The following is a 246,497-nucleotide window of genomic DNA, read 5'->3' on the forward strand; positions in this document are numbered from 1 at the left end:
ACAATCATGCCACGGTCCAAATCACTGAGATCAAATTTTTTCCCCCATTCTGATGGTTGATATGAACATTAACTGAAGCTCCTGACCCGTATCTGATGATTTTATGCACTGCACTGCTGCCACATGATTGACTGATTAGGTAATCGCATGAATAAGGTGTACAAGTGTTCCTGATAAAGTGCTCGGTGAGTGTATATACATGCACGTCTATACAGTGTGTGTGTATGTATATACTGTATGTATGTGTATATATATATACTGTATATTTATGTGTGTATATATATATATATGTGTGTGTGTGTGTGTGTGTGTGTGTGTGTGTATATATATATATATATATATATATATATATATATATATATATATGTATATATACAGTTGTGCTCAAAAGTTTGCATACCCTGGCAGAAATTGTGAAATTTTGGCATTGATTTTGAAAATATGACTGATCATGCAAAAAAACTGTCTTTTATTTAAGGATAGTGATCATATGAAGTCATTTATTATCACATAGTTGTTTGGCTCCTTTTTAAATCATAATGGTAACAGAAATCACCCAAATGGCCCTGATCAAATGTTTACATACCCTTGAATGTTTGGCCTTGTTACAGACACACAAGGTGACACACACAGGTTTAAATGGCAATTAAAGGTTAATTTCCCACACCTGTGGTTTTTTAAATTGCAATTAGTGTCTGTGTATAAATAGTCAATGAGTTTGTTAGGCTCTCACATGGATGCACTGAGCAGGCTAGATACTGAGCCATGGGGAGCAGAAAAGAACTGTCAAAAGACCTGCGTAACAAAGTAATGGAACTTTATAAAGATGGAAAAGGATATAAAAAGATATCCAAAGCCTTGAAAAAAATGCCAGTCAGTACTGTTCAATCACTTATTAAGAAGTGGAAAATTCGGGGATCTCTTGATAGCAAGCCAACATCAGGTAGACCAAGAAAGATTTCAGCCACAACTGCCAGAAGAATTGTTCGGGATACAAAGAAAAACCCACAGGTAACCTCAGGAGAAATACAGGCTGCTCTGGAAAAAGACGGTGTGGTTGTTTCATGACAGCATGTACTTGAGCAGGCATGGACTCCAAAACCTGATCATTCATGTTATTCCAACATGATTTGAAAAATAACAACAAATGAAGGAATTATATCTGTACAAAGGCGTTAACATGGTCAATGTCACAAATTGTACAGACATTTGGACCAAACTATGTACCATAATACAATTTATTGACAGCAAATAAGAGTACAAAATGTTAAAATTTCAACATTTTCCTTATTACAATCACTTGAAAGACATAATTTAAGCGTAGCACTTTAAAAAAAAAGCCTTAAATACAACAAACAAATCAACTGAAAATATACATCTGAACCACCTGCTATGACTTTCTCACCTTTTTCACTTCTCATGAGTTTTCATCCCTGCACATTATTTACTCAAAATACACAAAAAAAATATTTGAAAGCAGGAAAATGGCTCTATCAAAAGACAAGTCTGTAGGTAGATAATGGAATTGATGCTAAAATGTTAATTGTCCAATCAAGCATAGTTATCAACTGATGCAGATAATCCCAAAGTGGCCAAATATCGGCTGATGAAAAATTTTCCGCATTCAATAAAAGGTAAACTCAATCGACAGCATTTGTGGCAAAATGTTAATTACCACAAAATAATTTTGATATGTAAAATGAATCACAGTAAATAATGGGAGTGAATGGGGCCAGTCCATAAACGTTAAAATACACATGGTTTTAAAAGTATAGCCACAAAACGTAAATAGACATGTTAACATGATTTTAGTGTGATAAAATCACTTACTAACCTTATCTGTGTAGTTAAATCCTATATTTGCCATGTCGATGTAACACTGTAAACTCAAGCGGTTTTCACACTAAAATCATGTTAACGCATATAATGTTCTGTAATCTGTATTTTAATGTTTACGGATTATCTCCATTCACTTCCATTGTAAGTGCCTAACTGAAACCACTATTTTTGCTTTTTTTTTTTGTAATTAAACGAAGGACGAGTCTAAATTAAATTTTTTGGGAATCAACATTGTGCTACAAATGCTGTCGATTGAGCTTAACTCTTACAGAACCCAAAACATTCCTGTAATCGGCCTGCCTTATCTCAGTATATCACTATACAAAACCTTCATAAATGAAATAATTCCAATATTTTTTCACACATCTTTTCTCTGATACGTTCATTGATCTTATGATGGTGCCTCTGCGCTTGTCTATGTCTCGCCAATGTTTCCGTCTCCTGCTGTAGTCGTTGCACAGTTTTCATGAGAAGGAGCATTTGGTGTCAGCTGGTCATCAGTTGATTCTTTTACTGGGTTGAAATCCAAAGATTCTGCCTGTTTCATAATGGCATTGAGTCGCGTAAGAGATTTTGTTCTCAGTTTTGGCCTGACTTCATCTTCAACCTCTCCTCCAGCTACTTTTACGTGAGCTGTATTGATTCCCTTCTTCATCATAGTTGTAGAGTTTAATGACACGGCTCTTTTTCTTTGGGTGTGGACTTAGTACTGACTCTGACTTTTGGTTCTGTTCTCCTTCAAGAGTCTGGAGTTGGTTCGAATCATCCTTCTCGCCATTTACATCGGCAACATTCTTGCTCTCCTGTTCAACAAAATCTTGGTTCACATGGCTTGCCACTATGTCGACAGTGTCTTCATCATCCTGGTTTTTGTGAAAGAACACTGTCTCAGATTGTAATGGTTGTGTATTTGTGGTGGGTTGTGAGTTGTCATTTCCACTGGTGTTCGCGTGATAGCTTTTCCTATACGGTATGTGTGCCCTTGTCATTCGAAGACACTTAATCACATAAGATCTACTAAACGCACCAAATGTGAAGGCCACTACAAATGTCACAATGACTGACGATGTTACAGCTGTGATAAAATGGCTGTCTGACACACCATCAACGTAAGGTTTTGTCTCTCTGGTTTTTCTCCGCTGTGCATTGTGAGTAGGATTTAAGCCCATTACATAGACTCTGTATGGCAAGATTGTTTTGCCTGTCTCTTCCAAACGAATGCAAAAATAAAGACCGTTATGGCTTGAGGTGATTCTTGATATCTTCAAACTGCCATTGCAGGTTTCCACTGGGTCCTTGTTTCCATAGTTGCAGCCCTCAAACAATCCGAAAGGCGTCTGCCACCATTGCGCCAGTCCTGCAGAGTAAAGAATAAAAACAAATCTTTGAGACGTCAATGGCACTTTCCATGAATAGGTTACAAATTAAGGTTCAAGGTTTATTATTTGTCACATACGTATTACATACATGTGATGTAATGTGGTGAAATGTTTTTCCTTAGTTCCTCGTCCCACATTGCAACAACAAACAGAACCAACAACAAACTGACATACACCCACATAATGATATAAAAAAAATAGAATAAAAATATATATATACAATAAAGAAATATAAGGTAAAAAAATGTAGTAGAAAATATGCAAAATGGGTTAGGTTAGGGTTGTACAAGTGTACACCGTATACAGAACTATACAATGTGCAAAACTTTTAGTTAACAAATTATAGTGTGTGATAAGAGTCTGTATCCGGGGTGGTGAAAGTCTTTGATATTTCTCCTGGCCCTTGTCCAGCATCGCTGGGTGTAGGTGTCTGTGATGCAGGAGAGAGAAGTCCTGTTGGCCTTCTCCGCTGTCCTCACCATTCTGGACAGCGGCTTTCGATCCTGGGCCGTGGTGCCTCCGAACCAGGCAGTGCTCCCTGTAAGAAGACTCTCAACAGCCCCAATGTAGAAAGCCCTCAGCACCCTATGGGAGACCTTGAACCTGGCCAGGCGTCATAGGTGGTAGAGACGCTGGCGCCCTTGTCACCAAGCTGTTTGTATGTGTTGTCCAGGAGAGGTCTTCTGTGAGGTGGCCCCGTTGATCATCAGGCGGCTGTAATTCTTCACCTGCTTCCTCCCGTAATCAATAAACATCTCCTTGGTCTTGGTGACATTCAGGGAGAGGTTGTTATTGCGACACCATGTGGAGAGGATATCCACTTCCTCTAAGTAGGCCTTCTCATCATTGTCAGTGATGAGGCCTACCACCACTGTGTCATCAGCAAACATCATCAACTAGTTGGAGCTGTGTTTGTCCGAGCAGACATTGGTGTAGAGGGAGTAAAGCAGGGGGCTGAGGACACAGCCTTGGAGGGCTCCAGTGCTGAGGGTGAAAGTGGAGGAGGTGTAGTTTTCCATCCTTCATCCTGTTATGCAGAACGGGCCACAAAACGGCGCCGTGATATGCCGAAGGGGGCAGCGATATGCAGAAAAGGACAGTTGGTTTGTAGTTACTGGCACACTTATATTTCCCATTAGTTAAAGAAAAAAAATGTGCTTACTAAATACTTTTGTAGTAACTTTGATAACACTCAAAACAATAATAATAATTGTAAAATGTAATATTAATAATTGTAATATTTTAAGTTGTATTAATACAATTTTGTTAATTACACAATTCAATATGATAAAATTTTATGAAATTTAAATGCATAAATCTTAAAAATAGTCTAAAAAAAAAAAGTTGATATAAATAAAAAAAAAAGTGTGATGGGGAAACATCATGCGTTAACTGGGTTGTGAACAACCCTGCGGTACACAGCTAAACTTACTTTTAATTTTTTTTAATAAAATAAGTTAATAATTAGAAACATTTTTGTTACAATTAAAGGAAAAGTTCGCTTAAAAATTAAATCATAATTTACTTACCCTCATGTCATTTCAAATCAATATGGCTTTTTTCTTATCCAAAAAATGTAAGGATTATCATGGTTCATCCTTTCATTGCATTGTTTTTTAAGCTAAATGTCAGAAGTTCTGGGTGAACATGCAAGCCACTGTGAACGAGTGTCTCATAGCACTCATAAACATGAAATGGACATCAAGATTTACACTGATAAATGACTTACATTTTGGGCTGTTTCTCACCAAAACCTATCATATGTCTTGAGAAGACTTGGAATATGATGCATGAGTTGTGTGGACCACTTTTATGACACTTGGGTGCCTTTTTAACATTTAAAAAAGTGACTCACTATCAACTGCCATTGTATTAAAGACGGAATATTCGGTACATTTATTATTTTTGTGTTTCGCATAAGAAAGTCATACATGTTTGGAATGACATGAGGGTTAGTAAATTATGACTTTTCCAATAAATGGTCACTTTTGGGTGAATTATTCCTTTAAATATCAATTTAACAGTTATCAAAATTACTACATTGTTCTACTTCAATTTGCACCCTATTCTTGGAAAGTACCAAGTATAATAAAAAATAAAAAAACAATTTCAATGGATAAAAAAAAGAAAGGTATTTATACTGCCTCTCCTTACCTTCATTTCCTTCATCCCTGCACTGTAGCTCCAGAGCATGTCCTGGATGAATGTGAACTGAATTTATAGGGTTGACTTGCAGTGGGTTTGTTTTACCACTCAGAAGCTCAGCCGACTGTTGAGAGTTTCCTTCATAAATATCACTGCGTGCTGCACTTTTGTGTGTGTAACTTCTGACACACACAAAGTTCCAGAGGAGAATCAAAGTCAGAGAATTGATTCCAAACTCCATAATATCTAAAGGAAATGTAATGCTCATTTATTAATAACTGTTCTTTGACCAAAGTAATGTGTATAATCTATTTAAAAACATTTACGAATGTCGTTGCATTAGACAGCACAATATTAAGCCATGTTGCAAACAAATAATGCTAGAGATTTTTTCAGAACTAACTTCACTTTTTTTTTTCATTTGTGCTATCTTTGCTTTAAATAATACCACTTGCTTTGATATTTTGTTATCGAATGGCATGATATTCATAAGTGTCCAAATACCATTTGGGGCCATTCTTCAAAAACAAAAGCTTAAGATAAGGGTCAAAACAGCAAACACTCTACAAAACAACTATAAAACAAGCAAATTTCTAGTTCAATTAATCCAGATATACAGTATGTTGTATGTTGATATTAAAAACAACCAGACAAATACTCACAGAAGTTTGTGTTGTTTTGTCTAAAATAGGAGTAAAGTGCAAACCTCACATGACAGCTCTTTTATTTCATCTCATGCTCTATGTTTAAAGATTAACATTTTTCTCATCAACAACAGACAGGATGTCATGTGAATGCAAATGCAAGTGAATTGTCTCTTACATGTGAGATGTCATGACAGTTAAGATATATATATATATATATATATACATATATATATATATTAGTGGAACTTTTTTCTGAGAAAAAAAGTGAGCTTCAAAATTGGCAGTTTTTAACGTGTGTGTAAGCTATTTCAGCTGTTTTATATTGTAATGTTTTGTACAAATGTTAAGGTAAAGTTAGAGCCTGTAATATTGTAAATATGACATTGTTACATACTGCAAGTGGGACCCTTTTCCTCTTTGTATCGTTTTATTTTGTTCTCTGACACCTTTTTTTTTTTTTTTTGCATTTGAATACACATTTCTCTTTGTATTGATTTTACTTCTATACATCAATTTAAAAATGTTTTAAAAAACTTGTATGGGTGTGGCAGATCACATGGCCCGCCCCTTTGTCCAAACATCAGCCAGCTATGAACTTTCTTCCTCCAGAGGACGATTGATGGCTCAAAAGGCCGAATTCTCCATTGAACTGCATCAGAGACTATTTAGCAGAGATGAGCCACTTCTATTTAAATTAATGTGAGAAATTGGAACGCCCAGCCAAGAAGCTCTAGCGCCCAACGGTCAACATATGTAGAAAGGAAGTCCCGCCTTACAGGTAAAAGAGCCAATCACCTTTAAGATACAGACATTGCCTGTCAATCCACTCAACAACGTGCATTAGCAATACAAGCCGTGAAAATTTAGTTTTTTAGCGTAATATGAGGTAAAGAAGCACAATTGATTATTCCAGTGTTAGCAAATTTTATTCCAACTTTATATTTCTCTGAATCCCAAAGAAATTTCCAAATGAGCAGAGTGTATCAATGAAATCAAAGATTGGATGGCCAGAAATGTCCTTCTACTCAATTCTGACAAAACAAAGGTACTAATTATTAGTCCAAAAACCTCTAAAAATAAGCAGCTAATATATAATTTGTCTCTCGATGGATGTACTGTTACATCGTCTTATACAGCAAAGAACGTAGGTGTTATATTTGATATCAGTCTGTCCTTTATATTTCCAATGTTTGTTGGAACACATACTCTCTGTTGCTGATGCCAAAAACTAATTCATGCATTCATGACCTCAGGACTAGATTATTGTAATACATTACTGGGAGGATGTCCAGCAAGTTCAGTAAATAAACTTCAATTGGTTCAAAATGCAGCAGCCAGAGTGCTGACTAGAACCAAGAAATATGGTCATATTAGCCCCATTTTATCGTCATTACATTGGCTACCTGTTAAATTACGTATTAATTTTAAAATTCTTAAAATTAATTACATACACAGCTTTGAATGGTCTTGCTCTGCAGTACTTAAGTGACCTTCTACCATGCTATATTCCATCACGTTCATAACGATCGCAACATTCTGGCCTGTTAATAGTTCCTAGAATATCAACATCCACAAAAGGAGGTAGATCCTTTTCCTATTTGGCTCTTAAACTACGGAATAGTCTCCCTAACACTGTTTGGGATGCAGACACACTCACTCAGTTTAAGTCTAGACTAAAGACTCATCTATTTAGCCAGGCATACACCTAATTTATCCTTCAACTCACAATTAGGCTGCTTTAATTAGGTCTGCCGGAACCAGAAACATTTCTCATAATCTATAACTCTGCAATAAATTGAATGGCATCTATGCTAATATTATTTTATTTGTTTCCCTGTCTCAACTTCGGGATTCATATCCCGAGGTTACCAGAGCCGGCCAGATCCAGCTCCATTCCTGCTTGGTGTTGGACTCCACTGCTACATGTCTCTGAGTGAGGATGCCTAAATGCAGCCGGTGCCAGCCAGACATCACTTCAGTCTTTTACTTCATATGCCACTGCCTGAACCTTGGACTTAGGATAGACCTCACTGAAATGATCTGCTGGTTGAACTGTGATGCACCTCACTGATCTCGGCCTGTGTCACCTTGGTCTAATGATGGACTACATTCTTAAAATGGAATACATACACTATCAGTTAATTGCCAACAAAAGCCTTCATTCACCAACTAACAAAGGACAATGCATCTATGTGAACTTCTGCAGCTAATCCATGATGGACTTCAAAGACACTATTTGTATGGAGATGGAATTGTTGCATATTAACATACAAATGGAAAGAGATTCACAACTAGAAAGTTGGTTCACAAATAAATTGAATGAGATCCACAAATAAATGTTAGAGGAGTTTCACAAAAATGAAATGAATTAACAAATAAAAAGAATGAAATTTACAAATAAATGCACACAAATCTACAAATAGGTAGACTCCACTCATCGTCTACTCAAGCCAATTAGATAATGGCCACATTACTTGGACCAATCGTAGCATATTCTATCTTCAACCTATCACACTTCATTTTACTATCAGGGCAGGACCAGAGTCACAGCGCTCTCATGAGCATGGACTCAAGTACATACAGATAAGCTCCAAGGCCGAAAAACTTTTAAAGAAATGGACGCCATCAAAGGAATACTGTGACTTAAGGTTTGCATGATTTTCTCTCAGTTATAAACGTGTTGTGTCTTGTTAAATGTCAACAGCTGAAAATTGCCCATTTGTAGAGTCCTAATCATTAGCTTTATAGCTAACCTGGCTGACTGTTTGAGTCTGCTTGTTTAAATTTAACTAAGTTTCTTGACTGAAATGTGTCGTCAAAACTTATACTCATGATGTTACATGGCAGATCCAAACAGACACACTACTAGACACTACAAAAGATCAGTAGTACAGATAGTGACTTTATAAAACATCAATTATATTAGATGATCTTAGGAGCACAAAACATAAATAAATACCCTATATTACACAGTATACAAGATCTGCTATGGCACTAATTTGGTTTCACATTATGTTAATGTATTTAATAAAAGCAGTTGTAAGGTAATATTTATTAGAATTATGCTTTTTAGCACTTCTGTGTACATGTTTTAGGAGGTACTATTACAGGGTCCTTTTATAAAACACAGCATCATGTTCTGACAGTGATAATTGACTCATTAGATATTGCCATCTTTTTCAGATGTTTCCCTTGTGTACTGCCCATCAACTTTAAGCACTTGACTCACCTGCTCCAGAACTAAGTGGTTCCAGCTCCGATACAGGACACCTTTTAAAATGTGTAATATGAGATTGTTTTATTTTTCTGTTATGTCAGATTTCTTTTAACTTACAATGTCATGTTGTGAAATGAAAGTGCAATACAAAATTTCATTGCCTTTGGGTTGACTTGCTTAAAAATGAAAATTCTGTCATTTATTCACCCTCATATTATTTTTTTTTAAACGTATACTATTTAGTTTCTTCTGTGGAATATGATAATACATTGTAAAATGTAGATGCTACTAATGAGGCTGAAATGAAAGCGGCGCTGTCAGTCCCTATCATTATTCCTGACATCTCCTTTAAAGCAAGTCTGTTGGCTAAAAGGAATGATTTTTTTGGTTACAAATTACAGGTTGTCATCTATGTAACTACAAAAGACAAATTAGAGTACATATTTACACACACAAACACTGGAATTGAACATTACAGCTGGAGTGCTGGCATTTTGCTCGAGTTTGTTGTACATGAACATCCTTATTGCCACGTCATGGTGTTGTATCTGTTGTCTGGGGCAGATACTCCTAGTCAGGGTAAGAGCATTCTGCACAAATTATTGGAAAAAAATAACAGTTACATATTAAAAACAAGTCCATTACTGCATAGAAAAGAACATGTTACACAAACAAGATTGGAGCTTTGTGATGTCTTACCACAAATAGCACAAATGTCCCACAACTGAGTCCATCTTTTTGTGATGTGGAGCAGAGAGCATCAGTTCTCCAGTATCCTCGCAACTCTTTTAATATTATTATTATTATTAATATTGTCGTCCTGTACCTCACAGCTCATATACTTCCTGAGAATATAAGTGAAACACACTTTGGTTTACAGGGTTAACATAATTATTTCTTGTGAGTAACATTGGACTGGTCTGCTATAACACTAAGTGCTAAAAATATAAATCCTTTGAAATATTATTGACATAATGTGAAACCAAATTATTGCCATAGCAGATCTTGTACACTGGGTAATATAGGGTATTTATTTGTGTTTTGTGCTCCTAAGATCATCTAATATGATTCATGTTTTATGAAGACACTATCTGTACTACTGATCTTTTGTAGTGTCTAGTAGTGTGTCTGTTTGGATCGGCCATGTAACATTAAGAGTAAAGGTTTTGACGACACATTTCAGTCAAGAAACTTAGTTAAAATTAAACTAGCAGACTCATACAGTCAGCCAGGTTAGCTATAAAGCTAATGATCAGAACACTCTACAAATGGGCAATTTTCAGCTGTTGACATTTAACATGTTTATAACCGAGAGAAAATGACACAAACCTTAAGTCACATTATTCCTCTGACAGAGAATGTTTCTTTAAAAGTTTGTGGCCTTGGAGCTTATCTGTATGTACTTGATTCCATGCTCATGAGAGCGCTGTGACTCTGGTCCCGCCCTGATAGTAAAACGAAGTGTGATTGGCTGAAGATAGAACATGCTACGATTGGTCCGAATAATGTGGCCATTCTCTGATTGGCTTGAGTAGACGATGGGTGGAGTCCACCTATTTGTAGATTTGTGTGCACATCTTGATGCGAGATTTGTTTCAAAATCGACAAATGCGTGTAGCGATTCACAAATGAGTTGTGTGAGTTAAAAAATATATTTGTAAATATTTTTTTTTTTATTTGCAAATCTCATTTTATTTACTTGTGCATTCACTTTATTTTTGTGAAACTCCTCTAACATATATTTGTAAATCTCATTCTTTTTATTTGTGAATTCATTTCATTTTTGTGAAACTCCTTACATTTATTTGTGGATCTCATTCAAATTTATTTGTGAACCAACTTTCTATTTGTGAATCTCTTTCCATTTGTATGTTAATATGCAACAGTTCCATCTCCATAATTTTTTGCCACTCTACCTGCTTATTCTATGAAGCTTTATTGTTTCTTTGCCATTAGGTGACAGCATTAAGATTAAAGTTTTTTTCCCCCAACCACTGTTTCTCAACTCCACTGACATTAGGGCGAGTTGCAGAAACGCACGCGTGCCAGCAGTCTGTGTGTGTTAATGATGGCCCCTCCCTAAGACCAAATAGAAAATGAGAAATGAGAACGAAACAGATGTAAACACACAGCCCTGTGGTATTTGCATTAGAGTCTCTATGGAGAACTGAACAGAAACATTCATCTGTGCATATGGAGCATTGAATTAATTCGTGGCATCTGGTTTTCAGCTGTGCGTTCATTTGAATAGATCGAACCAGCCGGGTAAACGACAACCGGAAGAGTGTTTCAGGTAAATGCAAAGAATTTTAGTTTATTTGCAACATTTAAAAACCATGTTTACTCATTGTTTTGAGAAATAGTTACTTTTTGCGAGTTTATGAGGTTGGACATTAAAATGCTGGATACACATACAAAGACAGCGAAAACACATCCCGTCTTTTTTTATTTTTTTACTTGTTTTGAAATGTGTTCTTGTGTAGAACGTGTCAAAAACATGTTTGGCGCGGCTAAAAAGTGAGTTACACTGTAACACTCTGTAAAAGAACGTTGAAGATATTGATACTTTGTAACATTATTTTGTTTCATCTGTACAGAACTGTGTTACATTCCAAACATTCAAGCCTGAATTTTAAAACGTATTCTTTTAACAAAAAGTTATATTTATCTGTATATAAACGACATGAACTGGTTTTATGGTTTCATGACTATTTTTACAACATGTGTATAAGTTACAGTGGCAAAGTATTTGGACACTTAAGCCTATACACTTAAAAAGTCTACATTAGTCAACAACCTGTCAAACCAAGTGGTATTTGGAACCTTTGTGGATGTTAAGCATGAACACATGTGGTTACTCTGCTAGATCACCGGGGAACTTTAGAGGAACTTGAACTTTAATCTAACCTAATGACTGAAGTGTGAATCAAGTGTCCAAATACGTTTTAGGGCCACAAACAGTATTTTAAGCATCCCAAATATAGATATTGACAGCAGAAGACACACCCTGTTTTAAAACACAATGCCATCTCTGACTCATTCCACTCCTAATCCATAATGGAGATCCACATATTGTGAAATATGTATTATATTGTGCTTGGCTGGCTCTGATACACAGGATATTATGTGGTGTTTGTGGTTCATTGGTATTGGTCTGAATGGCTGTTTGGTCTCTTAAGCAGATTACTCTGAGATCAGTATTGATTTTTTTTTCTGAATAACCGTCTTCTAACAGTGTGTGAAATGCTTTAATTGCTGTCCTCCATTTGTGAACTCCGGACAATTCTCGGTGGAACGTGATTAACACAAAGAACAGTATAGTAAACTAAAGATGTTTAGTCAGAGTTTCTGAATTCTACTCCTTTTTTGACAGTTCCGATTTGACAGTGTGATGCTGACTACTCATGAGATTTTAAAAAAATGATTATTATTTTTGCATGAATGTAAAACAGCTTTACATTTAAAGTTGAAGTGTGTAGGCCTAATTTCTGTGACACTAACGCACCAAACAAAATCGTAAATCGTTTTCAAACAGATTCCAGAAACTCCTGATTTTCCACAGGTTGTACAAACAGAGAGTCCCACCCCAAACTTGCACATTGTTTGAGCCGGTGTTGCTGTGTCAGGCTGGATGGGCCACTCAAACACATTTTTTAAAAGAGCTATGTTTTGATTAGGACTGGGTAAAAAGAAAGATCTTCCAATGCCTCGTGATCTTCATTTGAATGATGTCGATATAGATTCTTTAATCCCAAGATCGACGTTTTACTCTGTGGCAACCCTCTATAATGCAAGTAAATTAGTCTCATGTGCGATCAACTTAAAATAAACTTTCAGATTTCACTCACCTGTGATTAAGTAGTATAGTGGAGAAGAAGTTATTAGCACCGAGATCCTCTCACTGTGTGTTGAGTGTAAAAGTTTGGTTTAACTCGCTCAGTGTCCAAGATCGATGCAATCCATTTGTCATTGAATAAAGTCTCTTTTAATACCCTTTCTGTTCTTTACAGTCAGTTGTTTATAAAAATAAAATAAAAATAGATTCTAATCACACATGGATGCGCTAAAGAAATCATGCACGCCCTCTTGCATTATGTGCTCGCTTACCGATTTAGCACATGTTCTTCATATCAGAGTTAATACTTGTTTATAGTATAAATTATGCAAGTAAACAATTAAAAATGTACCAAAAAAAATATATGCAACATAATATTTGCAGTTTCAAGACATTTATTGATGGAATGGACTGAATTTAAAAAAATGTAAAAAGCTAAAATGTGACCAATATGATAAGCATCAAAGTCTTCCTAGCAAGTCAGTCCACTGTCGGTCATCTTTGGAATGCTCTCGGGATGCTATTTCCAATCATGCCAGTGCAGCTCCTATCTACTTGAATGGAGAAAGACCAAAATCTCAAAAACGGTTGGTCAAGATTACGATCAAAGGACAAATTTAATATCAGCAATACAATCAGACAATACTGGAATCATAAATTGTGCTGCTTTACCTCATATTATGCTAAAAAAAAAAAACTCAATTTTCCCAGCTTGTATAGCTCATGAACATTCTAAAGTTGATTGACAGGAGATGTCTGTATCTAAAAGATGATTGGCTCTTTAAACTGTAAGACAGGACTTCCTTTCTTCATCCGTTGGGTGCTCAGAGTTCCTTGGTTGAGCGTTCCAATTTCTCCCATTCATTTTAATAGTGACCCATCTCTGCTAAATAATTTCTGTAAGCATTGATAGCAAAGCATAGCATTATTAGCAATATGAATAGCTTTTGTATGTAAGCAAAATGGAAATTTGAAGAGAAATATGCCCATGCAAGGCGCTAGCCTGCCATTGGGAGTTGCTCCTAATGGCAGGCTAGCGCCTTGCATGGCAGCTCTGCCGTCATTGGTGTGTGAGTGTGTGTGAATGAGTCACAGTTTAAAGTGCTATGCAACCGCAAAGGTTAAAAAAGGCACTATATACATTTGTGCTCAAAAGTTTGCATACCCTGGCAGAAATTGTGAAAGTTTGGCCTTGATTTTGAAAATATGACTGATCATGTAAAAAAACTGTCTTTTATTTAAGGATAGTGATCATATGAAGCCATTTACTATCACATAGTTGTTTGGCTCCTTTTTAAATCATAATGATAACAGAAATCACCCAAATGGCCCTGATCAAAAGTTTAAATACCCTTGAATGTTTGGCCTTGTTACAGACACACACAGGTTTAAATGGCAATTAAAGGTTAATTTCCCACACCTGTGGCTTTTTAAATTGCAATTAGTGTCTGTGTATATATGTAGTCAATGAGTTTGTTAGCTCTCACGTGGATGCACTGAGCAGGCTAGATACTGAGCCATGGGGAGCAGAAAAGAACTGTCAAAAGACCTGCGTAACAAGGTAATGGAACTAAATAAAGATGGAAAAGGATATAAAAAGATATCCAAAGCCTTGAAAATGCCAGTCAGTACTGTTCAATCACTTATTAAGAAGTGGAAAATTCAGGGATCTCTTGATACCAAGCCAAGGTCAGGTAGACCAAGAAAGATTTCAGCCACAACTGCCAGAAGAATTGTTCGGGATACAAAGAAAAACCCACAGGTAACCTCAGGAGAAATACAGGCTGCTCTGGAAAAAGACGGTGTGGTTGTTTCAAGGAGCACTTCAGAATGGTTACTTGAGTAATTTGGCGCCTTTATGAATGAAGCAAGATGTTCAACGAGTAAAACACACACACACACACCAACAGACCTTGCAAATAGAAGGGACATTACAGGAAATAGTCCGTTACACCAACAATAGAGTAAACCAATCCCTCCGCACCAGTCAATAACCCTCAGAACGTTCTGCATTACATTTGTTCTCTGCTGTCTGTGTGTGTCTTATCAGGCTGCAGTATGTTCTCCTCACTGAAGCCCTATGAAGGACAGCAGTTTTCAGCCCTGAGGAAGCAGTGCCGGCAGAACAAAAGTCTGTTTGAAGACCCCCTCTTCCCTCCCGTGGACCAGTCGCTTTTCTACAAAGGGAACCGCATCGGAAAGGTCACATGGAAGAGACCAAAGGTAAGGAATTGTTGAGGCCATCCATTAAAATTAACAATTGCATATGTTTAGATGTAAATAGTGCAAGTTGCTGCAAGATTTTAATTCATTTTTGCTTTTATTGTACATTCTTAATCCAGCCTAGTTTTGGCAGAATGATGCTAATGTGTTCGGAGTTGTTTTAGCATGTTATTATGTGGTTGATTCCCAAAAATGAAAATTCTGTCATCATTTACTTACCTTCATGTTGGTCCAAACCCATATGACTTCCATTCTTCTATGGAACACAAAAGGAAATGTTGGGTGGAACGTTCAGTCTCTGTCCCATTCACTATTATTGTATGCATTGAAAGTGAATGATGACTGGGGCTTTTACAGAAGAAAGTAAGTCATGGGGGTTTGGACCAACTTGAAGGTGAGTAAATGATGACAGAATTTTGGGTGAATTGAGGTTAGGGATTTGTTCAGTTCACTAAGTATGAACAATAGTTTTAGTGATGCTTGCCTTCGCAAATACATTACTACTAGTAAAGAAGGAGTTTATCTGAAGACTTCAGTGTTCAATGTAACTATTAAAACAGTTTAATCTGTTGAAGGTGGACTTTATTGCTCCTTAGACTGAACACAGGATTCCATAAATAGCAACCTGGATGTTGGTATTGTTCTTATATGTGTTTAAAGAAGGGGTGTGGCTTTATTTTGGCCATAGATTAAGATTGTTTGTAAATGTATACCACATGTAATTTGTGGTGCTTTTAAACCGATGCCAAATAAAGTTGTTCAGATTCAAAACAATAATTCCTGCATACAGTCACCTGCTCTCAATGTTTTTGTTTGTAAATGCTTTAAAAATTTGTATTTAGTTTGGCTTAATATTATAGCAGTTATTGTTATGAAATGTGTATCAGAAGGGGCCTGGTTGGCTCAGCGAGTATTGAAGTATTTAAAAAAAACTGACTACCACTCCTGGAGTCGCGAGTTCGAATCCAGGGTGTGCTGAGTGACTCCAGCCAGGTCTCCTAAGCAACCAAATTGTCCTGGTTGTTAGGGAGGGTAGAGTCACATGGGGTAACCTCATCATGGTCGCTATAATGTGTGGTTCTCGCTCTCGGTGGGTCGCGTGGTGAGTTGTGCGTGGATGCAGTAACGTGCTCAACAAGCCACGCGATAAGATGCGTGGATTGACGGTCTAAGACGCAGAGGCAACTGAGATTCGTCCTCCGCCACCCGGATTGAGGCGAGTCACTACGCCACCACGAGGACTTAGAGCACATTGGGAATTGGGCATACCAAATTGAAGAAAAAAAAGAAATGTGCATCAGGAATGGTTTGTGTATAAACGTGATTTCCTGTAGCTGTCATAACTGGAGCCTTTTGTGTGATTCATAAATCTATTCCTTGCCATCTGAATAAAACGGAATCAGTTATTCCAGGATATCCGTAAACAAACCATGCCTTTTATAGACTTGTAGTATAGGGTTGATAACTAGCCAATCTGTTTTCATTGCAATATACAGTATTATATAAAAAAATAAGAAATGGAAAATAAAATTTTCCTTAATATTTAGACATATAAGAGGTAACCGTACTATAAAAACATTTTCAAATCTGTGTGTTCGTGACGTCACGAGACATTGCTCAGTTTTATTTACAAGCCCCACAACATGTCATCGCACCTTTGGTGCCGCCCACTGGTGTTCAGTTCGTATCGTAAACAGAGAGGGAGAGAGAAAGACCTAGTGTTACCAACTATACCTGAACAACAAAGGGGACCCATCTGGACTATTTTGAAGTTGTTGTTTTTTTGCATATAACATGCATTACACGGACATCTTTGACCATTGTCATGTTTATCGTGCCGCTTTTAAAAGACGCAGTGTCAAGTTGCAAATTAGAAATGGAGATACCATTCAGTTTCATTCAGCTGCTCTGTGTCTTGCTGTTCTTGTGCCCATCTGCGCTATTTTTAATTGTTGGTGTATGTAAACATGCACTAGCTGGACATCTTTGACTTTTTGGATGTGTTTCTGGAGATCTCTGCTTCAGTGCACCTATGTGTGTGCATCTTGTTCATCATGCTATGGGCTATGTATGTGCATATATCAGAGTGGACTGCTTGTGAACCAGCCATATTACAATTCAAGCTTTGCATAGGAACTGTTATTGAAGAATAGGGCAGTTAAAAACACTTGGACTTGACTGGAAAATCGTGAGTAAACAGTTTTATTCATAAATATTTTATATTTTGATGTATATTTATATATGACTGTTTGATAGTTATGGTGCTGATGTGCTTGAGTAAGCAGTTTAATACATTCGGATGCAATGTGTTGGATGGGCGTTGTGTGTAAACCCTGAAATTAAGTTTTATAATGTTGTGGAGAACTTGTTCATTCTCTTCCGATTGAGTTTCAAATATGGCTGAATTTGAGGGGTTTGCATGTGGTTAACCAATCAGAACAGTGGGCATTTACACTGAAGTTTAAAGGAGATGCTGAGGCCAAAATAGAGCGTTTCAGACAGTGTGCCAGAGACAGGGTGGAAAATTATCATTTATTACTAAACTATGAGTGTTCTGGTGCAAAAAAATTTCATGTCTCCCTTAATTTCATGTCTTTCTGGTTGTTGATACAGTGCAGTAGTAGTAAAAAGTTTGTACATAGCTGCTCATTCTTTTTTTACTATTTGTTTTTAATAGACTAGAACAGATTAATTGTAAATTAATAAACCCTATGAAATTTCACAAATGGATGTATGGGAATTTAGCAGTGACCAAAAATGTTAAGCAAATATACTGTCTTATATGTTAATGTATTTTAACTTGAACATTAAAAAAAAATATATATATATATATATATATATATATATATATATATATATATATATATATATATATATATATATATATACACTATATTGCCAAAAGTATTCGCTCACCCTTCCAAATAATTGAATTCAGGTGTTCCAATCACTTCCATGGCCACAGGTGTATAAAATGAAGCACCTAGGCATGCAGACTGCTTCTACAAACATTTGTGAAAGAATGGGCCGCTTTCAGGAGCACAGTGAATTCCAGCGTGGTACTGTGATAGGATGCCACCTGTGCAACAAGTCCAGTCGTGAAATTTCCTCGCTACTAAATATTCCACAGTCAACTGTCAGTGGTATTATAAGAAATTGGAAGCGATTGGGAATGACAGCAACTCAGCCACGAAGTGGTAGGCCACGTAAAATGACAGAGCGGGGTCAGCGGATGCTGAGGCGCATAGTGCGCAGAGGTCACCAACTTTCTGCAGAGTCAATCGCTACAGACCTCCAAAGTTCACGTGGTCTTCAGATTAGCTCAAGAACAGTGCGTAGACAGCTTCATGGAATGGGTTTCCATGGCCGAGCAGCTGCATCCAAGCCATACATCACCAAGTGCAATGCAAAGCGTCAGATGCAGTGGTGTAAAGCACGCCGCCACTGGACTCTAGAGCAGTGGAGACGCGTTCTCTGGAGTGACGAATCACGCTTCTCCATCTGGCAATCTGATGGACGAGTCTGGGTTTGGCGGTTGCCAGGAGAACGGTACTTGTCTGACTGCATTGTGCCAACTGTGAAGTTTGGTGGAGGGGGGATTATGGTGTGGGATTGTTTTTCAGGAGCTGGGCTTGGCCCCTTAGTTCCAGTGAAAGGAACTCTGAATGCTGCAGCATACCAAGAGATTTTGGACAATTCCATGCTCCCAACTTTGTGGGAACAGTTTGGGGATGGCCTTTCCTGTTCCAACATGACTGCGCACCAGTGCACAAAGCAAGGTCCATAAAGACATGGATGAGTGAGTTTGGTGTGGAAGAACTTGACTGGCCTGCACAGAGTCCTGACCTCAACCCAATAGAGCACCTTTGGGATGAATTAGAGCGAAGACTGCGAGCCAGGCCTTCTCGTCCAACATCAGTGTCTGACCTCACAAATGCGCTTCTGGAAGAATGGTCAAAAATTCCCATAAACACACTCCTAAACCTTGTGGAAAGCCTTCCCAGAAGAGTTGAAGCTGTTATAGCTGCAAATGGTGGGCCGACGTCATATTAAACCCTATGGATTAAGAATGGGATGTAACTTAAGTTCATATGCGTCTAAAGGCAGATGAGTGAATACTTTTGGCAATATAGTGTATATATATTAAATTAAAATTGCATTTTTAAAAAAAGTTTTGAAATGGTTTGTTTAGATTTATAAGAAATAATTAAGAAGTTTTATCAATCGTATTAAGCCAGCACCACACTAACAGACTCCAAACAACTCTGTTTTGGCCGAGGGTGTCATACATGCTTTCCGTTTTGCTGTGATCTCGCTCTCTTCAGTTGGAGGTATGACACACTTGCTGATACAAAATGCTGGAGGGGTGACGAACATACTAACTCTCCACAACTCTTTCTCTCTCTGTTTCCTGTCATGTAGAGCTCGACGGAATAGCAACATAAGTACCACTTGAGCATAAACAATTAGAGCAATAGAGCAATTTAGGGCGTTTTAAGACATGTAGCTTGCTTGATTTGTTCTGAAACAGGGGCTAAAATAGTTACAGTGTTGCATTTTCTTCATGGTTCGGTTCGCTTTCATAAGGTTATATTTTAAAATGGACCAAAACTGTAAAATTTCAGTTGTTGTCATTTTTATCTGTCATGATTAGTTGTTCTCTCTCTCTCTCTCGAGCGCACACGCTCACACACTTGCGCACACACATACTTGCACATACACACAGAAAGAGTGAAGCCACGTTGTCAAAAAGTTGCTGATGCCTTCCAACTATGTCTGTTCTGCCATTATCCAAAAGAGAGAAGCCATTGTGAAGATCGACCTATATCTAATATAGCCACCAAAAGTGAATTACAGTGACGACCTGACCTACAGATTTCTTCTCCATCCAGGTGGTCTCGGAGCGATTGTTTTGGTGTGGATCTGAGTGCGATTGCCATGTTCACCAAGGAAGAAACGCACCAGGTTCCAAAATAAATGCTCAAAATGAGCCTGGTGTGAAAACGCCCTTAGGATGTGATTCAAGGAGTAACTTTACCTTGTGAGCGTGTATGATTGTGTATTTATCCCCTCAAGGCTTGTTGTAAAATGTATATGTCCATATGCAGCTTTCAGTGAGTAAAGAAATTATGTTCAATAAAACAGACTGTTGTGGCTCATCAGTTTTTCAGTAGAATAATCTCATTGGTCACTTGACGAGATCACAAGAGCCCGCCTCGGCAACAGAACGATTTTTTTCAAGCAAGCCTGATGTGGGGGTTTTCTCTTTCGTTTTTGAAGCCATTAACTCAGCAGGGAGTCCAAACGGTTAAGTGATTAACGACCTTCCGCTGACAAACGGCAATACGCATTTCGTCTCCCTCTGCCTGGCCATCGATTATGTTAATGAAGCTCACCTGAAAATCACTGGTAAAATCGGCTAGTGTGGCGCCGGCTTTAGTGACCCTCCCATCTGCTTGCAATATCTGTGCAATAGCAGTTAGTCAGAGCTTATCCCATAAACATGAAAGAACTTTAAAGTCAGTCAATCAAAACTGAATCTAGTCCATTAAGACAATTTGCATCCCATTAACAAGTTAAAAATACACAAGGTTTGAAGTAATCTGTTGAATGGATTGTCATTGTTACATCAGCTTAAAGATTTGTCTTCTAGTAAGCTAATGGAGCAGTGAAATCCTAAACACTAGTAATAGTGAACACCACTAAAACATGCCACACAGAGCAGTATGTTTGCACTTAGGGAGCACTGCCATACGTTCGTGACACTCCCTTTATCAACGCCCATCGTGAATTATGGCACTCTGTTCAGGCATGTCAGAATAATGTAGTTAAACAAGTGCAATGCAGCAATTTTCCACCCACTGTAAAGGACTCCTGTGTTGTGAACTTCACAGTGTACGCTGTTTGTAGAAGCAGAAGTCTGTTTTGTTAGCTCACTCCTGTGGCATAACAGACATTTAGTCTCCATGTGCCTCATGGATGTCACATGAGGCGGCTCTTCCTCAATGAGTCAGTTGTTTTCTTCATTGTCTCACACTAGAATTACTGTATATAATGGTATTTTTCATAGTTTTGCTGGAAGACAAAGACAAAATCTGTTGAGTAAAGTTAAAGTCAAGGAGGGAGGAATATTAATTGGTTGTGTCTCATTGTTTTACTTGTTAAAGTCAGCAAGACTCAATGATAGAATGAATCAATGAATGATACATTGATAGATGAATGATTGATTCAAAAGTGGGCCTCCATCTGGCTCCATTATGGTACGGAGAACCCCCTATTTTACAGTCCATTCTATTTTAGATGGATTTTTTCCCTTGTTATATCCTTGAATATCCAGTTTTACTCTGAAATACATCACATTATGGAAGTAAAATGCGTTGAGAATGCCATTTTCATTTTGACTAAATGTGTCAAAATGGCAAAGAAGTTTCTCTGTTTGTTGCGTTTAGGGAAAAAAACTAACCTTTAAATATTGAAGTAGATCGTTGAACAATGTGCAGTTTCTGCATTACTCATTGTGGTCATACAGCTTGAATGTCACTTAACAGATTAACCAAGAACAGGTAGACATAGCAGATAATTACAGGCGTTCTGTTTGCTTATCCTTGAGGTCCTTGTGTAACTCGACTCTGTTGAATGTGTTCATGCTCTTTTGCCATTACACTGTGCTTCAGGTACAATCTCTTTGTCTCTCTCTCCCTACAGGAACTGTGTGAAGACCCTCACTTGTTTGTAAATGGAATTAGTGCCCATGACTTGCACCAGGGGCAGCTGGGTAACTGCTGGTTTGTGGCAGCGAGTTCCAGTCTCGCCTCCAGAGAAGCTCTATGGCAGAAAGTAAGTTCATGTTAGTCTGTCAGGTACAAAAATGTACCATAATTCTTCACCAAAATACAACAGTTATTGTTACAGTAAAATCAAAATAAATTAATATTGCATCTCTTTCCTTCAATGTAAGAAGCCACTAGAATCTTTGTCATTTATTCATTAATTCATTTTATTTTATACATTTTATAATACTGTGTTATTTCAGCTGAAACTATGTTTTCCGTGGTAAAATTTTGAAAGGGTTTATCAATGAGAGTGATCAGCAGCTTACCTCACCGTCTACCATCTTATCAATTATTGGTTAATGAATAGGTTATACAATATATCCACAAAAGTTAATATTCCCTTCAGTGAGAATAAGTACACTTAGGATATATTAGATAGAATATTTAAGCTGAGTTATAGGTCTACAAAAAAAATAAAATAAAAGGGGGCAAAGAATGGATTAAAAAAAATAATAAAAAAGAAAGAAATAGGTGAACAAAACCTCTTGGGGATCAATAAAGCATATGTATGTATGTATCCATAAAGGAACTGACTAAATATTTCCCAATAAACAGTCAGTTCCTGTGTTTCGGAGAAGCTGTGTTGTGGGAAATCAGTTCAATTTAAGTATAGACTGGCATGTGCACACCTTCAGACCAGCTGATAGCGAGACGACATCATTGTTAAGCTCATCAGGGTTAATTATCATTGTGTGGAAAATTTGATATCCTTTCAGAGAGGAGGACAAGTCTCCTATGATCTTTTAATATAGTTTAGTATAGATGGGATTTTTAATTTGACATGTTTGAAAAAGAGGCTGTGAGAGAGAAAAATGAGCACTTTTAAGGGAGTCGCTCTCCAGATGCAGGCAAGCGAACTATACACCGCAATCATAAAATTTGTAGCCATTTTTTTCTGTAAATGTAAGCAGTCTGGCACTACTGATCGGCATCCATCAACAGCACCCAGTTATGACTTCGGGGGCTGCTCAGAATTTTTCCGCTTAACTAGCTTTTCGATAGACACACTTTATGTTTCATGACTTTTTTTCATTTTCTGAATACTTGACTTGATACTGTTGTTAAAAACTTAATTTGATTTGTTTCTTTGTTCTTACTGTCTGTTAATTGTCTTTAATGATTGCTTGATCACTTGAAACAATGTTTACTCAAATTAGTTAGTATTTTGTGGTGTAGAAATTGATATTGGGAATCGACAAGTTGCTTTCATATGTTAGCAAAATGGACATTATAACTGAAATGTACTGAAAATTAATCGGAAGCTAATCAAATTTGAATTGAATCGAGTCGAGAGCTTGTGAATCAGATCAAAGTCCCCTTTCAAGGGAAGTCAGTCCACTCGGCGGCCATCTTTGGAGTGCTCCCGAGCAGGCTGGGCAGCTGTTTTCTATGTAAACAAGTGGCATATAAGTACAGCTCCTATCTACTTGAAGGGGGAGACCGAAAAATCTCCTAAACGGTTGGTCAAAATTACGATCAAAGAACATATTTAAAATTAGCAGTAAAATCTGACAACAATGGTATCATAAATTGAGCTTCTTCAGCTCAGGCTGGTTCAGCTAATGCACATGCACGTTCTCAAGTTGACTGACTGGCGATGTCTGTATGTAAAAGTTGATTGGCTCTTTTACTTGTAAGGCGGGACTTCCTTTTCTATGTCCATTGGCCATTCCAATTTCTCCCATTCATAATTAATACCAGTGGTCCGTCTTGGAGAAAATAGTCTTTGATCGGAATCAAATCGAAACAGGAAATCTGTATCAATACCCAGCCCTAACGTTCAACATTTTATTATTCAACACAAATTATTTATCTTTATTGAAGAGAGTGTAAAGTTTAAACGGCCATCTTGAATCTCATCAGGAGTGGACTTGTGCTTGCACATACAGAACGATGCATTTTATGTCCAATAACTGAGCTTTGTCCTACCTTCTCGTCCGATGTGCGACCCCACTATTTGATCTCATATTATGTACCGGTAATATTTGTGTTTGGCTTATTTTCATACCGTTAATGTTATCTTAGTTTTCGTTTTATAAGTGAAATACGGTATACCAAATCCTAACCAGAAAAACTTTTATTGTTGTCTTTGGTGATGCGATTACTCATGCATAAGCTCATAATTGCGCACAGAACGTGGTCTTACCTTATTAGACAGTGTTTGTTGGTAGTGGTACACTGTAATCATTGCAGTTAGAGCCATGGGATGTGCTTACTATACAAATGATGTGTTATTAGCATGTGCCTTATTTAGAGACAGAGAGAGAGAGAGAGAATGAAATTGCATTGGTCGACTAATTGGAGACTTGGGGTTTCACCTTGTACCATTTTCATGTGTCCTTAACCACTATCCACAATCACAGACACAAACCGGTCTCATGAGATGAGTTTTGTTTGTTTCCATGTTGTGCTTGAAGATTTCACAGGTGCTAATACATTGAAATAGGCACTTCCGTACACTAATGAGCTTACAGTTGTACGTCATCTGTACTTGCCGCTCCACGTAATTCTCATTAAGAAGCCTTGTGGGAAATCCTGCCTGTCGCTGTCACAGTACGCTGCTATGCTTGCTGTACTGCGCCCTATACAGCTACACACCACTGCTAAACTGAAACACTAGAGCTCAATCTCTCTCTCCGTTGTGTACATTCTGTCCCTCTGTACCTGACAAGTTGTTTCCTCCTGAGGTCTAATTAATGTCTTGTACCTCATCCCCCATTAGATGCACACACTACTGGCTCTCATCTGGCCACACACACTTTTTAAGATGTAGCTAGATTATTTGAGATGAGAAGATTATCCATCATTGAGGTAATTTGAGAATTATATTTAAATGCAACCTTAACAACAACATTTAAAGGAATAGTTCACCCTAAAATTCAAATTCTGTTTTCATTGACTCACCTTTTATATTGTTCCAAACAGGGATGGGACGATATGGTTATCTAACTATTCGGTTCGATACAGGATATGAGGTTCACAATTCGATATTATTTCGATTCGATAAGATAACACTTAAATGACAAAGTATGGCAGAAAATTGTGTTTACTTTTTGAAAAATGAAAATTTGAAAATGTTTAATTTAATAATTTGCTTGTCTTGATTATTATAATCACATTTTAACTTTTTTAAAATATAAAAACTCTACATTTCTATCAATTAATATTATTTCTTGAAATTGTGTATATGATAATGATATGAGCTGTCAATGTTTGAAATTAAGTAATAACATTAAGTTTACATTCATTTGTATAACAAGCGCTATAATTGTACTGTCACTTTAAAAGTTTAACATGCATCTCACAGACTTGCACAGGTGTTTCTGTTCATTCATTAAAGGTAGAGAAGTCTCGGTTTTTCAGCATATCTGTGCTATTTGTTGTTAAAATTCATATTTGTTTTTACTTTTTTTATCTAACTGTAAAGAACAGAAAGGATATTAAAAGACATTATTCAATGAAAGTGGACTGCGGGATCTCATCTTTGATTACACAGAAGATATAATCTGTTTTAATCTCAAGCACTTTTCAACAAAACAAGACGATTTTCCAGGTATTGCAGTACTTCTGAAAGCTAAAGTCATGCACTTTAAGCACTTCAAGGTCCTTGTGTGGACTCCATAAACAATGCAGTAAAAAAGTGCAGTAGGGGTAAAATCAAGCGATAGAGAGATTATGATTTTTGATGGGTCATTTCAAATTCTATATATCTTCCCATCCATAGTTCCAAACCCATTTTTCCACAAAATAAAAGTAAATGAGGACGATCACAAAAGTGATAAAACACGCCATAAAAGTATAATAAAAGTAGTCCGTACAACTTGTGAAGCCATACGCTTGTGAGGCACATCTTGAATTGTATCCATATTTGAATATAAGCGCATTGCATATTTATTAAGATTGTTGTCTATTCCGTTGTAATTTTTGGAGTTTCATTGTATGGAAAAGATCAGCATCAACATTTCATTTTGTGTTCCATGGAAGAAACATAATCATACGAGTTTGGAATGACATGAGGGTGAGTAAATGATGACAGAATTGTTGTTGTTTCTTTTAGTAAACTAGCCCATTGAAGAAGTGACACCCATTCATGGACTATAATCCCCAGCTGACTCAATTCACCGTATTATACACAGAACTTTCTGGTAGTTGTGAATGTGTAGTCTTTGCCTGAAGGCAGGGCATTCTGATTGACGACAATATTGATTATATCACATGTTTGTTAAAGCCAGACGTTGTCTCGAACTCTCGATTGACCTTCCACTGAGATGCCTTCACTGTGTCGACTCAATGTAAAACAAAAATCAACTAATCAACAATTTCTGTTTTAATTGACTCTTTAGAGTGTTTTCACATTGACTATAGAAATATTGCATAAGCAGCATAATGACATTGGATTAAATACAGTGGAGTCCAAAAGTCTTTGACCACTTGTGAAAATGCCTATATTTTTGCAAGTGAAAAATTTAAATTGAAAAATGTACATGAATTTCAGTGTAGTATTTGGTATGTTGCCCCTTTTGCTTTAATGACAGCATGCGCACAAGCTTGCATGGACTCCGAAGAGCATCTTGTGTGCTTCAATGGAAGTCTGTACTGTCTGTACAAAGGAGTTGACATGGTCAGTGTATTTGATTAGTAAGAATAGTTTGTTCATTTTACATCGTAACTTTTCTGTTTAAAATTTATCCAAATCCTAAAAGATTCCAGGTTTAAACAGGATTTTGAATACCTGATTTTCAATATTGTCTTAGACTTCTGGACTCCGCTATATGTACCAGACAAAATCATCCAAAAAATAGTTTGCATGCATCACAGCAGGACAATAAATGAAAACAGACATTATATTATATTATAATTCTGAAAACTACAATGTACTAGAGATAGATTTTAAATAATAAAGTTTACCCATCTTAGCTTTTTAATACATAGGGAACATTAATTGCATTGAAGGCTTTCACTGAGTGGTATAAGGATAGAGATTTGCACTGACATTACTGCTAGAAAGTCCAACCTGTCTGGAGTTTTAGGTTACAAAGTAAGGACCACTGTGGCATTTGTCGATTTGATTGTCACTCATTTTTCTTGAAGACCAGCGAGCAGGAGATCTTCTCTTTTTTGGCTCCCTCCTTGTAGGCGAAGAGAAAGTACATCACCTTCCGCACCTTGGCCAGCTCTGCTATCCTCTCTCCAAACTCTTGAATATCCGCCTCCAGGCATTTGATTGGTGAATCTTCTGGATCTCCAGCATTCCTCCAGAACTGGCCGATGGGTTCCAGCAGCTGTCTGGTCATCAGGTTGGTCAGGTCAGGCGTCCAGAGCTGTGAGATGCCTGTCACCGTGAAACGTCCCGTTCCATGCAGGGTCACGTTCCAGTGAGAGAACGTCAACTCCTGTTCGGTGAAGTCCAAGCGGTAGACGGCTTCATGAGGCAGGAGCAACCTCTCGCCGTCTTGCCTCTTCTGGCCCCTCTGCTGCAGCGACTGCACCCTCAAACGCATCATCTCAGTCAGTTGGAGGTCTTCGGTAAAGGTCAACTCCATTTCCGAACCCATGACTGAATCTTCTTACTTCCTTGAGGAAACAATAGATTTGTCTGGCTGCGACTTGTGTCTCTCTGCAGTTTCCAGCAACTGAATTAACTCTCTCAACCTTCAGTTACCGCTCCTCTTTCCAGCTCCCCCCCTCCATCACCTGCCTCACTGGCCCCACGGGGGGAAAAAGCCTCAATTAGTTGGGGACTTTATTGATTCTGCCGCACATGCTCTGAGCATCTGGATGAGTTTTGGGAGCAGGGGGAGGAGGAGACCAACAGGAAAGTTAGTATTAGAGTTGCAGCACTAGGCTACAGATGCATATTAGTGTAAAAAGTAGCAACTTAAGGATTTCCCTGTTGGCAACTTGGGTTTATTTAAGTATGCATGAGATCGACAATGCTGCTAAGTGTTTCTTTTGAGTAAAGGTGCATGTTTAATAGTTCTTGATGTGATAGAGGGCCAGGAACTTTCCACAAATCATAATGTTGCATTTCATATAATCCATTTTTTTTCTCTGTAGCATCTGTGTGAGAGGTACCATGTGTTTAAGATTTCCACATTGAAAATCTGCAATACTTTTATTTAAACCTGTAAATAAGCAGAAAGTTCAGGGGGTTTTAAACATTTAAATCAAAGTTACACCATACAGAGAAAAAACATCAAATCATACTTGTGGAGTCCATGCCAGTTCAGGTGCATGTTGTCATTAACCCTTAAATGCATGGGTGTTTCAGCAAACATGATTACACACCTCGAGTTTTTAGTGACCTGGCATGTATCTATAGCAAATGGATCTTCAAAATGCCCAGATAGCGACACATTTTCAAGACAATTAGAAAGTAATGGAATAGAACATATTCTGATATATTTTGATGTTGTTGTTGTTTTTGTTTTCTGAACAAATCAGGACAAATCTAGAACAGGATTCATTACTTTCATACTGAGACGCGACTGCAAATAAGCTACATATGTATTTTCTCAGGCAATTTTTGAGTCTAAATAAATGCACAACTTACATGATTTCAGTAGTTCACCCAAATGACAATAGCCAAATCAAACTGTTCATGTGTTACACTTGCTATAATTTACTTCCACTTTGCTGCTTCGTCAAATAGCAATGCCAAATATAAATCAAGTCAATGAAACATAAGCGCCACACGGATACGGATGTGTACACAGATATGGGATATTGATAATTCACCATTGTCACACAGAAAATCAATGTGATATAGTAGTCTTTGTTAATAATTAACAAAGAAATATATATCCTGTGTTAGTAAACTTATAGATATTAAATAATCATAAAAATATGATTAATGTAAGCGCAATAAAAATCAACACTATTACATATGTCTACATATATACTCTTTTGTTAATGAAACAGTTATAGAATTATTATTGTTCTTTTTTTGCACTATTTTTAAGTAAAAGGTTGACTAATACTAAAGAGGTGTGGGCATAACTATAAAAATGGTTAATGTACAGGGGGGTGGAGTGAGGTCCGGGTCATTAAAGACCTGCGGTATGCATTAAAGGGTTAAAGTAAAAGTGGGACATACCAATACAAGTAATTCTTAAAGTTGAAATTCATGTTCATTTTTCAATTCAACTTTTCACTTATGCTAGTAATATAGTGTAAGTTATATGTATATAAATACATTAAATTAGAATAGCATTTTCATGTCATGGACAATGTCAGTTCTGGTTGACACTGTTAGAAATGAGCTGTTTTGTCTGTTTATAGGTTATCCCAAATTGGAAAGATCAGGAATGGGACAAGGAGAAACCGGAAAACTATGCCGGAATCTTTCACTTTCGGTTTTGGCGTTTTGGAGAGTGGATAGATGTTGTTATTGATGACCGTTTGCCAACCGCCAACGGGCAGCTTATCTACTGCCACTCAAATGACAGTAATGAGTTCTGGAGTGCCCTGGTGGAAAAAGCCTATGCCAAGCAAGTACCATAACCAGTCTAAATATAATAAAAGATGTGGGAACACTGTATTGTCATGGTACATAAAAAACATAGTATTACAATGGTGTGTTTTGATAATTTTTTTGTTTGTATGAAACTTGTAAACTAAGCTAAACATTACTGTTTTATTTAATTGTGTTTTGAAGGAAACATATATTCACGCTTTCCTTCACTGAACAAAATTTGTTTGTCTGGCCCCTTGTTTCTCAGAATGTATGGCTGTTATGAGGCTTTGGATGGTGGCAACACAGCCGACGCTCTCGTGGATTTCACTGGAGGTGTAACAGAACCCATGGATTTGCTTGAAGGCAAGTTCAATCAGGAAGAGGAAGCTCGAAATCAGCTCTTTGAGCGGGTTCTAAAGGTCCACAACAGAGGAGGCCTGATCAGCTGCTCCATTCGAGTGAGTCTGAGTCAAGGACAGGCAGGCTAAATACATTTGTGGTCATGAGTGAACCTCACAGAAATTGACAAGGATATAACTATAAATGTGTGGAGAAATAAAAAGTAAAAAAAAATAATAATAATTTTTCTATATATGTTATGATTAAAATCCCCAGTCTATGTTTGGGTAAACCATAACAAAGGTAAAGAAGTCCTTTATTAATAAAGATCCTGGAGTCCCATCTCCTGCTCTCCATACACAGGAGAAAAAGTAGTTAAAATGAAATGGCACCCACCTCCCTACAAAAGCTCCCAATAGTAGCTAACAACTTTAAGCGATACAACAATAAAAATTAACACCTTTATACAAAGCTTCATAGCTATACAACAAGACACAAAGTAGCTCAGCATGTCTGAGACAAGAGAGTGGAGTCGGATAATGCTGTTTCCCAGCAACTTTTATCTCCACAGCTCACAGCCAGACCAATCTAGGCACCTCTTGTTAGTGGTCTCACCTGGTAGTCATTAGAGTGATAGAGCAAGCAGAGAAAAGGAGACAGAAGACAGGGAAAACACATGCACACACAAAAGACATTCCCACCCCAAAATACACAACCAAAACAAATGATATAAAATGCCCACTCGAATACATCTTAGTGCGTAACATTGTTTTTTATATATATATATATATATATATATATATATTGCATAAAGAAAATGAAGCCTATTTTTAGGACTATTAAGATTTTTCTTCCCCCCAATTCTCAATACTGTAATGTAAAAAATACGTTTTATTTACACTTTTAAGTAAATGCTGTAATTTCAAATCATAGTTGTTTATCATACTGAAATTAATTAATGTTTATTTAATTTTTTTAAAATTGTCTTTGTAAAAAAAATTACACTAATAAGAATTTGGAAGGATATATGTATAATGTTTAAGTCTAATGGCTATACTTTTAAAACTGTGTGTATTTGAATATGTATTGACTCACTGCAATCACTCGCTTTTCTTTAAATAAAAGAGGGACGAGTCGAAATTCTCAACATTATACCACAAATGCTGTCGACTGAGCTTAACTTGCATTGAGCCTGGAACATTTTTTTAAACACAATTTTGACACGTTGCATGCTGACTCAGTTGCATGTTTTCATACTGTTTGGCTTCTCTTTTCCGTAGGCAACTAATCAGGCAGACATGGAGGCCCGGTTGGACTGCGGTCTGGTCAAAGGTCACGCTTACGCTGTAACAGATGTACGGAAGGTGCGATTGGGCACCGGTCTGCTGGCGTTCTTCAAATCCGAGAAGCTGTCCATGATCCGCATGCGAAACCCGTGGGGTCAGAAAGAGTGGAATGGAGCTTGGAGCGACAGGTTTGTTGACATCTGGAAACTGTTAGTTACTGTACTTGAACATCTGTGACATGCATCATCAACTGTGCACTTCATCATTAAAGGAGACGTTACCCATTTTTAAACATTTCAGCTTTATGTTCCTACTGAAATATACACAACTACGGAGGCCTGAATTAATTACTGTGTTTGAACAGCAAGGATTATTTATTGCATTGTTTGTGGAACCAAGGAAACTCAGACATAAGCTGGAGTTATTCCCAGCAGCCTTTCCATTTTGTAAATAGAAGATACAAAACACTGTAAATACTCCAACTGATCATATAAACATTTTTCACAGTTTTTAAACCAAATCTGCACACAAATCTGTTAAGGGTGTGCTAAACAGTTAGGAAGAAAATTATTTAGGTTGATCTTTTCATTGTAAAGCACATCGTGAGGTGAGCTTTATTGTGTGTAGTCCTTGGCACACCCATGTAAAATATATATATATATATATATATATATATATATATATATATATATATATATATATATATATATATATATATATATATGCAATGAAAAAAACAAACAGGAAATGATTGACATGGAGTGGCTTTGTTTTAAACCACAAATTCTGCCATTTCAAAAGCTGTGTGTGTGTGTGTGTGTGTGTGTGTGTGTGTGCGCGTGTGCGCACATACTGCCCTCTTCTGGAAGAACTGCAAACAGACAAACTGAAAATCAGGCATTATGCAAAATAATTTCAAATGCATAAAATACAAGAAACAGAATTTAATTTAAGCACTTTAATTCTTTCTTAATGCATTTCTTTCTCTCTCCAATTCTCTTTTTCTGTCTCCATCTCTAGCTCAGAGGAGTGGAAGAGAGTCAGTAAGAGTGAGCGAGAGAGGTTGGGTGTGACCGTGGAGGATGATGGGGAGTTTTGGTGAGAGAATTTCTTTTTTTAAATTCAGCAAATCTGAATTGCAGTGGCCCCTAAAAGTATTTGGACACTTAAGCCACACTAAAAATGTCTGAATGGCATTGCATTACATAACAAAATATCAAAGCAAGTGTTATCTCCAAACAAATGATTTTGAAACTTCGCTTTTCTGACCTTTTTTTTTGTTGTTTTGTTTTTTGCAGTGAATTTATCTATTGTTTTGATAACTTCATCTTTTTAGTGAAATGATTTGCTTCTGCTATTTATCTTTAAGATAAATGCCAATTTTACTGTGTGAACAGCTTGTAACAGACAGCCCAAAGAATGCTCATCCTCTGTGCCTGAATTATTATTATTTTTTGATATACTGCTTATTGTTCCTGGAATGCTGTGAAAACAGTACATATACATCTTATTATTTATAACTTTTGTTTTTGCTCAGGATGGATTTTGAGGATTTCTGTAAGTACTACACAGATCTGATTTTGTGCCGCTTGATTAATACATCATACCTGAGCATCCACAAGACCTGGGAAGAGGCTGTGATGCGGAGCTCCTGGAGTCACCATGACGACCCTTTAAGGAACCGATCGGGAGGCTGCATCAACCACAAAGCTACCTTCCTCCAAAACCCACAGGTGTGGCCGGCGTTTGGGGTTTGTGTGTGTTTATGCATTGTGTAAATGTGTATTGGTGTATTGAAGAATGTGTCACTCTGTTTTTGCAGTATGTGTTTGACGTGAAGAAGGCAGAGGACGAAGTTTTGATTTGTCTACAACAGCAGGACGGAAGAGCTCAACCTAAAGAAGGCAAAGGAGAAAACTTGGCCATCGGCTTTGACATCCAAAGAGTATGAAACCACACACACACACACACACTGCATACACACCTGTATCATATTTCTGCACTTAAAACCATAGTTCACCCAAAAATGAAAATTTTGCCATCATTTACTCACCCTCATGTTGTTGCAAACTCGTATGACTATCCATCTTCTGTAGAACGCAAAAGGAAATAGTTTAATAAATGTCCTGTCGGTTGAATTCAGTACAATGTCAGTACACAGTGACTCACTTTAATGCTTTATAAAGCATCCAAAAGTTTCATAAAAATAGTCCATGCAACTTGTGGATCATATTCCAAGTCTTCTGAAGGCATATGATCACTTTGTATGATAAACAGACCATAATTTAAGTCGTTATTCACTCTCAAATCAAGTTAAGCATTGATGAAGTCCATAAACAGTGCTGAAATCCAGTATGATGGCTATGTTAATAACATCAACCAGTGAGGTTTGGAACGACATGAGGGCGAGTAAATGAAGCCAGAACTTACAATTTTGGGTGAACTATTTCTTTAACAGTGATGGGGGGGGTGGGGTTATAATAAGAAGTTCTGGCATAGAAGTACATACATAGTTGTTCTGACTGATACTGATAATTCTTTTTATTCATTAATTATAATACAATACAAAATACAAGATTACAATAATTAGAATCATCAGGAATGATTAAGTAAAATGGTCTGAATGTATTACACTAATTGTCATGAAAATAATGTCAGTAGAGTACTAAGTATGAATAACTACTCATGTCTGCGTCCAATATTGACAACTAAAAACATATGTCTTCTCTGATAGGTTGAGCTCAACAGAACGTACCGTATGCACGTCATTCAGAAGACGGTGGGCAGCTCCGTCTACATTAACTCTCGCAGCGTGTTTGTGCGGAAAGACCTGAAGGAGGGTCGTTATGTCATCATTCCCACAACCTTTGACCCCGGCCTACAGGGAGACTTCCTGTTACGGGTCTTCACAGATGTACTTTCAGACTGCAAGTAATACATCAGACAGATACTTGACATAATAGGCTTAGTTCGAATTGTGAATGGTGAGTCGTTCCAAAACCCATCTGACATTCATTCTTCTGCTGAACACAAACAGAGATTTTTAGAAGAATATCTCAGCTCTGGAGGTCCATACAATTCAAGTGAATGGTGAGAAAATCTTAAAAGCTTTAAAAAGCACATGAATGCAGCATAAAAGTAATCTATATGACTCCAGTTGTTAAATCCATGTCTTCTGAAGGGATATGATAAGTGTGGTGAGAAACAGGTCAATATTAAGTCCTTTTTTACTATAAATTCTCCTCCCTGCCCAATAGGTGGCGATATGCACGAAAAAAGCAAAAAAAAAAAAACTCCTAGAAGAGAAGAGCGCTTAGGAGGGTTGGTGAAAGTGGATGTTTATAGTTTAAAAAAAAAAGACTTAAATATTGATCTGTTTCTCACCAACACCTATCATATCACTTCTGAAGACATGGATTTAACCACTGGAGTCATATGGATTACTTTTATGCTTTCTTTATATGCATTTTGGAGCTTCACAGTTCTGGTCACCATTCACTTGCATTGTATGGACCTACAGTTCTTCTAAAAATCTTCATTTGTGTTCAGTAGAAGAAAGTCATACATATCTGGGATGGCATGAGGGTGAGTAAATGATGAGAGTTTTCATTTTTGGTTGAACTATTCCTTTAAATGTAGGGCTTTTTGCATGAAATATAATAAATATATTGATGGAGATACATTGTGTGCCAGGGAGCTGACTCTAGATGAACCGCCCCAGACATGTTGGACGGGGTGCTGTGGATATCCAAAACTGGTCACACAGGTGCACATCCACAGAGCCGATGGACTCAAGCCCCAGGACTCAGATGGATGTAAGTAGCATCCTTTTCTCTCTGTCTCACTATACAAACCTCTTAGAGAAGTCTTCTGCATAAGACCACCTACTAAATGCCTTAAATGTCAATTTGATATTAATGAAAAGTCTTGCAGAGTCAGCCTTTTGTCTATCACAATAAAGTCTGGTCCACTTTGCAGCTTATTCTGGTCAAGAACTGCCCACTTAGACAGGAAGAGACCACTGGACTGGCATGTAAAGCATCCAACCCCAGTTGGTTTTGTTTTACATTGCTTAGAAATGAATGACTGACCTTCTCGTTTCAGCGTCTGACCCTTATGTTATCATCAGCTGTGAAGGAGAGAAGGTTCGTTCTCCAGTGCACAAAGATACGCAGAGTCCAGACTTTGACTTGAAAGCTGTTTTCTACAGGAAGAAACCGAAAGAGCCGATCCGCATTCAGGTTGGGATTATTATGTTGTGGTTATTATGATTAATCGATTGTTTTTCTATAATCTCATAATATGCATGGTACTCTCACGTCATTATTTATTTGATCAATCAGATCTACAACAAGAACATTCTGAAGGACTCATTCATGGGTCAGGTGACCATGAGCGGCGACCTCTCTGACCTGCAGCAGCTTCACACCGTTCACCTGAGGGACAAAGGAAATCGTCAGAGCAACGACCTCCCGGGCTTCCTGTCGGTGAGCCTCGTCACCAGTGACGTCCTAACGAACATCTGACATCAATCGGGATTGGGCTGTCATGGTAACTGGAGCCATGATGATAACCATATTACAGTGATCACAGTGGTTTGTCAACCGTTCTTGCACCTTTTAGGCACTTGATCTGGTGTTTATACATCCTTTTATTCCTCATTTGGTCTGTCCTTTGAGAATGTTTCTGTCTGCCAAATCGGAAGCAAAATCGACTTGTTTTCAAGGTTTTTGCAATTTAAAGCTGGTATATTCTGGTATTGTTGCCTTTCTATTGTTTTGTCTTGGGAAATATACATTTAAAAATATCAGTATGTTATACAGTATGCATATATCAGAATATGAAATCACTTACAGTATATATCTAATACCACTATCCACTGTTAGTTCAGATACTGTATTTAGTTTGATTTCTGCGGTTGTACTTTAACCTTCAATTTGCCAAACAATCAGTCTTTTTCGTTTCATCTTTGTTTACACTAAATGTTTGTTTGTGGATGAATTTTTTAAATATATTTTTTCAAATATTTGCCATAATAGTTACATCATGTTATGTTGCTTTTACATTCCAGGGGCAAGCGTTAATATGAAAAATTTAAAGATAACGAAAGACATCAGGGTATATATCATGATTTTTGTCTGTTCCAAATTAAACAACTGCTTTCGTTTGGTTTTTTTTTTTTCTTCCAAGAATTCATGGCTGTGAATCAGGAACAAGGGTTCATGTTATACAATATTCTTAGGAACTTTGAGCCAAAACTGAAGATGTCTTACAGAGCCATATGGTTTTAGCATTACCTCTTTCAAACCCTTTCTGTTTACTTGTATATCATGTTTACTTAGAAAGATGTGTGAATATCAGTGCATTGGGCAGCCGCATGTGTGGTTATCAAAACATCAGTGTGATGATCAATAGTGACCACGAGGAGTCAAGAGATGAAGGAGCACATCACTGTAGGGTTTAGTATTTTACCTTTTAATGAATTAAAATGGTAATTCTACATTTTTCATGTAACAAAGATAAATAAATCATCATAATTCATTCATTAAACATAATGCTCAGGTACTAAATAATTATAAAATATTTAATAAGAGATTTAGTAAGTGTAAGTAAAAAGGCAAAGTCTCTTTTTAAAAAGAGGTAAAAAAACATAAGGAATTTTATGGTAGGGTAAAAGGTATTGTGTCAAATGTATCCTAATATGTATGTGGACAAACAAACATTTGTAATACATATGTGCCATTTTACAATCACTATGAATTGTTTTCATTTCTTTTCTTACATTTCAAGTTTTACTGTTGCTTTACATGTTACATGTTACATGTTTTGAGTGTTGTTTACAGATAGTGCCTTACCAGAGCAGATTGAAATAGCCTCATGAAAACTTCTGGCATGACTGTTTTATTGTCACTCAGGTTTATGCAATGGTGATGCACGATTTCACATCATTAAAAAAAGATTTCATCATTAATTGAGAGTTGGTGGTCAATTCTATGCCTATATTTCTGAAGACTACATATTAAATTACTGAAACACTGGTTTTGCGTTTTTCACATTCTTAGCCATGTGTTTCAGTTACAGAGTTTCCACGGTAATGACCAATCTGGATATGTCAGGGAATTTTTTAATTGTCATTTTCAGGCTGGGAAAAGTCATGGCAATTAATCAAATTATCGACAGTTATATTGAATATATTTTTTTATTTATGCTCAGCTCTAAAATGTTTAATCTGCTAAAAAAAAAAAAAAAAAAATGCTTTTTCGAGGACAGTCTATATAATATGATTTTTAGTAATCCTTATTCAGTAATCAAAAAGACTAGTCATGGAATTCAGGGAAGATTTTCATCAGTCAAAATGTGTGGGAAAGCTGGAGATATTTTGTACTTGTCATAGAATTTAACTTTGTGTTTAAATATATGTATTGATTGTTTGATATTTTAATATATTTAACTTTTTTTATATATAAATTATTCACTTATAATATACACTCAATAAAAATAGTTCTGGCCTATTTTTAACATTTACACATTTTTATTTAATGTAAGAACTGCACCAAATTGAATTGTGTATTGTTTAACTAAATTAAACTGATGTTATGTTATTTTATCAAAGATTACTCAATTCAGTTTCATGGAATTTTGTTATGAAATTGAAACGAATAAATCTTAAGAAAAATGTATATATCTATATACTGTATATTTACAGTACTGTGCAAATTTTAGGCACTTGTGAAAAAGGTTGCATAGTGAGGATGTCTTAAAAAATAAAGACATAAATAGTTTTCATTTATCACTTAATTTCATACAAAGTCCAGTAAACATAAAAAGCTAAATCAATATTCAGCGTGACCACCTTTGCCTTTAAAACAGACCCAATTCTCCTAGGTACACCTGGACACAGTTTTTCCTGGTTGTTGGCAGATAGGATGTTCCAAGCTTCTTGGAGAATTCACCACAGTTCTTCTATCTATTTAGGCTGTCTCAATTGCTTCTGTCTCTTTATGTAATTTCAGACTGACACGATGTTCAGTGGGGGGCTTTGTGGGGGCCATGATATCTGTTGCAGGGCTCCCTGTTCTTCTGTTCTAATCTTTTCTATTTGCAAATGTAATGTTTGGGAGTCTAACATTTATATTTCCTACTGACACACTAAAGCTGAAGATATAAATAACCATCTTAAGACAAATGTTTTTGTGAAACACCTTATGTGCCTAAAACTTTTGCACAGTACTGTGTATATATATATATATATATATCATTGTTCCCAAGTAATGAAAACAACAAAGCATGCACATCTCAGCAGAAACAATGTATTTTCATGTACAGTGCGAGTTTGGTGTTTATAAAGCAAAGCCTTTTAGTTGAAATCAACTTGCCACTTTCATGTTGCATGGCTGTAAAATTAAACACTCAAACAGAATGCCATGTAAGCAGTGACCTTTTCATCTGTAAAATACTGCCTGTTAATTTGCATTTGAGAGTTTAAGTGTTGGGTGTTTTTGCTTTTACTGTGTCTCTTACATGGCTTGTCTCTGCTTTTTATAAAATATGCCATATTAGTATGTTGTGTTGGTATACTCGAGTGTGTGTGTGTGTGTGTTCGTGCTATCCCGAGTTTTCCCCTGCTGAGCTCCCACATCCCTCCTGTCACTCTCTTAACGTCCTGTGGCCCGTCATAACCCCCTGCGTGAGGGATCAGTGACTGTTAATGAGAGGAGTGCCGTCACAACTAAGAGACCTGACAGAGCAGTAGAAGCAGGTGTCACACAGAGTGAAAACCACAGGGGCCTACCTCCTCATCAAGAGTCATTCTCCATCATCCGTCCTGCCCTGACTCACCTGTGTGGAAATGTGTGCTCTCAACTCACCTGAAACCAAGAGAAGAGCATCTTTCCTGCATTGTGGTTAGTTGCTGCTGTATGGTGCTGCTTTCTGTAGGCTTAAGATTAGAATATACTTCGAACCACTGATCTATGTTATCTATATTATTGTTATATTGATCTATATGAAAGATCAGTGCTTCCAGAATAATCTACACTGCCATTTCAAGATGGAATGCAGTATGCATGGAATATGATGGACTTTACTTTTAGTAATGAAACTGACCCTTTCTTTCATTCCTTCTGTTATAGTTGTTAATTTTATTATACTATAGGAGATTGCTGTGGTAGCCTAGACATCCTAACAAATATTGTCCCACTATCTTTGGGTGTTGTGACTTCATTTATACACATTAATACATTACATCATTTTAATATTTTTAGTTATTCATAATTCTATAGATTATTTATAACACCATGGTACTATATACTATAATACTGAATGATCACCATGTACAGTGGTATTTAAAATGCATTTGTCACAAAATTGTGCATCACTCTTATAACACTTTACATATAGTAAACCTACTTCAAGCCTATATACAAGTTTTAGATCAGACTTGGCACTTAGATTAGTTAAAACAAGGCACAGATCATGAGGTTTGCATGTTTTCTTGCTGTTCAGCATTTAATTCAGTTTTTGTCTTTTGAGTTTTTTGCCATCAAATGACAGTGACATCTTTTTGCCAGTACAAAGAAATATAGAACCTTTCATAAGCATCAAGTCTTTGAGGTTATATAGTCAAAAAATAGTAATTTTAAGAATTATGCATTTCAATTTCATAACAAAGTTCCATCGAATTTAACTGAGTAATCTTTAATAAATAACATAAAAAAAAAAAAAGGTTTTTAAGTTTTATTAATTTAATTTTGTTAAACATTACAACATTTAATTTGATGGAATTTTGTTATGAAATTTAAATGCATAAATCTTAAAAACAGGCTACTATATATATATATATATATATTAGAGTGAGGTTATAATCGGAAGGTATGATGAACTAGTTTTTAAATTAATGCATCTTTTCACTAAAATGTAGAATAATCTGTAACAATTGCTGATCAGTTATCATAGCAATATTCAGTGTATCTTTTCCCCCTCTACTTTTCAATGAGCCTTTAATCGCAGAAAGCAGGTGGCACTCCTATGGGCACGTCCCCTCAAAATCCTGTTCTTCCTTGACTACTTTTGCGTTTGTACTTTTATGAGTTCAAGAGTATACCAGCACGGTACAATTATTCAACTTGCTACTTTTTCACTGCATTTCTTTTCGAAATTATACATTTACGTCATTATACACACAAAGCCTTTATCTATGCTGGCATTTCTAAAGACCAAAACAATCATTGAATCTTAGGGGTGGGCTCTTTTGACTTGGGGCAGTAAGACCATAGAAACCAACTGTCTGTAACACCTTAGCAACAACACAGCAACCACCAGGCACTTATGTTTGCTTTAGGAAATGTAAAAATCTAGTTAATTAACTTAAACTTAACTGTTTAACTGTTAGTCTTATGATGATGTATTGCATTCAGTGTACTTTGCTGTAAATCTCTCCCAAATCTCTCCCATATTTATTTGTCCGTTTAACCGTTTTGTCCCTGCTCTCCTGTGCCCCCAGACAGTGCAGTCTATAATCCCAGACATCAGCTGGTTTAATTAGACAGTGAAATATTAATGGCAGTATGCATGCAGCTCTATTCGGCACATTTAGTGTACTCGTCCCTGCGCGTCCAGCCCTGATTAACCAGCTAGACTTACAAGAAGTACACAAGAGGTCTTGACACCATCAACACACAATCCATATATAACCGCTTCACTTCAGTCTTCCATTAGATGATGTGGACCACATTCACAGTTTTATTATTGGAAAGTTTATTATTTACAACTAAAAACAACTCGCTTTTAGCGCCCCTCTGTGGACATTTCATCTGGTAGCACTTCCCCGCTTTGACCACTGGGGGCAGAATTTGGGTAATCACAGACCACTACAGTAGAATGAGATTTTTTAACGTACTGTAGCTGAATTCACAGTGAGACCAGTCTGCTTTTGTCATCCATCTACAGTATGTTGTTGTAAATAAATCCTAAACATAAAGACTGCAATCATTTCTATGTATGAGTAAGGGTCAAAAGGTTTTGATGTAACATCGCACCCTGAATGGTTTAAAATATCTTTTAAAGATCTGTCCACTGTAGTGGATGTCAAATAGATCAGGTTTATCAGGGGGTCACAGGTCAGCCACTACCTAAGGGATGTTTTTGAATAGAGGAAATATGAGGCAGGTCAGTGGTGCCTGAATAATTTAGCATGAGAATGTTTACAGCCTTTTTTTATTTTATTTTATTTACGTTACTTTGCTGTTCTTGTCATTGTTAGGTTTTTCCTTTCACCAGGTTCTTTCAAACTTAATGACAGCAGTGACAATGTGTGTTTTCCTGCATTTTAATGGCAGAATTGCAGTGTTGTGTTTCCACTTGAGTAACAGCCATTACATGACCATGACTGCGATTAATGAGGAAACCAGACCTGGGAGTCTAGTACTAAATGGCTTAGTGTGTGTGTGTGTGTGTGTGTGTGTGTGTGTGTGTGTGTGTGTGTGTGTGTGTGTGTGTGTGTGTGTGTTTACATGACTGTCAGTGCTTGATAGTGTACATTCAATTTAAATTTTATGTGCATTAATGGCATGACAAAAACTGTACATGGGTAGTTGACATGAAATGTCAAGCAGTGTGACATGCTGCACTTCATGTAAACAATGTTTTTCTTATTCTTGTATACTGTACAGTAAGCTATTTACTATACATGCAGTTTCTATGAGCTCATATTCATTTAATTGGTCCACGTGGATTACGTGTACTTTAAAAAATTAATTTGATGTTGCAAAAAAGAATATTATGGACATAATATTTGGGAACTACCCATGTGTGCATGCATTTTTGTGTTACTTCTCTTTACTAATGTTTATATGTGGCTCTTTCTCAGGGTCTTGTGTGCTGACGTCTGATGTCCAGGAATAATTACAAACAGCACAGTCATGGTCATTCTACAGCAGGTAGATTTATCTTTTAAACACACAAGCATTTGCTAACAAAATTATTTGGGGCTGAATACATTGAAGTGACCAGTGTAGTGTCCATGCAATTCTTAAAGGAATGTTCTGGTTTCAAATTGATCTGTATCTTGGTTTTTGTTAATTTCAACATATACTAATGTTTTTTTTTTGTTTGTTTTTTTTTTACATTAAAAGTGGTAAATTCAATATGAACTATCAAATTGAACAAACAATGAACAACAGTATCTTTATAAATTAATATTAACCAAGATGTATGTATTTCGATTTCTTAAATTTTTACATTTAAGATGTATGCAGCTCAATTTCAGAACAAATATCCATCAAATATAATTGGGTAATCTTAAAAAAAAAAAAAAAAAAAAAAAAGTAAATTAATAAAACTGTAAAATGTAAGTTTTATTGATTGAATTTTTTAAAAAATCGAATCATTCAATTTGCTGGGAATCTGTTATGAAATTGAAATGCTAATGACTAATGTTAACGAATAGAACCTTACTGAAAGATTTTCCGCTGTTTGACTGCATGTTGTACTGTGAGTTTGTGTTGTTCTGTAACTGTATAAGTCAGTCAGTGCGTCTCTGGTTTGACATTGAGACACTCACACATACATGTAAACACTGCAGTCCAGAAATAAATCTGCTTTACTGGAGCGGAGAACTTAAATGCTGATAACTAATTATGTCTAATCTGATCAGGGTCTCTCCTCTGTTCCTGCATCTCCTTGCACACACAAACATTTTCTCTGCCCTTAATAATGTCAATTTTCTTCTTTCTTTTTCCGATTTGACTCGTTTATTTCCTGTCTATTTTATGCTCCTCTAATATTGCGAAAATATATTGTTTGAGTGCCTGTGCCCCCTTGAGCTGTGTCGGATGATAATCTTTAGTGCAAGTGTACCTCGAATGTTCTTGTGTTACTGTATTATGGTGTCATGATAAATCAGAATCTGATTACTGCTGTCAGATTGCTCACTCTAGTGAATATTTCTTAGGTTTATTGGCTGCTGGTAGGCACATTCCTGAAAGTACTGACCACAAAAAGCTTTTGAAAAATCCCACCTTTAGAAAAATAAGATGCAGTTCATTTAACACCCTTTACCCTCTATGTTGTCACACTATGTATGCCAGTGCGGTTTTATTGTGTTTATTGTTTACCCACCAGCTATTACAAAAAATATGATGATATTGGAATTAGTTTGGAGGATAGATCTCTTTCTCTCTCTTTCTCAAAAAAAAAAAAAAAAAATTCTTAATATAATAACAACAAGACTTAATATCTTATGTAATTTTGAAGGATGTTTAATTTTTTTTTTTTACTGGAAAACATTACATTTTAAAGCTTAAGTTTGTTGTGTTGTGGCTTCATTTATTTGTGTTGCGGCTTAATTTCATTGCGTTGTGGCTGTATTTCATTGCGTTGTGGCTTAAATTCATTGTGTTGTGGCTTAATTTCTTTGTGTTATGGCTTAAGTTCATTGTGTTGTGGCTTAAGTTCTTTGTGTTATGGCTTAAGTTCATTGCGTTGTGGCTTAAGTTCATTGTGTTGTGGCTTAATTTCTTTGTGTTATGGCTTAAGTTCATTGTGTTGTGGCTTAATTTCTTTGTGTTATGGCTTAAGTTCATTGCGTTGTGGCTCAATTTCATTGCGTTGTGGCTTAAGTTCGTTGTGTTATGGCTTAAATTCATTGTGTTGTGGCTTAAGTTCATTGTGTTGTGGCTTAATTTCTTTGTGTTATGGCTTAAGTTCATTGTGTTGTGGCTTAATTTCTTTGTGTTATGGCTTAAGTTCATTGCGTTGTGGCTCAATTTCATTGCGTTGTGGCTTAAGTTCGTTGTGTTATGGCTTAAATTCATTGCGTTGTGGCTTAAGTTCATTGCGTTGTGGCTTAAGTTCATTGTGTTGTGGCTAATTTCACTGTGTTGTGGCTTAAGTTCGTTGTGTTGTGGCTTAAGTTCATTGTGTTGTGGCTTAAATTCGTTGTGTTGTGGCTTAAGTTTGTTGTGTTGTGTCTTAATTTAATTGCGTTGTGGCTTAATTTCATTGTGTTGTGGCTTAAGTTCGTTGTGTTGTGGCTTAATTTCTTTGTGTTGTGGCTTAAGTTCATTGCGTTGTGGCTTAAGTTCATTGTGTTGTGGCTTAAATTCATTGTGTTGTGGCTTAAGTTCATTGTATTGTGGCTTAATTTCGTTGTATTGTGGCTTAAATTTGTTGTGTTGTGGCTTAAGTTTGTTGTGTTGTGTCTTAATTTAATTGCGTTGTGGCTTAATTTCATTGTGTTGTGGCTTAAGTTCGTTGTGTTGTGGCTTAATTTCTTTGTGTTGTGGCTTAAGTTCATTGCGTTGTGGCTTAAGTTCATTGTGTTGTGGCTTAAATTCATTGTGTTGTGGCTTAAGTTCATTGTGTTGTGGCTTAAATTCGTTGTGTTGTGGCTTAAGTTGGTTGTGTTGTGTCTTAATTTAATTGCGTTGTGGCTTAATTTCATTGTGTTGTGGCTTAAGTTCGTTGTGTTGTGGCTTAATTTCTTTGTGTTGTGGCTTAAGTTCATTGTGTTGTGGCTTAAGTTCATTGTGTTGTGGCTTAAATTCGTTGTGTTGTGGCTTAAATTTGTTGTGTTGTGTCTTAATTTAATTGCATTGTGGCTTAATTTCATTGTGTTGTGGCTTAAATTCATTGTATTGTGGCTTAATTTCGTTGTATTGTGGCTTAAATTCGTTGTGTTGTGGCTTAAGTTTGTTGTGTTGTGTCTTAATTTAATTGCGTTGTGGCTTAATTTCATTGTGTTGTGGCTTAAGTTCATTGTGTTGTGGCTTAATTTCTTTGTGTTGTGGCTTAAGTTCATTGCGTTGTGGCTTAAGTTCATTGTGTTGTGGCTTAAATTCATTGTGTTGTGGCTTAAGTTCATTGTGTTGTGGCTTAAATTCGTTGTGTTGTGGCTTAAGTTGGTTGTGTTGTGTCTTAATTTAATTGCTTTGTGGCTTAATTTCATTGTGTTGTGGCTTAAGTTCGTTGTGTTGTAGCTTAATTTCTTTGTGTTGTGGCTTAAGTTCATTGCGTTGTGGCTTAAGTTCATTGTGTTGTGGCTTAAATTCGTTGTGTTGTGGCTTAAGTTGGTTGTGTTGTGTCTTAATTTAATTGCGTTGTGGCTTAATTTCATTGTGTTGTGGCTTAAGTTCGTTGTGTTGTGGCTTAATTTCTTTGTGTTGTGGCTTAAGTTCATTGCGTTGTGGCTTAAGTTCATTGTGTTGTGGCTTAAATTCGTTGTGTTGTGGCTTAAGTTTGTTGTGTTGTGTCTTAATTTAATTGCGTTGTGGCTTAATTTCATTGTGTTGTGGCTTAAGTTCGTTGTGTTGTGGCTTAATTTCTTTGTGTTGTGGCTTAAGTTCATTGCGTTGTGGCTTAAGTTCATTGTGTTGTGGCTTAAATTCATTGTGTTGTGGCTTAAGTTCATTGTGTTGTGGCTTAAGTTCATTGTATTGTGGCTTAATTTCGTTGTATTGTGGCTTAAATTCGTTGTGTTGTGGCTTAAGTTGGTTGTGTTGTGTCTTAATTTAATTGCGTTGTGGCTTAATTTCATTGTGTTGTGGCTTAAATTCGTTGTGTTGTGGCTTAAGTTGGTTGTGTTGTGTCTTAATTTAATTGCGTTGTGGCTTAATTTCATTGTGTTGTGGCTTAAGTTCGTTGTGTTGTGGCTTAATTTCTTTGTGTTGTGGCTTAAGTTCATTGCGTTGTGGCTTAAGTTCATTGTGTTGTGGCTTAAATTCGTTGTGTTGTGGCTTAAGTTTGTTGTGTTGTGTCTTAATTTAATTGCGTTGTGGCTTAATTTCATTGTGTTGTGGCTTAAGTTCGTTGTGTTGTGGCTTAATTTCTTTGTGTTGTGGCTTAAGTTCATTGCGTTGTGGCTTAAGTTCATTGTGTTGTGGCTTAAATTCATTGTGTTGTGGCTTAAGTTCATTGTGTTGTGGCTTAAATTCATTGTATTGTGGCTTAATTTCGTTGTATTGTGGCTTAAATTCGTTGTGTTGTGGCTTAAGTTGGTTGTGTTGTGTCTTAATTTAATTGCGTTGTGGCTTAATTTCATTGTGTTGTGGCTTAAGTTTGTTGTGTTGTGGCTTAATTTCTTTGTGTTGTGGCTTAAGTTCATTGCGTTGTGGCTTAAGTTCATTGTGTTGTGGGTTAAATTCATTGTGTTGTGGCTTAAGTTCATTGTGTTGTGGCTTAAGTTCATTGTGTTGTGGCTTAATTTCTTTGTGTTGTGGCTTAAATTCGTTGTGTTGTGGCTTAAGTTTGTTGTGTTGTGTCTTAATTTAATTGCGTTGTGGCTTAATTTCATTGTGTTGTGGCTTAAGTTCATTGTGTTGTGGCTTAATTTCTTTGTGTTGTGGCTTAAGTTCATTGCGTTGTGGCTTAAGTTCATTGTGTTGTGGCTTAAATTCATTGTGTTGTGGCTTAAGTTCATTGTGTTGTGGCTTAAGTTCATTGTATTGTGGCTTAATTTCGTTGTATTGTGGCTTAATTTCGTTGTGTTGTGGATGAATTTATTTGTGTTGTGACTTAATTTAGTTTTGTTGTGACTTAATTTAGTTTTGTTGTGACTTAATTTAGTTTTGTTGTGGCTTAATTTTGTTGTGTTGTAGCTTACTTTCTTTGTGACTTATTTGCATTGTGGCTTAATTTTTTTTTTTTTTTTTTGTGTTGTGGCTGAATTTGTTTGTGATCTGGCTTAATTTCTTTGTGTTTTAAAATTTTGCTTGCTTTGAAAATTTTGTTGTGTTCTGCACCTCTGGGCCACTGTACAAATCACAACAACAACAGCTGTGTCTTGTTTAGAAGGCTGCGTCCTCCGGAGGTCACATTTGTCAGCCGCATATGTCATTGAGGCTGTCTCATTTCATAAAAGTGAGTAGGACACTTCGAATGCGACCTTCTTTCATGGGAATTCGAGGATGCATGAGGTGTATCCTTCGTGGGCACTCACAACCCATAATTCTTTGCTTCATCGGAAATGTCAAAAAAAAAAAAATAACAACGCCATTTGCCCGTAAATATGATGTTCAAACGCAAGTAATGTTAATTCCCAAGTTGATGTACTTCAGTAGATGGGTGCAGAGTATATAATATGCATAATTCTATTAATATATAATTAAAATAAAGTATTAGACTAAAAGTACACCTTTAAAATCATTATAACTCTCCTAAATTTACCTCATACACTCCCTTCCAAAGGGATTTTGTTGCCTTCTTAATGAAAGCGCTTGCACTTGTTAAAGAGTGGCGTGCTGTCATAGCAACCATGTTACATTCCATTTCCGTTTGTCCTACAAAGGCCGTCACAAGACTTGTTTAAAGGAGGACGCTCAGTATACTGCAGCCTTCAAAGGACGCGTCCTACCTAGCACACAGCCTTCGAAATGAGACACAGCTAACAAGTGGTAAGTAGACCAAGTAGACCATAATGTCAAACCAGTTGTTGCCAAGAAGGGGCGATCTCTTCCCTTCAACTCTATGGGGTTTGAACAGCAGTCATTAATATATTAAGAAACTGATGCTGCTGTGCTGTTAATTTGGTTTAATTGTTTGAATTTCCTTCTTGAAATTGTTTTCAATGTGCTACATGTGTTAAGAGCAGTTCATATATGTCTTACAGTTGAACAGTGTTTTGAAATACCATCCATGTATTTTGTCCTGCTCTATTACACTTATAGGAGTAACTGGAGAATTATAGTACTGTTTGTGAGGATAATGAATCTATATACTGTAACTAAGCACACATACACCACTCATGTTGTTACAGCGTCATTTGCGCTTCCTGAATAATTTACCTGCACTGCTGTCTCACAAACCTGCACAGGCATTAAATGTTCAGCATTACCTGTTTCCATGTTCCTGTCTCTTTTTTAAAAGACTGACAATGGAAGCATGTTTTAAATCATCTATAGCACAAAACTGGACATCAAAGAATTATTATTATATTAGGAGTTAGAGGTAAAAACAAAGTAGACAACAGTGCATTGGTATCTTTAGACCATCTCTCAGTAATAATAGCGGTATTTAAAAAGCAAGGTTTCCACTGATGCAGAGTTACTGGAACAAACTGCAAAATGGTGAATCTCACAAAACCTGTCATGAACACATAACATTCTCATTACTGTTATGCGATTTAAAAAATGATATTTAAAGTATAGGGTATTTATTCATCATGGTAGTATTTGTAAGTGCCTTGAACTTATGTGGGTTTAAGTTATTTAAAAAAAAAAAAAAAGCTTGAATTACAGTTTTTAATACTATACAGTAATACAGTATAAAACTAATGTTTCTGTAATGAGAATTGACGAAAATGAGAATGACAGAAACATTTAAAACAGTGCTACAGACCAAATGGTCACAGTATACATTATGGGGAGGTAAATATGCTTGAAATTATATTCCGAGTTCAATACAAGTTAAGACAAATTGACAAAATTTGTGGCATAATGTTGATGACCACAAAAAAAGAATTTCAAAATTATATAAAAAAACAAACAACGTGGTTACAGTAAGGCACTTACAATGGAAGGGAATAAGGCCAGTCCATAAACATTTAAATACAGTTTCAAAATGTAAACATAACATGATTTTAGTGTAATAAAATCAGGGATTTACCTGCATTACAGTGTTTACCAGATTGCAGTTTTTTCACCATTATGCTACAAATGCTGTTGATTGATCTTAACTTAAAATTAACCTGGAATATCCTTTAATTGTTTTGAAAAAGTGTCACATTGTAAAAAATCTTAATGGTCCTAAAAAAAGCAAAACATTTTCTTAATTTTTTCATTATGACACGGTCATGTTCTCGATAGGTTTCGTAATTAATTTCCCTGAATCATCTTGCTGTAACTACTCTGAAAGTCTGTTAGAAGTTTTCATAATGAAAGACAGAGCAGAGGAGTGAGCTAACAGCACAATTGTTGTCTTGGCATGAATTATTCACATACTCGTGGTTGCTAGGATTGTATCAGCGTCGACGGCCAGCAATGCTGCCTTCTCAGACGTGACAGCTGTGGTCAAATGGTGTTAGATTCTCCCTCTACATGGATTGATTTGCCTTTGGGGATATTTGGTTAATTAAAAAGCTCCATATTATCTGGGGATACACCAGCATGGACACTGCTACTGGAGAGATAGAAAAAGAGAGAGAATGTTTCAGAAGGAAAATATGGGGCTAAAGTAGGAAAAGACACCATGCAGACAACATATAAAAACAGAAACAGAGGGGGAAAAGAAAGATATATGGTCAGTTAGACTGTAAATTAAAACTAACCTCCTTAAGGACAAGAAAGTGCAAACAAAGGACAAGAACAACAATATAGGACTAATTAAAGAAAAAAATACAGAGAAATAGTTAGAGAATCAATACAAAAACTCATACAGGGTATCAGACATGTTTGCATGTAGATTTTAAGGACCAAAAGGCGACAGAGACATCTTCCAGGACTAATCCAAGAGCAAAAGATGCACTAGACAAACAAACCATCCTTGGGCCTCAGATTGGGTGTCCTCTAGTCTGTGTTTGTCTCTTTGAGGACGTCGTACAGACAGCCTGGACTTCTTTTTGTGTCTCCACTATTATTTTTATCCTATTGTTGGACGTAAAAGGAAGCTGGTTCTGTAACAACCTGGGTCTCTGCTGGGCTGAAGGTTGGTTAACTTGTGGATGTGTACGTTTACGGTGGTGTATCAGGCAGTGTTCTCAGTTTGGAGTTTTGCCACTTGTATGGATTAGAGTTTGAAGATACTCTTAAGGATGTACAAGCGTCGGGATTACGTTGAACTCTACGAGAAAGATCAGGAGAAATGGGCTTTATTACGAAATGTCAACGCTGTGTTTAAACACACCACTCTGCTACCGGTACGACATGCATGTGTGTGAATGTTGTGAGTGTGTGTGTGGAGTATTACCAGTTCCATACAAGCACAGTGCTTGTTTATACTTGTGTATTTGTTGGTGGTTTATTGGTTAAAGAAATATCCTGAAAATGAAAATTATGTCATAATTTTTTGCCCTCATATTCCAAACCTGTATGACTTCCTTTCTTCTGTAAAACACACACACAAAAAAAAAATGTTAGGCAGAATTATGTCTCACTCACTGTTCACTTACATTGCAAGGAAATTGAACGGTGTCTGAGGTTAACATTCTGCCATACATCTCCTTTTGTGTTCCATGGAAGAAAGTGATGACATGATGGTGAGTAAATGATAAGAGCATTTTTGTGTAAAGTATTCTTTCAAATGATTTAAGTGGTTACAGAAAAATAAAAATGTACATTGAATCTAAATAAGTAAAAATCACATGCCATTTTTATGGCTTGTTTGTTTTTGATTAAGCCATGCTTGTTTTCTTGGAATTGACCGGACAATCCTGTCCACTTGTGTAAAAATATAATTAAGCACTGATGATGTCACAGTGTAGAAAATGTAAATGTAGGCTTGACAGGTTTTTTGAGAATGGCCCTATTGGTAGTCATTCCAGAGAGCATTTTATTGGCAAAAAAAACCTGGATACGCCCATGAGTGCAAGATGACTCATCATCATATTTGGTGCTTTTTCTCAGTAAGAGAAAGACTGTAAATAATTTTTTGGTAAGAGAAAGGCTGTATATTTTAAGTGAGCAGACCTGCTTAGTATTTATTTTGTTTATGTTAGAAAAACTAGATGGCCTTAAAGCTAATAAACAGATGTGGTCTGTGGTCATTAAATGGTTTTGGACCATGTGATAATTAGACTGAGGTCATTTAAGAACACCGTGATGGTTGATAGTTGATGGTTGATGGTTTTAGGGCGACTATGTCTGGCTGGACCTAAAGACCGGCCGTGAATTTGAGGTCCCGATTGGAGCCGTGGTGAAGCTCTGTGATTCCGGTCAGATCCAGGTTTTGGATGATGAAGGAAATGTAAGTAAATGAATATGATCATTCTTGCCATTGTGTTAGACTAAAAGGCAGATCGTTGAATTATTGAATCTTCATGTTTTCAGGAACACTGGATCTCCCCCCAAAATGCCACCAACATCAAACCAATGCACCCCACCTCCATCCACGGGGTGGAAGACATGATTCGACTAGGCGATCTGAATGAGGCTGGAATTCTCCGAAACCTTCTCATCCGCTACAGAGAACATCTCATCTATGTAAGTTCTCCTCCTGGTGCCAAAGCTGTGATTTTGGAAGATCTGTTGATGTTTACATTGCAAAAGTGGCCATCTGACTTCTCATTATCCCATTTATTACAAGACCACTTGCCAAATAAATAGGAAAGATGCAGGTCTTGTAACAGGTGTGTACAAGTTAATATCTCGTAACCAACATTCAGACACAATATTGGCAGATATTTTTTATTTATTTATTTATTTATTTATTTTGCTTTGCCAATAAAAACAGTTTCAATTCTATTCTTAGAATTATAATTCTAACATGGATCAGAGGATATGTTTATTTAGCGGGGTTTAAAGTCATTACATTTGAAGAACAGGAAGAATTCATGCTTGCTTGATACTGGGCAGAGCACAGTCGGAGGTCCATAAGTTTTTCTCACCTGATACAATAGTTTGCCATTTATAAGAGCTTTAAAATATTTCATTGATCATTATGTTGGTGGTCACAAAGACTTTAGGCTACACAAGAGTGAAAAAGATTTGTTGCCCTGTTCCATGTACCTCATCATCACGTATGAGTGCTAAATCTACCCTGTTTGCTCTTCTTTTTTCCTCTTAATTGTTTTGTCTTTTAATAACTGCCCTTAATCATTCGCTTTGGTTATATTCTCTTGTCTCTGTCTATCTGTGTAAAGACTAACTGTGGGGGTCGGGTGAGTACTCGCATCAGTTTCATGCTCATGACTGCTCGCTGTTCATTTTCTCACTCTGAACGACTGTGTTTTCATTATGGTATTGCATTTCAACATGGCCATTAGGTGTGTGGTAACAGATGCTGATACATCTCACTGAAACATCACCCTCTGAAGAGCAAGAAGCCTGTGCATTCTGCTCTCACTGTCATCTTACTATGACCTTTACGTGTCTGTTGTCTGTTGACATGTCTGCATGTCTTTACATCAGGACTTGTCATGTTGATAAATAAGCTTGTATTTTGATTTTTTTTTTTTTTTTTACATTAAAGTCTTGTGTCAGCAGAAGACAACTCCTCGTAAATGATAACAAAAAATGGAATATTTTTGCCAATGTAATGTTTTGGAAAGTGTCCAAAATGAACACACAACATTTTTTTTACATGTTGTTTCTGAAAGTTCATGTACCCTGAAATCAACCCCATTCAGCCAAATTACTGACAAGTGTCATCCCCCATCAGACATTTTTGTTTATTCAAGCCTCATCACATTTCTCTCTAGTGCTACTGATAGCATGTTACACAAGCAACCTCTGAGACATGGGTTATGGTCCCATGTAAACCAGGAAATAATGGTGTTCACAGAAACAATGGTGAGTGTGATTCAGAGGTTGCATTTTCGTTGTGAAATTACATTTTTACTGCACTGACGGTTGGGTTTAGGGTTGGGGTTTGGGTGTAGACTAGAGTTAATAAAATATGACTTTCTGTTAACTGTACTATATCATTTACAACTACAAATACAACTGGCTTTTGGCACCACTCTGTGGACATTTCACCCGCAAACTGGAGCTCCCACTTGCACATACGTTCAATAGTAATTTCAGGCCACTTTGGGCAGTATATTTGAATTTTGGTAAGCACAGACTGATTTCAGAAGCTAAACTTTCAACCCACTAACACCAAATTCACAGTACAATTAGTCTGAAGGGTCCTTCAGTATGTTATGTTTTGCGTTGGTTACAAATAAGCTGCATATTAGACTTAAAAGTGCTGTAAGGGATTTTTTGGAACTCAAGGCATAAAATGTCCCTATTACCTTACAGATACTGGTCAAAAAGTTATACTGAGATGTCACACCTGTCTCCGCGACAGCCCTAGACTCTGCCGTGTGGTCTGCAGCGTGAAGCATTCACACGTTTCCATGGGTCTAATTCATTGGCTAATTCTAGCAGAAGTTAGCAAAAAACAGGACCTTTAAAATTGACAACAAAAACAACTGAAAATTGTCACAAAATTAATGTATGAACGACATGAGCCACAGTGATATTTCTTTAGCTTCATGACTGATAGAATTTAGAGATAGATCACCAAGAGGGTCCTCCAATCATGTTTACATCAGTTGGTCCATCCTGTTTAAACTCTCTCCAAACACACATTTAAAACACTTCAAACCATTGCAGCACAAGTTTTCTAGTCTGCTTAAATTATGTTTCTGTATCCTCTGTAGACGTATACCGGGTCAATCTTAGTGACTGTAAACCCCTATAAGCTGCTGCCCATCTATACGGCTGACCAGATTCGCCTCTACACCAACAAGAAGATCGGAGAGTTGCCTCCACATATCTTTGCTATCGCTGACAACTGCTACTTCAACATGCAACGCAACAACAAAGATCAGTGCTGTATCATAAGGTGCGGGGAAACTTCTAAAATTATGTATGCAAGACATTAAGTACGAGTGCCTCCATTAAAGCTTTATGAAATGTATTGTAGATGTCTTTCGAATTTGTCCATCCACTTTTTTGTGACTTGTGGCTTTGTGGTTATAGGTATGGGCTGGTTACCCTAAGGTTGTAGGTTCAAACCCTTCACAGGGCAATTCACGAGCTACCACCACGGTACACGGAACCATAGCTTGGGTCATGTCAAGTAAACCTTGTTCTCTGAGACTAGAGAGATTTGCTTTTGTTGCTACTAAAGTTAGGGTTAGTCGAAGGTATTTAAGATCATTTTGAAATATAAATTCGGAACAAGCATTGGAAACCTGATTAAAAATATGGTCCTGTACTTCGAAATAGAACAAATGCTTAGAGTTGAAGTTAAAATTAAAACGTCATTTAAATGTGACTGGGGAAGCGTCTGGGATGAATTCAAGCTAAGGGAGTGTTCACTCTCACTCCGAATGTGTCCTTGCACTAAAAAAGCTGGAATGCAGATGTCTTGAGATGTGTTTTTAACAGTTGAAGTTCATTTTATCTTGACACTGTGTTTTAAAAACGAGCCGCTCCTGCATGTTCCCATTTAGACTCGACCCCTATGTTGTCCCAAACGGATTGTCCCTCTGCTAAAATGTACTGCAAGAATATTTTAAGATTTGTCCATTTAAGTTAATCTTTCTGTATCTCCCCATCAGTGGCGAGTCTGGAGCAGGGAAAACAGAAAGCACCAAGTTGATTCTACAGTTCTTGGCTGCTATAAGTGGTCAGCACTCCTGGATTGAGCAACAGGTGTTGGAGGCAAACCCCATCTTAGAAGGTAAGAGATCTGGGGTCTACCTGGAGGGATTTGTGTTCTGGAAACAGCATCTCTGTCTGAAACATGCTGTTCTGAATCTGGTTTGAGGGGAATATATTTACAAGGATTTACTAACAAAAGCAGGTGCTTTACCCAACAGCCTTTGGGAATGCCAAGACCATCCGAAACGATAACTCCAGCCGGTTCGGGAAGTACATTGACATCCACTTCAACAAAAGAGGAGCTATAGAGGGGGCAAAGATTGAGCAGTACCTTCTGGAGAAATCCAGAGTGTGTCGACAGGTACAAACAAATGTGAAGATGAATTCTGCTTTGGCTGAAATGGACTAACTGTGTAGTTGCAGAACAAAGTAGTAGGTAGAACGGCAGTACAACGTTTTAAAAGAAACCACTCCTAAAATAAAGCAAATAATGTAACCAAGACAAGATGTCTAATTTTTCAAAAAAATATCTTATCAAACTGTGATTTTGTGTTATTTAAGTTGTATAACATGATAACCAAAATAAAATGTTACGGTAACTTTTTGAAAATACAGTAGGTGCCTAGTACGTTGGGTAGCCCAAAAACATCATTATGGCATACTTTTTTTAAAAACTTAATTAGACCAAACTGCAACGTTTGTGAAATGTTTTATTTAGGTTTATTTAAAAAAACATTCAATTTGCCTCTTTCCTGCACTATTTTAGGCCCGTGATGAGAGAAACTACCACATATTCTACTGTATGTTGAAGGGTATGACTCCAGACCAGAAGAAGAAGCTTGGCTTGGGTAAAGCCACAGACTACACCTATCTTACTATAGTGAGTTATGATCTTTGCTCTGATTTCGTAGCAGTGGAGTATACATGTCTATGTTTTACTTCAGAAAAACAATGGCAAATTTTTACAGCAGAAACTGAAGCCTGCAAAATGACTCCATATATGCAGTAGCTATGCCACTAACAAACATAAGCATTATGAGTATAAAATTAGCACCTTCATCCAGAGTCTATTGGAGTCTTTCTCACTGTCTAATCTCAGGGCAACTGCACTGTTTGTGATGGTCGTGATGATCAGAAAGAATACTCAAACATCCGTTCGGCCATGAAGGTCCTCATGTTCACAGACAAAGAGAACTTGGAGATCTCCAAGCTGCTAGCTGCTATTCTACACATGGGCAACCTGAACTATGAGGGTGAGTTTGCATGGACCGTCATGTCTACCCTGAATTCCACCTCTATGTTCAGATATTTTAGATAATTTTTTTTGTTATGTGCTATTGACTTGGGTAGCATTGAAAGTGTAAAAAGCTAATTTGGGAGTTAAAATAGTTATACATTTCTTTCACAGCTCGCACATATGATAATTTGGATGCCTGTGAGGTGGTGCGTTGCTCAGATTTGACCACTGCAGCTGTTTTATTAGAGGTATGGTGTTTAGCTGCTAAAAGCAAAGGACATAGCCAACATGACTGATGCCATGTTACTCTGAATGCATTTTTTTTTTTTTTTTTAAACATTATAACTTTCAGAACAATTTTCAGAATCAGATCTCTTAAAAAATTAAGAGATTGATTATGGTTATAGAAATGGTAATGAATGAGTTCATATAATTCTGTGTGGTATCAGATGTTTGATTATGCTAGCATGGTAGTATAGGTAATATACTGTCTCTGCAAGATCAGTGCAATATGTTGGAGCGCCCTCTTGTGACTAACATGGAAACACACAATTACAGAGATGACCTTACAGCCGAAGTGTGTGACTTTTTCGGTGTAAAAATACTTTCTCCTATCCCAGCTTAAAGGGATAGTTCATCCAGAAATGAAAATCATTTACTCACCCTCATGCCATCCCAGATGTGTATGACTTTCTTTCTTCTGCTGAACACAAACAAAGATTTTTAGAAAAATATCTTAGCTCTGTAGGTTCATACTATGCAACTTAATGGTGATCACACATTTGTAGCTCCAAAAATCACATAAAGGAAATGTAAGAGCAATCCATTTGACTCCAGTGGTTAAATCCATATCTTCAGAAGCGATACAATAGGTGTGGGTGAGAAACAAATCCAAATTTAAGTCCTTTTTTTACTCTAAATCTCCACTTTAACTTTCAGATGGGAAAGTGAAACTAAACAGGCACCACATGTGACTTTCAGATGTAAAAGTGAAAGTGGAGATTTAGAGTTAAAAAAGGACTTAAATTTGGATTTGTTTCTCACCCACACCTGTTGTATCGCTTCAGAAGATATGGATTTAACCACTGGAGTCTTTTTGGGCTACTTCTATGTTTGCTTTATATGATTTTTGGTGCTACAAAGGTTTGATCACCATTCACTTGCATTGTATGGACCTACCGAGCTGAGATATTCTTCTAAAAATCTTTGTTTGTGTTCTGCTGAAGAAAGAAAGTCAGACATATATGGGATGGCATGAGGGTGAGTAAATGATGAGAGAATTTAAATTTTGTGTGAACTATTCCTTAAATATGCAGAGAAAACTATAAGCCATTCATTGGTTAATTTTCTCCAAAACTGTAAAAACTGTGTCTCTGAGGAACTATGAACATTCCCTTGTTTGATTTGATTGACCCATCTAGACCCTACCCAACAACACTGACCTGACCAGTGGCATGAGTTGGGGGCAGGACTATCTGTTTGTTAGATCAATGAAAGATGGGGGACGTATTCAAAAAGCTGTTTTGAAAACAATGTTTATTTTTGCAATTCCGTATGGTGGCGCAGAAATTATACACTTCAGATTTAAAGTTTCGAAATGGCCCAAAAATTTATGAATATTAATTTATTATTATTAATTTCGCTTGATTTTTGTTTTACTTCAAGTGCTTGATTACTCGTGAAATGTAACTTTTCCACGAATATGTATACTTCAATTTGCATTTTGCAAATACAATAAATAAAATTCCTTTGAGTCTTTCAGATGCTTAATATATAATGCATTTCTCAGATATTTATTTTATGATATGATCTGACAGTTGACATTTAGCAATTTATAATTCTATATTTCTGCAAGAAATTTTGATGATGTTTTCTGCTTTTGTTAAGAAACACTGCATGTTCAAATGACCCTGTTGTGTGGTGGGAGTCATTTTTATCATATTTTCATAGGTGGACCTAAAGGATCTTATGAATTGCTTGACTAGCCGAACCATAATAACCCGGGGAGAGACTGTGTCCACCCCTCTCAGCATGGAGCAGGCCCTGGATGTCCGAGACGCCTTTGTTAAGGTAAAAACTGTCTCCCATATCATCTCTCCTTCTTGCTTAGTGTAATAATGACATCTGATTGGCTGTATGCCTGTGCTGTAGGCAATATATGGACGCTTGTTTGTGTGGATTGTTGAGAAAATCAACGCAGCCATTTATAAACCTCCATCCCTGGAGCTAAAAGCAGTGCGGAGGTCTATCGGACTGCTCGACATATTCGGCTTTGAGAACTTCACTGTTAACAGGTAGTAAATGTATCACTTGCATCACATCCATTTACTGTAAGCATATCACATACAGCACACTTCTTTATTGAGGAAATTGTTACCAACACTTTACATTACAGTATCCCTGTTACACATTAATAACTGTTAATTGTAACAATTATATAATTGAAACATGGACACCGTTCTTTAAATTTTGACATAAATACCATATTGTACATACTGTATGTTAAAGTCAACATGAAATAAAATTGATTTCCATAAATACTTTCTTAATACGTAGATAGTGTAGTAAAGGTTATGGCAAAATGATAGCAAATAAGGCATGTAACGTATATTTGTACTTAAATAACATAAAATCCAGCGTATGAGCAGTGTGATTTTGTGACTTTCATTAATAAAGTTATCTCCCCTTCAGCTTTGAACAGTTGTGTATCAACTTTGCCAATGAAAACCTACAGCAATTCTTCGTCCGACATGTTTTCAAACTGGAGCAAGAGGAATATAACCTTGAGAACATCAACTGGCAGCACATCGAGTTCACAGACAACCAGGACGCTTTGGATATGATTGCCATTAAACCCATGAATATCATCTCTCTAATTGACGAAGAGAGCAAGTTCCCAAAGGTCAGAGAGTGACTGATATGGCCTGTAAATTCACTGTGAAGTTATTCTTATTCACTCACAGTATCCTGTGCTCATGTTGACCATTTATTTTTCATGTTTCATTCTGTTATTTTCTTGCCTTTAGGGTACAGACACCACCATGCTGAACAAACTGAATTCTCAACACAAACTCAATACCAACTACATTCCCCCCAAAAACAGTTATGAAACACAGTTTGGCATTCAACACTTTGCTGGTGATGTCTACTACGAGACCAGAGGTTAGTATCATTCACACAATACATGATATTGAATTCAAAAATAATTCTAGTTACACTAGACAGTGGACACTATTTTAAGAGCGCTAAGCGCAGCGCTATGTGATAAGTCATATATGCAAAGTCAGTGGGCATGGCCATAAAGTCTAGATGCAAGTGGGTTTGCCGAAGTTGCTCACGCAAAGTGCTAATGGGCTGGGTCAAGTGCAATTTAATTCTGAGATTTTTCTCCGGTTATTGCAGCATCTGCGTCACAAGTCAAGTGTCCCTGTCAAGCACCAGCGATATAAACAAAGACAGCACATTCACAAGAAGTTGGTAGTGTAAATGGATTGTAGGCAATGAATTAGAAGAAGAGATATATGGACTTACATTCTTTTGCGCATTAACTGTGTCCTTGTTGCAGGGCCGGCCCACTGCATTTGAGACATAGGCGGTTGCCTAGGGCACAAAATGAAAGGTGGGCACTGTATGAGAGTATTTTGTTATTTATTTTTTTGTCAGATGTGCACCCTCTCATAAAGACTGTTGGCCCCTCTACCCCTGTATTAAGCGAAATGTGCCATTAACCATCCCTTCAGTAATGATAAATGGTTACGACCATACATCCTCTTTGTCCCGGATGTGTACTCTTTTTCGGACCTAAAAAGGCACCCATTCAGGATATCAAAAATAGCTAAAATGTCCGGGATTTGGCTTTGTCTTCATATTGATGCACACTCTACTCTTAGAACTGCCATGCACTCTGTGTATTTGATACTGCACATCAGTTTCTACGTGTTAACGTGTCCTTATGTGATTATTGTGGAGCGGCCACATCGACAGATTGCTCTGCAGCTAGAAAAATCAATAATGTTAGTACACTTTTAAAAATATGTTCCCCAACTCTGCAAGGAGCACTTTTCATTAAAATCTGATCTTTAAGGAAGCACCTGTGCACAGCAGGAGGACTGAAAAGTGTATAATAAAAATTATTTTTAATATGATCTTTTCTGTTTTTATTTGTTATATTTGTTATTTGTCATTTTATATTGTTACTATTCATTAAATGTATTAAATACATGTACCTGATGACTTTGCCACAAAGAAGTCCAGGCATGTCCAGTTTGAAACCACATATTCTTGATTTTCTTTTTTCTTTCTTTATTTTTTTGCACAGAAAGTGATAGCAAGAGATCTATCTAAAAGTGTATGACAGTGACACGCTTCTTTTATATGCATGAAAAATGTGGTCCATGGACATGGATGTAGGGTCCATGGAAATATAGAGAATGTAATTATTATTAGTAATTATGATCTACTGACACACAAATCACAGCAGTATTAACAGTGATTGTATTGGCCTTCAGGGTTAGGCTGTGGGTTTTTGCACCCACTAGACTGCTACTGGTCTTTTTTTTTTTTTTTTTATACTTTTATTGAAACACAAAAAAATTTAACCAAAAATATTTGTAAATTCAAATGACACTTCAAACTAAATGAAATATAATCAAAATAATGAAGTGGTCAAAAAATACAAAAATAAAATAAAAAATGTAACCACCAGGGCCTAACCCTAAGAGAAATCCTACTGGGATTTCCCTCCCAATCCACAAGGGGGCCCGCTATACCTGTCTAATTGAGCCATAACGGATGTCTAAGTCTTACTCCCAGGTTTTAGTATATATATATATAAAGACCTTGCCTTAGGGGCCCCCTGGTGGCCTGGGGGCCCTGAGTTGTCACTTATACAGTAGCTTGAAATGGCTCTGATTACCACCTTCCCAAATCCAAACATTTTACCCTCTCCAACTTCTTCCACCTTTTTTGCAGTGACTTAAAAATCACTCTGAAACAACAGGTGGAAAAATATCAGTCTAAATTAGATAATAAATACAATTGTAATTAAAGATGCAGGGTAGTGCTGTGCTAAGCACAGTCACGAAAATAGAGCCCAGTATATTTAAAGCGACGAGGTGTGGGTTTTGATGTCAACTTGCCATGGCAAGCATGAGGGTGTGGAACAAACCATTAACCCAAAGTATTAAACTTCAGCGCGTAAAGCACCATTTGTGTGCTATGGACATGAATGATACTTCAAATGTAGTCAATTGTTAATGTGCTTAATAATGCGTTAGTTCACATTTGTAAATGATTTTGTGTTTGTTTGGTTCTCTACAGGATTTCTAGAGAAGAACCGTGACACTCTTCACGGTGACATCATTCAGCTTGTACACTCCTCTAAGAACAAGTTCATCAAGCAGATATTTCAGGCGGATGTTGCTATGGTAATGTCTCCAGCTCATACTGTTCTTTACAATGGTTCACAGCCTCAATCACAAGTGTCCTAACCTTACTTTAAACCTACTGCAGTGGTACCATTGTACAGTGATGGAATCAGATGGAAATGCAATGGTACTTTACAATTACCATATTCATATACATGTACATTGTCATATGTACATGGTACTCCAAGGCAGTGTTATTATAGTTAACAGAAACTAAAACTAAAACTAACTAAAATCATTTTCGTTAAGTAAAATAAAATAAAAATAATAACTGACATTATTGGAAAAAAAACTAAAACTAAACAAATACCTTTTCATTCGAATTCATTTTAGCTTTAGTTTTTGATATAACTAGGGTGAATATGGGCAAAGTGGGGCACTTTTGTAAATTTTAATTTTCTTGAAACTTTGAATTATGATCCAAATGCCACATAACCTAGCCTTTTACCTTTGAAGAAAGCTTAGGATGTCTTCTACCTTAGTCAAAAGCAAAAATGAAGAAATATTTAATACTGAGAAGTAGAACCTTTGAAGACCCTCTTCTGAGCAAATCACAGATTTTTTTTTAAGCAGTACTGGTAAAGTGGGACAGAGGAAAAAATATTCTCAAGAAAATATCTACAAAGTATTTGGAATTCATTTTTACATTTCAAAAAGCTTTTGAAAAACAAAGCTGTTGTGTTATCCGGGCCAAAGAGGAAAAGGGTCATCCAAGCTGTTATCAGCATCAGGTCCAAAAACCAGTGTCTGTATGGGCCAGGGGTGTGTCAGTGCCCATGGCATGGGCAACTTGCACATCTGTGAGAACACCATGAATGCAGACAGATATGTACAAATTTTGGAGCAACATATACTGCCATCCAGCACCGTATTTTCCAGGGACGTCCCTGCATTTTCCAGCAGGACAATTTCAAACCACATACTGGCCATATTACAAGTGCATGGCTGTGAAGCAGAGAGTGTGGTGCTAGATTGGCTTGCCTGCAGTCCTGACCATCTCGAATTGAGAATGTGTGGCGCATTATGAAGCACACCATACGGCAACGAAGACCCCAGACAATTATGCAGCTGAAGACCTGCATAATGGATGAATGGGGGAAAATTCCACTTTCTAAACTTAACAAACCTGTGTCTTCAGTGCCTAAATGCTTAATAATTGTTATTAGAAGAAATGGTGATATTTCACAGTGATAAACACTCGACTGTCCCAACTTTTTTGGAGCGAGTTGCAATCATCTGATTTGAAATTACTGTACATTTTCAAAAAAGCAATAAAATTCACAAGGAAAAACATCATATTATGTGTAGTTGTAGTGTTTTCAATATAGAAAAGGGTGAATATAATTTACAAATCATCCCTTTTTGTTTTTATTAGCATTTTTCATACTGTCCCAACTTTTTCAGAATTGGGGTTGTATAATCGAGCTTGAAATCATGACTGCCAAGGAGACTGCTGATGTCGAGATTTACTGTAAAAAAAGGACTTAAATATTTATCAGTTTCTCACCCACACCTATCATATCGCTTCTAAAGACACAGATTAAACCACTGTAGTCTTATGGATTACTTTTATGCTGTCTTTATGTGCTTTACGGAGCTTAAAATTCTGGCCCCAGTTGACTTGCACTGTGTGGACCAACAGAGTTGAAATGTAGTTGTTAAAATCTTCGTTTTGTGTTCAGCAGAAGAAAGAAAGTCATATACATCTGGGATGGCCAGAGGGTGAGTAAACGATGAGAGAAACTTCATTTTTGGATGAACTATCCTTTCAATGTTTACTGCCCAAAGATTAGTTTAGTAATGATTTATAATAATTTAAGGAAATACATATGGATACAATGGGGATCAAGCTTAAATGTCCTACGTCACTTTACCCGTATTCACCCTATATTATACATTTTGTAACATTTACAATCCACATTAACCATGAACATACCACTAGATAGAGGTAACACAAGAATGCCCTGAGAAATGATATGATGTTAGACTTGTTAAATTACACCAGTGAAAGCTCAGCTTCGGCAGCCATAAAAAATATTAAAACTAAAATAAAAACGAATTAAACTGAAATAGAGAAAATGAAAAGTAAACTAACAGACAAACTGTGAAAACTAATGAAAAGTAAACTAAATTGTAATGACAAATTGAATATAAAATAGAAATAAAAACTAAATTAAAAATCCAAAACTATAATAACCCTGCTCCAAGGTACAAACACCAGAGTGCTATCTTGGTGGTTTCCAGAGAAACATGCTATTACCATGGTACTTTGTCCAATAACCGTGGAAACACCATGGTACTATTTGAAAGCGTAATTTTTTAAACTAATGTCTGTGAATTTTCAAAATGTATTTTTTTTCTCCCCTTTTTCTCCCCAATTTGGCATGCCCAATTCCCAATGCGCTCTAAGTCCTCGTGGTGGCGTAGTAACTCGCCTCAATCCAGGTGGCGGAGGACGAATCTCAGTTGCCTCCGCGTCTGAGACCATCGGTCCACGCGTCTTATCACGTGGCTTGTTGAGCGCATTACTGCAGAGACCGCGTGGAGGTCCACGCTATTCTCCGCGGAATCTCCCCGCACAACTCACCACGCGCCCCAATGAGAGAAAGAACCACACATTATAGCGATCACGAGGAGGTTACCACATGTGACTCTACGCTCTACGTATGTGACTCTACGCTTAGGAGACCTGGCTGGAGTCACTCAGCACAACCTGGATTCAAACTCGTGACTCCAGGGGTGATAGTCAGCGTCAATACTCATTGAGCTACCCAGGCCCCAAAATGTATTTTTAATATTAAGGATCGACTAGTTACAACACAAATTTTCCCTCTTTATTTCTCTGTTTATGAAATGTGGTAGTTTTTATGTGGCTATGTGCCCGGTGGCAGTCTTTATAAACCAGGTTCACTGCATAAGGTAAAACTGTCAGAAGACCATCAGTTCTGTCATTCGGCACATGTATTGTCCTTTGTGTGTCTGTATGCGTCCACGTTAAAAAAGTCAATATCATCATTAACAAACTCCTGTGTCTGTTTGATGTTTTTAATCAAATAATTCAAATCTATGGAAGACCATTTCTGCCACATAAAAAAGTCATGCTTTGGTAGGTCATAATTTTTGAGATACAAATTCATAATATTAAGATAAAAAGACAAATTATGAGATACAAAGTCAATTTTGAAACACTAGGGGGCAGAGCCACTAAGAATGAATTGCGACCGGTAAAAGCGCCGTTTGCGCTGGTTAAGCACACGCAGAGGTGGGTAGAGTAGCCAAAAACTGTAAAGTAAAAGTACAATTACTTGAAAAAAATTATTACTCCAAGTAGAAGTAAATGTAATGATGTTCATCATTACTTGAGGAAGAGTAAAAAAGTATCCAATTAAAAGAATACTCAAGTAGCGAGTAACTAGTTACTTTCATATGTAACATAATGGACGTTTAATCTCCAATTTCCATTACATACCGGTAATACACATTTAACATGTATTACAGAATAATAATAATTATTATTGTTATTATTATTGGAAATTCTTTCATCATTCACCATCATGTTGTTCCAAACCTGAATGACTTTCTTCAATGCAACACAATTAAGGAGACGTCAGACAGAATGTTCCTTAGTCACCATTTACTTTCACAGCATGACTTTTCCTCCATATTTTATAAGGGAATGAAGATTGAGACTGTCAGTCCCAAACATTTTGTCTAACATCTTTTGGGTTCCACAAAATACAGAAAGTCACATGGGTTTGGAACAAATTGAGGGCGGGGAAATGATGACAAAACATTAATTTATGGCTGAACTATCACTTTAAGGACGCTTGTCAGATTTGGACGAATCTGTCAATTAGAAGAGAAGTTTGGAAACCAGTTTCTAGTAATTATTACTGTGAAAAAGGTGAACAATATTCCACAGGCCCAATCATATATAATGCTGAATGAAAAGAAGCAAGATCATGCCTTTATTAATGGCTACCTTTGCAATTTCAAAGCGTTTTAAAGTCCTGAATGGATTCTTAGTTCAGTTATGATATTTTCAGTGTAGAAAGAGTTTAGATCATTAATTCTGTATGGTAAGGGTAAACTGCACCTTATCTCTGTATTTGGAAGCGTGCTAGGCTTATTTAGGTTCAGAGCTTGTTATCTGTTGTCCATGAGAAAAACACGCCACATCTGTGTGTACACGTTAAGATGCGCTCGAATAGTTACGCATGCACGCGATAGCAAAGGCATAGCAAAAGGCATTTACACTTAATGCGGATGTTTACATGGATTTATACAGTAGGCACTGAGATATTTCAGCACTGATATAAAAATGTATACTTAGAAACTGATGTCATAAGAGCCCATAGTTACAGAATCACCTTGAAAATGACCATCACCACAACACAGACAAGCTCACATTATCACAATCGCCAAAATTCACAGCAATGAGTTTTCTTAAGTTGGAGCTACAATTCTAATCTTGAAATATCTGCTTGTCTTGGTGTAAAATGAAGGCATGCGTGACGAAAGTGTTTGTTTGGCGTGCTTGTGGCTGCAGCCATGAACTCGACTCGAGTGACTTCGCACATCTGTAAAGTTCCGCTCTCGTAAAAGTCCCATTCAAAAACCTCTCAATCCTAGTAATGTAACGAAAGGAACGTTGCCCATTGTAACAAAGTAAAAGTAAAAAAAGAATCATTAGAAATTTACTTAAGTGTAAAAAGTACCCACTATTAAACCTACTCTTAAAAGTACATTTTCTCCAAAAATGTACTCAAATAAATGTGGCGCATTACTACCCACTTCTGAGCGTCCTATTCACTAAATAAATTATGCAGATCTGGCAACGGTGCAAACACGCCTACAATATCGCTGCAATTCTGATCTTGTGGACCGATTCAATATAGCAGAGGATGAGGCATACCACCGTATTTGACACACCCTGCTGGGACTGTAAAGCATCACTTTGATAAAGACACCTGGATCATCTTTTAAACATGCAGAATGTGCGCTTGACGACACCGTGCATCTGGATATATGCCAGGATATAACACTTCTCCATCATTTGATGATTATTTGATTAATTACTGCTGATATGATAGGTTAAAAATGTTCACAAACATCTCTATTAAATAAAATTAATTTTACCGCCTACTTTCATTTGCCAGTAATAGCGCAATCTAAATTTCGCCAGGCATTTTTTGTTAATGAAGCACAATCTAAAATGAGCCTAATTTACATAGAAAGGAAGTGTGTTTGCATGGAAAGGAATGACAATGATTTAATTTAAGTGGATCAATGAAGCAGAGCGGGAACTACAAGCCTGCTTCGATTGTACGGATTGGAGTGTTTTTGAGGCTGCAGCCACAGACCTGGACGAGCTCAAAGATACTGTTACATCATATATTAGTTTCTGTGAGGATATGTGCATTCCTACTAGGACTTATTTGAAGTTCAACAACGACAAACTGTGGTTTACAGCAGAGCTCAGGCAGCTTCGTCAAGCCAAAGAGGATGCTTACAGGGGTGGGGATAAAGTCTTGTACAATCAGGCCAGGAACACACTGAACAAGGAAATCAGAGTGGCTTAAAGAAGATACTCTGAGAAGCTGAAAAACAAGTTTTCAGCTAACGACCCTGCATCAGTGTGGAGTGGCATGAAACAACTCACAAATTACAGGACTCCTACCCCCAACCCTGTGGTGGACCAACAACTGGCTGATGACCTGAATGTGTTCTACTGCAGATTTGAAAGGCCCAATCTCACACCCCACACACACTCTGACCTTCACTTCACACAAACACCAACACCTCCTGCAACCCCCCTCCTCCCCCCTCCTGCTACTCAACCTGCACTTGTGAGCCGGGTCTTTCGGAAACAAAAGACAAGGAAAGCTTCAGGCCTAGATGGCGTCTCACCAGCGTGTCTTCGATCCTGTGCTAACCAGCTGGCCCCCATCTTCACAAAGATCTTCAATAGATCACTGGAGCAGTGTGAAGTCCCATGCTGCTTCAAACGCTCAATCATTATTCCTGTCCCAAAGAAACCAAAAATCACAGGACTTAATGACTACAGACCTGTCGCCCTGACATCTATGGTCATGAAATCATTTGAGAGACTGGTGTTGGCCCACCTGAAGAACATCACTGGACCCTTTCTAGATCCCCTCCAATTTGCTTATTAAGCAAACAGGTCTGTGGATGATGCAGTCAACATGGGATTGCATCATATTGTGCAACATCTGGACAGACCAGGGACATATGCAAGGATCCTTTTTGTGGACTTCAGTTCAGCTTTCAACACCATCATCCCAGCTATACTCCAGAATAAATTACACCAACTCTCTGTTCCCATGTCTATCTGTCAGTGGATTACCAGTTTTCTTATGGACAGGCAGCAGCTTGTGAGACAGGGGAAACTCACTTCCAGCACCTGTACAATCAGCACTGGTGTCCCCCAGGGATGTGTGCTCTCCCCACTGTTCTTCTCCCTCTACACCAATGACTGCATCGCCAAGGACCCCTCTGTCAAGCTCCTGAAGTTTGCAGAAGACACCACTGTCATCGGCCTCATCCGAGATGACGATGAGTCTGCATACAGAAGGGAGGTTGAACAGCTGGCTGTCTGGTGCAGTCAAAACAACCTTGAGCTGAACACGCTCAAAACGGTGGAGATGATTGTGGACTTTAGGAGGAACACCCCAACACTGACCCCCCTCACCATGGTAAACAGCACTGTGGCAGCAGTGGAGTCATTCAGGTTCCTGGGCACTACCATCTCACAGGACCTAAGGTGGGAGACACACATTGACTCCATTGTGAAAAAGGCCCAGCAGAGGTTGTACTTCCTTCGCCAGCTGAGGAAATTCAACCTGCCACAGGCGCTGCTGATACAGTTCTACTCAGCGGTCACTGAGTCTGTCCTCTGCACTTCAAAAACTGTCTGGTTTAGTTCAGCTACGAAATCAGACATCAGAAAACTACAAAGCACAATTCGGACTGCTGAGAGGATTATGCATATATATATATATATATATATATATATATATATATGGTGGAAATACACTTCTATACAAATCTGTGTAGGTTTTACAGTAACTAATGATAGTTTATGCTGTGAACATAAGATATGCTGGAGCAGCTTTTAGTGTTTTTGCGAACTTTGACCACCTTTTCGTGCATTTGGTTTAAAAAAGCTGGGAAAAAAGTGGAAAACGGTTTAATCCAGGGTTTTTGCAGAAAGCACCCTTCTAAAATGTCATGTAAACAAGAGCACATGGATGAAGAAAAAGCAATTGAACACACCCAGGTTTCTCCCGGAAAACGTGGTTTATGTGGCCATGTAATTGCATTAACGGGGTTCTTACAGGGTTTTGAGAAGTGCACATGTGTGTAAACAGACGGGATAACTGTCATAGGATGCAGCCATACATCATAAGTCAATACAGTGGAAATAATTCAGCATTTCTGGGAGTTCAGTGGGAAAAGGGGAAAGCACAAACACTATAAACTATACCAATTTACACACACCAATTTAAAATATCTACTACTGTCCCTCACTCCTGCGCATACACTCAAGTATGTTGGGCGAATTCTGGAGTTTGACGTAACTCTTTGCACAATTCCACTGCAGGTCGCGATGGCAAGTTATGGACAAAAACTCAGCAACAACTCTGGAATATCTAGAAATGAAGCACAGCAACCGAGAATAAAGTAGTGAAGTCTTCCTCGGATGCCATATTTGTTACAGTGTATTTACAATGTTCACTGATATTCTTTGAAAATTTAGATTTTTGAGTCAATAGTAGAGCCTTAAACATCATTCACTTGTGGGGGCCTGGAGTCGCGAGTTCGAATCCAGGGCGTGCTAAGTGACTCTAGCCAGGCTTCCCTTATGCAACCAAATTGGCCTGGTTGCTAGGGAGGGTAGAGTCACATGGGGTAAACTCCTCGTAGTCGCTATAATGTGGTTCTCGCTCTCGGTGGGGTGCGTGGCGAGTTGTACATGGATGCCGCGGAGAATAGCATGAAGCCTCCACAAGCTTGTCTCCGCAGTAACGCGCTCAACGAGCCACGTCGTAAGATGCGTGGATTGATGGTCTCAGATGCGGAGGCAACTGAGATTCGTCCTCCATCACCCGGATTGAGGCGAGTCACTAAGCCACCACGAGGACTTAGAGCGCATTGGGAATTGGGCATTCCAAATTGGGGAGAAAAATAAAAAAAATAAAAATCATCATTCACTTGTTCATGGCACAGCTTAGTTTAAACTTTAACCCTTTCCACCTTTTTTGTTCTCTTAAGTAGACCAAAATAAATAATATGGCCTGCATCTGTCTAGATAATATATCTGTCAAACAGCACTTCCTGAGGTGAGTTCATTTCCTCAGGAACTCTGGGCAGAGAAAAGAGAGAGTGATTTCAATGAGAAAATAGACAAAGTGACAGAAAAGTAGTTATACCAGTTTTAAATATGTTCTTGGGAAGAAATGTTTCATTACAAAATCAAAAGAAAATAAATAAATTAAATTTGGCCTTAAGCCTGTTTTTAGCACTATTCACAATTTTGCATTGTGACATTATATAAATGAAAATTAAGCTAATTTCCCCTCCAAATTTTCTTTTTCTTTACATAATGTATTTCTGTAATGAAAACATCCTGTTTAGTTACAATATATTATTTTTTAATTTAAAAAGTATAAATGAAAGACAATAAAACAGTCACTACCATAATGCGAAGTTCTTACAATGGTAATTTAACAAATGTACTTATAATATACAGTATACTGTAATTTGTTTGCCATTACATTACCGTTACAATGCAAAGGCTTCTTTTTTTCTTCCAACACATATTTATTATTATTATTATTATTATTTATTTTGATTGTTTTTGACAGTTTTTGTGAGATTTACCCTAAAAAGAATTTTGACCTTCTGCTCAGCACTATTCCTGAACATCTTTTAAAAGTGCTCATTAACACACAAAGTGTGTTTGTGTGTGTGTGTGTTTCTGGATACACAGGGGGCGGAGACCAGAAAGCGTTCCCCAACTCTAAGCAGTCAGTTCAAACGCTCTTTGGAGCTGTTGATGCGCACACTGAGTGTGTGTCAGCCGTTCTTCCTTCGCTGCATCAAACCCAATGAGTACAAGAAGCCCATGGTGAGTTAAACCAGTGTCATTCTGTACAACAGGAACGGTAAGCCATAACTCGACTCAGTGTTAATGGAGAATGATATCTGGTTCATGCCAATGGGCCACTCATATTTTAACATACAAATAAGGTTTTTAGCTTTAGATTTATTCTTTCCTAAAATGTTGTTTAAGGAGAATGTCTTCTCATTATATTTCCAATAAGACTTATTGATTGCTTTTGTCCTGTTTTAACATTCTTTAACTGTTTGGTAACATACTGTACATTTTATTATCAAATCAGAAGTTTATGTCCATTGAATTGTAGGGAACAATTAACAGTAAGGTTCTATTTGTTAACATTAGTTAATATGTTACATATCATGAACTTACAATGAACAATCATTATTTACATGTATTAATCTAAATGTTAATTAATAAAAATACAGTTGTTCATTATTAGTTTATGTTAGTTTATAATGCATATATATATATATATATATATATATACACAAACAGTATATACATAAGTACATTGTATCAGATGGTTAAGTACATAGCAGTTAAGGCCACCTAATGTAAAGTGGGTCTATATACACTACCGGTCAAAAGTTTTGAAACACTTGACTGAAATGTTTCTCATGATCTTAAAAATCTTTTGATCTGAAGGCGTATGCTTAAATGTTTGAAATTAGTTTTGTAGACAAAAATATAATTGTGCCACCATATTAATTTATTTCATTATAAAACTACAATTTTATAAAAATAAAAAAAAGTTTTTGAAATGAATGACTTGGACCAAATAATAAAGAAAAGCAGCCAATAAGTGCCCAACATAGATGGGAACTCCTTCAATACTGTTTAAAAAGCATCCCAGGGTGATACCTCAAGAAGTTGGTTGAGAAAATGTCAAAATTCAAATTCTAGGCAAAGGGTGACTACTTTGAAGATGCTAAAATATAACACAGTTTTGATTTATTTTGGATTTTGTTTAGTCACAACATAATTCCCATAGTTCCATTTATGTTATTCCATAGTTTTGATGACTTCACTATTATTCTAAAATGTGAAAAAATAATTATAATAAAGAATGAGTAAGTGTTTCAAAACTTGACCGGTAGTGTATGCATATATAAAGTTGTGCTCAAAAGTTTGCATACCCTTGGAGAATTGGTAATATATGTACCATTTTTAAAGAAAACATGAGTGAGCAGGCAAAACACATTTCTTTTATTTCTTATGGGATTCATATTCAGCTGTAGGTTATAACAGAATGGCACAATCATAAAAATAAAAAAAACATAGCAACAAAGAAAAAAATGAAATGACCCCTGTTCAAAAGTCTTCATACCCTTAGTTCTTAATACTGTGTATTGCCCCCTTTAGCATCAATGACAGCGTGCAGTCTTTTGTAATAGTTGTCTATGAGGCCCCAAATTCTTGCAGGTGGTATAGCTGCCCATTCGTCTTGGCAAAATGCCTCCTAGTCATGCAAAGTCTGCGATGGCCTGTGATGGCCAGAACCTTCACCTTTTTCTGCTGTAACCACTGGAGGGTCAACTTGGCCTTGTGCTTAGGGTCATTGCCGTGCTGGAAAGTCCAAGAGTGTCCCATGCGCAGCTTTCGTGCAGAAGAATGCTAATTGTCTACCAGTATTTTCTGATAACATGCTGCATTCATCTTGCCATCAATTTTCACAAGATTCCCCGTGCCTTTAGAGCTCACACACCCCCAAAACATCAGTGAGCCACCACCATGCTTCACAGTGGGGATGGTATTCTTTTCACTATAGGCCTTGTTGACCCCTCTCCAAACATAGCGCTTATGGTTGTGACCATAAAGCTCTATTTTGGTCTCATCACCCCAAATTACAAGTGTGCCAGAAGCTTTGAGGTGTGTCAAGGTGTTGTCGGGCATATTGTAACCAGGCTTTTTTGTGGCATTGGCGCAGTAAAGGCTTCTTTCTGGCAACTTGACCATGCAGCTAATTTTTGTTCAAGTATCGTTGTATTGTGCTCCTTGAAACAACCATACTGTCTTTTTCCAGGTTACCTGTGGGTTTTTGTTTGTATCCCAAACAATTCTTCTGGCAGTTGTGGCTGAAATCTTTCTTGGTCTACCTGATCTTGGCTTGGTATCAAGAGATCCCCAAATTTTCCATTTCTTAAGAGATTGAACAGTACTGACTGGCATTTTCAAGGCTTTGGATATCTTTTTATATCCTTTTCCATCTTTCTAAAGTTCCATTACCTTGTTTTGCAGGTCTTTTGACAGTTATTTTCTGCTCCCCATGGCTCAGTATATAGCCTGCTCAGTGCATCCACGTGAGAGCTAACAAACTCATTGACTATTTATACACAGACACTAACTACAATTTAAAAAGCCACAGGTGTGGGAAATTAACCTTTAATTGCCATTTAAACCTGTGTGTGTGTCACCTTGTGTGTCTGTAACAAGGCCAAACAGGGTATGTAAACTTTTGATCAGGACCATTTGGGTGATTTCTGTTATCATTATGATTTAAAAAGGAGTCAAACAACAATTTGATAATAAATGGCTTCATATGATCACTACCCTTAAATAAAAGACAGTTTGTTTTTTTTGCATGATCAGTCATATTTTCAAAATCAATGCCAAAATTTCACAATTTCTGCCAGGGTATGCAAACTTTTGAGCACAACTGTATATACCGATCAGCCACAACATTAAAACCACATGCCTAATATTGTGTAGGTCCCCCTCGTGCCACCAAAACAGCACCAACCCGCATCTCAGAATAGCATTTTGAGATGATATTCTTCTCACCACAATTGTACAGAGCGGTTATCTGAGTTACCATAGACTTTGTCAGTTCGAACCAGTCTGGCCTTTCTCTATTGACCTCTCTCATCAACAAGACATTTCCATCCACAGAACTGCCGATCACTGAATGTTTTTTGTTTTTGGCACCATTCGGAGTAAATTCTAGAGACTTTTGTGTTGAAAATCTCAGGAGATCAACAGTTATTGAAATACTCAAACCAGCCCATCTGGCACCAACAATCATCCATGCGATTATCTAATCAGCCAATCATGTGGTAGCAATGCAGTGCATAAAATCATGCAGATACGGATCAGGAGCTTCAGTTAATGTTCACATCAACCATCAGAATGGGGAAAAAATGTGATCTCAGTTATTTGGACCATCGCATGATTGTTGGGGGGAGGGGGGGCGCACAAGACGTAAATAATATGCGTGTAAACATGATGTTAGTGTGATAAAATCACTTACAAACCTTTTCTGTGGAAAGTTAAAGCCAATTTTATAACTTTGTTGCCATGATGATGTAATGTCAACAAACCCTAAAATTACTGTAAAAATGACAACTTAAACAACTTTACAGCTCAAATAATGAGTTTTAACAGAAAAATTAATGTAAGTGTATTTATAAAATTATAAGCTTCACATTCCTGTCTTTAAACCCTTTTTTTTTTTTTTAAGAAAAGGAGGGACAAGCCGAAATTAATTTTTGTGGTAATCAATTATGCCACAAATGCTGTTGATTGAGCTTAACTTGTATTGAACCCGGAACATTCCTTTAATGAATGTTTGTATAACATGCTAATACATTGTAAGTGGCTTCTACTAAGAGGTTTGTATCTCATCATACTTCCATGTTTCGACAGCTTTTTGATCATGAACTCTGTGTGAGACAGCTCCGATATTCTGGAATGATGGAAACCATCCGGATTCGCCGGGCCGGATACCCCATTCGCTACACTTTCATCGAGTTTGTGGACAGATACCGCGTTTTAATGCCTGGAGTAAAACCTGCTTACAAACAGGTGAGAGACAATTTACCATCTCTGCAAATTCTCATAATTATATAGGAATATATCCCTAGGAACTTAACCTTGGCTTTATGAAGTACACTGAATGTAAATATGTCTTCCTTGTGTATTTAATAAGTTGTCCACATGTATTCTGGGTGCTTTTATTTCCTTAGGAGGACCTGAGAGGAACCTGTCAACGTATTGCTGAAGCTGTACTGGGCCGTGATGATGATTGGCAGATGGGAAAGACAAAGATCTTCCTGAAGGTACAGCACCTCATGTCCACCTTCAAAGAGCAATAGGGCTGGTACCCTCGCATAGGACTACCAATGAAAGTACTCTGCAGAGATTTTTCCTTTTTATTTATCACAAGAAAGGAACAAAATACCATTATTGAGCCAGTACATCAAAATCCGCATTCAAAACCATGTTCTTGTCCTCCCCTGAGTCACTACCGTAAGCCGTAGTGGACCATTAAATGTTTGATAACAGAAGGAGGTGTCACCACAAGAGACCATTCGCGATATGTTCTTCACAATCAATACAAGAAGAGGATTTGTGAGTTGATTCACATGTGAATCTGTGTTTAGATCATGAAAATATCAGCTCGTTGTTTCTGTTAAAACTGTCAGGGTATTTTATGCACTGCAATATTAATTGACTGAAATATTTGAGGTTTGTTTTTCTATGACTGGGAAAAACTGCCCTCAGCTAGAGGTAAAAGGTCAAGAATGAGTTTGTCCATTTCTAAACTGCCATTGTGAATTTTCCAGGCATTGGTCATTATCATACCTCCCAGTTCTCTAGAACAGGAAATCCCACACAGCAGGAAGGAATAGAGGGCAGTGTCAATACACACTGACGGGATGTAACAACACCAGTGGAGGATTGGGAGAGATACACATCAATTATATGAGGCTTTTTAATAACCTGAATGATGGAACATCACAAGAGTTGTGCTTAAAGGAATAGTTCACCCAAAAATTAAAATTCTCTCATCAGATGTGCATGACTTACTTTCTTCTGCTGAACTCAAACGAAGATTTTTAGAAGAACATCTCAGCTGTGTAGGTCCATACAGTGCAAGTGAATGGTGACCAAATCTTTGAAGCTCCAAAAAGCACATAAAGGCAGCAAAAAGGTTATCCGTACTACTCCAGTGGTTTAATCCATGTCTTTTGAAGTGATCCAAACAGTTTTGGGTGAGAACAAACCAAAATATAACTTCTTCACTATAAATTTTGACATAAGCAGTCTCTAGGCATGATTATGATTTCAAGCTACATTTCCTAGCACTTGACGCATGCGCAGCGTGCTAGATGGCACTAGGAAGTGTAATCGAACCTTTAAATCGTGATCGACAAGGAGACTTATAGTGAAAAAGGAGTTACATTTTGGCCTGTTCTCACCCAAAACCGATTGGATGGCTTTAGAAGACATGGATTAAACCACCTGAGTCTTATGGATTACTTTTATGCTGCCTTTATGTGCTTTATGGAGCTTCAAAATTTTGGTCACAATTTACTTGCATTGTATGGACCTACAGAGCTGAGATATTCTTCTAAAAATCTTCATTTGTGTTCTGGAGAAGAAAGAAAGGCATATTCATCTGGGATAGCATGAGGGTGAGTAAATGATGAGAGAAATTTGTATTATTATGTGAACTATTCCTTTAAGGCTGCTTGAGTTTATAATTCATCAAGATTAACACCTGTTTCTACCTTTGGCAGGATCATCATGACATGTTGCTGGAAATTGAGAGAGATAAGGCCATAACTGACAAGGTCATTCTCATTCAGAAAGTCGTGCGAGGTTTCAAGGACAGGTAAGAATGACTGCCGTGTTGTAGTTTGTATATTTTATAGGGAAGCAGGGTCCAAAATTAGCACTCGCCAAGTGCCAAAAGCGAGTATAAAATGGCTTTGAAGAGTAAATAAAGCTCCAACTGGCCGGTAACTTTCTTGACTTGTAATTGAATTGTAAGAACCATCAATGACCATCACTGAAGTAAGTGTTTAGTAGACATCCAAACCGTCTACTAAAGAAAACATGTCAGTGACTGTCGTGACTTGTGCCTCTCCTAAAATTTACCATCAGAAGTTTATCTAGAATGTTGAAAGTGTTTTGTGAAATATTTCTCACATTAAGCCACCAAAGCAAAAATATGATGAACAAATTGCAAAATGGTTTAACACCTTCTCGTGCAGTTTCACAGAGAATCTGAGATGAGCTCAGGAGTGTATGACACAAATATTCAGGGAAAAAACAGCTATAGTGTATATTTCCATTGTAATTGGAGCAAAATTGATATATTTTAATATATAAGCAGTTTCATGTCCGGAAAGAAATAATGGTAACACTTTACAAGATGGTTGTATTTGTTAACAGAAGTTCACGCTACAGTTAACATGAACTAACAATGAACCTTACTTTTACAGCATTTATTTATCTTGATTAATATTAACTTCTGCATATACTAATACATTTTTTGATTACATTAAAATTGCTATATCTTAACATAAGTTAATGCAATTTGAACTAACATGAACAAACAATGAACAACAGTATATTTATAAATTGACATTAACCAAGATTAATAAATGCTTTTATTAAATAATAAATAAAGTCATTGTTCATTGTTGGTTCATGATACCGAATGCATTTATGTTAACAAATAGAACCTTATTGTAAAGCGTAACCGAAATATGGCCTTTCTGTCTCATAATGTCACCACTTCACACAAACAAACATTTTAATCTCCCCCACAGATCCAAATTCCTGAAGATGAAGAAATCAGCTATGTTGATTCAGAAAACATGGAGAGGCTATTACTGTCGGAAGAATTATGGAGCGGTTGGTTTCACTCATTTTCACAGCAATTCCACACTTCTTACCTACAAATATTCTAACATTCTCGTCTTCTGTCTCATAGATGCGAGCTGGCTTTTCACGTCTCCAGGCCTTGTATAAATCTCGTAAACTCTACCAGACGTACCATGTTGCACGGCAGAGAATCACCCTTTTCCAGGGCTGCTGCAGAGGGTATCTGGTACGGCGGGCGTTCAGGCATCGTCTTTGGGCCGTCATCACCATCCAGGCTTACACAAGAGGCATGATTGCCCGCCGACTCTACAAGAGACTCAAAGGAGAGGTGAGATGAACTGCTTCCTACAAATACTTATAAAAATAATTACTCAAGTAGAAGTAAAATTACTAATGTTAATAATTACTTGAGTAAGAGTAAGGAACTATTCAATTAAAAGAATACTCAAGTAGCGTGTTACTATTTACTTCCAATCTTATTATTTTTATTAACACCTTGTGTGAATGGATCACGTGCCTGTGTCATCCTTTATACCCTCTTTTACTGTGATAGTTCAAAGAGGAAAATTCTGTTCACATTTATTCACCCTCATGTCTAAAACCCATATGACTTTAACACAATGAACACAATTAAGATGTTAGAATGTTAGCCTTAGTCACCACTGACTCTCATTGCATCTTTTTGTCTCATTTTTTTAAAGTGTTCTGCCTAACATTAACATCTTGTTTTTGGTTCCAGAGAAGACAGAAAGTCGCAGGTTTGGAACAATGAGAGTGAACTATTTATGGGTGAACTATCGCTTTTCAAACTTGATTCTCTCAAGTCTCTCAAGTTGTCCTTAAGATTAACGCACTGCACCTGTCAAACACGTAAGCTTTATAACGCGCATCGCTGTATGCACGTGCTGCATTAATCAAGCACACGATCAGCAGAGCAAAGGGCATTTGCACATAACACTGACGTTTACATGGATAATGCCTTTGCAGGGAACGTGCCTTTTGCATCTCGCTGAATGTGTTGTTTGCGTCTGCCTTTGCCTCACACTATCGTCTAACTATCGTCCAAACAGCAAAAGTTTTTTTTTTTTTTTTTGTCATTAAAATTTCACTTGAGTAAGAGATATTAAGTACCCACTATTAATTCATGACATGGGCTCAGGAATACTTCTGTAAACATTTGTCAGTCAGCACTTTTCGCTGCTGCATCCACAGATGAAAGTTAAAGCTTTACTATGCCAAGCAGAAGCCACACATCAACACTGTCCAGAAGCGCTGCTGACTTCTCTGGGCTCAGCCCCATCTGTGATGGAAAGTTTTTTTTAAAAACAGCTATCATGTTCTCTCGGTCAAAGAGGAAAAGGACCATCCAAGCTGTTATCAGCATCAGGTCCAAAAGCCAGTGCATGTGTAACTTGCACATCTGTGAGGGCACCATTAATGCAGAAAGATGTGTACAAATTTTTGAGTAACATATACTGCCATCCAGACGCCATCTTTTCCAGCACCGTCCCTGCATTTTCCAACAGGACAATGCCAAACCACATAATGCCCATGTTCTAGATTGGCCTGCCTCCAATTGACCTGTCTCCAATTGAGAATGTGTGGCGCATTATGAAGTGCAAAATACGACCCCGTAGAATTGCTGATGTACAATTGGTGATGTTACATATTGGTAAACACTCGACTGTCCCACTCGACTTTTTGTTGCATGTTGCAATCATCTGATTTGAAATAAAAAAAACAAATACAGTAAAAAAACTAAAGTAAAACATCATATAATGTGTTATTGTAGTGCTTTCAGTATTGCACTGGGTGAAAACTATTTGCAAATCACTCCTTTTTGTTTTATTATCATTTTCCATAGTGTCCCAACTTTTTCTGAATTGGGGTTGTACTTCATTAATTTTAACGAATTATGCCTATTTAGTACTACATTTATATGCCTATATTCCTATAGTACCGACGGCGTTTGGAGGCGGAGAAGATGCGTCTGGCTGAGGAACAGAAGTTGAGGAACCAGATGTGTGCCAAGAAGGCCAAAGAGGAAGCAGAGAGGAAACATCAGGAAAGACTGGCACAGCTGGCACGAGAGGATGCAGAACGAGAGAAGAAAGAGCGAGAAGAGACGCGGAAGAAAAAAGAAATGTTAGACCAGATGGAGAGAGCTCGTCACGAGCCGGTCAACGACTCTGATATGGTGGACAAGATGTTTGGCTTCCTGGGAACCACAAACTCATTTCCTGGTCAGGAGGGCCAAGCACCAGCTGGATTTGAGGTTAGGATGTAGGTTTAGGGGATTAGAGTGTATCCTTGTGATATTAAAAGAATGTTCTGGATTCATTTATGAACTAAACTCCAATGTATAATTGTGCATCCTTAGGACCTGGAGCGAACTCATCGTGAGATCGAGGAGGAAGATCTGGATGAAGCTCTTCCTCTTCCAGAGGAAGATGAGGAAGACTTATCAGAGTACAAATTTGCCAAATTCTCGGCCACGTATTTCCAGGGCACGACCACGCACACTTATGTACGGCGCCCACTCAAACAGCCTTTATTGTTTCATGAAGATGAAGGGGATCAGCTGGTATGGACCTTTGACCTCTGACACTCAAAACATGCTTTAGATTTTAGCGAACTGAATTGTGTTCCAAAAACATAGTGAGCTGTCCATATAGGTAGCATTTTAAGACATCATAGGAGCTCTCCCAATGCAAAACTGTACCAAAAAATAGACAGCAAAATTGTCATGCCATATTTGCTTTAAATGGTTGTCCTGCAGGCAGCTCTGGCCGTGTGGATCACGATTCTCAGGTTCATGGGTGACCTTCCAGAACCTAAATACCACACCGCTATCAGTGACGGCAGCGAGAAGATCCCTGTCATGACCAAGATCTACGAGACACTCGGCAAGAAGACCTACAAGAGAGAACTGCAGGCTCTGCAGGGAGAGGGAGAGGTATGAGTGAGAGAGAAAAAGTAAAAGAGATTGAGGAATACACATACAGTGAGACAAATGTGGCAGGGTCAAAAACGTAACGCCCATTTATTTTATTCAGAAAGACATAAAAAAGCAATTCACAAAAACTGATGCTCGAATACATCTTTAATATAATGAACATGTTTTCAATTTTTCCCCTTTTTCACCCAATTTGGAATGCCCAATTCCAAGTGCGCTTTTAAGGCCTTGTGGTCGCGTAGTGATCTCAATTTGGGTGAAACCCAGTTGCCTCCACATCTGAGACCATCAACCCGCGCATCTTATCACGTGGCTTGTTGAGCGCGTTGCCACTTCACGCCATCCACCACGGCATCCGCGCTCAACCACCACACGCCCCATCGAGAACGAACCACATTATAGTGACCACAAGGAGGTTACCCCATGTGACTCTACCCTCCCTAGCAACCGGGCCAATTTGGTTGCTTAGGAGACCTGGCTGGAGTCACTCCCTGGGATTTGAACTAGTGAACTAACGAACTCCAGGGGTGGTACCCAGTGTCTTTTACCACTGAGCTACCCAGGACACCCCCCCCCCCAAACTTTTTTTTTTTGATGTTGTCATTTAGATTTTTACAATTTAAAAAATGTTGTCCATCAAATCAAAGTCAGGTGGTGCAACCAAAATGTTTTATGTTGTCATGTAGCAAAAAATCCATAAAACAGAAAAGACCCCTTTAGACACAAACTTAATTGTGTCTGAAGTTTAAAAAAATTATATATATATATATATATATATATATATATATATATATATATATATATATATATATATATATATATATATACGGAAGAGGAAAAATTCATACATTTTTGAATACAACTACAAAAAAATATTTTAATAATAATTTAATATTTTATTTATCTATCTATCTATATATATATATATATAATAGGAAATGATTATTAAAATAATTTTTTGTAGTTGAAAAATTTATGAGACCAGCAAAGACACAAAGATTACATTTCTACGAACTTGACACTTGTGTTTTAAGCTACATTTTTAAAAGATTTGTAATTTTTATCATCTCAGACAATCTTATTTGTCAGCAACCTGGCTGCATTAAGGCAAAGTAACCAGAGCTGCAGGCCTAGTTGTCTTCCCGATTTAAAAGGTTTCTCCAATTTGTCGCTTCTTCCAGAACACTCACATTGACAGTCATAAGAAAAGCAGTGTGCGTCACAAACTGGTGTCCCTTACCCTTAAGAAGAAGTCCAAGATTACAGAGGAGGTGAGTGATGCTGTTACCATAGTGATGATATCACAGCACTCTTCCATATCTTTCGGGGAGCTCTTTTGTTCTCTTTTGGCCTCTTTTTAACTTCTTGAAGAAATAAATTGCACAGATCTGACTGACTGTCAGTGAAGAAACATTGCAAATATTATTTTACTCTCAGCCAATGAGGTCCTTAGGAGTCACTGGACTCTGTCCTGGTTTGAAGAGTCATTTCCTTTCACTCTAGGTGACCAAGCGTCTGAACGCTGGTGAATACACCGTACATGGAAACAGCATGCTGGAGGATCGACCCACATCCAACCTGGAGAAGCTACACTTCATCATCGGCAATGGCATCCTTCGGCCAGGCCTTAGGTCAGACTTGAGACACCAAAGAGATCTCGTAGAGAACTTGTTTTGGCTCTCTTATAGATACAGAATATTGATTGATTTATTTGGCATTCCCAAACAAACAATGCTTAACATTCTTCTTCCTCTTGTCTCCATCAGAGATGAGATCTACTGTCAGATCTGTAAGCAGCTGAACCAGAATCCCTCTAAAAGCAGTCACGCTCGTGGCTGGATCCTCATGTCTCTGTGTGTGGGCTGCTTCGCACCCTCTGAGAAGTTTGTCAAAGTGAGAAATCCAAACTTCTTCTGACCACGTCATGATATGACTCTATCAGTGATTGGTTCATCTTTAATATTTTAACCACATGCTAACGCTATTGTAAAGCCTAATTTATATAATGGTAGAAGGGTCAATGATGTGACACTCTTTTTTTCCAGATCTATTAAATTATTCAAAAATACATTACAAAAAATGCAATTCAAACATAACAATTACTTGAATACACCTCTTCTACAATGAGCATATTTTACATATCTGAGTTTAAAGTAATATTGATATTTTATTCTGGGCCTTAAAGTAAAAAATGGTGTGTGGTGTAACCATCCAGAGACAGTAAAATAAAAAGTCAAAGTCTCATTAAAGGCTGAAATTCTTGAAAAAATAAATGTTGGCATTAGTAGTGCAGAAAAATCTTTGGACCCACTTTATATTAGGTGGCCTTAACTACTATGTACTTAACCATTTGATACAATGTACTTATTATTTACATACATATTGTTGCATTGTAATTACATTTAAAGTACTTGCATTTAATTACATTTGTAGTTACACTGTTAACTTTACCCCTAACCCGACCCTAACCCCAAAACCTAACTCTAACCCTTAATCCTAACCCTAACCCTACCCTTACTCCTAAACCTACCCGTACCTCAACCTCAGTAGCAGCAAATGTGGGAATTTTGCAGAACAACATGTAGTTACACAGTAAATGCATAGTCTTGTATGTATTTAATGTTAATACATAGTAGTTAAGGCCACCCAATATAAAGTGTGACCTAATCTTTTATTAATATTTCTTCAAAAGAAATTAGCAGTGAAACAATAGCGGTTTAAAATAATATTAATATTTAAAAACACTTTTGTCCACCAATTCAAAGTCATGTGGTATAACCAACATGTACAGAAAGTAGCCATTTTGTTGTTCATGTTGAACCCCCCACCCAGACCCTCAAGACTGAGCGTGATATTTAAAAAAAAAAATAAATAAAAAAAAAAAATTATATATATATATATATTGAAATTGTTTTGAAAAGGCACAATTTGTTTAGGTCATGTAGTGTAACCCTGAGAACATTTCTTGATATTTTTGACTCAAACATTCATAATATTTATAAGAAATAACTATTACCTTGGAAAAAATGTGTTTGATAACTTTTTGGAAATTAATGATTAAGTTGTTTGTACTGTCGTGTTTTCAAGGTGTAAGGAAAGAATTTTAAAGAAATAGTCCATCCTAATATGTAAATTATCTCATCATTTACTCACCCTCATGCCTTCCCAGATGTGTATGACTTTCTTTCTTCAGCAGAACACAAACAAAAATTTTTAGAACAATATCACAGCTCTGTAGGTGCAAATAATGCAAGTGAATGGTGACCAAAACTCTGAAGCTCAAAAAAGCCTGTAAAGGCAGCATGAAAGTAATCAATTCGACTCCATTCAACTGTTGTTTAAATCCATGTCTTGAAAAGTGATATGATAGATGTGGGTGAGAAACAGATCAATATTTACTGTAAGTCCTTGTTTACCATAAATCTCCACTTTCACTTTCACTTCCACATTCTTTTTCCTTTGTTTTTGGTGATTCATGTTCTCCATGCATATCGCCACCTACTGGGCAGGGAATTTATTTTCTGAAATGGTTTTGCGTTCTCTCACAGTAAGTTTTGCGTTTCCTCGCAATTATATTGGGCAATAGCTTTATGAAAATTAACCATGGTTTTACTACAGCAACTATAATTGAACTATGGTACTTGCAGTAAAACCATAGAAACCACAACATTTACCATGGTTTTTCTAGAGTAACCATAGTACAACTATAAAATAGTATTTATTGTAAAACGACAACCATAAAATTTACTTTGCTATTACTCAATAAATAATGAACATGTCACAAAAAACATCATATTTATCAATGGAATTCATGCAATTTTTGCATTTTTAAAAATCAACAATGTGACCAAATTAATGATAATTAACAGCATTAGCTGAAAGAGAATTTCTTTCATATGCAAGTGTGGCGCTCCTGTTCTACCCGCTCCATACGGGACTCGAACCAGTGTGTCCGGCATGGGAGGCGGGTGCGCTAACAAGGAGGCTAAAGGCTACAGTCTCTAGCGTCAGTCGCTAGTGCACCTCTTGAGGTTAGGAGAGTGAGGTTTATACACATTGCACAGCTATCTATCAGCTGGCCACCATTACACTCACCCTTCTAAACCTCACTCCCATCCGGGTCACGGCACCATTGTGACACTCCTGTTCTACCTGCTCCGTACGGGATTCGAACCTGCATCTCTGGCATGGGAGGCAGGTGCTCTAAAGGCTACAGCCTCTAGCGTCAGTCGCTAGTGCACCTCTTGAGGTTAGGAGAGTGAGGTTTATACACATTGCACAGCTATCTATCAGCTGGCCACCATTACACTCACCCCTCTAAACCTCACTCCCATCCGGGTCACGGCACCATTGTGACACTCCTGTTCTACCTGCTCCGTACGGGACTCGAACCTGCATCTCTGGCATGGGAGGCAGGTGCTCTAAAGGCTACAGCCTCTAGCATTAGTCACTAGTGCACCTCTTGAGATCAGGAGAGTGAGGTTTATACACATTGCACAACTATCTATCAGCTGGTCACCATTACACAAGCAAAATTACTGAACTCTACGGAGTCAAATCGAATCTGAAAATCTTTATCAATACCCGGCCCAAATGGCCCAATACTGACTGCCCAATACTGATTGCTAAAAAATAATCAGTATTAATGATAATGTTAAATGATTTTTAGTCTGTGAAACACATATTTAATTTTGTGTCGATGGGGTACTTCAGCCTTACTGATCTTGCTGTGGGGGTACATATGTCAAAAATGGTTGGGAAACACTGTACTGCACCATTTCGGAGAGATGGGCTTCAAAGATATCCATTTTTAACATTAAGGTAGTAAGTTAGCTAGCTACAATCTCCTCATCTGGCACATGTGATTGTAAATAAAGAACGTCACGTCCAAACCACACCCATGATTAGTTTTAACCAGTCATCAACTCTCTTCGACTAGCCTAGTTCTCTTAGGTCAAGAATTTCAGGGATGTATGTGAACAGGAGAAATATCACTAAACAAGCATGTTCACAGAACAAAAACGTCAGTGCATTTCATCATAATATTTAGGCAAACTTAAAGAAACCTGTTCGCCCAAATATAAAGTATAAGTATAAATTAGCCTTACGTTTAACATATCTTGTCTTCTTCCTGTAGTATCTGCGTAATTTCATCAGTGAAGGTCCTCCTGGTTATGCACCATACTGTGAGGAGAGACTCAGGAGAACGTTTGTCAATGGAACAAGGACACAACCACCCTCCTGGCTAGAGCTTCAGGTATATAGTTTTCTCCACATTACATGTACATAACAGCTTTTGTATTTGAATAGTTTAAGAGGATGATAGCATAGATGCTACAACTGTTATCTACTAGGTTAAGAAGGTCAGCCTTTTAATGGAGAGTAACACTAGCAAAAATACTTTTTGGTACTTTTTTGTAAGTGTGATGACACATGGACTCAACATTATGGGCTTTATTTTCATGACCGCACTTAGCGCAGCACTACCCGCAACGACCATGCACTACATCTTGTCCTATTTTCGTGAGAGCATTAATTCTACACGCAATTTTTGTGCCAGCGCAAAGCGCAAGTGGTTGTTGGTGGGAGTGTTTGTGCTATCTGTGGGTGTATGCGCACAAACTTTGGGTGTATTGTATGCAAATGAAGTGGCGCAAAGCGCAATTTGCTGTTTTTCTGAGAAATAGGTCATTGCACAAAGACGTTTCGGACCACGTCTGGTTTCAATGTAAAATCTAAATTCAGTTTCTATGTTTGCAGTTTGGAGATTTCACCAGCAGGTGGTAATAAAGTTCATGTCCACACTCTGGAAATATAGTGAAACATCAAATTAGGTCCCTGCCAATCACTGTTGTAGCCGTTTTATGAAACAAAAATGTATGAGGTTTGTGTTAAACTGTCTAGAGGTATATACTGTGTATATACTGGTATTTTTCCACCTGTTGTCTTAAAGTGATTTTTAAGTCACTGTAAAAGGGGCCAGTGGAAGAAGTTGGTGAGAGTAAAATATCTGGATTTGGTATGATTTATATATATATATATATATATATATATATATATATATATATATATATATATATATATATATATATATATCGTTTGAAGCGTAATTTGAATTTAGAAATATTTTTGGTTTTGTGTTTCAATTTAAAAAAATGAAATTTTTCAAAATCAAAATTGATCGGTAGAAGTAAAGTGTGTGCAAAATTCAGTAGCCTAACCTGGAAGGCAGATACAATCACTGTTAATATTAGCCATGATTTGTGTGTCATTAGATGAAAATGATCAATACTTACATTCTCTGTAATTTAATGGAGCATACATCAAAACCTGGCAAAAAAACAAATTTTCCATGCATATTAAAGGAGCGTGTCACTGTCATAGAAATATGCCTGACACTTCAACAAGGACGCAGTTAATTAACAAAAGAATGTAACTCCATATTCTTCCATGTTCAATACTCTTCCATGTCTAAGTCCATGTTCTTCTAATTCATTATATATGACCAATTTACACTACCAGCTTCTTATGAATGTGCTGTCTTTGTTTATATTGCTGGTGCTTGAGGGAATGGACTATATAACAGGACCCAGATAGTGCAATAACCGGAGAACAACCTCCGAATTAAATTGCACTTGACCCTGCCCATTAGCGCTTTGCGTGCACAATATCGCCAAACCCACTTGTGCCTAGACTTAGCGTATGCTCGCACGAAAATACTAAAACTTAATGGCTAAGCCTGTTGACTTTGCGCATATGATTGATCGCATAGCGCTTAGCGCTAGCGCTCTTAAAACAGGGCCCTAAAGGGCATTTGAATATTGCAGAAATTGTGGCACCTGTGTTTATTAGAGCATTTTATAGCGGATGTGCTCATCACATGTGAATTTTATTCATGAGGCCACGAAATCGAAGAAGCCGATAATGTTACCCGTGACGTTTATGGATGGCACCACAAAGACCCTGTTGACGGACTCTGCAACCACAGCCATGGAGCTCTGCAACGCACTGGCTGACAAAATTAGTCTTCAGGATCGATTCGGCTTCTCCCTCTATATCGCTCTCTTTGACAAGGTATGCATGATGTTCATCCTGTCTGATACCTTGTGCTCCACTTCCTAGATCTCACACACACTCACAAATGAGAGATCTTTTCCATGTTGAAAAAAAGGCTGGTCTTAGCTTGTTTAAGCTGGTCTTGCAGCCTGGCCAGCTGAAAAGTGCTGAAAAACCAGCCAAATAACTAGACTGGGAGACCAGCTGAGACCAGCTTAGGCTGGTTTTTGTTCATTATTGAGTTCTTCTGAAACATATCATTGATAGATGGCATGTTATCAGTCATGCATTAATAAAACATTTATGACTGTGTTTTTGACAGGTGTCATCGCTGGGCAGTGGTAATGATCATGTTATGGACGCCGTTTCTCAGTGTGAGCAATACGCTAAAGAACAGGGTGCACAGGAACGCAATGCCCCTTGGAGGCTGTTCTTCAGAAAGGAGATTTTCACGCCTTGGCACGATCCTTCTGAAGATGGTGTAGCGACAAACCTCATCTACCAACAGATTGTGCGCGGCGTAAAGTTCGGAGAGTACCGTTGTGATAGGGTAAGATATGTGACCTCAAAATACTGTTCAATCAATATGGGGTCTTTCAATGGATGATTCTTGAACTTTTATTTGTGGTCCACTCCAATTATAATTATTATTATTTTAATTTAAGATTTCAATTAATTTAACATTTAAATGTAATAATTTAAGAATTAAAAACAAATCAGAATCTGTACACCTAATCAAATTATAAGAAGCATGAGGCTTAAAGTCCAAGAAACTTGTATCAAAAAAGCTTTAATTTTTAGTTTTAATCTACTTTGCTTGGAATCAATGCAGCATCAATGCACCCGATAACTAATTACTATGTATGATTTGGTGCTGAAAATATTCTCGTATGTTTAAGTATTAGCCATTGAAAAACCAACGTTGATTGACCACTAATCTCAATATTGGTAGGACTGGTTTCATTTTTACTATCTTTATATTTGACAAACAAGAAAAGTTTTATAGGTTAACATTTAATGTGTTTTGAATCAATCCTAAATTCTGAGGAGGGAATATTCGTCTTTTTCTACATCTTTCCCTTTTGTTTTTATCCTTGCTTTTCTACTCCTTTATTTCTTTTTCCCTTTTTTCCACTTTTGATTATCTTTTCCTCTCTTCTATGCATTCTTTTCTGTCTTTCTATGTCTTTCCATTCTGATTTTTCTATTCCGGGAGGAGGAAGATCTGGCTGAGCTGGCGTCGCAGCAATACTATGTGGATTATGGCTCCGAGATCCTTGTAGAGCGACTGTTGAGTCTCATTCCATCATATATCCCAGACAGAGAGATCAGCTCGGCCAAATCTGTGGAGAGATGGGCGCAATTCATTATGGCTGCTCACAAAAAGGTAACAAAAATTGCTATCAGAACATATCGTATGTGACAATAAATGTTTAACACTAGTACGCTACATTGCAACTGCTATTCCGGAAGTGGTGTAATCTCTGGTTATATTTCACCCCAAAATTAAAATAAAACAAATGGGAAAATTATATTTTACTCAATGAAAATCAAGCCTATTTTTAGGAACATTAAATTGTTTGGGCATATCCATGTATTCCATACATACAGAAAATACCATACATACTACTTTCTTTCAAAATAATAGGCTGTGTACCTTTTCAAACACCCATTGTGTCTATATTTCACTGTCACTGTAAAACCAAAGAGGCTTGTGATCTTATCTGTAGTTGTGTAGTTCTAGAGAGACATCATGTTTTCTTTGTAGGGCATCTACACTCAGAAGCGAGTGGACCCTCAGAAAGTGAAGCAGGAAGTTGTGGATTTCGCTCGTTACAAGTGGCCTTTGTTATTCTCAAGATTCTACGAGGCCTTTAAATTTTCAGGTATATTTCGAAACATTAATGGTTCATTGACGTGACTCTCATTTGTTTCGTCTGGATCTAGTTATTCAAAAATACATAAAAAAAATAAAAATAAAAATGCAATTCACGCATAAGAATTCTTGAATACACCTCTACTATGATGAATTTGCTTTTAATTTCTGAGATCAAAGTCATTTCTGGGGCTTAAAGTAAAAAATGTCTTAGTGGTGTGACCGTCCAGAGACAGTAAAAATTATGTTTTGAAATATTATTCATATTTGAAACTTTTTTCCCCCCATCAAATCAAACTCATAATCAAAGTGTGGTGGGCATTTGTTGTCATGTGACAAGAAAACCATAAAACAGAGAGGACCCTCATGACTGAGTATCATGATCAATATTGCCTTTGTGTCAGTTGTGTCAGTCACATGTATTCAAGGTGCTAGGAAAGTATTTTAATATCTTTAACTTGATGGTTACACCACTTTACATTTTTAAAGTCATTTAATTTTAATGTAGATAATGCTATATATGTTTTTAAAAAATGTTTGATACCAACATGGATACAAATATTACATTTCTACTAGAGGTCGGCCGATAGCTAACGATATCTAAAGTGGTGAAAAAGACCGATAACCGATTAATCAGTTTATAGAAAAAAAAAACATCTTAGCCTTTCCTTACTATGACAGGCACAGACATAGAGGCTACAGGAGTCCAAAATGAATAAAATCCCAGATACAGTTTATTGTTCAACCAGAATTACAATAATAACCAGAAAATATGAAGATTTGAAGCACAATGCAGGACTATGAACATGCCCGAAATACACCTACTTAATTTGGGACACTTATTTTGAAACAACGAAGACTTGACTTGGTTACAATGCTCTATATTATATACCAAATTAAGCTTTTATAGCCTAAATATTAACCAGATTAAGGATGTTGCATTATATATATATATATATATTTCACCAGAGGAGTTTATTTATTATTATTAATAAGATATGGAGTTACAGACCCGATGTATGTGCTGATGCCACACGTTTCTATATAGTTGCATTTTTCTTTTCATGCCCTCGCTTTAATTTAGAACACTTGATTTATCTAATCAGAATAACCAAATTTGCATGGAAATGTGAACAAAAGTATGGATAAATATTGTCTGACAGTGATTGTTTTTATTTAACCTCTAGAAGCCACAGAGGAACAAGGAGGAATAAAAAAAAAAACTATTGACAGATTTTTGCCCTTTAACCGATAGTTCCAAAAAGCAACTCAGTTTAATTAGTAAACACGAAATATCAGTCTACCTCTAATTTCTACAAACTTGTCAAAAGATTTCGCATTTTTATAATCTCTGACTGCCATATATGTCTATGACCCTTACGTCAACTTAAAACACTACTTTTCAAAAGTTCTGTGGTTTGGTGTGTTATATTTCTTCCTTCCTGTTTTCAGGTCCCAGTCTACCCAAAAATGATGTGATAGTTGCTGTAAACTGGACAGGTGTCTACTTTGTGGATGAACAAGAGCAGGTTCTGCTAGAACTTTCTTTCCCGGAGATCACTACAGTTTCCAGCAGCAGGTTAGACTATACTTTTAGCATTGTTTAAAGATCTTTTGATTTTTTACATGATTTTTGAGCTTTAATGATGTTAGTTTGGACATTTACATTCAGTTTCTCTCTCTCTCTCATTCTCTTTGTCTATGAATTTTCTCTTTCTGTCAGAGGGGGGAAGCTTCAGGCTCAGAGCTTCACTTTGGCCACCATCAAAGCCGATGAGTACACTTTTACTTCCAGTAACGCAGAGGACATACGTGACCTGGTGGTGACCTTTCTAGAGGGTCTCAGGAAGAGATCAAAGTTCGTTGTGGCCTTACAAGACAACCCCAGTCCAGGTTAGAGAAACAGGTTTTGCAAGAAGTAAATATCATTTAAATAAACCTTTTTTGGTAAAAATAATTTCCGGTAATCATTATTTTTGTCTTCTTTTCCAATGCTGATGAATGCTAAGCAAATGATTGTTGCCATGTGCAACATGAATTTGCTTGAAGAAATTATGTTTAACCATACAGTATAGTTAACATTTGACTTACTCCATGTAACTGATTTATCCTGTTTAGCTGGCGATGATTCAACATTCATGAGCTTCCTGAAAGGTGACCTTATTTTCTTGGACCAGGACACAGGCGAGCATGTCATGACCTCTGGCTGGGCACATGGCACCAATGACAGAACCAAACAGAGAGGAGATTTCCCAGCCGATTGCGTCTATGTGCTGCCCACCGTCATTAGACCCCCGCCGGATATCGTGGTACTGATATTTTCTTTTCTTTAGAGATGCTGCTGATTGACATCTAATATTTATCATTTCATTCTGTTATGATTCATTACTCTTAGTCAGTCTCTCTCTGATTGTCTTGCTTTCTCTTTCTCTTTTGCACTCTCTCGGGCTTCTCGGCTCAGGCTTTGGTTACCATGACACCAGACCAACGTCAAGAGTCTATCCGGATTTCCCACATGCCCCTGACAGAGAATGAGGAGCGGATAAAGCCGTATACTCTTGAAGAATTCTCATATGACTACTTTAGGTGAATGAATGCTGTCTCTCATGAAGAAATGCCTGGGTCATATTTCAAAATCATGTTTGAAGAAATTATATTTGCTTAAAGGGATAGTTCACCCAAAAATGAAAATTCTCTACACATCATTTACTCACCCTCATACCATTCCAGATGTGTATGACTTTCTGACTTCTGCAGAACACAAATCAGCTCTGTAGGTCCATATAATGCAAGTGAATGGTAGCCAGAACTTTGAAGCTCCAAAAAGGACATAAAGCCAGCAGAAAGGTAACCCACAAGACTCCAGTGGTTAAATCCATATCTTCTGAAGCTATACGATAAGTTTGGGTGAGAAACAGATCAATATTTAAGTCCTTTTGTCTGTAAATCTCCGTCTTTGACTAGATCCAACCAGTAGGTGGCGATATGCATGACAAATGCAATCACCAAAAAAACAAAAGAAGACGAATGTGGAAGTGAAAGTAAAAGTGGAGATTTATAGTTAAAAAAAAAAAAAAAAGATTTAAATATTGATCTGTTTCTCACCCACACCTGTCGGTCAACCACTGGAGTCGTATGGATTACTTTTATGCTGACTTTATGATTTTTGGGGATTCAAATTTCTGGCCACCATTAACTTGCATTGTATGGACCTACAGAGCTGAGATGTTGTTCTAAAACTCTTCATTTGTGTTGTGCAGAAGAAAGAAAGTCGTACACATCTGAGATGGCATGAGGGTGAGTAAATGATGTGTAGAGAATTTTCATTTTTGGGTGAACTATCCCTTTTCAGAAAATGAAACCTAAAATGTTAAAGATTTTTTGGATTACAATATTGCTTTACATTATTAGTGAAATTATGCCAACGCACATCGATGCCCATTCGACCATGATATTTGAATAATTAACTATTTAATATTATATTATATCTTGACAGGCTTCATGGTATCAATATTCCAAATAAACTGTAAATAATCCACTATAAACTTTTAATCAGTTTTGGCATCTTCACCATGAGGGTGTACAATGTGCAAAAAGTTGAGCAAAAAAGACAAATGGACTAAAGCAAGCCCTCATTGACCTTTGACCCCATCCTCTCATCCAGGCCTCCTCCCAAACACACCCTCAGTAGAGTGATGATCACAAAGAACCGAGGGAAGGACAAGCTCTGGTGCTGCACTCGAGAACCAATCAAACAGGCTCTGTTGAAGAAGTGTGTGGCCCATGAGGAGCTTTCACAGGAGGCATGCATGGCCTTCATTGATATCCTTTAAGACCGATGGGTGGATAGTTGAATGGAGTGTAGAAAGTGCATACAAATTCAAAGTGTCTTTTGTTAATGAGTAACATGATTTCTACATTTTATTTTAGTCTTTCCTAACATTTAACATTAACCCTTGTGTTGTGTTTGTTTGTGCTAACACCTTTTGTGTTTCCGGTCAAAAATGTCCGGCTCACTAAAGTTGTTTATTAATCTCTCACATTGCATATGTAATCACCAGATATTGCATTACATCATTTTGTCAACTTCTTTTCTAGAAATTATGGCAGGTTTTGTACTTCTTTTTGGAACTTATTTAAAAAAAGTATATACTGTATATTTTTTATTGATAGAAGGGCTTGTTGAACTGAGCTTACACCAGGCCAGTCAGGGGTACTCTGTGAAAAATAAATAAATAAATAATTATGTAATAATATATTAACCACTTTCTTGATCTACACAAAATAGGTGTCATTCAGAAGTTTTGAATCTTGACTTTTCACCCATATACATAGCTAATCCATCCAATTCTTAAAAATGCTTTTTAATTTGCTGACAAAATAGAGCTGTTCTGTAATCATAATTTGCTAATTTATAATCACAACATTCATATTCAGAACTGATCGAAACATAAAAAATATGAGATAGCCATGTGTTCTATATCTTTGGAAGGGTCTCAATTAGTGGAATACAATGAGAAAATGTATTTCACTCTGAGACCAAATTAGTGTATGAAATCCCCACAGATACACATAAATATAATAAACATATGCCATGGGATTGCAATCCAATCGGATGAAACAAACCAATTTTTTTAGAGAAAAAGAGTTTCACTTATATGTTAGGAAATTCATGGCTATTATTCTATTATTCACTTCTATGTGCAAGTAAACATCCTTGATTCTCCTGCACCTCTGATGAAATATATGGGCGATTATCCGTCTAAGCGTACGCGTTCTGTGAACGAGCTCACGGATCAGATCTTTGAGTGCGCATTGAAGGCAGAGCCTCTTAAAGACGAGATCTTCTGCCAGATACTCAAACAGCTGACTGAAAACCATGTCAAGTGAGTCAAGACTCCATTACTGGCCTAAACATATGTAGCCAGACACAGTCATGTCTTCCAATATTTTTTGTGGTTGTCAAAAATAGTTAAATTGAAAACATACACAAAACTAAAAACATTGTATACGTGAGTTAGTTTGCCTGTGTGTATGCAGGTACAGTGAAGAGAAAGGCTGGGAGTTGCTCTGGCTTTGTACTGGTCTTTTCCCACCCAGTAACGTCCTCTTACCTCATGTCCAGAGATTCCTACAGTCCAAGAAACATCATCCACTGGCTCCTGACTGCATGCAGAGAGTGCACAAAGCTTTACGGTATTGATACTCCCTTTAACACTCATAAATGCGCTTGTACACATATACAGGGGTGATTTTAGGGTCAGTGGATATTCAGGGTTTGACCCAGACCTCTGTGGATATGTATGGGGCTATCTTTTGATGAAATATTGGAATGTAATATAAAAGCATAAAAGTTTAAATGTTACATCTGTGAGGTGTCATTTATATAAAGTTTATCTTTAAATTAGGACTGTCAATCAATTACATTTTTTTATCAAATTTACCTGATTAATTAATCATTTAATCAAATTAATCTCATAGCAGTATTTGCTGAGAAAGGCCCCCAAATAAATAAAATAATATTTTAATTAAATTAATCATAAATATAATATAAAGTAATTCATATAATTAAAATAATAGGCTATTACATTATTGTAGCAGACAGTTAAAGCATTGATTAAGCCATGTACAGTTACATGGACATTCATATGGGCTAATTAAAAAATGTCCTCTTGATATCGTGTCCCATTTCTCTCTTTTTGTCTGTCTGCCACATTATGAGCTCTCAGCCGATAGAATCTGGAATTGGGATGTTGTTTTTTGTGCTATTAAACACGCGTCATCTGTGTTATGAATCTCACAGTATGAATGACTCATCATGGATGCTTGTTTGTGTGCCAGGAATGGTTCACGGAAGTACCCGCCTCACCTGGTTGAAGTTGAGGCCATTCAACACAAGACCACACAGATCTTTCACAAAGTGTACTTCCCTGATGACACAGATGAGGTGGGACACACTTTCATATGTTTATGACTAATCAAACATATTGGGATCTTGTTTTTCAGATGGTAATATGATTCAGAGGTGTTGCTGATATACTGGGCTTCAAAAACATATAAATAAACTACTTAAAGGTGCACTCAGTAATTTTTTCGTCATTAAAATAGTTTTACTCTAAAATAAATTAATTGTAATTTTGAAACATATGTATAAAATCATGACCACTCACATGAGATGAAGACTCTAGTCATGTCAGAAACCTTATAAAAGCTGTTTAAATCTACATGGAGATGGTCCCCTCATGGGGGCTGCCATGTTGAGATCACATGACCTGCCAAATACTACTCGCTTAATCTCAGTAACCATTTTGTTTTTGGACGCTTTCACTCTTGGATTAAATTAATCATGGCTGATTGTGAATAGTGAATTTCTACAAAGGCATTGATAACTGAAAACTATTGATTTTGAATGATGCTGCATCCACACCACTAGGTGTCACTGCAAGTCCAAAATGAAACAAACAATAATGTGGAGGCAAGCTTTCCACTCTGATTACAAGAATAGACGAAGTTGAAAAGCGAGTTGCGTTTCTGGAGTCGGATGGAAAAGAGCTACAGCCTAATCCGCCTGCCACCAAGGCTGATATAGAACAGGTGTGGGAAAAAATAGAGGATATGGAAAATCAGAGCAGATGTAATAATGTTCGTTTCGTTGGAATCCCAGAGGTAAAGGAAGTTCAAGTTATGATCAAGTTTTTGGATGGACTCATTCCAAATTTGATCAACACAGCGGGCCACCGGCTCGAAATAGAACGTGCGCACAGAGCTCAGGGTCAGCTTCTCAAAACAGGTGACAGACCCTGATCCATCCTAGCAAGATTCTTGCGGTCGGCAGACAGAGTGGCAAGGAATAAAGGCAAGTTGTGCTGGGAGGACTGCAACATTATGGTTTTTCCGGACTTTGCCAGTGCTACACAAGCGAAACGGGACAGATTCAAAGAGTGTAAGAAATTTCTGCACGAGGAAAAGGTGAGCTTCACATTTCTTTACACTGCTAAGCTGAGAATTGATGGCAAGGATGGATGCAAGACTTTCACATGCCCACAAAAATCTGTGGATTTCATTAAATCAATGGTGTGAGTGGGTAACTTTGCCTGCACTTAATTAATAATATAGGCTACACATTGCATATTTTGCTGATGCGGTCTTTGAGGTTCTGTTATTCTGTTGGCTGCCCACTGACTCTTGCCTTTTATTTCTCCCTTTATTGACTTATTGTTGAGTTTATTTGCTCATGTTTTGGGTTTTATGTTATTATTTAGTGGGGCCGATTTTATTGATGGCATGGTTTACATAATTTTTTAAAAAATAAATAAAGAAAAAAAAAAAACAAGAAAAAAAAACACCAGATTTCAGCAATCTGGTAGCATTAGTGTCACGGAAAATCTTGTGAGCGTGCATGGACCGTCGGATTTCCAGGGGATGGATGCCGGTTTGGCTGTTGTGCGCAGGGTCATTTTGACCCATTAATGAAAAGGTTCTTGTGTGATATGGATAGGTGGGCTTCACTACATTTGTCAATGGCAGGGAAGGCCAATGTTGTAAAAATGAACTGTATCCCCAAATTCAATTATCTACTACAGCCTCTTCCTCTAGAAGTTCCTCTTTCTTATTTTAAACAATTTGATTTTGATAGAATATCTAAGTGTTTTTTTTTTTTTGGAATGGTAAACGTCCTCAGCTGCATTTCAGTAAGTTACTTAGACCAATTGACACAGGAGGTTTAGGCCTCCCCAAAATTTTGTTTTATTACTATGCTTTTAATCTTAGACAACTGGCCCATTGATCTCTTCCACTAGAGAGAGCCCCTGCCTGGTACAACACTGAACAAGCGGTCCTTGCCCCAGTCTCACCACTGCAAAGTCTTTCTATTAAATTGCATAGAGAAGTAAAAATGCATCCTATTATTTCACACTTATGTACATTCAGTATGGACAAAGTTTCTCGTATGTTCAATTTTGATACTCACCTAAATGTTTCCTCAAGTGTATGGCTGAACCCCAAATTACTGTATGTATTAATAAGTCCCCCTTTTGCTGGAAAGAAACGATGGAGACCTTAATGAAAATGGAGCTTTGAGATCATTTGAAAATATAAAACAATTTGAGATTTCTAGGTTTCAATTTTTCAGGTATTTACAGCTGTGCCATTTACTTTGTACTACTGTATTTTTGGTGGTAGTACACAGCCCCCTAAAGCTGTAGACACTTTGTACGGTGCTCAAAGCCTTTGTAAAGGGTCATGAAGTGTCAGTGTATTATTCCTTGTTGATTCATAGTCTTGATGACTGAGCCTTAACAGCTGTTAAGAGGTTATGGGAAAGAGATTTAAAATTGCTATTAGAGGATGGGGAGTGGGAAATTATAAAAAGAAAAGAAAAAAGGTACGCCTTATTCAGTTTAAGATTTTGCATAGTTTCTACTGGACTCTCTCTAGATTGTTTAGGCTTGGTTTAAAAGACACACCTACCTACTGGCGATGTCAGCTGGAGGATGGAGACTCTGTGGTTCTGCGCTCAGATTCAAGAATTCTGGGTAAGAGTCCAGAACTTTATCTGTGAAGTTTAGATACTCAGATTTCTTTCTGCCCTAGACTATGTATATTGGGTAATGGGGCGGTTATTACAGTAAGTGTCAAATATACAAAAGGCTGGGTCCAAACTAGTGGATGGAAGTCAAAAGGCGCTCCCTCATTTCAAGAATGGTTCACCAAACTGGGCAGGGTGGCAGCATTTGAAAAGATGTCATATAAACAGCTTGGCAGATTAGACACATATGGTAAGAAACGGGACAAGTACTTGACCTTTCTGGATGGCTCTCAGTTAGGACCATGTGGAGAGAAACATGATTCTGGTCGAAATTGTGAATTGTATCTTTTGTGGAATTTTTCATTTCTCCTTATCTCTCTTTATTTGTTGATTGTTATTTGTGTGTGTGTGTGTGTGTGTGTGTTTATATGTGTGTGGCTCTGGCTTTGACCACAAGGATGTCTGTTGATTGTTAGGGTGGGGTTGGAGATTGGGAGGGAGATAGGGAATTACTGGGGGTTCAAAGGGGATAATGATTGATTCTGTATGTATTGTTCTTTGTTCTGTGTTTGTGTAACCGGTTACATTTGTATAAGAATCAATAAAAAGTGTTAATCATAAAAAAAATGTTACTGAGTGCACCTTTAATTATACAAATGGCTTCCATCTATTATCATGGAAAAGTCAATGTAAATTCTTTGAAATGAGAGATAATGACTGTCGACCTATACTCAAAGAAATATTATCGGTTCACTGCATAAAAATAATTTAGATTTTTTCTCAATTTGTAAAAACAAATGAAAACAAAATGAGTGTTTACAGTAATATATTTACAATGGACTTCTATGGAACAAGACGCTGCATCAAAAAAAAACTTAAAATAAACACCTCTCGAAAGTATTGCAACAAGACTTTGAGGCCGTTCACAAGGAACACATTGTTGCATCCGTCCTTGCTATTTTTCTGTTGTTTTCCTATGTAAACATGCACTAGATGGACATCTTTGGCCGTTGTGCTGTGTCTTACTGTTTTTTCACCATCTTGTGCCGGAGCTCTACGTTTTTATAGATGCGTCAAGTGAAAAAACTTCAGCTGTTAAAAATGCTTCTCGAGACACCTGCACTCTACTCTATTTGTAGCACTGCGTCTGGCGTTCTTTTTTTTCTTTTTTTTTGCACAAGGACATGTTTGGTGTAAACGGCCCCCTATACATCATGTGTGTTTACATGAGACTAGTGTGATCAATAATTTACTAATTTTGTAAGTTTGTATGTTTTTTTTAAGTCTGTAAAGTGTGCTAAGTTAGATCAACTCTTTCTCTTGTCAAGATCATGTAATGCCAATAAACACAATGTGTTTACTTTGCGAGATTATAGTCTGTGGTAACTGAGAGCTTAATTTGTAATAAAGATGAAATATTCCTTAAAATGCATATGGAACTGTTTGTTGCCTTTGACCCAGTGTGTATTGTGATCTGATGAGTATTTAAGCCAAAAGACACACTGTAAATGTTAACGCTGTCTGTTTAAGGCATTTGAGGTGGAGTCCAGCACAAAGGCCAAAGACTTCTGTCTCAACATCTCCAGTAGACTGCTGCTCAAATCACCCGAGGGCTTTAGTCTGTTTGTCAAGATCTCTGATAAGGTAAAGTTAGACAGCACTGTCTATCACATAATGAGCCATGGCTAAGAACATTTAGTACATACACCAGAGATTACTGTTATAGATAAGCCATGTTAAGGTCTATAATGTTGTGCTATGCCAGCTAGACCAGCTCCAAAACAGTATAAACCAGCATAAACCAGCTTAGATATGCTGGTCTAAATTGGCCTTTTCAATAAGGGGCATAACACAATTTTTCTATTTCATTTTTGTATCGTTTTGTTTTTCTGGATTTGTGTGTTGTAGGTGATCAGTGTACCAGAGGGCGATTTCTTCTTTGATTTTGTCCGCCATCTGACAGACTGGATAAAGAAAGCCCGACCTGCTAAAGATGGTACACCTGTGGTGTCTACAAATACAGCACATTCCTTTTTGTTTTTTTTTTCATATTCACTGCTCACTGCTCAAACCTACAATGTCAATTCATCAAGGCTATTAATTATTAGAGTTAGACCGATATATCGGTTTTACTGAATAACCAGTGCCGATAGTTGCTTTTTGGAACTATCGGTTATCTGCAAAAATATATGCCGATATTTGCAGATTTTTTTTTAATTATTATTATTCCGCCGTGGTCCTCTGTGGCCGGCGCTGGATAATTCTACAGTTAGAACGGCTTGGTTCTGCAATATAACAGTGGAATCTAGAGGTGAAATAAAAACAATCACTGACACCTTATGGGGATTTGCTGTTTCTAATTTTTTAATCATTGACCAAATTCATCCATACTGTATTTTTATCCTCCTCACTTCAATGCATATGATATTATTTTTGCATATTTTGTTATTATAAAGAAAAGTGCGATTATATTGGAACGTGCTCTGTCAGCACATACATCGTGTCTAAAACTTCATATCTTGGGAATAAAATTATTAAACATAATCTGCTGAAACATATATATATATATATATATATATACAGGTGCATCTCAATAAATTAGAATGTCATGCAAAAGTTCATTTATTTCAGTAATTCAACTCAAATTGTGAAACTCGTGTATTAAATAAATTCAGTGCACACAGACTGAAGTAGTTTAAGTCTTTGGTTCTTTTAATTGTGATGATTTTGGCTCACATTTAACAAAAACCCACCAATTCACTATCTCAAAAAATTAGAATACATCATAAAAAAAACATTTTTAGTGAATTGTTGGCCTTCTGGAAAGTATGTTCATTTACTGTATATGTACTCAATACTTGGTAGGGGCTCCTTTTGCTTTAATTACTGCCTCAATTCGGCGTGGCATGGAGGTGATCAGTTTGTGGCACTGCTGAGGTGGTATGGAAGCCCAGGTTTCTTTGACAGTGGCCTTCAGCTCATCTGCATTTTTTGGTCTCTTGTTTCTCATTTTCCTCTTGACAATACCCCATAGATTCTCTATGGGGTTCAGGTCTGGTGAGTTTGCTGGCCAGTCAAGCACACCAACACCATGGTCATTTAACCAACTTTTGGTGCTTTTGGCAGTGTGGGCAGGTGCCAAATCCTGCTGGAAAATGAAATCAGCATCTTTAAAAAGCTGGTCAGCAGAAGGAAGCCTGAAGTGCTCCAAAATTTCTTGGTAAATGGGTGCAGTGACTTTGGTTTTCAAAAAACACAATGGACCAACACCAGCAGATGACATTGCACCCCAAATCATCACAGACTGTGGAAACTTAACACTGGACTTCAAGCAACTTGGGCTATGAGCTTCTCCACCCTTCCTCCAGACTCTAGGACCTTGGTTTCCAAATGAAATACAAAACTTGCTCTCATCTGAAAAGAGGACTTTGGACCACTGGGCAACAGTCCAGTTCTTCTTCTCCTTAGCCCAGGTAAGACACCTCTGACATTGTCTGTGGTTCAGGAGTGGCTTAACAAGAGGAATACGACAACTGTAGCCAAATTCCTTGACATGTCGGTGTGTGCTGGCTCTTGATGCCTTGACCCCAGCCTCAGTCCATTCCTTGTGAAGTTCACCCAAATTCTTGAATCGATTTTGCTTGACAATCCTGAGGCTGCGGTTCTCTCGGCTGGTTGTGCATCTTTTTCTTCCACACTTTTTCCTTCCACTCAACTTTCTGTTAACATGCTTGGATACAGCACTCTGTGAACAGCCAGCTTCTTTGGCAATGAATGTTTGTGGCTTACCCTCCTTGTGAAGGGTGTCATTGATTGTCTTCTGGACAACTGTCAGATCAGCAGTCTTCCCCATGATTGTGTAGCCTAGTGAACCAAACTGAGAGACCATTTTGAAGGCTCAGGAAATCTTTGCAGGTGTTTTGAGTTGATTAGCTGATTGGCATGTCACCATATTCTAATTTTTTGAGATAGTGAATTGGTGGGTTTTTGTTAAATGTGAGCCAAAATCATCACAATTAAAAGAACCAAAGACTTAAACTACTTCAGTCTGTGTGCATTGAATTTATTTAATACACGAGTTTCACAATTTGAGTTGAATTACTGAAATAAATGAACTTTTCCACGACATTCTAATTTATTGAAATGCACCTGTATATATATTCAGAAACATTAGATAGATAGATAGATAGATAGATAGATAGATAGATGCACCCCTTCATCTGGTGAACGATTCTATAAAACGATTATCGGCCTTTTCCACCACTTTAGTTATCGGTATCGATCAAGTCTACTATTGGCTGACCTCTATTAATTTTTCAATAATTAGAGAAGAAACTTTGTAAATTAATGACTCTTTTTCTGATGTTCAGGTATAGTGCCTTCATTGACTTACCAGGTGTTTTTTATGAAGAAGTTGTGGACGACCACAGTTCCAGGAAAAGATTCCTTCGCAGATTCGATTTTCCATTATTATCAGGTGAGCTGGTCGTGAGGCCATTTAAATACCATAGAATAAAACCCTGGACAATATGTGGTCTTTCAAAAAAGAAGTCATTTGGAAGACATCCAGTCTCATTTTATAAGTTATCATGGCAGCTTACAGTATCTTTATAACCACCTGCTGTGTGTAGGAGCTTCCTAAGTATCTCCGTGGATACCACAAGTGCTCCAGAGAAGAGGTTTTCCAACTCGGTGCCCTAATCTACCGTGTGAAATTTGAAGATGACAAATCCCATTTTCCCAGCATTCCTAAGATGCTGAAGGAGCTCATTCCACTGGACCTGACACGCCAGCTCTCGCCTGACGACTGGAAACGGGTTGGTTTTACAGTTCCAATGTTCTCAGCTGTTGGTTTTTTGTGCCATTGAAAGTCTTGTTTTTTTACCGTATTTGCTTCTCCTTATTGGTCCCCCCTCGTTTTGCAGTCGATTGTGGCGTACTTCAACAGACAAGCTGGTAAATCAAGGGAGGAAGCCAAATTAATGTTTCTGAAGATCATTTTCAAATGGCCCACGTTTGGTTCTGCCTTCTTCGAAGTGAAGGTAATGGCCTAATTATATTGACTCGTGTTACAGATACACTCATTATTTGGTAAATGTGCATGTGTATCATTCACAATTGCAAATGTTTTTAATTGAACAGTGTTCTTTAAATGGTCGGTGTAATTGTCAGTCTTTTGCTATGAGTGGACTGAAGGTTCTTTTAATGTTTATGTCATTCTTATTAATGCAGCAAACTACTGAGCCTCACTTCCCTGAGATTCTGCTCATAGCCATCAACAAATATGGAGTCAGTCTGATTGACCCCAAGAACAAGGTGTGTGTTTGTTTCAATGACTATATATAATTACAGTAACATTATTATATGCATTTCTCCTTCATATCCCAGTCAGTTGTGTTTTTTTCTCTGTTTTCAATCTACAGGATATTTTAACTACACATCCCTTCACTAAGATTTCTAATTGGAGCAGTGGTAACACATACTTTCACATCACTATTGGGAACCTGGTTCAGGGCAGCAAACTACTGTGTGAGACGTCACTGGTGAGAGAAACACTCTACTGTCCCAAACTACACACAAAACAAGTTACTTTTATTTCACACTATATAGCACAACAGTACACGCCCACTTTATTCAGACGTCTGGTTTCCAGAAGATTTTTCCCATTCATTTTTTCCATAGGCTTTTCATAAAAATCCTCCATAAGAGTTCTAAGCCATGAACTAAAGCAACCAGCTCCGAAGGGAATCACATCATTACAAACTTTCATTTGAAGCAAAGATTATTTTTAAATTCAGACAAAAAAGACTTCATTGAGGGCATAAACTGCCATCTTATGAAGCATTGCAAGTGACGTAATCAAATTAAAAACAATGGAAGAATATAAAATTAGTGATTTAAAGTTGTTGATTATAAGTATAGAAACAATTGCAAAATATTCACTTAAGTAGTTTCAGAATGCAGGGAGACTGACTCGTGTCATAATTGCGTCATTCACAATGCATCATGCAAGTGGACAGTTGCTGCAGCACTTGTTTGGTTCGCTTTGTTGGATGCTATTCTCTGATTGGTGCAGCTTTTCTCTTTAGGATCCTGGGTAGTGTAGTTTGTCACCAGGATTTCTGATATTAAACATGTATCAGACTTTTAAATAATTAAAATAACGTGGACCATTGGCTTCAACGAAAGCATATACCATCGATTAAAAACCTCGGAGCTCATGATAGGTCTGTCTTTGAAAGGTTTATAAGTTATTGTTAAAAATTAATTAGCCAGTGGATAAAATAAATGGGATTTTTACTTCCGGAACCCAACTGTCACAGCCTGCTATGCTGTGCTATGCTATACTACACAATGTTACACTTTGCAAAGCTACACTACGATGTTACACTATGCTATCGCTGCCTTCAAGTGCACCTGGTAAGCTCTTACCTCTGAATCGGGCATTCGTTACTATGACATGTCACATTCAAGTGGGAAACAAAATAAAGAAACCAAACTTAAATGCACAATCATTGACGGCAAAAGCTCTTTTTCTGTTCTACTTGTAAATAAATGTAAGTGAATAAACCTGCATCACTTATACACAACATATATGATTTATTAATGTATGGTATTTAACAAATTATTAATTAATTTCCTTAAAACAAACCACAAGTCATTAGTTGACAGTCATATATAACAAATTAATATTTTTGAAATAAAGTAAAGAAGTTGAGACTATTTTGCAAAATCATTTCTTTCCAGCATCTTTCATGTTATCACGCCCTTTCCAAAGTCCCAACTCAGAAACTGGGGTATCATCAAGAATTCCGACTCCCCCACTCGTAAATACGACTGGGCCATTCATGTGCTCGTACTTACGATATTTCTGACTCCACTTGAAGGGCACATATTTAATGCTATGCTATGTTACACTATGATATGCTATGCTACGCAGTTACGCTATGCTATTCTATGTTAACATATGGTATGCAAGGTTATGCTATATTGCTATGCTACACTGTTATGCTATGCTATGCTTATGGCTTTAGTTCAAAGACATTATAAAAGCCAATTATTTAATTTAGCAAACAACATGTTTTAGTTATAATACCATGGGTACTATTTCTCTCACAGTAAAAATGGGTCTTAATACATGAAAATATGTAGCTGCCTTTATATTTTAGGAAGTCGGTCCTTGGCATCACAACGTTTGAAAAGTCCTGGACTATACTGTACCATACTGTACTCTACTCTTCCTTGTATACCATTCAAGAAATACAAGGCTAGATGAAATAAAGTAGTTTCTTCCTTATTTGTTTAAAATGAATGGTTTAGTGAAAGAAAATTTGATTGTAGCAGTTGCTTCCCTTGTTTACTCACAACAGGGCTACAAAATGGACGACCTATTGACCTCCTACATTAGCCAGATGTTGACCACCATGAGTAAGCAGCGGAATTCTCGCGGCCACAGTAAGTGAACGTTTGACTGGCGCGAGGCGGTGGAGCTGGTGTGCCTGCTGCGGCCCATTGGTCGGCCCTGCAGCTGGGGGCGGGCCTTCACGTCCCAACTGTGAAGAATGAGCCGCAGCCCCTCCGCCAGCTCTCAGGGCTCCGTGTATCCCAACGAAGACTCTTCATCCACCTCCAGTGAGGATGACTACCTCTGACAGGTCTGTGCAAGCATTCTGCTTCACTCCATAAATGGCCTTTGCCCCTGCCTCTTCCGATTTTTGTAAATGGCGTGTGCAAAATCTGATTTTGGAAACTGTGTATCAGCATTTATGTGTCTTTTGTAGGATAATATACTTCATAATTTGTATTAAACTCTATGTGTTAATGCACAATTTAGGTACCATTTACATTTACAAATGTTTTTATTTTTTATTTCACCAAGTCTAATATGAATTGGAATGGCTTGGCTGTGTACAGTGATCCCAAAATGTATTTAGACACTGAAGTCACACTTATTAAAATGTGAAAATGATTGCATGAAATTACAAAATATCGAACCAAGTGGCTTTAATTTCTAAGCAAGACACAAGCACACCTTTCAATCAAAACATTTCAGATGAAAAGTTTTTTAAATCATGAACAACAGAGAACAGTTGCTTAAAAGTCACCGCAAAAATGGCTCATAAAAGTGAAGTCAGTTCTGAGAAAAGCTCTAGCAGCATTTGTTTGCTTTGATATTTTAATGCAATGATAATCAGATATTTGACTCGAGTGTCCTAATACTTTTGGTGCCCACTATACTGTATATGCACCTGTAACATGTACATTATGCATTTACCAGCATTACGGAATGTCATTTATCATTTTTGTGGTCTTCCTCATGTTGACAGTCATAAACATACAGTATTTGGATTATTTATGTGGTAAACACTGTAATTATACTGCAAAGAATACATGCATGAGGTTTTGGCTGTTTTTCACCAAGTCATTTTAATGGCAACAAAAATAGTGCTTTTTGAAGTTAAAATGTTACTATGTTAAATTTGTGAATTGTGCAACTTAAATTCATTTTGATTGTGTTAACCTTTTTAAATAGTGTTGTTACACTACAAGCCTTAAGCCTTACATTTTTGGAAGATAAGTAACTTTGTTTTTACAGGCTAGAGTGAAGCACATACTGACCTTTTTTAAAAAATTTACAAGTTTGCACAATCTACTCTCATCTGTAGATATGCCTTCATAACCTCGTTTCCATCTGAGCGATGGTGAAAGCGTTGAGTCTGAGTCAGAGTTTAAATTCATTTTATGCTGGAGAGAGAAGCACATGAAATGTATTTCAAGAGTGAAACAAGAGAAACATAATATACATGGCCTTATTTTAAAATTGCATCTACATACGGGTGGTCGGTTATAGATATGTTTATGCTGTCAATGTTCACTAGAGTTATTCAACTTATAAAGCCTGATATATAAAATAATAGTCATAATTTTTTTTTTAATGGAGCTGTTTTTGAACCTATAAATATAATTGTGATATTTATATATTTACTTATTTTTATTTTTAGTTATTTTCTTCAGATTTTATACTTTAAGGTCATTGTCCTCCTGAGACCCAGCAGTTCATTTTTGTATAGGACCTTTATTTACATTTCTCTTAGCTTATACTTGCCACAGTAGTAAATCTTGGTGTACTTTAAGAGGACTATAAAATTATAGAAATATAGACCTTCTACATTACAAATCAGCTTATCAAATACTAAATTATATGTTTTATGCCTCAAACACTATATTGTCATTTAAACAAGTGAAATTGTAAACTGTTTTTTTGCTGGGTCTCAAGAGTTTGTAGCTAACCCTACCTAACCCTAATAGCTAATAATATAAATCAATGAGACCTTTAAAATGATAGAGCAGGGTGCATATATAAAAATACATATAAGTATCAATTCTGACTTTAAATGTCTTATACATTTATTTATTTATTTATTTATTTATTTGTGGTGGGCATGAACGGAATGTTATGATTATACCTCAAAAACCTGTTGTAACATATTTGATACATGCATTTGATGATGATTTTTTAAATAAAATAATGTACAAAATTGTAAGCAAGCACAAGTTGCTTTAATTCAGCAAATAGTACATTTAAAATATAGCTGCAAGCGGCAATCATCTGGGTCCAAGCACTTATGGCCAGAACATGAACAAATGATTTAGGGGCACTGATGGATTCAGAAGAAACAGATGTTTTTATTCTAGCCCTTGTGGTTCTGGAGTCTTTAGCAACAATGCAAATTAGCTCATTATAGCACCACCTTGTTTAGTTTACTTTAGTATACAGCCTAATTTTGGTGACCTGCAAATCCACTGCAAATTTCATAACGATTGGCCATTCGCAAATCAAGTTATTAGCTGCTGAAATTTGATTGGCTGCTGGCGGCCATGTTTGTTGATTTGTCGAATTGTTTTTGTATGAATTAATTAGCTTATATCTTTGAAACGTTTTCACAAATCAAAAATCTGAAAGCAGTTTTTTGTCATGATGGTCCCTAGATGATACGTGTATAATTTTGAAAAAATTGGACAAATGGCCTAGGAGTTCATAAAAATAGGTGTTCCAAAAATTAAAAATGGCGGAACATTTTTATCGATGGAAATAAAATCGGAGATATACAGGTGCATCTCAATAAATTAGAATGTCGTGGAAAAGTTCATTTATTTCAGTAATTCAACTCAAATTGTGAAACTCGTGTATTAAATAAATTCAATGCACACAGACTGAAGTAGTTTAAGTCTTTGGTTCTTTTAATTGTGATGATTTTGGCTCACATTTAACAAAAACCCACCAATTCACTATCTCAACAAATTAGAATATGGTGACATGCCAATCAGCTAACTCATCTCAAAACACCTGCAAAGGTTTCCTGAGCCTTCAAAATGGTCTCTCAGTTTGGTTCACTAGGCTACACAATCATGGGGAAGACTGCTGATCTGACAGTTGTCCAGAAGACAATCATTGACACCCTTCACAAGGAGGGTAAGCCACAAACATTCATTGCCAAAGAAGCTGGCTGTTCACAGAGTGCTGTATCCAAGCATGTTAACAGAAAGTTGAGTGGAAGGAAAAAGTGTGGAAGAAAAAGATGCACAACCAACCGAGAGAACCGCAGCCTTATGAGGATTGTCAAGCAAAATCGATTCAAGAATTTTGTGAACTTCACAAGGAATGGACTGAGGCTGGGGTCAAGGCATCAAGAGCCACCACACACAGACGTATCAAGGAATTTGGCTACAGTTGTCGTATTCCTCTTGTTAAGCCACTACTGAACCACAGACAATGTCAGAGGCGTCTTACCTGGGCTAAGGAGAAGAACTGGACTGTTGCCCAGTGGTCCAAAGTCCTCTTTTCAGATGAGAGCAAGTTTTGTATTTCATTTGGAAACCAAGGTCCTAGAGTCTGGAGGAAGGGTGGAGAAGCTCATAGCCCAAGTTGCTTGAAGTCCAGTGTTAAGTTTCCACAGTCTGTGATGATTTGGGGTGCAATGTCATCTGCTGGTGTTGGTCCATTGTGTTTTTTGAAAACCAAAGTCACTGCACCCGTTTACCAAGAAATTTTGGAGCACTTCATGCTTCCTTCTGCTGACCAGCTTTTTAAAGATGCTGATTTCATTTTCCAGCAGGATTTGGCACCTGCCCACACTGCCAAAAGCACCAAAAGTTGGTTAAATGACCATGGTGTTGGTGTGCTTGACTGGCCAGCAAACTCACCAGACCTGAACCCCATAGAGAATCTATGGGGTATTGTCAAGAGGAAAATGAGAAACAAGAGACCAAAAAATGCAGATGAGCTGAAGGCCACTGTCAAAGAAACCTGGGCTTCCATACCACCTCAGCAGTGCCACAAACTGATCACCTCCATGCCACGCCGAATTGAGGCAGTAATTAAAGCAAAAGGAGCCCCTACCAAGTATTGAGTACATATACAGTAAATGAACACACTTTCCAGAAGGCCAACAATTCACTAAAAATGTTTTTTTTTATTGGTCTTATGATGTATTCTAATTTTTTGAGATAGTGAATTGGTGGGTTTTTGTTAAATGTGAGCCAAAATCATCACAATTAAAAGAACCAAAGACTTAAACTACTTCAGTCTGTGTGCACTGAATTTATTTAATACACGAGTTTCACAATTTGAGTTGAATTACTGAAATAAATGAACTTTTCCACGACATTCTAATTTACTGAGATGCACCTGTATGTTTTGTTCGCCTTGACTCAAGAAATCAGTAGGAAAAATAATTTTGATTCTAGCCCTAACAATTCGGAAGTTATTAGCAAAAATGAAAATTAGCTCATTATAGCGCCACCTTGAGGCTGATTCTCACCAAATTTGGTATACAGTTTGGTGACCTGTAAGTGCACCGTAAATTTAATAATGATCGGCCATTTGTAACGCAAGTTATTAGCTTCTGAAATTTGATTTGATTGGCCATTTTTGTTCACTTGCCTAATAGTTTTTGTAAGGGTATGTTAGCACGTGACCCAAAGATGATCCATGCCAAATTTCAACTTTTTCACTCATACGATTACAGAGTTTTAAGTATTTTTTAGCTGTAGCGCCCCCTAGTGGCGAAAATGGATGAAACTTTGCATGTATCCTCAAAATGATTTGGTATGAACATATACCAGGTTTCGTAAAGTTTGGACTTTGTGTTGAGAAGATATGGCCCATTGAGTACATTTGGGGCATGCCCAAATAATTAATTAATATCTTCGAAACAATTTAACAAATCAAAAATCCAAAGAAAAAAAAAGAACTTTTTGTCAGGACAGTCCCTAGATCATACGTGCAAATTTTAGAGTAAATTGGACACACGGCCTTGGACTAGTTCACGAAAGTAGGTTTTACGAAAAGTTTTTAACCGGAAATAAAATAGGAGATATATGTTTTGTTCATTTTAACTTGACCAAAATGTAAAAGTGCTTATTATAGTGCCACCTAGTGTCGGATGGGTGTGTGTGTGTATGCGCCTGAGTAGAAGGGGGTATTTGGGACCATCCTGCCAACTTTGGTGTCTCTAGGACTTATGGTTTTGGCTGCCCATATGCTTTTAGGGCAGAAAAAGAATAATAAGAAGAAGAAGAAAATCAGTACAGACACAATAGGGTTCCAGCATCTTCAGTGCTTGGATCCCTAAATATCAGTAACAATGCACACTGTACTGTTGCTTTATCAAAATAAAATAAAACTTTGCAGCAAAAAGACATGACCATCGTAATACGAAGTCGGACATTTTGGAAATGATATTACAGGGTCTTCTACTTCCAGAAGAGCACGGACCAATAGGTTTTTCAGATTTGATCATGTTGATGATGTCAAGGCTTTAGAAAATGACGTATCAAATATGATATATGCACAGCATCATAGGGTTACTAACTTTATTTATGGCCTTTATTTGGACCACAAATGTCCTTTAACACTAAATTTGGCTAACATATAGTGACATCCTAACTAACCTGAACTACAGAAAATATCTGTTGTTGTTTTTTTGTGTGGCAATTAATTTATGATCAGATAAAAAGTGCTATATAGCAGATAAAACTATTGCCATTTTGCCACTCCTTTATGTAAATGCACCATGTTAGTAATAAATCAAATTTTATATCTGATGTTCTAGTAAGAATGTACAGTGTTTGTCATTTATTTTCATAATTCACATGGATTATGACATGGGTTCAACAATACAGTTTAAGAATTAAGAGACTTTAAATTGGGTACTATGGTGCTGACATTCTCAGGAATAGCAAAAACTTTTATAAAATTTGGTGATACTTAGTCTGCTGTTTTCTATTATTATTATGTCCTAACTGCAGATGTAGAGTAACACAAAAGAGATCAAACTTTATTTACAAACATATAAGTTACATAAAACAGATTCAGTAAGTAGAACTCATACTATGCATTGCATTTTATACAGGCAGCGATGTTTCTTCACCATTCCATGTATGCAGTCCAGTGCTTCACTGTTTTAACATGCAAATGCTGTATGATTAGGAGCTCACGCATGAAAGAGCATCAGCAAACATTTGAGCTGCTGTTTTACCCTGGCATTATGAAAAATGCTTTATGTTCATATTTATTATTCACTTGCAAATAAATAACAAAAAACATGTTTGATCAGAAGTCGATTCATTTAGAGAACAAGCATGTCCTTGCAGAAATTACCTGTGATTACAGTCAACAATTCTGTCATCAGATATTCATATCTAAACCTTTCAAATCCAGATTGTCTGTTTGGCTTATGTCTTCCTGATTGTGAGTAAACTTTTACATATAATCACATCATGCAATGAATCGGACATCTTAAATGTTCAGAGAAAGTCTGAAATCTTTATAGATGCAGTAGTTCCTTTTGCCATATTTAATACTTTGCTATTTGCATCGGGGCCTTAAACAGGCATATTCAGCTGTTCCTTTGTTTCACATAATAACAGAAGTACTCTAAAGCAACAAACAGAATGATGGATTCATCGTCATATGCCACTAATTTGGAGAATAACTGGTAAAATACATTAGTTGATTTTTTAACAAAAACAGTACTACAATGGTTTTTTGGACATTTACCATGTAATGTTTTGAAATACCTTATAATACCATGGTATATTAATATAGTAATCATTCAGTACGATATAGTAGTATATATCAAAGCACTATGGTGTCAGGACTATAACATCATAGACATTTAGGGGCATATTTCTCATTTATGTTCAAATGAATCCATGTACTGTATATCAGTACAGCTGTCGCACATGTATGTCCAGGTTTGACCCACTGAGGTTTTACTATTGTCATGGCTAGACTAAAAAAGAAAAGAAAAAATCTTTTATTATTAATAATTTTTACAGTTCTTTTGCAGTTATGCTATGTGGATTGACGCTCTGGTCCACATCTGCAGCAGTTTAAAGCTCATATGCAAATGGACGGGTGATGGCCATGCGGTCAGCAGTCTTCATTCCTTTCTGCTGCTGTTTTCCCAAAGATCTCTGTCTCAAATGGGCGGCTCTTCTGAAATGGTGGGCAGGTTTGGTGTGACGGGCGAGCTCTGAGCTTCTTCTCGAACGGTGACACTCGAGATGGACCAGACATCACTGAGCTCTGCCGTATGGAGGCATGTGGAAGGAGAAATATATGGGCTCAGTCTCAGAACAGTAATGAGAGTGATGAGGAGGGGGTCAGATGGGCACAGGGAAGCCATGCACAGGGGGGACATGCAGGGAGAGGTCGGGGTCCAGGGCCAGTGAGGGCCCATCAAAGAACAGTGGGTTCCAACGGATGCCTTGCACCTCAGACGATTCTAACGCACAGAGACACATTCAAAGTGCTGCTTTGGATGTGCAAGCAAAGGACAAAGTTCACGACAAAACTAAAAAAATATATATTTTCTTTTTTTTTTGTAAAGTATTTTTCCCGCTTTTCTGCTTGCAAAACTACCCCAGCATCAGATAACTATATCTATAGTTTTTCAATACTTGTCATCTCATTTTTTGCAAATGTATGGCTCTGTTTGTAAAATTATGCACATGGTAGTGCTGATGGTACATTTTTGTAAGGAATTTCATGTATCCATACATCCACTAAAAATCACCTTTTATCCAACAGTTGGTGTTAAGTCATAGCAAAAAATTATCCAGAAAAGTTACAATAGTTCTAAGAAAAGCTTTAGTATCATAGCAAATTAGCAAATACATTTTAGTATGCTTAGATATCTTTTGTGATTTTCTTATACTTGAATACTTGTTGGGGTCACTGTAACTAAAATACAACTACAGCAAACAAGAAACAGGACATGCAGTATAGCAAAAAACATGTTCGGAGTGGAATACCAGCATACTGCTCACTGCATACTGTGCAGTATACACTATATACTGCCGACTTTTCTTAAAAAAAAAAAAAAAACAGTTAAAAAATATATAAAAAATATTTTTTATATAATTATTTCATATTTTTGCACTTTTTAATATTTTTTTGTATTTATAAATACACTTTACATTTTGTATTTTTCAATATAGTTTTATTGTTTGTATTTTTTTTTTTTTAAAAGACTACTTTAAAAAACAATTAAATCACTATGCATTATGCAATAGTGCATGTTTAAATGCGAAAGGCGTCCAATTAACTATTAAAATCTATTTTGCATTTTAAATCTAGTTTTATACATAATGTAGAAAATGCAAGAGTAGTATGTTAGTATGCTATTCCGAACACAGCCACGGAGCCGGACAGCACATGCAGGATGATATGAGATTTAGGCCCAAGAAGCATTAGCTTACCTGTCCTGAACTTGCTGTATGGTCCGTTCTCATTCACCTGTCTACTACCAGACCAGAAAGGCAAACCTCTCTCACGCCACCTGCAGAAGGAAACATGACAGGTAATTTTATCCCATGATGCAGCTGAGATTGACAGTGTATTGTAGAACAGGGTACATATGTTTGCAGAAATAGGTGTGTAAAACACATTAAATTATCCTTTAATTATCCTGTTGATAACTGTACACCTGCACAACAAATTCTAGCATTGCTATTTTGTTTCTTTAAACGTCATATTCCGAGCATCGGACGACAGAAAAATATATGGTCGGAAGTCTGAGATATCAAGGAGGAATATCGGTAGATTCTCATAACGTGTCTATGACGAAGAGGAGGGCGGGGCCGGGCCATGAGGACACACGGCCAGCCAGCCCTGAATTGGGCTAATCAGCCGAAAGGGGGATAAAGACGAGCCGGAGGCACCAGTTCGAGAGAGAGAGAGAGAGAGACACGGGGCTGTGCTGCATGTGTGGCTGTTCGTTTATGTTTTATATTGTTTTAAGTTCATTTATGTCATTCAATTTTACAATGACTTTTCAGCCGGTTCCCGCCTCCTCCTTGCCCGTCCTTATACTGTTACAGTGGTGTCGAAACTCGGGAGGCAGGAGGGATGTCCTTGCCACTGCCGTCCGCCAAAGGAGCAGCCGCGGCTGTCTGCCTGGGGACGGAGGGATCGCTGCCGGCCGCCGACAGCCAGATGAATTGCTGTTATCCACCGAAAAAGGGGAGGAGCGGTTCCGCGGTTCTGCCGTCCGCCAGAGGGAGGAGGAGCAGTTGAGGACCAGATGACAGTGTGTCCGGGAACCGGCAGGCAAGTTTTTCTCTTTCCCTCTGTCGCTCCGCCTCGCTCTTTCCTTCTCCCCTTTCCCTCCCCTCGTCTCTCCCAGGGCTCCAGAAAGGCAGGGAAGACCTGCTGGCAGGCACGGAAGGGCACGGAAGGGCAACGCACCCCCTCCAGGAAGGGAGTGCGTCATGCCTGGCCTGAGTCGGGCGATGGAGGAGTGTGACGAGGTGGAGGGCGGGGCTGGGCCGTGAGGACACACCGCCAGCTCTGAATTGGGCTAATCAGCCGAAATTCATTTATATGAATGATTAACGGAAAATGTAATCTTAGGTGCTAAGATTTATACTTGTACTAAGTTTAATGCTTTATATAAGATTTCAACTTTAAAAACAGAAATATTCCACATAGTCTCTTAATTCATAGAATTTACATGAATAATATTTGCATAATAATTCCATGCATCACAAATACAAAACACATATTTAAAATTAATGCTGTTTATAATTGTTTTAGATGGAGTATAGAATGACACACTAAAGGATATGTCAACTATTTAAAAGTATTTTACATAAATAATCATGCTGAATCTCATCTGATTTTGAATGGAACGCAATATAAACTCTGCAGGAAGGTGGTGCTGGTTAGTTGAAACAGAACTCACCAGTGGAATATGAAAACAGCAGTGATGAGGAAAGCAGACACAATATCTGTCAGGATCCACATCAAATTGTACTCTTCTGGAGTCTATGGATTTGTGATTAAGAGAGAAGAGTGTGACTGCTAATCACAGACCTCAATATCTGTGACTTTTATATCTGTGACTTTCACAGTTACTGTAGTAGGTGGATTAGAATAAATTAAAGGGATAGTTCACCCAAAAATGAAAAGTCTCTCATCACTTACTCACCCCAAGTAATCACTTACTCACTGCAGAACACAAATTATGATTTTTAAAAGAATATCTCAGCTCTGTAGGTCCATACAATGTAAGCGAATGGGTGCCAAAATTTTGATGCTCCAAAAAGCACATAAAGGCAGCATAAAAGTAATCCATATGACTCCAGTGTTTAAATCCAGATTTTCAGAAGTGATATGATAGGTGTGTGTGAGAAACTGATCAATATTTAAGTCCTTTTTTGGTTGAAATTCTTTTCTCTGCCCAGTAGGGGAGGATATGCATGAAGAATGTGAATCACCAAAAACACAAGTAGAAGAATGTGAAAGCGATCTGTTTCTCACCCACACCTATCATATCGCTTCTAAATATATTGATTTAACCACTAGAGTCTTATGGATTACTTTTATGCTGATTTACAGTATGTGACTTTTGGAGGTTCAAAATTTTGGCAGCCATTCACTTGCACTGTATGGACCTACAGAGCTGAATTATTCTTCTAAAAATCTTCTTTTGTTTTCTGCAGAAGAAAGAACATCATACACATCTGGGATGGCATAAGGGTGAGTAAATGATTTCTTTCATTTTTGGGTGAACTATTCCTTTAAAGCAACTGTGGGACAATAGAACTCACCATGAGGAACAGGGGATGCTGTAGTTTCTTCAGGACATGTAGAGCGTTCGTAGTAACTGAATGAGTGCCAGCGCACCAGGCCAGTGAGTACAGCCATGGCTGACTGATCACATACAAGTTTGTGCTGATGTTAACTGAGGCATACTTTCTGAAATAAGAACCACACACATTCAGGAGACAGAGGGTCATGTGGGGTTCAGGACGGTGGGTTGTCACAGCAACTGTAAGAAGTTTTAGAATCTGAAGAAATTAGAGAACTCTCTCTGCAGTGCGACAGAGAGTTCAATAAAAGACGTCAAAGTCAGTGAGAACGAGTGTGCTTCCCAGAACATTTGTGTTTCTAAGGTAGAAATGTGGCTTTATTTTACAGTATCAACTTAAAAACAAAATATGTATCGAGAAATGCTGTGAGAACAAGCAAGTTGTGTCATTTTGAAAAGGAGGAAATACTGCAATTGCTCCATAAGAAAGAAGCTCAAGAAAGAATAGCTCAACCAAAAATGAAAATTCTCTCATCATTTACTCACACTCAAGCCATCCCAGATGTGCATTACTTTCTTTCTTCTGCAGAACACAAATTAAGATTTTTAGAAGAATATCTCAGCTCTGTTGGGCCATAATAATAATAATAATAATAAAGTAATAAAAATACATTTCATTTATTAAGCACCTTTCCCACAGCTCAAGGTCGCTTTATGCAAGTGAATGATGACCAAAACTTTGAAGCTCCAAAAAATACATAAAGGCAGCATAAAAGTAATCCATACGACTCCAGTGTTAAAATCCATGTCTTCAGAAGTGATATAATAGGTGTGGGTGAAAAACAGATCAATATTTAAGTGCTTTTTTATCAATCTCCACTTTCGACCAGCCCTCCTTAATGGGCTCCATTTGTTCATGTGAGGACAAGTAGGTATAGCTGCAACCCAGAGATCTTCAAATGGGGCAAAATCTCAGAAAGAGGGCGGGGTAACTCCAGAAGGGGGTGGGGTTACTCACACGGTTAGAGTTAGGGAAAGGGTTAGGTTAGGCCACTCACTGTGCTGTTGTGCAAATGTGATTTTTTTTCCTTTCCTTTACTCCTTCTATATATTTTTTTTCTTTCTCCTGCCTGCCCACTAGTTGGTTGGCGATATGCACGATAAATGTGAATTGCATATTTTGCGATATGGATTAATTTTATGCTGCCTTTATGTGCTTTTTTGGAGCTTCAAAGTTTTGGCCACAATTCACTTGCATTTTATGGACTTACAGAGCTGAGAAACTCTTCTAAAATTCTCTGTTTCTGTTCTGCAGAAGAAAGAAAGTCATACACATCTGGGATAGCATGAGGGTGAGTAAATGATGAGAGAATTTAAATTTTTTGGAGAACTATTCCTTTAAGGACAAAAATAAATCAAAACTTACCATATTTGCTTATTATATACAATTCATCAGAGCACATTATTCTAAAAGAAAAAAAGTTTGTTTTCATAATATTTTATCACAATTTCATATCTCTCTATGCCTTTGAAACAACTTTTCTGTCGACAAAAGAAAAAAGTTTCTATTGATGTAACCAAGACCACGTGGGCGGAGCAAAACAATATTAATAATCCACAATCTAATCACATCCTGATAGATAAAGTATAGTCCCGCCCTACATTATTTCCTGCTAAATATTGTGTTTTACTTGGTAATTTGATGCTGTTTTTGCACAGATGCCAGACTTATCTTTCATTTTGTTTCGAATAGTCATATTTCTTGGTTTGGTTCCAAGGTCCAAATAAAAAGCATCTTTCATTTTTTAAGTATTTCATTTACTGGATTATGCAAATAGGCATTACCACATGGTAATTCATAAGATTTTGGTTACACTGCCCACTCCTAATGCCAACATACTGTATATGATATTACTGAATATGGATTTGCATGATATCAGACACATGAAAAATGTTTTGACCAGAGTCAACGATTACAGTGTGATAAATCAGAGCCAGCAAATGCTGTTTCAGCACAGTGTCATTTAACAGTCTGATGTATTATGTATGATGTACCTGATCTGCTCCTGTGATATGTAACTGTAATGGAGGTTGAGTCGGACGATATGTTCCTCCTGTAGCTCCTCTATGGGGGCGTGATCTCCAGATGTCTGCTGTAGCTCTGGGTCAAGCTCCTGTACCACACTCCTTTGGTCCGCCGGCAGCCACAAGACCTATGAGAGAGAGAACAATTCAGAAACACAATGTAACACATCACTATTCTTATAATAAATTGCATTTTCATTATAGAGTATAAAGGGAATCAATTACATTTGTGGTACTTTAATGGTGATTTTTGGAGTCATTCATTTTGGGTGAACTATTCCTTTAGCTTTATTTTATTTTAAAGCTAACAGCAATTCTGCAGTCATGATATATGGTCCATAGTATGAAATATTACCTGGCTAGAGTTAATACAGGACTCGTTGTGTAGGACCTCAAGGGTGCGAGTGATCCACGAGTCCCTGTACGGATGACCTCGGGGTGGACGTCTCAGGTCAAAGATCACCAGATTTCCATGTTGGGCAGCCAGGTTGAGAAACTCCTTCAGGGTGAGTACTGTCTGGTTCTGGACTTGAACCCTCTCATCTACATCAAGAGAGGAGACTGTCCCAAAAGGATCCCTCTGAGAGGAGAGACAAAACTGAAAAATTATTTGACTGTGTGAGCAATTAGAGATTTTATTTGCCTTTGATTTCATGACTGCAAATGTACAAGTAAGAACTGTTTAAAGGGGCCACGACATGCATATTTTTATTATTTTAATATGTTCTTTGAGGTTCACTTACAGATGCGGCCTTTGAAAATGCGCGTTTTTTCATGCGCCATCATGCAATCCATCATGTGAAATCACTCGACATACCGAAAAATATATCAGACATACTTCTGAAAATATCCACCAGGTGGTGCATGAAAGCCTTGAGGAACAGCTCGTGCCCCTTTGTCTAGTTAGTTACAGGTCGCCTGCTGAGTCTTTTGTGGGTGCGTCATACAGTATCTCACAGGGGCGTAGATTCTGGGGAACTGGACTGCAAATGTGACTGAAAGTGAGGCTGATTCTTACATGTGCGTTTCCAAAGTGTGGGCTGCTATACGCGTTTATTGCAGGGAGGCCACGAGTTCCTTGAAAAATTGTATTAGGTTATTTTAAAAGATTATGGGCTGGTTTGAGTATTTCTGTAACTGCTGATCTCCTGGGATTTTCATGAGCAGCAGTCTCTAGAATTTACTCCGAATGGTGCCAAAAACAGAGTAGGGCTGTCAAATTCAAATTCCGAATATTCGTTGAATTTAAGAAAAAAATGCACATTCAAATGTTAAAACTGTGCATTTGAATTTTGGATTTGTGCCAAGCACTGACGATGACTTCAGATCGATCGCATTCTTGTGCTAAAAAAGGCTAGACACAGCGCAACAAATACAGTTTAACAGAAAGCAGGTGTCTCAAGATGCTTTTTAAATTTCGTTTTAATTAGACATAGCATCTAAAAAAAACAGCGCTCCTGCACGAGACGCCGAATAATCAAAAACAAAGTGAAACTCTAAACTCTAGAGTTCGTCTTACGCATGTTTACATAGAAAAACAAATTGCTGGTTACAAAAGTGTACGGTGTGAACAGCCCCTTACAGTTGGTGGAGGTACTTGGCCATTGCATCTTGCTCACTTATAACCATTTCCAAGCAATGAGTTTTTCGCTTTAATAAACGCTTTCTTTTCTTAAAGTCAAGTTTCTTAAAACTTTAAGCTAGATTCTGCTGATTGCAGTAGACTGCTGATGTTTGCGTGTCATGCCGTAGTTGCACTCATGGGTGAAATTTTACCTGAGCTTTGATGATTAAAGTCCACCATACAAAGAGTGCAAATAAACGTCCTGTCCCACGCTCACCTGTGCATGAAAGATCATTTATTTATGTTCCTTAATGTTGTGTCAAATGTTTATTTTACTTTATATTGTATAGTGGATATTGTTAGTATTATTTTTATTACCATTACTTGGCGGTTCTTTACCACTGTTTTAAGAGAAAGAGAGTCTTCCCTTTCTTATACCACATATGCTGTTTGAGATTTAAATAAACCATTTGTGGTAGGGAATAAAAATATGGCATACGATATTATTTACATGTACAGTAGGCTATATGACAGCACATAGCGGATAGAGCCAAGTCTGAATTTCACACATACACTGTGGCCTAAAACCTCAGAGCTTAATGTGTAACAGCCAAGTTAACTGGTTTTATTCCAGCAAAAAAGGCGGTTTATTTAAAAATTAAACATTACAGGCAGTAATACTGAATACTAGTAAATTTATATGGTACCCTATTCCATTGTTAATGTAAGCTAAGGTATATGTATAAGAAACTTTCCTTGTAGGAATTAGACTATCCTAATGGAGGAAGGGACAATTCACACCTACATCAGACATCCTACACCCCCAAACCCCCGTAATATAATAAAATTTAGCGTGTACCTTTCAAGTTGTTATGGCTTTCAGTATAAATGTTGATTTTTAAGCTATACGAAAATATATGCATAATGTTCTCTGATCAATTTCTTCATAACATTTAGGCCAACTTTGAAAAAATATAGCACTTCCCTCCCCCAATTTCTAGCTGAAAAGGAGAGATGTGTTAGACCTGAAACAAAAGAATCATGAATGGGGCAGTTTGAAGGCAATGTTCTTTTTAAGAATTTGAGCTTTAAGTAATCCATTTGTGCATATTTATGCATCAATATAATCAGAATGTGAATACCAAATAAAATTTATTTTAGTAACTGAATCATTAGTGGTTTATCGGCATGTATACAGTATACACACTCAATAAAAATGGCTTGTCCTTGTTTGACGTCCTTTGTTGCTGCCTGCTACACTACGGTTGCGAGAGAGATTCACAGATCCCCGGCCAAGCACAAGTTGTGCATGGGCTTCGGCACGAGATAGGACCAGTGAAAAATGAGTATAGCCTAACGAAATAGTATATATCAAAATGAAACGTGTGACAGTTTCATACATTTATGCTTCTAGTCAGTGATATGAAATCAACAATAGTTTATTGCCATTGCTGATCAATATTGCTTGCTGTTCATTTTTTTGAAACTGGCTAAGGTGGTCCCATGTGAGAAATTAACTCACTGACTAAACCATTAGCAATTGGTGTTGGTTCAAATGAAACACGACTGCCCTCTACTGATCATGTCTCTCCTGTACTGCCTAATGTCACGTCACACCGTGTGATGTCACAGGATCTGTTTCCCTTTGATGCGCATTCACAAAGGCCACATCTGTATAATATTAGTAAAGTTTTTTGCACAAAAAACAGTCATATATTTGCAAAACATGATTATTTTCTACCATCATTCTGACCCTCTGTCAGAAACGCTCGGTTTTGGTGCTACTTCTCCTTTAAGACTTGACAGTAAACGCCCACTGTTCTGACTGGCTCTCTGCTCTTGACTGACCTGCTCTCTCCTTACCATCTCACTGCTCACCACTACTAGGCGGGGCTACAGAAGTGATAAGGTAAAGTAGGCATTGATATGTTGTTGCGGAGGCAGTCAGATGTAAATGTCTACCACAGTGTGACATCACAATGTGGAGGAAGTAGAGAACGATTCGTTTTGGCAGCTTGGTTTCAAAATGCGCTTTTTGCAGTGAGGGTGAAGTTTTGAGTTCTGAAACTTACAGTATGTTTTTATAGTACAATGACCATTTATATGTTAAAAAAAATCAAGGAAAAATGGATTCCTCATGTAATGACCCCTTTAAAGAAGTGACACCGTGCTCTACTGCCCTACACAATGGTACAACAAAAACTGTAACAGAGTGTATTTCCGTACTTCACAGCCTTCTTTTTGTTTGTCAAATTAAATATGTCATGTAGTCTGACTACGGTTATTGCAAAGCACAATTCTGAAGAACTGTCACCAAGTACCTCAAAGATGGTACATGTATTCCACCTTTTGACTACAATTACAATCCACATAACACTAATAAACTTGGCTAAGGTCCAGCCCTTGTTGCAGTCGCATGTCTTTTAGGGTTGGCTGGAACAGTGACGCATGGTACCTCCTTGCAAAACCTAATTCCAGTACGAATCCTTTAATCCCAATTGATTCCACCCCGGGATTTAAGATGGATTTCTGAGGTTAATTCCTCAATTGGCCAAGAACCAGAGCATATTTGGATGTTTACTGCATAAGTTTTATAAAAACACAATGTTTTTTTTTTAATCTGTTTTGGCCAAAAAATCCTCAAAGGACTTGCTTCTGGGTGAATTCTCAGAAAACACTCAATCGATTTGGTGCCTTCTCTGATATAATGGATTCTTTTAAGTACAATTACTATGAAAGAACAACGTGTTCGGCCAACTAAATACTGGAAAATGCTGGAAAATAACAAAATTTCACAAATATTCAGCAAACATATTATCCCTCTTTTAAATGAAAAATAGAAATTAGTAATTACAGTATCAGAGTCACTTCTCTTAAATGTAACAGCTAAAAACATCAGCATAAAATAAAACATATGGCAAAACGAAAAATCAACCTTTTGTCATTATTTTTAACACAAACATGTTCGGAATAGCATACTACTCTACAGTTTCTGTGGATTAAAGTATGTGTACGATGCACAATATGCAAATGTTCCATATGCATGGAATACATAGATGGCCTACTAGTACATTTACCAAAATAAAAGCATACTGCCAGAGACAGTTTAGCAGAGACGGACCACTGCTATTAAAATGAATGGGAGAAATTGGAATGGCCAATGGATGTAGAAAAGGAAGTACTGCCTTACAGGTAAAAGAGCCAATGACCTTTTAGATACAGTCTATCAGTCAACTCAAAACCGTGCATACGCATTAGCTTAACCAGCCTGAAAATTAGCATTTTTTAGCGTGATCTGAGCTGAAGCAGCACAATTTATGATACCATTGTTGTCAGATTTTACTGCTTATTTGAAATATGTTCTTTGATCATAATCTTGACCAACTATTTTGAAGATTTCGGTCTTTCCACATACAAGTAGATAGGAGCTGCACTTTCCCGCTTATTTACATAGAAAACAGCTGCCCAGCCTGCCCGGAGGCGTTCCAAAGATGGCCGCTGAGTGGACTGACTAGCCTTGAAAGGGACTTTGATACTGCATGGAATACTGTATCCCACAATGCAATGCACTTGACTTTTCCAGTGTGATGAATGAACCGAAGTCGAACAGCTCTTTCATGAAATGGGATTGTCAAAAGTTATGTGATGCTACACAACACCGGAATTATGGATTTGCCCTATTCACTTCCGTTGTAGATGCCTCACTGAAACACATATTTTTGCTTTTTTTAAAGAAAAGGATTCAAAATAAATTTTTGTGGTAATCAACATTATGCCACAAACGCTGACTGAGCTTAATCTGTATCGAACCCAGAGTATTCCTTTAAGTAGCCAGTATACTATGCAGTATTCATGAAGCACTACACGCTAGTATTCACTATTGGTTCATGAACCCATTATTACCCAGAGGAACCAGGATCCAGCATTGAGCATCTCCAGCTCTGCCCAGGTAAACATGGCTGCTGAGTCATCTGTTCTGTTTGGAAACACTTCATGCACGTTGGTTGTCCTCCTTAGTGTGCTGTCATGCATCAGGAATGGGACACCGTCATAACTGTAAAGAGGAAATACTCTGTGAATATTTCGGCACACTCAAAAACAATGGCAACTACTGTATTGCTGCATGCTTTGAAAAATAAATTACCTCTGTTTTGTGTGGGTCTATTTTTTACACATTTTCAACTTCTCAAAATATGAAAAAAATGGTGCTTTGTATTTATTCAAAACAAAACAAACAAAAATAAACAACAAACAAAATAAAGGCATTTTAACGTTTATATATGAGGAAGACCCTTGGACTATACTTTTTCTATATTGAAAAATAACAACTCAAAGAACCTGTAGACCTGAAACAGTAAACTTACAGACATGGACCAAACAAACTGCTTGGGTAACCCGTATTCACCTGTTGTGAACTAGTGAACTAAATCTAAATGTTAAGTTGGCCAAACGTGTAAATAAAGAGTCCCCTGATTCTGCCAGCTTAATCTCTTTTCTATCCATACATGACACAGATCTATATTTGTCAGTGGGTTCAAAGGTTGTTTTATTACTAATAATCCAAGGGTAAATAGGCTTCATTCATAAAACATGAGCAGAACAAATTTGATTCAGTGTGAACGCCCCCACGTCTTCCTCAGACAGATTGACAACTCAACAGAAAAATGGGTAATACTTTACAATAATCAGAATCAGAATCAAAATCAGAATGAGCTTTATTGCCAAGTATGCTTACACATACATGGAATTTGTATTGGTGACAGAAGCTTCCAGTGCACAAGCAAAACAACAACAAGACAGAGATAATAATAAAAATAAAAAGTGAATAGAAAATATAAATGTAACATTCTGTAACATCTGTAACAATGTTGCTTGCACTGCCAATGACAAAGACGATGACGATGGAGTAAAGAACCCAAGTGCAAATTTATTCCAACGTGTAATCCAAAAACCCTAACTACAAACATGAATGAAACATAAACATGAACTTGACTTAGACGTAAACTTGGCTTGACATAAACTAGACTTGACATGAACTTGAACTAACAACCAAAGTTACATCAACAAACAATACCTGACAATGAACCATGGAAAACATGAGGGTTAAATACATGACATGGGAGAACACATGACAAAGATAACCAATAAACACTAAGAACTCAAAACAAGATAACAAGACAATAAACCAATGAAAACAAGACACATGAACATGGAAGGAAACATGAAATCACATGACAAGGGAACCACATGACATGAAACAGGAACTAGATTTTCAAAATAAAAGACACGAAAAATATGAACCAACAAAATATATATGACATATCCCCCCCACTAAGGGGCGGCTCCCGATGCCCCAACACATGAACAAAACACATTAAATATAGCATAAACCCAAAGTTCTGTAGGGAGCTGGGGGGGGTGGTGGTCTTGAAACGTGGCTAAGCAACACATGGCATGGCCTGACAGAGTCAATGGAAAGTGGGGCCCTGAGAGGCTCGAGGGGCGGAGCCGTGGAAGGCGGGACCATGAGAGACTTGAGGGGGCAAAACCAGGGAACTTGGTGCCCGGAGAGTAGCCGAAGACTCGAAGGACCATGGTGGAGCCGGAGGTTCGGAGAACCAAGGTAGCGCCCAAGGCTCGGAGGACCGAGGTGGAGCTGGGGGATCGGTGGACAGAGGTGGAGCCGGTGGGACTGAGGACCAAGGCGGAGCCGTAGGGAAGGAGGTCCCCGGTGAGGCCACAGGCTCGGATTTACGAAGCGTAGTTGTGGGATTGGAGAGCTCAGGCGGAGCCAGGTGACTGACTGACCAAGGCGGAGCTGGAGGGACGAGGGAACCCAGAGAAGCCGATTGGCCGAAGGACCACGGTGGAGCCGAAGGGACATAGAGCCAAGGTTTAACTGAGGGATCGGAGAACCAAGGCGGAGTCCAGGGCTCAGAGGGTCTAGGCGAATTCGGAGGGTCGGAAGTTCCCCTTGTCTGATCCTGAGGAAGCATCCATAGTGTGGGTACAAGGGCGAGAACCATCTCCAGGTCCAATAGCTCAGATGTGGCTATGACGTGGCGTGGAACAGACTCAGGCGTGGCTGTGACGTGGCATGGAGCAGGCTCAGGCGTGGCTGTGACATGACATGGAGCAGGCTCAGGCATGGATTTGACATGACATGGAGCAGGCTGAGGTGTTGCTGTGACATGGCATGAAGCAGGCTGAGGTGTTGCTGTGACATGGCATGGAGCAGACTCAGGATCCGGGGCAAAAGATGGCGCTAGCTCAGCGTCCATGAGGAGGAACTCTGGCTTGGCAGCCATGTGTGGAAATCTGGCTTGGTGGCCATGACATGGAACTCTGGCTTGGTGGCCATGTCGTGGATCTTTGGCTTGGCGGCCATGTCGTGGATCTCTGGCCTGGCGGCCGTGACGTGGATCTCTGGCTTGGTGGCCATGACGTGGATCTCTGGCTTGGTGGCCATGATGTGGAACTCTGGCTTGGTGACCATGTCATGGAACTCTGGCTTGGCGGCCATGACGTGGATCTCTGGCTTGGCAGCCATGATGTGGAACTCTGGCCTGGGATCCGCCTCCCCCACAGTGAACGTAGAACCAATAATCTGTAGGGCGAGGTCAATATACTGAGCCAGGCTGTGGGTACTCTGACCGCCTGGTATCAGCAAAGAGATAGATTCAGTTAATCCAAAACGGAAAATGTCTTTGAGGGCAACCTCATTTAAGTCCATCTGGCATGCCAGAGTGCAAAAGTCCTCTACGTAATCTTCCAGGGGACGATTCCCCTGACATAGGCATAGGAGTTGGCTTGCTGGGTTCATATTTGTCGGTCAGGTATTCTGTAACGTTCTGTAACGTCTGTAACGATGTTGCTGGCACTGGCAATGACAAAGACGATGACGATGGAGTAAAGAACCCAAGTGCAAATTTATTCCAACATGTAATCCAAAAACCCTAACTACAAACACGAATGAAACATAAACATGAACTTGACTTAAACATAAACTTGGCTTGACGTAAACTAGACTTGACATGAACTTGAACTCACAACCAAAGTTACATCAACAAACAATACATGACAATGGACCATGGAAAACATGAGGGTTAAATACATGACATGGGAGAACACATGTACAAAGATAACCAATAAACACTAAGAACTCTAAACAAGATAACAAGACAATAAACCAATGAAAACAAGACACATGAACATGGAGGGAAACATGAAATCACATGACAAGGGAACCACATGGCATGAAACAGGAACTAGATTTTCAAAATAAAAGACATGAAAAACATGAACCAACAAAATACATATGACAATAAGTATATATAGAAATACACAATAAGATATAAATATAGGAGGGCTGTCCTTTGTAGTCTTCTGATGTCCAATTTCATACCTGAACCAAACCAGACAGTTATTGAAGTGCAGAGGACAGACTCAATGACTGCTGAGTAGAACTGTATCAGCAGCGCCTGTGGCAGGTTGAACTTCCTCAGCTGGCAAAGGTAGTACAACCTCTGCTGGGTCTTTTTCAAAATGGAGTCAATGTGGGTCTCCTACTTCAGGTCATGTGAGATGGTAGAGCCCAGGAACCTGAATGACTCCACTGCTGCCACAGTGCTGTTCAGGATGGTGAGGGGGGTCAATGTTGGGGTGTTCCTCCTGAAGTCCACTATCATCTCCACTGTTTTGAGTGTGTTCAGCTCAGGTTGTTTTGACTGCACCAGTGAGCCAGCCGTTAAACTTCACTTCTGTATGCAGACTCTTCGTCATCTTGGGAGAGGCCGATGACAGTAGTGTCATCTGCAAACTTCAGGAGCTTGACAGAGGGGTCCTTGGCAGTGCAGATGTTGGTACACAGGGAGAAGAGTAGTGGAGAGAGCACACATCCCTGGGGGGCACCAGTGCTGATTGTACATGTGCTGGAGGTGAATTTCCCCATTTGCACTAGCTGCTGCCTGTCTGTCAGAAAGTTGGTGATCCACTTACAGATAGACGTGGGAACAGAGAGTTGATGTAATTTAGTCCGGAGAATAGCTGGGATGATGGTGATGAAAGCCGAACTGAAGTCCACAAAAAGGATCCTTGCATATGTGCCTGGTCTGTCCAGATGTTGCAGGATATGATGCAATCCCATGTTGACTGCATCATCCACAGATCTGTTTGCTTGATAAGCAAATAGAAGGGGATCTAGAAAGGGTCCAGTGATGTCCTTCAGGTGGGCCAACACCAGTCTCTAAAATGACTTCATGACCTCAGACGTCAGAGCGACAGGTCTGTAGTCATTAAGTCCTGTGATTTTGGGTTTCTTTGGGACAGGAATGATGGTGGAGCGTTTGAAGCAACAGGGAACTTCACACTGCTCCAGTGATCTGTTGAAGATCTGTGTGAAGATGGGGACCAGCTGGTCAGCACTATAAGGTTAGTTAAAAACATTAGTTAACATGAACTAACAATGAACAATACTTCATTTATTAATCTTGGTTCATGTTAATTAAAACATATACATACATTTAAAAATGTAATACATAATAAAAATTTTAAAAGTTGTATTTGTTAACATTAGTTAATGCACTATAAACTAACATGAACTAAAAATGAATTCTTGTATTTTTTTATTAACTAACATTAACAAAGATTAATATTAATGCTGTAAAAAATATATATAGTTAATTATTGTTAGTTCATGATACCTAATGCATTAAGACAAGCAATGCTAACGAATGGAACCTTATTGTAAAGTGTTACCAAAAAATGGATATGAAAATAAAATATATATTGATTTCTAGAGTTACTTTTTGTAATGACTTTTCAATGAATTACTCAGTCTGCCACAAAAATGTTATTTATTTGAAATATCTTTATTTACAGGCTTATTTCAGCAAATATTGATTAATGTAATTTATTGTGATTTATTTGATTAGTAAATCAACATATCATTTATTTAAAGGAATGTTCCGGGTTCAACAGAAGTTAAGCTCAATCGACATAATTTGTCAAAATGCTGATTAAATATACACCTTCCCTCATCCATACTCCCTAGGAAGCTTCCCAGGGCTCGTGCAGTAAAGACGAGAGCACTAACAGTATTAGTGTACCGCTAATCACCTTAACTGAGCGCAGTGACTCATCCAGGAGCATTTGGTGTCTTTTCTCTATTTATAGAGACCTGTTGGCTCAAGTAGACCATTGTCCAGATGACAGACCTTGTGAATGAGCTGCCCATTGACTATTTGTTGATGTCTTTGTAGCGGTAGATCACAGAAATATGCTCAAGTCTGCGACACGTGCTGGGCAACTGGGATTGTGCTATGATTTCTCGATACTGAAGAGGTAGTCGCAAAAGGATTATGTACCATCAGCAACAGATCTATTCTAAATACTAGCGAGCTGCCTGATGTCTACTACCTACATGGGCAGCTGCCTTCCGAGGTAGCATCATTACCGAAAAAGTGAAACACTCTGTCAGAAACTCATCATGCCTAAAAATGTTGTCTATGTAGGAAGCACACTTTGTTTTGGAACAGAACGACAGAGTAGGTCATATATTTTCCGCAGCATGACAGGGCACAGCAGGTTTTAGATAGTATGTCCACTTTTATAACAGATGTGACCAGAAAGTTCTTCCAGAAAGCAAACCTCACAGGAATTTGTGCATTTAGTAGTAATATACACTATATGTTAGAAACAATGCAAACCAGCATATGTTTCAGTGCTTTATAAATGAATTAACACAAAATAAAATTAGTGGCATTGGGTGAAGATACTCACCTGATTGTGACATCAGTCTCTAATCCCTCTCCACCCGATTCTATAGCCTTCTCAAAGGATAGCTGGGTATTCTCGGGTGCAAGCTGTTTGAAAAGAAACAACACAATTCAAATTAATTCAAAATGTATGTAATTTTAATGGTAAAAGAATGTAAAAATGCTACAGTAAAAAAAAAACATTATTTGGTTAACAGGTAGTTACCTTAAAATATACTGTAAAAAAATATAATACATTTAACAAGACAATACATGCAATTGTTTTAGATGTAAAAAAGTATTATTTTACCATATATAGTAATTAATGGTAAAAATATATATTGTGTTTAACAAGAGAATACATGTACTATTGTTAAAATTACGGTGATAAAACAATTATCGGGCATTCCCAGAAGTCCCTGCCTGACCCATCATAATTCATTGTACTTTATGGGAATAGTTATATCAGTTATGTACATTAGGGTGTTCTGTTTTATATTTTATGTCCTTTAGTAAATGTTTATTGCATTATTTTAGTGTCACTTGTGTTACCCTGATAGTGTTTTGTGTTTGTGTGAGTGACACTGTGCACTTTTCTCTGTATTCATTATTGCTCCTGGAAGGGCCACTCTTGATGAAATTTAAGTCAACATAAGGCCTTTTGTATTTACAGTTATTAACAATACATTTTAAAGTGAAAACAGATTATATAGTTCCAGTAGGTTAGTACTGTATATCAAGTTTATATCATTTAATAATATAAACGGTAGTGAACCGTAAAATGTACAGGCATCAAAATTACATCCGGTAAAGCCTGAAACATGATCACCGTATTTTTTCACGATAAATTTCTGCCAACCAAAGCAGCCGTTATTTTACCGTAAATTTAACAGATTTTTTTTTTACAGTGTAGAATTCAATTTCCACTAGTTAAAATGCTAATTCTTGAGATCAGCAATGGAATTTCTACTAATGAAAATGCTAATTTTTCATATCTGGAAAGTGGTTTTCAATATTAATTTCAGATAGCTGGAAATGGATTTCAGATATCAATAAACTGAAGAGTAATTAAGGATATCTTAAAAGGCCTTCTTACTACATTCAAATTATAGATATCTGAAATTAACATTGCCACTAGTAAAATGAGCATTTTTACAAGTTGTAATACAATTGTTGATATCAGAAATGGACACTGTCACTAGTAACATTTTACTATTGATATCTATTATCTTTCTATTGACATCTATTTATTTATGACAAAAATTATTTTTACTAGTAAGAAGTACAGGGCTGAAATGTACATTTGAAATTCCAACAAGTATGAAATTAATTATAGATATCTGTAATTGTGTTTTGAACAGAAGGATGGATCATTGTGAAATTCTACTAGTAAAAATTCAGTTACAGATATCAACAATTACGTTTTTACTATAGCTTAAATTCCATTTTTGATATCAAGAATGGGTGTTTTATGAGTAATGATGTGATTCTGAAATCAAGAATTAACTTTTTTTTAATAGTACAAACCTAACTACTGATATAAGAAATTAGCATTTTTACTAGTAAAAATGTAATTATAGATATCTATAATTCATATAATAAATGATAAATAGCTAATTATGAAAAATTTGGTAACACTTTACAACAAAGTTCCATTTGTTAACATTAGTTAACATGAACTTACAATGAACATTAATTTTACAGCATTTAAAACAAAGATGTATTTGTTAACATTAGTTAATGCACTATGAACTAACATGAACTAACAATGAACAATTGCATTTTTATTAACTAACGTTAACAAAGATGAATAAATGCTGTATAAAATATACTGTTTATTCATGATACCTAATGCATTAACTAATGTTAACAAATGGAACCTTAAATTCAAGTTATTTCAGAATGAAACGACATCTATTTTGGTTCTGACATTGAAAGAGATGTTGATTTCATGATGGATTGAAAAACCTAAGCAAAATCCCTAATGTATTTATTTAAAATTACACAGAAACAGGATCTTAATATGACACACCATGGGCGCTCCTCTGTGTCCAATGAGGATAGGTGCTGGCCCCAATGTGCCCTTCTCTTTGATGCAGGGAGAATACATGCCCAAAGGCACCAAATACAGCGCGAAGAGAACAGCCAAATACAGGCTCAGGAGAGCCACCTGCCTCACTGAAACACAAGATATTTTTTGAATGAACATTTACAACTACTGTCGTTTTGATTAATTGCATTTACATTACGTTATATTTTCTGAAGAGCTTGTGAGCAATTTGAGCACTAACAACAGTGAAGCCTGCCATAGCAAACACCACCAATAAGCAAACTCATGAATGAAAGGTTAAGACAAATCCAACAGTTATTAAAACACAATGCCTTTTATAGCTTCAAGACGTAGGAACGTTAGATGTATTCTTTGATATATAACAATATTAACTGAAATAAAACATATCAGCTACGATTGAAGCTGAGCTTACACAACAACTGCTTGCAAAAACTGAATTTTTGATCTGACTGAAATTAGGTCAACATATTCCCCTTATAAATCCATTAAGCCACCCAGTTAAACATTTTGTTATAGGCTATTAAAGAAAAAAACAGCACCAATACTGCTACAATAATTGCGCAACTCCAATAAAAAGCGTAATTAGAGAAAGATAATCCTGTGGCAACGAGGCCCAATTTACTGTAGAATCCACATGACGTATGTCACCTCTACACTGGCACGGCTCATCTCAACATTAGAGACAGAGAGAGTGATGATGTCTTTGTGAATGTTAGAACAAAGGGTCAGTCTGTGGAAGAATCGAACATCACTCTGGTGTGAGCTGAGCCTTTGTCCCACGTTTGTCTCGCTGCCTCGTTAAGAGATAGCCCTTGTTAAGAGCGCTCATAAGAGTCTCAAACATGACTCAGCGAGATCATCAGCAAAAGGCAGGGAGGAGAAAGAATAAGAGTAGGACGGGGATGAACTAGGCTTTCCAAGGACAAACTGTGCATCACCGACGCTGTAGTCTTAGTGCTATAGCTGTTTTTCAAAAGTGCAGATGCAATTTTTCTGGCCACAAACCACCTTTTCTTTGGTGGAAATGCATGGGGAAGGATAACGCATTGGCTCCAACGCCAGCACCATGCCAGTGAAAAAAAGACTCGATAGGGTTGACAATGTGTTAATACGATCACACACCTCTCTTGTTCATGCGAAAGAAATGTAAGGCTATTGGCCAAGAAAGAAGTGCCATTAGTGAAACTCCGCCCACATGCAGAAAGGGCGCTGTGACCTGCAAAACAAACATGGAAACACATAAATGCAGTTCAGGAATGTCTTGTAAAATTTATGTCAATTGTCTTTAGCAATGTTTAGAATGTTTTCCACAAATATAACAGATGAAGTTACCCACCTGAAAAGAAATAAGCAGCGTGGTCCATTCTTGGCTCCATAAGTCTGTCAGCATAGCTGTGGCACAGATGGAGAAGATCAGAGTTACCAGGATACCAATCTGTGTAACAAAAAACAAAGCATTTTTGTATTAAATAATCACAAAAAACTAACTATCACTGCACAGCTTGGCTAAAGTCCACCATTTGTGTTAAAAACATTGTACCTGAGAAAAATTGCTCTGTTTGTTTGAGCAGTTAGACTAACCCGATATAGCTACTTTGGCTCAACCAATGGCTTAGGGTTGAGGCGGGACTACCTGTTTTGTCCAACCAATGGCAGAGGGGGTGTTCAGGAAAGCTGTTTGAAAACAGTCCCTATTTTTCCAACTCCTTTTGGTGATGCTAGTGACGCAGAATTTGCTCACTTCACCTTTAAAGCCCTATTCAGATGGGATTAGTTTTTCGGACAAATGTCAGTAAAGTAATAATTACTGCTGACATCTATAAAATTTACCATCAATTCGCACGGGATAAGCGATGTCTGTAAAAATCACAGAGATGGGTGTGTCTACAACATTAACATAATGCTTTAATGCGTAACTGACCTATTAGAAAATTATACTGTGCTGATTAATTATGCAGGAAGTATTAAACATGAGCACATACTGTACCTGTGATTATTAGAAGAAATTGATTGGAATATCTGACTAAATACAACAGAATTGGTGACGTTAGCAAGCATGCAATCACTCTTGAATTGAAAATATGGACAATCCCTTCACATTATGTAAATTTATGTTCCAAAACACGGGGCTCAACACAATTTCCCACACTCACTCTGCTCAAATCATAATTAAAAACTGCTAGTTTCTCTTTTATATGGGTAAATAAACACTCGACAGCATAAAATGCTTGAGAAAAACATGTATCAGTCCAAACGCAACAGCCAGCGTTATCTGAAGTTGTGAAGCGCTTCTTACATTTTCTGCCATCTTCTCTTGACCAACATCCACTTCAGACACTCAATATTTAATGGGCTCAAGGGCTGGAAAGTGCAGATTTACAGGATTTTTAACAACATGTCAATTTGCACGGGATTAATATTACCTGGGGTTATTTTTACAGGCCATTTTATAGTAGGTAAAACACTCTGTAATTTTTACCGGCATGGACCGCACACTCCGTAAAAGGTCCTGAAAAATTACTGACATGACCGATTCGCACGGGATTAAAATTACTGAGAAGTAATTTTCTGGTAATTACATTACCCCACATCCCCATATAAAACTAATCAAATTAGTATCAAACTAGTCAACAGACTTGTGTTTTCTTTACTGGTATCTTCAATAAATTGATTATGTAGAATGAAATATTTAACCAAGTTTAACACTATTTGTGAATTATTTGAAGCAGTTTTTCTCATTACAGATATCACCATGAATTGAAATTTAAATAATTAGAAATTAAGCATTCACAAGTTCACAGCAGTTACAGAGCAAATGATGAAGCACTGTTGTTCTGTTCACCTTGTGGCTCCAGTGAAGGTACAGCCTCTGTCCTTCAGAGAGAAGGCACACTGCTAGAACCTGAAAAAAGTCAAAGCCAAGTAATTAATTGTTGCTAATTATACAAAATTAAATGGAAATGCTTTGTTGCTGTTCACCATTCTTACCAGCAGGAGGGCGATATAGGTAAAGAGGGCAGCAGCAACCACCAGCAATACCACTGACCAAGGGAACCAGAACCCAAAGTTCCCAAAATTAAACCTGTGGAAATAAAGAACAGATTTTAAGTAAGAAAGGATTTTGTTCTGATCTATCTGTCTGTCTGTCTGTCTGTCTGTCTGTCTGTCTATCTGTCTGTCCGTCCATCCATCCATTTGTCTTTCTAGCTATCTGTGTCCATCCATCCATCCATTTGTCTGTCTGTCTATCTATCTGTGTCCATCCATCCATTTGTCTCTCTGTCTGTTTATCTATGTGTCCATCCATCTATCCATCTATCCATCCATCTATCCATCTATCTATCCATCCATCCGTCCAACTGTCTATTCATCCATCCATCAATCTATTTGTCTGTCTGTCTATCTATCCGTCTGTCCATCCATCCATCCATCTGTCAATCTATTTGTCTGTCTGTCTGTCCGTCCGTCCATCCATCTATTTGTCTGTCTGTATATCTGTCTTTGTCCACCCACCCACCCATCTATCCATCCATCCATCCATCCATCCATTTGTCTGTCTGTCTGTTTATCTATGTCCATCCATCCAGCCATCCATCTACCCGTCTGTCCGTCTATCTGTCCATCCATCCATCAATCTATTTGTCTGTCGTTCTGTCTATCTATTCATCTGTCCATCTGTCCATCCGTACATCTATCTTTCTATCTAGCTATCTATCTATCATCTGTCTGTCTGTCTGTCTATCTATCTGTCCATTCATCCATTCATCCGTCCGTCCGTCCATCTATCTATTTGTCTGTCCATCTGTCCATCCATCCATCCATCAATCTATTTGTCTGTCTGTCTCTCTGTCTATCTATTCATCTGTCTATCCGTCCATCCATCTGTCTGTCTGTCCATCTGTCTGTCCGCCGTCCGTCCGTCCATTCATCCATTCATCTAGTTGTCTCTCTTTTTGTCTGTCTGTCCATCCATCCATGCATCCATCTGTCTGTTTGTCCATCCATACATCCATCCATTCATCCGTCAGTCTATTTGTCTGTCTGTCTGTCTGTCTATGTATTCATCTGTCTATCCATCCATCCATCAGTCCATCCGTCCGTCCATCCATCCATCCATCCATCCAATCCTGTCTGTCTGTCTATTAGGAGTGTAACGGTTCTCGGTAAAAAAACGAACCATATGGTTCGCCACCCATGGTTCGGGAAGCATTGGCACCGCGGTCGGTTCACCTCAAGTTTAATGACACTCATTAATGATCTGGAGAACAAGTTCTGGTCAAGAAAACAAAGCTTCAAACAGACAGGCACAGTTAAAACTCCGCTAATGCACATGAATGGATCTGTAGATGGATATGCTCCACCTGTGTTTCACGTGGGTCAACTTGATGACATCACATTTTATTTAAAATGCACATGCAAGTTCTTCTTGTTTCCTCGTGCAGCTGTGATCTATTTGCAAGCATCAATAATGCGCTTTGATTAATGGCATCAAGATGCCGTTATAGTAATACATTGATACATTATTAATCTTTTATGCCGACATCACCCAGGGAAAGAGCCGCAGGTGAGCCGAAACTGCACACACTTCCTTTCAATTTTAAGCAGATCCTCCGTGCTAATTCAGACAGGCATGAAACAATAAGTAAAGCGCTCGGGGTGTTCATGTGGGATTTCCACATATATGAATAAAATACTCGAGCAGCATTATCACAACATCCCTTCTCATATGCCTTTTAATAGCAAGGTTATTCCTTTTATAGCGATGTACAGCTTCTGAATATTGAATATATGTTGAGATTAATTTTAAGTGCAATTTATGTTGATGCATGTAGCATATTAGTGCAGGTATTAAGTTAAAATGTTGATTTAGTAATTAGAGAAACAAATTTTTTTTTTTTTTTTTTAGTAAAGGACCCTGACTAAAGTTAACCATGGTTTTACTATAGTAATATTGTAGTAACCATGACTGCTGTCACCATGGTTTTCTGAACAGAAATCATGGTTTTGATACAATTAACCATGGTTTTACTACAGTAATACTGTAATTTCTATATAGTAACCATGATTATACTATATATTTTAACCATGACAGTAACCATGTTTATATTGTGGTTACTATGATTTAACTACAAATGCCATGGTTAAACTACAGTTACTGTTGTAAAACAATGATTGTTATTTAAGGGCAAACCTGCTGAAGTGTTTACCAAATAGATTATTCTTTGGATTTGGCAGTAATATTTTTTTTTTTTATGAACAAAGCAAATACCGAACCATACCGAAACCGTGACCCTAAAACTGTTTATCCATCCATCCATCCATCCATCCGCCAATCTATTTGTCGATCCATCCGTCCGTCCATCCATCCATCCATCCATCTAGTTCAGAGACACTTACCAGTCAAAGTCATTGTAGTCGTTCTGCGCCTCACTCCAGAAATAGAGGAATATCAGCGTCAGAAAAAATGTTATGATGAGGAGCACGAAGCTACCACATTCCAACTGCAAAACAAGACACACAGAACACACAGAGAGCCATTATTACCATTGAAAAAAACACATGCACTTCAGCACAGTTTGTCAGCACAGGGGCTGATGTGTGAAAATTAAACAGGAGGATGAAACAGAGGAGCCATATCAGGCTAATTCAAACTTTGCCATTCAAATAATATCTTTAGAATCACATTGGACAGCTGCCTCAGCTGTGCACCATTCGAACAGTGAGTCATCCAGCTGATTTTGAATGACTTGATGAATGACGTTTACTGAGTCATGTTGTAAACTTCTGAATTTTTATTTTTTTTTAAAAACCAGCCCATCAGCACACGAAGAGTGTATAATAAATGCTGAGCTCAGTGTGTTAAAGAAGACTAATCAGTGAATACAGTAGAAAAGAGCACTTATTAGCACTTTCTATAGAGTCTGAGCAGCCTGGGTGCTTTACAGTCATATGCAGATATTCTGGCTAAGAGGAGAATATCTAAGGGGGCTTTCACACTGGGAATGTTTGCTGCGGTCCGATTCCGAGTGCGATTGTTCCCGGTGCCCCCCGAAGCTTTGGTCTGGTTTCACACTCACTTGATTCTATCGAACCCCTGGTCCATTTGCGTTCATCTTACGTCATCACAAACACGCATGGAGAACACAATGGGACTCATCATACTTTTTGTTTTTTTGTTATTTTGGTGCCATTATGCACAGCAAAGTGACAACTACGTATATGTGCGCTTCATGGTGTAACTCATCAGATGTCCAGGGGAAGGCGGCTTGCTGCTGCTCACAAACTGCGTTTTTTTTTAGGAGACAGCTGATTGCAAGGAATTCATTTGCATCTTTGTTTACATTGCACACTTCGCTCGTGTCCAAGGTGAAGTTATCGCCACTGTCATCTCCTATTATACCCTATATTTATAACCTATAATAGTATTTATATATAGTATTTATAAGGTGTATCGATAGATAGATAGATAGATGTCGGCATCGACTAAAACGCATGCGCAGGTTACTTTACTTCCTGAATGAGTGCGCACCCGCGTCCGATTTGCTTTCACATTCACGCGAATCGCGCTACAGTTCCATTGCAACCGAACTCAGACCACTTCCTACAGGTAGTCTCGGGTTCGGTACCGCGGTGCACTCCCCGGTCCGCATGACAGCTTTCACATTACCAATTTTTCATGCGAACTGTGCTCTGTTTCGAACTAAACTGCCAGTGTGAAAGCACCCTAAAAGATCTTAAAGAAAGGTTTCACAGGCCCCTATATGGAAATATTTTTAAATGTAGTGTGCTGATTATAGCAGTATGCACTGGCTTAATTATCTTTACTTATCTTGACAACTGTACATGTAATGGCCCAGTTTTGGTGCTGCTTCTCCTTTATGACCTGACAGTAAACGCCCACTGTTGTGATTGGCTCTCTATTCTTGACTGACCTGCTCTCTCCTCACCATCTCACTGCTCACCGTTACTGGGCGGGGCAACAGAAGTAATAAGGTAAAGTAGGTGTTGATGTGTTGTTGTGGAGGTGATCAGATGCAAATGTCTTCCACAGTGTGACATCACAATATGGAGGAAGTAGAGAACAGGTCGTTTTGGCAGCTTGGTTTCCAAAAATGCTCTTTTTGTGGTGAGGAGGAAGTTTTGAGTTCTGAAACTTACAGTATGTTTTTATAGTGCAATGAACTCTTAAGTCAAAAGAAAATTGTATTCCTCATTTCATTAAAGTCTTGGCTACAAAAAAGCTATTGAACATTTTCTCTATTCTTTCAAGTAAAAAAAGATTATTAGATCATCAGTTCATTGAACACACGATAACCTTTTGTGGCATCTTGTCACAACTGCAGGGCATGTTGTCACTAATATGGAGTAAGTTGTCACACTGGAACCTGCCATTAAACCAGGGGCATAGGTTTTATGTGAACATTGATGGAGGACACATTCCCAATCACAGCCACCAAAACAAAATCAATATAACAATTCATATAACAACAAAAATGTGAAGTATGTGTCCTCACCCGACTACAGCAGCATTCTCCCGGCTGGGCTTTGGCGCGCTGGTAGCGTCTCCACTGGCAGCCGTAGAGGCCGGCCAGACAGGAGACGAATGGCTGGTGCTCATACCGCTGCAGCAGCTGTCGCCGCACCACCTTTAACTTCCCCAGCTTCAGTCTGGACAGGCTCACTGGAGAGCGGCCCATAAATCAGCCCTACCTTTCATGGAGCAGCCTGGAGCAGACGAGATGAGGAGGAAAATGAGACGATCAACAGAGGGGGAGAACTGCAAGAGAGAGACAAAAAATTGTTAAGCCAGGAGCATACTGTATGATTTTTACAATGCTTTAAGATTGCTGCTAGATATACTATATGATATGATCCCAGTGAGATCTTGGGTACAAGCCAAGGCACACTGTACGGCATGATGTCAGACTGTACAGTACACATCAAGACGAATTTGGTCACAAACGTTCCAACTGACAACATATGTCAAGCAGCAGACTTTAAGAAAAGTCTCCATATTTGCACTTCATTTTACATCATTGCTGTCTAGGATAAAGGATTGAGATATTAAGGAGACCTCCTTGTGTAATTTGTAATTTTTTTGAGTCAGAAAACAACATTAAAGCATAGGTATTTTGCTCAATTTAGACAAAAATGATCAATCATATTTAGTGTTGTCACGATACAAAAAAATTCAGTAGTTGGTACCAATACCGGTAAAATTGTAAGATTTTCGATACCAATTTTGATACATAGAAAAAATAGGTAATTTGCTACTGAACACACTTCTTAAAATTTCAATGAAAATACTCAACAATACCAAGTTTCCTTTGAGTGTTTCTCAATGAAGTAAACATTGCTTCAAGTTTAAGTACAACCCTGTTAAATTACAAAATTCAATTTAATTTTATCCCAAATTCCACGTTTTCCCTTTTTTCTAAATGCCATGTTTTAAAGTTTCATTCTATTTCATCACTCAAAATTGTGTCTAATGACATTATTCCAAACTTTGATCAAAAGAAAATAAACAATTACTTTTCAACAAAACAATGTTTTTAAAAAGAAGTGCTTTAGTAAAGATCCTCAAAACACAACATTGCTCTTATTTTTGTAAAATAAAATTCTGCAAAACAGAACATCACATTATAAATGTAAACACTGACGAAAACTGTTCAGTACAACAGCACTCTTGCATGTGAGATATAGGTTCAAGATAATAATAATAATAATAACATACATTTTACTAAACACTAGTAATATATTTCTGTTGCAATTTCTTAAATTTCACTTGTCAAGCTTTTATTTTGACTCATACTTTTATTTTGACGTGAAGGCGTTTCTGGTTCTGTGTTTTTGACGGAAGTTTCATACTTCCAGATAAGATGTTGGTTATGTAGCCCATTGAAATTATTACAGCGCAAAATTCTGCGATTTAATTATATAAATATATATATATATATATATATATATATATATATATATATATATATATATGCTCATAAAATGTGGTGGTTTCAGCATATGAGCAGCTTTTTCACACATTTACTTTGCAGCGTGCAACACATGCAGACTGTATATTTATTTAATTAAATATCCAGTAGCGTTTTAATAATCACACTACGACATATAACAGTTTTAATATGGTTAATTGTCAATTTCTGTGTAAAAGGAGAATCAGAACACTCAAATGAGTGTGTGAGCATTTGAAAGTGTGTCAGACAGACAAGTGCGCTGGGACCGAATTGAGTGGGTGCTCAGTACTACCGGTATTGCAGTAACACATCTCGTTACATCTTTTTTATTTTAATATCGACTTGGGTACTGAAGTACCAGTACTTTTGACATCACTAGACATAATAATAATTAGTTGGGGAATTCCTTCAGTCACAGACAGATCACTTCTTCAGTTCTGTTTACACTGACAGAATGAGGTCTGCTAATAAATGATCCTTCTGTAGACTTTCATAAACAGCAGTCGTGACTCAAATAAGCTACACTCTCTAGAGGCCTCTCATGGGCCTCTGCACTTCCAGCACAATTGTTCAAATGCTCACACACACTTCTCATAGCATACAAACACATATACCAGTGATGCACGGTATTTACATACATAAATACATTTAGATCTTTATTTACATAAAGACGCAGTGAAGCACTAAATGCAGCCAAACATAGAAAAACATTGTTTTATGATACTGATAATTCTTAATTAATTTTAATAAACATTGTGCAGATGTAGCAGGTATTTAAAATAAAGTTAGGCAGAAATTGCTCATAATTCTCGCTTCACGCTAATAGGTTTGACTGAAATACATCTAGCCTGATCTCATGAAGATTAAGTGTCAGTGGTAACATTTTTGCTTGATTTTACATGGTTTATTACATGTATTGCGAAAGTTCCGGGGTGAAATGTCCACTGCGTGGCACTAAAAGAGAGTTCAATGTTCTCCCAAACATACAAGGTTTTTATGGTTAATGCTCTATCAAGTTTTAAATCAACAAAACCCTCCCCCCTACCCTAAACCTTTAACCTAAACCTAACCGAAGTGCCCTTCAAGGGCACATAAATGCCGTTTGGAAACGGTCATAATGCCTTATTCCGTAACCACAAACTACTGTTATTGTTCCATCCGGCCCAGCGCTGAGAAAAGTAACATGTATGGCGTGACAACATCGCTTCACTTCAGCAGCATAGTAAGGACATTTTCACTGATGAAGTTTAATAGGCACTGAATTGGCAAAATATAATTTAAAGTGAATAATATAATGTTACATGCTCTTTCCTTTTTCCGTTTTTTTGGGGGGTTTTTTGGCATGTGACCGTGGTGATGTGATGGCTTCCAGAGCATGCGCACAGACTGTAGTGGGATTTTTGGGCTTTCCTTCTGGAATTGGATTAAATTTAATGAAATATTTATAGTATGTCCACTGGTGAAACTGATTTAAACAGTCATTTTAATTGGCAATAATGAGAACAAGTCTGCTCATAAAGCTTAATAGGATGGAACATGCTAAAGTTGCGTTTGAGCAATCAGAGGATCTCTTTTAATAAATTTTTAGAGTAATGGATCATTAATAAATGTTTAATTAGGCATATACAGTTCTCACTTTAGATTAGGTCATGCAAAAGGCTTAGTTAGCAATTAGTTAATGCTTTGTTACGACCTATATATTAAGTAATAATTGCTTTAAAAGTGTTACTAAAACAGAAACAAATACATTGTTTAAATGTAAATCCAATTAATTACATATATAATTTCTTATTTAATATATGAATTCATGCCTTGTTCATGTTAAAAAAAAAACATGATCAAACTGCCTATAAAAGAACTTATTAAACAATAATAAATCATTTGCTAAAGTGAATATAAACAAATAAAACTATTTGTATGTAGCTTATTAATGTAGGAACAATAGTTTATAAATGATCAATTGACTATAAACTAATGCGTTACAAATACTTTATACCATGTAGTTATTATAAAGTGTTACCGTACTATTTTTGTAAGGGATCTTATGTTATTATGCCTGTTAAAGGGATAGTCCACCAAAAAATGAAAATTCTCTCACCATTTGCTCACCCTCATGTGTATGACCATCTATCTTCTGTGGAACTTAAAAGGAGATGTTAGGCAGAATGTTAGCCTCAGTCACCATTCAATTTCATTGTATGGAAACAAGTGCAATGACTGAGGCTATCCCTTACATTTTGCCTAACATCGGGAAGGGGACACCACTCGAAAGGCTGTTCCAAACAAAAGTAAGAAAGTTAACTATTTCACAAAGGGCTCTTTGCTCCCTTCAGAGTGCCTACATCAAGAGCTCTGTCTTTCGTAGAGAGCAGGGCATAGAGATGATCACTTTCGATTGAAATTCGCCCTTTATGTAATAATTTTCCAGAGATTGCAGGGACGGATTTGTATCTCGGGTACCATTCCTTGTAGTAAAAAGATGTACAAATGTCTACAGTATGACAAAAACGTCCTAAGATTTGAATGCTGATCAACAAAGAATTCAGCTTTCGGGATTCGGGCTTGGTGGGGGGGGGGGAGAGACACATTTGTCACTCATAGAAAACAGTTTTCAGTTAAATCACCACTTTAATGAAAAGTTTCAATGAGCAACATTAGATATTCAATACATCAACAACTTGTATTACTTCAAAGAAAATGCAAATGTTTAAGTTTGCAAGGCATAAAAAATAGGACCCGATGAAATATTTTTTTTTCCTAATTCTGCTTTGTTTTCCCAAATTCTGTTTGGAAATTCTGGAAATTTTATTTCCAGATGACTGAAGTGCTAGGTGCCAAAGGAACCTTCCGCTGGAGGGTGTCCGTCGACAGCGAAGAGAGGGCTGTTCAAGACGAGATGATTGACGTTGTCAAGATAAGACGATGTCGGTCTTTAAAGAAGAAAATTCTGAAGAAATGGTGTTCGCACACCTGCTTATATAGGCCAACCGTGCCTAAATGGGCAGGGCTCAAACAACATTGCCAATCATAAGACTGGAGATATTATACAAGGGCTTCAATTAGGTTGTCGGAGAAGGAATTCCCTAAAAGCGTTTACCGCAATGTCTTGTTCCCTTCATCTCAGGGAGCAGAGGTTTCATGTGTTATCTGAGACGTTTTCCATTTTATTTTTTTCATGTTTAAAAGATTAATTATTTTTTAATCAAAAATATGACCAATCAAATTAATTCATAAAGAGTTCATCAAATGAAATTATTATTACCATCGTTTCTTCATGTCTGGAGTTTATCAGTCTCTGAATGATCAGGATTGAAGCGAGCAGGTAGCATTGGGTCTGGATAATATCTCTCCTGATTTTACTCTAATCCGCTGACTTAATGTCTTCTAACCGGTTTAGCTGCTCTCTGTGTGACATCAAGTCGACATTGTCCTGGTCATTCTGTCTGGACCTCAGCAAGGGGTCAGACATTATTTCCTAAGAACAAACCTTATGCCGCCTTTTCACTGCTTATGACAAAATGACAGACCCAAAGTCATTCATTTACAATGGAGAGTCAAACAAGGGCTGCCTAGAGTTCCAACCATTTATGTAATCGTAATTTTCAGATCCAGTTTGAGCTTCGGTTGCATTGGAATAATTCAACTTGTACGACAAGACAGTATGCAACTGTCCAACCACAGATTCACATTACTATACCTACATTTTTACAAAATGATTTTTACATGGCTTGTTGTACTGTAGGCATCGCAGCAGTTTCCTGGTGAAATAAACACTATAGACGCTACAACAACAATTACTTGTATTCCCTTTCACACAAATCACAAGTATAATGGCAGATTTTCAGGTCATAAACACTTACTTTTCGCCCTGTTCCTTGCACAATGCTATCTTATGACATCAATGACATCAAAACACTTTTACTATAGAGCATGACTTTTAAGGTGATACATTTTAATGTTTGCATTACACAACCAATTGCATTTGCAAGCTTGTTCGTGCATGATCAAATTGCACGATAACTGATTGAGCATTGCACTTGTGATGCAAAGGACCAGGGTACAAGTCCAGTAGAGTACAGAATTTGATACGTGAGCTGTAATTGACAGAAACCTGAACCTAACTTCCCCTTATGCGTTCCATGGAAGAAAGAAAATGAGGGTGAGTTAGGGTGAGTAAATAACTGCCAATAGCCTAATCTTTTCTAAGTTAGTCAGAACAACATCTCGACTTCGTTTTCATTGATGAACACTTTTAAGAAGGTGGAGCAGCAGTATGTAAACTAATGAGCACAACTGCTTACTTCAGGTGAAAGACAAATCTATGGTGAAATCACACAGCCAGACAGAACTGTCTACACACTCCGACAGCTCTTTTGTTCAGCAGGGATGTTGTGGTTACAGAGGGCAGTGTACAAAACACTTGTGGCCAGCTGCCAGCTGTCTGTAGCATAAAGAGGCTTTCAGGTTTAATGATCAGGGGGAGAGACATCTTTGAGATCTTTGGCACAAGTTGTAGTTTGATTTAGATGACAGATCTAATGACAATACCTGCACACAAACCCCTCCCTGTCTGTCTGTTGTCATTGTGATGTCCTTAACAGCAGTGGATTTTGAGTGAAGGTGTCCCATCAGCATGTGTAGACGAGATGGACAGTATTACATTACCGGTTTTACTGCTTCACTTCACATCCTTAATGCATCTACAATATTTTACCTGTCCAAAACAGGCAACACTGATTTATCAAACGGCAAAGAGGCCAGCTAACTTTTTGAAATGTATTTTAAAGGGGTCATTCTGTTTCGACATTTGAAATTTATAAGGGATAGTTCACCCAAAAATGAAAATTTGCCGATCACTTATTCAACCTTGTATTGTTTCAAACCTGTATGACTTTCTTCTGTGGAACACACAAAGGTGATGCTAGGCAATTTGTTAGTCTCTGTCACCATTCACTTTCAATGTATGGAAAAAAATTACAATGAAAATGAATGGTAACTGAGGCTAACATTCTGCTTCTTTTGTGTTCCACAGAAGCAAGTACATACAATATCACCGTTCCAAATATTCTTGCAGTCGGCATAACAATGGGATTATTCTTTCTTATTCTTTCTTTCTTTATCACTTTATTACCACAAGTTATAAAAGATCCTTAGTTGTTTACTTTTTCCATGTTGTCAGGCATCATTTCCTGAATGGTGAAATATGATGTAATAGATATCTGCTCTGCAGATGAGACAGGAAATGAGTTTCTGTATTATGGGTCACACAATCATAAACTAAGAAATCAAACTAAATATAAACCAAAGATATCACACGGCAACTAAACTCAAAACTATTTTCAACCGGAAGAATATGACGCAACATTGTAAAAACACCACTGAATGCCACTGAACTATCATTTGAAAGACAGATATTGCCACACCCACTAATTAAATCAAACAGCAGCCTGTGAGTGGCAGATCTTTAAAAGCACACTTACAGGCTGCAGCAACAATGAAACATGACTAACGGAGCATGCTATATTTTTATATTATTTTTAATAAATAATTTTCTAATAGTATTTTATATATTTTTAAATAATATTTATAGTTATATATTAAGTTTTATTCTATTTTAGAACTTTATATAATGTTTATTCTATAGCTTTAATATTTATATGTATAATACAGTATGTATAATAAATATTTATTTTAATATTATTTTATAATAAATTATAATCAAATTTTTTATATTTTTATTTCATTATATTTATTATAATAAAATATTATATTTTTATATTTTATAATATTATTATATTTTAAATACATATTTATATGCTTTTTATGCAATATATTAATATATTTGTATTGTGTCTATTCTATCTTAATAGGAAATATAATTTTCATTTTATATTTTTGATATGTATATTTACAGTATATGCTCTGTGCTACATATTATTATATTTTAATTGTGTCTATTCTATCTTATAATTTTCTATAATATTTATTCTATATATATTAATATATATTTATATGATTTTTAAACTACATAATAATATATTTTATTGTGTCTATTCTATCTTATAATTTTTTATAATATTTATTTAGAATTTTTATTGTATATTTATATGCATTTTTTTATGCTATATACTGCTATAAACTGTATAAATGAACCTTGACACTGAGGAGACTGATAACAAGTTTGTTATCTCAACTCTATGCATGTTTTACATGGGTGCAGTTTCACTGTAACCACTTACTAGAATTGAACAAGACTTATAGATTTTCTCAGGGTCAAACAGTGTTTAGGTTGGCCGCTCCCATCTCATCATGCGATCCAGACTACAGGTGCGAAGTAATGATCATTCATTTCTCACTTTAGGCTAATTTCCTCCTTGCAAACAGCTTTAGAGACTTTTACAACATCTGAAAGTGTAATAGGTAGTTTTTAGGTTAAAATTTAGATAAATGGAAAGTGTATGTCTAAGGTCCTCTAGGTCACCATTAGTTTTTCATAATTTTTAATCAGGTTCTTGCTTTCACAATGTGGTGGTCTCTCATTAATATGAAGTTATAAAAGCTGCATGCATAGTTATTATAAAAGAATTAGCATAGGCTAATGCTTTTTAAAAATGTTAGTTGGAGCATATCATGTCAAATCGTTGGACATGTCAACTTCCCAAAAGTATATCATGACAACTACCCATATATAACATGCTGATCTGAAATACAATTATTTCGACAAGAGCATGCTACTCCTGAATGAAAGTAAATACTCCAATATTCATGCTCTTTGATTTAAGAAATGTGTTATTATGCCTTTGTAAACCACAGCAGTAAACATTTGCCTTCCTCATCTAGCATGCAAAGTAACTTCAGCTGAAATGGCACAGTAAAAATTGCATAATGTAATAAAATACAATACAGCTGATATCACGACTCAAACTGTCTGCAGTCAGACAATATGTGGGCGAATAGTAAAACGACTGAAAGTCTAAAAAGCCCCATATCCACTAGTGAAGTCAAAAAATTACATATTAATGAGAATCTCAAAGCAAATGGATGGTAATGGAATTTGTATAGGAAATGGTACAGTTTTTTAGTGTATGAAGCCATAAGTCTTTAATATCTTAATATGACCAACGGAGATTAGATTGTGGCTTCTAATTAAACAGTAAACAGAGTAAAAGCGTTCTCATGCGTCGTCTCAACAGGGCGTAAAACACACAACCCAGCGGAGAGAACCAGTCTGCACTGCACGCTTGGCGAGGGATGGCTCTTTGTTTAGACATAAATAAACAATGCACACACAAATAATGATCGCCGTAGTAACAGCAGGACTGTTGTGTATTCACTCTCCTGAATCACCCTATACACACTCTTTCTCTCATTCTCTGAATATTTCAATAGAGCATTTTTTGGTAAGACTATTGGAGTTTTTTAGAATAGGTTATACAGTTTATGTAATGTACTTTAAACTAGATTTTTATATTTATGAGCAATTTGTGTTTAACAACTCACCACCACAATGCTAGGATGCAGTTGTTATGGTGTTCAGGGTAGTTGCTAGTAGATGTTTGCTAGGGTGTTCTGGAAGGTTGCTAGTAGATGGTTGTTAGGGTGTTCTGTGTGGTTGCTATGGCATTGGTAGATGGTTGCTAGAGTGTTCTGGGTGGTTGATAGATTGTCAGGTTGAACAAAAGTGCCAGGACGTTGCTATGCGGTTGCTAGGGTGTTTTGGATGGTTGCTAAAGTGTTGGTACATGGTTACTGGGGTGTTTTGGGTGTTTTGGGTGTTTGCCCAGGCAGTGGAAGATGATCTCTAGGGTGTTCTGCGTGGTTGTTAGGGCATTGGTAAATGGATGCTAGGGTGTTCTGGGTGGTTGCTAGGTTGTCAGGTTGAGCAAAAGTCACGTGGTTCCCAGGGCATTGCTATGCGGTTGCCAGTGTGTTCTGGGTGGTTTTTGGGCATTGTTAGATTGCTAGGGTGGTTTGGATGGTTGTTGGAGCATTAGGTAGATGGTTGCTAATGTGTTCTGGATGGTTGATAGGTTGTCAGGTTGAGCAAAAGTTATTTTGTTGCCAGGACATTGCTATGCGGTTGCTAGGATGTTCTGGGTGGTTGCTAGGGCATTGGTAGATGGTTGCTAAGGTGTTCTTGATGGTTGGTAGATGGTCAGATTGAGTAAATTCATGTGGATGCCAGGGCATTGCTATACGGTTGCTAGGGTTTTCTGGGTGGTAGATAGGTCATCAGGTTGAGCAAAAGTTGTTTGGAAGCCATGGCATTGATATGCAGTTGCTAAGGTGTTAGTAGATTGTTGCTAGGGTGTTCTGGGTGGTTGCTAGGGCATTGGTAAATGGATGCTAGGGTGTTCTGGGTGGTTGCTAGGTTGTCAGTTTGAGCAAAAGTCGAGTGATTGCCAAGGCATTGCTATGCGGTTGCTAGGGTGTTTTGGATGGTTGCTAGGGCATAGGTATATGGTTGCTAGGGTGTTCTGGGTCGTTGCTAGGGCACTGGTAGATGGTTGCTAGGGTGTTCAGGGGGGTTGCTTGAGCTTCGGAAGATGATTGCTAGGGTGTACTGTTGGTTGCTAGGGTACAAGTCACTTTAATATTCTGGTCTCTAGATGTGGCTTGGGTCCCTCCAATGTCAGTCTATGGGATTTTTTCACCCAATTTATCATCCTGCAAAAATAGTATGTGTAATGATCGCTTAGAAAATTAATAGCACATCAACAAGCCATATGTTTTGAGGGATCATTCATGTCTTTAGACAAACGGTGTGGGAGTTACAGGCCAACGTTTTACACTTAGGAAAAGTATGAGCAATAGCAAAAGTGATGCTTGCCTTAGCAAACACCAAAAATAAAATAAAAAACACCATACTGTTAACACTATTAACCTGATCTCTCTCTCTCTCTCTCACACACACACACACACACACACACACACACACCAGCATTTAACTGTATCTGTACAAAGCAGGAAGTGACCTGTGCTACCTAAAACAGACAATCCTCTTACCAGCTGAACATCAAAACTCTTGAGCTAAACTTCTAACCAAAACAACAAAAACATTCATGCAAATTGACAAGATATTATGTTTTGTCTGCCCAGAGTATTCAGTTAAAAGAATTTCACCCCAAAATGGGTATTTACGCACCATTATGTTGTTGTTTTTTTCCATAGAACTATTTTTCTTTTGTGGAAAACACAAAAGTAGATTTTAGGTATAATGCTGGCTTCAGTCACCATTCACTTTCATTGTAAAGGACAAAAGATGCAATGAAAGTCAATTGTGACTGAGGCTAACATTTGCCTAAAATCTATTTTGTATTCCATGGAGGAATGAAAGTCATACGTGTTTGGAATGACATGAAGGTGAATGAATGATGACAGAATTTTCCTTCTTGGGGAACTATGCATTGAACTGAACTGTACTTGCATTCATTGCCTTACAAATATTATGCAATTTAAAAAAAAAAAAAAACATTCTGCCCTTACAAAAAGTACTGTGACTGTAGGTGCTGTGATAGTATCAACTCATGATATGATACCTTGATATGTACTACTATACCATGTTACTGATACTCCAGTGTACTTCAAAGAATACTATGGCACTACCATGGTAAGTACAGTGCTGATTTCTTCTATTTTTGTGTATTTTTCATACTAAATAGTTTTAGATCTTCAAACGAGAAATTACATAAAACAAATGCAACCTGAGTAAACACAAAATATGGTTTTCAAATATATATATACATATATTTTTTATTGAAGCAAAGAAGTTATCCAACACCTATATCACTCATGTGAAAAACGAACTGCCCCCTTAAACTTAATAGCTGGTTGTGCCACCTTTAACAGCAACAATTGGAACCAAACGTTTCCGATAACTGGTGATGAGGCTTTCACAATGCTGTGGTGGAATTTTGGCCCACTCTTCTTTGCAGAACTGCTTTAGTTCAGCCACATTGGAGGGTTTTCCAGCATGAACTGCCCATTTAAGGTCCTGCCACAGCATCTCAACCAGGTTCAAGTCAGGACTTTGACTAGGCCACTCCAAAACTTACATTTTGCTCCTTTTGAGCCATTCAGAGGTGGACTTACTCCTCTGCTTGGATCATTGTCTTGCTGCATAATCCAGTTGCGCTTGAGCTTCAACTCATGGACTGATGACCGGACGTTCTCCTTTAGGATTTTCTGGTAAAGAGCAGAATTCATGCTCCCTTAATTACTGCAAGTCGTCCTGGCCCTGAAGCAGCAAAGCATCCCCACCACATCACATGACCACTACCATGCTTGACCGTAGGTATGATGTTCTTTTTGTGGAATTCTGTGTTTGATTTACGGCAGATGTAACGGGACCCCTGTCTTCCAAACAGTTCCACTTTTGAATCATCAATCCACAGAACATTCTCCCAAAAGGTCTGAGGATCATCAAGGTATGTTTGGCAAAATTCAATGGTTTTCGTCTCGCCACTCTTCCATGGTTGCCATTTTTGGCCAGTGTCTTTCTGATGGTGGAGTCATGAACAGTGACCTTTGAGACGAGAGCAGCCTGCAGTTCCTTGAATGTTGTCCTTGGCTTTTTTGTGACTTCCTGGATGAGTCGTCGCTGTGCTCTTGGAGGAATTTTGGAAGGTCGGCCACTTCTGGGAAGGTTCACTACTGTGTGTGGTTTTCTCCATTTGGAGATAATGGCTCTCACTGTGGTTCTCTGGAGTCCCAGAGCCTTTGAAATAGCTTTGTAACCCTTCCCAGACTGATGTATTTCAATCACCTTTTTCCTCATCATTTCTGGAATTTCTTTTGACCTTGACATAGTGTGCTACTGGGTGAGACCTTTTAGCCAACTTCATGCTGCTGAAAAAGTTCAAGTTAGGTGTTGATTTGATTGATCAGGGCTGGCAATAATCAGGCCTGGGGTGTGTCTAGTCCAGCTGAACCCCATTATGAATGCAGTTTCATAGATTTGGGGATTTAGTAACTAAGGGGCAAATACTTTTCCACACAGGCTCAGTTTGTATTGGATAACTTTTTTGCTTAAATAACATTATCATTTAAAAACTGTATTTTTTGTTTACTCAGACTGCCTTTGTTTTATGTTAGATTTAGATTTTATTTATTTATTATTATTATTTATTTAATATGAGAAACAAAAGAAATCAGGATGGGGGCAAATACTTTTTAACAACACTGTGTCCAAAAATGCATGGTAGTACTTGTTGGTACAATTTTATTACTGTGGCACAACATGTAATGTTCACTCACTGGTTTGAAATTTCATTTTTTTTCAGATTCCACTGCAGGTACGAAGCTAAACGGACACACAAACACACACACACACACACACACACACACACACACACACACACACACACACTATTGTTTTCACTGGATTTCCAGAAAACTCTGATCTATTCAATGCCACAGTCATTCACTGCTATGACAATAACAGCATCGACGTGAGTCAAGCAAAGGGCACTAGCAGTTGGAAAAATAAATAACATTTATTATTTTATTTTATTTTATTTTAAGTCAAACCTGAATTCGATGAATAGTTTAATCTCTAACGTGAATGTTTAAAAAGCATCGCCAGAAGTACGAATTTATATACAAATGAAAATGACACGTCAATGTTTTTACTCACCGATTATTCTTTCGTTGGAATGTTCCGGTTATTATAAATCAGCCGCAGTATCGGAAGAGCCGAACAGTTCTTGGTCGTTCAGCTGTGCAGTCTGTGTGCGCGTGTGAACAGCAGGTGCCGTAGACCTGTTGCTTTCTCAACATCTCAATACTCCTTAATGCTCACTCCTCCCACTAAGACTGACTCTCTCTCTCTGTCTCTGTCTCTCTCTCTCTCTCTCTCTCTCTCTCTCTCTCTCTCTCGTAATTTGCACATTCTCTATAAATTGTGCTACAAGATTTAGATTAAACGTTTCTTTCATGTTATACATATTTTTATTTTCAATTTTTAAAATATATATTTAATATTTACATTCAGATTCAGCTTTTAAAATTATAGTTACATTTAAGATTTTCATTTAAATTAGATTTTTTTTTTTTTCAATTTCAATTACAATTTAACCATTTCAATGTATATTTAATACTTTTATTACAATTTTATATTTAATAATAAAATGTAGATTTATTTATTTATTTATGTATTTACCTTTACATTAGGACTGTCCATAAATTTTGGATTCGACACTTGATTTCAGATTTTCAGAAATGATTACATCGCTTCCAGACTAATTTATGTTTAGATTTAACATTTATAAATACTGTATAAATATACTGTATAGATAGATAGATAGATAGATAGATAGATAGATAGATAAAATATACATTCAGATTTAACATTTAAATTTAGATTTTAGATTGTTATTACATAAGTATGTTACATAAGTTTTTATGTAATATTTATATTTAGGTCTTTTATTTTTACATTTACATCAGGCATGTTTGATTCCATGATTCTGATTCCAGGTTTCCAACAGTGGATTCCAAAATTATTTTCTCGATTCTCAAGAAAAAACAGAAGGGAAATCATACAAGGATATAAAGCGTACTTCACACTTTTTATAATTAATTGTATGAATGACCAATGATCATGCCACACCCCTGAGCCGAATCCAAGCTTGAGTCGATTCCCAATGCTTCGGAATCAAGGAATCTATTTTTTTTTTTTTTTAAATCAACTCCCAGCCCTAATTTACATTCAGACTTAACATTTATATTTGATCATTTTTTAAATCTTTACTAATCCATAAAAGTATAAAAAATGAGCTATTTGAGAACTGCACTATATTTATATACAGTAACTGCAGCACTGTGCTTGCATAAACTGTATGACTACATAAATAAATATAACTGCACTATAATCTAGGTCAGTTTAACCATATCTGAGCAACTTTTGTTGCTTTGGCTGTACTGTATCAGTGTAATTTATTGTGCAGAGTGAGTGAAGCTATCACAGTAACAGATGGTGACTGTATTGTTTACAACCGCTGGATACATATGACACTGATCATACGCTTCTAAACTCTTGTCACTCGCTTAAATATTTCATTAGACGGTCAAGCTGGCAGTCAATTTAGCTTTTAGTTCAGACCTTTGTTTTAGTGTCTCTGATGTTGTTTTAAATTTTATTGATTTAATTATTGTTTATTACATTTATTTCCCTGAAAAGTAATCCATATTACCATTTATAATTGAAATTGATCAGCCATTCATAAGTGAAATTATTGGCCCCATCAGCAATTTTAGGGCATTATAATAACAATTAGATGACAACCATGAGGACAATCTGAAAGAAAAGTTTCAACAGCTGAACTGCTTAGACAACTAAACACAAGAAAACATTTATACTGCAGCATTTCAGTAACTCTGGCTCAGTCGAATATAGAAAAGGGTCATGCTGGCACTTAGACTGCACATACGTATTTATTCCATTATCCAGTGGGTCTAAGAGAGCTAATCTTACAGTATTTGTCAGGCAATACAGACTGCACTCTGGACTGGACTGGTGAGTCATAAAACCATGTGTATGCACCTTTAGTTCTGGAAATAGTTGGTTGAACTCCTTGACTCTATCTCTCTTTGTCTCAGATCAGATCCAGAGGCTTGAATTCATAATGTGATTCTGACATAGCTGAGCTCTGACGCAGAAGTTTCATTTGAAATGGGACAGAGTCTCATATTTGCCCTCTAATCTGCATGGAAGACTGCACTGCGCTTAACAATTCCTCATGAAAGGGTTCTCCTAGTCTCTTTTCTGTCTATTTTCATCTGTCATGACATAGAGTAACTCACTATCAGCTGTATGAAGAAAATAGGTCCACACACTTCTAAATTGCTTTAATTAAAGACCTTAATATCATCACCCTAAAGACTGTAATGTACTGTTCATACTATATATGGTAGTGCTTTATATGTAGAAATCAAATTTGGCTTATTTCTTTAGCACAATGATATAATGATGCTCATCATAATCACTTCTGTTTCCATTAAAGTAAACAATATCACACAAGCAGAGTGCTGATGCCCTGAATATCAGCACGGCTCTGCAGTCGAATCAATATAAAAGCATGATTTTGTGTGTGATATTGCCTTAATACCGTACAACAACAGTTCTATAAACAAGAAGTTATTTTCAAGAATATGGCCAGCCTTTTTGTCTAATTTTGCTCTGTCTATAAAAATAGTAAAAAAAAAAAGCCAAAGCAGGGTCAAACGTTGCGTGTCGCCGCAGACTGATCTCACAGTGAATTCAGAAACAGCAGGTTGACTTTTCTTGACCTAAACTTGCCCTGTTCATATCAAAATTTGAAGCATTACCCGCAGTGGCTGAAGCAGAAAGTGTTTTTTAACATAAGGGCACATGTGAGCTCCAGTTTCTGGGTGAAATGTCCACAGAGGGGCGTCAGAAGTGAGTTGTAAAGCCAGTTGTTTTAAGCTGTAAAGGAAGTAATAGAGTGAAGAGGAATGCATATTTTATTAACTCTACTCCCAAACCCAAACCCTAAACTTAATCGTCAGTGGAGTAAAATTGTATTCTTAGAGGGAAAATGCAACCTCAGAATCGCTCTCGTCACTGATTATTTAAATGCGATTACTACCTGGTTTTAACGCGGGACAAGAATCCAGGTCTCTGATGCAGCTGACGCAACACGCTACCAGTCGCACCACAGGAGAAGAGAAAGACAGTTGAACCGATGCAGAAATGTCTGATGGGAGATGGCACTTGTCAGTAACTCAACATAATGGGGCCAACGTCTCAGTCCTGGAACATTCGGAAACAACATTCCAAATTCCTGTGTGATGTTGGACACAGAGAGTGAACAATGCACAGCCTGTCTGGAATGTCGCAAACAACGACAACGAAGGAAGAAGGAAGTAAACTATAGCCGGATAAACTTCAATAAAGGTACCTGGGAGACCATAGCAAATATTGTTTTTGCATTCCCATCTGCTACAAAAAACAAAACAAAAAAATAAAATCAGAAAACAGTGTCTCATAATTTTCCTCACGAGCAACTTCAATCCTTCGCTGTCATAGGTCATGAAGAGCTAACAAAACTTATTGAAACATCAAAAGCCACAACATATATGTTAGATCCAATACCAACTAATCTCTTAAAAGAGGTATTCCCTGTAATCTCAGAACCTCTTCTTAATATTATTAACTCCTCGCTATCCTTAGGACATGTCCCAAGAAACTTTAAAATGGCAGTTATCAAACTGCTTATTAAGAAGCCACAGCTTGATCCTGGAGAATTGGCTAATTATAGATTATAGGCAAATCTCCCATTTATATCAAAAATACTAGAAAAGGTAGTGTCCTCGCAACTATGTTCATTTCTACAGAGAAATAGTTTATATAATTTCAGTCAGGATTAAGGCCCCACCACAGTACAGAGACTGCACTTATCAAAGTTATAAATTACTTGCTCCTATCATCTGATCACGGCTGCATTTCTCTACTAGTGATCTTAGTGCTGCCTTCGACACTATATATCACAACTTTCTCTTAAATAGACTTGAGAATTACGTTGGCATTTGTGGACTTGCATTAGAATGGTTTAGGTCCTATTTAGCAGACTGCTACCTCTTTGTGTAAACGAGGAATTGTCAAATCAAACAAAAGTTAAGTACGGAGTGCCACAGGGATCAGTTTTAGGGTCTCTGCTTTTCTCCTTATATATGCTTTCCCTGGGAGATATTATCAGGAATTGTGGAATAAGTTTCCACTGTTATGCCGACAATACCCAACTTTATATTTCTTCGAAACCAAATTAGCAGAGTGTATAAATGAAATCAAAGACTGGATGGCCAGAAATTTCCTTCTACTCAAATCCGACAAAACAGAGGTACTAATTATTGGACCAAAAACCTCCAAAAACAAGCCGATAAAATTAAATTTGATTCTTGATGGATGTACTGTTACATCATCTTCTACAGAGAAGAACTTTATATATGATACTGGTTATATTTGATACCAGTCTGTCCTTTGAAAATCAAATTTTCAATGTTTGTAGAACAGCATTCTTCCACCTCAGAAATATTGGTAAGTTAAAACACATGCTCTCTGTTGCTGAAGCCGAAAAACTAATAGATGCGTTCATGCACCTCAAGACTAGATTATTATAATGCATTACAGGGAGGATGTCCAGCAAGTTCAGTAAATAAACTTCAATTGGTTCAAAATGCATCAGCCAGAGTATTGACTAGAACCAATATATATGATCATATTAACCCTATTTTATCGTTGTTACATTGGCTGCCTGTTCAATTTTGTAATAATTTTAACATTTCGTTAACTACGTGCAAAGCTTTGAATGGTCTAGCTCTGCAGTACTTATAGCTGAAGTCAGAAGTTTACATACACTTAAGTTGAAATCATTAAAACTCATTTTTTAACCACTCCACAGATTTAATATTAGCAAACTATAGTTTTGGCAAGTCGTTTAGGACATCTACTTTGTGCATGACACAAATAATTTTTCCAACAATTGTTTACAGACAGATTTTTTCACTTTTAATTGACTATATCACTATTCCAGTGGGTCAGAAATTTACATACACTAAGTTAACTGTGCCTTTAAGCAGCTTGGAAAAATCCAGAAAATGGTGTCAAGCCTTTAGACAATTAGCTTCTGATAGGAGGTGTACTGAATTGAAGGTGTACCTGTGGATGTATTTTAAGGCCTACCTTCAAACTCCTCTTTGCTTGACATCATGGGAAAATCAAAAGAAATCAGTCAAGACCTCAGAAAAACAACTGTGGTCCTCCAAAACGTCTGAAGGTACCACGTTCATCTGTACAAACAATAGTACGCAAGTATAAACACCATAGGACCACGCAGCCATCATACCGCTCAGGATGGAGATGCATTCCGTCTCCTAGAGATGAACGTACTTTGGTGTGAAAAGTGCAAATCAATCCCAGAACAACAGCAATGGACCCTGTGCAGATGCCGGAGGAAACAGGTAGACAAGTATCTATATCCACAGTAAAACAAGTCCTATATCAACATAACCTGAAAGGCTGCTCAGCAAGGAAGAAGCCAATGCTCCAAAACAACCATAAAAAAATATCTGGTCTGATGAAACAAAAATTTTACTTTTTGGCCATAATGACCATCCTTATTTTTGGAGGAAAAAGAGTGAGGCTTGCAAGACGAAGAACACCATCCCAATCATGAAGCATGGGGGTGGCAGTATCATGTTGTGGGGGTGCTTTGCTGCAGGAGGGACTGGTGCACTTCACAAAATAGATGGCATCATGAGGAAGGAAAATTATGTGGATATATTGAAGCAACATCTCAAGACATCAGCCAGGAAGTAAAAGCTTGGTCGCAAATGGGTTTTCCAAATGGACAATGACCCCAAGCATACCTCCAAAGCTGTGGTAAAATGGCTTAAGGACAACAAAGTCAAGGTATTGGAGTGAATATCACAAAGCCCTGACCTCAGTCTGATAGAAAATTTGTGGGCAGAACTGAAAAAGCATGTGCACGCAAGGAGGCCTACAAACCTGACTCAGTTACACCAGTTCTGTCTGGATGAATGGGCCAAAATTCCAGCAACGTATTGTGAGAAGCTTGTGGAAGGCTACCCAAAATATTTGACCCAAGTTAAACAATTTAAAGGCAATGCTACCAAATACTAACAAATTGTATGTAAACTTCTGACCCACTGGGAATGTGATGAAAGAAATAAAAGCTGAAATAAATAATTCTCTCTACTATTATTCTGACATTTCACATTCTTAAAATAAAGTACTGATCCTAACTGACCTAAGACAGGGAATGTTTTCTACAATTAAATGTCAGGAATTGTGATAAACTGGGTTTAAATGTATTTTGCTAAGTTGTATGTAAACTTCTGAATTTAACTGTAAGTGACCTACCACGCTATATTCCATCACGTTCATTACGATCGCAAAATTCTGGCCTGTTAATAGTTCCTAGAATACCAAAATCCACAAAAGGAGGTAGATCCTTTTTCTATTTGGCTCCTAAACTATGTTTCCCTAATACTGTTCAGGATGCAGACACACTCACTCAGTTTAAGTCTAGACTAAAGACTCAAATATTTAGACAGCCATACACCTAATTTATCCTTCAATTCACAATTAGGCTGCTTTAGTTAGGTCTGCTGGAACCAGAAACATTTATCATGATATATAACTCTGCAAAAAAAATTTATGGCATCTATGCTAATATAATTTAATTTGTTTCCCTGTCTCAACCTCAGGATTCCTATCCCGAGGTCACCAGAACCGGCCAGATCCAGCTCCGTTCCTGCTTGGTGTTGGACTCCACTGCTACGTGTCTCTGACTGATGACGACTAAATGCAGCCAGTGCCAGCTATTCATCACTTCAGTCTATTACGACGGAGACATCACTTCAGTCTATTACGATGGACTTCAGAGGATGACTGATGCCAACTCCAACCATAAGACATGGGATACTTCATATGCCACTGCCTGAACCATGGACTTAGGATAGACCTCACCGAAATGACCGACCGGTTCAACTGCGATGCACCTCACTCATCTCCAGGATTGGGGAGTAACGGAATACATGTAACGGGATTACGTATTTAAACTACAAAATATAAGTAACTGTATTCCACTACAGTTACAATTTAAATCATTGTTAATTAGAATTCAGTTACATTCAAAAAGTATTTTGATTACTGAAGAGATTACTTTAAATATTACATGAAACAAATTACAATAAAATGCAGTCCTTTCAGATGGAAAAAATTTACACATATAAATGATGCGATCCAAAGTGCATTTGAACAGCGGTGAAACACTTTCTTATGATGCGTTACATTCATGCGAGCAGACAGAGTAAGTTTGAAGTAAGTTTGGAGCAGAAGAAATAGAAATAAACCTTGTGTAAATTGTCAGCTTTACACTAAGCTAAAATGCTATTTCTAGCCATTTTACATGCACATGTACCAGGCACAATTTTTGTATTGTTTTCCAGTAAAAATATCTAAAAATCCTTAAAACAAGATCAATTTGATTGATCTTGTTTTAGAAACAACACTGCATAAGATATTTAGGTTTTTCAGAGAATGTATTTTTAACATGTGTATTTTGTCTTACTGTACTGGCAGAGTTTTTAACAGTCAAAACAAGTGAAAAAAATCTACCAGTGCTGAAGAAGTAATCCAAAGTATTTAGAATACATTACTGACCTTGAGTAATCTAACAGAATATGTTACAAATTACATTTTACAGCATGTATTCTGTAATCTGTAGTGGAATACATTTCAAAAGTAACCCTCCCAACCTTGCTCATCTCTGCCTGCATCACCTTGTGATGGACTACACTCTTGAAATGGAATGCATAGTCTATCAATTAATTGCCTTCATCAGCCAACTAACAAAGGACAATTGCATCTATGTGAACTTCTGCAGTTAATCCAGGATGAACTTCAAAGACATTAGTCATTAATTTTACAGTTCTTACAAAATCATTGTTTTAAACACTGACCCTTAACACTTACTTAGTTTACTAATTTTAAACCATGACTTGCACTGCACACAAATAACTAATATTGGCATTATATTCATGCTGTTTATGTAGAGGGGAACTGGCCCCCAAAGTGAGTCTGGTTTCTCCCAAGGTTATTTTTCTCCATTAACCAACATCTTATGGAGTTTTGTGTTCATTGCCACAGTCGCCTTCGGCTTGCTCACTGGGGTTATAAATACAATTATTATTTATTTATTTTTATACACAATTTACAATCATATTTAATCAAACTACACAATGATGAGTCTAAGACTTTATAGATATTACAGTTTCATTTTCTGTTAAAGCATGATTTTCTGTAAAGCTGCTTTGAAACGATGTGTGTTGTGAGAAGCGCTACACAAATAAAAATGACTTGACAGTGTTGATTACTTTTTTAAATTAATGCCAGCATAATATAAAACAAAGAATAAAGTTTTTAAATTGACATTAAATAATTTATAAATATATATATATATATATATATATATATATATATATATATATATATAAATTACTGTTTCAAAACACTTCAGCACTTCAAATTACACACATCATCTTTAAAAAAAATAAAAATAATAAATTTAAAGCTCCATTTATTATTGAAAGTGAACCATCACTAAGGGTTTACTAGATTGCGCAAGGTCATTTAATTGCATAGTAACCTAGTGGCTAAGGAATTGAGTTAGAAAAGCTCCACAGTCCCATATAGTGCTGCCTGGAAACAGGAGAGTTACATTAAATAATGATGCCATGTTACCATTTTGAACTGGATAGTGGCTCTTAACCGTAGGTGGTTCCAGTAGGGCTGTTCTTGCAAATAAAGCCCTGGAAGGCATTTGCGAATGAAACCATCTGCAAAATGACATGTAACTGCACTCCTTAAATCCCTTCAGGTCAGTGTATGTACGCAGCACAGAGAAAGCACCCTCAGTGCTGGTTAGTGAATTTGATAGCTATTCATAGATAGATAGATAGATAGATAGATGTGTTCAGAGATGAATAGCTCTTCACATCACCGTTAGCTCAAAGGCTCTATACTGTCCCCCTTAAGAATGGAGTAACCTTGAGAAGTAATAAGCAGAGAGCACAGGCTGTACACTAGCATTTTCCTTCTTATGACAACCCTCCTACACACAGTTCAGGGGGCTCGTTAGGATATAGGTCTCTAATGCAAAGAATAAAGTTAGATGCATGATTGCTATGTTAATATTAACAGTTATTATAGCAATTGCAATAATGTAAATACACAGTAACATAAGCAAAATAAAGTAACGTGTGACCAGCAACATAGCATACTCAACACTGATAAACATTACTAAATAATTTAAAACAAGTGTATACTAATTGTTCTTTATCGCAGTTGTTCATATTGCTATTGCCATTAATTATACTAGCATGTCATTTACAGCTTTGTTTTTATAAAGCTGTTCTTATTGCTATTGATAACATTTACAATAACATGTAATATGTGTGACATGGACATTGTCTGTAAAGTGTTACCAAGCATTGCATATTCAACATAAAGATTGCATATGCAAACATTGCTCATTGCAAGCTAATAAACAATAACAGCATAGTCATTCATGCATAATTTTGTTTTTTATCACTTCATAATTATACAGTTGGATTTATTGCAATGAATAACAAGAACATAACAAAACAAGGACAATGTAATGTACAGTAAAGTGTTACCAAACAATGCATATGCAACACTCCCATTCGTTTTATCCAGCAGTTATGAAATAAAATGTAAAGGCTCACTTGTCTTTGCGCTGTCTGATGTTGCAGTTATTCAGTGTGCATGGAATCTCTGCAATGAGTTCATCGGCGCATGCACACAGTATGCTCAGCATCAGCACCACAACTGATGATGCACAAATGATGCATGAAAACACATGCACAGACAAGGTCTCACATTACCGCAGTGTCGCGAGTGCTCATCGCCGTCTTTGATCGCATGTTGCGTAGTGCTGCTGATGCAGGGACAGCGCGTGAGCTCCACGGTCTCAATCACTGTTATGTAATTCAACTCTCATAGCGCAGAGCGACGCGGAGAAGTACTTTCTGGCAAGAAAAAGCAAGATGTCTTAATCATTAAATATACTGTATGTTGTCCCCCTAAAACAGTTCGACTGGCAGTAAAAAGTTTTATTACATCACTACAGTGTCTGATGCATTTGAAAAAAATAAACAATAAAATAAATACTACAAATATTAAATAGTCTTAACACAACACAACATAGCATAACATAACATGTAACATTTTGCAACAAGGTTGTATTTGTTAATATATTAGTTACAAAAGTTAACATGAACTAAAAGTGAACAACACTTTTCAACACTTCATTAATCTTGGTTAATGTTAATTTTAACACATGGCCTACTATTTTAATTATTAAAAGTTGTATGCATTAGTTGAATGAGTATGCATTATTTGAGTACGTTTAATGCATTATGAACTAACATGAAGAAACAATGAACAATTGTATTTTTATAAATGAACAATAACCAAGATTAATAAGTGATTTTAAATGTTGTTCATAGTTCATGATACCTAATGCATTTATTAATGTTAACAAATAGAACCTTATTGTAAAGTGATAATATAATATAATATAACAAAATACTATAATATAATAGATAACACCTTACAATAAGGTTGTATTTAAGCATTTATTAATCGTGGTTAAAGTTAATATAAACATACTGTATACTAACATACTATATTTGTATACTTGTACTATATTTTTAAATTAAAAGTTAACAATGCATTATGAACTAACATGAACAAACAGTGAGCAATTTTATATATAAATATATATATATATACACACACACACACACACACAGTATATCAACATTAACCAAGATTAATAAATGCTAAAAATATTTGTAATTGTTAGTTGATAATACCCAATGTATTTACTAACAATAACAAATATAATCTTATTGTAAAGTCATATAATATAATCAGAACTAACTCAGAACTAACTTTTGCTTGAAAAGTGTAATTGTGCTATTTTTCTTTAAAAAAAAATGATGCTTGGGTGATTTTGCTATTTTTAAGAGTGGCTTACGTGCCCAAATACTTTATTGAGGGCCACAGTACATTATTTTAATGTAAAACATAATGTTATTGTTTGGTGAAAAGGAGGTCCTCTTTAAGATACACCAGGACATAAACTATGTGATTTTAGTAATATTTTCAAAAATGTACTGTATATCCACTACACTGGACCCATGCCAATTGCTGGCTTTTAGGGAGGTTAAATGATTATTCCTTGAATGTTATGTCATGAATTATTTAAAACTTTAAATTAATTTGTGTTTATTCCTGATCATAAATGAGAGAACTTGCTGTCAAGGATAGCTTAATATTATTTCATAAACCCAGGCTTGTGCTAAGCTCAAAGCTCAACATCCCAGATGTTTCATGTTTTGAGCCTCTCTCGTTAGTTAAATGCAAAAAGCAAGCATGCATTAACTTTGGTTAATTTCATCCATTAAACTAGAGTGTTGTCTTTCTCTTCTTTGAAATTAATTCGACACATTTCAGGGAATATGCATAAAAGTGTAGCCTAAATGAGATTTGCCAAATCACACTGTTACGTTAAACAGTTACACAACCTAAATGTTCAGTTTTGCTATGAATTTGATTGGGCTATAAGATGTTTTTGTGTTACGTAAATAAAATCATCCTCTTAGACTATAAGCATCACAATGTAACAGATCAGATTAGTGTTTAAAATGACGAGTTAAACCTTTCTGTACTGAAATTATTTTTACTCCTATTTAGGTTAGTTATTATTATTAATTTATTTTTTTCAAAACTCCTAAGTATTATAATTTGACATTTATCTCATTCTGCACCATTTGTACTACAGATATGAAGAATATCACAAATTGTGCGACTTGTTGAAAAGATTTTCACATGGTATACTATGAAAGGGGAACATATGGATTTGACCTGTGCCTGTAAGTAACTGCCTAGCAACCACAGGGCAACACCCTGGCAACCATCTCAAACATCACAGCATTATGGCAAGTTTGCACAAATAAGTACCACTAAAATAAATTTCAGAAAATGTAAAAACTTATTGTTGGAGGCAACTCTGACCCCAGCCTAGCTGGGATATGTGAAAAAAAGAAGAATTTCACTGTATATGTGCAAATGTATAATGTGTGATAAATAAAGAAAATTAAAATTATTTGAAAATTAAAATTAATTAAAAAAAAAAAACTTTGATTAAAATCTTAACCTTTAATGAAACTTATACTGCATTGATCTTTTTTATTATTATTTAAAAAACTACATATTTTTACAAAGTTTTTTTTACAAATGTATTACTCTATTACTACCTGCCATTTAGCAAATACGTTTTATTAAAGTTTATTGCAAAGTGTACAATTCTTACAGAGAATTTAATATTTCATGGCCTAATGTTACTTTTAGCATCTAGATGTTGAACTGAGTTATTACAATCACACACAATGAACAGTAGTTCAATGTAAAAAAAAATGTACTGCATCTATTTTAATATACTGGAATCTTGCCACTATAATATGTCTAACATTGGCAGATTTCCAGCTTATTAAATGCCAACTCAGCAGGACCTCTGGTACCTTAGAAATTATTGTAGCCTACCAACAGGAAGCAGAGAGAGAATCGTCAGGGGGCGTTACATACCATTTCGCAGTCCCAAAAAGGAGCTTTAAAGTCTAAGAATCAGATTATTGTTTTTAAAAAAACAATACATTTTTACATTTTAAAGGGCGCAGGGTTTCCCACTTTGATCACGTAAAAGGTGATGTTTTTGGTGTGCATTTATATCTCAAATCCTACAAACATGCACAAGCCAGCTAATCTGTCACAAAGGTGCCAGCAGTGGAAAAAACACAGTGTTCAAACAGCTTTTTGCAGTTCACAGTCATAGTGACTACATGTTTTATTACAGTGAGTGGGGTCACTGCTGTTGCTTTAAGCATGTCTGTATGTTTTCACTAACCATTGACTGAAATCAGTGGGGAATGAATTGAAGGAATAGTACAGTCAATAATTAAAATTCATCATTTACTCACCCTCATGTCATTCCAAACATGTATGACTTTATTTTTTCCATGAAACACAAAACAAGAAATTTTGAAGAATGTTGACGCTATTTTTCCAAACAGTAAAAGCATACAGTGACTAGTGGCTGTTAAGCTTCAAAAAGGACAATTAAAAGAAAAAGCACAATCATATTTGGTAATGAGTCACGCGAGAAGTGACAGCCTTCAGTGTCGTTGATAAGAAACCTGGCGTGATGCGTTTTGATGCACAAAGTTTGAATAAATGCAAGTGCAAATGAGATTTGAGAGCTACAGCGCCGGGAAAGATTTTCAGCGAAGAACAACTTAAAATTCAGTCTGCTCCTCACACAAATCTATCGAATGGCTTTAGAAGACTTGGAATATAGCACAAAAGTTGTCTTGAGTTTTTTTGTCCTTTTGAAGCTTGGCAGCCCGTGTACTTTTATTGCATGTAAAAAAGTAGCGCAAGTTATAGCTACGAGTTAAAAGATACAGTATTTTAACCTTATCTTTTGAGTTAAAGGAATGTTCTGGGTTCTAAACAAGTTAAGATCAATCGACAGCATTTGCAGCACATTGTTGATTACCACCACAACAACAAAAACACATTCGACTCATCCTGTTTATTTAAAAAAAAAAAAAAAAAAGAAAAAAAAAGAAGCAAATATTGTGGTTACAGCAAGGCACTTACAATAGAAGTGAATGGGGCCCGTCCATACACATTAAAATTAGGGCTGTCGATTTAACGCGTTAATTAAGTGCGATTCATTAAATAAAAAATAATGCATAAAATAAAAAAAATAAAAAAAACGCAATTAATCATGTCCCCCGACACATACGCAAATCCTGTAATAACAGTATGGATTATCCTACCAATTCAAGCTTGACATACATCTGTTTTTACGAGCCACATCAACATGTGGCAGTGCGCCTCAACAAACCTCACAAGCATTGCAGCCACAGAATGACGACCGCTCACCGAGGAAGCACAACGTGTGGGCGAAGCACGACAGAATACAGGAATCTTGAGACGTGTTTTTCAAAGTTTCCACTATCTGCCACAATAATGCAATTTATTTCATACTGAATTTAAATCTGTATTATATATTCAAATAGGCCAACATAATTTGATCGGCATGTCATGTAATTAATTCTATTAAAAATGTAAATCGATTGACAGCCCTAATTAAAATGTACACTTTTAAAAGTATTGCGACAAAGACATTTAATGTGTTAACATGATTTAAGGTTAGTAAGTGATTTTATCACACTAAAATCATGTTTTCACATCTTGTGGCTATGCTTTTTAAACAGTGCGTATTTTAACGTTTATGGACTGGCCCCATTTACTTCCATTATAAGTGCCTTAGTGAAACCACGATTTTTGCTTTTTTATTTTATTTTTACATTTTTGGGATTTTCTCCCCAATTTGGAATGCCCAATTCCCAATGTGCTCGTGTTGCCGTAGTGACTTGCCTCAATCTGGGTGGCGGAGGACGAATCTCATTTGCTTCCGAGACTGTCAATCCGCACATCTTATCACGTGGCTTGTTGAGCGCGTTACCGTGGAGGCTCACGCTATTCTCCGCGGCATCCACGCACAACTCGCCATGCGCCCCGCCGAGAGCGAGAACCACATTATAGCGACCACGAGGAGGTTAACCCAACGTGACTCTACCCACCCTTGCAACAAGGCCAATTGGTTGCTTAGGAAGCCTGACTGGAGACACTCAGCACGCCCTGGATTCAAACTTGCAACTCCAGGTGTTGTAGTCAGCGTCTTTACTTGCTGAGCTACCCAGTCCCCCTGTTTTTTTAAATAAACAAGGGACAAGTTGAAATGATATTTTGTGCTTATCAACATTATCCCACAAATGATGTCGATTGAGCTTACCTTGTATTGAACCTGGAACATTTTAAAGTTTTTTTTAAACAGTGAACAGAGTACAAATACATACATTATCTCAAGTTGAAACCGTGGCATTGGGTCACAAGTAAAGAGTAACACACATTCATGATAAAAGATGATCTTGACACTGTGACGAATTCTGAAGTTTATTTGTACTGTTTCAATGAAGAATTTCGATTCACAAAAGGCCTTATAAACAGTTTATGGCTCGCATAGACAGATTAAGATTGCTTACTGGAAAGATTTTTTTCTCAAGGAATCCCATTAGACAAATTGAAAATAAATAAATAAATAAAGACAAATTGCATCTCTGTGGATTGTGCCATTCTCATAACATAGTACTATTCGTGTCACAGTTTAAGGCCAAAGGGTACATTAACGTAGCAGAAAAAAAGAACTTTGTTTAAACGCTTCTTCAATTTCATTCATGTTAATATTTTTGACAACACAAATCATTGTACTGCCAAGAATCCGGTGAAGTTCATCACGGTAGATTTATGGGACAGGATGGACCTCAGAGTTTGTTTTTATTATCTGCACTATTTTTCACCTTTTCATGCATAGGCATCCTTTATAGTACCTTTATCAAAAGTATCATCAATAGTTTTTTTACAGATCCTTATTTTTCCAATTTCAAAAAAGTGTACTCTTCCATACCCGATTTATTCTCCATTTTGTGGCTTTTTGTTCAGTGACCCAACATATTCACACACAATACATTATTAAAAAGTTGTAAAATTAAAAAAACCTAAACAAAATCCACTTTCAATAGCAGACATGAAAACACAACGTTTTCACCATTCAACAGGCATTAAACACAAGCAAACGAAAAGAAAAAAAAAGGACAGAAAGACCTAGAAAGAGTCAGCGATTGGATGGTCCACTTTCGCCAGTGAAACAGAGGTGTAAAAACCCCATAGTCCTGTGGGCCTGACGCACTGGGACCCATCAGTACTTAAATTCCAGTGATGTCATCATTCAGAGGCTCTTTGGTGACCTCTGTGACCGCAGACACCCCTCGGACCCTAACAGTAGAACTAGGTGGTGAGGGTTGGGTGAACCCTCGTCCACAAGAGACGGATGATGGGGCGCTCTGGGGGGTGGAACAGAGGAGAGGTGGGGCTGGGGTCCACCCAGGAGGCTAGCGGTTGTTCTTTGCTGCCTCTTTAGCCGCTATGATCAGTGGCGTGAGGCTGGACAAAGGCTTGGCCACTTTTAGAAACTGGTGCTGCAGAGAGAGGATAGAAGATACGGTCAGTTCATTAGTAGTGTTTCTTAGGGGCCGTTTACACGACAACATTTTCAACTAAAAACGGAAAACTTTTTATGTGTTTTGGCTGTTTGTTTACATGACAATGGCGTTTTGGGGCCTGAAAACGCAAACATTTGAAAACAGGTTTCAAAGTGCAAGTTTTTGAAAACGATGGCGTTATCGTCTCCGTGTGCACGCGTATTACATGTTCAGTCTATAGGCATGAACTTCGAGAACTTCGTCCTTACTTCCAGGGCGAACAGACCAACATGAGATCACCAGACCTTAAAAAGGTGGCGTGCTTTATAGTCCAGGGTCACTTGTAGTAATAAAGCAAACTCATCGTCCGTCCAGACAAAATTGCTCGATGCTTTCGCCATCTTCATTGTTTGTATTCACCGCTCTGTGGATGAATGCTTATGTGTGCAGGTGCGTAGTGTTTCTTTACAAAGTGACATCGCCAACTACTGGCCTGGCATGAATAATACAGCATTTTTAGTCGTTTTCGCGGATCCGTATGAACAGGGATCGTTTTGACAATGTCGTCAGTACGTGAAACTTTTCAAAAACGCAAAGGGAAAAACTTTTCTGTTTTTAGTACATCGTTGTCATGTAAACGTACCCTTAGACAAGCATTACTATTAATTTTGCCAAAACACATTCTACACAAGTACTTGAATGTAGACGCTTCTAGACAACGCAAGCTCGATTTTGTGTGTTGTTGCGTTCCGAAACGTATCAGACTGCAATTCATAACACAACGCAAGGTTGCGTTGCATTCTCAACATTGCCACAAGGGGTGCTATAGCGAGAGTATTGTGAACCGTCTGCTTCTTCGGTGAGTTTTCTCTTTCAAGACAACTACTGTCATGACAGAGGAACGGTTTGAAAAGAATACTGCTGAGCAAGTAAGCTAAAGTCAATATATTTATAGAAACTTACCAGAATAACAGCAAATCCAGTTCAATGGCACAGACTTTTGAAGGTAACTCTATTGCCCCCTTGAGTACTGTGGTTTGTTACTGCCACAGTAACGCAAGAATGCACGTTATGCATGTTCAACTGGACCGCGTGTTAGCAATGGGTTGACGAGGCGCTCATCTCTGCATACACGTATTTGCGTGAAGCATGTTTCTGGCCTTAGAGTTAGGGATCAAACCCTAAGTACTGAACTTAAGTGTGCAACTCGTCACATGATTTGCTTCTGCTCGCTAGTAGAAGGTATTTATAATTTAGGGGGAAAGACAATTTCATTCTATATATTTTATATACATTTGCTTATGGTTAATTTTGTCAAGTTTTAGGAGTACACTATATACTGTATGTGAACTCAAAGCTAACCGACATGGACTAAAAGCCACAAAACTCCAATTCTGATTTCATGTTGACTTTAAGGAAACACATTTTTATATTCACAAGGGCTTGAGACATTTCTAAATCTAAAACCTGTCACCTACTTTACAGCAGAGTTTTCCATGTTTTATAAATGTTTTTTAGGGTCAGCTGAGGATTTGTACGTTTAGTGTGAACCAGAGAGACTGAGCTGTAAATTCAAGTTCTTACAGTATGAAATCCTTTCTATTTCTGCAGATTTGCAGCAGCGTTTCAAGCTGTTTACACAAGTTTCTCCATCCCCCGTCTCTTAATGCACACTCGAGTCATATAATATGTTACACAACCTCAATATTGACGCTCACATACTTTCAGCTCTTGGGGCTTTTCTAGAAAGTTCTGGCAAAACTCATTCCAAACCAACAGATTGAACTTTTCAAAATCAGATAGGTGGCTTGATACAAGAGAGAGAGAGATTGATAGGAGAAACATATGCTATTATGGCAGAACAGAGCTGAAGTTGAATGACTTTGTGATTTATAATATGTGAGAATATAAACTACATCTCATAAGGTTACTTTTTCAGTTCTCTAACATTCATTTAGTGGGTAAACATTTCAAGAAAAATGCTGTTATGAAACACCTAGTAAGCTGCCTAGCCTACCTAGACAGCCTTTTTGGACATCATAAGCGCCATTTGGACATTCAAACGCATCTTGGATGCCCAGAAATGTACCTCTATTTATACATAATATGACAATACCAAAAGTAAAGTTTGTTCTGAACCAGAATCTAAAACGATATTAAGATATCGTTAATACTTCCAGAGTTATAGACACTTCAACTTTGAAAAAAACAAATTCCCCCCCAAAAAAGTGTTTTTTTCCAATTTTTGGACTCACACCATTGGCATATAATGCAATTAAAAATAAAATAATGACACGGGCACCTTATTAAGTTTATTTTTTTACCTGTAGTTTTGCTCCAAAATCATAGGTGAAAATTGTCATTTTAACTAATAATGGATTACTCTGTAAATACTGTGCCATGACATATAATGTACTGGCTGTCATCATCATATAGGTTTCTATTTCTTTAGAAAAGAAAATTTTAGATTTTAAATTTTAAGAAAGTTGGAAAAGTTTATGATTGATTTAAACTTTCTACTGTAGCACTACAACAATAAAGGTCAAGCATTATACACTGATACAGTAACACAACATTTTCTAATTTTGAAGTACTCTAAATTGAAGTACCCTAAACCCTAATATGTACAGGAGGAAAACACTGAACATGCATACACACTCGACATGAACACACACCTGTAAAAGCTCTTTGGCTGAGCCTCTCTTCTCCACATCCATCTCCAGACAGCGATTTAAGAAGTCTCGGAACACAGAGGAAAGTTTCTCAGGATTCTGCAGCTCTGGCGTTCCATTGGTGGCGATGAGATACAGAGCCTGAACAACAGCACGGGTTAAAGGTCACACAAATATCAAAATACCTGCGGCACTAGTTAAATTAAAGCAAATAACTCCAACAGGATTTTTGAAATTGTCTTGTTGATACAACTATCTTTATCAGGGTTAAATCTACCATAGTACCGCCACAGCACTATTTGACAGTGGGGGGCATTCAGCTCAAACATCGCTAATCTCACCCTCAGAGGGTTTTCGTTGAGGTACGGTGGCTCGCCCTCTACCATCTCAATAGCCATGATGCCCAGGGACCAGATGTCCACTTTGGGCCCATAGGCTTTGCGTGTCACCACCTCGGGCGCCATCCAGTAGGGCGTTCCCACCATGGTGCTCCGCTTGCTCTGTTCAGGAGTGATCTGAGCGCAGAAGCCGAAATCAGCTGAGACACAGAAAAAAAGATAGTTGCTTGGACCAAATCTTGGTGTAATACTTTCACTTAATGTAATGCAAAGAAGATTGCAGGAATTGTTTAGACTAGACAGCTGTATTGGACAAAATATGGATTATTGCTCTATCTACTGGTGAAAAGGAAACATCCCAATATAAGTTGGATACCCCTCACTGCAGAGAAGCCTTTCCACAGATTAATGGTTCTTTTTAAATATTATCAAAGCTAAGGATAAAAATAAAAAATAAAAATAAAAATATTTATATATTATATATATATATATATATATATATATATATATATACACACACACACACACACATACACACTGGCGGCCAAAAGTTTGGAATATTGTACAGATTTTGCTGTTTTGGAAGGAAATTGGTACTTTAATTGCAGGCCTTATGGGAAGAATTGCAAAGAAAAAGCCACTTTTGAAACAGAAAAACAAAAAGAAAAGGTTAGAGTGGGCAAAGAAACACAGACATTGGACAACAGATAATTGGAAAAGAGTGTTCTGGATCTTAACCCCATTGAGCTTTTGTGGGATCAGCTAGACTGTAAGGTGCGTGAGAAGTGCCCGACAAGACAGACACATCTATGGCAAGTGCTACAGGAAGTGTGGGGTGAAATGTCACCCGAGTATCTGGACAAACTGACAGCTAGAATGCCAAGGATCTGCAAAGCTGTCATTGTTGCACGTGGAGGATTTTTTGATGAGAACTCTGAAGTATTTTTTTTTCAAATTGTAATAGTAATTTTTCACATTATTAATGTCCTGACTATACAATGTGATCAGTTGAATGCCACTTTGGTGAATAAAAGCACCAATTACTTTCCATAAGAGCAAAATCTGCACATTAATCAAAACATTTGGCTGCCAGTGTAATTACGTGTATGACCTTATTTATTGAACAGTACTTTAACTGGTCAACTCCAGAATCGAGCCTTTAAAATTTTCGCAATAACTTTTGTGTTAACCAGGCCAAGATTTAGGCCCATTTCTGGCAAGTATGCCACCATTACACAGACAATCTGAAACTCGGAACAACTCAAGGTAGGTTTCTTTTTTGTGTGCATTGAACACATTTTTGTGACTATGCCTAAATGTTTTTTGAACCTTGGAAAAATACTTTGAAGCCACTGTAATCAAAGCTGACAATCTTATATGAGTTAATGTTGTTACGGATGTGACTGGATTAATTACATTTTTTTTTTTTAAATACACTAACAACACAATTTACAACCAACAATCACTTAAATACACCTCTAATCTACACTGATGAACTGTCAACTGATTAAATTTTTTTTAATCGAATTAAATAAATGATGTGCTGATTAATCAAATTAAGTGCATGCCAATATTTACAGAGAAAGGCCAAAATAAAGGTATTTTAGAATAAATACAATTATTATAAATATAATACATAGCCCAAATAAATATTATAATTCAGATAATTCAAATGAATTACACAATATTGTGGTAAGAGACAAGTAAAGCATTTAGACAATACAAAGAGTGGCTTTAAAACTGAAAATAATAATAATAATAATTAGTGTTATTTCAATTTCATTGAACAACCCTATAGACCTTATTCACACTAGCACCATCTTTGATCTTTAACAAGAATGACAAAGACGCTGTGAAGTATAGACGTACAGTCTTTTCAATGGGCTGTACTGCAGTTGAAAATGTTTTTGGATCGTTCTCCGGACAAAACATTGAGAAAATATCTGTCCAACAACATTCAGTGTACAAAGAACTCCAGACAACATGAGTTGTGGAAATCAGATGTGATCTAGGAGCTTTAAACAGCTTTATACCATTTGTGCCACTGAAGAGACTGTAAGTCTCTCTCACAGCCTCCTTGTCATTCCCATTAAAAATCAAAGATGGTGCTAGCATGAATAAGGCCTATTTTTGGCCTACTTCCCTCTGCTCTTTATTTTGTATTGTTGGTCTATGTAGGCTACTCATGCATCAGAAGGACGCTTTTGGAGCGTATCACAACATTTATAGCACCTCAACCCCAAAGCGCTGTGTTTTTAGGATGCTGTGTCAAGTTTAACGTAGTCTGAAGCTTCTAAAAACCTGTCTCGAGATCCCTGCATTTTGTTGTGCATGTTGCCTGTATAGCTGGAGTGCTGACTGCCCCCTACTGCATCAAGGTGGTACATCAAGCTTGAATTGCTCCGATGGTAGGAAAAAGTTCTTATTACAGAATTTACGTATACACTATTCTTTTTACGCATTATTTGTCACATAAATAATCGCACTAAATTAACCCGTTAAAATGTACCGCCCTGATAATAATATTATAAAAACTTTTGTCCACCAAATCAAAGTCAGGTGGTGTAACCAACATGCAGGTAGCCATTCTGTTGTCATGTGACAAAAAAAATAAAAATAAAATAAAAAATCTTGGTATTCCTGGCTGAATTAAAAAAAATAAATAAATAATAATAATAATATTATAATTACGTTTTTATTACGTTTTGTACACACATGTATTCAAGGAGCAAGGAAAATATTAATAAAAATATTTTAATACCTTTTACTTGACTTGAAGTCATAATGTTTTATTTTATTTTTTTATTTTTTTTATGAAAATGCTCTAAATGTTTTTCAAAAATATATGAAATCAACATGGACATAAAGATTACATTTCGATTTTTAAAAGATTTTTAGCTTTAAAAGACCGTATCTGTCAATGACCTAAACACTTTAATATCTTTTGAAGGAAAGAACATTCTAGATTAGGAGGTGCACTTACTCAGTTTGACAGAACCGTCCATGCCCAAGAGAATATTATCACTCTTGATATCTCTGTGAATAACCTGATTTGAGTGCAGAAACTCCAGGGCCTGTAGACACTGTTAGGATAAGAGAAGGAGTCTTAAAACATACAATGACGTGAAAAAAAAAAACAACAAAAAAACAGGCTTATTTCGGTCAAGAAATGAATGTGAACGTGTTCCAAAATGACGCACCTTGATTCTGTTCCAAAACCTAGTGAGCTGCCTATCTAGACTGCATTTAAAAGGAATCATACAATAGCCACACTCCTGATGTGAAAGCTGAAGTGTGCATTTTCATGGCGAAATCCAGGTTAAAATATAAAAATAGGTAAAGCAACTGAAAACGTATACGTTTAAAATCCATCTTTCCAAAAAGTATCAATAAAAATAGTTCAGTCTAACTAAAAATGTACTATTTTATCCAATATTTGTGAATTTTTATGCTTAATCAAGTACCGAAAGTTAACGCAACATGCAAAATGCTAACATCAGAATAGTTTGCGATGCACGTGAGGAGCACTGTTTGTGTGGCAAACAGTTCCATACTCACTTCTCGACAGACGGCGGCTATCTGCGCTTCATCCATACACGTTTCCGTGACCACGTCTGTTAGGGAGCCTCCCGCGAGATACTCCATCACCACCCACAGCTCGTCCCCCACCAGGTAACTATGGAAACCAGAAAGCACCGTCAACACATGCTACATTGTGACAACAGGATAATTGGAGGCCCTTTGGTTCCATTAGTGCAGAGACACAGTTAGTTGCCATGGATATGGAGAAACACATCACTCAAAACTTTGACTCTGCACTACATCGTGAGGGTGATGGTAGCATAACTACAAAAGACCTGGACTCCTAACACAAAGGATGCTGGTTTAATCCCATGATGAATGTTGAATTGAAAGTCAATGTTGAAGTTGAGAATAGAAAGGTGTATTTGTGATGTGTTATGAATTAAGGTCTGACACATTCTGAAATGCAACAAAACACCAAATCGTGCTTACGTAGCAAGAAGCATCTGCCTTTACGTACTTGCGTAGAGTCTCGGCCTTTGCCAAATGCTTTCACACTGACACCCCAGCGAAAAATCATGAACTCACCTGTCCAGGTAATTGACGATGTTGGGGTTCTTGTTTTCCCTCATGACTAAGATTTCATTAATGATCAACTCTTTCTTGGGCTGCTGCTGAAGATTCATTTGTTTGATGGCCACCTGAGAAAGAATATCATAAAAGAGCTTTTAGACACTATTGAAGATAAATCAGACAGTCTCTGGGTCCATTAGTCCTCTTTCAAACCATATCTCCATATCTCAACATAAGCTGAGGTTTGCTTTGAGATCATCCGAGCCTCAGTGTGCAGGTATTTGCAGATTACATTGCAGCCTCAGCTCGGTGGAATGTTTCAGGCAATCAACATACGATGAAGTATCCCCGCGGCATCCCCTGATTCATTGTTATCGATCTGTGAGAATGTCAAAGACTTCGTCTGAGGCATGTTTTTTTTGGGGGGGGGGGGGTTCTCCCCTTTTCTCTCCAATATGGCATGCCCAATTCCCAATGCACTCTAGGTCCTCGTGGTGGCGTAATGACTCAATCCGGGTGAATCTAAGTTGCCTCCGCATCTGAGACTGTCAATCCGCACATCTTATCACGTGGCTTGTTGAGCGCATTACCGGAGACCACGCGCGTGTGGAGACTTCACGCTATTTTCCGTGGCATCCACGCACAACTCCCCACGCGCCCCACCGAGAGCGAGAATCACATTATAGCGACCACGAGGAGGTTAACTCAACTTGACTCTACCCACCCTAGCATCCGGGCCAATTGGTTGCTTAGGAAGCCTGACTGGAGTCACTCAGCACACCCTGGATTTGAACTTGCTACTCCAGGTATGGTAGTCAGTGTCTTTATTTGCTGAGCTACCCAGGCCCCCTCGTCTGAGGCATGTTAATAATAATAATAATAGGTGCACGCTAATAACCGTAAAAGCATCTGGACACTGAAAGAGCTGTCAATATCTCCAAACCCACCTGCTAATGCAGTTTATGGGTACATCAGATTATACGTCATGAATAGAGTTCTTTAATTACAAACGAACATGACTCTGGAAAGTGACATTTTTGCAATACGTATGAGAACATGCACTGCAAAAAATGGCTGTTAGAAAGTAATGAATTTAGAAGTTTATGCATAAAACAAGTGAAAAAAATCTGCCAACTTAACAAGACAAAATAGACTAACTATATTTTACACTTATCAGGAAAAATAATCTTGTTTTAAGGATGTTCAGATATTTTTAAATCCATCAAAATTTTGAAAAACAGAAGTTACTTTAAGCATGAACTTGAAAATACTAAGTAAATTCTACATTTATCCTCAATACAAACATGTTAAAAATTTATATAAATATTACTTATGATTCTCTGTTATCTTTACATTGTCATCATGTATCAATCCTAAAGTGGAAAACCTTATTATTTTTATATTTATTTGCTAATTTGAGTAAATTTAACAGGTCAATAAAATAAGTGAATTTTACTTAATTTATTCAGATTTTACTTAAACTTAAGCTGGTGTTTCCAGCATTCACCAGGCTTGAATAATTAATGAGCTTGCATGCTTTCACTGTTTGCGTGTTGATTTACACTGTTTTTATTGTTGATTTTGTTGTTCCGTTTGGTAACTCGTTTCGTTAAGTCTAAAGTTAAAATTACCCATTCAAGATCAAAATAATTATCTGTTGATTGTTAACATCATCATGTTTTGTGCACCAAGTGTTTAGGTCTACTTGAAAATATGGTCTGTTAAATTTTTTTTTTTTTTTTTTTTTTTAAGTAAACTCCACTTCAAATTATGGCCATACCATAATTTGAAAGATTTTAAGAAATGTTTTACTTGTTTTACTTGTCAGTCAGATGGACTCTTCAAATCTAAATGAAGAGAGAATTAGCGGACCACACTTTATGGCGATATTCAAAATTCTTGCTTTGTGAAACTAGAGTCACTGTGAAAACAAGTCACCTCTTGTCCTGTGGCGATGTCTATGGCTGTGTAGACTGTTCCAGATGCTCTGAATCAGGGAAGAGAAAGTTTTTTCTGAGTTGAGTTTAAAGATTTTGAGAAGAACAATATGTTTATGACATAAAACGAGACTCACCCTTGGCCGATCTTCTCAAAACGTGTGTATTTCTTCTTGGGGTCACCCACGCTGACTATACTTCCTGTGGAATGAATATCACATGTTATTTTCAGAGACAAAAGACTAGCAAATCTGTAAAGTTAAAAGACACAGGTGAGGAAATAACAGAATTGACAAAAAGACAGAACAAAGGATTAAAGATGTAACATTTCAGGTTTGTGATAGGGCTGCACGACGAATAAAAAAAAAAAGAAGTGATATGGCCTTGTGCGACAGCATTTCTCCAGGTCTGAAACAAGATGGCCTTGGAAGAATCACTTGTGGAAGTGAAGAAATGAAAACAGAAATATGCAGGGCAGATCGGGGCTAGTTGTCCCATTTTTTTTTTTACTATTCCAGTGAATATTTCTCAGGGTAGGTTTATTTTTGAAATATACATACATTTCAGCCTTGGCTAAGAAAAAAGCTAGGTGTGCTGAGTGACACCAGCCAGGTCTCCTAAGCAACCAAATTGGCCCGGTTGCAAGGGAGGGTAGAGTCACATGGGGTAACCTCCATAGTGGTTCTCACTCTCAATGGGGCACGTGGTAAGTCGTGCGTGGATCGGGGAGAGTAGCATGAGCCTCCAAATGCTGGGAGTCTTCGCGGTGTCATGCACGATGAGCCACGTTATAAGATGCGCGGATTGACGGTCTCAGAGCGGAGGCAACTGAGACTTGTCTTCCGCCACCCGAATTAAGGTGAGTAACCATGCCACCACGAGGACCTACTAAGTAGTGGGAATTGGGCATTCCAAACTGGGAGAAAAGGGGATAAAAAAAAAAAAAAAACTATTTTACATTCTCACCGATATTACCCAAGAAAAAGATACAGTTCACTGGACACACGTTAAACTTTTGTGACAACTTGCCCCAAAGCAGTATTTGAATCAAAATACAAAACCTCTGACAGGCAAATCACATATACGCAACTGGACTTTTGATGCCAAATCTTATTGTACCCGAGATATAGCCCTTGCGACAACTAGCACCGTTCTCCCCTTTCTACAGTAAATACTGTATCAAAAATCACTAAACCTTTCTATCATCTCAGTGACTCAAACAGCTGGTCAGTCATCAGCTGAGATCAGACTACCTTCAAACACATGCTGTGGAGTCTTAAAGCAGTAGTTCATCCAAAAATGATATCTCTGTCATCATTTATTCACCCTCATGTTGTTCCAAACCCATGTGGTTTGGAGCGACATGAGGGTGAATCAGCATTTTTGGTGAACTATCCCTTTTAAAGACATACCATGGTTCATTTCCAGTCAAACAAATAAACCAACCACAGAGAAAAAGACACAGGGGGGAGGAAAAGGTTTCCAGACCTTTGAAAAAACAGATTTACAAGCAGTGAGGTAACGGATTATTGGAAAAGACACAAAGGAAGAAGGCCGAGGGCTGATCACAGTTTTACAATGTTGGAGTCTTAAATTCAGTCCACATAAGGGAAAAACAAGTTTAGTTTGATGGGGTAACCCGGCAACCGTTGATGAGTGGATGTTTTAAATGGAGGAAGACAAATCTGGCCAAGAGGGGCCCTGCCTGAATTGACAGAAAGGGGCAGGAAAGAGACACACTGGATGGCTGATTACTTGAAGCAGCATCCCATTCTTACCAGTTGAGGGCGATCTTAGCACGTCTGTAGCATGGGGTTTTTAATAAGATACAGGTTCATAGAAAGTCATGGTTCTCTAGGGCCGTTCATAAACAAAATTGCTAAATGTAATAATGTTTGGCAATTACATGCCAAACAATAATACTTTTCAAATAATAATAACAAGAAAAAAAAAAAGACATATACAAAGACTCAATCAGCTAGAAATGCAATCAAGAAATAATATTATCACATCAAACATATTTTATAAACTGTAGAAACGTCAATAGGGTGGAACCTCAATAGGGGTTTATTTTGCTATAATGACCAGCTGACTGTATATTACTGTATCTACAGTGCATTCAGAAAGTATTCAGACCCCTTCATTTTTTTCACATTTTGTTAAGTTGCAGCCTTATGCTAAAATGCTTTAAATTAGTTGATTATTTCACATCAGTCTACACTCCATACCCCATAATGACAAAGCAAAAACCAGATTTTTGATAACTTTGCAAATTTATTAAAAGAAAAACTGAAATATCACATTGACATAAGTATTCAGACCATTTGCTATGACACTTGAAATTTAGCTCAGGTGCATCCCATTTCTCTGGATCATCTTTGAGCTGTTTCTACACTTTGATTGGAGTCCACCTGTGGCAAATTCAATTGATTGAACATGATTTGGAAAGGCACGAACCTGTCTATATAAGGTCTCACAGCTGAAAATGCATATCAGAGCAAAAACCAAGCCATGAGGTCAAAGGAACTGCCTGCAGAGCTCAGAGACAGGACTGTGTCGAGGCACAGATCTGGGGAAGGCTACAAAACATTTTGGCTGCATTGAAGGTTCCCAAGAGCACAGTGGACTCCATAATTATTAAATGGAAGAAGTTTGGAACAACCAGGACTCTTCTTAGAGCTGGCCGCCCAGCCAAACTGAGCAATCGGGGGAGAAGGACCTTGGTAAGAGAGGTGACCAAGAACTCGATGGTCACTCTGGTTGAGCTCCAGAGATCATGTGTGGAGATGGGAGAAACTTGTAGAAGGACAACCATCACTGCAACACTCCACCAATCTGGGCTTTATGGCAGAGTGGCCAGACTGAAGCCTCTCCTCAGCACAAGACACATGAAAGCTTGGAATTAGCATACAATTACCTAAAGGACTCTCAGAATGTGAGAAACAAGATTCTCTAGTCTGATGAAATGAAGATTGAACTGTTTGGCCTCAATTCCAAGCGTCATATCTGGAGGAAACCAGGCACCACTCATCACTTGCGCAATACCATCCCAACGGTGAAGCATGGTGGTGGTAACATCATGCTGTGGGGGTGTTTTTCAGCAGCAGGGACTGGGGGACTGGTCAGGTTTGAAGGAAAGCTGAACGCAGCAAAATACAGTGATATCCTTAATGAAAACCTGGTCCAGAGAGTTTAGGACCTCAGACTGGGTTGAAGGTTCACCTTCCAACAAGACAATGACCAAAATCACACAGACAAAACAACACAAGAGTGGCTAAAGGACAACTCTGTGAATGTCCTTGAGTGGCCCAGCCAGAGCCCAGACTTGAACCCAATCGAACATCTCTGGAGAGACCTGAAAATGGCTGTCACCAATGGTTCCCATCCACCCTGACAGAGCTTGAGAGGATCTGCTGAGAAGAATGGCTAAATCCAGGTGTGCAGTGCTTGTCACATCATACCCAAAAAGACAAAGGTGCTTCAACTAAATATTGAGTTAAGGGTCTGAATACTTATGTCAATGTGATATTTCAGTTTTTTCTTTAAGCATTTTAGCATAAGGCTGCAACATAACAAAATGTGACAAAAATGAAGGGGTCTGAATACTTTCTGAATGCACTGAAGCTTATTACATGGCTGCTTACCAAATAAATAAAGGAGATGAAATAATGATTTGACATGAAAATATTAGTGATATGAGACATGAAACTAATACTGGGACAACTGTCGATTATACAGCTCAGCGCTTAATCTTTACAAATATTTGACAGTAGATTGCCATGATACCAGTCACCATTTACTTTCATTGCATTTTTTTCCCCACACAATGAAAGTGAATGGTGACTGAAGCTGTCACTCCACTTAAAGCGACAGTTCACCCAAAAATGAAAATACTCGAATAATTTACTCACCCTCATGCCATCCCAGATGTGTTTGAATTTCTTTCTTCTGCTTAACACAAATGAAAATTTTTAGCAAAATATCTCAGCTCTGTAAGTGAATGGTGACCAACACTTAAATACTGATCTGTTCTCCCCCACATTAATCATATCACTTCTGAAGATATATGGATATAACCACTGGAGTCTTTTGGATTACTTTTATGCTGCCTTTATGTGTATTTTGGAGCTTCAAAAGTTTGGTACCCATTCACTTGCATTGTATGGACCAACAAACATGAGATTTTCTTCTAAAAATCATTATGTTCTGCAGAAGAAAGAAAGTCAAACATATCTGGGATGGCATGAGGGTGAGTAAATGATGAGAGAATTTAAGTTTTTGGGTAAACTTTCTTAATGTGTCTGCACTTACGCAGTTTCTCAAGTATCTCCTCGTCGGTCATCTTCTTCTTGCGTGTCTTGTCAGTGCTGTTTGGAGTGGATGGGGTGGCAGTGGTGGCGTTGGAAGTGGTCGAGGGTGTCGGTGTTGGGCTGCCACCATCAGTGGCCGTGTTGGTGATGGGTGATGTGGCGGCATCTTTGGTAGAGGGCGGCGGAGGAAGTGGTTCGATCACAGAACGCGTGTAAATCTGTAGGGTGGAGATGTATCGTATTAGCAGCAGATATGGGAACAAAAATACAGTACTTAGTGTAATAAATTAGAATAAAAAAGGTACATAAAACGGTACAGTAAGGAGCCGTTCACATTGAATGGTTTTTCCATCCGCCTGCGCTGTTTTTTCCATGTTTTTCAATGTAAACGTGCTAGACAGACGTCTTTTTGGTGTGCCTTAGTTGTGCAAAGAGACTATGGTTGGCAGAGCGACATTTCATGAAGTTTTGCTAAAGTTACCTGGGTCTTTGGACAGTTTGTAAATTTTACGAACTCTGCCGTCCCACAAAGAAACCACTACCATATAGGGTCCTTCGACACTGAATGCGTTTTGTGTCGGTCTGCCCTGATTTTCCGTAGTTTTTCAATGTATACATGCACTACACTAGACAGACTGTTATACCACATTTCGCTGTAATTTCAGCATCTCGTGCAAGAGCAACATGGTTTTTATATGCTGTATCAGGTAAATAAAAGAACATTTTAAAAATACATCTAGCTTTTTAGTGCATGGATAAGTCGGTGTGAACGAAGGGTCCTTTGATACTGAACATGTTTTTCCGAGTGTCTGTGCTTTCTTAGGTGTGTGTGTGTGTGTGTGTGTACACCCAAATTTCATGACATCATTTATCACCTGTGGTTTATAGACTGACCTAATGAGAGTGAAACCCCTCCAAATCAAGAACTGACAGCCTCACAAAATTTCACTTCACTGTTGATTGAGCATCTTTAATCATCTGGGCACCTAAAAGCCCTACAGCCCTGATCCAATGAACTCTTGACTGATCAAGGGAAGGCAATGAGACTTCAGTTTGCTACTGTTGCCCCCTGTTGCTCCTCACACACACACACACACAGGCTCCAGTCCTCAGTGTGGGGGTAAAAAAAAACCTTGAGTCATCAACCAACTGCTCTGAACCCATGCATAATTATTCAGTAAATACAGGTTAGCTTGGAGGCGTCTATCAAGTCAAAGAAATTATTACTCCAGACTCCAGACTGTTACTTGGCAAGAGAAGAGAACAAAAAACAATTTAAATTATTGGCACATTTCATCTTATTTTTCAAATTTAGGTTATCCTCCTTAACTACTCTTGGTTAATTCATGTTACTTCCTCAACAAATCTGTTTAACAATGTGGGAATGCAACCAGCATACACTATATTGCCAAAAGTATTCGCTCACCCATCCAAATAATTGAATTCAGGTGTTCCAATCACTTCCATGGCCACAGGTGTATAAAATGAAGCACCTAGGCATGCAGACTGCTTCTACAAACATTTGTGAAAGAATGGGCCGCTCTCAGGAGCTCAGTGAATTCCAGCGTGGTACTGTGATAGGATGCCACCTGTGCAACAAGTCCAGTCGTGAAATTTCCTCGCTACTAAATATTCCACAGTCAACTGTCAGTGGTATTATAACAAAGTGGAAGCGATTGGGAATGACAGCAACTCAGCCACGAAGTGGTAGGCCACGTAAAATGACAGAGCGGGGTCGGTGGATGCTGAGGCGCATAGTGCGCAGAGGTCGCCAACTTTCTGCAGAGTCAATCGCTACAGACCTCCAAAGTTCATGTGGCCTTCAGATTAGCTCAAGAACAGTGCGTAGAGAGCTTCATGGAATGGGTTTCCATGGCCGAGCAGCTGCATCCAATCCATACATCACCAAGTGCAATGCAAAGTGTCGGATGCAGTGGTGTAAAGCACGCTGCCACTGGACACTAGAGCAGTGGAGACGCGTTCTCTGGAGTGACGAATCACGCTTCTCCATCTGGCAATCTGATGGACGAGTCTGGGTTTGGCGGTTGCCAGGAGAACGGTACTTGTCTGACTGCATTGTGCCAACTGTGAAGTTTGGTGGAGGGGGGATTATGGTGTGGGGTTGTTTTCCAGGAGCTGGGCTTGGCCCATTAGTTCCAGTGAAAGGAACTCTGAATGCTTCAGCATACCAAGAGATTTTGGACAATTCCATGCTCCCAACTTTGTGGGAACAGTTTGGCGATGGCCCCTTCCTGTTCCAACATGACCGCGCACCAGTGCACAAAGCAAGGTCCATAAAGACATGGATGAGCGAGTTTGGTGTGGAAGAACTTGACTGGCCTGCACAGAGTCCTGACCTCAACCCGATAGAGCACCTTTGGGATGAATTAGAGTGAAGACTGCGAGCCAGGCCTTCTCGTCCAACATCAGTGTCTGACCTCACAAATGCGCTTCTGGAAGAATGGTCAAAAATTCCCATAAACACACTCCTAAACCTTGTGGAAAGCCTTCCCAGAAGAGTTGAAGCTGTTATAGCTGCAAAGGGTGGGCCGACGTCATATTAAACCCTATGGATTAAGAATGGGATGTCACTTAAGTCCATATGCGTCTAAAGGCAGATGAGCGAATACTTTTGGCAATATAGTGTATATTGATATTAAACAATATTTTCCATAACGTGAGACCAGCATTTCCAATTCCTCTAAGAGCTTACAAGCTACATCCAACAAACTCAGCACAATCCTTCAGACTGTAATAACTTAGTGTGCCATCACTTTGCTAATTGAGTGGACTTAAGCACTGTGCACACCGAATGCATTTTATCTGTCTGCACAGTACAAATGTGCTAGAGGGACATCTTTGACCTCACTGTTTTTTTTGCGTCTCGCGCTGGAGCGCCATGTTGTTTAGATGTTGTGTAAAGTAAAACAATCTACTTTTAAAATGCATCTCGAGACACCTGTGTTCTGTTGCGCTGCGTCTAGCTTTTTTTTTTTTTAGCACGATAATGTTGTTTGGTAATTGAAATTGAAATCCAAAGACTTTCAAATTTTCAAATGCAATTTCAATTGCAGTTGTCAATTGCAGACTGCTTGTTTTACTTTTAATTGACTATATCACAATTCTATTGGGTCAGAAGTTTACATACAGTACATCAAGTTAACTGTGCCTTTAAGCAGCTTGGAAAATTCAAGAAAATTATGTCAAGCCTTTAGGCAATTAGCTTCCGATAGGCTAATTGGAGTCAACTGGAGGTGTACCTGTGGTTGTATTTTAAGGCCTACCTTCAAACTCAGTGCCTCTTTGCTTGACTTTATGGAAAAATCAAAAGAAATCAGCCAAGACCTCAGAAAAAAAACTATGGACCTCCACAAGTCTGGTTTATCCTTGGGAGCAATTTCCAAATGCCTGAAGGTGCCACGTTCATCTGTGCAAACAATTGTACGCAAGTATAAACACCATGGGACCACGCAGCCATCATACCACTCAGGAAGGAGACACATTCTGTCTCCTAAAGATGAATGTAGTTTGGTGCGAAAAGTGCAAATCAATCCCAGAACAACAACAGAGGACCTTGTGAAGATGCTGGACGAAACAGGCAGACAAGTATCTATATCCACAGTAAAGCGAGTCCTATATCGACTATAACCTGAAAGGCTGCTCAGCAAGGAAGAAGCCACTGCTCCAAAACCGCCATAAAAAAGCCAGACTACAGTTTGCAAGTGCACATGGAGAGAAAGATCTTATTTTCTGGAGAAATGTCCTCAGGTCTGAAGAAACAAAAATGTAACTTTTTGGCCATAATGAACATAGTTTTATAGGAATTGTGAAAAATTTAATTTAAATGTATTTGGCTAATTTCACTTTATTCATCTTTTTTTTTTTTTTTTTTTACTTTATGCATTGTTCATTTCTCATTGTTCACAAATGCCTAAAATGCTTCAGCAATATGAATCTAAAAAAAAAATGTTCATACCAGTTAAGCACAATATACATTTCTAACTGAAACTGAGATACACACACAAAAAAAAAAAAAAAAAAAAAAGAGACTCACAGATTTGGTGTGCTCAGGGCGGGGAGCGATCATAGGTGGGGGCGTGGCTTCATCCTCATCATCATCCTCAGTGACGGTTGCCACAGCAGGGGTCTCGCAAACGGTCTTGGAGTTCTGTGGAGTGTGAAACAAGCCAAGCAGGAAATGAGGCTGACCAACTGACATCACAACATGGTTGCAAAACAAACCCAATGTTAACATGCCAACTACGACTGAGCTCAACAACCCGTGACAGGTCTCCAACATAAACAGTCCATCAGATAAAAGTTTAGTTTAGTTTCTTGCTTGGCGCATCAAATTTCTCTCATACTGAGCTACTGATACTGTACGACACAGCAGGAGAATTGGACAGAAAAAGATGCTGATTCACAGTGCAGAGAGAGAGAGAGAGAGAGAAGAGAGAGAGAGAGAGAGATGAACCCATTGGCACTGCCAGGAGTGTCTGGCATGAGTTCTGTCCTTCTGTTGAGTGGGCATCTGTTTCGTGACTCTGTTACCTTGCTAGTCACTGCATCCCTTCTGTTTTTAAAGGGGTAGGCCACCCAAAAATTTAAATTCTATCATCATTTATTCACTATAGTTTTTATTTATCAATTAACATCATACAACACCAATTCTCCTCGTTAGGTTGGCAGATGGGATGTTCCAAGCTTCTTGGAGAATTCGCCACAATCTATTCAGGCTGTCTCAATTGCTTCTGTCTCTATATGTAATCTCAGACTGACCCAGTGATGTTGTGGGGGCCTTACCATCTGTTAAAGGGCTCCTTGTTCCTCTTCTATTCAATTATTTTTGCAAAGGAAATGTTGAAATGTAAAATTTATATTTCCTACTGATACACTATAAGCTGAATATATAAAATAACAATTTGATGGCATCCATTTAAATATAATGCGCCTAGGACTTTTGCACAGTACTGTATATGTATGTATATATATATATATCCACCAAATTTCATAGTGGGTGTGAGACACTGTGGCTTGAAGTCCTCTCCAGGTCTCCGTCTAACCATTAGACGACCAGGTGGAGGATTGAATTTTTGTGCCAGGAGTGGCATAAAGTCACCCAACAGCAATGTGAAAGACTGTTAGAGAGCATGCCAATACGCATGAAAGCTGTGATTGAAAATCAGGATTATTCCACTAAATACTGATTTCTAAACTCTTCTTAAGTTAAAGCATTAGTATTGTGCTGTTTAAAAATGAATATGAATGGGGGCCTGGGTAGCTCAGCAAGTAAAGACGCTGACTACCACACCTGTGAGTCACAAGTTCGAATCCAGGGTGTTCTGAGTGACTCCAGTCAGGCTTCCTAAGCAACCAATTTGCCCGGTTGCTAGGGTGGGTAGAGTCACGTTGGGTTAACCTTCTCGTGGTCGCTATAATGTGGTTCTTATTCTCGGTGGGGTGCGTGGGGAGTTGTGCATGGATGCCGCGGAGAATAGCGTGAAGTCTCCACATGCGCTACGTCTCCGCGGTAACGTGCTCAACAAGCCACGTGATAAGATGTGCAGATTGACGGTCTCATACGCGGAGGCAACTGAGATTCGTCGTCCGCCACCCGGATTGAGGCGAGTCACTACGCCACCATGAGGACTTAGAGTGCATTGGGAATTGGGCATTCCAAATTGGGGAGAAAAGGGGAGAACATTATTTTTTAATATGAACTTGTTTTCTGAAAACAGCATCTTTTTTGTTATTTTGACCAGTTGTCATTTTCTGCAAATAAATGCTCTAAAAGACAATATTTTTATTTGGAATTTGGGAGAAATGTTGTCAGTACTTTATAGGATAAAACAAAAATGTTAACTTTACACATACCTATAAATAGTAAATCCAGAGAAACTGATTATTTTGCAGTGGTCTCGCATTTTGCTTTACTGCAGGAGGGACTGGTGCACTTCACAAAATAGATGGCATCATGAGTAAGGAAAATTATGTGGATGTATTGAAGCAACATCTCAAGACATCAGCCAGGAAGTTGAAGCTCGGTTGAAAATGGGTCTTCCAAATGGACAATAACCCCAAGCATACCTCCAAAGTTGTGGCAAAATGGCTTAAGGACAACAAAGTCAAGGTATTGGAGTGGCCGTGCAAAGCCCTGACCTCAGTTTGATAGAAAATTTGTGGGCAGAACTGAAAAAGCGTGTGCAAGCAAGGAGGACTACAAACCTGACTCAGTTACACCAGTTCTGTCTGGAGGAATGGGACAAAATTCCATCAACTTATTTTGAGAAGCTTGTGGAAGGCTACCCAAAATGTTTGACCCAAGTTAAACAATTTAAAGGCAATGCTACCAAATACTAACAAAGTGTATGTAAACATCTGACCCACTGGGAATGTGATGAAAGAAATAAAAGCTTAAATAAATATTTATTTCTACTATTATTCTGACATTTCACATTCTTAAAATAAAGTAGTGATCCTAACTGACCTAAGACAGAGAATGTTTTCTAAGATTAAATGTCAGGAATTGTGAAATGCATTTGGCTAAGGTGTATGTAAACTTCTGACTTCAACTGTATATATATATATATATATATATATATGTACACACATACACATACATATATGTATATATATATATATATATATATATATATATATATATATATACATACATACATACATACACACATACATATATATATATACACACACATACACATACATATATATATATACACACATACATACAGTTCTTTGCAAAAGTCTTAGGCACATAAGATATTTCACAAAAGATGGTTATTTATATCTGCTACTTTAGTGTGTCAATAGGAAATATAAATTTTATACTCCCAAACATTCCCTTTTCAAACAGAATTGAATAGAAGAACAGGGAGCCCTGCAACAGATGGCATGGCCCTCACAGAGCCACCCAATGAACATCAAGTCAGTCTGGGATTACACCAAAAGACAGAAGTAATTGAGACAACCTAAATAAATAAAAGAGCTGTGGTGAATTCTCCAAGAAGCTTGGAACATCCTATATGCCAACAACCAAGAAAAACTGTGTTCAGGTGTAAGTAGGAGAATTGATGCTGTTTTGAAGGCTAAGGCTGTCACACCAAATATTGATTTAGCTCTTTTTCTGTTTACTGGACTTTGTATGACGTTAATTGATTAGTGAAAACTATTTATGTCATTGTTTCTTTAAGAAATCCTCACTTTTAAAGTTTTTCACAAGTGCCTAAAACTTTTGCACAGTACTGTATATATATATATATATATATATATATATATATATATATATATATATATATATATATATATATATATATACACACATACACGTACACTGTATATATAAAACCTTAATCTGGTGAATATATGGGCAATAAAAAGAAATGTATTCGGTAAATACTTAAATATAGAGCATTGTAACAGAGCCAAGTCTCCATCATTTCAAAATAAGAGTCCCTTTGTGGGTTTCGGACTTGTTTACAGTTAAATGTCCTATATCTTCATTTTTACAAATCTTAATTTTTTCTGGTTATTAACAATAAACTGCATCTGAGATTTTATTCATTTTGGACTCTTGTAGCCTCTATGTCTGTTTGTGTCAAATTCAGGAAAGACTAACATATTTTTTTACATTCAACAAATTGATTTTAAAAACTATCAGTCCATTAATCGGTTATCTGTCTTTTCCACCACCTTAGTTATCGTATTGGCAAAATCCACCTATCGGTCGACCTCTACTTAAAAGTATCAAAAAAGTAGTCCATACTAGACTTATACTATATTCCAGGTTCTCTGAAACCATACGACAGCTTTGAATAAGAAAAAATTTAAGTTGTTATTCACTGAGAATCCTGACATCTGCATCCCTTATGAAAATGGAAAACTTTGGTACTTATTTATTTAATTAAAATGACCATTACATTCATTAAAAAAATTTACCTTTCTGTGTTCCACAGAAGAGAGGAAATCATAGTGGTTTGTAATGACATGAGGATGAGTTAATGATGACAGAATTGTCCTTTTTCTGTGAACTTTTCCTTTAACCCTCCCTCCCCTTAATTTCCCACTTCTGCTCTCAGTCCCCCCTGGCAAACTTCCTCCTGTCCACTGTCAATCTGGCATGTTTTTGTGAGCTGAGAGGACATTTGTCCACATTTCCATAGATTATATCATCATTTACTCACCCTCATGTTGTTCTAAACCTATATGTCTTTCATTCCTCTGTGGAGCATAAAAGGAAACATCTGTATGGTCATTTAAACCAATTCAGTTGGCTGAATTAATTAAAAAGGCAGTAGACTGTGACTCACTATATAACATGCTAAAGCACATAAAAGTGTCATAAAACACCATAAATTACATTCTGTTCATCACACAAAGCCATTTTATGCCTTCAGAAGGCTTGGAATATGTCGCACAAGTCTCATGGACTGCTTTTATGACACTTTTGCATGCTCTATTATGTGTTAAAAGTGTTAAAATGTACTCTCATTTAAATTAATTCAGCCAACAGGACTGGATTAAATTATCTACTTTTGTGTTCTGAAAAGGAGTACTGGTTTGGAGCAACATGAAAGCAGGTAAATGATGACAAAATTGTAATCTTTGGCTGAACTATCCCTTTAAAGTAAAACAGTTTCTCAATACGCCAAAGATAAAAGCAGAAAACACAGTCAAATGTCACATACAGTGACTCACCACTGCATTGGAAGAGCTGTAGTTATCTGCACCTTTATCTGAAATAAAAAGACAGACATGAACAATGCGGTGAAGAAATGCCCGAGTCACATTCCATCCCAAAATAAAAAGAATAAATACGAATAAACAAGAAATTAAAAAGTCTATTGTCTGAGAATTGTTGCATTGTGCATTGTATTATTTTTGTCTCATCAGTAGCCTACGTTACAAAAGCACTGCACAAAAAATCTCCTTACTGTGATGGGAATCAAACTCATTGACATATTATAATTGCAATGTAAACTTGCTAAGTAATTGTACATATTCATCTTAATAAACTTAATGAATTTAATGCATGTTTGTTTTAATTTTAAAAAATTGTGTCCAAAATTCAGAATAAAATATGTGTGTGTGTGTGTGTTTATCACACCTGTAAAGCTCATGTATTTCTGGCTGTTGACCGTTTCTTTAGAGTCGTAGAATTTAAGCACATCAAGCACCGCCTGCGGATTTTTCTTCTGCTCCAGTTTGGTGATGTTTGACGTCTGTAGTAACCGTCCCCACTGCTCAGGCATTCCCTACAAACAAGAGGAACAAAAACAGCTCACTTCAATGTGAAGTTTGTCATTTTTGTTCAAATACTAAGCCATTTGTAGGTTGATTCCCCACAAAAGTATGAACACTGTGGAGCTATCAAAACATTGCTCTGTTTGTCTGAGCATCCCAACCATAGCCATAGCAAAACTGGCTCAGCCAATGGTGTGTTTGTTTGTCCGTCCAATGGAAGATAAGGGGCGTGTTCGGGAAACCGGTTTCAAAACAATCATTATTTTTGCAATTCCATTTGGTGACACTAGTAGCAGAAATGTCTCTTCAATAAATGAAGGTTGCTTCAGCCCATGAATATAACAGTTAACAGTCTGGTTTCACACTTCATAGTCTCAGACTGCATGCCTATGGACTGCCCTTGGTCACACAAAAATGGTAAAACTGGTGAAGCATGGCTGCAGCATGCTCATTATGAGTGTGTTAGTGGTGAAGAGCATGTCTTTAGGTTATGTGACCACTGTCATCAGTTTAAGGACTAATGGACTCAAGTAATTTGAGTGTCTCTGGCACAGGGTGACCCGCTGGCTCTCTTTACACACAGAGAACTCTTCTCAGTGTCACAAACAAAACTTATGGCTGACCTGGGGGTCAGGCAGAGAGTAGAGCTCATTTAGTGTCTTATCAAAGATAAGATAGCAGTTATATAAGACAGTTGTGGACGAGCAGATACTGCTGTGAGATTCTAATTGTTTGAGAAAGTCAAAATTTCATTTGGGACGGGCCAAAAATGTTTCTCAAACCGAGGGTGTAAGATGGGTGGCAGTCTATGACTATCGCATGTAATGTCTCTTATATTCAAGGACATCATCTTCATCATCTTCATCATGATCAGGTTGAACACTATCATTTTGCAGATTTGGTGGAGTACAGAAAACTGAATGTACTGTTGATCAATGCGGATTTTTGTTATTCAATCTTCCATTTAGATTTTTTAAGTATTCGAATAGTGCCCCAGCAAAGCAAGGATGATTCTCCTTTATAAAAGTCAATATCTTGTCCCCATGTTTGGGTGAAAACATGGCAAATGCAGTCACAAATGGATGGTCCAATGATCTAGAAATGTAGGCCCTACATGGGGTAAATTGGGCAACTTTGTGAAATCTATGATAGTCGCAACATAACAATGTTTATATGTCATATACATGAATTCAAATGATTATATACACAGTATATACAACATACTAGGGGTCGAACGATTAACAGCCTGGCCGATAATCGGATCCGATATTCATCATTTTTCGAATTATCAGAATCATTATTTTGTCTGATCTGATTGCCAATACATTTTAAAATGCGCTCCGTTGGCTCTGATGCCACCGTCTCTCTCCGAAAGGTTACTGTTTGTAGTCTGGCTCAATGTCCCACCCACAGTATTATCGGATTGGTTATATGTCACGAGTAAATGGCCAATCATCACAGTACTCTGTATTCGTGGGTGAGAGGCGGGAAAGAGGAAAGTAGCGAGAGAAAGATGCATCACTGAGACTGAGAGGACGAGCTATTTTCAAAGGTAAGAATGCAGATACTGAAGTTGCAATAAACATCACAATACTCTATGCCAGCGGTCACCAATTAGTTCCATCCGGACCGTGAGACATTATGACAATGGCCGTTTCTACACTTTAGGTTAGCAGCGTGACAAAACAACAGAGCTGTGTACACAAGCACTCCGGGGCGTATTGTAGATAGCACTGATCTTTCAGCTCTATCCACCTTTTTCCTGAACGTGGAAGTGTTCCACGATTCGTCTGTTTTCAATATCTGGTCTACAGTGTTTTCACTCACATTGGCATATATTCTTAGTGGTAATCTAATGTTTAAGGTATTACATTTGTAAAACATGTGGCTTTAATGTGCTGATAATTCACAGAGTCGAGATGACCGTTTTTTTTATTGACAGTACCTCACCTGAGTGTGTAGATGTCATGAATTGATGGTCCAAAGTGACGCACAAGTTGAGCATGAAATTTATTTTTACTCCCAAAAACTAAAATGGTTGTTGTTCTCTGTCTGGATCGCTCGTTTCGTACCAGAAACAGAAAATAGGCAATTAGAATCATCATGGCGCCGCCCAGTGATTGCTCAGGAAAACTGTGGATATCTATTTATTTATTTTTTCCTCCCCTTTTTCCGGGTGGCAGAGGACGAATCTCAGTTGCCTCCACGTCTGAGACAGTCAATCCGTGCATTTTATCACGTGGCTTGTTGAGCGTGTTACCGCAGAGATAGCAGGGCACGTGGAGGCTTCACGCTATTCTCCACAGCATCCACCCACAACTCACCACGTGCCCCACCAAGAGCGAGAACCACATTATAGCGACCAAGAGGAGGTTACCCCATGTGACTCTACCCTCCCTAGCAACCGGGCCAATTTGGTTGCTTAGGAGACCTGGCTGGAGTCACTCAGCACGTCCTGGATTCGAACTCGTGACTCCAGGGGTGGCAGTCAGTGTCAATACTCACTGAGCTACCCAGGCCCCCAAACTGTGGATATCTTTGAATATTTTTCTCTAACACCAAACACGCTTCATTAATGCCCTTTTGCGCTCTGCAACGTTGCCCCTCTACCCCGGCCCAGTGACATGAGGCGCCACATAGTAGAGCTGCAGACGCGGTAATTTCAACGACAGTAGACTGTAATGGAGAAATACAGTGAGCAGCGATATAGATGGCCGGCAGAGATAAGTACTGATTTAACAGAGTACTCGCCCGTATGTGTTGGTGTTTTTACATTATAGCTGATGATGGCATTGTTAGTGGTAGCTAGCTAACCAACGTTAGAAGGTTTAGCAAATGAAACGTCATCTTTGCTTGCGTTAAATCTTTCACCTCCATTGTGATTTTTTGCACTTGACTAAACAGGCTAGCCAGCTAGCTACCTGAAGAGTGTAAACTCCAATAAAGTTGACTCTCGTCTGCTATCACATGTTAATACATAACATTCTGTTATGAGCTGTTTAGTTCATTATTTTTATATATTTAAAGTTTCAGTTCAAAAGAAATGCTTCTATGAGCTCCCTCCACTTTATTTAAAAAAATAAAAATAAAAATAAAATAATAATAATAATAGGGGACCTGGGTAGCTCAGCGAGTAAAGACGCTGACTACCACCCCTGGGAGTTCGCGAGTTCGAATCCCAGGGCGTGCTGAGTGACCCCAGCCAGGTCTCCTAAGCAACCAAATTGGCTCAGTTGCTAGGGAGGGTAGAGTCACATGGGGTAACCTCCTCGGGTCGCTATAATGTGGTTCGCTCTCGGTGGGGCACGTGGTGAGTTGTGCGTGGATGCCGCGGTGGATGGCATGAAGCCTCCACATGCACTATGTCTCCGCGGTAACGTGCTCAACAAGCCAAGTGATAAGACTGAGATTCATCCTCTGCCACCCGGATTGAGGTTAGTCACTATGCCATGACGAGGACTTAGAGTGCATTGGGAACTGGGCATTCCAAATTGGGAGAAAAAGGGGAGAAAAAATAATAATAAAAAAACAATAATAATAATAATGTTGATAAGTTTTTTTCAAGTATTTTTCAAAAGATAATATTTCATTAAACACATGTTCATTGGCATTTAAAGGACATTTTGTGTTGGAGTTTGTGTTAGTGTAAATTTTGAAACTACATTTTTCATTTTTACTGCAAATGTATGTTGGACCCAAATACCGGTTATCGGTCTCCTTGATTACTAAAAATCGGTATCGGCCATGAAAAAACATATCGGTCGACCCTTAAAAGTATATGCATTTTGCAGAGACAACTTTGCTTACACTTACTGTAAACTCTCCAGTGACTGCATCAAAGCCAACATGGATGGTGTGCTCGAAGTCCGACGGTAGAGAAATCTCTGGACGCTCCTTCTTCTTATTGGCTGAGAGACGGCAGGTGGCGGGGACACAGGAAGAGAAAGAGAGCACAGTTAAAACAAGTCAAACTCAGTCTACGTGAACATTCACTGCGAGCGAAAATTTTCCTCCAAAACATTGTCAGCCTCTAGTTTATGAAACTTTTTTCTTCCCCATGCACTATTCAGTATTTCAAGTCTTCTGAAGACATACAATAGCTTTGTTTGAGGAACATACTGAAATGTAAGCTGTTATTCACTGAAAATCTTCCCCTCTACTGCAGCTCTCAAGCTAGGTTGTCAGAATTTTTCAAATGTTAGAACAGATTGTATAGATACTGTATGTATGCCTGACAGTATAGATAGTCTGGCATCGATTTCACTGTCAACATTTACTTTGCACCAGTTTCTCTTTTTGTCACTCATCAGACACTGCTCTGAGCAGACGCTGCTAATGCCTGTTAAACACAACACAGTCCTCTGGTTCTCCCTCTGCACCCGCTCACTCTGAAGCCAAGCAGGGCCTTTAATATTAATGCTGTGATAACAGGATGCTAATTTACACAAAACAGTCTTCTGAGACACGAGCTGCTTGGCACACGTGTTTGGAGGGAGACAAACTCTTGACATAGAGACTGAAGGGATGCACAGGTGTCTGGAGACACGTGCTATAAACTAATAAAGTGTAGGGATGGGACGATTTGGTTCTCAAGATTCAGTTCGATCTAAGATATAATTTATTTGTCATCATTATTATAATTACATTTTAACTTCTTAAAAATATAACATTTTTACATTCTATAAATAAATGTTATATCATGAAATGATATATCTAATAATATATAAGTACTATTACATATATAACTGTTTGAAATAATGTGTACAATTTATAATTAATAACACTGATTTTATATTTATTTGTACACTGTCACTTTAAGAGTTCAACGTGACTCACAGCTGTTCCATTTTATTAACAAGTCTTTATCTTTTTCTTTATCACATCTGTGCTGTGTGATTAAAATTAACATTTCTATTACTTTTTTTATCTGACTGTAAAGAACAAAAAGGACATTAAAAGACACATTATTCAAAGAAACTGGAGTGCGGGATCTCATCTTTGACGGAGATATATTACACGGAAGAAATGTTCTCTTTAATCTCAAGCACTTTTCAACAAAACAAGGCGATATTCAAGGTATTCCAGTACTTACATTTCTAAAAGCTAAATTCAGGCACTTTAAGCACTTCAAGGACCTTGTGCGAACCCTGTAAACAGAGTAGAAAAAAGCGCAGTGGGGGTAAAATCAAGCGATATAGAGATTATAATGTTTCACGGGTCATTTAATTTATGATCACCTTGACAGAAAACAATACTGCAAATTTCTAAATATCGAGTATTGCCTCGTTATGATTCAGCATTTTTTTCATTTGCGATTTATCGAAATTCGATATATCGTTCCATCCCTAATAAAGGGTGAGAATTTGGTGTCCCAAACTAAAGAGAACTAACCCAATTGTTTTTAATAAAAAGGTCAAAGGTTTATGGTAATTAAGTTTTTTGCTGAACAGGGACCATATCACAATGCATGTGAAACTCATCAACATGTGATCTCATCAAGGATCTGTCCGGCAATATTGAATATGTGCAGGATCCACAGGGGAGAGGAAGATTATAAGTGAATAACAACTTAAATTTCAGTCTATTCCTTACAAAACACTATCATATGGCTTCTGAAGACTTGAAGCAAGCAGCACAAGCTGTACAGACTACTTTTATGGTGCTTTTTTGTCCTGGTCACTTTAAGCTTTTATGTACGGAAAAGAGCAACGTGAAAAAAGTAATACGGATTTGAAACAACATGAGGGTTGGTGAATGATAAAAATTTCCATTTTTGGGTGAACAATCCCTTTAAAGATTCCCAGGGGTAAATTATTGACCAGACCGCTACTGAAGTGGCACATAGACAGCGATGTCCCATGTTACCCGTTACTTTTCTCAGCGCTGGTCAGGATGGACCAATCAGAGTCATCTGTGACTGTATTTGGCTGTATAAGCTACTGTATTTATTTAATGATTTTATATGATTGTTGGGCAGATTTCCATTTCTATATCAAGAACTAATCTGTGGAATTAATAAATTAAATAAATACACTTTAGTGTACAAAAAAAAAAAAATGAAGTGAAATGAAATTTGGAGGATTGGCTTTCTGGGCCCTCATGCTTTGGGCCCTTGAGGAAGACTCCTTATCTTGTAGAAAACTGTCACTCACTCTTGTCTCCTCCTCCTGTGAGTATTGATCGAATAAATCCTTCTTTTCGTCTCTTGTCCTCTGGGTTGGGCGGTAATGGTTTAGAGCCGTGGTTGAGGGTGCCTGAGTCTTTACTCGACGAGCCAATCATGGTGCTGGTGTTTCTCATAGGCGGAGCTGGTGGCTTGTCTTCTACTTCCCCATTGTCTGACATCTTCAGCTGTGGTCGTGGCTAAATCTGAAACACACAGCCAATCAGAGTTAGTGAAAAGAGGAGGGGTTGATAATGTAGAATTAAAGCACAATAGAGCACAACAGTGCCTGCACACTTTTTCAGCCGTCTTGGATCCTGAAGTAGTTTTCCCATAAAAAAATTTCCATAGGAATTTAATTTCTAAGCCATTAACCAAACCAACCCGCTGCAAGGTGAATCACAACAATACAAACTTTGATTTAAAGCAAAAAATTATTTGAAAATCAGGCGAAAAGACAAAGCTACAAGACTGTGTGAGGGAATGAACTCCAATTCCACGAATGACGTAATAGAATTAAAAAGGATGGAAAAATATAAAAATACTGATTTAAAGTTGTTGATAAGTACAGAAATAATTTATTTTAATTTTATTTCAAAATCTCCACATATTTGCAAATATACAAGTAGTTTGAGAGTGTAAGGATACGAACTTCATTTAAGGCTTAGTTCACCCAAAAATGAAAATTCTCTCATCATTTACTCACCCCATGATATCCCAGGTGTGTATGACATTCTTTCTTCATTTGAAGAAAAAAGAAAAATATCTCAGCTCAGTAGGTGCTTAAAATGCAAGTGGATGGTGATCTGACTTTTGAAGCTCCAAAAAGAACAGAGAGTCAGCATAAACGTCATCCATAAGTCTCCAGTGGTTAAATTAATGTCTTCTAAAGCGACATGATTGCTTTTGGTGCGAAAAATGGTCAGCAGCGGTATGCGTGACGTGACGTAATCGCGTTGGCATGTTCACGTGAGAACTGATGCACATGAGTCATAGCCGGAAGAGTAGCGCTGTTTACAACGGAGTAGGAGGAACGCTGTACAGAAACTTCATTGGTTTTGGTTTTGATCTGTATTTGTATCTGTTTCTTAACTCACAATGGTGCATCTGTGTGCTTATCCTGGATGTCTCAACTGAGAGGAGAACATGAGATTACGTCTGTAACATGGCAATACGAATATGTCACACGAGACACCATGTGAACTCAGCGCTTACTCGTGAAGCTTACATGGTGGATTATAGCTCAAAAGTACTTAAATACTGATCTTTTTCGAAGACATTAATTTAACTGCTGGAGTCGTATGGATGATGTTTATGCTGACTGTCTGTGATTTTTGTAGATTCTAAAGTCTGATCACCATCCATTTGCCTTTTAAGGACCTACTGAGAGATATTGTTCTATTTTTCTTCAGATGTGTTCTGCTGAAGAAAGAAAGTCATACACACCAGAGATATCATGAGGGTGAGTAAATGATGAGAGAATTTTCATTTTTGGGTGATCTATACCTTTAACTCAAGTCATTGCAGAAATCGGCCACTCCCACTACGCATTGTCAGAGCTTGTTTTCTGTGCTTTGTTCGCCGCAATTTTCTGATTGATGGGTATTGATGGGTATTTCTCTTCAGGATTCATCGGTTGTGTACTATTTCAACAGATACTCTGCTTTAAAAAACGATTTTTGAAAAATTGGCCCGATTGGCCAATAAACAAAGGTGGTCATTCTACTGAGTGTCAGTCAAAAATAAACCAACAGGCTTGCAAATGGATAGTGTGCACTTTAGGTCGAGCTTACCAAAGCGAGCATTACTATTTCTATTGGGGTTTGGGATTACCCAAGTATTAAACTTCGGCGCATAACTCCTCCCACACCATTTGTGCTACAGACATGAATGATACCTCAAATCATGGAACTTGTTGAGGAGGAATGTGCTACGACTTTAAGTGATCAGATTTACCATTTTCACCTGGTGAACGATAAAATGGGAAACCGAAGGAGGGATCCTAGACATACAGTATCTAAGGACCAGAATATCATAGAGACTTGCGTAGAACAAACAATGTTGTATAAGTTCTGTGTTAAAGTATAATATTAAGGGTTGAACATTTAGAACGATCCCAAACACCATGTATGAACACAAATTATAGTGATACTTACTTCAAACATCACTGATTAACCAAAGCATGATGATTCAGCACAGCAGCTCTGACACCTCTGTGCCACCTCAATGTACCAGCATTACGTAAGACTGGCAAGGCTGTATTATTTTTGGCTTGTATGTGTGTGTGTGTGTGTGAAAACAATCCAACCAAGACACGGAGATAACAAAGTGTCAGAACAAATACGAGCAATGAACACATGAACAACCCTGGAAACAGACCAGCCTGGACATATAGACAAGATTTACAGAATCTGTTCAATAAAACACACACCCACCTCAACACTTCATTTCCCACTTTATATTCTTTCACAGATCATTCATGTGGAAAACACTGTAACCACATTTCTAGCTTTCTGGTAGTCTGTAATAAATACTTGCCTTTACCAGTCTCTTCTCTGCATATTGACACTAAATTCAGTGAGATAAAGTTTCCAAATCCTGACTCTTTGTGTTTGAGAGAGACAGTGTGTGTGTTGCCGGTTTTAAGAGGTTGTGATGTGATGTCACAGGTGAGTTTGATGTGAGTGACTCACCATGTATGGTGTAACATGATAGCGGAGACTGAGAAGTGCGCACACACACACACACACACACACACACAGACAAAACAAATAGAAAACCGTAATACCCATGCACAAACTTGAGCGCTTTGCAAACGGCCAACAGAAGGCAACAGGGCAAACAAACAAACTGTTAGACGACACAAGAATATTAAAGTCACACTATAGTTCAACACACACAGCTGGTGAAAGACAGACAGGGTTTGTTGTGCGAGTGCAGTGTCGATCTGGATGTGTGAACCCCCCTCACACTCACACACACACACACACACACACACACACACACACACACACACAAAGCTGACTCAAAAGCACACACAAAGCCATGTGGACTCACATTTCAGACACTTCTGTCACTTTTAGCAGAGCCCTGTCATCACACTGGTCTCTTTAATCACACGCGCACACACACACACACACCCACACACAAGTGTGTCAGTTTTTAATGGAGCTATATTTGCCCCTGGGGCATAAAAAAATTATTATAATAATTTTATATATAACACACAGCATGTCAAACACTTTAAATGTGTCTATTGAGCAGTTCAGTATACTAATGACCAGATATTATGAGATATATCGAATGTTAGATCAGAACAGAAGTGGGCTTTTTTTCCTTGCATTTAAAATATCTGGGCATTATTGCCCTGAGTCCAGCTTAATTTCTTTAGTTTTGCACAAGCACAATACACAATTTTTTTTATTACATTTAAGTCTCCAAAACACCAGTTTTAAATACAAAGACCGGTGAACCAACAAGAAGAATGAGGAAATAAAAAAGTCTGTGGGACTTTAGTCTGTCTGCAGTAATTACATTGATCTCAAGCGCAGTTTGACCGTCACACAACCTTCTAACCAACTTCAGGTGCTTCTTATTAGAGTGAACAAAGGGCCTCATTCACAGTAAAACGTTTGTGTTCCCATAGTCCTCCACAGTCTAAAGAGGAAAAACAAGAACAAAGTTCTGCGGCATGAAAACAACCACAAAAAGATCCAAGCAACCGACCCTTCAATATACTGTGACAGGAAGTCGTACCTCTGACTCAAACGTCTGTTTATGAGGTCGTTCATACTTAAATTACATGACAACGTCTGATGATTTTCCTGAGCTGCTTCAGCACAGCTGTGACATACTGGCGAGACATCGGACATCAGTGTGGCATGACTGCTCATCTGTGAAAGCTGTAGTTGGTCACGTCTTGTAAAACAGCAACCTGTTGATGACTCACTGTTTGTAGCCCGCATGGAGAATTCCCATCCACGTGAGGCCATGATAAACACAACACAGTGAATAAGACCAAACACACTCCAATACACACTTAAAACGTTCAGTTTTAGTCACCATCTCCAGAACTTTCTCCTCAACTGCCTCTCTGACATGTCTTTTTGTCTCTCAGAACTCTTTTTTGTCTTTTCTCCTCTATACTGTCTCTGTTGCTGTCTTTTCCCCTTTAATATGGGTCATATCCTGAAAAAAAAAAAAAAAAAAAAAAAATCAACCTAACTATCCAGACAAAACAAATAACTAACCAACCAACCTAACTAACCAACTCAACTTAATAACTAACCAACCAAACTAAATAACCAGCTCACCTAACCAAATTGCTAACTCACCAACCAGCTAAATAACTAAAAACCAAACCAACTGACAGACCAACCGAAATAACTAACCAAACTAAATACGTAACCAACTGAACTAAATAACCAACCAAACTAACTGACCAAACTAAGTTACTCACCATCCAACCGACACTAAATAACTGACTAACCAAACAAACAACCAACCAACCAAACTAAATAACCAACCAACGGAACTAAATAACTAACTAACTTAACAACTGAACTTAATAACTAACTATATAATAACTAAACCAACTGACGGACAAACCAACCAAGCTAACAAAAAACCCAGAAATAACTACCTAACCAAACTTAAAAACTAACCAACCGAACTAAATAACTAACCAACCAAATATCTATCAATCGATCGAGCAACCATCAAACCAACCAACAAACAATTCAAACTAACAAAATGAAATAAATATCTAATCAAAGATTATCTTACTACCTAACTCTTTCTGTCTGGACCTTTGATATACAGGTGCATCTCAGTAAATTAGAATGTCGTGGAAAAGTTCATTTATTTCAGTAATTCAACTCAAATTGTGAAACTCGTGTATTAAATAAATTCAGTGCACACAGACTGAAGTAGTTTAAGTCTTTGGTTCTTTTAATTGTGATGATTTTGACTCACATTTAACAAAAACCCACCAATTCACTATCTCAACAAATTAGAACATTTTTCACAATTTGAGTTGAATTACTGATATAAATGAATTTTTCCACGACATTCTAATTTATTGAGATGCACCTGTATACCAATTTAATATACACTAAATATACACTAAATTTAATATATAAATTTAATATACACCAATAATTAATACAGGGCCCTATTTTAAGATTATAATGTTCTAAGTCATAGGTGCAAAGTAAATGGGCATGATTTGATGTTCCACTATATTTTCAGTGTTAACATGAACATTACTACCTGCTGGTGGAATCTCCAAACTGCAAATGTAGAAACTGAATTTAAACTTTGCACTGAAAACAGACATTAGTTTTGAAATTGCGCTTTGTGCCACTTCATTAACATACAATCCACCCACAGTTTACGCACATACACCCACAGATAGCACAAACACTCCTACTCACACAACCACTTGTGCTTTGCGCTGGCACGAAAATTGCGCTTAGAATTAGCGCTCTCATGAAAATTGGATAAGATGTAGCACACAGTCTTTGCACGTAGCACTGCGCTTTGTGCGCTTACGAAAATAGAGCATATAGTACTTACGTGGAACTCCAAGGTACTTCAAAGAATATCATTGCATAGTTCCATAGTAAATTTACAAAAAAATAATGGTATTATCATTATTACCATTGTACCATGTTTGTTTTAAACATGTACCAACAATACCACATGTACACCAAAAAAATTGCATTTCCATGGTACATGTTAAAATAAACATGGTATTACCTTCGTACATGTCTAAAACCCATGATACTGCCCTGGTACATGTGAAAAATAACATGGTATTACTTTTTTGTAAGTGTTGACACTTGAAACAGTTCTACACCGTCTGAACAAGAATATAAGCAGCACAACTACAATAAGCAATCTCTCTAAACAAATAGCCAGTTGGCACTTCTATCCCATGTTACTCAGAACAAAGTGTTTTGGAGGCAACAGGAATACTGTGCAATGAGCTGCTCTAAGAGAGATTAGGTGGAGTTCTCTTAACTCATGTCAGATCACAAAGAACAAAAGATAAGAATAGCACCTCTCTCTCTCTCTCTCTCTCTCTCTCTCTCTCTCTCAGAGCAAGGTGTGACCAAATCACAGAAAATAGCCACTGCTGTAAATTTAGGAGCATGGGAGAGTGTTGTTGGTGGTGTTGTGCGAGTGTGTCTTCTGGCGACAGGGGGTGTGCGCATCACATTTCGTTAGGGTTAGTGCCATGACAATACATTTAGATCCTTTGCTCCATTTGTGCTTGGGGGGGCATAGGTATAATCTGAGGGGGGGGGGGGGGGGGGAAGCCCACCCCAGCACCCCCCTAGATCCGCCCCTGCAGAAACTTTTGATTTAAATTCTGGGCCACCCTCCACAGACATGTAAGTTTTTGATTATTCCGTTTTATGACATTTGTTTGAGTTTGCTGACAGTTTTTGGGAAATGCTTTCTAAAGTGGTTCCTCTGACATGCGGTTAATTTGCACTTCAAGCCGCATGTCTGTGGAGAAACGGCCTTTATCAAACCTGCAGCTCAAGGCCACGAACAGATTTTCATTACCGCAGTGAAGCCATGCCGTGACAGAATTAGAACAAATGCTGTCTGATCCCGTGTCCAAGCTGGTGTTAAGACAATTCTACTAACCAGGGATATGAGAGAGGGTGTACTAGGGCTGGGCAATTAATCAAATTTTATTTTCAATTACGAATTTGGCTTCCAACGATTATGAAAACAAGATAATCGAGATTGTGCCGCGTTCCGTTTCACAATGAAACACCCCGGCATTATATCTTTAAAGCATCCTTTATTAAAGTTCAAATAATAAGGAAGCGGGTTTTGAAAATAAATTCAGAAACTGGCATTTCTCCGTGCGGTCAGCGCCGCGTCTATGAGCTGCGTGAAGTGACCAGGGAAGAGATTGAATCTTCTCCCGGCTGATGCACACTCTGGTGCGGGGAAGCCCGTCATTCGCGTGCGTTTTGCTGCAGCTAGATTATAACGTGATGGCTCGCGACGTAGTGAATCATAATATATGTCATGTTCACCGTGTGTATCTTATCATGAAGAAAATCGGCGATACGCAGCTCTATTAAGAAGAGAAATTTGTTTTTTGTGAAAAATAACCAGCTATATTTGTGATAGCCTAGGGCCTACGTTCATATTCTTATTCTACTGTTGAAAGTAATTCAGAGCATGTAATTTTATAATTCGCAAGTGATCTATTAACAGCCGCACCCTGTTTGATTGACAGGTGGCATATGTGTGCGTTCTGAACATAAACATAAAATAATTATCATATGACAATAGTCTCCTCCCCTACCCAGAAAATCCACTGTTAAAAAGACATAATGTTTCCAAAGCCAATGAGTAATCGTGTTAAATAACTGTGATCTCAATATTGACCAAAATAATCGTGATTATGATTTTTGTCATAATCGAGCAGCACTAGGGTGTACACACAAACACACACAAATAATGTTTATCTCTGTTCCTGAGACTAAAATTACAAAAGCATCTTTAAATATGAGCGTGTTTTTCCATGAGCGCCATTTTGCTTAAGACTCAACCTGTAAACAAATGTAATTGTTTTTTGATGTTTCATATAGGGGGCTGTTCATTTCTTTTTCAAGGTTTCAAAGACCGTAATTGTATAGCCAGAATTTTGACTATCAGTGTAAAACCTGAGCACTCAGAACCGCCCAGACATGAAAGGACCGTCTGACCGTGTTCTTTCTTTCTCTCTTTTCTGCTAAAACAGTTTTTTCCTGCAAATTCTCTTCCAGCGAAGACATTCCATATAAATGAAATACACCTGTCTCTTCTTTCGTCCACTGCATGTATTCAGATTTCCAACACATGTCCTGCTTTTGCACCTCAAAGAACCTCATTTGAACTTCTGAGCACTCGCTCTGTCTGATCTACACACATTCTGCTCTGACACATAGTGACAGGCTCACGGACATGATAGATCTGTTTCATAACAAGACCACTTAGACCTGAATCCATATCAGACCACCTCCTCTTTCAAACCATCAACACATTCACTAGAGCTGGGTATTGATACAGATTTCCCGATTCAATTCGATTCCGATTCACAAGCTCTCAATTCGATTCAATATCGATTCATATGGGTTTATTTCAGTTATAATGTCACTTTTGCTTACATATAAAAGAAATTCTCTGCCAGCTAGTACTATTAATTATACAGGGGACCTTTTAACTAGGTTCATTACAAAAATATTAATTTTACTAATTATATTTTATGACTTTTTCATCATTTTGGTCAAATTTTGGCTAAAAAAAAAAAAATTTACAAATAAAATGTATTCAATCAATTAAGATATTATATTTCATATATTATATTTGTTACAAATTTATTGTTAAATTGCATAATTTATACTAATTACAAGTAGTTACATTGATTTGTTGAACACATACTAAAACCAGTACTGTCTCTTTAACAAAAAACAGCATGTAAACAACACCTTTAAATGAGCGCATGTTAACAAGAGAGGACCCGAATGGCTTTACCTCATCTGTGCGATGCATGATTAGAATTAAATGTTTTTTGTAGTTGTTTTTGATCAACAACTCACTGTAAAGAACAGAAAGGGTATTAAAAGAGACAGTATTCAATGATAAATGGGTTGTGCGGATCTTGTCCTTGAACACACATTACACGGAACAACTTTTACTCTCAACACGCTGTGAAAGGATCTCGCTGCTGAACACTTCACAACTAAACTACACAAATACTGGTGAAATGAAATGGAAACATTTACCAGCCAGTTGCCAAAAAAATTCACTTTAGTCGCATAGCATGAAATTTGGTTGCAAATGCAAGTGATTCCCTCTCATTGTACTAGAGTGTTGCAAACAGAGTAAAAGTTCCGATTAATCGCGAAAAATTATCACGATTAATCGGAAAAACAATGTTTTTATCCACCCCTAGCATTCACAGACCGCATGAGAAAGAGACTTGCAACCTGTAGCCTTTTTGAAGAGAAGACAAATCAAAATGGACTCTTATCAAATTACATGACCAATTAATTATTTGAATTAATCGCAATTAATCGTAAACAAATATTTTCTGAGAAAGGCTCCAAATGAAGATAATTCAATAAATCATATATAATAATTCAAATCATTTTAAATTTAATATGTAGGGCAATTTATAAATATAATAATTTAGATATTCAAACAAAAATATATATTATTGCATTATTGTAGCGGAGGAGTAAAGCATTGATTAGACAATACAAAAAAAAGTGGCTTTAGAAGTCAATATATGTATCATTAAACAAGCCTACAGTCAACAACAATTCATTTTGCAATCGAGTTCATCAATTGTCACAGGATGCGTTAATGTGTTCCATTTGTGCTATTTTTAATTGACGGTCTATGTACATATGTGTCAGACAAACGCTTTTGAAGCGTCTCACTGATTTTCAATGTCATTAATGCATCGATTTTAGGATGCATTGTCAAAATAAAAGAAGTTGAAACTTTAAAAATCATGTCTCGACAATTTTGCGTCAGGTAGGTGTCAGTTTATAGCTCTTCCCGTTCTTTTATGTGGTATCTGCAGACAGTGCTTCAAACCTTAATTTCTGTACTTTTATTACAGAATTTACATGCGGGTCAGGGGGCATGATTAATCGCTTTCATTTCTCTTGTAACCAACAGCCATTTTAAACCACATAATAGTAGAACAGCTATATAATTATAATATTTTTAAAACTGGAAGAATTCTCCCTGTCATGTACAGAATATTTTACACAGCAGAACACACTCAGGGCTCTGGGGTGTTGAACCTCTGACGGTCTGTCATTCCCTGGAGATTCGGCTTTAAAAAAACAAAAAAAACATTAAAACCCAGCAGGACATGACAGTTGACATCTGCCCAGGAGGAAATTCTCTCCCTCCCAAAGTTAAAATGGGTAGAGGTCCGACCCGTTTGCTGGAGCTCAGCATAAATGCATATAAACGTGCGCACACACCCTTCAGACAAAATAATTACACATTTTGATGTTCAAAGATGAAATGCACATTTCATATGAGCAGCAGACAAACATGGTGTCGAAATGTGCAATGTGTGTGTGTGTGTGTGTTTGTGTGGGCACAGCCAGACATCTATAAAAAAACAAGAGAGATGATCATAACACAGAGGCGATAGTCAGCAGGGGGGTTGTGTATATGCTAATGAGTTTATCACCGGGAGGTGGGGTGAGGCAGAGACTTTGAGTGTATATTTTATCATATATTATAAAAGGCACAATCCACCAGATACTAAATATACAGGATTATTCCTAAAACATGCATAAATACTGCTCTCAATTCTTTTTGTATCTCTTCCTAAAAGAGCATAGTAGACAGAGATCAAGCAAAAAGCACATTTCAAACATTTTGAATAGTAATTAAAACAGCATGATTGTATTGATTATGATTGCATGATATATTAATGACAAAAAAAAATTACAAATGTTCCAAAAATATTGTCTTCTGACATCTGGGAGCAAAAATTGCATATTACCATATTCGGCTATATGAATAAGTACCATTGTTTTTTATTATAGAGTAAACACTAATTTCACCATGTTACATGTCCAAAAATGTGATAATACCATGGTGCTTTTTGTTAGAGTGGGATAAGGTGTGTGTTTGTATGTGGAACGGAATCACAGCATTCAACCAATCCCCAGAGGCATGATGCCGCTGTAGCCAGAACCCCACCTCAGCAGATGGTAATGAAGCAAACACTGCCAATTTACACAGAAATAAACAGCGGGGGTATAAAGTACAAAAAGTTCAATTATTTCTGCTTAAATATGCCTTAAATGCACACCATTCCAGTCAAAGTAAAGAAAGATAGAGAGATAAGATTGGGGTCAGCAGTGTACTGCAGTGCAGCCAGTGTTACACTACAGTATTAAATTACAGTCCAGTCTCTCTCCTCCCATTCATGGCAAAAACACTCAGAAGGGTAGTTTTCAATCAGATTTCTCCCTATCTCTCACAGAACAAGCTGCTAGATGACCATCAATCAGGCTTAAAAAGTGGACATTCCACCGGGACTGCCCTGCTGTCTGTTACCGAGTCGCTGAGAGAGGCGAGAGCTGGATCCAGATCATCCGTCCTTATTCTACTGGATCCTTCTGCAGCCTTTGACACAGTCAACCGTCAGATCCTCCTGACCACCCTCTTTGCTCTGGGCATCAAAGGATCTGTTTCTTGGTCTCCTATCTCTCAGGTAGGTCTTTCAAAGTAGCCTGGAGAGGTGAGGTGTCCAAGTCACATCAGCTAATTATTGGGGTACCTCAGGGCCCAGTGCTTACAAAAGTAAAAATGTAAAGTATTAGTTACCTTAAATGCACTTTCCCTTATAAAAATAAATTTAACCCAAAATCTTGATTTTGAAAATGTAGGAGAAAAAATGTATCTGCTTTCCAACATCAAACGATAAACCGCTGAGTTTGAAATAGTGTTCCATAAAGGGTACCATAACGTGTAATCTCATAAATAAACAAGTGACCTGTCCACCCCAACATCCATTTTTGTCCCAGTGGTGCTCATGGCAACACCAAATGAAGGATGGATTGAGACAGACCCTTTCGAAGAAGGAGGGACACTTCATCCATCATTCCTGTATCACTGGCTCTCTCTCTCTATCTGTCTCTCACACAAACATACACAAGAAGGTCTAAGGGGCTGTTCACACCAAACGAGTCCTTGCACTAAAACAAAAAGCTAGACACATTGCACTGAACACAGCTGTCTCGAGACGAGACGTTTCTAAACTTGGCACAGCATATAAAAATGCAGCATTCCTGCACAAGACAGAAAAAAGCGAGATGGGGTGTGATGGTAAAATATGTTCGTCTAGCACGTTGACATAGGAAAACAATTTAGAAACAGCACAGATTGAAGAACAAATGCATTCTGTGTTAATCCTAGCTGCAAGTGAACCCATATTTAACGTGGTTTGTGTCTTTTTTAAACCCCATCTAGTTTTATTTCTGGGTTTCGACAATGAAGGCATGTCATGCATTTGGTCCATTTTGGCATCTCCCATATTAGGCTAGCTTCAACTAAGCGACATGAGTTTGCACAAAATACCGTAGAGTTTGATTGGATGAACACCTTCAACAACAAAAAATTTGGAAGTTGTTTTCTTCTCCATTTTAAAAGTCTACTTATTTTGCTATCCTACATACATGCTATCTTAACGATGAACAATTATACAGCCAGTTGTACTTTAATTAGTCAAATTTATCATTGGGTTTTTTCATTGCTGTCCGGAACCCTATCAGAACCGTTCTGCAGCCCATTTTATGGTCATGACCCACCAGTCGAGAACTACTGACATGCCCCCAAACTTCTGCAAAAGCATACCGACATTTTAATTTATTTACCCTGCAGATGCTACCAAATGAACATATCATTACAAAAACAACAACACAGGAAACAGAAAGTACATACTTCAGGGGAGCCATAAAACTTCAATTTAGATCCTATCAACCCTCCAGCAACCAGGCGACTCTATCTGCGATGCAAGGAGGGGCAGCATCACTCAAACACTCCGGCATAATCTATTAGACACCTCACGATGTGTCGCTTTAGATTAGATCTACGTGCATTATTCGATTGAGGGGGTATTATCATTGAGACCCCCGCTGAAGTGTTGGTTTAAGGAACATATGCTTGTCTTGCTTTCTTAGTCCTCTGGGAGAGGAGAGAGACAATAGCATTGCTCTTTTTTTATGTGGAACAGTGGATGGGAGGGTCTCTCTGGGACCCTATATGAGGGGGAAGGGATTATTCAGGTTTACAGCAATGGAAGAGAGAGTGAACTAATGGAGTTCGGGTCAAGAAAGAATCTGTCTTTAAGTTTGAAACATTTGTTTTCGTTTTTAAACCAATGTTTTCCAAAGTATGCGGTTATGTAGAGCATTTTCTCTGTTTTAGGTGGATGAAAAGGCTGTTCTAGTGTGGATGAGAAATGTAAACATAGCTAAATTTGTGTGTTTTTAATTGAAAACATATTAGTGTGGACGTGGCCTGAGGCTGTAATGATGATCAAATGATGAATGATTCAGTACATAAATCTGAATGAATCTGTTTGGTAAGTGATAATTAGAAGTTCAACTCACTGGAATGAATCAAAATGAATCTGTGATGGAACATTCTGGAAGTTGACTAACAGGAATGGCCTGTAAGAAATCCTGAGTACAGCCTCTGTGTTGTTGATTTCATTGATGTACTCTGGGCTTATGGCTCTACTGCAGCTCTGTTTGCATTTCTAAGTGCCGAGTGGTCTAATATGGGCTCTGAATCTCAGATCAATAGACTCACTTCTGTTGGGTAGTTTGTCCTGTTAGACTGCAGTCAGAAAGGAATATAAGAATCCCACAATACCATGTGTCTACTATATGCCACTAGACATCTAAGGCAAGTGAAAGCGGAGTCAGTTTGGTTGTGTTTAAAGATACTGTATGCACTGGTAATTTGAGAAGTTTTTTTCTCCTGTAAGAGGCTTTCTAGTTCTTCATTTGAGGCTAAAAGCCTAACAGAGCTCTGGTGAAACAAAATAACGGCGATTACAGGAATGACTGGTAAGTTACGCTGATAATAGTGAATATTAGAATCAGCAAAATCTCACAAAGAGATGGTTCAAATCCTTATTCCGTTCTGTCATAAACAGACTTCAGCTCTCTGGTGTCAGTATAGATAACTTCTTTATCTTGTGGTTCATGTCTAGTTGTCCACAGTACAAGAGATCCTGGATGTGCCCCTAACGCAAGACAACTATATATATACACCTATATATCAACTACTAATGCTAGACACCAATATACACACCTATTTCGAACCCTAGAGCAAGACACCTATACACACTTATATAAACCCCTAGACACCTATAAATCAACCCCGAACACATATTAGCCACCTGCACATCTCCCTGCAGCTCTCGCCTGGTTACCCACTGAAGCTAAGCAGGGTTGAGCCTAGCTAGTACCTGGACGGGAGACCTCCTGGAGAAAACTAAGGTTGCTGCTGGAAGAGGTATTAGGGAGGCCAGCAGGGGGTGCTCACCCTGCGGTCTGTGTGAGTCCGAACACCCCAGTATAGTAAAGGGACACTATACTGTAAAAAGGCACCATCCTGGCCAAATTCCCCCATTGGCTTCTATCCATCATGACTTCCTAATAATCCCCTACACATCTGAATTGGCTACATCACTGTACTCTCCTCTACACCATTAGCTGGAGTGTGGTGGCTGCGGTCACATCATCCAGGTGGATGCTGCACACTGGTGGTGGTTCAGGAGTTTCCCCCGCTATGATGTAAGCACTTTGAGTCCCAAGAAAACGCTATATAAATGTAAGGAATTATTATTATTATATATACACCTATATATCAACCCCTAACACTTCACACCTCTATATACATACACTGTGTGCCCAATTATTAGGCAAGTGAGTATTCTGATCTTATTATTTCCATGCACATTTTCCAACTCCAAACCATACAAACTTTAATGCTTATTGGATTCAATCATTTTCAGGTGGTATGCATTTGTGTAATGAGGGAGGGTGTAGTGAAAGTGACTAATACCTTATATGAAGGTGTGCATAATTATTAGGCAGCTTCATTACCTCAGGTAAAATGGGCCAATAAAGAGATTTAACTGACACTGAAAAGTCAAATATTGTAAAATGCCTTTCAGACAGATGCAACACTCTTGAAATAGCTAAACTATTGAGGCGTGACCACCGGATAATCAAACGTTTTATTGCGAATAGTCAACTGGGGCACAAAAAACACATGGAGAAAAAAAAGGCGCAAATTAACTGCAAAAGACTTGAGAAGAATTAAACGTAAAGCTACCAGGAACCCATTATCCTCCAATGCTACCATATTCCAGAACTACAACCTACCTGGAGTGTCCAGGAGTACAAGGTGCCAAGTGCTCAGAGACATGGCCAAGGTCAAGAAGGCTGAAACACAACCACCACTGAATATATTCACAAGTTAAAGCGTCAAGATTGGGCAAAGAGGTACATGAAGAAAGATTTTTCAAAGGTTTTATGGACAGATGAAATGAGAGTGACTCTTGATGGACCAGATGGATGGGCCCGTGGCTGGATCACTAATGGACACAGGGCACCACTTCGAGTCAGGTGCCAGCAAGGTGGAGGAGGGGTACTGGTATGGGCTGCTATCATTAAGGATGAGGTAGTTGGACCTTTTCGAGTTGAAGATGGACTGAAACTCAACTCTCAAACCTACTGCCAGTTTCTGGAAAGTACTTTATTCAAGCAGTGGTAAAGGAAGAAGTCCTCAGCATTCAAGAAGGCCATGATCTTTATGCAGGACAATGCTCCATCACATGCATCCAAGTACTCCACTGCTTGGCAAGCCAGCAAGGGCCTCAAAGATGCCCAAATAATGACTTGGCCCCCTTCCTCACCTGACTTAAATCCTACTGAGAACTGTGGGCCCTACTCAAACTTGAGATTTACAGTGAGGGAAGACAATACACCCCTTTGAACAGCATTTGGGAGGCTGTGGTTGTTGCTTCAGCGAAAGTTGAACGTGAACAGATCAAGAAACTGACAGACTCCATGGATGGAAGGCCATTGGCAGTTATTGAAAAGAAGGGTGGCTATATTGGTCACTGAATATTTTTGAAAGGCCAAAAATTATATTTAATTGTCATTTTGTGTTACTTATTTGTTGCAACTAAAAATTGAGAATAAACAATTAAGTTGGGAGAAATTATTTTTGCAATTTAGTTGCCTAATAATTGTGCACACTTATATATTCCCTTGAGAAAGACAAAACTCACTTTTTCTTTGTTAAACATTCAGGTTTGAGGTTCACTAACATTTTGGATTGACTGAGAGCATTGTGTTTGTTCAACAATAAAAATTAATCCTGAGGAATACAATTTGCCTAATAATTGGGCACGCAGTGTATATCAACTCCTACTGCTAGACACATACAGTTGTGCTCAAATGTTTGCACACCCTGGCAGAAATGGTGAAATTTTGGCATTGATTTTGAAAATATGACTGATCATGCAAAAAAAACTGTCTTTTATTTAAGGATAGTGATCATATGAAGCCATTTATCATCACATAGTTGTTTGGCTCCTTTTTAAATCATAATGGTAACAGAAATCACCCAAATGGCCCTGATCAAAAGTTTACATACCCTTGAATGTTTGGCCTTGTTACAGACACACAAGGTGACACACACAGGTTTAAATGGCAATTAAATGTTAATTTCCCACACCTGTGGCATTTTAAATAGCAATTAGTGTCTGTGTATAAATAGTCAATGAGTTTGTTAGCTCTCACGTGAATGCACTGAGCAGGCTAGATACTGAGCCATGGGGAGCAGAAAAGAACTGTCAAAAGACCTGCGTAACAAGGTAATGGAACTAAATAAAGATGGAAAAGGATATAAAAAGATATCCAAAGCCTTGAAAATGCCAGTCAGTACTGTTCAATCACTTATTAAGAAGTGGAAAATTCAGGGATCTCTTGATACCAAGCCAAGGTCAGGTAGACCAAGAAAGATTTCAGCCACAACTGCCAGAAGAATTGTTCGGGATACAAAGAAAAACCCACAGGTAACCTCAGGAGAAATACAGGCTGATCTGGAAAAAGACAGTGTGGTTGTTTCAAGGAGCACGTGAGGCATCTATTTCTCAAACTAGAGACTCTGATGTACTTATCCTCTTGTTTATTTTTACATATCTGGCCTTCCACGTCTCTTTCTGTCCTTGTTAGAGCCAGCTGTCCTTTGTCTTTGAAGATTGTAGTGTATACCTTTGTATGAAATCTTCAGTTTTTGGCAATTTCAAGCATTGTATAGCCTTCATTCCTCAAAACAACGATTGACTGACGAGTTTCTAGAGAAAGCTTACTTTTGTTTGCCATTTTTGACCTAATATTGACCATAAGACATGCCAGTCTATTGCATACTGTGGTAACTCAAAAACAAACACAAAGACAATGTTAAGCTTCATTTAATGAACCAAATATCTTTCAGCTGTGTTTGATATAATGGCAAGTGATTTTCTAGTATCAAATTAGCAATTTAGCATGATTACTGAAGGATAAGGTGTTGGAGTGATGGATGCTGGAAATGGGCCCTGTCTAGGTTTGATCAAAAATGGCTTTTTTCAAATAGTGATGGTGCTGTTTTTTACATCAGTAATGTCCTGATTTATACATTACGATCAGTTGAATGCCACTTTGGTGAATTAAAGTACCAATTTCCTTCCGAAACAGCAAAATCTGTATTCCAACTTTTGGCTGCCAGTGTACATGTATATAAAGTATATACACACTGTGGTTATATAAACCACTAACACTAGACACCTAATACACACCTAAATATCAAGCCCTAATGCTAGACACCTATATACACACCTATTTATCAACCCCTAACACTTCACACCAATATACAGTATACACCTTCTGTATATCAACCCCCAACGCTAGACACCTATAAATACACCTATATAAACCACTAACACTAGACACCTATATACACCTATATATATCATCCCCTAACTATCGGTCTGTCCAAAACCTTGTGAGCTTCCTCTGGAGGCAGCATTTTAAGACATCATACAGTAGGCGTGCTCCTGGAGCATAGGCTGTTCCAAAAGTTAGGTTTTTTTAATTATGCTGCCTCCTAACATATCTCGTTTTGGCCAAATTCTAAGGTAGCATCTTATGTACCCTTCCCCAGGTAGACGATCCCAGAATGCACTGTGACGAGCTTGGTGGAAAAATAAATCCAAGGTGGCAGACGAAGCAAGAGAAATTTTGATTATAAATATACTTAATACATTAAATTCTAAAAAAGTATCGATAAATAACTGTTTAATATGATACAAAACGGACTATTTTACCCAAAATGTGTGTGTCCTGTGCATATTTATGCTCTGTAGAGGATCGAGCCATTTCTCTTGCTTCACCTGTATTGAAATCAGTTTCGAGTTGAGTCTCTTGTGCGCTGCATGCGAGAAATCAATTTGAATGATGCGCGGAGCTGGCGCCTGTGTAGAACATTCCAAATCACTCTCTTATGAGGCTCCATTTCGGTTAGGATGCTGCCATAGAAGACAGCTGCCTATGTAGGCAGGAGACAGCGAGACAGCGAGGCAGCTCACCAAGTTCTGTAACAGACCCTATATATACACATACTTCTATAAACACCTAATACTAGACACCTATATACACACTGTATATTAACCCCTTAACTCTACATCAATATATACACCTATATTTCCCCTAACGTAAGACACCGATACATATAAACCCCAACTCTATTCAACTTTATATCAACCCCTAACTTTACACCTATAAATCTATAATCAATCCCTAACCCTATACATCTAGACATCTCAATATCAACCCCTGTGTGTGTGTGCTGAGTGGACTAAGCACCAGTCCTCCAATTCAATCCAATCCCCTAAATGCAATTGGTTCTGCACTGCCAACCTTATGGTCTATAGTAATTCTGAGGGTGTCACCTGCACTATAGGCATTTGATTGGTGTATCAGGAGTAATTCCTTGATAGTAATTTATTACTCCTTTTAAATAAAGCTGTCTCTCTCAGACAGTAATGTCAGCAGAGCTGGAATTTTGGCTCCAGTACTGGTGGAGCAGATCGTGTGTAATGTTGCTTAATGTCCGTTTCCAACATAAACTTAAGTGAGCAGCACAGCAGTAAGATGAATCATGGTATCTGCTGATGTCAGGACATCACAATAATGTACGAGACACACACACACACACACACACACACACACACACACACACACACAGCCCAACTAGAACATCTCCAGTTCTACAAAGGGACATACACGAAAACACAATCGTTTGTGGCTCGCACACACACTGGTATTACTATGTTTATGTGGACTTTGTTGTTTTTACATAGAAAATATTTTGTCAATGCCCTTACCTGACCCCAAAATGCATAAAGCTCATTAAAACCTTTGACATGTAGCTGGTGGGTTGTAAATAAACAACACGGATACAAAAATATCTTTTGGGGTTTTATTCTGATGGCTGTTTACAAAAAAAAAAAAATAAAGAAAGAAAAAAAGAAAAAAGAAAGAAAACACAAAAAAATTAAATATGGTACAATGAAATACGGTAGAGGCTAATGTCAAATGAAAATACATACAGGGCATTAGCCTACCCCTACGCTTAAGCATACATCACCTTAATGCATGCTTATATCATTCACAGCATTTAATACATTTAACACATGCTTAAATCACTCCAAACATTTTGCTTATTTTTTAACCAGACTTGTATGTATAACCGTTTAAAACAATAATATTCTCATTACACGTTCACTCAATTGGAAAACACTCTGGGCTATAAATCATTAAATAAGATATGGTTAATTCTAAATTAACATACCCAGTCCTCGCATGTGACAAAACGTTGTCAAACTCCACACATGCAATTCATATGCATCCTTCAAAAATGATCCATAACAAACACTCAGTTTTAACATATGACTCTCCTGAACACATATTTAATGCAATTTATAAGCATCTTGTTTGAAATTTTATATTTACCCAAAGAATTCTCAAATGATTAACAAAACCGGGAGCTCTCTTGCACAACATATGTTCTCACGTCTCTAACACGAGAGAGTGCTGAAAAGCAGGTGTCGCAAAACTCTGGTTCTTGAAGGGGCCACGTCCAATTTATGTCTAGAGCTAAATCTCAATAAAATTCTCTGCTTTCTCTCAAAGGGCTTGTCGGCTAGCTGTAATCTTAAATGACATCACGCATGAAACATTCCCCATCCCACCCTGGAATTTCCTTGGAATCAAAAAACAAGTCGATTTTTACAATATCCGAAGAAAATATGAGTGGTGCTTTGCCATGTCAAAGTTAATGCCATAATAGGTTGCTTGCCAGGGGGTTGCTATGTGGTTGGGAAGGTGTTATGAGTGGTTGCTAGGGCATTGCTAAGTGGTTGCTGGGTGGAAAGTCAAAAGACCTCACCCCCAATCTGTAAGATTTTCTCCAATGTGAGTCCAATGTGGTGCAAGACAAGTAAAGCCCCAAAGTTTAATACTTAGGGTTAGAGGTTTGATCAAATCACTAACCCTACGTATGAACAATAAGTAGTAATGCTTGCCATAGTAAACACCTCTAATTCACTTTTACTCAATCTCAGCAGATCCAACCTGTCCCAATTCACCTCATGCTCTTCTCTACTCTTCTGGTTGACAACTTTTGGGTGTGTTTTGAGATCGAGGGAGAGCTTTGGAGCGATTTAGGGAGTGAATGAGAACATAATGCACAGCCTGTACAGTAATAGGCTGCTCTATTATTCATCAAACCACCCTCACCCCACCTCTTTTCCTCCTTTCAAAGAGAGCATGGGTATCAGGTATATAGGGCTGAAAGGAGAGTAACCAAATGGAGAGCGAAGTAGACCAAAGGAAAAGAAATGCAAAAAGTTTGTTTGCATGAGTGTGTTATGTATTGAAGGCTGTGTGTATACTGTATATACAGAAGAAACAGAAAAAGTAAAATCAAATCAGAGCATGCACTGAGTTTTAATCAGGGTATTCCCTGTTGACGAACAGCCTGTTTTAATGTCCCCCAGACTAATCACTTAGAAAAGTAAAAGCACACCACTCCTTAAAACGCTGTGTTCTCTCAACAGTATTCTAGTGAGAGAATAAATCACAGACCTGCGTTTGAGGAAGTTGTGTTGCATGCAGACAGAACGGGACAACTGCTAAGAAATTTGTCATATCTTGTGATTAGAATTACAGTAAGATGTTTCTTAATGCTGGAATTGTAAAGCGTGAATAAATAGCAAGACTTATCAGGAAGGCTTCCTTGTTTTTTTTTCTGTCTTAAGACAAAGGACGAATTTATCTGGTTGATGAGGAAGCTAGAGAAGCAGCCTTGTGACGTCCAGTATACTCCTGTATATGGAGGCTAGTCAATCGTAATTAGTCATTTACATATTGAAGTCTGAAAGGTACTGTAGCAAAAACCATCTGAAAAATTTTGTGCCACAAAATGTTAAAATTTGGTTAATTTAAAAAGGGAACTCAAAAGGCAAAAGACGGAGAAGTATGATATTCTTGTGTGCTCCGCTGGAACGTTTCACTCCCAGCATGCCTTGCGGGCGTACATTATTAAGCACGTTGTCATGGCGATGGGCACCTCTGAGTATTGTGCTTTATATGTGAGGAGTTGGACAGCTGGTGGATGGAAACAGCTGCGTCACAGATTCCCCTTATTTCAAGAAGAAAAGTGTGTGTGCGTGCAAGCGCATTTGTGTGCTTGTGTACGTACTTAGTTTAGGTGTCAAAACTGAGCATCATCTGACAAAACCAACTAAAACAACTCAATTTTCTTTTACGGTTAGGGTAAGGATGTGGCTGTGTGGGCTAATGTTAGGCTGTAGTAATTATAATTACTGTAGTTTAAAAATAATCCAAATTTATGTTATGCAGAGGTGCAGGAACAATTATGACAGGGGGAACATGTCCCCCTCAATTTCAGAAATTCACCAACCATAGACTGGCTTCGAATCCTCCAAAACCTTCTGATGACCCCGCCCTGACAGACAGTGAAATGATCCCAGACTAATGGTTAAATGATCAATGCACCCCCCACTCTAGTAGCAGCTCTGTCGCCCACCAACTTTTTGGGAAATTTTTCCACCACATAAAACGACAGCTTTAAGACCCAGAAGCCAATGTCAACCACTTGCTTTGATGAACTGAGCGAACATGCAAGCAGTAAGTGCTAATCTACAATTGTCAGCGTTCACTGCTTTTCACCATGGACTACTGGACCAACAAACCTAAAGTCAGGTTTATAAATAAACAAAACTAAATATGGTTCCTTCAGGAAACTACAGTGCAACATTAATCATACAGCCACGTAGACATAGCACATAGCTCAAAATGAGTTATGCTTATAAGACACAATAAGACTGTGAATCTAGATATATGCGTCATCACAACTTTACATCACATAATTAATATTTATGAGCCAAGCTGATAAGATTTATAATGTGGCTCCCCCCCCCACACACACACACTTTCTAGATCATTTCTGTGCCATTGATGGTATGTAAATGTGTATCTAAGTACACGTGTGTACTGAAGCATATGAGAGTATCATTTGAGCAGCTCAGCTTGTCAGACCTTTACAGTATTACCCTAAGGTGTCATATACTGTAGATTCTTTTTTTTTTTTTAAGAGTGTAAGATCACACCCTGGGTTCCTCCCTTGCTGTCCTGGTCTTTTGATAATGGTTATCATTTGATACAGGGGGAAGCTGGACTTAAGCCATCGGGAGGCTTGCCAACTTTCTTTGCACAGAACCACACCTTATTCACCTGCTTGCCCCAGCCATAAAAATAAGTGATATTTGCTAAGGTAAGCATCCCTGTTATTATTGCTCATACTTAAGTTTAGGGATTTGAACAAACCCCTAACCATTAATTTGTCACGTAACTCACCCTGCACTATTTGTTCTAAGGATATTGATGACACCTCAAATCATGCGGCTTGTTGAGGAGATGTGTGCAATTACTTTTCTAAGAAATCAGACTTATGATTGTCGCCTGGCAGATGATAAAACATCCCATAGACTTTGAACGAGGAATATACATTAATTACATTATTTAGAAGTAAAAACAAGTCGCTTTTGGCACCCCTTTGTGGGCATTTCACCCAAATGTTCAAAAACACTTCCTGTTTCGGGCACTGGGGGCCATGGTTCGAATTTCAAAAAGCACTGAGTGAGTTTAGCTAAAGAAATATCTACTTACTGTTTCCGAATTCACAGTGAGTATGCAACCTCCTAACAACCACACAGACCACCCTAGTAACCACTAACCACCTATCAACACCTTGGCTAACAGCCAGAGCTCCCTAGTAACCAGCCTGCAAAGTGCTAATAAAAACTCTTTTTAGAAAACCTTAGCGAACACACAGCAATGCCCTGGCAACCACACACAACACCCTAGCATTGCAGCAGTGAGTTTTGCACAGGCAAGCACCATTCAAATTTTCTTAAGAAAATGGAGCTTGAAAAATCTACTTGCACTGCATGATTTCAAAATACATTTTTGGTTCACGCTCCAGTGAAATACAAGTTGTATGACTTTACTTAATCAACCATTGAGATAAAGTACACCTCTGAAATCAGTTCATGAAGCAGCAGAAATGTTCACAAATAAACCAGAAGTTAACTTTTCAAAATCAACCAATGAACTTGTGCATTACATTTTGAATGCTGGATACAGTGGAATAATTCATGTGGGTAATTTATAGTTCTTAGTCATACCTGAGCACATTTTAGAGCTCAAACCAGAGTGGGTGGTGGATGTTTTATGGTTCATGAAGTGTATAATTGTGGGGGTTTGAAAAACTGACATCATAAGAGACAGCATACATCCGTTACTATGAAACTAAGATGCTGCAAAACAACCACATTTAAATGCAGGTGTGAATCCCACTAATTAGCATTCAGTGTGTACGGAATACAGACGTCACTCCTGAAATTGTGATGACTGAAATAGTATTAACCATAGCAACCTTTTGGCATCTCACAACAGTAAACAAGTAACATGGATGCTAACAGTTTAACCTATTTTTAGTTTGCAATTTTTGAGCAAAGTATAGGGATGCAACTGTGGTAGAGAAAGTTTGGTTCTGTATCTGTACACAATTAGCAGATTTAGGGCCAAAACATACTTTACGTAAACACTTCTAGCAACGCATTCTCAATTTTTTGGTACTTCAAGTATGTGTTGCATTCATAATGAACGTTGCCACAAGGGGCGCTATAGCGTATATTAGTGTGAATTGTCCACTTCTTTGTGAGTTTTCACTTTAAAGCTAGCCATTGTCATGATGGCACAGTAGTTTGAAGAGAACATTGCTGAGCAAGTAAGGCGAAGTCAATATATTTATAGAAACTTCCCTCAATAATATCCAGTTTAATGACACATCTAGATAACTCTATGGCCTTTTTTTGGGGGGGGGGGGGATTTTTTCCCCCTTTTTCACCCAATTTGGAATGCCCAGTGCGCTTTTAAGTCCGCGTGGTCGTGTAGTGATTCACCTCAACCGGGTGGCGGAGGACAAATCCCAGTTGCCTCCACGTCTGAGACCATCAACCCGCGCATTTTATCACGTGGCTTGTTGAGCGTGTTATCGCGGAGAAGTAGCGCACGTGGAGGCTTCACGCTATTCTCCGCAGCATCCACCCACAACTCACCACGTGCCCCACCAAGAGCGAGAACCACATTATAGCGACAAAGAGGAGGTTACCCCATGTGACTCTACCCTCCCTAGCAACTGGGCCAATTTGGTTGCTTAGGAGACCTGGCTGGAGTCACTCAGCACACCCTGGGATTCTAACTAGCGAGCTCCAGGGGTGGTAACCAGCGTCTTTTACCACTGAGCTACCCAGGCCCCCACTCTATCGCCCTTTTGAGTACTGAGGCTTGTTACCGCCACAGTTACGCAAGAATGCAAGTTATGCATGTTCAACTGAACCACGCGTTGGCCAAGCATTCGCATTGTTTCTGGCCTCAATGTAAATACGGTTGTCACTGTCTGAATTTTTCAGATAAATTCTGTTGTCACTTCCATAAATAAGCAAACTCTGTATGTACAGAATTGGATTGAGCACTCAGAAAGGGAGTGACAACCATATTTAATGTTTGCCTGGCCTAAAAAAAAAAATCTTGTTGAATTGCTTGGAATTTAGTAAGGTCGGCCTGTAAATTAGCAATTAATGTGGAAACAGAGCTTAGAGGAACTCAAGACATTTATGAACTTAATATCTCTGCCCACCCTCCAACGCAATTGTGTCTGATGCTGGTTTATAGGTCAAGAGTGAATCATACGTATGAAACGTCCAGTTTATTTTCCATTTCAAGCAATGACTGATACACAATGCAGCTTTGTGTCAATATGTGATACTAATAACAGGTGTAAAGACATGACTTTATCTGGAGTCACTAGTTCTGTCCCAAAACCAAATCAGCAGCTAAGTGGCTGATTTGGAACACTCTGCATAGCTAGATCTTCCACACATCACCACAGAAGTACAGTAGAGCTCCTCAAAATTTACTGAGGTTTATGCTTAAAACAAGAAAAAAATACTAATTTGCCAAGGGGGTAAGACAAATACATTTAATTCCAGATATATTCGCTAAAAACAAAGGATGTTTAAATAGTTTTACTGGAAAACAAAAATACTCATTAAGAAAGTCTCTTTTTTTCTTCTTTTTTTTTTTTTTTTTTTTTTGCAGTTTAGTACAACTATTAATGTCAGCAACTTATCAAACTGAAATTATAGAATATTTACAAGGGATTTCCAAATAATAAAAAAAATATTTTCAATCCATCAATGCTAATATGGTAATGAAAATAAAGATGATGATAGCATTATAATCAAAGCCTCCATGTACAGTAACACACAACTACTGTAAGTACTGTTACTAATAAGAGCAAGGAAGAGTAGGAATATGTCTGGATGGGGTTGTAATGGAAAAAGTGGACAGAAATGTCGTGGCTCATTTCTTCTGAACTCATCTGGGGGCGTGCACTGAGATGTTAACATTCAGTGACAGGTATTGCATAACAATAAAAAGGGCATGGGGAAAGTGGGCCACAGGAACGCAAAAACCACATGCATGCTCCAAACTCACTGGACCCTCCAAACGTACAGAGATGCTACCCATGAATTATAATAACTGAATTAAATTAGGTTATACATTCCTTTTACTAATCTGCATCTAGCTCTTGTTTTACACCTCTTATATGCCATTGTTTCAAAGATGCACACAGTTTACTAAGAATTCCACACAAACAACACAACAGCACAATGTTTTAGTTCTTCTAGTGTTTAGGAGGAATAGTATCTATCCTACTTCTTCAGTTGGAAAGTAGCAGAAGTTTCAAGTTCTCAAAGTTACATTATGTTTTCAAAGTACAATGAATGCTTTTATCTCAAAATATCAAGAGACATTTGATCCTCAAGAAATGACCCTTTAAGTGGTCAGATGAAAATCCCCCATGCAAACAGCCAAAGAAACCCATTGATGGCCATCGGACCACTGACACCCCCTGGTCTGAGATCAGACACACAGGGGCCCCCACTGGTGGCTCCCACACTCCTCCTGTGTGCTGCTACTTTTTTCATCTCTGCAATGGTACAGAGTTCTAAAGTAGCTGTATTGTCAGTTGATGTAACTGGCTAGCACTTTGCATTCTTTCTTTTGTTAGCAAGATTCACAGAGAGACCGTGCATGATAAAGAATATTCTTTCGAGCCTCTTCTTCCATAATTAGAATATCCACTTCACAGTCCTTCTTACAGTTTCTTTTTCTGAATCTCTTTTTTAGTTCTTCCATAGTCTCTACTAACAAATTCAGTAAGAAAAGTACTACATCAATACACAAATACATGAATTTAGATTTAAATGAAATGTCATTTTTTCAAATGTACACTGAAAGAGGGACGGAGACATATCTAGGGACCAAAAAAATTAGAGACTTGGGCGAGGGATCTTTGACTCGGGTCAGTAAGCAACTACCTAGCAATGTCCTAGCAACCACCAAGGAATCCCTACCAATCGCATCGTGTCAGCTAGTAACATGCTAATACCAACCAGGTTGCATAGAATCATGTTAATATGCCTACATTTTTGCTAAATAATTTCAATGTGGCTCATTGTACGCATCGCGGCATTTTCATGCATGGTGAAAAATTGAAAATGTCATAGAAGCAGCACAAAATGACATGGTTCCTTCAGCAATTGCATTTTCATATCACATTCACTTTTTCTGACACTATCAGTTAGGTTTAGGTTTAAGGTTTAGAGTAGGGAGGTCAGTTTTGTTAATAAAACATTAACCTTAACTTCATCTGTTCAGCAGAAAATTGTACTCGCTTTTAGCGCCACTCAGTGGACATTGCACCTCGGAACTGCCGTGATCCGTACAATGAGCCACATAGAAATTATGCAAAATATCATTATGCAAAAATGTTGCCACAATCACATTATTTTCATGAGATCATGCTAAAAAATAGAACACATTGCAAAGCAATGCCCTGAAAACTTGCCTTGCGGCGAGTTTTGCACAGGCAAGCACCACTCACAATTTTGTGTAAAATGTAAAAAGCAAGCTATTTTTACAGATCCTTGTGGTGCCACTAGTGGAATTACACACTTTAGATCACAGTATTTCACTTTAATCACTTAAATAAAAAATAAACATTCTTCTTCATTGAGGATGGAAATTCGGCAAGTTTTTCTTTATAAACCACGGGTGCACCATTTGAAATCCCTCTGTGAAACAAACTGAAAGATTTCCATTTTCCAAACACCATCTTTCAACCACAGGATTCATCGGTTTTAAAAGATGTATTGAATCAATGGAAGAGTACAAGTCACTGTTTGAAAGAATGGACTGATAAAACAAATACAGTCAGACAGACTCATATAACAATGTGTAAGTCACAGCAAGGGTTCTAGGCCAAATGCACATCTAGATGGTGTGTTTTTGTCCCCTGTTTTGGGATGACAAACAGGGTGTTCCTAAAACCACATGGTGACGTGTAGCCCAAGGAATTGCTCATTTCAAAATCACCCAACCCCACTTTAATCTGCCAGCACAAACCCCCCAAATAAATGAATCAGTTTCCTACACTGCAGATGTGTTTGCTGGTACTGTACCAAACACATAACACACACAGATATGGCATCTCACACCTTAAAATACCCTTTAAATAGTGATGACAACATTTTAAGAATGAAATTCCATGTCAGAGCCGAAGCCTTACGGGCTGCGCTCATGACATGTGGTGCTGATGCATCACGGGTGACCCGAGTTCGAGTCCCAACTCGTGAGATACTTTCCCAATCCCATTTCCACTCTTCTCCCTCTCATTTCCTGTCACCTCTCTACTTTCCTATCCCATTAAAAAGCCAAAAGGCCATAAAAAAAGGATGAAATTCCATGTTCCACAAACTATGTGAGGTGCTAAAATTTCCTATGCCACGCATCTTCTACTTTATCTTTTTAACACATGTGGGTGTGGTTTATCGAGGATTTACCATGTTTTGGTGTCATTTGCCAATTCGGAACTACTTCAAGCCATTTATAGATGTCAGTCCGTAGTGTGATATCCATGGAGACGCTTGCTTGACTGAACTGGTTTAAGGATTGGGGACTTGAAATACTGATACAAGTGACCCAGTTTAGTCCTTATCTTTCACATATATCATTGCCTACAATGTGTCAAACAAATCCACAACACAGCAAACCACAAAAATAGCATTCCGGTAGATTTGCACAAGTTCCTGTAATGATTTCAATAACCGCAAAGATTAAGTTCTGACTTTGTTACTAAATAGAGCTTCAATATACAAAGAACCACTGTTTTATTTTCATCATACACTATGAAATAAGAAGCCACTCTAAAATCACTCCGTAACCCAATACAGTCTGATGTCTGACCAAAGACATGATCCCAGCATAATGGTTTAATATAAAGCTCATATCCAATTCTAAAAGGATCAAATCCACTAAGGATCAAATATCCTACTGGATGAACTTAAATGTCTTTTTAACAGTACAATATATATATACAGTATATATACAGTGTGTGTGTGTGTGTATATATATATATATATATATGATTTCTGATGGCTCCAGTCTGCACAAAGCGACAGTCATTGCTGCTTACAGTGTAAATCGTGTATAAGCATTTTCTTGACTGTTGGGTAACCAGTCCCTTATTTTAACAAAAATGCATAAACATCCATAAATGGGAACATGGTTGCAAGAACAATAATAATATTAATAATAATAATAATAATAATAATAGAAATGTATGTGTAATATATATTTAAATATTTTTGTTAAATATTTAAATAAAATTAGTACACACACACACACACACACACACACCGATCAACCACAACATTAAAACTACCTGCCTAATATTGTGTAGGTCCCCCTCGTGCCGCCAAAACAGCGCCAACTGCTATTCTGAGATGATATTCTTCTCTCCACAATTGTACAGAGTGGTTATCTGAGTTACCGTAGACTTTGTCAGTTTGAACCAGTCTGGCCATTCTCTGTTGACCTCTCTCATCAACAAGGTGTTTCCATCTGCAGAACTGCCGCTCACTGGATGTTTTTTTTTTTTTTTTTTTTTTTTGGCACCATTCTGAGTGAATTCTAGAGACTGTTATGCGTGAAAATCCCAGGAGATCAGCAGTCTCAAACCAGTCCATCTGGCACCAACAATCATCCATGCGATTATCTAATCAGCCAATCGTGTGGCAGCAGTGCAATGCATAAAATCATGCAGATACGGGTCAGGAGCTTCAGTTAATGTTCACATCAACCATCAGAATGTGGAAAAATGTGATCTCAGTTATTTGGACAGTGGCGTGATTGTTGGTGCCAGATGGGCTGGTTTGAGTTTTTTTGTAACTGCTGATCTCCTGGGATTTTAACGCACAACAGTCTCTAGAATTTACTCAGAATGGTGCCAAAAACAAAAAAAACATCCAGTGAGCGGCAGTTCTGTGGACGGAAACGCCTTGTTGATGAGAGAGGTCAACAGAGAATGGCCAGACTGGTTCAAACTGACAAAGTCTACAGTAACTCAGATAACCACTCTGTACAATTGTGGTGATAAGAATATAATCTCAGAATGCTATTCTGAGATGTGGGTTGGCACTGTTTTGGCGGCACGAGGGGGACCTACACAATATTAGGCAGGTAGTTTTAATGTTGTGGCTGATCGGTGTGTGTAATATATATATATATATATGGGTAACTAGTGCTTATTTTTACTAATATTAGTATTATTAATAGTGATAATTATAATAATAGAAATGTGTAAAATATTTATTATTTATTATAAATAAAAACTATATTTTATTCTGTTTTAGAAAATCTGTTTTATTAATACATTTACATATATTTGTATTTTGTATTTATTTTGTACAAGTAAATTATTTATATAATTAATCAATATTATTTATTTTATAAAAATATAAATTACTAATAAATATTAAATGATCAACATTACACATCCATTCAACACTCAAGTATGTTGATTCAGTTACATTCAATATAAAAAGCGACCGTACCTTCTACAGATCAGGTGGTGACTTGATATCAGACCAACAAAATTAGTGAAATGATCACTATGATGAGAGAAATTCCTGCTGATAAAGCCATACACACTGCCGTGTGATTTCTTTCATCAATAGGCAGCCAGACACGCGCCCCACGCCAGAGCGTCTCCGACTCGCCGAGTCACGCAAGATCCCCGTGAACGAGACTGCGGCTCCACGACACGCGTGACAGCAATAAAGACCTGCACTCACCTCTATCCAAAGTGATATCCGAATGTAATATCCCAGATCAGACTCTCTTTTTCTCTGTCACGCATTCAGTGTGTTTCTCTGTGTCCCTCCACCCTCATTTGCTCCAGTCTCACTGCTACAGACGCACACAAACCTGCAGCGTGAAGCGCCGCCCACCCGCACTCCCAGTGGCCATTGAGCTCCCCACGCAGCGCTGCGCTCATTCCCGCAAGAGACCAGACGCGTCACCTGAACCAGTGGAGGAAGAACATGCAATATAAAAGAGACCACATGTCTGCTAGATTGTCGTCTTCTTCTTCTTCTTCTTCTTCTTCTTCTTCTTCTTCTTCTTCTTTCGGCTGCTCCCGTTAGGGGTCGCCACAGCGGACTTCCTGTCTGCTAGATTGACTGATCTTATGATATATCTTAAGACATTTGTGTTAATAGCAGAATGTGATAGATAGATGATAGATTCTCACATGATATATATTAGGAATAGTTCACCCAAAAATGAAAATTATCTCATTATTTACTCACCCTCATGCAATCCCAGATGTGTATGACTGTCTCTCTTCTGCAGAACACAAGTGAAGATTTTTAGAAGAATATCTCAGCTCTGTAGGTCCATACAATGCAAGTAAATAGTGACCAGAACTTTGAAGCTCCAAAAAAGCACATAAAGGCAGCATAAAAATAATCCATATGACTCCAGTGCTTAAATCCATGTCTTCAGAAGCGATGTGATAGGTGTGCGTGAGAAACAGATCAATATTTAAGTCCATTTTACTATGAATTTTCCTCCCTGCCAAGCACGTGGCGATATGTACGAGGAATGCTAATTGCCAAAAACAAAAGATGAATGTGACAGTGTAGACTCATAATAAAAAAAGGACTTAAAATGTATCTTTTTTCTCACGCACGTCTATCATATTGCGTCTTAAGTCATTTTTAAGCTGCCTTTATATGCTTTTGGGAGCTTCAAAGTTCTGGCCACAGTTCACTTGCATTGTATGGTCCTACAGAGCTGAGATATTCTTCTATAAATCTTCATTTGTGTTCTGCAGAAGAAAGAAAGTCATACACATCTGTGATGGCATGAGGGTGAGTAAATGATGAAAAAGTTTTCATTTTGGGTGAACTATTTATTTTGCATACTTATTACTGTTTTTCTGTTCTAATAATTGATCAGTTTATTTATAATGTGTTATTGCTTTGACATCACGAAACTATTTTGTCATGCATATTAAACACTTTGTATTTAATTCAATTTAATTGAATTTGACAACCCATTACCAAAGTATCTCGGCGCCCTCTGCAGGAAAATAACAGTTAACAACAATAGCAATATTGAAGGTTCTCCAGAGTAAACAAAAGGCAACGTTTTATTGCTCTGTAAATGTTTGAGAAATGTTTCCTTTGGTTTCTGTATTTAGGTGAAAATTACGCAATGTCATACAATTAACCTAATCAAAATCTTGGCTACATTTCAAATTCACAACTTCAGTGTCAGAACATGCCGGATTTTTCGTAATTTCTGGTGAATTTATTTATGTTGTATTATAATTGCAGTTTTATCCTGAAGATGAACTCCCATGTACGAATAACGCGAACGCATAATTTATGAATATTAACTATGTGACTAGACGTTCTCCGAGTGAGCCTACGTGATTGGCTAAAAGGCAGACGTGGGCGTGAGTCAACTGAGGAATTAACAAATCCCTGTTGCGCTGAGGGCTTGGCTAATGAATATTAATTAGCTTACATGAGCCAAACAACAGCAGGATTTAAATGAATGGGGCTGATCGTTGCGGGGGCGGACTCGCTCTAAAGTTATCTGACTGGATTAAGGTTTCGCACAATTATTCGTGGTGAGGCCGGACGGAGGTAGCAGAGATGGCCGATCTCAGCATCTCCTTGTCCCTACTGGTGGGGATTGTAGTTTTCAGCGAGGCGACGAGGAGGACTGTCTTATATCTGCTCCCAAACCGCTTCTGGACCATCAATGTTCTGGAGTTTATTTCTACGTTCCAGCTGTGCGCGTGCACTCATGAGTTAAAGCTGCTCGCGGAGGTGGGCGGACTCGAGACTCATATTGCATTGACACTCACGTATCTGATCTCGGTGGTCCACGGGCTTTCATTCCACGGTGCGATCTGTAACCCCACCGGCGCGCTGGAGCAGCTTTGCCGCGGGACTCTGTCCCGCAGATGCGCACTGGCAAGGATCTCATGCCAGCTGACCGCGGCTGTACTGGCACGCAGCGTGATGCCACACGTGTGGGCACTGGCGCTCTCTGACCTTCACTCAAAGCACAAACTGATGGGGTTTAAATGCATGAACAGCCCTATTAATGCCCCGGTGCTACAGGCCGCTGCGGTGGAGCTGGGCTGCGCTTTTCTTATACACACAGCAGTCTCTAACATGGATAAAGTGGAGGAGAAATATCGAGTTCATGCCATAGCTGCTGTCATTACCACCTTAGCCTATGCAGGTGTGTGCACTAATAAAAAGTACAATGGTTGTACCATGTTTTTGGACTACAAAACTAACATCTATCTATCTGTCTATCTATCTGTCTGTCTATCCACCCATCCATCTATCTACATTTATTACATTTAAAGATAAATTCAATTAAAGTTAATAATAGTATTAATTTTGACTCGTCCCTCCTTTTCTTAAGAAAAATAAAATAATAATAATTCACAGTTCCAGTGAGGCACTTACAATGGAAGTGAATGGGGGCCAATCCATAAATGTTTATATACTCACCGTTTCAAAAGTATAGCCACAAGACGTTAACAATAGGTGTGTTAATGTGATTATAGTGTGATAACATCACTTACTAACCTTGTCTGTGTAAAGTTATATCCAATTTTACAACTTTATAGCCACGTGGACATAACGCTGTAAACTCTAAAACACTAAAATGCCCGTAAAAGCGACAATTTAAGCAACTTTACAGCTCAAATAATACAAAGGTTTTAATAGAAGAATCAATGTTGGTGCTTTTATAAAATTATACGCTTCAAATTTCTGCCTTTAAACCCTCCAATAATTGGCCCCATTCACTTCCATTGTAAGTGCCTCACTGCAACTTTTTTTTTTTTTTTTAAAGAAGGGATGACTCCAAATTATTTTTTTGTGATCATCACTATGCCACAAATGCTATCAAATCATCTTAAATTCAATTTAACCCAGATTATTACTTTAATGTAAGCAGATCTTGTCTATTAATAACATTATAATAACGTTTCTATACTGTTAGCGGCAAAGAAACTTGCAGAAAGTATCTGTATTTTGTTAATGAAGTCACACTTGTTTTTGTTAAGGTGGACACATCACAGGAGCAGTCTTCAACCCAGCACTAGCATTCTCAATTCAGTTTCCCTGTCCTGGAAACACTGTCTCAGAGTACACATTTGTATACTGTCTGGGACCAATACTAGGTGAGCAATTTGGTTAGACGCTCTTGTCCAGAGTGACTTCCAAAAAATGTTTCACACGTGAGACTGTTGTGTGATCAACAGCAAGAATCAATCAGCAAGAATGAAATTCAGAAAGTTACTTGCTAGAAAAAGTGCTTTCAAACACGTAATATGTAACAACATTTACAGAACAAGATATTTTCAGTGCTAAAGTAAAATTTGGATTTATTTTCATAGTACTGTTAAACAGCTCAAACAACAGAACAGCAGTGTCAAAGAATGCCATATAGCATTTGTTTGCAGGGTTCTCATGGCCATGGACAACCTCTGAATATCAGGGAATTTTAAAATTGTCAGGCTGGGAAAAGTCATGGAAATTAATAAAATTCTAAAAAGTCATGGAAGTTTCTACTGTGAATATTCATTTTTCTAGTTGAGATTAGCTCTGAAATATTTCATAAATTATAAATCATTATTTTTGAGTCAAATATCTGTAGCGTTTACAAATCTAGTTACACTTAAAGGTGCACTCAGTCATTGTTCCCCCATTATAAAAGTTTTACTCTTAAAGAAATGAATTGCAATTTTGAAACGTATAAAATCGTGACCACTCACATGAGATGAGGACTCTAGTCATATCAGTAACCTTATAAAAAGCTGTTTTATTCTACATGGGGCAGGGGCGACCTCATGGGGGCTGCCATTTTATAATCACATGACTAGCTGAATACTACCTGCTTAATCTCAGTAACTTGTCTTGTTATTGAACACTTTCACTCTTGGATTAAACTATATCATGGCTAGACTGTGCATAGTCAATTTCTTCAATGACATCTGTAATTGAAAACTGTTGATTTTTAATGATGTTGCATCCACACCACTAGGTGTCACTGTAAATCCAAGATGACATCAGCAAAAAGTTACTAAGTTTCTGTTTGTTAACATTTGTAAATGCAAATCTAAGACATGTAATGTCAGGCTTCATAGTCTTTCTGCAGTGTTGTACCAGTGTCTTCAAAGAAGTTCAGTCAATGTTTTAAATATTTGTATTGTCTTTTGTACAGGTATGGCATGCTCTCTGCTGCTTTTTGACCAGGTGATTCCAGTCATCTCAGGAAAAAGCACAATTTTAAAGGGCCTAAACTCCAGTGAACTCAAAAAGAAAAAGATGAAGTAAATTTAAGGTGCTATTTTAAAGGGTCTTATTCAGTAAACACACTCAAAAAAAAACAACAAAAAAAAATATATATATTTTAGCCTATTTGAAAGATTTACACATTTCAATTTCATACCAAAATTCCATCAAATTACTGTAAATTGTGAAAAATGACATTAAAATTGATTTAATAACACTTAAAATATTTAGTTTTTTATTTTATTTTTATTAAAGATTACGCAGTTCGACTTGATGGAATATTGTTATGAAAATGAAATGCATTAGTCTTAAAATGTTTTTTTTTTATTATGTTGTTGTTGAGTGCAGTCTCTACAGAAACTGGTTACATTATATATAGTTCTATACTGTGAATGCACAGAACAGTTTGATACCATTATTCTCATTTATCATCTCAATGTATTAATAAAACCTAATGGGACTTTAATCTTTTTAGAAGAGTTCTACTGAAATTGATCATTTCAGATTTTATGAAACTAAAGTATTATGTAAATAGAGGGGAAAATGGTGTTTTAATGAAACGATAATGCATATTCCTAAGGCACAACAATCCTGTTTAGCTGCAGGTTGCCTGAAACAGTTATAAAAGCACATGATTAGCTCTTTTATTCATGCTTTTAGTTAGTTTCTATATTTCTTAGATTCACTGTAATATTTATTTTGGTGATCATATTTTTAATTTGTCACTCTGTAACATATCTTAACAACTGGACATTCCTGGAATAAGACACTTTATGAAATGTTCTAACATTGCTGTTAGAACATTATTTGAAGATACATCTAGTAGCGATGATTATTACCTAGTAATAATAATAGTTATATAAAGCACAGATTGGCAGTGCCTTTGGGCTATCCTGTGTAAAAGAACCTGGGTTGACCAGAATCAGACCAGAAAAGGAGTGCCAAGTTGTAAACAAGCCAATCAAGTTCTTTTGACTGCAGAATGTATAACACTCATGTGTTAGAAGGAAAACCAAGGCAGTACTAAAAAAAAAAATCTATTTATTAGTCTGTTTTAATTAAACTTTGTGTAAAAAGCATGTCCCAGTGGTTGTTATTTAACCTGAGAGATCAGACCAGACTGTTGTGAAATCATTGTAATGTCATGTGTACCTTCTGTGATTTAGACTGAAATGGTACACAGCACAGAGACACAAATGTGCATGTTGTCTCGTGCTGTGGTGAGAAACCTATACCTTTAAAGTTCTCTAAAGAGATCTGCTAAAGCAACAAAAACAAGCAACTGAAATATGAAAAGAATGGAAGACACTATACAAGCGAAAACAATTGTGATATTGCTTGCATAACTGGATGTTCACACATGACTGAGTTTCGTTCACTTAATGGACTTTGATTTGCTGTCAAATTCCAGCTTTAAAGGGAGAGTTCACCCAAAAATGAAAATTCCTGTTCATGACTGTCTTCCATGAAACACAAAAGTTGATGTTAGTCTCAGTCACCATTCACTTTCAATGTATGAAAAAACTGCAATGAAAATGAATGGTGACTGATGGTGAATGGTGATCTCCTTTTGTGTTCCATGGTTTGGAACAACATGACAGTGAATGGATGATGACAGGATTTTCATTATTGGGTGAATGATGCTAAAGATGTCTTTAGTTTGAAACAAAAGAGTTACGTATATCAAACTAATTCTCAACCAACAGAAATAATATTTTTGATCAATTTTGATTGGATAATTAGAGGTGCTTTCATTTTAATTTACAGCACTGCTAATAATCCCATCAGGACTATTGATCATTACAAAAACATTTAGGAGGAAACATGGTGTGTGGGCTTGTTGTGAGTCGATGTGTAAATTACATCATTTGTGAATCATCAGTTAGGTCACCCTTTAAAGAGCTGATGACAGCAGTTGTCAGGCCTAGAGACTCACTATGATCTCATAATTTACTGAGAATAACTTGATGAAAATGTCCAAGGTTCATTAAGAGGGCAAGAGTACACTGTGGAGAGACATTATAAATCTTATCATATACAGTCATGTGAAAAAAAGTACACCCTCCTTGAATTCTGTGGTTTTACGTATCAGGACATAATAAAAATCATCTGGTCTTTAGCAGGTCTTAAAATTAGGTAAATACAACCTCAGATGAACAACAACACATGACATATTACACTGTGTCATGATTTATTTAACAAAAGTAAAGCCAAAACGGAGGAGCCATGTGTGAAAAACTAAGTACACCTTATGATTCAATTGTAGAACCATCTTTAGCAGCAATAACGTCAAGTAATTGTTTTCTGTATGACTTTATCAGTCTCTCACAGAGACTCATCGTTGTGGAGGAATTTTGGCCCACTCTTCTTTACAACGTTGCTTCAGTTCATTGAGGTTTGCGGGCATTTGTTTATGTACAGCTCTCTTAAGGTCCCGCCACAGCATTTCAATCGGGTTGAGGTCTGAACTTTGACTGGGCCATTGCAAGACCTTGATTCTTTTCTTTTTCAGCCATTCTGTTGAAGATTTGCTGGTGTGCTTGGGATCATTGTCCTGTTGCCTGACCCAATTTCGGCCAAGCTTAGCTGTCGGACAGATAGCCTCACATTTGACTCTAGAATACTTTGGTATACAGAGGAGTTCATGGTAGACTCAAAGACGCAAGGTGCCCAGCTCCCGTGGCTGCAAAACAAGCCCAAATCATCACCCCTCCACCACCGTGCTTGGCGGTTGGTATGAGGTGTTTGTGCTGATATGCTCTGTGTTTGGTTTTCGCCGAATGTGGCGCTGTGCATTATGGCCAATCATCTCCACTTTGGTCTCGTCTGTCCAAAGGACATTGTTCCAGAAGTCTTGTGGTTTGTTCAGATGCAATTTTGCAAACCTAAGCCGTGCTGCCATGTTCTTTTTAGAGAGAAGAGGCTTTCTCCTGGCAACACTTCCAAACAAACCATACTTGTTCAGTCTTTTTCTAATTGTACTGTCATGAACTTTAACATTTAACATGCTAACTGAGGCCTGTAGAGTCTGAGATGTAACTCTTGGGTTTTTTGCAATTTCTCTGAGCATTGCATGGTCTGACTTTGGGGTGAATTTGCTGGGACATCCACTCCTGGGAAGATTGGCAACTGTCTTGAATGTTTTCCACTTGTGAATAATCACTCACTGTAAAATGATGGGCTTTAAATTGTTTGGAAATGGACTTATAACCCTTCCCAGATTGATGGGCAGCAACAATTGGTTCTCTAAGATTATTGCTGATGTCTTTCCTCCTTGGCACTGTTAACACACACCTGAATGCACCAGACCAGCAAACTTCTCTATCACTCCCTCTGCTGTCTGCATTACATGTGTTGATTAATGGCCAAAACATTTAATATTTGTCTGATTAGGCCAGTATGGGGAGACGCAAGACTTTTGCCAAATTATCTGAGAGAACATTTCACACATGCAGTGAAAGGACACCAGCACAAGACTAATGGAAAGACCAATTATTATTTGAGCACAAATCCTTATAAATATTGTCTGTCTTTAGGGGTGAATCTCATCGTTCTTCCAGCATTTGGCCGAACGGTTCTCGTTGTGGAGCAGCGGAATGAGGATTAGAATAGACTGCCTGACCAAGTGACCAATCGTGAGTCGCCATGTCACTAAATCCATTCCGCCAGCATGGTTCTCTATCCTGAGTATGGTTAGCTAACCTTGCTGAGAATTCCCAGCCGCAAATTTCCGAAATGTAATACCGAACTAGAAATGCAAACTTGTGCTCAGAATTGTTTGGCATTTTTATCCCAAATCAAAATAAATAAATAATAATAATAATAATAAAAGAATAACATTTTACTCAAAGATTTTGAAGCTTATTTTTGAGCCTTTTTTTGTTTTTTTTTCATTTTGACATTTTTTTCCATGTCAATTAAGCACAAATACAAAACAACTACATCAGATATTATGTGGTATAAATATTTACATATATAATATACATTATATATATATACACTGGTGGCCAAAAGTTTGGAATAATGTACAGATTTTGCTGTTTTGAAAGGAAATTGGTAACTTTAATTCACCAAAGTGGCATTCAACTGATCATAATGTATAAGTCAGGACATTACTGATGTAAAAAAACAGCACCATCACTATTTGAAAAAAAGTCATTTTTGATCAAATCTAGACAGCAGCCATCACTCCAACACCTTATCCTTCAGTAATCATGCTGAATTGCTCATTTGATACTAGAAAATCACTTGCCATTACATCAAACACAGCTGAAAGCTGTTTGGTTCATTAAATGAAGCTTAACATTGTCTTTGTGTTTGTTTTTGAGTTGCCACAGTATGCAATAGACTGGCATGTCTTAAGGTCATATTAGGTCAAAAATGGCAAAAAATAACAGCTTTCTCTAGAAACTCATCAGTCAATCATTGTTTTGAGGAATGAAGGCTATACAATGCTTGAAATTGCCAAAAAACTGAAGATTTCATACAAAGGTGTACACTACAGTCTTCAAAGACAAAGAACAACTGGCTCTAACAAGGACAGAAAGAGATGTGGAAGGCCAGATGTACAATTAAACAAGAGGATAAATACATCAGAGTCTCTGGTTTGAGAAATAGACGCCTCACATGTCCTCAGCTGACAGCTTCATTGAATTCTACCCGCTCAACACCAGTTTCATGTACAACAGTAAAGAGAAGACTCAGGAAACAGAAAAACAAAAAGAAAAGGTTAGAGTGGGCAAAGAAACACAGACATTGGACAACAGATAATTGGAAAAGAGTGTTATGGATCTTAACCCCATTGAGCTTTTGTGGGATCAGCTAGACTGTAAGGTGTGTGAGAAGTGCCCGACAAGACAGTCACATCTATGGCAAGTGCTACAGGAAGTGTGGGGTGAAATGTCACCTGAGTATCTGGACAAACTGACAGCTAGAATAACAAGGATCTGCAAAGCTGTCATTGCTGCACATGGAGGATTTTTTGATGAGAACTCTTTGAAGGAGTTTAAGAAGTTCTGAAATGTTTTTTCAAATTGTAATAGTAATTTTTCACGTTATTAATGTCCTGACTATACATTGTGTTCAGTTGAATGCCACTTTGGTGAATAAAAGTACCAATTTCTTTCCATAAGAGCAAAATCTGTACATTATTCAAAACTTTTAGCCACCAGTAAATATACATATAGTAATAACTACTAAATTTTCATGAAAATAATGTTGAGGGTTCCCACTCCTTTTAACCAATGAATTTCCATTACTTATTAAATGAAAAAAAAAAAATATATATATATATATATATATATATATATATATATATATATATATAAATTACCAGTGTTTCTTTATGACTTACTGATTTCTATGACTTTTCCAGAACGTGAAATCACAATTTTTAAATTCCTTTTTTTTTTTTTTTTAATGGTTTACCATGATTAATGGAACCCTGAAATGTCACAATTCTTTTTTCTATTTTGGGGTGAAATATGATCCACACATTTCATGACAGGAGTTTCGTGAGATTCACCCATTACATGTCTGAATGAATTGGCAGACAAAATACTTTTATCTCATGCGAGGAAATATTTAGACGGAAATGGTTAGACAGAGATGTCTCAAACATCTAACTTAGTATTTTTAGCTAAGCAATGCTTGCAGCAACACATTAAATAAATAAACAGAACAACTTGATAGAGGAAATTTCTGCTATCAAAGAGAAACAAGGCACCAAATATATAATATATATATATATATAAAATAAAAGAAGCAGGCTTTGTACAAAAACAATTGTATTTATTGAAATTTCTAACAAACACAATAACATCACTCCATTGAGGAGAATAATTCTGTAATTTGGTCATCAGGGAAAACTACAAAATACATTAATGAGACGTAAGCAGTGTAAAACAGCCCATTAAATTCAGGCGAGAGAGCTCATGGGGGGGGGGTAAGAGCTTTCAGAAGTGGGTTCTGTGAATCAGCCGGTATCCCAGCATGCCCCACTGAAGTGCTATAATCAGCAGTACTGAGACACAATCCATCTGTCAGACAGAAGATACATTTCACAATTCAGACTTATGCACAATCTCTGATTACAATTAGACACACCAACAGTTTACACTCTCATAAATCTGATCCTCTGAATCTGAATTATTGCTTAACTGGACTTAATCCAGACTGCGATGCTCCTCACTAAATGATACCTATATCAACTTGGTCAAAGGAGGGACAACACTCTCTTAAAAAAATAAATGAACTATACAGAAAATTAACCACTAACAAAAGTCTTCATCGGCCAAAATCAAAGGACAATGCATCTACGTGTATTTCCTCAGTTAATTCGGGATTATTTCATGGACTTTAACACTAACACATATAGTTCATAGAAAATCATTTTGTTTAACCGTTGACCCACAACACTTACTTAATTTACTAATTTTAACCACTAATAGTTCTAAACATAACTAACTAATATTGGCATTATATTCATTCATTTTCTGTTAATGCATAATTTCATATACAGCTGCTTTGAAACGACACCTGTTGTGAAAAGCGCTATACAAATAAATGTGACTTTACTTAAAGGAACAGTGCACTCCAAAATGACAATTCTGTCACCATTTACTCACCTTCATTTCGTGCAAAACCTGTAAGATGTTTTCTTCCATGGAAAAGGAGTTATTTTGAAGAATGTTCCATACAACCAAAGCATCAGTTTGCATAGTCATATAGACTATTTGTATACTTATTTGTCCTTTTACACTGGAAAAGAACAGCGTGAACATTCTGCTGAATATCTCCATGACAGAACTTTCATGTTTGGGTGAACTATCCCTTTAAGAATGTGACTAAAAGAGCAGTTTTTAATGTATGTGACCAGGACAGAGATGAGAATTTCACCAACAGCATACATTTTGCATCACTAACATTTGGCACCAGTTCCAGAAATTTGCTAGATTCATAATTCCACAGAAGTATAATTACCAGTGGTCCACATCAGCGTCGTCAAACTGCCCTGCAACTGTGCTCGAGTCGACCTCCATTCCATCTGAATGCATAAAAAGGAACCAACGCATGCAGCGTTTAAACACAGTATTTAATTACACCCATCCTGCTTTGTCCTGCTCTCCAGAGCTTTGCCCAGCACACATCCATTAGTTAGGAAATCCGGCTCATTACAGACACACACAAACACATCTGGCTGAGTTTCACGAGTCTATGGATGCTTGAATTCATGAATTATACAAACACAGAACATTTTTACTCCATTGACTGAAAAACAAAACATATGCACACATATACACTCATCCTAAACATGAATATTTTAGTGTCCTATGAGGTATGTAGTATGACATTTCTGCTTCTGCCACATTGTGGCTGCTCTTGTGCACTACAATATTTCATGTAGTTTTAGAGTCTATAAATCAAGCCTAGAATTCCTTACGAAAATTGACCATGGTAACCAGAGCTCTGCCAAAATACCACAGTTACTACAGTTTTTATTTCTAGTGCAAATGTTAATACGGGATATCCTTCAAATAGTGCAAGAATCTTTCATCTTAATTTCTTCGTTTTGATCACAGTGATGCTGATGATACCAAGGTTGTATTATAGTTACACCACCAAAAAAGAAACACTTACTATGGTATTACCATGTTTTTGGACACCTATCATGGCAACACAATCATGGTATTCTTTGACGTACCATCAGAGTACCACATAAATTATTTAGTACTATGAATATAGTAATCATTCTGTAACAGAGAATTACCATCTGATATAGATACTGTAGCATGATATCATAATATATATTTTTTTTTTTGAAGTATGGTTTTATCATGGCATGTTTTTGCCAGGCAAACACAAAACTGCACTCTAGTGGACAAATCAAACTAGTGATGATCACTACAGAATTTCTCAAATTAAAAAGTAATCAACTACAATTCTGAAAAAGTCGAGACAGTACTGAAAATGCTAATAAATACAAAAAGGAGTGATTTGTAAATTATATTCACCCTTTGCTATATTGAAAGCACTACAACTAAACATTATATGATGTTTAACCTTGTGAATTTCATTGTTGATTTGTTTTTTTAATACACAATCAATTCAAATCAGATGATTGCAACACACTCCAATACAGCTGACACAGGGGCAATTCAGGACTAATATCAATCTGATGAGTTGAAATAACAAGGTGATGTGAAACAGGTGAGGCAATCGTGTTATAGTATCCAAAGAGCCTCCAAAAACAGCCTAGTCCTTTAAGAGCAAGGATGGGTCGAGGCTCGCCAATTTGCCAACAGATGCGTCAGCAAATAATCCAGCACTTTGAGAACAGTGTTCCCCAAAGACAAATTGGAAGGATTTGGACATTTCACCCTCTACAGTGCACAATATACTAAAAAGATTCAAGGAATCTGGTCAAATCTCGGTGTGTAAAGGGCAAGACGAAAACCATTTCTGAATGCACGTGATCTCCGATCCCTCAGATGTCACTGTCTTAAAAAAAACGCCATACATCTGTAATGGATATCATGAACATGGGCTCAGGAATACTTGGGTAAACATTTGTCATTCAACACAATTCGCCGCTGCATCCACAGATGCAATTTAAGGCTTCACTGAAGCAGAAGCCATACATCAACACTGTCCAGAAGCACCGCAGACTTCTCTGGGCTCAGTCTCATCCGAGATGGAAAGTAGACCACCGTAATAGTGTTTTGGTAGTGGTCCGATGAGTCCACGTTTCAAATAATGTTTGGAAAAAACAGCCATCGTGTTCTCCGGGCCAAAGAGGAAAAGGACCACCAAGCTGTTGCCAGGTCTAAAAACCAATGCAAGGGTAACTTGCACATCTGTGAGGGCACCATTTATGTAGAAAGATGTGTACAAATTGTAACATATACTGCCATGCAAACGCCATCTTTTCCAGTGCCATCCCTGCATTTTCCAACAGGAAAATGTTAAACCACATACTGCCCGGATTTCAAGTGCATGGCTGTGTAAGCAGAGAGTGCCGGTGCTGGATTGGCCTGCCGGCAGTCCCGACCTGTCTCCAACTTAGAATGTGTGGCGCATTATGAAGCGTACAATACAACAACGAAGGCCCCGCTAAATTGCACAGCTAAGGACCTGCATAACAGATAACTTGCTACACTTCACATTACATTTACATTTATGCATTTGGCAGATGCTTTTATCCAAAGTGACTTACAGTGCCCTTATTACAGGGACAATCCCCCTGGAGCAACCTGGAGTTAAGTGCCTTGCTCAAGGACACAATGATGGTGGCTGTGGGGATTAAACCAAGATCTTTCTGCTTACCAGTTCAGTGCTTTAGTCCACTACACCACCACCACCACAAACTTGTGTCTTCAGTGCTCAAATGTGTCATTAGAAGAAATGATGTCAAACAGTTGTAAACACACGACTGTCCCAACTTTTTTTTTTTTTAGAGTGTGTTGCAATCATACGATTTGAAATGAGTGCATATTTTCAAAAAGCAATTAAATTCACAATGTAAAACTTCAAATAATGTGTTGTTGTAGGGCTTTCAATATAGCACAGGTGAAAAGAATTTACAAATCACTCCTTTTTGTTTTTATTAGCACATTCTTTCTTTCTTCGGGTGCAAAGATCCATAAAGAATTCACTATGCAAAGTAAAAAATTATCTGCACTTCCATATTTTACTTCTCACAGTACAGATAATTTTTCAAGGAGACACAGAGGCTGTTAGCTGAAATATCTGTGCCCCCATGACAGACAAAAAATGAGGTAGGGTGGATCTTTTTTTCCCCCTTCAAAATAAAATGTATCAAAAATCAGTTTTCTAAATATACACACCTTCAAACTGGGCCGATGGCTCATCGGTTCTGACTCCAGCCATGTGGTACTGCTGTGAAACTGACTGGGCGAGCATCCCCTCCAGTCTGTCCAGGGTGGCCTGACCTTCTGACGTCAAGTGAGACAAGCCCTCCTCGTAGGTGTAAAACGTGGGTACATCTCCCTGACCATGCTCTTGTTCTAAGACAATGATCAGAGTACCACAATGACAAACCTTCATTGTAAAAAAGGGGAGTTTTCTGGAATGTTTAAAAAATATATTATTCTTTTTTGTTTGATAACACTAGTGGCGCAGAAACTGGCTTTGCTCTTCAGCTTTCAAGGGATAGTTCACCCAAAAATGAAAATTCTCTCATTTACTCACCCTCATGCCATCCCAGGTGTACGACTTTCTTGTGCAGAACACAAATGAAGATTTTTAGAAGAATATCTCAGCTCTGTTGGTCCATACAATGCAAGTGAACGATGACCAAAACTTTGAAGCTCCCAAAAGCACATAAAGGCAGCATATAAGTAATCCATACGACTCCAGTGGTTTAATCCATGTCTTCAGAAGTGATCCAATCCAAAATATAACTAATTTTCCAGTATAAATCTTGACATTAGCAGTCTCCTTGGCGATCATGATTTCAAGCTCCATTACACTTCCTAGCGCCATCTAGCGCTCTGCGCATGCATCAAGAACTAGGAAGTGCAATCTAGCATGAAATCAGGATCATAGCTAGAGACTGCAATGGCAAAATGTTCAGTGAAAAACAAGTTATATTTTGGTCTGTTCTCACCCAAAACAGATCGGATCACATTAATTTAACCACTGGAGTCGTATGGATTATTTTTATGCTGCCTTTATGTGCTTTTTGGAGCTTTAATGTTCTGGCCACCATTCACTTGCATTGTACAGACCTACAGAGCTGAGATATTCTTCTAAAAATCTTCATTTGTGTTCTGCAGAAGAAAGAAATTCATACACATCTGGGATGGCATGAGGGTGAGTAAATGATTTGAGAATTTCCATTTTTGGGTGAACTATCCCTTTAAATGCATTACAAATAACATTGGAGAGATGCTTGATGCATCAATGGTCAGAAAGACACTCACCCGCCTCTTCGACATCATACTCCTCTCCCTCATAATCATCATCTGAATCTTCATCCTCAGGATCAGGGTGCAGCGCTTGACAGTCACACATGGCCGAGAACATGGGCTCCACTGCAAACACACAAGCTATCACTATGTACAGTAATGACTCTTCTAGTGTATATACTGATGTCATTTCTGTGTTTGATTCATACACTCACATGCGGCTTTATCACTGGGCACAAAGCGAATCTCTGTGATTGTTCCCAAGTCTTCACTGTCACTGTCGCTCTCCTCCTCATCTCCTGCATCATCTGGAGATTTATCCTGCATCTCTGCCTCATTTTCATCTGAAGGACACAATCATAAGTGATAATATAAATCACAACATACACATCAGTGCATTTTGTTCCTCCAATTCAAACAGTAAACACTTTCTGCCAGGTTTCATAAGTACTAAACAGATATCCGTCTTTTCAACAGAACATTAAAACGTTGTGATGCCTGAATTCATTTAAAAGTATGTCAAATTCATGATTGGAGCTATAGTGTGATGACTGTGTTCTTTGTTTTTATTTTTAAACAAAAGGGGGGAGGGGCAGAGGGCAAACAACACTAATTACCAACTATCTGTATTGGTCTAAAAATCTATATCAGTGCATCTCAAAATTCGCTGGAAAAGTCCCTGTTCTTTCAGCATCACCGTTACACCCTGTCTACACCAGATGCGAGCGGCACGTTGCGTCAAAAACAATAGAACCCCATTATAATCAATGACGCTGTCTACACTGGAAGCATCCGCTGCGGCACGTCCGTTGCGCGACAACAAATGGGTGTCACGTTCCATTTTGCGCTGCACGCGCTGGCGCTACTACACAAATAAAATGGATTAGAACGTTTGTGTCGACACGTCCAATGTAGACAGCCTCAAGCCGTTGCAGCGGCGTGTCAACAGACATGCCCGGTGTAGACAGGGTGTTAGGCCTTTGGAATATTCCTCACCGTCAAGTTTTGCATTCACCATCACATACAAGTGTTCTTCTGGAAAGGCACTCCGATCTCGTGAGACTGCATGCAGACTGATAGAGGGGTATTCAAGAGAGAAACCCATTCCTGACCCATCAAACCAAGACAGACACCTGCAAGAACAGAAATAACTCCATTATTAAACAAATGTCCATGTGCTTCATGACAGGTGACAAAGAAAAGAACATTTAAAGTAAAGACATTTGTACTGAATAATTACCATACAGTTCCGTGGTATTTAGCCAACATGGTACTCCGTGAGAAGAGATTTTTATGCATTACAGTAATGAGAATTGTAGGGGGGAAATGTGCTTAAAGGGATAGTTAACCTAAAATGAAAATTCTCTCATCATTTACTCACCCTCATGCCATCCCAGATGTGTATGAATTTCTTTTTTTCTGCAGAAAACAAAAAAAGATTTTTAGAAGAATATCACAGCTCTGTAGGTCCATACAATGCAAGTGAATGGTGACCAAAACTTTGAAGCTCCAAAAAGCACATAAAGGCAGCATAAACGTAATCCATATGACTCAAGTGGTTTAATCCATGTCTTCTGAAGTGATCAAATCAATATTGGGTGAAACAGACCAAAATATTACTTTTTTTTTTTCCACTGTACATCTTGCCATTGCAGTCTCTAGGCACAATCATGATTTCAAGCTCGATTGCACCCCTTAGTGCTTGACGCATGCACAGAGAGCTAGGTGGCGCTATGAAGTGTAATCGAATTTGAAATCATGATCGCCAAGTAGACAGCTTGTCAAGATTTATGGTGAAAAAGGAGTTATATTTTGGTCTGTACTCACCCAAAATCGCTTAGATAACTTCTAAAGGCATGAGACGATTACCACTGGAGTTTTATGGATTGCTTTTATGCTGCCTTTATGTGCTTTTTGGTGCTTCAAAGATTTGGTCACCGTTCACTTAAACATTGTATGGACCTATGGAGCCGAGATATTCTTCTAAAAATCTTCCTTTGTGTTATGGAGAAGAAAGAAAGTCATACACATCTGGGATGGCATGAGGGTGAGTAAATGATGAGAGAATTTTCATTTCTGGGTGAACTATGCCTTTAATTGTCGTGAAAATAATGCCACAAGTTATTAAACTGTCCTAAAACAGGGCTCATTATCTTAAAGCAAAATGTATTTTGTTATATCTTTCTTTTAGTTTTGGGTTGAAATATGACCCAGGATTGTTTTTGGACAAGTTACTACATTATTGCCATGATTTCTTGAACTTGTACCACGAAAATACCATAGAATTCCTTGAAGCACTAAGTAAATAAACTGATAAAGTACCATAATATATGAAAATGGTATTCATTCAGAACCATGGTATATTGTATGCATATAAAAAATTAATTAATGTCATTATGATGTTGGACACACATTCAACATAAACACAAAACGCACAATAAACTAACACGTGTAATATCACTCAAAAATACTCACGCCTCTGCTATAAACAGGGTCCCTGAACCGAGTCTTTTCCCGTCCAGGACTGCTGTTGTCTCGGCCTGCTGGAGTCTGATGCCCTCGCTGGGTGGAGGTAAACTCTTCAACACAACCATCCTGATGGATTAAGAGAAGTTAATCACCGTGAAGCTGCTGAATGAACTAAAACTGATGCTCTATTGGCAGAATACACAAACAATGCACAGCTGGAAAGGCTGGAAATCAATAACTGACTTATACGAGCTTTACAGTCTTTTTGTTTGAACTGCATTCATGCACAAGTGAAATATGGTTGTTATGCGTGGAGAGAAACTTTCAAATGAGTTTTATAGCTGAAAAATTCACTGACATGCGTCACTTCTGTAGTACTCAATCAATGTGCGGCAAATCTTTCTTTAAAAAAAAAAAAAAAAAACCTGTTTCCTGTGAGACTTCAAGGTGACTTCCGCCAGGGGGCGCTCGGTGGCCCAAAAAGACTTCACGATGGTTTTAGTCTTATAAGAGACACTTTTGCACTAAAAAAGTATAATTTAAATCTGTTAATTTAATTGATTATTATTTGATTAAAATAAATCTGACTAATCAATATTTATGAAATAATTAATTAGAAATCTTTTCCAGTAAACACAAAAAGTTGTGATTAATCAATCCCAACCAGCGATGAGAAAAGTAACACTGTTATTGAGCAGCATACTATTTTTTGTTTTATTGGCTAAATATGTGCAATAAAAGTATGTCACTTTAAATGAATGCACTGCAAAGAGAAAACAATTTAAATATGTCCCCACAATCTTCTAAAATGACTGCAAAAATAATGCCTTTGCCCGAAAAGGACTATTATGATTAGCCCAGCGCTGAGAAAAGTAACAGATACCGCGTGATGTATCGATCAGCAGCGCGCTGGACAGTAAATTACATCTGAATAATAATAACGAGAGACTTTAATAGCAATTGAATTGAAAATGCACAATGACGAGCTAAAACACGAGAAATATTGATTATGACTAATCTTACCTGACCAATCAGAGGCGACGTCTGGGCAACTAAATTCTGCCCACTTTGAGACTCTATTTAATCGTACTCGCCATTCTAAACGCTTATTTAATTCTACGCATCAGAGCCATGTGCGCGCGAGACGTAAGAGTAGAGCGAATACGTTTCAAGCCATGACTAATAACTTGGTGCCCTCTTCAGGCTTGGAGAACACATTGCACAGCAGCACGTGTAGGTTCACAAGCTACTTGATGTGTTTGTATGCATGTATATTAATGCTTTATTTAAATTTACACTGCCAGTCAAAAGTTTGGAATAATGTACAGATTTTGCTATTTCGGAAGGAAATTGTTACTTTAATTCACCAAAGTGACATTCAACTGATCATAAAGCATAAGTCAGGACATTACCGATGTAAAAAACAGCACCATCACTATTTGAAAAAAGTCATTTTTGATCAAATCTAGACAGCAGCCATCACTCCAACACCTTATCCTTGAGTAATCATGCTAAATTGCTAATTTGGTACTAGAAAATCACTTGTCATTATATCGAACACAGTTGAAAGCTATTTGGTTCATTAAATGAAGCTTAAAATTGTCTTTGTGTTTGTTTTTGAGTTGCCACAGTATGCAATAGACTGGCATGTCTTAAGGTCAATATTAGGTCAAAAATGGCAAAAAAAAAAAAAAGAAACAGCTTTCTCTAGAAACCTTTGAGGAATGAAGGCTATACAATGCCTGAAATT

The 246,497-nt window shown here is 37.6% G+C and overlaps 7 protein-coding genes across 17 annotated transcripts; 3 read left to right on the top strand and 4 right to left on the bottom strand.

The window, feature by feature from the left end:
- The first annotated feature begins 11,281 nt into the window (after nucleotides 1-11,281).
- LOC127416911 (calpain-5-like) lies at nucleotides 11,282-36,398 on the top strand. Its single transcript, XM_051656509.1, has 13 exons — nucleotides 11,282-11,520; nucleotides 15,113-15,285; nucleotides 21,991-22,122; nucleotides 29,400-29,608; nucleotides 29,840-30,032; nucleotides 31,194-31,387; nucleotides 32,220-32,297; nucleotides 32,737-32,932; nucleotides 33,022-33,144; nucleotides 33,934-34,130; nucleotides 34,893-35,014; nucleotides 35,304-35,440; nucleotides 35,543-36,398. Exons 2-13 carry the CDS (start codon nucleotides 15,121-15,123, stop codon nucleotides 35,723-35,725), a joined length of 1,929 nt encoding a protein of 642 aa, XP_051512469.1. The 5' UTR covers nucleotides 11,282-11,520; nucleotides 15,113-15,120; the 3' UTR covers nucleotides 35,726-36,398.
- On the bottom strand, nucleotides 26,450-27,898 carry LOC127416941 (olfactory marker protein-like). The gene has a single exon (XM_051656547.1). It carries the CDS (start codon nucleotides 27,671-27,673, stop codon nucleotides 27,191-27,193), a length of 483 nt encoding a protein of 160 aa, XP_051512507.1. The 5' UTR covers nucleotides 27,674-27,898; the 3' UTR covers nucleotides 26,450-27,190.
- A 5,720-nt stretch (nucleotides 36,399-42,118) lies between the features above and the next one.
- Nucleotides 42,119-107,413, top strand: LOC127416899 (unconventional myosin-VIIa). 3 transcript variants are annotated; one of them, XM_051656490.1, is made up of 48 exons: nucleotides 42,119-42,136; nucleotides 49,930-50,046; nucleotides 50,979-51,092; nucleotides 51,176-51,328; nucleotides 53,494-53,678; nucleotides 54,400-54,521; nucleotides 54,661-54,803; nucleotides 55,209-55,322; nucleotides 55,542-55,695; nucleotides 55,851-55,927; nucleotides 57,630-57,749; nucleotides 57,831-57,973; nucleotides 58,371-58,581; nucleotides 58,706-58,841; nucleotides 60,999-61,105; nucleotides 70,119-70,256; nucleotides 73,893-74,051; nucleotides 74,213-74,305; nucleotides 75,770-75,864; nucleotides 76,808-76,892; nucleotides 76,972-77,190; nucleotides 78,820-79,137; nucleotides 79,243-79,446; nucleotides 79,642-79,818; nucleotides 81,000-81,089; nucleotides 81,322-81,449; nucleotides 81,585-81,711; nucleotides 84,956-85,075; nucleotides 86,719-86,892; nucleotides 87,197-87,424; nucleotides 88,091-88,261; nucleotides 88,643-88,760; nucleotides 90,203-90,329; nucleotides 90,474-90,643; nucleotides 90,869-91,059; nucleotides 91,212-91,336; nucleotides 92,415-92,572; nucleotides 93,483-93,636; nucleotides 93,791-93,946; nucleotides 94,592-94,697; nucleotides 98,808-98,921; nucleotides 99,186-99,273; nucleotides 101,648-101,754; nucleotides 101,909-102,094; nucleotides 102,203-102,319; nucleotides 102,510-102,593; nucleotides 102,701-102,820; nucleotides 104,648-107,413. In XM_051656490.1, the coding sequence occupies exons 1-48, from the start codon at nucleotides 42,119-42,121 to the stop codon at nucleotides 104,738-104,740; spliced, it is 6,654 nt and encodes a 2,217-aa protein (XP_051512450.1). In that variant the 3' UTR covers nucleotides 104,741-107,413. The 3 variants fall into 3 exon arrangements, with proteins under 3 accessions (XP_051512450.1, XP_051512452.1, XP_051512451.1); XM_051656492.1 differs by lacking the exon at nucleotides 49,930-50,046 and having other exon boundaries at nucleotides 102,203-102,313; XM_051656491.1 differs by lacking the exon at nucleotides 49,930-50,046 and having other exon boundaries at nucleotides 90,203-90,325; nucleotides 90,389-90,643.
- Nucleotides 107,414-107,603: 190 nt separating this feature from the next.
- LOC127416913 (glycerophosphodiester phosphodiesterase domain-containing protein 5-like) lies at nucleotides 107,604-161,366 on the bottom strand. 4 transcript variants are annotated; one of them, XM_051656513.1, is made up of 16 exons: nucleotides 161,273-161,366; nucleotides 138,368-138,630; nucleotides 136,251-136,354; nucleotides 133,842-133,935; nucleotides 133,696-133,755; nucleotides 132,190-132,288; nucleotides 131,976-132,069; nucleotides 130,815-130,960; nucleotides 128,808-128,890; nucleotides 122,931-123,081; nucleotides 117,819-118,043; nucleotides 117,434-117,591; nucleotides 115,398-115,545; nucleotides 114,530-114,612; nucleotides 113,046-113,125; nucleotides 107,604-112,069 (listed from the first exon to the last, which is right to left on the bottom strand). In XM_051656513.1, the coding sequence occupies exons 2-16, from the start codon at nucleotides 138,548-138,550 to the stop codon at nucleotides 111,948-111,950; spliced, it is 1,830 nt and encodes a 609-aa protein (XP_051512473.1). In that variant the 5' UTR covers nucleotides 138,551-138,630; nucleotides 161,273-161,366; the 3' UTR covers nucleotides 107,604-111,947. The 4 variants fall into 4 exon arrangements, with proteins under 4 accessions (XP_051512473.1, XP_051512472.1, XP_051512474.1 ...); XM_051656512.1 differs by lacking the exon at nucleotides 161,273-161,366 and adding an exon at nucleotides 161,114-161,260; XM_051656514.1 differs by lacking the exon at nucleotides 161,273-161,366 and adding an exon at nucleotides 151,458-151,592 and having other exon boundaries at nucleotides 107,604-111,870.
- A 5,098-nt stretch (nucleotides 161,367-166,464) lies between these two features.
- LOC127416914 (serine/threonine-protein kinase PAK 1-like) lies at nucleotides 166,465-227,079 on the bottom strand. 3 transcript variants are annotated; one of them, XM_051656517.1, is made up of 15 exons: nucleotides 226,945-227,079; nucleotides 196,329-196,545; nucleotides 193,990-194,084; nucleotides 190,040-190,187; nucleotides 189,631-189,668; nucleotides 184,970-185,083; nucleotides 180,917-181,133; nucleotides 176,743-176,806; nucleotides 176,607-176,655; nucleotides 174,684-174,796; nucleotides 174,132-174,249; nucleotides 173,557-173,656; nucleotides 170,577-170,773; nucleotides 170,239-170,376; nucleotides 166,465-167,560 (listed from the first exon to the last, which is right to left on the bottom strand). In XM_051656517.1, the coding sequence occupies exons 2-15, from the start codon at nucleotides 196,519-196,521 to the stop codon at nucleotides 167,474-167,476; spliced, it is 1,671 nt and encodes a 556-aa protein (XP_051512477.1). In that variant the 5' UTR covers nucleotides 196,522-196,545; nucleotides 226,945-227,079; the 3' UTR covers nucleotides 166,465-167,473. The 3 variants fall into 3 exon arrangements, with proteins under 3 accessions (XP_051512477.1, XP_051512476.1, XP_051512475.1); XM_051656516.1 differs by having other exon boundaries at nucleotides 226,812-226,945; XM_051656515.1 differs by lacking the exon at nucleotides 226,945-227,079 and adding an exon at nucleotides 226,572-226,784.
- Nucleotides 227,080-228,606: 1,527 nt separating this feature from the next.
- Nucleotides 228,607-231,458, top strand: LOC127416927 (aquaporin-11-like). Its single transcript, XM_051656531.1, has 3 exons — nucleotides 228,607-229,281; nucleotides 230,120-230,236; nucleotides 231,280-231,458. The coding sequence occupies exons 1-3, from the start codon at nucleotides 228,684-228,686 to the stop codon at nucleotides 231,390-231,392; spliced, it is 828 nt and encodes a 275-aa protein (XP_051512491.1). The 5' UTR covers nucleotides 228,607-228,683; the 3' UTR covers nucleotides 231,393-231,458.
- Nucleotides 231,459-237,166: 5,708 nt separating this feature from the next.
- On the bottom strand, nucleotides 237,167-245,917 carry LOC127416931 (methylosome subunit pICln-like). Of its 4 annotated transcripts, XM_051656537.1 has the most exons (8): nucleotides 245,106-245,150; nucleotides 244,754-244,873; nucleotides 243,275-243,411; nucleotides 242,494-242,622; nucleotides 242,294-242,404; nucleotides 241,196-241,375; nucleotides 238,332-238,395; nucleotides 237,167-237,388 (listed from the first exon to the last, which is right to left on the bottom strand). In XM_051656537.1, coding segments are annotated over exons 1-8 (744 nt in total). In that variant the 5' UTR covers nucleotides 245,108-245,150; the 3' UTR covers nucleotides 237,167-237,387. The 4 variants fall into 4 exon arrangements, with proteins under 4 accessions (XP_051512497.1, XP_051512498.1, XP_051512496.1 ...); XM_051656538.1 differs by lacking the exons at nucleotides 237,167-237,388; nucleotides 245,106-245,150 and adding an exon at nucleotides 245,771-245,917 and having other exon boundaries at nucleotides 238,328-238,395; XM_051656536.1 differs by lacking the exon at nucleotides 237,167-237,388 and having other exon boundaries at nucleotides 238,328-238,395.
- Between the last annotated feature and the right edge of the window lie 580 nt (nucleotides 245,918-246,497).

This window comes from Myxocyprinus asiaticus, chromosome 26 (genome assembly GCF_019703515.2).
Source record: "Myxocyprinus asiaticus isolate MX2 ecotype Aquarium Trade chromosome 26, UBuf_Myxa_2, whole genome shotgun sequence".
NCBI classification, from domain to species: domain Eukaryota; kingdom Metazoa; phylum Chordata; class Actinopteri; order Cypriniformes; family Catostomidae; genus Myxocyprinus; species Myxocyprinus asiaticus.

Bases quoted from the DNA above. Each gene is read 5' to 3' on its own strand.
- LOC127416911 (XM_051656509.1), top strand. From the start codon at position 15,121: ATGTTCTCCTCACTGAAGCCCTATGAAGGACAGCAGTTTTCAGCCCTG. The intron at 30,033-31,193 runs GTGAGTCTGAGT...TCTTTTCCGTAG, and splicing joins TGATCAGCTGCTCCATTCGA to GCAACTAATCAGGCAGACAT. The intron at 32,933-33,021 runs GTGTGGCCGGCG...CTGTTTTTGCAG, and splicing joins CCTTCCTCCAAAACCCACAG to TATGTGTTTGACGTGAAGAA.
- LOC127416941 (XM_051656547.1), bottom strand. From the start codon at position 27,673: ATGGGTTCGGAAATGGAGTTGACCTTTACCGAAGACCTCCAACTGACT.
- LOC127416899 (XM_051656490.1), top strand. The intron at 54,804-55,208 runs GTACAAACAAAT...GCACTATTTTAG, and splicing joins AATCCAGAGTGTGTCGACAG to GCCCGTGATGAGAGAAACTA. The intron at 77,191-78,819 runs GTGAGATGAACT...ATATTCCTATAG, and splicing joins ACAAGAGACTCAAAGGAGAG to TACCGACGGCGTTTGGAGGC.
- LOC127416913 (XM_051656513.1), bottom strand. From the start codon at position 138,550: ATGGGCCGCTCTCCAGTGAGCCTGTCCAGACTGAAGCTGGGGAAGTTA. The intron at 132,070-132,189 runs GTGGGTAACTTC...TTTGTTTTGCAG, and splicing joins CGCTGCTTATTTCTTTTCAG to GTCACAGCGCCCTTTCTGCA. The intron at 112,070-113,045 runs GTAAGCTAATGC...TCTGTGCGTTAG, and splicing joins ATACAGCAAGTTCAGGACAG to AATCGTCTGAGGTGCAAGGC.
- LOC127416914 (XM_051656517.1), bottom strand. From the start codon at position 196,521: ATGTCAGACAATGGGGAAGTAGAAGACAAGCCACCAGCTCCGCCTATG. The intron at 173,657-174,131 runs GTGAGTATGGAA...TTATCCTAACAG, and splicing joins TAGCCGCCGTCTGTCGAGAA to TGTCTACAGGCCCTGGAGTT. The intron at 170,774-173,556 runs GTAAGTGCACCT...TCTGTGTCTCAG, and splicing joins GGACGGTTCTGTCAAACTGA to CTGATTTCGGCTTCTGCGCT.
- LOC127416927 (XM_051656531.1), top strand. From the start codon at position 228,684: ATGGCCGATCTCAGCATCTCCTTGTCCCTACTGGTGGGGATTGTAGTT. The intron at 229,282-230,119 runs GTGTGTGCACTA...GTTTTTGTTAAG, and splicing joins TACCACCTTAGCCTATGCAG to GTGGACACATCACAGGAGCA. The intron at 230,237-231,279 runs GTGAGCAATTTG...TCTTTTGTACAG, and splicing joins CTGTCTGGGACCAATACTAG to GTATGGCATGCTCTCTGCTG.
- LOC127416931 (XM_051656536.1), bottom strand. The intron at 243,412-244,753 runs GTGAGTATTTTT...CTGTTCTTGCAG, and splicing joins ACCCTGTTTATAGCAGAGGC to GTGTCTGTCTTGGTTTGATG. The intron at 241,376-242,293 runs GTGAGTGTCTTT...TCATTGTCTTAG, and splicing joins GTATGATGTCGAAGAGGCGG to AACAAGAGCATGGTCAGGGA.